Genomic DNA, 284,809 nt, shown 5'->3' on the forward strand with positions numbered 1-284,809 from the left:
TTATTACATTGTTTTTTAATAGAGTCATTTTTATTTTAATCCAAGTCCCTCTTCTTCAAAACCATGTCTTTTCATTCACGTTATGGGCCATTTTCTATGCCTTCATTACATGGTAAAGGTGGAGATTAACAGAAAGCATGGTAAAGAGCACAGGGGGAAGTGAAACAGAGTAAACGGCCCAGCTGACAAGGATTCAAACCAAGCTCTTGCTGCTCAGGGCCTTTACACCCATGTGGTATGCTCCCTAACCATTTCACTCTTGGGTTGCCTCAGGCCAAGTCTAATTCTAACCACTAGGGGGAAACATTCCCCCACTCTAAGAAATGAAAAGTGTTTCCTTCAATCAGCAACCCTGCAGTATAATATGCAAAGAGATATGATTTCTTTGTTAAAATTCAAGTGTTGGGTCAGGTCAAATTATTTTCTGTTCTTTACACACAGCAAAATGTTATATACAAATAAAACCCAACCTTCAGTTGACATGACAGCACCAAGCAGAGGACATACCATCAGCAGAATTAGCCCGGAGCTGGGCTCACTAAACCCACTGTTCAATCACGAGAAAGGAAAAGACACTAGCATCAGTAACAGAAAAAAGTGACACCTAGGTTATTATCTTAATGTGTTTTTACTGGAAAAGCAGCATTTTTTCCACCACTGGGAAACGGGTCATTGAGAGACAGAAATCAGTGACTGAGTTCATCAACAAAGTGATGACAATAATTACTCTCAGTCGGGTTTATTAAAGGCTTGTAATGATAAATAGGACCTGCAGTCAGGCTGCTCTCTGTACATCTCCACTCATCCAAAATGAAGATATATTCATCTTGCCCTGACCTGTCTGACAGCAAGACAACATGTGGTTGCTCCAGAATACAGTACATTACAACAACATGGGGAGAAACATGGAGCCTAAAGCAGGGTCACAGTGGTGAGGCAGCAGACATTCCTCTCATAACACAGGCAGGCTCCAATGCCCAAATCTTCTCCATGCTTTACTGAGATTGTCCTCCTGTCTGCATCCAAGGGGAGCTACTTAACCCCCCCTCCAAAACCCCATCTTCTAAAGGTGGATCTTTAAGACTTGTTACCATCAATCAGGCAGGCTAATAGATGGCTTCACAACACAAGTGTTATAGTTATCCTTAACTTAACACCATCTTTCAAATGTTTTATGGCTTTTTGCACTTCTTCTTCACAGAAAATGCATTTAAAAGCAATAAATACTCCAACTAAGTGGTACAATAGGTGTAATTTTATATAACTAATGGAGCAATTTTGTCTTAGAAAAGTTTCAGCTTGGAACAACCAAAAGGCATCTTCATAATTTACAGCTGCCAGAGGTCTGCGCACCAAGGTCACCATGTCCGTCACATCCTCGTGGGCCATCCTATGTGACCTTGGCTTTTTGAAAGAAAAAACACCCTATAAGTGCTTTGCTATCTTTGCAGTGAAAAAAACCCTTTCATTGGCATTCCTACATAATGAAGATCACAAACTCACATATCGATTACACGCTAACCTTGTGCCAACCACATCTTTATGTATTGTTTCCATACTCCAGGTCAATAATATGTTTAGACTGAGTAGAAATCTTTATAGTGTGATCTTTGGAAGTTAGTCAAATGAATTCACTGTACACCTTTTGTACTGACAGGAAACGATAGATGGTATGTGACAAATTATGTCAACTGATTTGTCAATTTCATATGTGAAAATACGACAAATAGCAAGTAAAAGTGTTTTTCCTCTACTGATTTATGTATTTCCATCACATTTTCAGGCTACGAGAAACATTTACACTTTACTGTTGATTGACTATGCTTATTGGTATTTTTGAGAAATACAGTACAATACAACTTTACAGACATAAACAATATAGGTTAAAACGCATGGCTGAACTGTTGAGGACATGGTTGAAAACTGTTATGGAACCGCTGTAAGCTCTTTTTAACTGTTAGCCTCTTGGCTACTGTCTATGCTCACATATATAGTATTTTAATACATATGAATTCCCAATGAAGCTGTTCTCATTTTATCACTGCGACACCTAACATCTAACATGACCAAACATGTAAATTATAGATGAAGACTGTGATGTGATTTTCATGTTTACTTGTGAAATAATTGATCAGAGAAAAAATGTGACAGAACATTTTTCGTATTTAGTCTCTCACATGGCCCACAGCCTCCGTCTCCAACATTACTGGTGACTCTTTAACGAAAAAGTCTCTAAATGGGGGTAACTAATTTGGCAACACTACAATCTGTAAACTCTAGTAGTAATTCATTTTGACAGACTAATGGCCAATGGGGAAACTCCGTCAGGTAGCATTCGGCTGACCAACGATGGAACAATGATCATTCAGCTCTGTCACTCAGTCACAGGCAGGGCTGGCTGCACTGTTGTGGTTCAGCCAAAAAATAAATAACAGTTTAAAGCCACAAAGAATTATTACTGATGTAAAACATGGGGGTGCTCTCCACTAATAGTTTGAGGGATGATATAAGTGATACCAAAACTACACTTTCATGTTTAGATTTCCAACTGCATCTGCAATCAAATATGAAACAAAGGGCATTGTTGTATTTAGTTATTGTATTTCCAGTGTAATTGTACCAGAGAAACCTTTAAATGTTCACCATTAGGATATAATATGCTACAGATCCCTTCCTTTATAACATCATGTGATCATGATCTGTTTTATCATCTGTTGTTTCCACCTGGTTGGCTACAGGATTGCTTTCTCAGCTATCACTTATCAGATACACAAAAGAAGAGCTCGCACCTGTGGTTTGTACAGTATTTAAAAGTGCCACTGTTTCCTCTCCCGCTGTTAATGATACTCTATGTTTTCTTTTGTGCTTTTATTTGTACCATGTGGTGGATGACATGACACGGCTGCACTTTAGCCATCTGTGGGCCTTCAGTTCTCCTCCCGTAACAACTAAAAACATAAAATAGGACACATCCGCCTGCCTGGCTTTCCTGACGATGAAACTCCCACAGTTCCCGAACGTTCAGCTAGAGTGTGTGTCCACTCTGGCTGTTAATTCAGGCTCGTGCTCAGTCATCTGTTGTGTCCTTCCTGGGCAGGGAGACAGGATGTCAAAAGGTGATGTAAAATATAGAATATAAACTTCCAGAGGCGGCTGGATGAGGAGGCTGCTGAGGGAAATGTGTGTATGGAGGAGGAGGCAAGGCATTTGCTGTGCTAATTAACGTCAAGAGTTCCACTGCTGTCTTTACATAAAATAAATAACTAATAGCCTGAATACCCAATGAGTTACATCATGGGAAGAGTTGCATTTTAGAACTAATATTTACATAACACAGACCCTGTTTCATTTTTTTTTGTCATTACAGATTAAACCATCTGATGAAATGTGGGTGAGGGCAATGTTATGGCTAGGAATAAGCAGACAGATAGCAGTGATAAACGTCATAAAAGTGGAGGCAGTGAAACCGGTGACAGAGGGTGTTTGGAACCTTCCTTATGTTTAATAGCCTAGCCCGCGGGCACCGCACCTAGCCTTCTTGCCTGGAGCATGTCTGGCTTTTTGTCTGGCTTTTACAGGAGAGTAGACAGATTACTTGCAAGGGTTGAGACGGTTCAGTGAGCTGAAGGTACTAGGTGACATGGCAGCATGGGGGGGGGGGGGGGGGAACCATATCCTTTTACAGTCTGGAAATAAAGCAGGCCAGAAGCAGTGGAACGGCCCTGAGTGTGTCATCTTATTGGGCCATTACATGACGAAGCCACAGCAGCCCCACTGGCTGTGGAGGTCCAGCACCAGCAAGAGATGGAGTATTTCATCCCAATATTTCATGTTATTGAACTAAACCCTCTGATTGTATTGTAATATCTGACCTTGTATTCAACATTGCATTTATCTGCACTATTCCCAGACACATGCATGAGTCTGTCGTATGCAGTTACAAGCTGCTCGTTCAATCCTTCAACATAACTGGAATAATTCCTGAGTATAGAGGTTTGAGCCGGCTTTTTAGTGGAACAGTGTTTTCTATTAAAGGAATAGTGGGGAATATGTTTATTTCCTTTCTTGCTGAGAGTTAGATGAGAAGATTGATACCACTCTCATGTCTGTATGGTAAAATATGAAGCTTCAGCCAGTGTATTCAAAAGTAACAAAATCTGCCAAGCAGCACCTCTTAAACTAATATTATATAGCCTGTTAGTTTAATCCATACATAAACCAATGAAGTGGCAAGTTGTGTTCTTACTGGGGGGTTATGTGCGGGGCTACTTCTTGGCTGGGTGCAGGGACCACCTGGAGTCTCTGCCATGAAATAGTTTTACAGGTAACCCCTCTAAAAGAGTTTATTGACAATATTTCCCTTTGCTTTTTATACAGGTTGAACAAACATTAATTTGTGAACTGTAGAGCTGCTGATGGACAGATCTGTTAGACATAGCCAGTTTCCCTCATTTCCATTTTTCATGCTAAGCTAAGCTAAGCTAAAAAAGAAAGTCCTGGCAGTAGCCACACATTTACCATACAGACATGAGAGTGGTATCAGTATTTTGATTGAACACTTGGCAAGAAAGCGCAAAAGTGTAATTCCCCAATTATCACATTATTCCTTTAATGATACACACCTCTAATTCTGCTGAGCCATAACAGAGAAAAACAACAAACAGCTTGAGTTAAAGAGAGTAGAGGAATTTGTTTGTGATGTGCCTTGCTTTCATCCTGTCAGGGGAATACACAACAGACTGGCCAAGATTAGACATCCTTCCTGCAGCATTTCTCATGGTGACTCCTGGGATTTTAGGATCGAAAAACAAGCAAGAGATGTACAAAGAGAACAGCTCGAGGTGCATCGCCCCTTGCCCCGGCGGATCATCTGGAGACAACCGAAATAACCCATGCAAATCTAAAAACACACAGACACGAACCCTGTCCCCTTTAAAGAGAAGAGGCCGACACTGTGACGAGAGTCACAGTATTCCAGGAATGTCCTGATCCGTCAGGGCCGGGATGCCTTAGTGAAGAGACTGAGAATGCTCATGACTCCCCTTCTTCTCCTTTAACATGCACAAATATGAGAGGATGATTCATGTGACAGGGCATGTTCACAGTGACAACAGATTACTCCTGACCTCATGTTTTCACAGGTATGATGTATACTCTCAGTGACACTGTTCCCTTTTCATCTTTACTCATCAGCCTGTCCTGCCTTTGGCTGTCTGCTCCATATTTTCTCAGACTGTCCACACTTTAAAGCTTTTACATGGTATCAAATGAGAATGGTAAATCTTTTTAGCCACAGGCAAAGCTGCATGTAGTATTACATACCATGTTTTTTTTCCTTGAAATGTCTCTTTTTACTCAAAGAGATGATGTCACTGTTAAAGTTTAAAAAAAGAGCATGCAACTGGATGATTATTGGGGTCAAGGGTTGTGCGACCCCTGAGGTCCTGGGCTGTTGTCTGTCTGGCGGCAGGCAGGCAGGTAAAGTGTGGTTAATGTGTGGCAGTTAGAAATAAGTGGTGATATGTGACAGGAATGCAACACAATGACACACTTGAGTGCTTGTGCGTGTGGTTTGTGGAGGCAATCTCAATGTCTCAGTTATTATTTTAAGATATAAACAGTTCTTTTCCACTGAAAATCTGATGGCGACTAATTTCTTCCATCACTGGTACTTCTTGGGGGAAATATGCATTTATTGGCATTTATTGCCCTATGTGAAAAATAATCCTTCTTATTATTTTAATCATCTTCTCTCATTACAAGATGATCAACATTTTCCAAAAACATTCCAGAAATTATTTTGACATCATTCCTCCTTAAAGTCTGACTTTAGGAATGAGAGGGAGGAGGGGTGTGGGAAACGACCAGACGAGGGCGGTGCTAACCTCCTCATATCCCCAAATGTCAATGAACTCTCCGAAGCAAATCTGAACCCTGAAGTGTGTGAGATGGAATAATGTGAGGATAATGACTGCAGAGCTGTTGGATAATACTGGTTTAGACTAACGAGTCATTTCTTCACCATGACAGATAGGATTAACTTTACGCTCCAGTCTGACGCGTTGACGCGCATTTCTGCGCTGTAACAGTTTGTTAGCAGTTTAGTTTCTGTCGTAAAGGGCTGTTAGATTATTAACAGGTGGATCTCCTTGGATTCCTGCTTTTGCCGATAAACACAACTCCTTCAGAATGAGACTGTGGACTTTACTTCTCATTCTCCCGGTGTGCGCATCCTCTCCTCTTTTAGCCGGTGAGTTTGAACTTGTGTGACTGACACCTTTACGCATGCACTTTATGAAGATTTCAATAAATAAAACAAGCAGTGGCCGCGCTTCTTGGGGAAACGCATGTATCCACAAGCCTCACAGCATCATGCGCGCATACATTTCAAGACAGGGAGTTGGGGATGCGGGAACCAATCTCGCAACCTTTGCAGTAGCCTAAAGGCACTGCCCTGCCCTCTGAGAAAAGAAATCGATTCACAGATGAAATTCTTCTGTCACCTTCACACAGATTGTACTAAAACAAACGTTTTTCTCACCAGGAACGTCTCAAGGCAGAGATCCGGCTGTGGAGAGCAGCTGCTCCGGCTCAGCCTGCAACCCTCGCATGGGCAACTTGGCCCAGGGCAGAGTGCTGAGCACCCAGTCGGTCTGCGGCTTCAACTTTTCGGAGCCTTACTGCTTCTACAAACAGGCAGCTGCCCCCCGCAGAAAGGAGTCCTGCTCGGCGGCAAAATGCAGCAAGTGCAACTCTGCCATCCCCAGCCAGGCGCACCCTCCCTCCGCCATGAGCGACTCCTCTTTCCGCGACCCCGACACCTGGTGGCAGTCTGCGCAGGGGGCGAAGGAGGAGACGCTCCAGTTGGACCTGGAGACTGAGTTCCTCTTCACCCATCTCATCCTGGTGTTCCGCTCCCCCCGCCCGGCTGCCATGACGCTGGAGCGCTCCCAGGATCATGGGCACACATGGAAGACCCTCAGATACTTTGCCAGGGACTGTGAGGAGGTGTTTGGCCTGGCAGAGGGGTCATCAGTCGGGGAGAATGGGGCGACATGCACCTCAAAGTATTCAGGAGCTTTTCCTTGTACCAGAGGAGAGGTCAGTACAGTGGCTGGTCTAGAAACATTTACCTGTGGTACATGAAGGGTGACAGTGGTTTTGACAGTGTGGCATGAGAGGGTTGAGCTGGGGCCCCAATAAAGATGTAAGATGCAGGGATCCTATGCAGGTAAATAACAACAGAAACAATGACTGAAGGTTATATGAGCTTCTTTACTGGAACTGACATGAAGAGGGAGCAAACATTGCATACCTTGAAGTGGTTGTTATCTCTGTGCACGTGGCAGCTCAGGGACATAGAGGTGCCTGAAAATTACATTGTTTTGCAATAACATCTTTGGTAGCAGGAGAACTAAGGTTGCAGGCCTCATTTTAAGGGTGGCAGCTGTCGACCCAACCCCCCCAACAATGTATAGGTGATCTTCAACTCAAAAAATCACGTCTCTTCTGAAACTTATCACCTTTTAAGATAAATATGACCCTTTATGAGCTCTGACCTGCGCTTAATGCAGTTATTAAACATCAAGGATTTTTCATGCTAATGTCACAAGCATTTATTCATTTATTTCTTGTGATCAGTTATATATTTTATAAATAAGGAGGTAACAACAAAATGAGATATAACCAGGGGCACAAAATGCAAAGGATGGTACATCAAATGTGCTAACATATCAGGAGCCCAACCAGCTTCATCCACAAGCAGACTGATATTAAATTACAGAACAAAAGGAAAGTTACTAAATAATGATAATAATAGGGAAAATAAGAACATCATGAAAAATTAAATACAAAACATAGGCAGACAAAAAAGAGAGAAAAATATCCCCATTATCACCATCTGCCACTAATTGATTAATTTGTTCGTTTGTTCACCTCATGTGAATCTCCTTAAGGGCTTGGTAATATGAGTGAAATTAATATTACTACTTATTTATTTGGAAAATGCGAGAAATATAATCTATAAAATGATCAACTCAATGTTCAGTGGAAGGTACTGTGTTCACTGAATTAAAACTTAGTTATAAACACAATTAGGTGTAGGAGTAGGGCCCATAATGAGTCATGTCTGATGAGTGAGCAGGAGGCTGGAGCTCAGACGAAGCTTTAAAAGACAAAAAGATGATTTCAATATTGGACTGTGATTTGTTTTCTGAGATCTGAGAGTGACCACATCAAAACATGCTGCCAGACACTCCCCCAGCACTTCACAGCAATAACACTCACCATCTGCTCCGCCCTTGTTGTCCATTTACTGGCACCGAGATGCTCCAGAAGATGATATCACACAAAACCGCCGAACAGTTGATTGAGCTTTGTAAACTGACCTCGTCTGATGGGCTGTGGGAGATGTTTTTTTGTTTGGCTGGGGCTTCTAAGCACCAAACTCCCTTGACATGCATGGGTAGAATATCAGTGCTGACCTGCTGTATCAGCTACAGCTAATTCATGAGCAGACACACTGACTCAAAGAGATGGCGTCAGATGGAGACTCTCACTGGCCAGTGAGGATTTGTTTTATTCCAAAGAGCCTCAGACCACATTGGGAGGTTCTGGTTGAATGTCTGGGTGAATATATGGTTTTGTCTGATCTCATAATTGCAGCATATTTGCAGCAAGTATGTGTCCCACTACAGTTTGTGAGCTCCCTCGTGTAAGCCCCTCACCCATTATAATTAGTGTCTCTGTTGCTCAAGTCTCAAAGACGTCCCCAAAATGTTATGTGAAAATGTAAACGGTTTCAGTAATAAAACAACACTACAGACATCAGACTCGGTTCAAACTCTCTGCCTGCAGTAATGAGCTGAAGTATACTCACAGTCACCATAAGTGACCTTTTCTTAATGCAAATGAGAATCACTGTCCTGCTCAAGTGCAATGATTTTACAGTAAATCCTCTTGTTGTTGACATATACTCACTAAACAAGTTATATTGCTGCTATATTACGAATTATGTTCATTATGATACAGCTTTAAGTCTCCCTTGTGTAGAGTGCGGATGGACGACGTGAGATGTAAGTGTTGATTGTAGACTAAAAAGTGAAAATGTTTTATTTCAGTTAAGATTATGTGTGGGCTCTACACTGTTAAATTCAATTTAATTCAATTCAGTAAAATAAAAGGTAAAAAAGTTGCTTGTAGTTTCTGGAAAAAAAAGGAAATTTTGGAGACACAAAATTTCTATAAAAACCCTAAAGCACTTACTTTGTGTCCGCCATTCAATTTGTGATGTTATAATTAGGGGTAATGACCATGTCAACATTTTTTAAGTTGCTGTACATTTTCATAGACAGACACAGAGGATGTATCTGAAAGATAAACATTTTTACTAAACTTAATGAGGGAGAACATTTGTCCAGCCATGGAAGCACTTGGGCTTACTTTTTTTTTCTTAGAATAGCAGCTGTTTGAAGAACATGAAAGGCAAACCAGACTGATGTCTGTTTTTTATCGGGCAGATCACAAAAAACGAGAAATATGTCTCTCAGTGTCTCTAATGTCAGTTTCTAACCGGTGAAACAACACAGGTTTTCGAGAGATTCTCATATGCTTCCAATCCTTCAATTTCCAGGTGATCTATCGAGCCTTGTCTCCCTGGCACTCAGTGGATCCCTATGGACCAGCCGCTCAAGACCAGCTCATGATCACCAACCTGAGAGTCCGTCTGCTGCAGCAGCAGCCATGTCCCTGCCAGGCCAAACATCCTGGTGCTGCTGCACTCCCCACAGACCATTACGCCATCTATGATTTTATTGTGAAAGGCAGCTGCCTTTGCAACGGACATGCTGACCACTGTACTCCAGCAAGGGGCTACCAGCCCAGCCAACAGAAGACCAGTAACACGGTGAGCACGGTCGCAGGTGCACCTACTCCACCAACAAAACGCTCTTGTACAGTTTGTTCTGTTGTGAAAACTTTCTCAGATGTTGTGTCTTGCTGAAGTCCACTGACGGTTTCTGTTAATCTCCATTTTTTTGTTGATGTGGTGACAATAGGAGGAGAGGGTTTGGGGTTTTGTTCCCACCACTCCCTTGTTACTCAGCTGTGCTCTGGTATGCGCTGCTGAAGCCGAGGGTTGCAGTGAAGACTGGATATTAGGCCATAGCTTTACCTACCATTACAGGGATTTAAGGATGTGGAAACCTTAATTATGGTATTCAGCCTAATGCTTTAACAGCCCATAGTCTCTGTCATGTTATTCTCTTTACTGTAAATGAAGCACCGAGGCACTAGTTTAATTCCAACATGGCCTGAGAGGGTGTAAACAAGTTACACAGGCAATAATAAGCTGCACAGCGTGTAAACACTGTGATTATGTATGTAGATGTTAGTATGTTGCAATACTTGAGCATCGTTCTACACGTGTTACATGGAGGTGCAAGGCTATTAGGAATCAGCACACACAGAGACGATTATACATAAAGCTGAGAGTACAGGACAATATAATACAATATATTCAGCTACACTAAAATGCACAAGTAACATTTTATTTTCTGTCTTTCGTGTTTGCTTGGCAGGTCCATGGCAAGTGTGTTTGCAGACACAACACAGCTGGTGACCACTGTGAGCGCTGTGCACCTCTCTACAATGACCAACCGTGGCAGGCTGCCAATGGCATCATAGGGACACCGCATAAGTGCCAGAGTGAGTGATGGGCCAAAAGAGTCAAATGCAGAGTAGGACACACAGCATGCAGACTTATCTCCACAATGAATTTAGTGTCATAAATGCCATGTGACCTTTTAGACACTGATGCTTGATGAATAATAGAGCAGTTCCTCTTTTAATGTCAGTGACTATAAGAGCTGTCACTGCTTTCACTAGGTTTTGCAAGATGAAAATATCTCATTCTTCCTTTCCTTGTATATGTTGCATCTAAACACAGAGTGCAAGTGTAACGGTCACGCCAAGAGCTGTCACTTCAGCCGTGGACCGTGGCTAGCAACAGGACGGCGGAGTGGTGGCGTGTGTGATGACTGCCGCCACAACACAGAGGGCCGTCACTGCCAGAACTGTAAGAATGGTTTCTTCAGAGACCCCAGTCGTCCACAAACGGCACCTGACTCCTGCAAACGTAAGGCCCTTTTTGAGGTGCTCTCTTTTTCCCCACAGTGTAGCTTCTCTATTCCTTAAAGCATAACTGTGTTTGGATAAACGCCAGCTGAAAATTCCAATTAAGAGGAGCAGCCTTTGATATATGGAGGGCAGTAAATGGAGATTTGATTTTTTTTTTTTTTTGATCCTCCAGATTAAAGCAGATTTATTTCTCTTTGATTAGGGTATTTTCCCTCGGCACCTTTCTAAGTACCTGTCTTGACTGTGATGTGATAGTAAGAAGACTCCACGGAGACGTTACTGTTTTGGAATGTGACTGTAATTGCAAACAATGGAGGAATTTCCCATGGTCCACGCAAGCACATTTTTCCCATTCTTGCCCTTTCCCCCCACCAGGCATGCTGCAGCATTTTTAAGAACAAACATGCCATTTTTGGAAACAGATGAAGCAAGTCTGTAACAAAAAACAATCTGTCATCACCAGGGACCATCCAGGCAGCGAGAGAGGGAGTGGCTTTATGTTTGTTTTTGCTGCAGCTGCTTAAAGCATGTTGAGTACATACGCTCATCTCGTCGCCTGTTACAAGAGAATGATAAAATACATTTAACTTTTATACTACCATGGGAGTTCACTGTGTAGACTCTAAATATATTTGTTTCTGTTTGTCCTTTGCATTAATGCATGTGCATCATGTATACTGCGTGCTTGCAGAAACGGAGGAACATCTTTTGACTGACTGACAAAGATGTTAACAAGCGCTCCTCTTGTTCTGTCACCTCCCTCATCTGCAGCCTGTTCCTGCCACCCGGTGGGCTCTGTCCTCTCAGGTGGTAGCCCCCTCTGCAACCCTAGCAGCGGGGAGTGCATTTGTAAACCTGGCGTCGGAGGCCCCCACTGTGACAGCTGCATGACGGGATACTGGGGGCTTCATGAATACGGCTGCCGTCCATGTGACTGCACAGGGGACTGTGACCCCTACACTGGTGACTGCATTCCTGGGTGAGAACCAAGACTTATTCATATGTATTAGCAAATATAAAAGTGGATAAAGTGATGTATGGTGTTGAGGTAGAGTGCATTCTGGGTTATTAACACTGAGTGGAGCCCTGGATCTGACTGGTTTTACCTCTGCACCGCAGCTCAGATGTGGAGGTCTTCTATACAGCTACTGGCCACATGGGACACAGCAGCAATAATAGTGAGACGGCACTCTTTAGGGTAGAGGAGCTTTTCTCTGCACTGCACCACTCTGGTGAGTCGTAGGTCATATCACACTTCGTACACTGCACACTCATCAACCAGCACAGATAAAAATGCAGTTCTTTTGATCTTGAAATCCACACATCATGATGAGATCATTTCCATGAATGATGAGATTAAGATACAGATTAAGATTAAGATTAAAAAAGGCTTTATTAGTCCCACAATGGGGAAATTTGAAGTATTACAGCAGCAGCAAAGTGGACAGTGCAAGAGAAAGAAATTGCAAATGTCAGTATCAAATACTTAAGAGAAAGATGAATAATAGAGAATAATATAATATGTATATGTATATATATATAATATAATATAACAACAATAGCAGCAGATAATGGATGTAGCAGTAATTGATATATTATGTTTCATTTTTCCAGAGAAATGTGAATGTGTAGAAGTGACCCTTGGCAGCCCTAAACTCTTCTGTGCTGCGGAGTATGACTACGGTAAGCCTGGTTTAACACAGTGAATTGATTCAGTGTTGTGTGAGCTAATCATGACAGTCATTGATTATATGACCATTCAACAACATAATGAAATCTGTGGCAGCTTAAAACCCACCAGATCTGTTTATAACAAAAGTATAACATGACCCCGGTTGTTTCACTTGATATCGGTGATTCCTTAACTTAAAGGGACCCATGGAGTTACATTCAGTGTTACTCATTAAACCACATCTTGTTTATCCTTGAGGTCTAACAAACACGTCCTCCCTCATACAATGTTTAAAAAGCATTGTTTATAGCCGTTGCTAGCATTCTTCTTCTTCCCAGGCTTTGTTGGCACATTGCTGTGTTGAAGAAATTACACTGTTTGGTAATGTGCCCAATGACCAGTAAAGCCATTTTGACTTGTAAAGTGGGTGGAGTTCCTCTTTAACCTCTTTAACTTTGTAAAGTTAGTAGCTGTTGTGATGTTCTTTCACAAAGCTTATTTGTTGAATTAATGATTGATTGATGTGCGTCCTCGGCAGTGCTTGTGGTGAAGGTGATGTCAGCTCATGACAAAGGCTCCCATGCAGAGGTGGAGGTCAAGGTCAAGAAGGTCTTGTACAAGAACCCTCAGATGACGATCCAGAGGGGAAGTGGCACCCTTTACCCAGAGTCCTGGACCATCCAAGGCTGTACCTGTCCCATCCTCAACCCAGGTCAGCTACAACCACTTCCGATGGGAAACTTTACCAGTCATGATGCAGAAGCTTATAATTAGCCGACTCTTGAGGAGACAATCTGCCAGCTTTGTGCTGAATAGAAGATCTTTGTCACTCATCATAGAGATTCTGAGTGGGTGCCAATGTCCTAGCATCACTCATTTAGATTAGACATTTACAGCTTAAAGATTAGAGCCACCTCTGTTGTAAGACTATTTCACATCTAACACTTCACAATAATCCTTTCTGGCAACACAGCAGCACAGTATTTAACTTGTTGATTATAGTTATATAATAATGTTCTCTCTCTTTACATTGAGTGCTTCCCACAGTGATCTTCCTCCTCTTCTGTGTATTTTAGTGGCATTCTCACTAGACTTAAAGTTCACCGATGCTCTGCTCTGTCTTCTCTCCAGGATCTGAGTATGTAGTGGCTGGTCATGAAGACTGGAAGACCGGCCGACTGATGGTCAACACCAAGAGCCTTGTTAAACCTTGGAAGTCAAGCCTGGGACGCAAAATCCTCCACATCCTCCGGAAAGACTGTGGCCGCTGGTAGGACACAGCTAAGAACTGCAGTGGATGGAGGGATGGAAAGGGGGAGGACACACAGATAATGTGTTGGGATCAGTGAAATAATGGGCAAGATAACCACAGGAAGTGTCTGAATTCGACACTGCTCGGACACTAAAGTGAAAGCAAAAAGAAAAGAAAAACCAATGCCCACTACAGGGATTTCACTGTTCATTTGTTTTCCCTAAAAGCAGAACACTACAATTCTGTGGTTGCTGTAAAACTGGTAGACACAAACACATGTTGTAAGCAGATACCTCGCCAGACTGCAGTCACTTAAGGATCAAAGAGAACAAAGCAAGCTATAAAGACCTTCATCCAGACAAAGCTGAGGTTAGAATCCCATTCTTGTGTTACGATACACCTCAGCACATCATTCTTTCCGGGTTATTTATAAAGCAATAAGAAGTGCATGTTAAATACTCAATTATACTTTATTTCCTGGCCGGAGTTGCTGTCAGAGTCGATGAGCCAAAACAGTCACGTCCTGCTGTATCTATTTCATTGAGAGCCGTTTACTCTGAAATCTTGCAAAGACCCTGATTGTATTATCCTTGTCGTCTCATACATATTGGCGATAAATCATGAATGAGTCAACATCAGAGTGTGCGAGAGCGTGGATGTGTGCATATGCTTGATGTCCTTGGCAGTGAGTCTGGGACGGTGCAGGTCCGAACAAGTAACTCCTGGATGAGGAGAGAGGATGAAAAAAAAAAAAAAAACATTAAAGGAATCAGAAGGCTTAATCTGAACAGCTCTGCTTTGCTCTGGCACACTTGCCCGCCTGCTGTCTGACAAGAGCAAAACACACTCTGCTCCACCCTCCCTGGGCTGCGGTACATGCAACCAGCTAAAGCACTTGGGATTGACTGTGCTCTTACAGCTGGTTCACTTACAAGAGTGGATTGTCAGGTTGCTTAAGTCAGACTCGATTCTGTGAGGATTTTCTGCTGTCCTCAAAAGACCCACTTCCATATGAGAAGGATTCACTTGAGAGGGCCCCTCTGAACCCGACCCTGTGGGAGCCAGCGTGTGAGTGTTTGTGAGAAAGAGAGCACACACACTCTCTTAACATATGTTTCTCTTTTTGGCCTGTGACTCCTGCTGCCCCAAAATAAATATTTATTAAAAGCCTGGGTACTCACTGACATCACAGTGTATCAGATCCAGAGTCCACAGGGCCATTTTTGAGCCAGGCCCAGTTAAGAATAGGCCTGGTCTGCTGTCTCCAAGGAGAAGGACAAACTGTGTGAGGAGACATGATGCATCCCTCAGTCATAACATCACCCATGTCCTTGTCACAAAGACTTTACCAAAATAAGAGAAGATGGGCAGGAAATTTTCTTGTAAAGGACAAAGTGGTCATTTAGGGTGCATGAATGTACTCTGTCATCATTGTGATATTTGTATTGCTATTTCTGTGTGTCCCATATGTTCCCTTTTTTTCATCTAAACTACATAAACTCCGTGTCAGTGTGCTCATTCCTAATGCTTCTGGGAAAAGTCTATTTCATTCCATGGTCACATTTTGTTAAAGCACGAGGCTATGAATAGCCTGATGTGACTTCTTGTAACATCTTTACTAGTGGAGGCGATGGACTGATGTTTGACCTGTGTTTTAGTGCCGCCCTCCTTTGGTTAAAGAAGAGAAATACACTTCTACATGGTTAAAACTTCGACCTCATCATACACGCTGAGTTGTCCCTTTATCAGGTAGACCCAGCTAATACTAATGCAGTCTAATACAGCCGTCCTACCCTCATTTAGGTTATGATGTTCAGTTTAAAGAGGTTGATTAAATTTTATATTTTTTGCAGGATGTAGTTTGTGGTGGACAAAATAAAAAACATCTCTCATTCCAGTAACAATACCAATACCAGTTCAATCAACCTCTCAAAAACAGTTTGAACCAAAAACTACTATTATTTGATTTATTGCATTAGATTGCATTAATTTTAGCCATCTGTTCTTATAAACTGGCAAATGCACATACATACACTGTTAATTTAAGTATACTAAGCTGTTAGAGCTTTATAAATATGGACACAGCATTCAGTGCAAGATTTATAACAATTTATTTCTTATAAAAACGGCCTCAAATTAAAAGAGAGCAAATAAATATAGAAATATACGGTAATTGTTTCTATAAATGAATGAAGCACAGCATTTTGGGTGTTTAAGTGTTCACCAAAACCTTTTTTGCATTATTCTCTTGCATATATATTTTTTTGCATATTTCCTAAAAGCAGCACATCAAAATACAACTAAAACGACAACACTATATTCTTAAAGATATGTCCTTTGTCTACTGGCTTAATCCTTTGAGGGGAAAAAAAGTAGTACTACTAAGCTACTGCCATGACACAAGTCTAACAATTAGCTAAAGGTACTCAAGCAGTGGAAATTTAGGTCAGAGAAATATTGCATAATTGCTATCAGTCTGAAGAGGTTTGTTGTCTCTGAGCTGTCATGCTCCTCCCGGTTCGCCTCGAGTTCTGGCGCATGCTTAGTAGTCATCTCCCCGGCTCACTACCTCCTTGCAGGTGGGCCTGAGTAGGATGGTGTGCTCGTACTGGGCGGTGTAGCTGCCCTTGATGTCGCAGAGAGGTGGGTACGGGTCTATGATGCCAAGGTCACACAGATTCTTCAACGCCATCAGGTACTTGCTCTCGCCCAGGCGGTCCAGCCAGCGGCGGCAGAACGCCAAGGTGCCAAAGTTCTCATTGATCACATTCAGCAGATGTTTAGCCCTCGGAAGTCTGCAGCACAGTAACAACATAAGAGTCAGAAGTGAGCGAAACATAACCATGCAAAGCGCAGATGCAACCTAAATAAGCGATCAACCTATAAATCATTTTCAGACTGAATATTTTGAATTTCAACACAGGGATGAGATGAAAACAGCGACCTTATTGGCACGTGTCCAACATTGAAGTTTTTCATGTAATGTGAGCACTCCATGTCATCGTGGACCGCACCTCTTCCCGTGCTGCCAAATGTCTCAATGGCATAAGCTTCACCTTCCTGCGAGGCAGCGAAAAAAAAGAGACGGGGACACTTTCACTTTGTTGCTGACATGAAATGTAGAAATTGTCTTATAAGTATTTTATAGTTTGTTAAAAGTCACCAGTCTCACTGTATTTACAGCAGCTACCCATTCATGCACCGCTGAATGGGTATGACATTAGTGAAAAGGACAAAAAGACTCCAGGGGGCACAGAGTGTAAATTTAACAAAAACCTCAAGTTGTCAATGGCTGACATTTTCATGTGTAGTCTATTAAGGACGGTAGCGTCCTTTCTGGAGCAGCGCCTCCTGTGAGTTGATTGGCTGGGTTTCATTGGCGTTTTGTGTCTCTATCAGCGTGTGGCTGTTGTTAGAGTCCCTGTGGTATTAGCTGATAAGACTGCGACACCCTCTCTCACTGCACCGATAATCAGTCAAAGTGCTAGCAGCCCCGTGGCACGCCCAGCTGCCACTCCAGTTGTGCTCTCTCTGATCACAAAAAGAAGGTAACGTCCCTGTTACACCAACACACTTCAGCTAAAGATACAATCCGCAAAGCTGCCACATCAGCACCCCCCCCCCCCACACACACACACACAATCACCCCACCCCCCTCTCCTGGAACCATCAGGTAAAAAGCTTGACGCAGCAACTTGCCAATTAAAATGCTCAGTTCTATCCAAATACAGTCATGTACTGCAGCTGTGTGGGTGTGCGCCAGGCATGGGTCTCAGTGTGGGCCAGGGAAATGTAAGATAGTGCAAAGCCATGTCTCTCCTTGGTGAGGCACGGGCCTGTTAATGAACTCTGGATGCCCACATTTCAGCGCTGTTGCAGCGAAATGAGGGGCTGGAGTTTTAACACGTGTTGCTACTCGATGCGGCTGGTAATTCCATTAAAGGTGTAATTAAAGTGCTGACGAGGGTGACTAAGAAGCTGTTAGAGCAGTGAATTGGAACATTTCTCCACACCCCATCGTAACCCTAACCAGCCGCATGTTCTTCCAATTACACTTAAGAATTAAAAAGGGTTTATTTATATGCAAGGTCAAGCAGCTAAGGAAGGTTTAATTTCAGACACTTCAGTAAAAAGGCTGCAGTCCTGCTTCGTGCTCCAGAATCTAGCCACTTCCACTTGTCTCAGATGAAATAACCATTTAAATTTGAATAAAGTAAAGTTGTGTTCATTGGTGGACAAACCTCCATCCTTGTGGCCTCTCCGCCTTTAACAATAGGGACTGTCTTCCCTGAGTGTATCCTGTACTGTCCAATAGAGTGGCCATTGAGATTCCTGATTGGCTTCACTGTAAAGAGAACACGCACACAGAGGTTTAACGAACAGGAAGCAGCACCGAACCAGTGCATGAAGAAAATGTGATAAATGGCCTCATTTTACCTTGATATGTTTTCCCATCTATCTCCACTTCATAAGACTCCATGACCTCCTGAATGGTCTCACCGACGTCGCAGAGGCGCACGTCGATTCCTGCAAACTGGGACGGAGAGGAGTTATACACACACATCAGTAAATAACACTACATTCCTCATGCACACAAAGTACATAGTAAGAAATATTTGTCTCCCCCTTTTGTGATGTGTCTCATTTAGAAGCACAGCTGAATATAGACACTCTTGAGTGAGCACCAAGGAACAAATCAGGAACTAACTGCTGATAAATCAATAGTAATTCCTGAATAACTCTAAAGTGAAGACCATATAATACATCATATGAGGTTACTTAGATACTGTGTTAATGAACTACTATATAATACTGAGAGCCCAGCTAAGTGTGAACTGACCGCTTTTATGAATGAAACCAGGTTATAAGTAGCACAAACCAATAACCAATCATGTCCTCTCTTTGTATATTGATATTTGTTGCAATGTGCTTAGCTCCTGATTATTTGAGTCACCATATATTTCTTCTACTTTACTATTTCTATATGTAGTGTATATTTAACCTGATACTTGTTTTTCATGCTCTGTATTGTAGATGCTCAAAATGTGTATAAATACCTTAGTTTTTGAAGTATTTTATCAAGAGCGTACAAGAGGATCCACTGAGATTTATAACACAAGTTCTCATTTCTCTGTACTTCATGCCATTGAATGGCTGTATTTGTGCACATATTGAGTACATCTGAGGTTATCTCTGCTGTATCTATTACTTATACTATGCATCTGTTCTTGCTGCTGTGACACCTCGATGTTCCTGGGTGGGAACACGTCACAGTCGATCTTATCAATAATTACTCCCTCATTCTGTACATATTCGTTACTAATTGCATGTCGCCTCATATAAAGTTGTACTTCATGCTAGTAGGACTCCACCCTCACCACACGATGACCCTACCATACCATTTTTGTGCTGCATTTTTGTTGGGAATCACCCATTAGAACCCGACAGAACTAAATTCTCAGAAATCATTTTAGCCATCATGTTAATTTATAGGTTCAATTATAATACATAGCAACCTGCATATGAATATTCACGTAAGTGTGCTCTGAGTACTTGTATAATGTTTCTCAAGATTCTCATTTCTTCAGGAGTTTGTGTTTCATAATGTCAAGTGTGACCAGCGGTGCAGAGAAGCATCATGCAAGAGAGACAGAGCCGCGTTACCCTGATGCCGGTGTTTGTTGCATCTCTCACAGCCTCCAGCAGCCCGTCATACTTCGGATTAAAAGTGACAGTGAAGGCACAGTCTATTATTCGACCTGAAAGACCAAACAGTTTGATTATTCATCACAGTTGTTATGAGGTGATCATTTTTGCAGAAATATTCAGCACATATTAATCAAGAAGAGGTGGAAGTTAATTAACTTATGAGAACAGTTTATTCCAGGCACTAAGAAATATAATTCAATCATTATTTTACCGTTTCGCAATAAATGCCAAGTGTGAAATGGCACAGCACAACTCCAAAAGCTCTTAAAAAAGTTATGTGAGCTCTCACCGTTGATGTGCGTTCCAAAGTCAATTTTGCAGACGTCGTCGTAGCGCAGCACGGTGGGGTCTCCTGCGTTGGGGGTGTAGTGGGCAGCACAGTGGTTGATGGAGCAGCCGGTGGGGAAGGCCAGGCCGGCCTTTAGCCCATCCTCTTTGATGAGCCTCCTGGAGCAGTCCTCTAGCTTCTCACTGCCAGAAACAGACAGCAACACAAAGGGACAGCGGATGACAGGAACAATGAGACTGTTGTCAGAACAGATAAAGCACCAAGAAGAGTTTGAACCCACACAGCAGCTCTCCTGCTTTCTGTGACCATTTTAAAATAGTTTCCTTCAGGATAGGACCTGAAATCATATCAATATCAGTCCAGAATCAGTATAAGGAGCCAAGATTAAAGCCATTAAAAAGGACCTCAAGGACAACATTTCAATGCATGTCTCACCAGATGTCAATCATGGCCATCCCTGGTTTGATCCAGCTCCTCACATAGGAGCGGACTTGTCGGTGTGCCTCGGCCGCCTGCCTGAAATCACTCCACATCTCCTCATTGGCCCTGTCCAGCGCCCGCTTCTCTTCGCTGGTGGTCCGCCACGCTGCAGTGCGCCTGGCGTGGGGTAGACAGACACACCACAGGGAGGACGCACTCATTATTATCTCATTATACAAATCTTTATAATGAGGATACGACACAGCCTTGTAGGAACTCTGCGCAGGTGAAAGTAGCGTTTTAACTCTAATTCAACCAAACTACTCCTGAACAGGAAATGAAACTACACACTAAATGTTGCACCTCATGATGGCGTCCGATATGAAATACAGAACGGAAGCAGAGAGAGCTAAATAAATGCAATGCATGTCACACAGTGGACGACGATGTAGAGGTCACACACCCGTCTTTTGATGGGGGATATTCACATTCCTCTCCCTTTGGAAAGTCTCCGTTGGGATACAGCTCACAAATAGGGACTGAGGGAGGGTCAGTCTGTCCCTTCACTGTGGCCCAGATAGAGAGAAGGAGAAGCAGAGGAGCAGCAGGAGAGAGGAAAGAAAACACGAGTTATCCTTCCTACGTTCATGACATCGATATTTTAACTCGGCTAAAGAAGAATTGTTCAGTTCCTGACTTACAGGTCTAATTGAGTGAGCTACCCAAGAGTAAAAGGAACCCATTGAACTGTATTACCAGAAAAATCTATGCCAGTATAAAGGCACTTGTATTATACAGCGGGACGTAATATATAATATATGTAGCACATTTTTTAGCATCACTTGCTCTCAGTTCCAACTGTAACAGTGGCTTTACTCAGCTTTCACTGCATTTGTGTGTTAATGTGGAATCTGTTGTTGCTAATTTTGTCCAACCTGCTCGTCGTGTAAGGTCCTGTAGCGGTTTGTCCTACAACTCCTGTGTCAGTGCTGCATCGTGCAACTCGCATGACACTAATTAACCAAGTCAAACTGCTTATGTGCACCTGTTGTATTCACCGAAGGATTTAATTCATTCTGATGCAGCGGATTCAGGACGTAGGGTGTACTTGTGCTGTAACAGGGTTCTCACAGAGCTATCTGATCAATTCAAGAAAACGTGACAATGAAAACTGTGATATGAACAGCAGTTTCTATTTGAGTCAGAAGAGCCAAAGAGTAATTTGCTGTAACCTGTAGAGATACAGTTTGCTGCGCTAAGGAAAAAATGGCTTACATCCTTTCTTCTTTTTCTTCTTCTTCTTCTTTTTTCCAGCTGAGTTCTCTCCCTCATCGCCATCTGTTGAAAGCATCATTAGTTTCAATACAGTCTGTAAAGTGAGAAATATTGACAGGGGCTTGGGCACGATTCCCAGTGTGCTACTGAAAATCAGATATCTCATTGCAGATATGACCAGCTGCATTTCACTGTGCACTTTCAGGGAGTTAAAGTTCAGCACAATCACCACTGCAGATGATGATGATGATGATGATGATGGTGGTGGTGGTGGTGCTGGTGGTGATGAGTTACCTTCTTCTCCATCCTCCTCCCTCTCTTTGTCCTCCAGTGTTTGCAGCTCCAACTGTTTTGTCACATCACCAACACCTCCAGCTTCTCCACCCCCATCAGCCTCATTTGTCCCTGCTGCAAAGTCACACACTGTTTGTGCATGCATGTGCAGGTGAACACGCACGTGTATACCAGTGGCGTGCATGCACATGCACGGCAAGCACGCACACACGCACACACACACACACACACACACGTGCACACACACGTGCACACACACGCACACACACACAGAGTGAGTAAATTATTTGTGGTTCAGAGTCATTTCAAGAAAGTGCATCCACTACGATCTCAACTTGGCAGGGTCTGTGCATAAATTCTTTCAATACCTTGGGAGTCAATATCCTCAAGGGCATATGTACCTTGCAGCATTATGACATTTAGCCCTTCAAACACAGTGCTGTGTGGACCACACTTGACTTAGGGCAGGTTCAACAACTCAGGCTTTTTGGGGATTTTATATTTCCCCTCTTTGAGGCAGTAAAGCTGCAATGATCATCATTGCTTTTTGCATAAGAGTGGCTGTCATCTTATTGCACTAAAACTGTGGATACTTCTATTACATAATTTCATGCAGCTTAGGGGGATTTATAGGATAGAACATATTTAATCTGGAGTAAAAAATGAAATGCTATTCCAGCCACATCGTCAAACGAATTCTTTCAATCTGTTTTGATGGTAAATTCCGTTTCTCAGAGATTGTCCCGTTTCCAGATGAGCGCCCTCAGCTCCAGGAGCAGTCTCTCAGAGTTGGGACAGCTGGACAGAAATACCATCTGACAGGTTGAAAAGTCTCCCGTCCCGCATATTTGAAGCTTTTGCTCAGTATCGAGTGGCACAGGAGGAGATCATTTTGCGCTATTTTCTCATCGATTCTCTCACCGCAAAGTGATGCCTCTTACCTGGTGCGGTGGTCTTGCTCCTCTTCTTCTTTCTTCTCCTTTTCTTTACTGATTCTGGCGCATCTGCTTCGTCTCTTTCCTCGGTCAAGTCGTCCCCATTGAGAAGTTGAGGCTCCACTTCGTGCTGTAGCTGTAGCTCCGCCATGATCAGCGACTGAGAGATGAAGTGACGCATAAGCTGCTGAGAGCCTCCAGTGGTCAAAGCAGAAAAGTGTGCTGGAGGCAGCTGAGCCAATAATGAGCCATTAGACTATCTCCGTGCAACAACTTGACCCGAATAGAGGGAAGACGATCCTCCTCTGTTCCCGAGGAGCTAAAAAACTTTCATTTATCATCAGATTTTTTTTTATTTTTTTTTTTTCTCGGTAGGGAAAATTACATTCAGGAACAAACGGTACTAGGAGGGCAACACAACCCCTGTGTATTCCGCAGAGGCCGAAATGCTTGCTTATGTGACCATCTCGTCCTGATGCATGACCCGTGTGGAGCTGCACCGCATGCACGCCGGAACCATCCTTTTCTCCGAGTTTCAGGTTACCTGGCTGTGCGCACCTGTGAATGCGGCTCCTCAGTGAGACTTGCGTGTCACTTCTCCTGAGGGTTCGCGATGCCGGGCGATCGACACCTTATCTGTGACTGTGAGCGCTGCTTTGTTTTGTCACAGATCGCAGCCTCGCCTGTCGGTGCGAAGCCCGGAATCGATCATCGATGGTGCGTAACGCCAGTGTTTGGAGACGGGCGTGGAAGTGTGTAACCAGGCAACAGGCCCGGCACACGGAGCGCACAAACAGGCGCATCCACACAAGTGAAAGGTGCATTTTTGAGGCACTTCACTGGTGTTTTGTTGGTGTTATTTTGTTGCGTAAGCGCGTATCCTGCGTTTTCCTGAGAAATAATGACTTCTTCTGGTCCGCTGGCAGAATACAGAACAGGGCCTTTGTATTTCTTTGACCAGGTGGGCTAATGATTCAATTTGCTGACTGTAGCTTAAACGAAGCTGCGAGGAAAATTAACTATTTAATTCACCTCTGTGCAGCCGACAAGACGAAACCGAGTTAAAGGGACACGAAGCAACATTTTGCATTTTAATGCGGCATGTGAAGGCGCGCAGCTGGAGGACACCATACAGAGGTCATTTGTATCTCGTTGCTAGATGTATTTACAGTTTGTCTCTGGTGCACGTCTCTAATAATTTCCCCCATTTTATGCAACAGTAGTCGGGAGAATGACAACAAAGCAAGCGACGAGCTCAGTGAGAGGCTGTCAGGTGAACCATGCGGGGCCGGTAAACCTGATACCTCATCTGCTGTCGCCGCCGCACTGATGGAGGACCACAGCCCGCTGGACGCGTACAGGAGGGCAGCCCCTCAGCTTCTGCACCAACTGGCCCGTCTTCTGTCACTACACAAGTGGACTGAGGCGGGCTGCATCCCTCACGGGGTTGTGAATCTCCTGAATTACTCCTGGCAGGATGTGACCGCAGGGGCGGTGCGCCCGAAAAGTCCGGAGCGCCCTCTCAAACGCCGGAGGTCCAAAGGTTCCTGGAAGTTGGGCGAAACTTCTCGCCAGGTGTCCGCCAATGGCGCAAGGGAGGCGGGAGAGAGAAGCCCGTGTGTTGGGAGAGGTCCAGGTGCCTCAGAGAGGAAGCCACAAGTTAGCTCAAACCCACGCGTGAAAAAGCGCAAACAAAACAACAGTGGAGGTAAATGAATCCCCAGGTCACATTTGTATGGAAGCCCACTAATGCCAGGAAAAAAAAATACTAGACCCAATGTTACCAGTAGATAATAGTATCTTTTTCCTTTAACTTTGAGTTAGCCTGCTGACTCAACATTTTTAGGTACTATCACATAGCTGTGGCCATCTCATAATTCTCAATTATCATGAGAAATTTTTACTATCATGCCTGCCTTTTCATTTCCCCCCATACTGATGGCAGTGGGCTTACTCACTTCTCAGACCACATGCTGTATAGTAGCCGAAGTAATGGTTTTATTTATAGTCAGTCTATAGACTGGAGAATAAGAAATCACTACTAACAGCAGCTGGACGGAAATCAATTTGTTAATAACTTATTAACAACTGCAGACTTCATAGGTTATAAGAAAATGACAAACTCTTTAATGATTTGCCTACACATATAAATTCAGATTTAATTGATTATAGTTTCTCACTTTATAAGTCAACAGTTCTACACATCGAAATGTTGGCATGTCTATAACGTACAGTTCTTCCACTGCAATATTTTAGAAAGTGAAAACATTTTTGTTTATTAAGTTATTTGACCAGAAAGAGCTAAAGACCAAGACAAAGCCAGTTTCGCTACAACAGAATAAACACCAGCCAAAGAGCTTTTCCACAACCTGGCAGCTCAAAAATTGATTTTAGACGAGCTTAATACCAGTCTATAAATGATGAATTAATGTTTTATTAACCACTAATTGAGCCCTTAGTTACAACACACACTCTCTATAAGGTATGCTTTAACAGGTATGCTTTAACATGGAAAACAAGCAATAAAGCGGGAAAGGCAGCACAGTCTGACCAATGCCACTGCACCATTCTCAAGTGAAAATGCTCCTCTATAAGTCAGAGTTAATGCAGGTAAGAGACAATAACAGTGAGAGTGACAGGAGTGAAAACCCGTTAAGTAATTTCTCATGACCTTCTAAGACTGAAGTCGAGGACATCTTTGGTTGCACGCCTGTGGAAGTGAGAGGATTTGTTTACCAGTTTGGACAAGGCAGCTGATGGCTGCGCACAGATGTACTGCTGTTTGTTAATCAGTTACAGGGCTATTGAGTTACATTATTAAAGCTTCCTGATGTCCCTGGTAGCAGCGTATACTGTATATGTCCAGAATTGTCCGTACAAATGTAATAAAATGGTGAATGTAAGATCTCAAGTTACATATTGATTAAGTTTCATATTCTCACTCCTCAACAGCTCGCAACTCCTCAACCGTCACTTTCTCCATCTCATCCAGCAGCTGTAAAGACCAAGGTATGACAGGGAGCTGCAGCGTTGTGTTGATGTTGGCTGATGTGACTCTGGTTGACTGTGTTACTGCTGTGCCTCTGCTGCCTCAGCTGGATGTGACTTGTGTCCAGGTTGGATCGTTCAGCCAAAGCAGCCCTCCTATGATGAGCCTCAGCGGATCAGTTTGTGTCAGTGGGTGGTGAAGCGACTACAGGCGGCAAGAACACATGAGTGCGTCGTTAACCTGCACAGCTGCATTTATAACATTTATAGCATTTATAATAGTGTGTTAATGTGGTGTTGCATTCCAAAATTGCATATTTGATAATCAGATTTTTCTAGTAAAGGCAGGGGTCAGTTTATTGATCCGTCCACTGCTTTGTTCCAGACAGAAATATCTCAACTACTACTGGATACACGCTTCCAGATTTCTTTTCCTGGACCAAGAATCCTACAGACTTTGATCATCCCCTGATAATTACTGTAGCACCACCATGAGGTTAACAATAGAGGATCTGATATGTCTCAACACACATTCATGTCCCCACTGTGTGTGAATTGTAATAATACATGTTGCACCCTCATACCTCATACCAAATACCTGCAAGACATCCCCACCAGTCTTAGCCGTACTCTGTGTTTAGGGCTAATTAGTAAATGTAATCATGCTAACATGGTACACTGAGTCGTATAAAGTATGATTTTAGCAAGCAGCGTGGACTCTTAGGGTTGTTTTCAGTTTAATGTCTCATTTAAGTTAATATCTCAGTTTTGTGTGGTGCTGTTTTTTATTTCGAACATGAGAACTAACAAATCCTTGCTGAATTTTACATTTGGTCTTTAGCTATGTAAAATCATGTTTACTTTTGCAGTGTAAGTCCACAAAAATGCTGAGTCTGATTCTGTAGCTTGAGAGATCAGTTTTTTTTAAGCATAAAAAATGACTTCATCTTCACATAGAAAACTGCAAACAGCTGGACAGAACCTGAACAAGCCACTCATGCTCCGTCACTACGGAGAAGCAAGGGCAAAGCTGAAGGACGGCAGAGCCAGGAGAAAGGCTCAGCCTGCCACTTTAGTTAACGGGATACCCCAGATACCAGAAGTGAAGCAGCGGGATCCAGCACGGCAGAAACTACACTACAGGATCAACGACGGCTCCTCATTCATATAGTATCCTTCTCTCACCATGTTTATTCATAACTATTTTGATTCTAGCAGTTGTCCAAGAAGCTAATGCAGTGTAGGGCATATGGCAAATGTGTCACTGCAGCTGACTTCTTGACCCTTGACCCTGCCCTCTCAGCTACCCGTCTGGTTGTATGGCAGTATGCCAGAGCCACTCAGGTCTGTCCTGTGGAGGCTTCTATACCAACGTGTTCAGTGACAGTGAGTGTCCCGTTATCCTGGCGACTATCACGGCGTTTGGCCACGGGGCTGTTACACACCCTCTCAGGTGAGTTCAATCCTAATATTTGAGAATGTCTGAATAAATTAAAGGTGCACTCTACTGATTTTACAGTTCACTAAGTTTACCATTTACCATAGTTTGAAAAAAAAAACAACCCTGATTTACCCATGATTGTTTGAACCTTAGGAGCCTGTTTTTTGGAGCTTGACCCATATTAGGGACAATAAATCATAATAATCTGCTTCTGCTGCTTTGACTTTTAAATTTAAAAAAAAATCTGTCTCTTGTGAGCCCTCAAACTAAATGGAAATACAATGAGATCCCTTGTGTCATAGAACTGATCTTAAAATCCAAATACTACTGTTGGCTTACAAAGCCCTGAATGATTTAGGACTAATCCACATTTCTAATCTGCTGCCCACCACGTATCTGGAACAAACTCCCAGAAAACTTTGGGTTTTTTCCTGTGTGTTCATGTCTTGCACTGTGTTGCATTGTGGTTACAAAATGCTGAATGCCTTGAAGCGGTCTCTCTCTGTAATCATTTATGTGTGATTGCTTGGATGATGTTTGAAATGTAGTTTGTTCTTATACGTTCCTCCAGCTCCTCTATTACAGCAGTGTGGGACCAGGATGGTGGATTCATAAGTGACCACTATGGGAACATAACGAAGGAGTGGAACTGGCAGACTGATCGTGCACTGAAGGAGAAGATTGTTATACAGGTGAACAGGCAGCCACAGAGCCAGGACAGAGAATACTACAACGTCTTCTACCTGTTATATTAAAAGTCTGCATTCACTTTCTTTGTGTTATAAACAAATGAGGCACATCAGCAACAGTCTCAGTATCAAAAAAGATGTGTCCAGACTAGAAAAGGTTAGTCAGAAGGGCTAAAGATCTGTTGTGAACTTGTCATGTGAATGTCACATTTAGGGGAATCATAGTAGAGGGTGTTGGGTGTGATGCACGACCTAATGATGAGCAAACACACAAACTGTGTCTGACAGGATCAAGAGATTCGCATTTCATCATGACTGCTGGGCTGGATTGTTTTAGAACAGGGGTATGCAGGGGGATTTCATTGTGTACATTTTAAAATAATCTGTAAATGTGTCTTTGTATCTCCTACAGTTATCAGATGTGATCTCTGTGATGCTGCTCAGCGGTACCTCTGCCACGCTCAGCTTCAGGTGCAACAACGAAAGTGTTCAACTGCCTCTTTCTGCCCTGTCTAACATTAACCAATCAAAGGAAACGGTGAGGTTATGGTTATTATTTAGTAGACAATAGATAGACAATAGATTTATGATTTAAAAAAAAAAAGCCTAATTGATAATATCTACTCTCCATTAACAGCTGTGTTTGCAGACTGATGTAAAGTTTACCTCTGATGCTGCTCAAGACCTGCTGGCGAGGAAGATTAAATCCCCCGCTGTGGTCCTGGAGAGCAAGAGGAAACTGACACTCACACCCGTAAAACACTTTTTATGATAGTATGATGTTTGAGCATCAATGCTGGCCTGATTTTGAAGTTAGTAATTTATACACAAAGACAAATCAATGGGGGAACAATGCAACACTTGTATAAGAGATTGTGATTGTAATGAGCCTTTACTGTATAGACCATAGAAATGTTTGGTTTTCTCTTATTGTTTGAGCACAGAAAATATTCTTTGCCACATGAATACCTTTGATTCCCTCCTGAGCCTCTACAGGTTCTGCAGATGTCTCCACTGAATCATTTTCTGTAGAACATCTTGCTAAATGGCTTGTGTTGTTCTATGTCATATATTCTACCATGCGAGTAATGATGTATGACGGGTGTCTGTGTGCTCCCGGGAGGTCTACCAGATGGTCAGAGAGACGGAGGGGCTGGAGGAGCCATCAGCACGGTGGAGAAGAGGAGGGTTCGCTGGCAGGGAGCTGAAAAAGCTTCAGCAGAGAGCACGAAACACCCTGGAGGACTGGCTGGATTATTATCGTGCAGTGACTGGTACCTACCAGCTCAGAGTTTGTCTTTCTAGCTTTTCTGAAATATTTAAGATGTGCTCACTCTCCCCAGCTGGGATGAAACTGCCACCAGTGAGTGATGAGTTATTAAAGTATGTAGTGCAAATAAAAGTAACAATGAGCTAATCCGACCTGGTAAGGTTGTTTAGGTAGTTCAGTGTAGCAAAAAGTTACAGTATCACCTCATCTTGCAAACTCGACATTATTGAATAGTTCCATCAGGATCCTGTTCACGGTCAGTCGTGTCACTCGGTGTCCGTGTGCATTTCTGACTGACCTCTTCCTCTCCTTCAGGTATCAAGTGTCCTGACACGGAGCGGATGCCAGCTGCCCCACTGAGGACCAGGCTGAGGAGAGAGGTACAGTCAGCTGCTCTGCCTTCTCTGAACCCACCTGAGTGGGCAGATGCAAAACCGGACCAGCCAGAGGAGTCCGGGAATGAGCTACAGGAGCTGCACAGACACCTGTCAGTGTCAGCAGAAAGACCTGCTGACTCTTCAGCCAGGCTGCCAAGGTGCACACTGCACACCAGTACACAGGACCGCTCCACTGATTTAACATGTCAACGAAGATTTAGTGATCGTGAGAAGAATCACAGAGCTTATGAAAACGTGTATAATGTCCTCGGGTGGAGCCCTGGCAAGTCTGAGAAAATGACCCACGTGATGTCATCAGGGTTATCTCAGTAAGGGCTTGAGGAAAAACATGCATAAGAGAAAAGCTGCCTCACAAACTAGAAGTGTGGAATTGAAAGACATGGGTGTAGTGCTTAACAATTAATTGTTTTCATACTGAAAGCGAGATTTGAAAATTTTGATTTTAATTATAACTTGCACAATTAACTGTGTCTTAACAAGCTGTAATGGGTGGAGGGTTTAGGTTTAGAACTGTTGTTGACAAATTTAATGTACTCAAATCCACTCACTGTGGTCGATTAATGTTGGAGGACCTCATTAACAAGCAATTACATTACATTAGCTTATTTATCCATGTAGAGTTAGTATAAATGTGTGGTTATGATGGGTGTCTGTCTATCATCTAATCTAGCCATTCATCCTCAGAGGTCAGTGATTGATTTTGTAATAATGACGGAGACCCACTGTTTATGGATCAGTTTCAAGTGCTTGAGCTCTGCTACACATTGAACGGATGTATGCTGCATGATGTAGGCTCTAATCGGGGGCCTTTCACTTTTTTAGCCCGATTGTTGTCAGGACACCTAAAAAGCGAGGAAAGGAGGAGCCCCATGTCACACAGATAGGACCTCTGCAAATTCACGGCAACATCAAACTGGAGTAAGAGCTATTTGTATCCTTGACAGGCGCCACAGTTGCAGCTCATTCAAATGTTACTGCAAAGAAAATGACATTTACTGCAGTTTTTAAGAGGCTTATTTATAATGACAACCTCCCTATCACCACTGCCAGGTCAGTGATTATTCCAAACAGACCAGAGTCGCAGCCTCCTGCTGTCAACCGCTGTCCAGCCCCGTCGTCATTCACCCCCTCCGTCCCCCTCACAGTGTGCCCTGTGCTGCTGCGAGCTGCCCTGCTGGGGGAGGGGAGGCGGAGGCGGTGCTGCTGCTGCAGTGTGACACTGATGCCAGTGGTGACGGACCTGGAGTACGATACCTTTGTGATGGGCCAGCCTCCGCACAGTCAACAGATCCTGGTGGTGTGTGTGACTCTGCCACGCCAGCCTGTCAGCAACACGCACGCAGTGCCCGACCAGGACGCGCTGGAGCAGCTTTACAGGAGGAGGAATAAGCACAGAACCATGCCATGTACTCAGGTGTGAATGCAAAAATACAAAATGACAAGAACACTTTGCAATGCAATAAGAAACACATTTTTCTTATTTTGTTCAGCTGTTATATGAGATATATTTACAGATTTATCCGGTCTTTGATAACACAGTGTGTGCATATCTTGTTTGTTGCATAACTGTAGTTAAAATAACATTCAGCTTATTCAGCAAGTGTGCAGATATTTCCTTGATACTGATGCACATTTTGCAAGGATAACACAGCATTGTATATGCTACAGAACAAATTGAAAAAAAAAGGATGACAGCAGGCTATTATACTGTATATTTCCTGAGACTCAGTAACAGTAACAGTTAGTTGTTTTTTTTTTTCTATCCAGTGCCAGATGGATTCATTTCGCCTGGTGAGGTATGAGATGTCAACAGAGAAGCCGAGCTGTGGATCTGAGAACATCCTGCTGCAGCACCGACACAACGCTGCTCCTGGGATGGTTCTGGTCAGTACACCCACTGCAGGCTTGGCCCGACCTGCAGGCTCTGCTCAGTACATGTTTTCACGGCTGCCACTGGGAGGCAGCAGCAGTGCTTGTCTGAAGCAGAGGAGGTGCTGGCAGTGGGGGGATGGGGTGAGGAGTAAGGTGCTGCCCTCTTCAAGAGACATTTATTATAGAAGAGCTGTGAGCTGACAGCAGTGAGGGATGACAGTTCTTAATTACAAAAGGGAGCTTTAATTTTTAGCCTAAAGTCATGACAGCTGCGCCAATGAATTTTGCTGTAAGATGAAAATTCCTCCTTGAGCCCATAAATCAAACAGAAATTTCAAGTATCAGGGACATGGAACAGAGGTTTTTACTCAGAGGCTCAAGGAAGAGCAGCCATTATGACTGACACATATGCACAGACACAGACACTGTAGGTTCCTCTGTTGTGAAATATGAAACTAAAAATACCCACATGACGAGTGAGACCTATGTTGTGAAAATATAAAATTAATGTGATGCAAACCACTTCTCTGTAATCAAAAGAAAAATACACTGACAAAGCCTTTTAAATACGACAGTAAAATTGTGTCATTGTGGTAAAAATAATTTCCTCCAGTTTCACACATGTGATCTGAAGTCTCCTTGTGAATGTGACAGATGTACATCAGGGGGAAGCTGCTGTTTGTGGGCTACATATTCAGTGGTCGCAGCTGCTCAGTCAGGGACCTTCAAAAGCAAATCTCCAGAACCAGGGGAGACTACAGATCAGGTCTGAGCCTCCCGCCAGACTACAAGTTCAGGTACTACTGCACCATCCCCTCTGTGACTCTGATCCACTGTAAGAAACGGGATCATTTCTGTAAGTCACTAATCAGTGATATAGTTAATGTAAAGGGTACAGACTTCAATAATCATCAGTGATATTAGAATTTGTAACCACGAATGAATGAAATAAAAATAATGATCATATAGCACAGGCTATGTGTTTTAATAAAATACAGATGACACGTACAGAAGTTGATTTCATTAAGCTTACTTATTTGACTCTCTCCTGTGCTTTATTTGCAGTGACACAGTGAAGGATCCTACAACCACAGATACAAACAACTCACAACATGCAACATTAAAAGGAGGAGGTGGTGCAACACTGCCTGCTTCAGTGGAAAAGGTCAATGAGAGGTTTGTGACTTAACAGCTGCTGTTTTACAATCCTTTCTAATTCATTGTTCTGGGTGAATAATGGAGCTGAACTGTACCCTGATGATTCAGATTTCTTTTTCCCTGTAATGTGTTTATGTTCTCATAAATCTTAACCTTTGATCTTCACCTTGGCTGTGTTGTTAATTAACACAGATTCTGAGATATCTGATTGAATTATATGGGTAATGTCTTCTCCCTGGACAGGAAAAACAGAGCGGCAGCACTTCACCGACAGAGAGGCTATGGTATCAAACCAAAGAAGGCTCCTGCTTTTCCTCGTGTTCCTGTGATTACACACTGAATGTTCTCCAGTGACAGGATTACCTCTGTATCAGCCTCCAAAGTTACCAGGGTGCACCAGCTGTCGGCTAACTTCAGGCTAATGTGCAGTCAAACTGCTTATGCGGGTGTGCAGCAGTCTGTAACTGCGGATACAATATCCCCTTCAACCTTTGACAGTGAGGAGCAAACTGGAAACACGTGCTGGCATCTGGGATGAGTGCAGGTGTGTCAGTGTTGTCTGAATAATGGGCTTTTCATCTTGTGTAAATACTCGTGGGGCATATGTGTTTTTATTGTGTTGTTTCAGTGAGGATGATTTAATATTTAATAAAAACACTAAAGTGTCCAACATTGTCTTTACATGCTGTCACAGCCTCGCCACTTGCTGCCATTCACCACCCTTGTTTCCTGCTATAGCCAGGGCTGTTTCCTGTAAGACCTGATGAAAAAGTTACAGCGTGACGAAAGCAGCTTTCTAGTTTTACTTCCCTACGCATGAATCAAAAAGGACTTACAAAATATCAGCTGGCTTACTCTGGTATTTCTGGTCTCTTAGTCATAGCAGCGGTGTTAATATAAATAATGATGATGTATGTGGAAAGATATGTGCCAACGCGTGTGTGGTATGTGGAAATTGTCTATGTAATGATGATAAGCAATTTATTAGTCTTAATGCAGTTGAGTGGAAATGTTGACCTGATGGGGAGCAGACTGCAGTTTACACAACAATAACTTAGAGTGAAAGCCTTTAGGATTTTTTTATTACACATGTGAAGCTTAATTAAGGTTACACTTCATTTTAACTTGAACGTATGAGTCTTTTTTTATTGGATCCGGCAGCCTGTGCCTCCTGAGGGCCTCTAGTGGACTGTTGATGAAAACAAAGAGGAAGCTCGCTTGTTCAAAGCGCAGGCAGACAGTGCGCCTTCAGGAGGATGAGGTGCCGGCCGCGGGGCCGCCAGAGCCGCTCGAACAAACGCGATGAACATGTCGACTCCTTCTTTCACGCATAACTTAGTTTGAGTGTTGCAAATGTATCCGGACGTGAAGGATGGTTTGTTTCCGCTGCACTGATTTGTAAGACGTGACAAAAACAGACGCGAAGCGAGGGACGCGATGATGAACTCAGGTAAGTGGCGATGCAACAGATGTGTTGTCTACAGAGGCTGAGGTTCTGGTTACAGGGTTTTAAAATGAGGTTAAAGCAGCTAAACGAACGCATGTAGCAACAGATTCAACATAAACGCAACAAAAAGGAGAAAATACTGTGCGTGTGTCTATGTGCGTGTGTGTTGTACAGGTAAGTGACTGTTTTATTGTGTGTGGGGGATTTTGCTTGTGTGTCACACATATAAACAGCATCTGACTCACTGATCTCCAAATTAAACTACATGACATCGTTTTTGCAGACTTGCAGATTTATTTAGTCAGTGTCAAACTGTGGCTTGCTAAGTAGAGAAATATGTGATTTGCTGAGGGGCAAAAAAAGACAACATCCCTGCAGGTCAGCATGTTACACTTCCACCTCACCCCAGAGGTTTTCAGGCCACTGGTTCAGGCAGATGCACAAGTTTGCGTGACTCTTTTCAATCCCGTCCCTGTGCCCCCTCCTCAGTTTCTCTCCCACTCTTCATCTCCCATCTGCTCCTCCTCCTCCCCTGCCTGTTGACATGGGCCATTAGCTGGATTACTGTGCTGCTGTGTCTGGGGGCAAACAAAAGCCATGTGATATTCGAGCCCCCCGCAGAGTTGGTTGAGTACTTTACAACAGTTTTACACTAAGCTGTCACTAGGTTAGGATCAATGCTACGGATTTAAAGAGTTAAAGAGTGAAACCCCATCAGAGCAGCATCTGTCAGACGACTGAAAATACAGCAGATGTGCCATCTGGATATTCACAACATGCTTTTTCCATTGTGTCAGATTAGAGCCATAATTGTTATACTATATTTTAGATTTAGCAGATATAGCAGATATAGCGTGATTGAGGCTCTACAATACTAAATCGCAAGTGTATATCTTTTGTTTTTCACTCCCCAGGCATGCACAAGCCTCCTCTGGCCCCTAAACCAAAGCTGACACCGCCCAAGAGGCCAGGGATGTCTCCCTCAACCCCCAGAAGAGACGGCCTCTCTATTGCATCTCCTGGCACGCCGAGAAGGGTTAAACCAGTACTGGCCCCCAAACCCTGCCTCTCCAAACTCACCACCACTGTGGAATCCAAACCTCTCGTTTCAAAGAGCCTGCACCAAACATCTGCGACAGGAAACCCTCGGACCGTCAGTCTACTGAACGGCCAAAATGGAATACAGCAAGAAAACAAAAAGCCAGATTGGGATTATATTATTCCTATTTGCTTGTGTAGCCAGGAAAACTGCCAATGCATCAGCAAGGCACCAACAAGCAGAGACAAAACGGAGAAAGACTTGAAAACCTTGCACAAAGGTAAAACTGAAGAAAACGGGAAGCTTCTCCCTCCATCTCAAGTTGATGTGGACAACAGGAACACTGCCAAGACCCAGGTGGTGAGCACTAACCCTGCACAAAATGTTTGTCTACAGCCTGCCTCCAACAATACCCACCTCACTAACCATAAACCTCTACAAGAGATGCTTACTTTGGACAAAAATCTCAACACAGACATCAGTACCTCCAGTCCTGTGGTGAAAGTTAAGCCGTCTCTTCCTCACAGAACATGGAGAGATGAGGCAAATGGTAACGTTACACCTCAGAGTGCACCTGGGCGAGGACCGGAGGAAGATGCTCTTGGCTCAGGGCAAACGTTTAGTGTGCCCCAATGCAAACCAGTCCCAGCGGCCCCTAGGAAACCCATCCCTGTACCACGGAAGCCCAAGACAGCTGTTCTGGTTCGTCAGGAAAAGGTGGAGGAGGACAGGGAAGCGATAATAAGCCAGGAAGGGAGGGAAATGAACGTCAGAGAGGTGAGGGTGTCATCAGAGGGGAAGGACAGCTCATCCCTATCTGTCATTGTACCTGTTAGTGAAAACAAGCCTCCAATTGTTCATTCTCAGAGAAAAGCCAGTGCTCCACCAGCCCCTCCACCCAAGAAAAAGCTGTTTCTGTCTGCACCTGAGAAAGTGCCAACCTCTGCTCCTGAAACGCTGCCAGAGGATGTGGAGGAGGAAGATCTGGGTTGGGACAACAGCATCGCTGAGATGGAGATATCAGTAGACAAGGAGGATGAAGAGGTGGAGAAGGAGATGGAAGGAAAGGAGGATCAGGGGGCAGCCCACAGCGACCTCACACATAGGGCTCCCTCCAGCAGTTTGTTCAATCGGCCGGAGCTCAGTCAGCCTCCTGCCATCACCGTGGCACCGCAGGATGGGCCCGTCAAGCTGCGTCCAAAGAAGCCCAAGAGACACAGCAGCTCGATGCCATGCACACAGAGACAGGAATCCTCTGAGGAGAGAGAAGAGGGCAAATTAGGAGATAATGACAAACGACAGGTTCATCCCGGGCAGGATAGTGTTTTGAAGGAGAGGGTGATGAGGGAGCTGCCTGTACCTCCAGGTGAGAAAACAAGCAGAAACCTCTTAACAGCTGGAAACAAGCCTTCACAGGGCAGCGTGGGCAAACAGAGAGCTAAGTCGTTCTCCGGTGCTGACCTCATTTGCTCTGAAGGACAGAGGAGAAACTCTTTCCGGAAACTGCTGGACTTGAAGCTCTCTGTGAAGATGCTGCCCAAGCTGATAGCAAGAGGAGGCCAGAGCCCAGACTGCACTGGGGATGATAATGAACAAAGTGTGGACAAGGACCAAGATTCATGTCAGACTTTCCCCGAGCATTTCAAGTGTGAACGTAAATTCTCCTGCCCTCTGATTGGAGTAGAGCAAAGCGTGGATGGAGATGATATTTTCCCTGGAATGGATGAAGCTGCTCACTATGAGAACATTCGTCACTACGAGGAGATACCAGACTACATGAACGTTCACGTGGGAACGGCAGGGTCATCTCCTCGGGCCTCCTTCTCTCAGCCTTCGGCGTGGGACAGTGAACTGTATAACGACGAGGGCATTTATGAGGAGCAGGAGCCATATATGTCCTTTGAGAGAAACACTGGACACCAACAGTGCCAGACACCAACAGACTATGAAAGGTAGATTATGGTGGCTTTTATCTCTGTCTCCATCACATCCCAAACTTAGCTATGGATTCATTGTACATCAGGTGATTGCATGGTTTTCATAAACGAGTACAGGAAACACCTGAGACTTTGTAAAACCAGTTATCTGTAAGTAATGACAGAGTGTGACTCTATATCATTTATAAAAGGAAGATCACTAAGACACGTGTCACATTGGCTTTTGTTGCAGATTCCTGTCTGGGGAGTGTGACAAGTAAGGGGCAAGCGTGTTTGCCACACCTTCCAGGTGTTGATTATGGGTTGACTTAAAAACATTTCTTAAATATGTAGATTATAGGGTACTTTACCCTATATGCTATAGGTTACTATCAGAGGCAACACCAGAGAAACTTTGGCCTAAAAGGCAACAGTGTTTGTCACCCATACATTGTAGCTCAGGATCTTTTTTTTAAATCTGAGGCTAAGAAGGCAGTTAAACGAGAAGTGTTTCAGTTTTTAAAGAGTCAGTTTATCCACCAGCACTCCAGGTTTTGAGATATCTGTCACTGAGATTTTGTTTACCTTTATTCGAACACAGGGGAGGTGATAGAAATCCATTTGTGCTGCTCAAAGCAATGAAAAATTATTCTTAAGAAGCATCTTTCCAGAAACCATCTTCCTGTTACTCTGCTCGTTTTTATCAAAGAAACAGTCTCTATAAAATCGGTAGGGAGATCTGTGAATTAAGGAGAGGAACATAGTTTCTGGAACAAGACACTGGTACTAAATTTTCCTTATGCAATGTTAAATGCTTAAATATACAAATGCACAATAGCTGTGGGGAAGGTGAGAAAATGTGATTTTGGGGGAACTAACCCTTAAAAAGCTTGGCTACTAGTTTGGTTTTTGATTAGCTCAGTTAAACTTTTAGTATGTTTAAACTCCTGGGAGTAATCTTTGTAATTGTCCTTTTATATAAAGAATGCATGTTGTATTATGAATGAGCAGAAGTCAGCTGGGAAAATAGGCTTACAGTTTGTGTAACTGTACACTGCCTCTTATGGCTTAGTGTGTTGCCCCTCTTAAGTTCAAACTGTGCAACGATCACATGTTGGAAACACGTTGAGCGGCTCACAAACAGAGGCCAGTCGCAGTCAAAGACAACAATTATTGTAAACGTGTCACAGTATGTAAAACCCACTGACTCCAGGCTTACTGGGTTTGCTGCTGAGCCTTGGTCTATTTCGTGTCTGCAGTTTTGTTCAGGGAGGTGCCGTCGTTTGACATGTAGTGCTCCCTCAGGGAATTGTGGTATTTTAGATTTGTAGTGGTGCAGTTTCCCTTTAAGTCTTCATATGTAGTCATTTTTTAGCTGCAAAGCTAAATTAAGAAAGTGTGCGATGATGGTGGCGAGTGGTTTGTGTTGGGTTTAGAGTTTCTTCTATTTGACTTGGCAGCATTTAGCCAAACTGCTGCTCTGTGACCCCGAGGCATGCAGCTGGACTGGGGCTAGTGTTGTGTGACAGTGCTGATGATTATCATTAAATGTTTATTCCGGCTGTGTCAAGTGCTCCCTTTCCTGTGTGTTCGTTTTCATGACTCCCATTTGATCAGAGGAGGAAATGTTTGAATACCGCTGGACTGACAGAGACACACTCCCATAGATGATATGCTGACATAGGTGTTTTTATTTCCGCCCCATCTCTTCTATAAATAACAAACACTTTTTTATAGGCTTTCAATCATTTGCCGTTTGAATGACTAAAGCTGTGTCATGTTGTCCTGCAGTCAGTGTTTTTAATAAATGCCTGCAGCTGCTTCTGTGTGTCCACAACACCTGCACCTGTTTGTTCATTCTCTGGCATCTGTCTCCGTTCTTCCCTGACCCTAACATCCTGCCCTTTCAACAGAAGCTCAGCCAATGAGGAAGGGGCCCCCCTGGGTGATGGCCCCTCAGATGATGACATTGTGGCCGACACCTTGTCCTCAGATGAGGAGGACGAGAACGATAGCAGCTCCATCTCAAGTAAAGGAGACCCTGAGCAGCCAGAGGAGAGTACGGTGAGGAGAGCAGACGCTGTTTATGATTTATGACTTTAGTCTCCTGTGCGCTCAGAAATATTTCCTGGAATCATCTCACTGGATTTGTTCTTTACAAGGTCTGAGAGATAAAGGTTTTGTCTTGGAACTGTGCGGAAAACTTTTCCTCCTTTTGACACTCGGTTCCCTCATTTTCACTGACTTCATGTATAAAAATTCCTCCTGATTATACTCTCAGTTGCTGATTTATTTGGTACACCTAGCTAACACAAATGCAGTCTAATACAACAGCAATAAATCCTACCTTTATGGAGGTTACAGTGTTCAATTTTTATTGAAAGTCTTTTGAGAGGTGTGTTTCAACTGTATGATCATTTTGTAGGCCGCATGTTGTGGTGCTGTTGAATTATATTATATTAATGAGGGAAGGCTGAACAACAAAAACACCCGTCTGTTTAATACAATCGGTTCAAAAGCACCACAAACCACATCCTCTACTTCCTACTACCTGATTAATTGGTGACCGAGTGTATCGTGAGGCATGTATCTGCTGTGAGTGGTTTTGTCATGAGCCTTGTTTTTTAGTGCATTGTAATCACCAGTCTGTCTTTTTGCACTTCTTGTTGTTGTTAGTCACAGAGTGGACAGAAGAAGAGCAAGATCCACCACATCGCTACAGAAATCATGACCTCTGAGAGTGTGTAAGAGTCCTCTTTTTTTTTTCTTAAAGCATAGGTTCACTCAAATTACAAAAAGAAAAAAAAAAAAGATTTTCTCACTTACTACTAGTGGTGTACAGCCTTACAGATAGTTTTGGTTTTATTTGCCCAGGTGGTGCAATATCTGTCTCTGAGGTTTGTGCCTTCACCCCAGTTTGCCTGAGGTGAAAGGAACATTTAACATTTAGGGAGATTTAAAAAATTCAACAGAAATATCTCAGTGGTGATGCCATTGCTCTGGATAATCCACAAATGGCACTATCATCGGCTTCATAGAGACTACTTCTTTTGTATAAAATGAAAACTCACTTCACGTTTGTATATTGGACATTACATGAATTTATTATTATTACTTGAATTGTTATATGATTTATATCATTTTTATGCTGTTAGCACCAAGGATAAAACCCTACTCAAGCACAGTGTATTGGGTGGAGACCGATATCTCAAAACTTTGGCAAATAAAACCAAAAAATGTCAGCATGGCTAGATAACAAGGTAAGTGAGAAAATATGTTTTTTATTGTACTTGGAGGGAACAACTCTTTACTTTGCTTTTCTCATTCATCATAATTTATTTAACTTTTTTCCATTGTTTGCTTTTCTAGGTTTGTTGATGTCCTGAAGCTGCTTCATGTTGTAAGAACCCCCACACATCACCCTTCAGTGTTATTTGCGTCACACAAAAACCGACCTCATGTTTGCTGTGATGAGAGCAGAAGCTGGTGTTGTTCTCTGTATGTTTTATCTAGTGCTAGTCTACTGTAAGAGCCCACATTCTCCATATGTGTTTGATTATGCTTACCACTGGGGCACACCCCGTGCAGGATAAGACTGTTTGCAGAGGCAGCTCCCCTCAGTCTTACCCTCATAGTTCACATTCCTTATGGTTTTCTCCTGAATTTCACTGGTAGCGCAGTTTAACCGAAACACTGCCCTTGTCTGGATGTAAATCCTTCAAGATGTTGACACATAACAAAACACAAGGTAGGGTAACACATACAACAACTAAGAACCATTACTCTCCTTTAATCTTACAATAGAACCAATGTTCTGCTTCTTCACAAACTTGCCTGCTCTTTCAGACAAAAACAAAACAAAAATAAAATATGATGAAATAAAAAACAAAAAAACAAAACAAAAAAAAAAAACAACAACAACTAACTACCTACCTACCAACACAGCCACAGTGGGGTCAAATCGGCACAAAGGACAATTAAAACCTGAATGAGACAGCCACAGCCAGTGGCTCTGTGAGGCTGTAGTGCTTTTAGCTAAATGCTAACATCACCATGCTAACATGCTCATAATGACAATGCTAACTTGGTGATGTTAGGCTGGTATAATGACCATTTTTAGTTTAGTGAGATAGCATGCTATAACCCTAAAGCTAAGGTCATTAGTTTTATAAATATCTGGTCAGAAACCAAAATTTATGGATAAATAGAATTTTGATGATGATGGCGCCAGATACTTAAGTTATTACAGTTCATCCTGTGGGGAATATGAATGTATGTACAAAAGTCAGGGGACCACCAATGTCAAAAGGATTCATCCTCTGGGAACCATAAAACGTTCATGTCAGTCCACCAGATAATTGTTGAAATAGTTCAGTCAGAGCAGCATTAACACACCAATAAAAACAAAGACAGTTCACAGAAAAAACGACTGTATCTCTTAAATAATTGAATCAGGGCTGCAAACACAGCTATAACGGTTGGTCGCTTTGGTATGATAGACATTTTAAACTTCTTTATGTCAACAAGATGAGTACACATTTGCAGATGTTTGGAGAGACAAAGATCATGAAGCAAGAACGTTGTAGGACTGAGTCACAAGCGATGGCTCCTCAGTGCAGAGCTTGGACAGGAAGTGCTTGGGTCTCTGTAGACTGTAGGGGAATGAAGTCCAGTAATGAGGAACAGTCACACCAAGAATGTGGAGGTGACTTAGTATGTGTTCATTCTCCATCTTTACCAGGAAGTCAGTCAGCTTGCCACAAATGGATGGATGACAGCATAACAATTGTTGTGTATTTTTATCAGTTATCAGTTGAACCATATTTTTAGCCATGCGAGTGCTATGCTCTTTGTACTTTTGCTGTCAAGGTAAAACCTATTGTCTCCAAAATGTTGACTCGCCAGCAACAGAGTTCAAAGAATATTCTCAATCCATCAAACAGTGTGTAAGCTTTAAGTGAAATCATGAAAATCACTGATGGACATTACCAACAAATATTCACTTATTATTTTCTTATCTTGTGAGGCTTTCATTTTTTTTTTTTGAAAGTCCACGTGACCCATCTCCATTTGTTAGCTGTTGTAGAAGGAAGAGATCACACATGTTAACCACAGAAGCACTCTACTGGGTGCCCAGTCATTAAGCAGTTTTATTTGCCATGTGATCACATAAACCACCAAAAGAAAAACTCCACATCATCAGAAAAAGAAGCAGAAATGGCGCCTTCAGGCTCCTCTGTGCTCGGTCTTTAGTCCTGACTCACTATATTCTGGAAATTTGAGGATGCTTAATGCGAGTCAGGTGTGTGTGTAAGTCATGGGTCAGCAGTATTCCTCTCTCTTTAACTTTTATACTTAAGGTTCCTGGAGCTAATCTAATTTATAGTCTTGTTTTTGAGACCATGTTACATAACTTGCAGAACAGACAGCTTTTATACTTGTAATTTCTTTTGTACATTTTTGGGATTTGGTTGAATGATCTCAGACTGAATTGCATCTTCAATAAAATCTAAAGGCAAATTTTACATACTCATTTTACATACTCTGGATTTTATTTGACCATCTGACTTTTTATTTGACTATCTGACCTGCAGGACTTTCGGGACGCAGTGTCTAAAGCTTCTCATCAGAATGGGAAGCCTGTGATTGAGGAGCGTCTTCTCAACCAGATCCTGTATTACCTCCCACAACTCTACGAACTCAACCAAGACCTGCTGAGGGAGCTGAAGCAGAGATTGGCCAAATGGTATGACAGGAACACAAAAAGTGTTTTTACATTTATGTTTATGGATCGCTGTTATTGACATGAAGAGCAATAGATACAGTTACACCGTATGGCCAAAGGTATGTGGACAGACATGTGGTCTGGAACTTTTTCTCAAGGTTTGTGCTCAGGCTTTTGTTCCAGTTGAGGGAGATCTTAAAACTAAAATCTAAATCATTCATTCAACTTCATAATATTAAATATTCATGATTTAAAAAAAAACAACATTTAAGATTAAAAAAACATCTTTATCATCAGTAAGAGTTTAACACCCAGAAACTAAGCTAATTGGCTTCATCAGGACTGTGTGTAGATGTGATTTAATTAGATTTGATTAACAGTGAACAAACAACATACCAACTGTCATCAGGTTCTCATTAAAATGTTGCCAGTGCTGCGCTCACGCCCACACATCAGTCAAAGGCCACTTCAAGTCGTTAGCAAAGGAATCTTTTCCATCTCTACCAGTAATCCCATAAGATGTAAACATGTACCAAATCCCAATTGGTACATGAAAGTACACGACATCATATTTTTCCAATAGAGCTTCAACCACATCAAACCAGTGAGAATAACAGTTATTATTATTATTATCATTATTATTATCACTATTAACTTTTGCAGGTAACTGTGTTCATTAAGGAGTCCATCACTCATAGGAAGAAGCTAATAGAGAAAATAAGTTTTCAAGGCTTTCAAATGCTGCAATTGGATAAAATTTCACGTTAGACAATGATGTGCTCTCACATTTATGGCAACAGTTTCAACATGACAATGCCCCAGTGCTCAAAGCAAGCTCTAAAAAAACCAAAAAAAACAGTTGTCCTAGTTTGGTGGGGAATAACTTGGCAGAGCCCTGACCTCAGCACCTGTGGGATGACGTAGACTAACAACTGCCAGGCCTTATCACTCGATATCAGTGCCTGACCTCACTAGGCACTCACTGAGCAGATCCCTGCAGCCAGGTTACAAAATCCTTCAGAGAAGGGTGGAGGCTGTTATTGTCCACGGTTTTGGATTGAAATGCTTAATGATTACATATTGGTGTAATGTTTGGGTGCCAGCATAGTTTGTTTTGGGATGTTGTATGCGCCTGATGAAAACCATATTCTTGAAATATTTGGTTTTCCAGAGGCATTGCATATGATGCATAATTAACCTAAATACTATGTACAGTGCATTTAGTTTTACTTTGATTTCTCAGTTTATCTCATTCATTTATGTTGTGTAACTAATCTGCACAGAACGCAATGATCAGAGTGTGATGTGAACCCAGTGAGAGACAGAAGTTGAGTGTGTTATTGTTTTGCTTTGTTGGTTTTGATTAAGGAAGCTTTATTCAGAGTGCAACTGTGACCTACTTATCACCCCGCAGTCCACAGTGACCGGAGAATACTACTCTGTCTCACTGCTGGTCACTGGCAGCAGTGAGATGCTGTACCTTGCTGTACCCTTATGTTATTCATGGGTAGCTTTCTCCAGTCATTCCCAAATCTGCACTTGTTACACCTATTACTATTACTACTGTCCCTGTAATACAATGACAAGTAGGTACTCCAGGACAAGGGGACATGAATAATCAACTTAAATGTTACACATAAATAATAACATTAGTTTATCTCACTCTGCTTCATTCTCTGTACAGGGATGAGAATGCCCAGTTAGCAGACATTTTCCTGAAGAAAGGGCCCTATCTGAAGATGTACTCCACTTACATCCGCGAGTATGACAAGAATGTGGCTCTGCTGGAAGAGCAGAGTAAGAGAAACCCAGCGTTCGGGGCTGTAGTACGGGAATTTGAGGTAAAGAGGCTTGCCCAACCTGTTTTTTCAGTCTGGGGGGGAGGGGCGTGTCTTTTGGGTCAATGAGGCTCCATTGTTTATACATGTGCAGAGGATGGTGTATTTGTGTTTGTTACTGAAAATGGTGATGTGAAGTGTATCATTCTTTGTCCCAGACCAGTCCACGTTGTGCCAACTTGGCTCTGAAGCATTACCTACTGAAGCCCGTTCAGAGGATTCCTCAGTATCAGCTGTTGTTCACAGGTACATCTGATCAAGTGACAATTACACAGCACTAAACTGATCCTTTTTCTTGCTTGACCTCTCATTCTTAAGACAAAGTCAAGCAATTTTTAAAAATCCCAAATCCCTTCATCTATGTAGTTATGAGCTTCTAAACATCGCCTGTTCGACCAGCCTGTGATGTCTCATTATAGGCATCATGCTGCCCCCTGGTGTACAGAGAAACAAAACTATACAATAATTCTGTCTTGCCTCTTCAATCCTCAGATAATAAGATTTTTGAAGTGCAGTCCAAATCAGATTTAGTGACATAACACAAGCTTTAACATGAGTGGGCTTAGGGTGTCATGAGTCTAATGCATCAGGGTCGATCGCTCCGTGCCAAAATGTGAAGAATGTTCCTCACGTCACTCTTGTATAATTGCGTTATGTAAGCACCTGCAAACCTTTTTATCCAGGATTTTAATTTCAGATTACATTCCAGGAATTTACTACACAACACTAAGCACTTGTGACCCAGTGTACAAAGTGCTTTTACTTGTTTGGTTGCACTGTTGAGCCTGAATTTGTAATGTTTGTAATTTTGTTTCAGACTATCTGAAAAACCTATCTGAGGACTCGGATGATTACAAAGATACACAAGGTAAACCAAGGACCTTTTACATCTGCATACTTTAACTCTACGTGATGGTGTCAGTTTAACTAAAACATTGTCTGTCATGTTTTTTTGTTGTTTTTTTCCACTCAGCTGCCCTTGCTCTGGTAAAAGAGGTGGCCAATCATGCCAACGACATCATGAAACAAGGGGTGAGAGCCAGTGAAAATTTGACGATCAACAAGTTCTCTAAACATGATAAAACGTCCACACAGGTTGCTGATCTCTTGTTTTTATAACCTTGATCTCAGGATAATTTCCAGAAGCTGATCCAGGTGCAGTGCAGTCTGAATGGCCACCATGAGATAGTCCAGCCTGGGCGGGTAAGACCTCGTAAATGTTGCTTAGAGTAGTGTTTTTTTTATTTATTGTGTGTTCATCTTTCGAATGTAAACCATAAGAAAATGTATCTAACTTAAATTATTTTAACGTCACTTCACTTCCATTATTCACCAAAGCCTTTTTCCATTAATACTAATGCATTTTTCAGTAATATGAACAGAGAGCTTTCAATCATATCATATAATCTTCTTCAACAAATGGAGTTTTTCCAGTTGTCATGGAACAGTAGATGTTTAAATTTCCTTCCTCCTTCTTGTCCATGTTGGCCCAATAGTTAAGTTTCAGAGTTCACTTTTGAACACCTTGAATAAGTCCTGCAGGTCCTTTTTCCATGGTCCAACATGAACTAGAAACTCAAAAAAATGAATAAATAAAATTCATGAATGAGTGACAGTTGATTCAGACTGCTGACTGATATTACGTCATCAGTTATTCAATTCTTTAAGCAGTAAAATTTAACTGTAAAGTTTTATCAACCAAACAGTATATTACCTTTAGGACTTAAAGTATAATACCATGCTTCACTTTAAGAATGTAAAGTATTGTAAAGTTCCTTACCATTCAGAAAATAACGACCTGTCTCACTGAACTAAGCATGTTAAACGACAAACATGACTTAATGTGTTCTTGTGATGTTTTTGTGCTCCAGATCTTCCTGAAAGAGGGTATCCTGATGAAGCTGGCCAGGAAGGTCATGCAGCCCCGAATGTTCTTCCTGGTATAGTGCACATTTGTCTCTTCCTTCTCTTACACATCCCCACCTTCACTTTGTCCCAAATGCTTCTGCAAAGGATCACAATGATCCTTTGCAGGGTTCAGTAGATGCTCAGTTTGGCTTCATTTTTATTTAAGGGTTTCTTTTCAAGGCATTCTATGGTCAATACATCCTTGTATATAGATCAGAGTCTATTGACCGTCCTGTGGTCAAGGCTCAAAGGTGATCAAGCCTTTGATTATACAGAGACTGCTACTCATGAGAAATATGTATCAACTCTTTTCATAATCTGAACTCCTCTGTAGTGTGTTAGAAAACACAGAGTGAAAATTATGTTTCTATGTCATTTCTCCTTTAGTTTAATGACACGTTGCTGTACACCACTCCTGTTCAGTCAGGCCAGTACAAGCTCAACAACATGCTCTGTCTGGCTGGGATGAAGGTGAGAACTTCTCTTCTCATTCGCTTGCACTTCTCATCCTTTTTCACATACACATAAGATAAGATATACACTGCCATCACTGCTCACAGTGAAAATAATTACAGGTTAGCAAACCAAGCCAAGAGGCCTATCAGAATGAGCTGAACATTGAGAGTGTGGAGCGCTCCTTCATTCTCTCTGCAAGGTAATGATCAGAAGAAATGATATCTCTTTCATAATTCATTACATAATAGTCACCCTGTGTTTCTCCTTGTAGTGCATAGGTCCACGAACGCTGTGGAGGTGTGTAGTTACTTTGTTTTCTCCTCCTGCAGTTCAGCCACAGAGCGAGATGAATGGCTGGAGGCCATTTCCACAGCGATCAGTGACTACACCAGGAGAAAGATCAGTTTTATATCTGGCAAACCTCCAGATGAGGTAAGACAAGTTCAACAATACACCTCATACATTCCCTGTTAGAAAAGTATAAGCCGATGTCTATTTTATGGTGCATGTGTGAGCAGTGAGTGATAACTATAACATAACTATAAAATAACTCCTGTGTTTTGTATTTATATTCAGGTGGAACTAATGGATGGTGGTGATGGGGCTCCTTTAGGATCCAAAGCCCCAATATGGATCCCTGACCCGAGGACCACCATGTGTATGATCTGCACCTGTGAGTTCTCCTTAACATGGAGGAGGCACCACTGCCGTGCATGTGGAAAGGTAAGGTGACAAAGAAGTGGGTTACCAGCACCTGTAACGCTCAATAATTAACACATGAACACATGTCTTGTTTGTTTCAGCCGTTAAAAAAACATTTTTCCTGGTTTTACTTTCCCTTGAATTGTTTTACTTTTTCTTATTAATACTCTGTATTGGTTTTTATACACCTGGGTGTTTTAATTTTGTATCTGTTTTTCTTCTTTTGAAAACTATTGATTTAATTGATTTTATTTTGTTGTCTATGTCAAGCACTTTGTAAGGCAGCTCTATACATAAAGATTATTATTATTATTATTATTATTATTATTATTATTAGTGTAGCATCCGCTGGCAGCACATAAGCCCTCATAAAAGGGCAAATTGTCATGTTTACACCAACCTGCTGCTGTTTCACATTTATCATCTTTTATCTATCTATCTTCTCATCCAACTCTCAGCAAGAAAGCAAATGAGCATATTTCTCAAAATGTCGAATGATTGCTTTAAAAACAGGAAAGCAGATCACATTGCCAAAGAGGAAAAGTTTGTATCTTGTGCTTTATCATCCCATCAGGTGGTGTGCCAGTCCTGTTCCTCCAACAAATACCGCCTTGAATACCTAAAGAACCAGTTAGCACGAGTGTGTGACCAGTGTTTTCATGTTCTGCATCAGCAGAAAAGTGAGAGTTGCTTCCTTCTAACATCCTTCCTCATATTTTTATGCTATCAAAGACTGAAACATCACATGTCACAAACATTGAACTAGACACCTAGGTATACCTTTTCTTCTCTGTATTTTCTGTGTAATAAACCACTGTCTGTTGCACATTTCTGTTCATCAGATGAAAGGTCATCAGCTGTATCCCCTGGAAGTAGAGCTACGTTTGCTTTCTCCCGGAAGCAGAAGAAGATACCTGCGGCGCTCAAAGAGGTGGCTGATGCTTTGTCCTAATCCGGGTGCATTATTGTTTATAATGACCAGAAAGCTCATCAGATGGCATTTACTTGTTTCAGGTGACAGCAAACACAGACAACTCATCAATGAGTGGGTATCTGCAGAGGTCCAAGGGCATTAAGAAGCAGGGAAAGAGGCTGTGGTTCGTCATCAAAGACAAAGTCTTGTACACATATGCTGCAAGTGAGGTAAGGTCTCCACTTGACTCAATGAAAGCCCATCGTCTTGTTACAAATGGACCAAGAGGCACTGATTTCATGTCCATCTAACAACTGTCCTTTATTGTGTCTTCATGCAGGATGTTGCAGCCTTAGAGAGTCAGCCCCTGTTAGGATTTATGTTGAAAGAAGATTCATCTGAGAAGTTACAGTTTAAGCTCTACCACAAAAACACACTTTACCACATTTTCAAAGCTGACGACGAACAAACAGCCCAGAGGTACAGTATAAAGAGGCATGCTACCCATTATTGTTTATGATAACAGAAATAATAATACTAATTGTCTTTTCTTTTTTTTTTTAATAAATATGTATATAGATGGATCAACTCATTCAAAGAAGCCACTGTGCTCTAACACCTTCAGACCACATGTGGAGTTATTCAACATACTTTCCAGCCCTTGCCTGAAAATGTTTTACCTCAGTGCTCTCTGAATTCTGCGAAAAGTATCTGGAGGCACCATATATAATGACATTCATCATGAATGAACATTCATTCATCAAGTATTTTATTGCTTTTATCAGATTTACCGCAGTTTACATTGTTCTTAGAGCACTCCTGTGAAGGTAGGAATTATCCATTTTCATTTTTGTATGTTAATGTGAATCTTTTCCAACAGGTTTTATGTAGTTTTGGCTACAGCTTAAGAATTATTCCACATCATCTGTAGCTATTTAAGGCGTTTAATCTTTGATTTTCTTGCAACATTTTAATTTATTTGTCTCGTAACCTGATTGGATCTCCATAGCACAGATTTGTCAATAAAACCTGTTATCAATAGATTTGTAATAAATACTGTCATTTCATTTTGATTCACATTAACCCAATGATAGTATCAACAAATCAAGTAGATGTTTTCTGTTTTAGAGAATAGTTACTTGGACACAGAACACACAATGTGCACTCTTCATGCTTGTATAAGACCTTCACCTTACATTATTAAGTCTTTCTGTAACTTTGAGTCTCACCTTAAGTCTAATGGTGTATCAGGGGGATATTCACTGTTTGGACATACAGTTACTGTACTTTGACATAATTGTACCATAATGTGTTTTGCACTTAAGTCACTCAAATGGCTGTACATAGATTACATCCCTACACACATGGATGATTGTAAATGAAATGTTATTAAATGTCCATGAATCTCATTTTTACTGCTTAAATTCTGTCACTGTAATAAATCTTTTGTTTTACTGTCCTTTGTTGTGGTCAGTTGTACAAAGGGCAACAAACAATTTGCCAGCACATTAAAATATTGGAGGAGCAGTGTGTCAGCAAAATGGGGGATAATAAATGAGTTGAATACTTGTGTTAGTGTAACTGAATAGCTTTTTGTGTAGATAATATTTTTACTTAATTATTTTTAAGTATTACTTAAATATTGTACTTTAAAATTGAATCTATTTCAGTTTAAAAACTTGGTTACTGTTGCAGAAAGACCAACAACTGTTGAACTGTTGAGCCTGTAAAAGCGCCAGAGGAGCAGGAGGTTTACTGGGCATTTAAAACAAATAATAACAATAGAGCCTGAACTCTTGTCATCTCAGTCATCTGAATTCATAATATTGATACCAGCTAATAAAAGCTAATATACCATTTACCAATTATTTACAGATCAGTTATAAGTAATCATTAAAAACAACTTCTGGGTCACAGATGATGGAAAATCCCCCTCTCAACACTTTGCTCATCTTTTCAGCTCTGTATGCATTAGGGAGACTCTTATATGGACTGTTTGAAAAACTTATGAAAAAGGGCTGGAGGATATCTGGACATAAATCCATTTACATTTACTTCTTGTTAACATTTACAGCTGCAGAAATCAAGAAACCTAAGATCCGTTAATAATGTCATTCTAATTTATATCTGCAAACCTGGTGACGTATAAAAAAGTGTGAAACCTGTTTATCAATACTTATAACTGCGTTTAGACTGAATAGAAACCCACAGATGTGTTATTACCAAAACATTCGATTTAAACAGGGCACTCTGATGCAACAGAATGAGAAGTTCTTAACTTCAAAATGTAATAAAAACAGCTCTTACTATCAACATTTCACATTGATGTTCTCTCATCATTTGTAGTAATTTTATACATATATCAACAGCTAGTCAAACTCTATGTATAAATAAAGAAATATACTTTGGTTCAGATGCTCTGCAGGGTCTCCTTTATGAACCCAGAAGATGTCAGGCTGTGTTGTAATAATGGCTTATAACTGACCTATAAGAAAAATAGTGATGAATTGTGAATAAAGCAATTCATAATAGTTCATAAACCCTTTGTAATTGGTACCTTATCATAAAGAGGTACCATAACATTACAACTATCCAATGGTGTTGGCTACTCCTAACTAAGATTAACTATTATCAAGTGAGTTTTAATGATCTCTCAATAAAAATACTGTGAAATCAATAATTATACATGAGCACATCACTGATGTTTTTGCTTTGACTTACTGCCTCTGTGGCAGCAAGTGGACTTCATGGGAACTCTTGAGGTTTTTGTTTCAGCATTAGTGGATAACTAACATTTCTCATTATATACTGCGTGATGTGCTTGTGGTTTCCACATATATGCCATTACTCCTGTAAAAACTGAAGCTACATAAGGAGATAACTTGCAGGTTTACACCATCATTAACCGGCACAAGCTGTAAACGGTGGCTACCTAAATGCGCATGCGCAACAGTCGTTTATTGATCAGAAAAGGTCACGAACTCTGACCCTCCCACTAACTGCAGCAAACCGTTAAAATATTAATTCATTTAAAGTAATACATTATCTGGCCCAACAGCTCCTCGACAGGTAAGAAATATTCACTAATGTGGACGCATGAGGGGTTCATCAAAGAGAGACGAGTGGCCGGTAACACGGGAAGGGAGGGAGTGTTCAGAACGTCTACAGCGGGGAAGCTGCCATTAGCTACAGGCTAACAGAAGCTAAACTAGCTCGGTAGTGTTGTCGTCCAAACTCCAGGGCATAAAAGTTACATTTGGCAAGTATGTGATAATGTTGGTATTTGGGTGCGACTATACAGCTGCCTCGCTTGTAAACGTTTGCGTGTAGCTGTTTGAGGCAATTCGGCAACAGGAACACTGTTAACGGACATGCTAGCAAGCCGACATGCTTAGCCGCGTCAGCTAACGGCGTTAATGCTAGCCGATGTTAGCTGTTGTGCTAACGTTGCTAACAAGTCTCCGCAAACGAAAGAACCACATCACTCATTTAAGTGTGAATGCGACAGCGGCGCATCGTAGTGTTGATAGAAAGCTGTTTTGCCAAATTGTCGAGGAAATGTGGAAATCCAGTGCAAGAAGTAATGCGTATTTTGCCGAGTTGTCAAAACCGAAGTTCCACCGTTGACTCTGCGATTCAGCGTCATGGGCCTTGAACCCTAGCATGCTTTAACCCTTCAATGTTGACCTTTCACCCACAGGAAAAGAAATACCTTTATCTTCCGTATCGATTTTAAATAGCTGACTGTCAAGAACTTGTTTATGTTACTGCTCCAGCGTTACCGCTCATTTGTAATCGCTTTACAGTGATATTATGGTGTATTTTAAAACAGGGCCACTAATAGTGCAGTTTCAGGCTAGCGCCGGCTAGATTGGCTAGCATAGGCCACAAACTAACATTAGTTAGATCCACACAATATAATTAATAATATAAATCAGGTGTTTATACTTTACCTGTTGGTTTATTACAGATAAATTATAGCTAATTGTAACATCGGTAGCTCTTAACATCGTTTAGAAATATCGACGTAAGTTTTGGCCAAAATATTGTTGAGGTAAAAGGAGAGGGAAACGAGGAAATACGAGGAATAACAATCAGCTGCAACGTTAGTTAAGTGTTTGTGAGACTTGCTCACTCTTAGTGGCAATTTTAATAACAGCTCTGAACTGTTACTCAGTGTGTCTACTTGGAAGTAGTCTGAGTCTGACCTCCGGCTGCCTCCACGCACATCACTACATAAAAATGCCTTGTACACTTGAGGTAAAAGTTTTCTGAAATGTTCTATGCGAATTTAATTCAACACGCAACTCAAGCATTGATTAAAAGATGAGTGAAACTCTGTATTGTTTTATTTTCAACAAATCCCTTTGAAGACTTTTGTTTTGCTAACTTGGGTGACATACATTACCTTGAGCACTGTTTATTGTGAGTCAATCCCACATTTGCCACCCGCCTCTGTAAATACTTGCAAGTCTTCCTAATCATTACAAATCTGATTTAAAAAAAAAAAAAAAAAAAAAAGCATTGCATTGTTGACAGTAAGAACATCTTCCATATCCTTGTAGGTATTCAATGTAAAACACATGCTCTCTCAATAGGTGTGCTTGCTTCATGGGGCACTGATGTAAAGAGCAGTGGAAGAGGGTGTGTGCAGTATCAGAATGGATGGACAGACTCAAAGGATTCAGCTCGTGTCAGCAGACAACAACATGGCTTTAGGACACAGAATCCAGGTGATATGACAGTCTGTGCACCACTCAAGACTGTTAATCTGTTTTAAATGTGTTTGAATGAATACTAATGCACAATGCGCACATAAAATAGCTTAGCCTCAGCCACTGTTTATGCATCTAAAGTTGTCACTCCCTCACGTTTTGATTTTTTAAAATTTGTAATAGATTGTAACAGATCAGCAGACTGGCCAGAAGATCCAGATTGTCACAGCGCTTGAGCCATCTTCCCCTGGAAAGCAGCAGTTTATTCTAGCAAATGCTGACTATTCCCCTGGTGGGAAGGTGATCCTGGCCAAGCAGGAGGGCTCACCCAACAAGGTCATCCTTGCTACGCCAGACGGTTCTGGAGTTAACCAGCTGTTGTTTGCCTCCCCTGAATTGGCTGGGCAGCAGATTCAGGTATTACCAGAGGATATTAGTGACTTCTTCTAGTCAGATTCGATAAACAAGTTACTGAAAGGTCTTATGACTGAAGCATCAATATGTTTAGTCAGTCTAAACTTAATCCCATGTTTGCTGTATTAAATTATTCCATTGTCTTGGGTTGTTTTTCAGTTTGTGACTGAAGGCTCAGACCAGTCTCTTGTGAAGCCAGTTGTGGAGTACTGCGTTGTCTGTGGGGATAAGGCCTCAGGTAGGAAAGTTTAATTTGCTTAAACATCATTGTTATTCAGTAACAAATGAGCAAGCGTTTACCAATGCCCCTGTTTTGTCTTTCCTCTCTCAGGGCGTCATTATGGAGCTGTCAGCTGTGAAGGCTGTAAGGGCTTCTTCAAACGCAGCATTAGGAAGAACCTGGTGTACACATGCAGGGGTTCTGGAGAGTGTGCCATCAACAAGCTTCACCGAAACCGATGCCAATACTGTCGACTGCAGCGCTGCATAGCTCTGGGCATGAAACAAGACTGTAAGAGTCTAATATTTAATATATACAGTTGTGGATATGTTATTTAGGACTCATGTAACGAAGATCTGATATCTTTGTGTTTAAGCTGTGCAGTGCGAGAGGAAGCCTGTGGAAGTGGCCACCAGAGAGAAATCTGTCAACTGTGCTGCCTCCACTGAGAAAATCTACATCCGCAAGAACCTGTGTAGCCCCCTGGCTGCCACACCAACTTTTGTATCTGACAAGGAAACTGCAAGGTATGGTGATGACCTCTGTTATGTATACACTGCCAGTCAAAATTTTTTAAAACACTTACAATCTACATAGTGTTTCGGTGTACTCTGAAGTGAAAGCATGGAACAAGTAAATGATAAAGACAAAGGAATCTTAAAGTATGAGATGTCGAATCTCTCACTGCAGGTCTACAAGTTTGCTTGAGTCAAGCATGTTGCTCAACATCCAACAACCCTTCTCCAAGCTGGAAAATACCATCTTGATCCCAGCATCCCCAGACAAGGTAACACTGATGCAATCAAATTATACTACATTTATCTGAAGTCTTGTATGTTATTTTGCCCTTAGATATGGAAGACGCAAAGAACCATGGAATTTTATGCATAATTGTGACCACTTAATTAATATACAATTCATTAACATAATAATTAATCATTCATTAACGAATAAAACAGTAATTGCTTCTGAATGTGTCTTCAGTCATCTTCAGTTGTGGACCATTTTTGCCCCTGTTGTTTCTGTAAGCAGGAAAAGTAATGAACACTGTTTTGCTAACGTGCAACAGAGGAGTGCAAACAAATACAAACATGGTATTTTTGATTGATTCTAATAATTACACTGCCCTCCTCGACAGGATGACCCATCTCAAGGGGACCTTGGTACACTGGCAAACGTAGTGACTTCCCTCGCCCACCTCAACAAGACCAGGGAGGCAAGTGACGGTGGCAATGATCTGATGGGAGTTGAAACGCTTAGCAATGGCGACAGCTCAATGACAGACATCCAAGGAGATGAACAAACTGCAAGTGATATCACACGGTGAGAGAGACGTCATAATGAATCAAGAGACTTTGATACTGACCAGTGGTTTCTGACTAAGTTGATACAGCTAGGTAGATCTAAAGGAGCACTCGAGTGAAACCCAGGGGCTGTTTGCTGTTCTTTCTGTTTGTCACAAAGCTTTAATTGAATTTCCTGTAGGGCCATGTGGTTTCTGACTCTGCTTTTAAGGACTTAATTAGATTGGTTTGTAGTCAATCAAAAATATCCCATCGTGGACTATGTCTGGGGTGCACTGCAGTGCTTTGAGTTGTATGCTATATTTCCCGTTCTTCTGTGAGTTACAATATATAAGATGTTTAAATTAAAAAAAAAAAAAAAAAAAAAGAATCTTTGAATTGTGAGCATTTTGTTTTCTGTTTCGTGTATTGTTAGAGCTTTTGACACCCTAGCCAAAGTCCTGCACCCTGGTGATGGCTCAGCAGCGGACTCCTTGGAGGCCACAATGCAGCTGATGTCAGGAGACCAGTCAGGTCCTGTGGTGGAGTTGGAGGGACCTCTACTCTCTGACGGTCATATCCCTTTCAAGGTGAAAGCACAGCTACTGACCTTGACCCTCAAGATGAAATCCAAATAAGACCTCAAAACGATGCAGATTTTTTTTTTTTTTTTTACTGGGTTACACAGTTTTCTGATTAACACTGAAGTCATGTATTTGCCCTCTGCTTTAAAATTTGTTCCTACAGCTTATGATGCCTTTGCCTGTGCCAGAGTACCTCAATGTCAACTACATCTGTGAGTCAGCTTCCCGCTTACTTTTTCTCTCTATGCACTGGGCACGCTCCATACCTGCCTTTCAAACCCTTGGGTAAGCCTTTGTCACAAGATGTTTCATAAATACACATTTTTAAATCATTGTCATTACATGTCAATTATAAAATGACAGTTTCAAATTAATCTTCTTTTATTTTGCAGTGGTCAAGACAATGACATTAACCTGATGAAAGCCTGCTGGAATGAACTGTTTGCCCTCGGTCTGGCACAGTGTTCCAATGTTATGAATGTTGGTACCATCTTAAGTGCTATTATCAACCATCTGCAGACCAGCTTACAGGAAGGTAGGAGGTCTTTGCTGTTGTCTGCCTGCAAGGTTCTTCGCGTGAATCCAATTTCAAAAGCACAGTGTTCAGTATGATGCTAAGGACAAAGCAACTAAGCAGACCAAATAATGAGATTTTAAATGTCCTTTTCAGTTTTTGTGGCACAGTTTGTGTTGAATTAGTTGCTAAAATGAAAAACTACATTGATGCTTGGCCCCTTACATCTCTGTCCCTTTTAAACTTATCTTTTAGTTTTTTGTTTATGTGTCCAACAGAGAAGCTGTCCCCAGAGCGAGTAAAACTAGTTATGGAGCACATCTGGAGGATGCAGGAGTTCTGTAACAGCATGTCCAAGCTGTCCCCAGACTCTTATGAATACGCCTACCTCAAAGCCATCGTTCTCTTCAGTCCTGGTGTGTACATAACTGGCCAGATTACAAAATGAAAATTGCATTTTCATATTCTTTTGTATTAGGGCAGAATCCTTTTGTCTCATGTCTGGCTGCGTGCATGTGTTGTTTCTGTACCAGATCACCCAGGCATAGATAACACCCCACAGATTGAGAGGTTCCAGGAGAAGGCTTACATGGAGCTGCAGGACTATGTAACCAGGACCTACCCAGAAGACTCCTATCGGTTAGTTGTGTTTACTTCTATGCTACCTAATGCCAGCTCACTACTGGAAAGGCAATGATGCACTAATACAGAATTACTCTACATTCAGCAGGAAAGATTTGGGATGATACCTTTGATGTACTTGCTACATATGTTTAAATTGTATCTCTCCTTTCCCCCTCATTACTCCCAGGTTATCCAAGCTGTTGCTGCGTCTCCCTGCCCTCAGGCTGATAAGTGCAGCTGTCACAGAGGAGCTGTTTTTCGCTGGGCTCATTGGCAACGTGCAGATTGACAGCATCATCCCATACATCCTCAAAATGGAGTCAACTGATTATAATAGCCAGGCGGTGTCTGGTGTCTGACACACTGTGCTACTCGTAAACAGCAACATTGGACTGTGAAAACTCAGCAGCCAACCAATCAGAGTGCTTTGCAGACTGGTCACTGAGTGGTCATAACATACTGTATTTATGACAGCATCCTGTATGAATCTTGTTTTCACTCTTACCTTGCTCCTACTTCTGACTCCTGAGTAACTAGTCAGTAGAGCAAAATTCACAAAGAGACAAATTAAATCAACTCCAGTGGCAGGCACGCCCTCCAGTAACTGCCCCTTGAGGAATGAACCCTTGAAACCTGCATAGTAGATTGTGCTTTTTATTGTACATAGTATTTTATGCTTCGTTGTCTCCAAGCCTTTCCTTTTCTGCAGATCTTGTTTGTACTTTGAAGGAATCTGGTTTGTTTTTCACTGCTTTCCTACATGGCCATGCTTTTTTATTTTCTAATAATTAAGAGGAAAAAACTTGTCATAATGTGAATTGATTTGTGAGATGTTGTTATTGCTGAAGGTTATAACCTTTATTTTTTATTTGTTTGCCAATCCAAAGGATAGGGCGGCATCACTTGTCAACTATTTTACATCTGAAGTCATTGTGTATATAGATTTGTATATAGAATGGACCAAGACTGGGCAGCACTTGGTAATTCATAGATTCAAGCTTTTGGACAAATTAATGTGGACAGAAAATGATTGTCAAGTCATTTGACAATAAAAACATCTTTCAGTCATGTGTTCCTGTTATTTACACAATTGAGCTTTCATTTTGATTGTATCGATATGATTAAATATTATGTATATGATTGACAGTACCAGTAAGAATTGGTGGAGCTGATTTCCTGTATTTATGATCTCAATGTAATTTTTATTTAGTGCTGATGAGACTCAGCTTAAGCTTTTCAGACTCTGAGTGCTGCAGTCTGTTTTTGTGTTAGGACTTTGTACAACAGCTGTGGGCTACAAAACAGGCAGCCTATAAAATTATGCGTTGGGCCCATGCTCAGTCATGTTAGGAAAAATTGGGAAGTCCCAGCTTTATAATAGGCTTTCTGTGTGGATGAAGATGGTGAGTATTATCTGTAGCTCTGCCCGTTTCTTTTTTTCGTGAATATGTTTAGCTGGAAGTTTTTTATTAAAAGGCACCAGGGAAGTGTGTCATTGCTGCAAAAAAACAAACAAAAACCTAAAAAACAATAACAGTCATGACAAAAGAAGATAATCTATATAAATTCTGAGCCACATAATCAGTCCAGACAGAGATAAGTAGAGCATTCATAGTAGTATTAGGGATAACCATTCTTAAAGTTTAAAAATGCACCAAATCAATCAATGTTTGACCTTAAGATCAGACCAGATCCTCTCAACAGTGAGTAGTGATTCTGTAGTGTTTGTTGACCAGGTTCAAGTAACCTGGTACCACTGAAACTGACCAAATGCAGGTTGGTTTGTTTTCTGGAGTGACTGCTGCAGTGTTGTGAATGTGTTGCCTTCCACCTCAATATTATTCCATATTGGAGCTCATCCAGGAATCATGTTGACTAAATTATCTAGAAAACTTTGCAGAGTAAAACCTGGAGCAGCTCTTGTACTTGTATCAGTCTATGTTACAGACTTAATGAGGCTCTAAGTTTTACTCAGTAAACTTACCAAGAAAACTCGGCAATCATGCTTCTCGGAATTTGCCCTTGTTTCCATAAACACAGCAGATTGTTTACATGTTCCCTTTGAATTAATAATGCAAAGTCTGCATCCTACCCCAGTGACTTATTGCTTTTTTTGTGTCAAGTGACGTGAAGGTGGGACTAGACTTTCAGTGGGTGTTATTAGCCGATCAATTTTTCATTAGGCCTCAGTAGATGTGGGTGAACAGAGGAGAGTTCCTGTGCAAGCTTTCTTTTGCTGTAGTTACCCAGTGAACGCGTCCAGCTAATTAAAGGCACTGATAGCAGCATTAAAACTTGATGACTACATGAATGATATTGTCTGCTGCTGTTTTTAGAAGTCCATTGTCACAGTCTTATCATGTCACTGCATCGTTTGATTCGACCCCTGTGAACCACAGAGGTCAATGCGTGTCAACGTATGGTGCGCTCACTGTATGTTCTGTGCCAACAAAAGAGGACGTGCTTGTCATCTCTTTACAAAACGTCCAAACGCTTCGCAATTACAAAAACAAACACTGATTGTCTGTGTCTGTAAAGGTTAAGGGATTTGTGATGCAACGTGGGCTTTTGTGTTCATGGCTAGGTGGATTAGCTCATTCCAAGCTGAATGAATGTGAGTGAAAGAGCCAGTTGGACTGTTCCCATGGCCTCTTGGGGGGTTTTGGGTTTGACTGTTTGAGGGGAATTGGTGTAGGTTTTACAAAACAAAGAGACAAAGTTTTATGAAAAATAGCAACGATCTTTTCCATGAACAACTTTTTTCAAAGACTGAGAAGAGACAGGCTGAAGATACAGTTTATCACACCTACCCTCTCCACAATAGATGACATGTTTGTCATGCAGGGTACCAGACTAAAATAAAAACAGTATCACCACTTCCTATTATACTGGTATGCTTGCTATTCTAGTTATCTGGTTAAACATTTCAACATTTATTCAGGTAATACCTTTTTATTTGCAGTGTGCCACATTTTTCCCCCCTTACTAATCTCAGTTGTTATGCATGTTCACCGCTTCAACTGGAATACAGTGATTTTAGTGGCACAATATCAGAAGCCTATAATTTACAATTTTTACAATTGTCTTTGAGTACCCTGCTTGTTCTTTAATTGGGTATTTCTCTTTTATGCCATTGAATATTTCTGCTCCCGACAGTTCAGGAGGAAATATTGCACTTCCACAGCTGAGTGTTAGTTACTAGATTTTAAATGCAGAGCAAATAACCAGCAGATTCGAGATTAAAGTACCTTGCAGTAGGCTTTATAACGCACTTGACTGGTTCCACAAATTCCACCAGCACATTAATGCATCAGTAATTAAAAGTACAATTTCTGATCATAAATATATGTATTTTCACTTGAATATTTTTAAGATTCATAACTTTAACCTGAGTTAATCTGAGTACTTCCTCCACCACTCATAATCAGGCCTGATCTTGCTACAGTGATACAGTGAATGACAACATTTTTATGTGGTTCCTGCAGCATGGCTGATCTAAAGAATGGGCTCCAGACACTTTTAATTTGATATCAACTAACACAAGACACTATAAACTAGAATCCCACCTTAAACCAGTGTGGGTGTATTAGTGGGAATATCATTATTGACGAAAAGGCTTTTGATCAGCTCAGAGACAAATGAGGAGACTGCTGTGTGTGTGTGTGTGTGTGTGTGTGTGTGTGTGACGTGTGTTGAAAGCGTTAACCCCTCCTCACTCAGTCTGCAGAGGCAAATAGGCGGAGTTTGGGTTCACACATAGTTTTTGTGTGTTGAAGAGGCCAGTCAGTGTGTTGCGTGCTTTTCGGGTGTGTGTTTGTGTGTGTGTGTGAAGAGAGAGAGAGAGAGATAAACATGGGTACGAGGTTAGGCGGTAGTTGCAAACTAGTGCTGGTTTTGAACTGAGGGGACTAGCGGCTTCTGGCTGACCATTAACCCGGGATTATTATGCCCAGCGCCAACGTGTCCGTGCGAAGTTTATCCGAAGTGGAGAAATACCTCAGCGGCCGGATGGTGAGTATCATGTGCGGTACTGAGCAGCGCTGCTGTGTCACAAGCGGCGGGTCCAGCGCAGCAGCGGCGGCGCACTGTCGTCTGCTCAGCTGCATGAGAAACCGGCAGCTGCGCCGGGCTGAAGCCGCATATTCCTCCCAACAAAGAGCTTCAGTGAACCGGTGAGACATCTGGGCAGAACATCGTCTGTTTGTGTGGAGCTGCTGTCTTCAAGTGTCTGTCACTGTGAAGTCTGAGCACAGTGTCACAGGCACAACCCGGGCCGGGACGTAAAGGGTTTGGCCACATATCGGATGAGATCCACATGGGACAATAAGATTTCTGTGCTGAGGTCTGAGCCTAGCCACTGTTTGCGTTATAGAGTAATCTGACGAGTATTTTATTCTCTAACCTTCTATAATGTGATCAAACATCACATTAAATAATGTCAGATGATGGTGAAAAGTTCTCAGAGCTATACATAATGTCGTAGATTTCCAGACAAACACTTGATAACCCCAAGATTTCCAGTTGACCATGACTGAAGACTAAGAAACCAGCACATGTTAAAAATCTAGGGAAATCTAATACTGGTCTAAAAAAAAATTGTAAAATGATTAAGAGATTGTCTGGATTGTTTACCAGCTAATTTTATATCAGGTGACTAATTGATTAAATCAACTAAATATTTAAACTCCACTTTACATTAGCAGGCGTTTCTCTGACCATTTTAACATACAAAGACCTAGACTGAGTGAGAAAGATAAATAAAAAATAAATCCACTTCATGTATAGGGGCCTTTTGGTGTTGATTCAACCATATGGTTTGTTGTGATGTTGGATTGGATTGCAAGTCTGTCCAATATTTGTCCACCTCCGACCAAATATGAAGTTAAAAGTATTTCATTTCCAGTATAATGCAGTCCAACACAACAGCAGCACAACAAACTATGGCCTCAAATAATACAGCGTTAGTACAGAAACAACCAGTAATGGTGTCCACAGAAACTAAAAGGCTTCAGTAATGCATTTTTGCCGAGCTACTGTATTGCATTCCATCTTGTGTTTTGGGGGTTGTGGTCACCCAACGACTCAATGTCTGACTAACTTTTTTAAAATAGTTTTTTTATCTTATTTTTTTAATAACCTTACTGTATCTGACACGTAGTGGTGGTAGCCCGGCTTTCGTTACACTGACATTTGTCTCTGAGATTAAACATAATTTAAGGCCCCTCTGATAATAAAATAGATTTTTCCTCTGTGGCCATTTATTGTATTGATCACATAATTTGTATTTACCACTGTACAGATTCTTAAAGGGCCATATACATAATAATAATAATAATAATAATTGTTTGGAAATGTGTTCTGAAGGAAGTGTAAAAACAATGCTAATGTTCTGTAAACATTAAGCCCGCAGTAAAGAGGTCGTCATAATCACATAGAGAAACCTCCTGATTACTGTCAGACTGTATCTCATTTTCCGTCCTCATTCAGAAACGTAGTTCTGACTCGGTCAAGTCAAATCCTTAGACACTTGATCAGGATAAGAAAAACCCCTCCCAAAACCCCTTTAACCCTTGTGTAATGGCTGTGACAGATAAACCTGAGTACGTGTTGGAAGCCAGGTGCTTTCAGTCACAGTGTCACTGAGGAGAGAAATACTCAGTCACGTGTGATTCCTGTGCAGCCAGAAAGTCAAGTATCGTGCAGCATGTCGATTGTCTTTCAAGTGTAAGTATGAGCCCTCGGGGCTGCCACTCCGTCACCTTCAGTCTTCACAGGTGGAGATGGTGTTTTGTTTTGTTCACCTGTCAATAGCATCATGCATTGCAAAAAAAAAGAAAAAGAAAAAATCAATAACTTTAAGAAGAGCTTAAAAGCATTGTACATGAACAATTTCTCATGTAAGCAATCAGACAGCTGTAGTATAGTGGCTTCAGAAAGTATTCAGAGCCCTTCAGTTTTGGCACATTTCATTGTGCTGAAGATTTCATTTTAAATTGATAAAATTGCAATTTTTGGAGATTAATCCACACTCAATAACCCATCATGACAAAGTCAAAGCATTTTTAGAAATGTTTAATTAAAGGCCTGGTTGATGGAGGACCCAGCAGGTTCTCTCATAGAGGGGTTAGAGGGGCTGCTGGGTTTTTGAGCACCTCCCTGACCAAGGCCCTTGGTTTGGATTGCCTGGTTACTCAGTTTTAGAAATGGTTTTATACTCTTTGCCCTGATTTATGCCTCACCACAGTCCTCTTGTGGAAGTCTACAGAGAGCTTCTTGGACTTCATTGGCTTGGTTTTTGTCCTGATGTGCACTGGGAAGTTTGGGACTTTGGTATATACAGGTTTGATGCCCCATCAGTTCAGTTTGCCACAGTTGGACTCCAGTCAAGCTCTCGTCACATCCCAAGGATCATTAAAGCAAACAGGCTGCTCACTACAGTTTGGAGTGTCACAGCAAAGGATCTGAATACTAGATTTCAGTTTTTCATTTTTAACAAATTTACAAAAATGTCTTAAAAATGAGACTTCAACATAATAAAATGGGCAAAAAGTGAGGGGGTCTGAATACTTCATGAAGCCACTGTCTAACCATCAGTGCAAATTATTGAAACAGTATATCTGACTCTTTGGCTGGTTTATTACTGCTAGACTGTGTAATTATCCTTTTCCTTCTTTTGTTGATCGCAAACGGCATTCCAGTTTTGTTTCTCAAAAAGCCATTGTGCAGAAGATATAGTGGGTTAGAGGCCAAGGATGACGCAACTATTCAGTTTGAGTGGCTCACTTCCAGAAAATGTCTTTAACCCTCACTGGACGGTGGCTGTGGAGAGATTTGCGTGCCTTTCCTCAGTGAAATGTCTGTGCTTAAGTGAACTGTGGGCTTTACCTGTAGGGGTTGTCACACATTCATGTCACCAGACAAATGCAAACACACAAGCCATCACGTCTGTAGAACTGGAAACCTCTTAATAATCTATATTCTGTATGTCGTGAATCATTGAATAAAAACTATCGTACCCTTTTTTATTCTCTTTTATTTAGGTCTAATTTGTTTTTCCTGGCTAACGAGCTGCTTAACTCTTCACCAACCCTGCTTCGTCACGGGCTCTATTCACCCTCTCACTTGGAATCAGTACATTGAATATAACTGCATATTTATCTCAATTGAATCCCGTTCAATACTCCCCCAGTCCATGGGGGCAAGGAGATGCTGGGAGTGTTAATGGGCTATTGATTTAGTCCTGGACCAGCTTGTCTATGAGATAATACCGAATACATCTTAAGCAATTCATTCCTCTGCCCTCCTGGGGATTAGTCATTCAGAAAACCTAAGACTTCAAACTCTGTTGCTAGTTTTTCTTCCTCTTTTATTCTGATGAGGCACACTGTTCTGCCTCCAAAGAAAGCAATCAAAGTGTGACCACATAGGCAGCTGTGGGATGCAGATGAAAGGAGGAGGAGGGGATGTTGGGTCAGCTCTCTGACTACAATCAAAGATGTGCTCCCTGTCGCTCTCACTCTCTCTGTCTCTGGTTGTCTTCCCGTGTCCCTGTGTGAGCCCTGAGTGGGAGAGCGTCTGTATCCATGAGGATCAGCTGGAGGGAATACCAATAAGCACTGCGGGATTCTTCCCCTCTGTGGTTCTGTTCTCTACTGAAGGGACGGTTTTGTTCCATCTAAATGAGTGTGCCAGCTCTATTGCCCTGTGTGTGTGTGTGTGTGTGTGTGTATTTATTTGGGGTGCACAGAGGCAAATACAGAGAAAACAATAAATACGTGCCAGCCTATGAACCACACAGCACAGCGTCCTCATTCTGTTCATTTTTTCCACGTGACTGTAAACAACTGTGCTTGTATCTAAGTATCTGTTCACCTGTATGACCTGACCTTACATCATGAACTGATGGTTTCACCAGATTACAGCTGGGAGTGCTTAAAAACATTACTTCCTCATAATGGGGACAGTGCCTTCCTGTTTGCATAAGATGCCTTGTCTGTGGTTGTAATGCCTCCTCCCCTAAACAGGGAGGGACAGCGAGTTTAACAGGCTCAGTTTCTGTATGCTCCTCTAATCTGAACCAATATTTATTACACTAATGCAGGTCAGTATTCAGTTTACGCCCAATGCGTACCCACCCAAATCTAAATAACTTGTGTGTTTTCGCCACACTCCAGTTCAGGACTTGCTTCTTGATTCTCGCTTCTCATCTCCTCCGGTGCTGCAGTAGGCAGATGAATGTAGAATCTCTTTTTTTTTTTTTTTTTGCATGAAAAATTGAGTCTAGATCATTGATCAGAGAGGGAGAGAGAGGGAGAGAGAGAGAGAACACTGCAGTGCAAGATAAGCAGCAACTGCAGTTTCTATCGACTCCCCCGACTTTGCACCCAAAAAGCCCAAAAAGATTTGGGGCGGATTTCTCAAGCAGAACAACACGGGGCTCTCGCTTGTTGGGTTAAGATTGAGGCTAATGCAGTTGGATCCTTATGTTATGCTGTCTAGCGGGGCCAGAGCATATTAAATGGGTCATGGTGTTGCACAGACGCTGTGTGCTATGTGGGGCAGCGTGGGGGGACAGGGGGCTCACCCAGGGCTGAGGTGTAAGGGAAGCACCCCGAGGCCACAGAGGACTCCTGTATGTCCAGTTGGTGGAGATGATGATGATGATGATGATGATTGGGGTGATGTGTGCTGCTGAGCTCTCTTTGTTCTATTCCCATCCCCTTTATCTCTGATCTGTTTCAGTTTCTGCAGCTCTCTCCCTCTCTTTCTCTGTTTTGTCTCCCACTGTCTGTCTGTCTCCTCTTCTGCTCCACTGACACACTAATATCACTGGGTGAGTCACACAGAAGTGGGCGTGTGCCTGGCATGTTAATTTCAAGACAACAGTCTGAGTAGTTTGTTGTGAGAAGACTAAAAACAAGGCCTTCTCACATTGACGGTGATAGATTTTGAAAGATAAAATGAGACAAATGGGTCACAGTTTTAACACTTGCAGCCACAGAGCGCATGTAGGAGCTCACTGTGTTGCTCAAGATCACCCAGACACATCACCTGGTGCTAGATGGTACCACTATCTCATCAAACTCTAAGCTGTTTTCAATTTGTGACCTTTCACTTTAGGACAGTCCAGCCAACTGTCAGCGGCCATCTGCTGTGTTGTAGCAGCCTTTCCCCTAGTTAGTGGGCTTTCACCCGCTCTGTCAACTCCAGCCGTCCCCAGAGACCTTCACTCTTTGCCCTGCTTCACCCTCCCACCTCAAAAACCCCTGGAGAACGCCTGCATAAGTGTTTGTGAGAAATGGAGTGAAAAGTAGGGCAGCTCCTCAGCAGATTTGGGAGGACATTTTCATCAGCATGAACCTAATTCATTTAGCAGACCCACTCATCCAGAGAGACCCTCAGATTGCTCCAGTAGTTAGTCAGCGTGGGTAGAAATCTTGAGCAGCAGCAGCAGTGGCGGTGTTGGAAAAAAAGGCTTATTAAACTGAAATGGTACGATTTTCGTAGAATCTCTTATCAGGAAACTTTCAGATGTCAAACCTGATTCTGGGCTCTAGTGTGTGTGAAACATCTGGGTTGTGTTATCCGCGTTATTTGAGCTGCTCTCACGGATCAGGCCTCATTCTGCCAAAAGCCCTCTTGTTTTTATAGCACAAAGCGTTCGCCTCTCATTCCAGCTGTGTAATACAATTTTGGCTTGACAGTCACTGCTCCAGGTGCATGAGTGTGAATATGGAGGATGTGTCGATACTCTTTCCAAACACCTCCCACCTCTGTCAAGCTCTGCTTTTGTTGCAGGCCTCAACAGTGATTCGTCAATAGCTGGCAGGTCACTGTTTAATCTATTTTACACTCTTCCTCCATCTGTGATATCACAGCACCTTGAAGCAATAAACTTAGACCCCTATTTGACCCTAATGCCACAGAGGAAAATATTAAACATTTCAAAGTAAAAGCTAGTGGTGGGAGATTGCCTGAGGAGCTAGCTTAGTTCCAGTACTGCAGAAATAGCATGCAGTCCAAGCTGTCTGGTCGAACAGGCAGTTCTTTGTGTTTCATGTTTGAAAACTAAAAAGAGGGTAATATGAGAAACCTATACACCAGCCTGCCATACACTTCCTCTACAAGGAGGAGGATATTAGGCTTAGGTTTCTATTGTATGAGAAAGAGGTTTGACAAAAGGGCAGCTTATGTATGAACATGATTGTTTTGACAAGTGATATTGCATGGTCTCTGCAAGCAGAGGGATTGCAATTGGGTGCAAGGCTCCTCAGGCTATAGGCTACGTCAGGCCAGCGAATCCATATGCAGTAGCTTGCTCATCAGAATCCTGGACAGAGCAGAGGTAGGATATGACAAAGTCTGCTTTTTTCTCTGCAGAGAAAGAGTCCTGTGTTCAAGAAGGACAGATGCCAGAGAGGGGGAGAGAAAGGGATGAGGACAGAGGCTCATGCATGCTTGTAGAGATCAGCGTGGCATTCTCTGGTCACACACTACACATAAATAAGTATATATTATGTATGTACAGTATAATTAAAGGCACATGGAGACACTACACATTTTATATAAATGCACAAAGACTGAACTAAATGCTAATGCTACCATAGCAACATGCTCACAATGACAATGCGAACATGCTTACGTTTAGCTGGCATGTTAACATTTGCTAATTAGCACAATTTATGACAAGTTCTGTAGGTATTTGGTCATGGACCTAATTGTAATTTTGACCTGATGATGGTGTTACAGGAAAAGTCACGGGGGTCAAAATTAGGATTTATTCTCTTGGCACTAGAAGGCCTCTGTACTAAATTTTGTCCTATTTGTCGAGACATCTCGCCAAAAAACAAACATGTAAATCTCATGGTGGCAATGAAGGAAAAGTCAGGGGATCACCAGAATCATCATCACCAGATTTATCGTCTGGAGAACATGAATGTCCGTTCAGAATTTCATGGCAATTCATCCAGTAGTTGTTGAGATATTTAGTTTGGACCATCGTGTGGGGCTGACTGATTCTTAGAGCCATGCTGCTAGCATGAAAACAAGTACAAAGCAGTTTTCTTGTTGCACATTATTGTGAAACCATGTGTAATAATATTCAGAGATGATTCACCAAATTCCTGCTGCTCACAGTATCGGCCTAACAAACAAGTCTGACTAGCTGAATGACTATGACGTCATAGTGCCAGCAGCAAGTCAGTGGGGAGGTACACATGTAAATTGGATAAGTTAAATCCAGCTGAATTAGGAGAGTCCTGCTGAATGTGTTTTTGTTTTAGTCAGAGTATCGGCTATATATTACTCAGTGTGTGCACCAGTGTATATCTTGCATACGTAATATCCCTATTAGTGGTAAACCCCCTGTTGAATTCCACTTGACAGTCATGTGTCGGGGAGCGTCAGAGTGTGGTGAACTTGATGCATTAGTCAATTGTACAGGCTTGCAATACTGAACTATTACGTAGCGATGTGGAAATGCTAAGCAGGATTGAGCCCTAAGTCTGCTTGAGTTAGCTGTGATCTGTTTGTTTGCTTGAAACTAGCAGTGTTACATTTGTAAGGGATTAGCTCAGCTTTGTACAGCCCATAGTGCTTGTTGTTCAGCACTTTGTATTAGGCATTATCAGCTTACATCTCCTATCATTACGCTGGTGTTGTACTGTGATCAACTTGCACGATTCAGAGGCTTCTCAGGCCACTGTAAAAATGCTGCTCGGAAACCAAATGAAATTCTTAATTCACTGCTTTCCCCAGTTTCCTCTTTGAGGGACGTCTCAAAGTTTCCTGCCATAGTTAAACTTGCTTAGTTGAGCCATATTTATTCTGTTTCACTTCCTCAAATCTAAAGCAGAAAACTCGTAGTTCTGTGCTCAGCAGGAACGATTAACACATCAAACTAAATTTCATGTTGAGCCTCTTTCAGGAAAATGGTAATTTACTGTAAAACTAGGGGACATTGTCTGGAAAAGGGATTTCCTGAGCCTCGTGGCCTTGTGGGACATTATCACTGACCTACATTGGATGTGCACGCTCCACTTCTTTTGTACACGTTAATAGCTGTTATCTGAAGTTTGTCATCTGTGTCATCTGTGGGCTATACTATAAACAGACAGGATTAAATTCTGGCTGCTAAAACGTAGCAGATGTGCCAAATAAGAGCATTACATACACACCCAGATGGTCTCACAGCGGCAGTATCAGTAGGAGAATAGTGCAGAAGCAACAACTACATGGAAATACTGTATATGCAGAAATTCAAACACAAGTGAAAGAGACCATTAAAGGAAAATGACATTGCTTTACAACCTTGGTCTTATGTTTCTTGTTTGGGCCATTATTCCTAACATTCCTCTCACCAGCTGCTCTGTAGAGACACGAGGGAGCAGCGACACCAGCATAGACACATGTGCGACTGAGTCTATGGGCCATAGCAACACACTCAATTCAACCAATCAACCTAATTATCCAAACTATTCATCTGAAATTGTCTGTTAAATTGTTTGTTGTAAACACCCATGGTATTACAGAGCTACTTATTAGTTCAACTTTGCCCAATGATGCACCGCCTGTGTAAAAACACTGCATCATAACCTGCCTGAGTCCTGAAAACTAGAAAATAAGGCCTGATTTGAAGAAATAATGACACTACCCTTTGGGCTCATTTACAATTACATTTCTAATGCATGGAATTGGACTTGTAGGTCCTATATTTACTTTCTTTGATGACCTTTTGCTGATTAGACAAATTTCTGTAGTTTCAATGCCTGAAAATGCTTAATTGTTGATATCTTTGTTTCTCCTCCCTGTAGGATCGGAGCACTGAGGGCAGTTTTCTGAGCATCGCTGGGTCAATGCGGCGGGGTTCTTCAGAGAACAATCTGGATCTTGACCTCACTGATGGAAGTCCTGGTCCTGCTCTTGGCTGTGAGGTCCAGCGTAGTCGCTCTTGCTTGGACAACCTCCAGCAGAAGATCCTGAAAGTCACAGAGCAGCTGAAGATTGAGCAAACGGCACGAGATGAGAATGTAGCTGAGTATCTGAAGCTGGTGAACAGTGCTGACAAGCAGCAAGTGGGCCGCATCAAACAGGTGTTTGAGAAGAAGAACCAGAAATCAGCTCAAAACATTGCTCAGATGCAAAAGAAGCTGGAGCAGTACCATCGAAAGATGAAGGATAGTGAAATCCATCACAGCCCATCCCCTCACCCGTCCACTGTCAAACACAGCACCATACCCAGGGAGTCACCCAGAGAGCTGCTGAGGGACATGACCGGCAGTGGCCGACACCCGACTATGGACAAGATCAAGACCATCGGACCAGGTGTTTCCCTCTCCCCTCCTTTCTTCTTCAGCAAGCCCAGAGAGTTTGCCAACCTCATCAGGAACAAGTTTGGCAGTGCTGACAACATCGCTCACCTCAAGACCACTCTGGACGCTTCCTCTCCGTTGCCCACCGACAGTGCAGGAAAGGGGCTGAGTAGCAGCACATCTATGGTGGGCAAGCCCAAGTATCCCAGTGATGATGAGTGCTCCTCAGGGAGTGCTTCCATTTCGGCAGACAGTAATGGGAACCCAGCAGTGGGAGGAGTGTCAGCGGGGCAGACACAGGGTCAGGGTCACAGCCAGGGGCAGCCAGCAGGGGGAGACAGCCAGAGCAGACTGGCCCTGAGCCTGGAGGAGGTGAGGGAGATCAAAGATGCCCAGAGCCAGTTGGAGGAGGATATGGAGGAGCTGAGAGCTCAGCTCAAGAGAGAATATGGCATCATCAGCCAAACACTGCAAGAAGAGAGATACAGGTCTGTTTATATTACTTAACATTTCATTGTCCTTACATAATACAGCACACATTATGTCTATTATCAGGTGGAGAATAGACAAAAATACAGTTTATGCAAGCATGTAAATATTACACATAAAAATCTGCCCATAAAAATGATCAGTTTTAGTTAATATTTCTGCATCTGTTGCTTTGATTGTTAGGTACGAGCGTTTGGAAGACCAGCTGAACGACCTGACGGAGCTTCATCAACATGAGATGGCTAATTTGAAGCAAGAGCTGGCCAGCATTGAGGAGAGGGTGGCCTACCAGGCACACGAAAGGGCCAGAGACATACAGGTAGATTATAATGAATCTATCCAGTCTGTATGTATACTACGGCCATTTAGGTTGGCTCATAAAAATATGACATGCTGGTGGATCAGTAGATCTCTGAGTAAAATCTCAATATGCTGGTGAAACTTGTCTGACATTTGTGCCGAATGTTGGACAATAGTCTAAGAAGTGATGAGGCCATTACCATAAAGGGGAATGTATCAGTTGCCTGTGTGTTATTGTTCCCTTCACTGGATAACACTCTACAAAACAAGTGTCTCTTTTGTCATTTGACATTTATGACCACAAATGTGTTTCCCTTTTCCTATGTCCATGTCTGATACATAAGTAATAATTAATTTTGGGGGGGAATTTGGTTAATTGAGTATTAAAAGGTCAGAAAAACACCCTTTAGTCACTTGGAAAACAGTCAGGCCCACCAAGTGTCTCTCTTGTGTTTTTCAGGAAGCCCTGGAGTCGTGTCAGACGCGTGTGTCCAAGCTGGAGCTCCAGCAGCAGCAACAGCAGCAGACGGTCCAGCTCGAGAGCCATGACGCCCGAGTCCTGCTGGGGAAGAGCATCAACATCATGCTGGCCATCTTCACCGTCATCCTGGTTTGTGTCTCCACTGCTGCCAAGTTTGCCGCTCCACTGATGAGGAGCCGTTACCATGTGGTAGCAACCTTCCTGGGGATTTGCTTTTTGACCATATTCTGGAAGAACTGGGACCGTTTACAGTATACTATAGACAGGTTGCTGGTGATTGCCTGACGATGAGAAGGACATACTGAAAACAACGATAACGTGGACGCTGTTAGTTGTCAGGATAGGACTGTCTTAGAGGATTGGTTGTACAATCGTCAGAAGACACGATCGCCACTGTTTTTTAAAAGTCAGACTGAAATGAAATTCTGGTCATTTTCTTGTCTAAAACTTGAATGTGTGTAACTATTAATTTCATTTAACCTTTAAAATAATATTTATATAACGGTAAATGTTGTTACTTCCCCAGTGATTGCTAAGAAATCATCACAAGACACAAAAGGTCCATTCAAGGAATAAGGAGGGTGAAGAGAAGTGCATTTTACAATGCAGCAACATGGGACTCAGTCTTTACCACTTTCCAGGGAGATAATCCATAGATGAGCTAAAATTGAGGGGAATGATTTTTCTTTCTCATTTTGCTTCAGCTGAACTCTAATATCTTTCAAACGATTGCAAGCATGCACATGAAGGCACAAAGAAAACCCTGAGCTTGGTATCTTGTTGGCCACAGCTATGAAATGCTAAGAAGGAATAGTCTGACGATTTCAGAAGGAGCCAGGCTAGCTGTTCCCTCCTGTTTCCAGTCTTTTTCGCTAAGCTCAGCTAACAGGCTTCTGGTGTTAGCTTCAATTTTACCATACAGACATGGATTTTCAAATCTTAACTTTTGGCAAAAAAAGAAAAAGCATATGTCTTCAAAATTTGAACTGTTGTTTTTAATGAGGAACCTACAGACTAAAGCACAGAAGAAATGAACGTCCAGTTTTCCTGATGTTTATTTTCTTCATCTCTTATTGCCTTGTCTGCCCTGTGCGGTCAGTCTCCTCTTAAAGTTGCTCTTTGTTCTGTGGTGCTGTTGATGTCTTAAGTGCAATATATTTGATTTTGAAGAAGACCGTTTTTAAAATGATACTTTTAGAAGTGAGCGTATGACGTCAATGTTTTTCAGTGACAGGGTGTTGGCGGTGGACGGAGGCGGAGGGGGTGAGGGAGTGTCATTAATGCTGGCATGAGAGATCTATAACCACTGAAGCCACTGCTGCGCTCTGATAAGACCAGCTGTCTCCTCTCTCAAGGGCCAAAAAATCAATCCAACTGCATTACTGTGCTGGTAGTCTGGTAACATCAACACATGCCAGCTCACCAGTGCAGCCACACATGCGCACACACCCAAATAACAGAAACAGAGTCAGACACTTGGCTCTCTGTATTTACATGTCTTATGGGTTTTTCCCAGTTTGATGTTTGTCCTTTACTAATAATGTGATTGAGAGGCGATGGGTTATACTGTGATACAAGGCCTTTTTTGAGGAAAAATGCAATTCCCTTTTTTTCTTTTTTCGTTTTTTCTTTTTAAAGAACCAACAGCCTTCAGTACTCCAATGACAGAGGAGCATATCACAGGCTCCAAGCAATGAACTATGAGCCTATTTTACGGACTGACTAATTTGTTATTTCATGTTTGTCTGACAAACATTGCCTGTGAGGTCTCACATGAGCTATGGACCACTTTTTAATGTTTGTCTGCCATTATAACATGTTTGTGTTGATGTTTGTTGTCGTCTCTGTCGTTCTACTGACTGTATCATATATAATTTTTTTTGTTCCTATTTTGACATATTTGAGGAAGGTTTACCTGCGGAACTACAGATCTGGTTTACATTCTCTTTTCATCTCCAGTGCTCTATGTGATCAATCAGTTGTATTTTCATGCATTATGTGCCTTTGTCTGACAATTTCTGTTAAATTAAACAAACCTTTTTAATCAAAGTGGGATTGATGTTTGGAATATGTGTCGAGTGTCTGGTTTTGGTTTTGTCACTGTATTTGTAATGTGATTGGATTTTTCTCATGTGTTCCAGTATTGAGAGGTCACAGTAGTGTGGGCAACTGTCATAAAATCATAAAATCAGAGATCACTTCATCATGTGCCACTGGTGCAAAAAAATAAAAAATAAAAAAAATAAGTTTGTTAACTCACTGAAACTTCCTGGAATCAACAGCACCAGAGAAAAAAACCCCTAGAAAAACTTGATTATCCAGTTTCAAGTCCTGCTGCAAAATCAATCACCTCAAAAAGCGTTCATTGTCCAGTGTTCATTGTTCATGTAGTTTGTTCATTACACACAATATAAAGAAATGAAAAACTGTTCAGAGTATGTAGCTCCAGAAATGTTTCTTTATAATAAAAGCATTTTATGATTTCCCAAAAAATATATAGAAACTCAGTAACAGTTACAGTACTGCATACTGAAAGTAAGGAAAAGGCAAAAAGGACAAAAACAAATGAAAGGCACATTACTCTGTAAATGAAACTGCAAAATCAAACTCAAGAAGTGAAGCCTAAGTTAAGCATCATAAATCAATTCAACCTTCATGCACCTTTAACTAGCTTATAATGGTTTCATCACAACTAAACTATGACACCTGTGCTCTACTTGTGTTTAACTTCTGCCATCTGTGGTTTCCAATATGCATCACAAGTGGCACCATGTGTTTAGTGAGTGACAATGTGTTTAGTGTTTTTCAAAAAGTATATAAGATATAAGCAACTTGTGTCTAAATTAGGTATAAATTGTTGATTGATTCAATAAATGGGTGCAAGCCACTGAGCATCTGGTACAGAGAATGGATACATTTTCAAGAAATTCAGAAAAACTAATATAAACACCACAAATATTTGCAGCTGTCACAACACTAGATTCCCTCTCTCCACCACCACTAGGGGGTGTAGGTGCTGCATTGTTGACATGACAGAGATTTAAATATGGAAGGCTGCATGATACAAACCAGATTTCATGCATGTTTTATTTGTAAAATATTCATTTCCATTCCGTCAAAAATTGATGCCACCACTTCACACAAACATTAAAACCAAAACATCACAGAAAACAGAGACAAGCCTGCCCTGTTTCTCTAACATCACAATGTGGAAGAGTGGCACCTTCTGCTGTTGTAACAAATGAACATTGAAACTACAGCTTTTCTTCTCATTTCTCGCATTTCTCAGGAGCATGGCTCCATTGCAGCATATATCTGTGTATTTCCTTAAATGTCAAATCTAGGTCACACTGTGGACAGATACAGTGACTAATATGGTTCCCAGGATGCTGGTGATCAGAGAGATGGATTCAATTTCCACTTTAATGAATTAGCACAGTTCCAACTATATCAAACAGCCACAATAATGAGTAATGACACACCATATATCTACAATACATGTAAAATATAAATTCCAACTAACATAATATATAACATATCATTAATATTCTACAATACAACAGCATCAGAATTATTGCCGCATATCACTGGCAGGGAGCAGTAGGTGCAGATGCTGGGATAAACATATACGCACAAAATCAAGCTCATGCATGGTTAAACTCAGCCGCACTGCAATATGGGTCACCTGGTGCTGTGATGTGCATGGTTTAGACTGTGCGACTAGTGCTCGCCTGCATGCCAAACAGAGGCACTGCCAGCACAGTGAGGTACGGGAGCAGGAATGGGGATGATAGGCAGATAGCTTAACGGGGGATTTCTGGCACTTACACAGTGTTCCCATATTTTGTGAGAGGTTAAGTTTAAGAGTGGAATCGTTGTGTGTGAGTTGTGAGTTGTGAGTTGCGCGCACATATGTCCATTTGTGCATGTGTGTAGGCGCACTGCCCGTGTTTCATGCATTTGTGGAACAACTGAGGCCTCTGGGGAGAAAAGAAAATACTCAGATTGGTGTGATGCAGAGATCCTGACTAACACACACGCACACATCCACATCCTCATCCACCCACACACACACACACACACACACACACACACACACACACACACACACACAGAGGCTTAAAAATGGGGATTATGAGCTATATTTGTAGGTGTGAATGGAGAGCAATATTTTTCTCTCTCCTCTGTATTATGTGATCTAAAAAGTGAGCGCCTTCCTTTGATGTCAGCTCCTATCCTGCGTGTTTTCCATTGCGCTCTCCTGTGCGGCTCCAGGAGCTCGTTGGCCTATTCACTGGGCTTCATAATGAGCTGCTAATTATCCCAGGACCTCATCAAGTCTCTTTGGGCTTGCAGCTAAACCTCCTCCTCACACAAGTTGGCATGGTGACCGTAGGGGATGGGACCTGCATGGAGGAGGCCACCAAAAGAACCGCCACAGCGTCTCTCCTGCTCTCCGCTACTGAGGGGGAGTGAGAGGGACACATTTTTTTTTTGCTCTCTGGAAGGAGAGAGTGGGAAGTGTGTAGATAGAATAAGCTTTGGGCATTGCTGGGTTTAATTTTGTTAATGCTAATTGTGTAAGTGTTTATGTATATGTGTGTGAGCGTGGTTTTGTGTGTGTCAGTCACTCTGAGTAAATGAACTCACATTATGGGAAAGTTCTGACCTCTGGCAACTTCCACACTGATTTAGACTCCTCTGGCAGCACTGGACCTTTCCCATTTCCTGTTTATGGTGTCATGGAAACAGACCATGTTCCCTTCCTCTGCTTTTGCACTATAACATAAAAATGTACCCAGCTTCTAGCAACGAGCCACAGTCTCATACTTCAGTAGGCGCAAGAGCTGCAGCTCTGTGACGCTGCAGTGTCTGGGACCAGAATTAGAACTTCCAGTGACGAAGAGGTAGAAATAGACGGTAGAAAATTTCAGATTTATGGAGACATTTATCATCAAGGCCTTCATATAAATCACTTCTTAAAATGCCCTAATTCAAAGGCACCTCCAGTTTCCTTGAGTTGCTAAGCAACCATGGAGCGCCACCGTGATGCTCAGAGTCAAAGGCTGGCAGCCCACTGGTGTAAAGTGGATTGTGGGGTGAATCATTGTCTTTTATAGCTCTGGGGTTCCATTACATGGCCAGCTGACAGTGACAATGATACACTGTCATTGGAGAGTAATTAAGGAGCCTGCCGATCCCTCTGGTGTGTCCACAGGAAAATGATGTCAGCTGAACAGTTGCTGTGGGGTTCGGGGTATTTGACCAGTGCCAATGGACAATCAGTTCACCATTAGAGCTGATTTCAAAGATGCATCAACCTACGGTGCTTTTGCTTGAATGTTGAATTTGGTTGTTCAAGAACCATCAGTACAAACATGGTATTTGATATTATTGTGTATTTAGAATCTGCATGGCACAGACTACCAGAGTTTTTGTGTAAATACCTTTTGTAGTCCTTTTGTTTTTAAGTTATGATTTTCATATGCACTTGTATGTGTCTGCTTTTAGAGATCTCTTCTGTTGTGGTGTACTTTGCTCAGGGCTGAATTAACCCACTACTGCGCATCGGGTACACCTGAAAAATCAATTTCTTAAAATGTAATTTTGACTCAGTGCCCCTGTACAAGGTGCTTCATGATGAGGTAATGTTTGTGGAGCATTTATTATTTGAGCTATTCCAGCCTGCAAATCTACTGTTTTGTCTCACTGCTCTCATTAACCTTGTTTCCAGCAGCAGCAGGCAGCTGTTTTCAGGAGGAAAGCTCTGATAAACCCACTGTGCGCTCTTTGCCCAGCACCAGTTGACAGACAGACATAATTAAGGACACAGCAGAGCATTTAGCTGCTAAAGAGACAGATATTTTATCTGCTAGTTGGTGGAGACCAAAACAAAACTAGGAGAGTGAATATTGGACTTGGATTTGCCAGGTAGACACAAACATGATAAACCAGATAAATGATAATGTTGCTCTGTATCATAGACTGAATACAGTAAATATGCTCTGTATCAGCTTGGTTTGTAAATAACAGTAAACCACTGTTTGCTAACATGCCCAGTGTGATGATATATTGTGTCTACAGCTTGTTTCCACTTCTCTCAAGTGGCCAAAAATCAGTTTTAGTTTAACATCAGTGTGATGCAAATTTGTTAGACATAGACAAAGGGCTATTTTTCATCTGTGCCATGTGAGTAAAATCAAAAAGATTTAGTATAAATCCATTCCACCAAAGATCACTGCAGACAGCTGTAATGTTGTAATGTAAAATCATAGATGCTCACTGCAAATACTCTAACAAACTGTTGGCCCTTTGTGTGTTTGTGTCTTGCTAATTGAAGGCTAACATTCCTGAGGTCTATATCGTAGCTGTGGGCGCCATGTGTATGACTTGTTGAATCTGGACAAAACAAAGAGCGCAGTATGAGGAGAGAGGAGAGATTCCCTTCATATGACCTCACACTCTGTGGGACTTCTCTCTGTTACAGAACAAACAGCTCATCTCTGACACACTCCTACTGCAGGGCGACCAGACCTTGGTCAAATGGCACTCGTATACACATTTGGTAGTTTGATTTATCTTTTTATTGTTTTTTTTTTGGTTGTTTTTTTTTTAGGATTAGCAATAGTATGGGCGAGGATTGTTGCAAAGAGATTTTAAATGTATCTTCCAGCAGCACAACATTTAACAATCAGCTTAGTGTATTTTGGCAAACAGCTTTGAGGCCGGGTCTGTGTGAGCTGTCCCGAGGCAGTTACATCCCACCCATCTGGTTCAGCAAGCAGTTTTAAACAAACACTTAGAATTATTTTAGCATTTGACCTGGCATTAGAGTGCATTCCTTCTGTGTCTGTTCTCTGCACCCAGGCTCCTGCCACACTAGATTGACAGGGGGTGGACTGAAGCCAGACATTGTCAGCTCATTATCAACACATTGTCAGCCAACTCTCTCCACAGCTCTCCCTTCCTGTGTGGGTTTGTGTATGTGTATGTGTCTGTGTGTGTTGGGGGGCGGGGGGGGGGCTGTTATTGTGTGTGGTGAGGAGACTGTGGGATGACTTCAAGTTGAAAGATGCCTCCACGCTCACTCTCCTTGTCTGGGGATTACAGCTGCCTGAGGAAAGCTGCACAGAGCCACATGGAAGTGTGGGAAGTGGTTATGTGCAGACATCAATCTTTTCAATCTTAAACCCTTTTATCCCTTGTTACTTATTGTCTGTCGCTGAGAAATCGCTCTCTGTTTATCACAGGTGCAGACAGGCACATGCTGAGCCTCAGACGCAGACTTTCTGCTTCGTTCTTTTTCCGTTACACAAACTTCTGCTTTTTTGTTGTTGTAACATTTCCTCTTTCAGATGCCGCCAGGTTCCATACGTGAACATGTTTGACTATATTGTGTGTGTGTGTGTGTGTGTGTCTGCAGAGCACTTCCTGCTCTCTGACAGTGCTGTGATAGGAATATCCTCCTACTGGGCCAGCGAACAGCTAAGCTTGGCCCTCCTTTCCTCTCTCTCTCTGTTTCTGACTGTTGACGGCACACCTCACATTTCTGGCTTCTGACGTACTGCACACAAGCTGCCAGATGTGATAGTGGCTGAAAGAGAGAGAGAGAGAAAGAGGTGAGATTCAGACAGAGAGAAAGAGATATGTGTGTGAAGTGTGAGGGATGGGGGGTGGGGGCTGTGTCAGATGGTCTACAGCATAAAAGCCACCGTTCAATAGCAGTAAACAGAGAGCGCAAGAGTCCGAAAGGGGAGGGGAGGAAATGAACAATGGAGGGGAAATGCTCAGTAATCTGCAGTTTGTGCTGTCAGGCTCAACTGCAACAACGTGTCTGGACCTCATTGTAGGTAAAATCATTGGGCACGAGTGTGTGTAGAGGTTTGTGTGTGTGTGTGTGTTCAGGAAAGACACAGATGAACAGTCAGCACTGCAAAACCGTAGTTTATTTGCATATGTTGCGGACCTGTGATCTTCTGAGCTCCTTTCGGAAACCACTTGTCATGTTTTATTTCTTTGCACTCATCATGACATATATTTACATCCTCCACTTTGTTTATCAGGAACTTGATGAGATGGTTGGAAGTCACATGACAAAACATATTTAGATTTAGCTCTCTTGGCAGCTAGATGCATTGAAATTCACTGGAGAGGAACTGTTTTGCCAACTCCTCCGTACTGGTGGATTGAGCTCTCAAATGAGGCTTTACAAGACTTGTAATGATATCAAACGGAACTCCATATGTTTTACAAAATTTTGTATTTCAATATAAATTTAGATTTAAAAAAAGAGGGGGAAAACTGGTATACAATGTGTAAACCAAGCAGGGAGCTAGAGTGTGTGTGTGTAAGAGAGAGAGAGAAAGAGAGAGAGAGGGAGGTTCATGCAGGGAAACTGAGCTCTCCGTCTGGAAAACAGCATCTTTCCCTCCACTCTGCTCCTCCCCTCTTCCCTCTCGGCATCTCTCCCACGCTCCAGAGCTCAGCCTTCAGCTCCCCGGACCCTCCCAAATTCTCCCGAGGTACAGCCTGTTTGTGAGTGTGTGAGTGTGTGTCTGTGTGTGTGTGTGTATGCACTGAAGCCTGCGTGTGTGTGGGTACTTGACGCTGTGCTCAGTACTTTCCGTGTTTGTCTCTCTCCCTCTCTCCCTGCAGCTGAAGTGGGCGTGTGGAGCCTCTGACCCTCTCTCGCCCACTCTCTTTCTCCGTCTCTCCCTCTTTGCTGCAGCTACAGGGGGCTATGGATGGACTGCGTTTACCTCCACTCATCGAGGAGGCTTTGGACTCTACAGGTCTGTGCAGCTGTTTTGTCAGTGTGTGTTTTTCTGCTATGCTGTGCAGTTGGATGACGTGTGGCTATTTTTAGCCCTGCACTACAAATCAGATATAATCAACCGGAAAGGTAGAGGGTCGATGTTTATCTCTGCTAAGGAAGAGTGTTTACTCTTAAAGTGAGGGATGGGGTGGTGAACTGAAGAGGTGGAGGAGCTGAGGAGAGGTGGTCAGGTGGTAGGAGGTGGGGAGATTATTGTGGAAGCCCGTCTTTATTAGGAGCTGTATTCAAGCTGCCAGTCTGACTGACGAGTGGGCATTACTGTCAGCTATGGCATCTGTGGACATTTGATGGAGGCTTCACGCTGCCAGGTAATGGATGGCTGGCAGCCAGAGGCAGGAAATAATGTAGTCATTAGTCAAGGCTGTGCTAGATGTGTTGCATATGTTATTCTGAGGCTGATTAGAGAATTGATGCAACGTGCAATTCTACAGTGTTGGATGTTATTTTAATTCAGCTTTGAGTCTTTTTATACTTTATGCTCAGATTATTTTAAGCTCACAAATGAATTCCTGTGGAAAGCTCCCTTTGCATGCAGTGCCTGTGTTGGATCGCTTGCGTGGTAACTTCATACCACTGGATGCTGGTGTGTGACATCTGCCACAATGCATCTTCATTTTTTGTGCCTCGTACAGAATCAGTACTGTGTAACTGTGAGTTCAGAGAGGAATGTGTGGAATGTTTTTTTGTGTCTGTGTCCCAACAAGGAAGAGTGTGTGTGTTTTTTGCATGTAGTGAATGGGTATGCAGACAGAGTAACTCAGTGTGGGACACTGCTGGGAGGATGTTTATTGGTGTGTAGGGGCTCAGAGAGAACCACAGGTCAACAGCCCTTTGACCAGCGGCCAGGTTGCCAGAATCTGGCTTCCCTTTCCTGTGTGGTGCTGTCCTAAAAGTGAACTTTCAATTATTGTGTTGGATTATTTCTTAAAGCCCCCTTGCTCTGTGAAGCGAGTTGTTCGGTGAGTCATTTCCTTTACAACATTTATTATGCTGAAGCCTGTGTATTGACCTTCATAACATGGATGCTGTCTCATGAGAAATTCTTCCACCCTAACAAGCTTGTTCCTGTTATCTTAACCCTGGGGACCTCTTTCCTCTCATTGCAGCCTGAGGCATGCTTTTAAAGCTGAAAATTCGGCGGCTAGCGATGGCAGGTGTCTGGCTTAATGTAGCATGAATCCTGACTGATTGACCGTAACAAAGATAGACATACAGCAAAGGAAAAGTTGATTGAGTCGCAGCCAGTATTAACTTGTATCTTTTTGAATTTCATACGCTCGGGGGCCAAAATGGATTAAAGTGCATTTATTCTGTCCTGGCTGGGGTCATTTTTAGCTACACATCAGTCTGGGTTCTCAGAAAAAAGTGACTTTATTCTGAACAGTAGTTATTTTCTAGGCTTTTAATCCCACTGCTGTTTCTGTCCTGCTGGAGATGAATTCCACACAGCTCTGGGAGAAATGGTTCTAAAATCACTTCTCACATCTGCCAACCAGGAATACAGATGCTCTCACGCTAACACATGCTCCCACTGATCAATACAACACCATCACTGGCTTATTTGCCATTTGCAAGCCGTCTGTGTATCTTACAACTCTCGGCCACCGTATTGTTCCTCCCACTGGCTCGAGTTGCCAACCATCTCTCTCCATCCTTCTCTCTGCTTTTCCACTCATTATCTCTTCCCCCTCTTTTAGTCACAATCCTCTGCTCTCTTCAGCGCCCACGCACCCTCCAACACACACACACGCACACACACATGCACGCGCACACATAGACACACAAACCTTTGCACCTGCCAGCACCTCAGCCCACACAGCATTTCTCTCCTGTCCTCTCCTTTCCTTCCACTCCTCTCCAGTGTTGTGCCCCTCACACTGTGAAATTCACATCAGCAGCGATACTCCCCAAGGGGGCACAAACAGGACTTCTCTCAACTCTGTGGAAATAATAAACAACAAAACTGCTGTCTTAGTCAAACTCTGTGGATGTGGGAGCTGCAGAGACCTCTGAGAAAAACAACAACGTGAGACTCTCACATCAGCGTTTACAGTAATATGATCAGTCATGGGGCGAATTGAGAACAAATCTTACATGTTTCTCCACCCTCAGGTGTCCCACTTCCCTCTCTCTCAGCCCCGAAGCCCCACAGTGTGACATGTTTCTCTACTCCACTCTATCCCCATTTTTACCTCAACAGACTTTAGTGCTTCATTTAAAAAAAAAAAAAAAAAAAAAAACGGCTTTCAAAGCTCTCTGCAGGTCCCTGGCAAAACTGAATGTTCTTTTATTCTCTCTTGGTTGCATAATGGAAAAAATTCTTAAAACTTTCAGGTGAATGGAGAAAGTTCATGAATTCATGCAGCTTCTTCCTGCAGCTCATTCTATGGATTTTTTTGTAACTTTTCTCCTCCCTTACAGAAATGCTCAGCATTGTCAACCCATAATTAGTGTGCCCTCTCTCTCCCTCTCTGGGTCTTGATCCTTTTTGGATTTGGCAGCTACATGGTGAGCTGTGGTATCCCCTCTTTCCTCTGTGATTTAAGTGATGTAAAACCTTCCAGGGAGATTGCTTTCAGGTGGGAGGCACTGATTTGTGATCAAATGGATTATTACCGCATCACTTGTTTTCATGCTTTGCTCTCCGTCGCTGTTCATTATCCCTTAACGGAGAAGCTAAACAACAAGCACATGCACACATGCACACCACACCACCACACACACATTCCTATTAAAAAAAAAGAAAGAAAAAGAATTCCCTGAATCAGTCACTGTAGTATGTACACACTGACACAGTTTTTGTGCATGCTCATCGATCTAATGAGGCCAAATTATTGCACATTCTGTGATGCTTTTCTACTCCGTTGACCCACTTTCTCTTATTTCTCTTTGAAAGTGCAAACATGGATTTTCCATTTAAATAACAGAGCAGCTCATTAAGTCAACCCAACTCTTGGGTGCTTGTGGTTCCTGTTTCTTTTCTTGTCCTCTCCTGCCGCTGTTGTTCCTCTCCTCCCTGGAGTTTTGGGGCTCAGAGTACAGAGAGAGAGAGAGAAAGAGATAAACTCACATTAACCTCATGAGGCCTTCACCCCTGCAGCTCGCTCCTCATCTCAAGCTGTTGAGTCTCACGCAGTTTGAAGTCAGCACATCTTACACTACGGTGACCTCACCATGTGGGCTTCATGAGGGGCAGAGATAAGATCACTTGGGCTTCTCTGTGGGGACAAGCAAATGGGAGACAGAGAGGTTTCTATGGTAAGCAGAACTTTGGACAAAAACACAGCTTTATCACCTGGGTTGTTGGTGTACAGAGGTCACCATGGAGATTAACTATATGTCCTCCTCTGAATCCTGCTAGTTACATAAGGAAGGAAGCAGCTCCAGTTCCCTCAGGCCATATCATAACTCCTTCTCCTCCCTTGCATCTCTGTTATTGTCTTACCTTCTTTTCCTTTTTTTGTGCTCACACAGTCTCTCCATTTTTTTTTTTTTTTTTTTTTTTACGACTCCCCCTCCCTGCTCCGTTCTGTGTGTTGCTGAGGAAGTGTGCCAGTGCAGGGGAAAAGCTATAACATCGGTGCTGGGGTGGCTTCAAAGCTGGGGTAGGAGGGGGCGGTGTGCATTATGCATGGCCTCCTACACAGCTGCAGCAGAGATCCATGGCATGCATGTACATACTGAACACATGCAGTTTAAACATGGCAGACCTGTGTGATCATATGTATTTGCATAGGCTAATCAGGTGTGGCACATAGGTACACACTGCACATGAGCATACAGCGGTGTTTACATACAGTTTATAGTTAAGCCACATTCATACACTCACACAAATACACACACAAAACACTAACACTTCTACACCAGTCTGCTCAATGCCATTGTTACGCTTGGTTCAGCACAGCAAACCTTTAGACAGCCTCCGGCTCCTGTTTCAGTGAGCCATTGTGTCTTTTCATAGCTGATTTTACTCCAGGTGTTTCTCTTGATACAGTATAATTAGATATTTAACTAGCAATCATATGGAGAGATTAGTAGAGACTCATTTGCTGCATAGAGAAGTTCTCTTAAAAAAATGCTTTGTACCTCATTTTGACTCATATTGCACCTTATTCCCTGAAGCAGTATGGGAACTGGAAAAAGGGAGTCAAGGTAAAATGAGAACTCCTTATGCAGAAATATCTTGCTGCATATCTAATAAACAAAACTCTTACTCCAAATGCTGAATCATACTGTTTTTTTTTTTTTTTGTTTTTATGGAAAAACAGGTTAAAGCAACTCCATCCCCCTCCCAGAATGCATCTGTTTGCTAGAATCCTCATTCTGCTCTTCAATTTTGCAAAGAGCAAATTTGATTACACTCCTCACTCCATCACTGAACACCAAATCGGAGGCAAAACAAAAGGGCTTGCGTTGTCACATTAATGTTTAAAATTTGATCTCACACAGCTACTCTGAGATGCTAACAAAGAACGCTCAGCCTGCTCCTTGTCTCTTTTTTCTGAAGAGGCACAATATTTGCACTGACATACTCAATGTGTTTCACTGCAATGTGATTATGAAGGAATGTGCTGTGGCTAGATAAAGCCATCCTCTCCCTGGAGCTGTAACACTGCTCCTCAGATGACTCTCCTGCCCGTCCCTGCTCTTGTATGCATGCAGCTTCCATGTCTAATGCAATCCCAGCGTGACTAAAGACCAGCACTGTGCCAAGTATGCAGCGAAGTGATCACAGGTGTCATGGCAGCCGATTCTTCTGCACGGTGTTTGACATTCACTCACAAGGTTAGGTGATAAAGCTTCTTTAAGGAGCGAAATGATTAACAAGGCTTGTGGGAACTCTGGGAAGATAGTGGATGAGGTTCTGTGAGGGGCTGAGTTGATTAGTGCACAATAATATGTTTAGAGGTACCATAATATGATAGTGACTTATTACTTTGTCAACATGCCATCAAAGGAAGCTGAAGGAAGTTAAGAAGGGTTTTCTTGCCAGCTACATCTGTCAAGTATTTCCCTTCTCAATGCCTGACAGCACAATACTCACTGTAAGAGTTTGTTCCTGATTAGCTGTAGTTTGTGTCCGCTGGAGGACCCTGTGATTACTGCATCTCCAAAACCAAAGCACAATTCACTCGAGCCAAAGCGTTCCGAGTTATTACATCCTGAGCTAAACATCCCCGCAGGATTTCGATGTGAGTGATATTCAGTGGGAAGTCTTTTGTCTCTGGATGGCCTTTGGCTGCCCGCGGCTGTACAAGCAGCTCCGGCTCTCTACCCTGCCACACAGCCGCAGCTCTCCTCTTTATGACTAACTCATTACAGCAGCATCAAAGTTTAATGACAAAATAGCCCAGTGCTCATGAAACCTCTCACACGCCTCTCAGGGGCTGCATTGTTTAAATTAATGTTATTATGAGAGAGGAGAAAATGAGGCTGTGGCTAATGTCATACAGATATGATGAAAATGTGCTCGGATGTGATGGAAATAGTCACATCTAGTGAGAGCAACAACAAGGCAGAGAAATAATTACCACAAGGAATGGAGGCATCCCCTGAGCCAAGATTACACCGGTGAGCATCACTCTTAATTAGGTAGATCTTTAGTTAATGTTTTATCCTGTCTCTGGCTACACCGCCCCCCTCTCTTATCACTGCCTTCTGAGTACAAGCGGCAATTCTGAGGCACCTGGAGACCACTTGAACATGAAAAGTGCAACGCTACATATCAATTTATGTTAAGGTTATTGAGAAATCTGAAAGAAATGACTGCAGCCCAGTGCGTGTGATGTAAGCGGAATTTAATCGGATGAGACTGAAAATGGGACAAAAGCGATGCTTTACCTTTAAAACTACTCCTGAGTACAAAACAACACTGTGAATATAATCTCCATTTAGCTCTGGCCTTTCGCAGCAAATCTCATCTGACTAATGGGAAAAGAATTCAAATGGGAATTTGCCGTCGCGTCGTTGTGCTGCAAATGATGCGTTTTCTGACCTGCTCTGCATTTGCCCTCGCAGCTCTACCAAGCGAGAGCTGCTGTAATGTCAAATCCCGTTTATGTGCATTGCCCTACACCATATACATTGTCCCATTAGGCTTTACAGGCCAACATTAACAACAGCTCCTCAGCCAGGCCAGGCTGCCTGCAAGGTCGAGGAAAACCAACACAAAAAAACAAACAAACAAACCAAAAAAAAACAACATGTGATGTGACACTGTAATATGAGAAAAAACGTCTGTTTGTCACATCTCTCTTACTATGAGTAGTAGCTTGTGTTATTATGGACTTTGAGGTGCATTGCTGGGTGGTGAGTCATAGTCATTGCTTCAGCATACCAGCCCCCCCCCCTTCTCTCTCCGCATTGTGTCAGCTAACTCACTCCACCTACTGGTTAAAACATTTAAATCCACGATGCAGATTGAAGAATATGAAAAAAAGTGATGCATGTGTATTAAAATTCTGAATCAGTCGCCATCACCATGTGTTACATATTAATCCTTTCACTTGACATCTAAATGGTATGTAACCTTTGACATGCTTCGACAGTTTTCAGCATATACTCTCATCTATGTTTCCCCAAGTGAATGATGTTCTTGTTTCCTGTGTATCAGAGTCCCAGCTCTAATCTCCTGAAGGGGTTGTCTGTTATGTTGTGGCGTGTTGAATTAGGGTGCATGAGTTGAATAGAGGCTGGTGTGCAATGGACGCAGTGCAAGTTTAATCACAAGATGGTGCTGTTGATTCAAAGGACAACACAATCTGTGCTGCGATTAAAGCATGACTGATGACAGAGGGGTTTGTCACCTGTAAATCTCCCTTTCTGTCTCCCTCTCTTTCCATATCAGGCATCCCTTTCTAATACATGCTGTCGTCTTTCCATTAGATGACCCGTGCGATCTGAAGGCAGAAAGCAGCCCCACTATGGACAACGAGATAACAGCCAAGGAGAGAGGCGTCCTGGAGGAGAACAACGAGAAGGAGGAGATGGACCAGGAGAGAGCTCAGGAGGAGGAGGGGGAAGAGAAGAAGCTGAAGGAGGAGGAAGGTGAAGGGGAAGAGAAGAGGAGGAAGGAGCAGGAGCCACTGACAGAGGAGCAGGAGCTGGAGGAGCTGAGGGCCCAGGTGTTGCAGCTGCTGCTGGAGCTAGAGGACGCCAGGCAGACCTCCAACAAACACCAGGAGAGCTTCCACGAGCTGCAAGGTGAGGCCACTGAGACTCTTATACTACTCATTCATTTTTTAATGCCATGAATCATTAATCTTCCTTTATACAAACAGCCATATGACCATAAATCAAGATCTAATCCTAACACACTCAATGCATCAATGCACCACGTACTCTGAATCGTGCCAACTTTGGCAAATCGAATGGAATTAAAAGCGTAATTTTCTTATTCTCATATTTTTGTTCATTGTGACCATTAGTCATGACAACATTTCATTCGCCACCTCTGCTATAGAGATTTGTGAAATGCTGATTTTGGCAGGAATAACAACAATCAGGGCAAGGAGCTGTAGCAGCTACAGATCTCTAAAAAAATTCAGTTCAACAGATACAATGTCAAATGTTATTTTTTACTCCAACTTTCAGCCAAATCCCTCTAGCTATTGTAGCAAACTGCACGACAGTGCAATCTGTGCATAGCTTGTCTTCTTACTTTTGCCATAAAGTGTGCAGACACTTTAACCATTAACTTGTACCTGCTGCAAAATCAATAGAAACCAGTGCGACTGCCAAGTTGACCAAGAAGTGAATACATTGCTATGCTGGGGCCCATTTCAGCAAATTAGCAACATGCAAGCTGAACTTTCCAAGAAGAGATCATTTCCTTTCATGGTATTTTTTGGCACAATTCCTCCCAGGCTTGGAAATGTATTTGTCATTTTCAGGTGACAATTGTTTGTGAAAGATGATGCTGCCACCATTTATGACCTTCAGTGCTCACAGTTTGCTTTCATGAAATGTGTTGTTTCCTTCAGCAGATCAATGTTGTTCTAGTGGCCATGTTTCTTAAGTTTCCCACATCGCAACAAGTCAGGTGGTAAGAAAAAATGTTGTCTAGACCATTCAACAAAGTTGACAAAAATATGAGAATCAGACCCAGATTGAGGGATAAAGGGATTCCCTTTAATACTCTTGTAAATTGTCAAAGTTATGGATTCCTGATCTCAACATCTAAGCCTTATGTATTATTACCCATGAAACATTTCCACTTTGTGTCTCGGTGATTGTTTACGTTTTCACACAATATACATATATACACAGTGACTGAAGAAAAGCTCTGTCCCTGTCCTGGAAAACTTAACTTTGCAGCCAAGACGCCTCCTCTTCATCACAATCTAGCTGCACATGAAGAAGCGTAAATGTTTATATGCGGTCCCTGACACAGCCAGCTCCTCATGGCTGCTAAATGGAGCATCACATCATATCTTAGAAATGATGAGCTTAATGTTCAGGGACACTAGCAGTGAGTAAGGCCTTAGGTATGGTGCTAAAGTGAGCTCAGTGTGTCTGTGTGTGTGTGTGAGTGAGTGTATATAACTGTGTGTCCTACTAAAAAACATGGCGCAGTGAGCTCAGTTGTTTGTCTGGCAGTGGTGGAGGCATTCCTCAGACAACTGCACGCATGCTGAGGGAAGCTTCCAGACCGGGTGTCCTAGACCACAACGAGAAATCACGATTGGTGGACTCCCACTGAGGATGGTCAGCTGTTCAGGGTGCTGGCAGCTGTTGGTTGGGTCCACAGTGTTCATGGTCAGAGGATGACATAAGTTGAGGTGTGGGTAAAGATCAAGGATAATTCTATGACTAAAGATGATTATTAACACAAGTTGCAAATTGCGGTACACTCACCATATACTGGCTGTAATACGATACGAACAGGAAAAGAGAAGGCAGGCCTGTGACCAGAAGGTCTGAACCAGCTGGACAAAATCTGGAAAAGACAAGAAATTAGAGGAATAAAAGATCAGCCAATCTGAAGCAGCGTGTTGCTGATAAAAAGGGCACATTACAACAAACTAATATTTAGCCATGTAGATATTCTAGTTTTGGTTTGAGATTTATGTTCCTAAACCAATATGATGTGGGTGAATTGAATTTTGTTTGTGCTCACAGTATTGAAAAAATATATTTAAAAGATTTAAAAGCAACATGACTTTCCAGAAGCAAAGTCTCCTCTGTCCTTGAAAATCGATGACAATGAGTTAAATGTTATTTAACATTTAAAACTAGAGACTATGCCAAGCTTGCAGCTCTGTGAGGTTGTACTTACGTACAGTAGCACTTAAATAAGGTAAATGCTAACATCACGCTAATGCTAAAATGCTGATGTTAAGCAAATTACAAAGTCATCATCTTACCTTAGTGTGTTAGCATGCTAATATTAATGCTAATTTGCAGTAAACTCAAAGTACAGCTGAGGTAGATGGGAATGTCAGTTGTGCAGGTATCTAGTCATGAAACAGAGCATTAGACTAATCAAAATTTTAAGGATGGTGGTTGAGGAAAAGTCAGGGATCACCAAAGTGAAGAAGTAGAGCTGCTCAGAGGAGGTATTATAACCTCTTGCCTTGTAAATACAGCGATGGCTGTAGCTCTCCACAGGACTCATAAGTAAACAGCTGTTAATACTTACACTGGCTATGTAGCAATAGCAAAACATGCAAGTAGCACCTTTAAGAATATGCAGCTCAACTGACCCTTCTTTGTTTTAAACCAGCTGCAGCTGTTGTTGTATTAAAATCACTCGTGCATCTGCCTGAAGAGTGCAGCAGAAGTTACTTGGCATGATGACGCACACAAAATGAAACCAAAAAGAAAGAGAAATGCAAAAATAGCTGCAAACCAAAAACTGTGAAAATAGTAGCTAAAACAATATTCTTTATTTTGTTGTGCTGTTCTTAAAGGTTATTAGATTCACTGTCCAATAAAACAGGTATTTATGAATGAATATACTAACAAATTGATCACATTGTGTTTAACACACAGACACACACACACAAATTCTGCTCGTGTCATTCAGTCATGCCTCAAGGTTGAACAGCTTATCAAGTTGTCATCTTTCTATCGGCCCGCTGAACTGACATTTTCCTCTTATCTCTCTACCCACTCTGCACTCCCCGTCTCTCCTCTCCTCTCCTCTCCTCTCACCAGGTCTGTTGGAGGATGAGCGTCTAGCCAGTGCTCATCAGGCTGAAGCTTTCACACGCCAGATCCAGAATCTACAAGGTGAAAAAATAATAAAACCCTCAGCAATGAGCCTCTGTTCTTTGATGAGCCCCAACACTTAATTGGATTCCTCAATCATGGAAACAGGAAGAATATTTAGAAATCTAAATTACATATTGCATATTACATTTCTTATGTCTGCCAATACGTTTGCTCTGTAAGCTGCCAATGAATAACAGTTTGTTAGCATTAATCAACAGGACTTCCATCTTCTATGGATTTCTCTACTGAACAGTCTCAGACAGAAAGAGCTATATTAAGTATATTGGGATGTAATTGACTAGAACATGTTAAATGCTGTAATCATTTGGCTAATTGATTTGGGGGCAATCACTTTTTACAACCATTTTTTTAGTAGATCACATAGATACATAATTATTCTTCAGAAATGCCTTAATGGCATATGTGCTCAATGATGAGGGGTGAATAAAAAACATGCCAGTCTTAATATAATTCCTCCAAAGAAACAAGGATAATGGCTCTGAATACAGGAATGAGAAAAATGAATAAAGAAGAAAACAAAAAAACACAACATAGAAATGAAGAAGACTAACTATACAGACTATATTGTGTATAATGTACTATATTACAGAAAAATGGTTGTAAAATGAGCGATTTGCTCTTATTATTGTTACTGTGAGAGGTAGAGCAGAATGTCCTTTCCTGAAGATACTAAACTAATAATCAGAATCTGACCCTGAAAAAACAAGTCTGTTACCATCAGTTACATCAGCACCTCTTTCAAACAGTACCCACACATACAGGATGCACACACACACACACACGCAGGATAACACACCACCCACACACAGAAACACATACAGGCCCACTGTTGCAAAACCTCAGGTGAGATCACACACACACACACACACACACACACACACACCTAATCTGATGCTGCATTCTCACCCACTCATTCCCCATGAAGGAAACCTAACCTTCTCCTCCTCCTCCTCTCCCCACAGCCCAGCTGCGCTCTGTGCAGGAGGAGATGGACAGTCTGGAGGAGGAGAAGGAGAGCGAGCTGGCTGAGGCCCAGGAGGAGCTGCGTGCGGCTCAGGAGGAAGTGCTCCTTCTCCAGCAGGCGGCGGAGGAGGCGGCGGCAGAGAGGGAGAACGACATCGCCTCCCTGCAGGAGGAGCTGTGCCGCCGGCGGGCCGAGCTGCAGCGCCTCAGCGAGGAGACCCAGGAGTACGAGCTGGAGATCACCACACTGAGGGCCGAGATCAGCATGAAGAGCCAGCGCAGGGAGGCCGAGAGGAGAGAGGGTGAGGGTTGAGGATGGAAGGAACAGATCAGTGCATTAATAAAAGAGAAAAAAACACCTAGAAAGATGTGAATAGATCGATGTAAAAGAAGAGAGATGAAAGACAGAAGGTGGAAGTGGCTTCAGTGGACTGCACCTCCCAGACAACCTTATTTTACTTACAGTACATCAAAGTTAAAATACAATAAGTCTTGGTTTTACACCTCATTCTTCACACCTTGTGTAAACAGCCATCAGTGAGAAGGGCACACTAAAAAACACAAACACCTACTGTCGCTGCTTGTGCCATGGAATATGTCCAGCTCGCTGTAAGCAGAAATAGCGCATGTTTCTGTTGCTGCTGCTGTGAAAGCAAAACATGATGTTGAGGAATGTTCTTGTGCCATGCTCACATCATGTCAGCACCCTGCTGCAAGGGGAATGGTGTGTGGATGTGCACCTACCCAACGGTGGACCTCCCAGCACGGTTACAGGTGGTGCAGAGACACAGTGCAGGATCACTTTCATACAGTCATACAGTGGAATTAGATGATGTGTGTGCATATAAACAAACTATTATCTCAAATCTCTCCTTCATATTGCAGCAAAAAGTTAGCCACTTGTGGTTTTCCAGAACATAACCCCCTGCCTCCGTCTCTGTGGATGTCAGGAGAGGCCGATGCCCTCTCCCTCACCTTCTGCAGGGTGATAGGTTGTGATGCTCCAGGTCCTGACAACAGGCACGATTCGAGCTAGACACTGCACCACTGGCACCTTAGGGACGAACAAACGCACCACGCCACCAAGTCCCCTTCACACTGAGAGCTTCTCCCTGAGCACATTTGTCACATCATGTGCTGGAAAATCAGCTGAGGTTTTAGTAAAATTTGAAGTTGTGACACAGTTTTTAAAAATGTTGATTGGAGATTTTTGTACCTACAATAACACACTAGCAGTAAAGTAGCCACTACTATGTTAGCCTGCTGCATGAATATCTGCTAATATACACTGTATACACTTCAAATATATTTTTCTAGATAGTTGTGCCTTGTGGTTACTCTAGAGCTAGTGGAGTGCAACAATACATGATTATTTTCAGATTATGATAAATATGTTGAATGATCTATTAAGGAGGAAACATTGTTATGTATTTTTATTTCTTTTTTATTTTTTTGAACTCATTTGATATAGTGGCCCACACTTGTTCAGCGCAGTCCCAAAGTCCACTGTTGGTAAGGTAGATGTGTGGATACATGTGTTTGTGTGTGTTTGTGCACTTAGGATACCGGGGACATGAAGTCATTAGGGGGTGGGACACACACTTCCAACACATGATGTCACCGTTGGGCTCCGCAGCTGAGCCTCTGGTGGGACTGAGGGAGGGGAAGATCTCATATTATGTAATTGTTGCGCTCTTTCCTGAACACATCACAGAAAAGTGTAATCTAAGTAACATTGGAGATCCATTTTAAAGGAATGGTTCAATGTTTTTGCGAGACACACTTCCTGGAGTGTCTGCTGGTTGCCTGCTAGCTGCTGCGAACTGACACCTTTGTATGGATGAAACAAGCAAGATATAACATTAAAAAGAGTGAGCTTTAGAGGTGAGTTTTGTTAGTGTTTGACAGAGCCAGGCTAGCTGTAGGTTCATAACAGACAGATATCAAGCTTCTCCTGTTGTTGAACTATTGCTTTAACATAGAGAGCTGGAACAGTGAGATCAAAGATGATCTCTACAGATCTGCATCCTCTTTAAATATCTTCATCTCTGACCTTCCTTGTTCCGTCAGGTGACGTGGACCTGCTGAAGGAGGAGTGCCGTATGCTGAGGGAGGACTGTGAGACCCTGAAGGAGGACAACAGACGTCTCTCAGAGAGGCTGCAGCTGCTGCAGAGACAGAGGACATGGTGAGAGGTCAATGGCTGCTCACTCATCAGCTGCGCTTACAGGATCAGTTGGAGGGGATACCCTCTGGAATACAACCGCAGAAATTTACATTACATCTCATTTAGAAAATACTGGCCACCTGTTTAATGATTGCAGTGAATTCGCAGCATCATACAAGGGACCACACTTAAGTGCTGAAACCATTAGTTGATTCATTGATTGGAACATTAACAGAAAATTAATCAGCAGCAATTTTGAGACTCAAAGTTCATTCTTGACCTTGAAAGCAGTTTCCGTGCAAGTTCTGTTTAGTAGCTGCTCTGGCGTTATTCGAACGCATCACATGATCTACCTCAGCAGATGGAGAACTGAGCAACTCCATCTGCTGAAGATCTTGTGACGCATCAAAAACTTTATTTATAGCATTTACAGACAGAAGAAAAGGGACAAGGGAGATAGAAGGGACGGAGAGGACAATCTATAAAACAGACAGTAAACCACAATATAACATGAAATGAAAAAAAAAAAGCCAAAGAAAACAGATGGGTTTACAGATGCTCCAGAGTTGAGACACAACAACAGCATAACTGTAAGTACCAGAGCAGCTATTAAGTGGAGTGCGGTGAGAATGTTGTGTCAATTTAATTAAAAAAATGAAATTTTGGTTTTGGACTGTTAGTCAGGCAAAACAAGTTGTAGATAAACTGAAATTCTGACATTTTAAAAGAAACTAAAAAAAATAATAACAATTTGAGTAATCAGAGATGACCGTCTTTCTTGCAGTCCTATTACAAGGTTGGCTAGATACAAACAAACTGTAGCAGAAATAATGTAATAATGATAAATTGAAAAAACTGTGTCTTCATTGGTTATCACATTGTGTGCATGTTGTGTTGACATCTCTGAAGACACAACACAGAGGTAAAAATGCTGACTAGCCCTCTGGTAATCACATAAAAATATCACAGCAAACATGTCTGGCCTTGGATCATGGAAACTATCAGCACATTTGGAGCCCATTTTTGAGTTGTCAGGTATTTCAGCTGAAACTGAAAGTATGTGGTAATGTTTATTCCCGCTCCTTTCGTCCACCTCACAGCTCCAGTGTCTATCTCTCACTGAAAGAGGAAGATGGAGGGGAGGGCACAGAGGGGAAGGAGACGGAAACTGGCTCAGACGAGGTCATGACAGAGAGCTACATGACCATGGCCCAGTCTGAGAACTGCCGCCTGGTGGACGCCTCCATCCAGAAGAATATTTCATTTGATGGGAAGCCCGTGACACCCACCGGCTGGAACGGAGGCGTTGGGGAGATCTTCTCCCTGAGGGACCAGCTGAAACAGGCTGAGGAGAAGGCCTCACAGGTTCAGAGAGAGGTATGATGGGAAATGACTGGAAATATCAAATTCATTTTGATTTTGGGTACAGTAAAGTCAAACAGATTCAAGACTGATTGTTTGACCTCTGTGTCCTCCAGTGTGACGGTCTGAAGATGGAGCTGCAGGAGCTGCAGGTACTGTATGACAGTAGTCAGAGGGAAAGAGCAGAGCTGGAGGAGGAGCTGCAGCGCTGCAAGGCAGAGCTGGAGAAGCTGTCAGGGGGGGCTCAGGTGAGGGGCAGACATGAATAACTTAATAGTAAACAGCTGGTATCAGAAGAAGGGAAACTGAGTGAAATGCTATATGATGCTTTGTGGGATTCATTCTCACGGTCTTTAGGAAACTTAAAAGAAAACTTACAAAGATGTGTCTTTGCACCCACACTGTCAACTAACACACCTCACATCACACCTGCTGTATCCCGTGTGTGTTGAGCCCACTTTTTATGTGTCTCATACTGTAGCAATATATGTTTTGATATGAACTGACTTGGCCTGTCAGTCCATATCAGTATTTACTGTGTGCCTCAGGCTGGGGAACTTTCCCCCCACTGTGTCTGTGTCCTAACCTCTCTGTGATGGCAATGCTTAAATACTGTTGTTGGACAAAAACACAAAATCTGCAAAAAGGCATCCAGGCATCAAGCAAGGAATGCCTGTTTCACTACTATGTGTGCTTCAGATGTTGTTCAGTAGAAAAAAGTAATTACAGGACCTTTTTATCTTTATCTTTTCAGTTTTAAATGCTTTTTCCAACTTTAAGACTGGTTTGTGCTCATTTTAATGAGGTGCTGCGTGAAGCATGCAGTGAAATGAAACTTGTCTGAAACAGATAATTAAAACAATTAACAGCATGGCCAGATTTCCTTTAGTCACAGTTACACTTATTGCATTTGTTTGAAAGCATCAATAATTTTGAAAGGATTTGTGTATTCAAGTGCTCATGGGAAAGATCTGAGCTGAACAATGCAATAAGCTACCAAATTCATTGTAATTTTTAGGATGTCTATATTTGCTCATTATTTGTCCTCTGGGTTTCACTTTATGAAGTGAATGCAGTGCAGTTGGGCACTTCAATGCACCAACCCCAAGACAATTTGTGGTTTCAGCTGCATTGGCTTGCAAAGAGACACAGAGCAGGAAGTATGCATTCAAAAACCTTAAAAAACTAAACAACCTAAAAAAACAACCAAAATCTATGCTGTCTTGGAGCAATGCAAAGTGGTGTATGTGCAAACATGAAAAAAGTAGTGTTTTGTCTACAACAGCCATGATGAGATGTCTCTGCATTGTGTCAAACTGTCTACCCGTGCCTGTCTCTGATGCTGTCCTTGTTCTCTGAATGTCCATGACCTCTCAGCCTGTTTAACAGCAAATTAAGCAAAACATAAAAACAAATGAACCATAAAATGAGGATAGAGAGACAAAAATGCCACCATACTGTATATGCTAGTCACAACATTCATGCTGTATGTCTTTCTTTTTTTGTCACCATAACATCACATGCAGCCAATAAATGTCACACGTCCTGTGCTCACACACACTCCCATTGAGTTGAGCGTATGTCACCATAAAGTTATGCACTGTTTGTTTAATAGGAAATGCACATCACTCCATCACACTCCCTCCCCTTTATCTCACAGCCATAGACCATGTCGCACCTTTACTTTAGTGATTTTTGTAGCGGTGGTCCCCTTGTGCTGTGGTCTCATTCTTTTTTTATCTGTATTTATTATTTTGCCTCTTCAGTCCATCTGTTCGTTCATTCCCTTCATCTCCATGGTCCTTGTGTTTGTTTTTATTCCCTCCTCAGAGATTCATCCATGCGTCTGAGCACCCTGTTCTCTCCATCCCCTTCATAGGAATGATTGTAATAGTAGCTGTGGTCTGGTGCTGGTTGTCGGAGCTGGCGTCCCAGAGAGCAAGGTATGGGAGGAGCTTATCTCTATTTGCTACGTATGGTTTTTACGCACATTCAAGGATCAGTTCATGCAAATTACGGGAAAAAAAAAAATCTCACAAGGTAAAAAACTAGATTTATTTAGCAATGCAAATACTGTAGTTTTAGTTTGATTTGGAGCTCAGGTTTTGAGATATCCACCTTTGAGAATTATGCCTGCGCCAGTGCAATGGAGGTGAGGTGAATTTGTTTCTGATTACGCTTGAAATTCCAGACTCTCTCAAAAAACTGTCTAAAGTTTCCATTCACACTTTATTTCGCAGAAAGTGGTTTTATTTGAGCCACTAAAGTGACAGTGCCAGTGGTTATATGGAATGAGTTGGCAAGAAAGGCCTTTCTTTTTGAAGCAGTTCTCAAAGAGAGCAGCAGTGGTTCTGCTGGGAGAAATAGCCCCCCTTGTAATCAAAATGAAAAGGTATTAATAGAGTAATCATGAGAAGTATCATGTTAGAATGGCTGCACTGTTCACCTGCAGGAACAGGACTGGGTGGTAGTTGTTAGCTGGTATCCAACCAGCTGATGAATGAACTGGAGCCGGTGAGGCATGAAATAAACAGCTGATCAGTCAATATAAGTATCTCTGCCTAATGTGACGCTATGATTCATCTCCAATAAAAATCATAAAGACTCAATTCTGTGGATTATCCACAGCAACCAGGACGAAGCTTTTGGAAAGATGTGCTGCTGTGAGAATCGCAAATTACAAATTCCTTTCACCTCCATTGTATTGTAGATGACTCTCCACATTGGAGGCAAATATGTGTATATGTTTAGAGGTAATTATGTTTTTTGTTATTTTGGTGAGCTGACCCTTTAATATAATTATTGAGAATCTTTGTAATTCGTTGGGTTGTTATGGGAGGGTCTAATCTGAAGAAATGCCACATACGGCTGGAAAAATCTCCAGTGAATTAAGATCCTTAAGGATAATGATGTTAAGTAGCTGGAGAGTGGACATGGGACGGGTGGGCAGTTTGTCAGATTAAAACTCAAAATTTCCTTGAATCACACTCGATTAAGTCATTTCTAGGAATAGTTCGACATGTTGGGAAATATGTTAATCTGTTTTCTTGCCAAAAGTTAAATGAGAAGATTGATAACCACACTTGAGACTGTGTGCTAAGTACAAAGCTACAGCCAGGAGATGGTTAGTTTAGCATAACGACTGGAAACAGGGGGAAACAGCTAGCTCAGGCCAGAACTCAGAAATATTCCTGCCAGCTTCTCTGAAACTCAGTAGTTCACACATTGTATCTTGTTTGTTTAATCTGTGCACCAACAGAAACGTAAAAACAATAACTTGTGGTCTTAGGGAGAGTTTTCAGCTGTAACTGGCTAATTGTTTGCCAAGAGTCGTAAGAGCAAAGTAACTCCCCATAAAACCACAAAATACTTTTGTTTTTGTGTGTGGATTAAACAAACACACAACCTGTTCATTGGTGAGTTTTATAGGTGCTGGACAGAGCTAGCCGAGCAGTTTTCCCCCTGTTTCATTTTTGATGCTAACGTAGGCTAATAGCGGCCTGGCTCCAGTTCCTTATTCAGCACACACACACATGGGCGTGGTAACAATCTTCTCATCTCGCTCTCTGTATGAGGCCTGTTGAACATTTCCTTTAAAAGCCCAGCCTGGTTTATTTGTGGCTGATGGATAGTCTCTAACACTCTCCTTTTCCTGTCTTCCCTCAGGGGAGTGAGGTAGGTTGGAACTCCATTTTGACTGTCACTGCAGCCACGGCAGTGCTGCTAATGATGACCAGCTTGTTGAGAGCTCTCGTCCGATTTTGACTGGATGGGCAACAACTGCACAGGGACAGACGTCTGCTTCAGACCAGCCCTCGTTCTCTCCTGCCATGTCTATAGACTGAACTGGAATTCTCTAAATGTGATAGAGCTGACAACTTAGCAGTAGAAAATGTACGGGAAATTTTATCTGTGATGAGAAGGTACTACATGCACACACAGACGGAGGGCGATGCTCTAAGTCTCATTTTGTTGGCGTTTGGTGAGAAGATTGCTATGACGATGACCTGCAGAGAGCCCACATGAGGAATGATCTCACTCCACTAAATGTATGCCAGTGCTGTCTTTTCTCCTCTGTGTCTGTGAATGTATTTTTTTTCTCTCCTTTAGCTAAACAATGTGATAAGATGAAGATTTTGATTCTTAATGTGCACCTAATGGTTTTCAATTTATTTAACTGTTATTTATTTATTTTGTTTGTTTAAATATTGTTCACGACTGTCTCTGATAATAACAGCAAACCAGGAGCCCGAACATTTAACGCACTGAAAACCCTCAAAAAGCAGAAAACAGTTTGCATTTTTGTTGGAGTTGTTTACTATGAGTTAGTTCCCCCAAAATACTAAATGCAATAAATGCACAATACTACAAAAGCGTATTAGAAATCAAAACATCTGTATGAATCAACATATCTACTGTCCTGCCACTGTTACTCTGACCTTCCCAACATTAGATGTCAATTATAACCATTTTAAACACAATCAATATGCGATTATAAGGAAAACAGGTATGATTAACTAAGCACCTGTCAATGTATAAAGCTCATGTTCAACCTGACATCACCCCTGGTGGGTGGAGATTGCACGTCTTCGCGTTGTCTTTCAGTTATGTGCTTTGCTCCAAGCTCTGTCTGTCTGCCTGCCCAAGCATTGTCTTGTGTCTGACTCTGAAATCAGACAACTCCCACGTCCCCCTTTAATTATCAGTTAACCAAGATGCCAGAAAGTCAGTGCAGTGTTTCTGATTCATCTTGCCTGCTCAGCGTTCACTCTGAAAATCTCAACACTTAACACCCACAGCTGCATTAATACACTTAAAACACGGTTTGCTGTAGTTTTGTTATGCGCTATATAAAAAGATATCTAAGCAACCGTGGGAACAAATTCTGGGATAATTGAGCTATATTATTATGTCTTCTTTCATTTCAACTCGATGTTGATTTAAATGAGGAGAAATAAACTTTTTTCTTTCTCTCTAGCACAATTTAAAAGATTTGGTTTTTCCAAGTTTGTAATTACTCAGATTTATGGTGATTGCAGTTTGTTAGAGGTACACAGTGTGATAATGTTGACTAGCAGCAATCCCTTGTTTACTGATGACACGAGACAAACTGCAGGTCTGATCAACACCGGTTGGCATCTGGCCACAACCCAGATTAAACCACTGATGCAGGTGAAGTGGGCGACCACGGTTGGTTGTTTGTGTGGGCATTTAGACATTGACATGGTTCCAAAAGATGTAGATAAGAAGGTGTCAGAAAATTTTAATTTGTCCAAGCATTAATAGCAAAATATATATGTATATGTGGAAGGACTCTGATTATTGTTTACATTTGTGAGACTTTTTTTGTGAAAATCTTTTAGGACAGAAAAAAGCATGCGACAAAACATCTAGAAGCACAATATATAATTTATGTTGGTTATGCTGATTATGTTACTTTGTATTTCATGTAAATAGATGTGACATATAGTACTATGGGAAAGATATTTCTTAAATCCATTTGTACTAGCTTTGTAGAAAGTTTATTCTATTTTGAAAGAGCATCGTATATTTGATAGCAAATTATATGCTATGTAAATGTTTATTTATGGTGATGTTATTCAGAAGCCCTACTAGCATTACTGATCATTTTCAGTACCTCTATGTTCAAAGGTGGTATAGCCATTGCATGCATTTAGATTACATTTGACCTTAGCTGCCAGACAGAGCAAATATGACTCCTGGTTTTTTCACTCCATTACATTTCAGAGATGTAGTGAAATGATTTCTGAAAGAGTTGTCATTAAACAGAACCTTGATAAGCAATGCCTGACCAATGATATCTCTGCATATGAACATACACTAAAGAAATAATGTGCCACTGGACTGCAAATATTGCCACTGTATTTAAAATGATCAATTTGCAATAGAAATTAAATTTCCATTGACTGCAATGGTACAAATGAAAGTTGTTGGATTCGGGACATTATTTATCATTATTTCATGACTATTAACCTTATCATAGTTTCATAAGCTTCTATATTGCACAGTGTTGCTCAGCTTGCTGCTTTACATATTGATAGCAGTGTTGTTTTCAATATAATTGTGGCTATTTTGTTACCTGGAGGTCTATTTTGTACTGTAAATGACTTGGAAAAAATAAATATACTCACCCCGCATGATGTCTGAGAGCTTTCTTTTCCTGGGAGGTGGCGTCACCGGCTATCACAGTCACGAGGTTTAAGGTGGCGTGGAATCCCATTCATGAAATCACCAGCAGTCAACCTGAGTGAGAACCATGTCTCTGCTGGCATCACGTTACACGGGTTGTGTGGATATTAATAGCCTTCACTCCAGAGACGTGACATAAGTTCACAGACCTGGATTTTTTACAGATGGCAGGAACTGGTGTGTCAATGTTACTGATGAGGCGTCTAAACTACGCTCATTACTCCACCGCCACGAGTTGTGTTTTACTATGTTAAAGTGCAGCTCATTATCTAAAAGCAGCCTGGATGTGCACCTTCATGAAGGACTAGTCATGGGGTACAGTTAGCATAATGCTTCACTGAACATCCTCCTGTCACTTGAGGTTTAAGTTAAATTAGTTTCCTGAGCCTGGAAATAATTCCCCGCTGATTCTGAATCAGGTTTCTGTCTCATTCAGTCTCAGAGTTATGGCTAAAGAAATGAAGTGTCTTAACGGTCAAAAAGTCAGATCCAGATCACTAGCGAAATCTAATCAACTGGCCTTTGGCTTCGGACCTATCTGTCCAACAAATTCACCCCAAATCCCTTCTTAAATATTTAATAGGCTATATTCAACTGACAGGCTAATAGGGAAAGAGCTAATTAAAAAAGAAAGCTGACTGTGAGAGCAGCTATGGGTATTCTCAGGGGATATAATAAACAGTGTCCAGGTCAACAGATGCAGTTCTGCTGGTCTTCACTTTATTAATTCACATATACTTTCTGCTATCAAAAGTGGGAGACACAGACAAAAATTTGATTTAATTTCCAAAATAAAATATACAGTGTGTTACCATGTAACTAACACAAATTGTGACAGATGTTGATGCCGTTCAACTTTTCTAATCACCTAGTTAGAGCAGTGGTTCTCAAACCTTTTCACATCAAGGACTCCTAAGCTTACACAAATTACACCACGGACCCCCAGATTTTTGCTTTAAGATGTTTTATTACAGAAAGTGTTTGAAACCCTTGATAAACATAATACATTCTGCATTTGTCGTACTTATGGATAGAATCACAGTGAAAATAAATGATTCCCCTTTTTGCTCAGTTGACCCAATTTTGAGAACCACTGAGTTAGAACATGAGAACTGTAGCCACGATATGTCAATGAGACACTTTTGTGACTTTATACTTAGTAAGAGACATCTTTTGCGTCCCGATCCAAACAAATCAGACTCACAGAGTCTGTGTGGCTCTGATGTGATACGTATATCAAGATTATTTAAATGTATAGCAATGACTCTACAGTGAATGTGATTCATAATGTGCATAGAGTGGAGGATCATATTACTTGGTAGGGGACCAACATGGGGACCCCTGACTGTGTCCAGACTGAGTATCCCAAGAATGCTTTCTGCATGTGTCACAGTTATTCTTACCTCGCACTACTTCACCGAGGCTGCTGGTGGCATCTGGTTGTCGCTGCCATGTCACTGTCTGCTGAGTCACAACACAGTGACAGTCCCAAAACCTGCAGCAGAAATAATATGAGTTGGTGCTGATTCATTTTAGAAAATGTTCCTAACTGACAGCTCACTTTCTATCCTTTCTGGTTTTGACAAAAATAATGAATGTGGCCTGAAGAAACTGTTTTAAAGGTGTAAATCGTGGTAGCTTAGACAATTTTGAACTTTGTGAGTTTAAAGTGAATGATTTTTGTTTCTTGCTGGTGACACAACCCGGCACATCTTCTAAAGTATATTTAAATACTGTTTTATTACTTGATGGTGCAGAAAATTGGTTTAGTTCCATATCAAAACCTAAATAATCTTTTTTTTTTTTTAATATCAAACATCCTCCTGTGATCCATCCTGAGCTTGTCTGACCTTTGCTTGTTCTCTCAGTGGTGGCAGATAGATGTGAAACACACGTAATGCAGTTGCTTCATCTTCACCAGTATGACCTCACCCTGTAAAATATGTCTCTGCGGCCGCAGTGAGAGAAGACGATGTGTAAAAAAAAAAAAAATGGCACTTTTGGATAATTATTCTCTGTAAACTGACGATTTATTGAGACAGGGACACTCACTACGCTTCTCACTTTCTTTTCTTAGCTCAATTGTTCAGCCTCTTGGACCCCGAGCATGACACACATCCACAACAATCGGTGAGCCCCTGCCCCCACGCACCCAAATAGGAGCGCCTAAAAATAAGGAGCAGGCAGCAACTGTTGCGCCGCCGGGAGCTGACCAATCCCTGCCCCATCCTCCCCGTAAACCGACCCCGACTCCCGTTATCCTTATGGATTAACAAATAGACTATGATCACAGAGGCTGAGTGACGTGGCCCGGGGTCCTTTATAAGCCCACGTCTCGGGTCCCTGAACAGTCAAGTTAAACACGCTCAGAGTCAACTCTCACAGTGCTGATCCAGCTCACCTGCCACCAAACTCCATTCTTCAAAAAGCGACATTCTTCTCGGGGCCATATTAGAAAGGACCGACTTGTCAAGAGGGTGCCAATTAAAAAAAAAAAAAAAAAAAAAAAGAAGAAGAAGAAGAAGCGACGACCAGCTGCCTTGCACGTTGTACATCGGATAATTTTAATCCATCACCGCCTTGACCTAAGTGCTTTCTTCGCAAGTACATCCGAAAAGTCTCTAGGCTGCTTTTTTAAACTCCTCCAAGTTTGAACTTTCCTCCGCTTGCCATCGACCCGCTAAAGTTTTCCGCGCCGCAGGACGCGCACAATTCAACACGTAAGTGTCACCGCGGTATAAAAGTGGACACGGAAAAAGCCATCATGATGAGCAATAACTACAGCGACGAGCAGCTGCCTCCACAGTACTACCAGGCCACTGACTTTGGGGAAGAGGAGGACGACGAGATGCCAGCCACGGAGAAGGACCTGGCTGAGGACGCGCCATGGAAGAAGATCCAGCAGAACACCTTCACCAGGTGGTGCAACGAGCACCTCAAGTGCGTCAACAAGACCGTCACCGACCTGCAGAAGGAGTTTAGTGATGGGCTGAAGCTCATTTCACTCCTGGAAGTTTTGAGCCAGAAGAAAATGTACAGAAAGTACCACACCAGACCCAACTTCCGCCAGATGAAGCTGGAAAATGTTTCAGTGGCACTGGAGTTCCTGGACAGAGAGCACATCAAACTGGTCTCCATAGGTAAGTTGGTCTTTAATGGATTTGTAAATGGTAACAATGTAGCTGCAAACATGGAAACTTACCTGGCTATTATTAGATAAGAACAAGTATTAAAGGGGAAGGATACTGAATATGTGCCCAGTTCCTAATAAGATGCAGTGCTTATTTAAAAGATGACAATATGTCATATCTTTTGATGTTTTTAAAGCTGTCATATCTTCACAAACACATACACATTCTGTAGCTGCTGTGCTGGTATGTTATCAGCCCAGGTGTCAGCCAGCAGTGAGACATGGCTTTCACAGGCCTCTGGAAAGCTGCACTGAGCAGAGGTCAACAGCTTATTGGAAAGTCACTGCAGAGGTGTCACTGAGGTCATCCACTTGTGTCAGGGCCAGTGGCCGAGTGGCTCCGGAGTGTGCTTTAGCTTCCTCCTGCTGCAACCACCTGGTCAGCTACAGGCTGGAAATTCACTAGGACTGTGCTAATGAGAATGAGACACAGTTTATACATGTGGACAGCAGTTACACGCATGCTTCAAAACACAAACACACACACACAGACAAACTGACAGGTCAGGGGTCAGACCGACTCAGGGGGGCTCTTAGCTGACAGCCAGTTCGTGGCCAGACCCATCAGCATCTTCAGTGAGGTGGGGGTTAACTCTGGTGGGGTTCGGGGATCTGACTGCAGTTGCAGATAGCTGAAGTTAGATGAAATTGTAGCGGATTTGTGGAATTTGTGTCACATCCACAGGGTCACTCGACAGGAAGACTTCACTCCACAAGAGTGAGCAGGATGCCACCTCTTTAAAACTATTTAATAACCCAGGGGAAAGTAGGAGGATGGTATGAAGAGCACAGATATTGTAATATGAAGAGTTATGGCTTAATTATACACCTGCAGACAGCCACACAATTCATACAGCAGAAAGGTTATTACATTTTTGACAGAGGGTTTTTCTGTTTTGGTGACGAATGACCCTGCCACACACTTGAATGAAATTCCCGGCATGGCTGAGGCTTTGGCCGGCGGACTGTGAAGGCCACAGTCTGTCCACCTGGACATGTGTTTGTTTGAATGTGTGTGTGAGTGAAATTCTCAATGGCAGTCTCGATCCTCTAGGGGTCTTGCTGATCACAGGAGGGCAAAGGTCACAATCACAGATGTTACCTCAAAGTCTGCAGAGTGTGTGTCCAGGATAATGTGTGCAGGAGTGAATATGTTAGTGAGTGTCTGGCACAATTGCCACAGCTGCACAGACACGCGCACTAGGTCAGACTGTTTTTGACAGAAACAGGGCATGATAATAGAAGTCCTGGCATTTTAGTTCCTGGCACCCTCTTCCTGCATGCAGGTCTCATGGGGCAATGCAGCCCTCTTAATACGATGTCTCAGTCTTATTACAGTGACCCACAGACACTAAAAAAATCAGCACAGGCTTAGTTGCACATGTGTCACAGTGTGTAACTGGATACCATTTGATGGATGTCTCTTTGACCACACAGTTGCCCTTAAATCCAGACATGGCGGGATCAAAACTACACTGTGCCACATCGTGCCACCTGCTGGTGCCAGTCAAACGGTGACACATCAGACATTACCCTCTGACAGAGTCCAGTGGTCTATGAAAAGATAAATAGCCGTAATAAAACAGTCCCATGATAAACAACTGGCATCAAAGTCCCTCCGTTATTAAAGTCTCGCTGCATTAACTGGAGTGTATCACACACGATCAGTTGATGTAACATTAAACTCAACCACTCCTCAGAGGTTATGCAGCTTAAGGGCTCTGAATCTAAATTAGAGTGGGTTTAAAACTGCTTATTTGACAAACTTTTCCTTGGACAACTTCAGGGACGGAGCTGTGTGCTCACTGTCAATGAATCTAATCTGTGTCTGTTTGATTTATCACACTCTAGCGCTATAAGTTTTGGAGGTAATTGAAATCCAAGTGGTATTTATGCTGAGAGGGGATCCACTTCCACATATCCTCAGCTGTCACTGTCTTCAGAGGACCATTGTGACTGGATGACAGATTGTCAGGGGTCCTCAGCCAGACAGCTGTCTAAGAGAAAGGGGCTTGGGGAAAGCAGCAAGGAGCATTAGATTCTTGTCTCCTCAGCAGTCAATCATCATTGTTTATATTTCTACTCAGAATAGCCTGGTCATCTCTGCAGAATAGCAAGGAAGGACTATTTTGTAATAATAAAGTTATGTGTGGGTCATAAGCCGTAATTTCTTTAGGGTGCAAAGGTCAGTGATACAACACAGGATTTAAACCAATTGCACAAATCTTCCTGGAAGGGTCCACAAAGAAGTGAGAATGAAAATACAGCAGGAAGTTGCAGTTAACTAGTGTATGACCCAGTACTGTACATGGTGCATTATAGAAACTTTTGGAAGTTATAAATCCTCATGAACACTGTTGTCTCTGCTGTCCAACTACAGATAGCAAAGCCATTGTGGATGGGAATCTAAAGCTGATCCTGGGTCTTATCTGGACTCTCATCCTCCACTACTCTATCTCCATGCCCATGTGGGACGATGAGGATGACGAGGAGACTAAGAAGCTGACCCCCAAACAGCGCTTGCTGGGCTGGATACAGAACAAAGTGCCCCAGCTGCCCATCACCAACTTCAACCGTGACTGGCGGGATGGCAAAGCCCTGGGAGCTCTGGTCGACAACTGTGCCCCCGGTAAGAAGCTTGTAGTGGCTTCAGCTGAGTCCACAGGCCTGGTGGGGGAAGTGCTGAGTCAGAGTGCGGGCAGTGCCTGTTGACAGGCTTGTTGTATATGGTGGTTTTGCTTTGGTTACTATGGAGGTCGGGGTCAGGCATGTGTCTGTCAGTGTATCTGAAACAGTATCACCTTCTCAAGAGAATCTGTCTCCTTTGCTCCTCATCTAGAAAGGAGGGCTGTATATCTCTTAACATTCTTGAGCACACACACGCACATACACACACACACACACACACACACACACACACACACACACACACACACACACACACACACACACACACACATCCAGATTCAGGTTCAAATGTCAGCCAGTGTAATCTGTCTCTGGAGAGGCAGGCAGTGTCAGTGGGTTGCAGAGGGGTTGCTGATGGCCGGAGGACGTCCCTGCCAGCTGTCCCACAATGACTGAAGCTTTCACTCTCACTGTTTCAAGCCCTGAGGCCCAAGCCTGGGTTTCGTGTTTATAGCCTTAGTGCTACACAACACCCCCAAATTTGGGCACCATTCCTCCTCTTCTGTCAAGGGGGATGCTTGGCTCTGCATCAAAATGCAGAGTGATCTGTCACAGGGAGGTGCCTAAGCCACACATCCAAAGACCACAAGTCCACAATTTGAGTTGCTGCCAATTTAGGCTTTTGCTTCCAACTCTGAACATTAGAGAGTCCACTCCTGACTTCACAGAATGAAAGGTGGAGGAGAAGCTGAAGTGTAGAGCACCATGTTTAAACTGTGTTTATAGGAGACATTGATCTGAGGAGACACATCTTTCAAACACTGTGCTGCAACACTGACCATACAAGGCTGTGTTGTTTCATCAGCTATCACCAAACAGCAGGGTTACTGATGAAACTAACTCAGCTCTGAAACACAGAAACACAGAGGCTCTGCTTTTAATTCAGACACAAATCTGCAAAACACGTTCATTGAGTGGCGAGACCACAAAGAAACCAACATTCTCATCAGGTAGAAAGCTACAATTGTATTGTATGTAAGTATATCCATCTTATTCTCGCACAGTTACAGCATATACCTGCTTCCCTTGATACCACAGTGATGTCACAGTATGAACTACATGGCTGTGGTTTTACTCCAGAGCTGACATCACTTAAGAGCAGTGATTTTTTTTCTGTACTGTCACTGCACACCCATTCCTCGCAGATGCATATATATACCTAACCCTGTTAATACTGTGGTCTATATAAATTGGATAATGATATTCTGTGGTGTGCATGTGTGGACCTGCCGAGTGAGTGGCCACTCCATCGCCAGCACTAATCCAATTTAGGCATTAGCAGCAGAGCGGAGGCTAGCGTCAGCCACAGTGAAAGTGCCAGAGCGTCTGTCGAGGTTATTTCTTTTGAACAGACACCTTCATTGTCACACATTCTTCTTATTCACAGGAGCACGGCAGTGCCGGTAAGGTTGTAGTTGGAGGCGTTGGAGAGATAGTAGTGACAGCCCAAGTGGCCTTATTATAGCAACCGCAGGGTGACGCCGTCTGAATTTGTCTGTGCAGAATTGTCTAATCTGCCTGTTTGCATTCCGTCAGGTTTGTGCCCTGATTGGGCGGAGTGGGACCCAAACCAGCCTGTGCAGAATGCCAGGGAAGCCATGCAACAGGCTGATGACTGGCTGGGTGTGCCTCAGGTAAGATGCAAGATAAACATCAGTTGTAGAGTTCTTTTTAATTTGCTTTAGCTCAGCTGGGTTGATCTCATAATACAATACCACAAGAAAAGCAAGTGTGCTTCCTCTGTTAAGCAACATAGTTCATAGGCAGCGGATAGACATTCAGTAAGCACCAATCATCTCCAAGCAGTTTAAAAAGCAAATACTGGGATATTTTGAAAATGCAAACATGCCTCATCACGTGTGCATACACCTGTGAGGCTGCACTCAACTTAAAAAAGGCAGCACTGTGTATGATATGGAGCCCAGTGTTTTTCCAGGGAGATCATGCTGGAGGGTATCATGAAATATTTATTACCCAGCTTGCTTCTAATATTTCCATTTACTTTATTGTAGCTCTCAGTGAGCGAGTGTGTAGGAGTTTTATTTGGTAGATTCGTGAAGTTGTGGAGGTGTGAGATTTCTTAACACCTTCCGAGCCAGCCGCAGAAACACAGGTGTAAATATGCCTGCGCTCATCAGAATAACAACGTTAACAGAGCAAGAGTGCAATATTTCCAGTCCCATTTGTAAGACTCTGAGTCTTCGTATTGTAATGTACACTATGCAGGTTGTTTACTTGTTTGTCTAAGACACAGAGATAGCTATTCTCCATGAGGCTTAGCATTGGTGAGATAGCTGGGGGCTGTATGTAATGGCTCTGCAGGCCCGGGGGCCGGATTCCAGTGTGGTGGTGTTAAGGAGATGTGGGAGAGGTCTGGCTCAGGATAAATCCCCCTGGCTGGCTTATTGAAGGCAACAATCCTTAACCCTGCTGTCCTGGGGTTAAATATAACTGGCATGGAGCATGGCTTTGTGCCACTGTGTGATAGACAGGGAAACAAGCACTGCAAGGGTGAGACTAGTCAGAGTTGGAGGGAATAAATACATTTAATCCTTGTTAAATCCAATTTCACTATGCAAAATAAGGAAAACTTCTATAAAGAGTCAACCATGGCCTTCTTACAAATGACAATACAATCTCATAAAACATAAACAGCCCATGGTGTTTTTTTTTGTTGTTGTTGCAGGAAGTTCCATAAACTTTACACTCATGATAGCTATATTTTTTAATTTCAACCCAACCAGGTATTCATTCAGCCATGTTGTGTGATTAACCCCAGTTGTCCTTCTGTCCTGTAGGTGATTGCACCTGAGGAGATTGTGGACCCAGATGTGGACGAGCACTCAGTGATGACCTACCTTTCTCAGTTCCCCAAGGCAAAACTGAAGCCTGGCGCTCCTCTCAAGCCCAAACAGCTTTTCCCAAACAAGGTTAAAGCCTATGGACCAGGTGGGTAGACCTGCACAGTTCGCAACAAATCATATGAACAGTATGAATGTTTAATGACTGTTGTTTCCCTTCTTAGTCCTGAATATAAAGCAGTGATGTTTGGCAGCAGTGCCATTAAGATACCTCAGCAAAACCACAGGCATCTTACTTTAAGGAAACTTTTTCATACTTTTGTTTTGGTTGTTGCCTGACGCTAATACTGCTGCATTGCATCAGTCTTTGCAGAGTATTTCACCACAGCCCATCACTATATTTACATTACAGGTATTGAGCCTCATGGCAACAAGGTGCTGCATCCAGCTGTGTTCACAGTGGAAACTCTGGAAGCTGGAAGTGGTGAGGTCCTGGTCTACGTGGAGGATCCTGAGGGACACAAAGAGGAGGCAAGTTATATCTGATACACAAGGAATATTAACATACAGCCTGCACACCTTCTCAGATAATCCTGGTTCTTTAAAAGTTTCAAAGTGTAGCATGTGATCTTTATCTAAAGCTCTCATGCTTTGTCTTCTTTTTCTCCAGGCTAAGGTTAAACCCAACAAAGACAAAAACAGAACCTACACTGTCACCTATGTTCCCAAAGTGGAGGGTGTCCACAAGGTGAGACCTAGCTGCAATTATTTGTTATGTACATTGAGTGCATAAATCACTCAGCACTAAAAAGGATAAAGCATTTCATCTCAAACCTTCTCAAATTTGTCTTGTTTCTTTATTCTTAGGTGAAAGTGCTGTTTGCTGGTCAGGACATCGACAAGAGCCCCTACACCGTGAATGTGGCGAAGGATATAGGTGACCCCAACAAAGTCCATGCAAGAGGACCGGGTCTGGAGCCTACAGGCAATGTGGCTAGCAAACCCACCTACTTTGACATCTACACAGCTGGTACGTATGGAAAATATAACCACTGTACATGCTGACATGCAGACATGCAAACAACAGGAAGTGTTTTAAAAACAAAGGAATCACTGGAGTTTTCTGAGAGAGCCTGAAGCTACACCATCAGATTTGTCCTTTGATAGTTGATTATTTCTCTGTCACGCTCAGGTGCTGGTAATGGCGATGTCAGCGTGGTCATCGTCGATCCTCAGGGCAAAAAGGACACGGTGGAGCTCATCCTGGAGAATAAGGGAGACAGTGTTTTCCGTTGCACCTATCGTCCCATGTTAGAGGGCCCTCACACCATCCACGTACTGTTTGCAGGCCAGGAGATCCCCAAGAGCCCCTTCACTGTCAACATCTCAGAGGGTGAGCCATCTGTCTGTGTTCGAAATTACTGTCAGACAAATCAGATTTCTTAGCGTGCTGTTAGTGCCAGGGTGATCTATCCATCACGATCTGCAGTCATTTTTACTCTCCCTGGGAACAACCACCCAGTAGAGATGATAACCCTTCCTATCTGTCATTTCTAGCTCTGCCCGTTGCTCCTCCCAAGGGAGCTCCCCTGCAGATAGTGCCTCAGTCAGTGCGCACCCCTCCTGGAGTGAAGGGTGGGAAGGGGGCTCCCCCTCCAAAACCTGGCCGCCCAAGTTAGTATGGTCTGCTGGGAAGGAGCCTGCGCCCATTGCTCAGCCAGACCCCCAGAACCTTTCCCTATGCCGCACACTGTTGATGCCACTCTGTGCTTCCTCTAAGACTCTGGTGCCGTGGCTCACTGCGGTGCTTTTTCTTGCGTCCTGCAGCTTGATTCAATTCAATTCAGAGCGATGAGATGCAGTGTTGTGCAAATAGTTTACAGTTCGTCCAAGTTCGCATTTCTGTCTACGTTGTTCTTCTCTGTGAAATATCTTTTTGCTTGTGCTGTTGACATGTATGTTTTTATTGCATATAAATTTGCATCATCCAGCCTTCAATATAAGCCTGCAGTCAACATTTCTGACTGACTGACTGAAATGTTGTCAGAAGCTCTCCTGATGCACTTCATTTGTGTCAATGTCCTATTCAGCATTCTGTACATGTGTTGTATGTGCTGCAAAAGGCATCGTTCTCATTTACAGGTTCTGTCAGTCAACCTTAAAGGATACCCATTTGAATTGGATATTTGAATGTCTTTGCCACTAACATCGCTGTCAGCTGCTGGCTACTCTCAGCTGCCTTTTGCTTTGCTAAATATTTCTTACTTTCACACTTGTTGTTATTCCTTTCAGCCATAAACCCGAACGCCTGCAGAGCTACAGGCAGAGGCCTTCAGCCTAAAGGCGTGAGAGTAAAGGAGGTTGCAGACTTCAAAGTTTTCACCAAGGGAGCTGGCAGTGGAGCGCTGAGCGTCTCAGTCAAAGGACCAAGTGAGTCAGACAGCTCTCTGCATCACTCTTCACTCCTCTTCGTACAGTTTTTGGAATTATTTTGTTTGTTTGGGTTCTTGTCTGCAGGGTTGCATTCACTCAGTTATAGGTTAGGTAGAACAAAATGAAATGTTTTTTTTTTTTTTTGGCTTGATAAGAATCCATATTAACTGCATTATTTATCCTCAGCTGGAGCAGAAGAAAAAGTGAAAGTGCGAGATGCAGGGAACGGTGTGTATGAATGTGAATATTACCCTCTTAAGCCTGGTAAATACACAGTCAGCATCACCTGGGGAGGCCAGCCGATTCCGCGCAGGTAGGGTCCTATTGATGCCTTCAGCCATTCATTAACCATGCACATTCACATTTACGCAAGGTAATATTGCGCATTCTTGTGTGCTGCAGCCCCTTCGAAGTGGAGGTGGGTGAGGAGGCAGGTTTTCAGAAGGTGAGGGCCTGGGGGCCTGGTCTGAAGACTGGCATGGTGGGGAAATCTGCTGACTTTGTGGTAGAGGCTATCGGCACTGAAGTTGGAACTCTGGGTGAGACATGCACAAGTGATGAGCAGAAAAGTGGTATTTTTTATTTTCAAATCTGTACTCAAAATATGGGAATGCTCTCTTCTTTTGCTCAGGCTTCTCCATTGAAGGCCCATCACAGGCTAAAATTGAGTGTGACGATAAGGGTGATGGCTCCTGTGATGTACGCTACTGGCCCACTGAGCCTGGTGACTATGCTGTCCATGTCATTTGTGACGATAAGGACATCAAGGACAGTCCCTTCATGGCTCACATCCTCCCTGCAGTCAATGACGTCTTCCCTGAGAAGGTAATTCCCTCTCACCGTGTTATAAACCACAAATGTAAGGATAAGCCAGGTTACCATGGTGATCTTTTTAGAGTATATTTTAAATTAAATACATTTAAAGAAAGAGTTCAAATGTCTTTTGTGGTTGCAGGTGAAAGCCTATGGACCAGGTCTGCAGGCGACTGGTGTCATTGTGAACAAACCAACTGAATTCACCATTGACGCTCGCATGGCTGGAAAGGGTGACCTCAAGATCTACGCCCAGGTATGGAGAGCAGCAGTTTGTGAAACCGACATTGGTTATTTATAGGAAAGCATCATTTATATGGCATGTGGTTGTACAGACCAGAGCTGACATGCTTTTGTATCCACTAAGGACGCTGAAGGCTGCACCATCAACATCAAGATCACTGACAGGGGAGACGGCACATATCTGTGTGTGTACACTCCTGTCAAGCCCATTAAACACACCATCATCATCAGCTGGGGGGAGGTCAATGTGCCCAACAGCCCCTTCAGGGTAAGATACATGAGCATGTACACGTACATACACACACACACACACACACACACACACACACACACACACTGAGCTATACTGCGTTTGAAATTCAGTCAATTTAATATAATGATACTCTACCAAATAAAGACAAAGTAAAAGGACTGCAGCAGTTCTACTTGAACCAAATGCCTCTAACTCAAGGACACTGTGAATTCATTAGGTGCTGGTTGGAGAGGGTTCTCATCCAGACAGAGTCAAAGTCTATGGGCCTGGAGTGGAGAAGACAGGGCTCAAGGCTAACGAGCCAACATACTTCACTGTGGACTGTGGTGAGGCTGGTCAAGGTGAGCATGTACAAGGAGATGATGTGGGTGGTTACAAAAACACTTGTGAGTTTAGCTGACTTTTAGGGACATAATTGCTGTGAATGTTGAAAAACACAAAGCCCAGAGTGAACAGAATAAGTAAATCTGTGCAGCTGAGCTGAGGAGGTGAGGTGAAGATAGTTGAAATGTATAAAAGAAAAGCTCTAGGCAGTGGATGGAGTTCTTGTATTTATTCAGGTGATCTACTTTTGAATGACCTTCATGAACTATGCTCATTGCTATGCACCGTTAGGGGACATCAGCATTGGAATCAAGTGTGCCCCAGGGGTGGTCGGCCCCGCCGAGGCAGACATTGACTTTGACATCATCAAGAATGACAATGACACCTTCACTGTCAAGTACACTCCCCCCGGTCCAGGCCGATATACCATCATGGTGCTGTTTGCTGACCAGGTAAGAAGACAGTTTCCGCTGGAAGAGGGACTGATGGTGTGTGTTACATTACTTGTGAAATGATGGATTTTTATTGTTTTGATTATCAGGAAATTCCCATCAGTCCATTCAAAGTCAAAGTGGATCCTTCCCATGATGCCGGCAAGGTGAGAGCAGAGGGTCCTGGACTCAACAAGACAGGTGAGATATATACCAAGTTATCAAGCACACTACATTTATCAGGGGTTTTCATTTGCAGCAAACACCCACTACTGTACTTTTATGTCATAGAAATCATGTGATTTCATCAGGACTGATAACACTGACAAAACACGTGTGTTTCAGGAGTGGAGGTGGGCACTCCAACCCACTTCACCATCTACACAAAGGGAGCTGGCAAGGCCAAGCCTGAGGTGCATTTTGCAGCATCAGGCCCAGGAGAGGCGGTTCGTGACTTTGAGATCATCGATAACCACGACTACTCCTACACTGTCAAGTACACAGCTCTTCAACAGGTACTGGAGGCCTCTGAATTGGAACAGGGTTATTCACAGTTATAATCCAAATCAATAAATATTCATTCTTCTTTTTTTGTTCAGGGTAACATGGCAATTTCAGTGACTCATGGAGGAGATCCCATTCCCAAGAGCCCTTTCAACATCACAGTTGCACCAGCTCTGGACATTGGAAAGGTGAAAGTGGAGGGATTAGACACCAGTAAGTTACAAACACTAATTTCTATTCTCTTCAGATACAATATAAAAATAGTTGATAGCACTGGTTAAGTGTTTCATGTTAATCTTTCTTGCAGAAGTGGAGGTCGGAAAGGACCAGGAGTTCTCTGTTAACACAAAGGGTGCTGGTGGGCAGGGCAATGTAGGTGTGAAGATGACCTCACCCTCTGGCCGACCAATCCCATGCAAGCTGGAATCCGACAAAGCCAAAGGCACTCACAGTGTGAAGTACATTCCCCCAGAGGAGGGGCAGTACAAGGTTGATGTCAGCTATGATGGCAACCCGGTGATGGGAAGCCCCTTTGGGGTGGAGGCAGTGATGCCTGCTGATCCCTCAAAGGTAAAAGTTTGCTGCATGTACTTTTTCACTCTGTTGAAACTTCTCAAATACAATTTGTAACAATGCATATTAAAAAACTGACCCAACTGTCGCATCACAGGTGCGAGCCTTTGGCCCAGGCCTGAAGGGAGGCATTGTGGGTAAGCCTGCTCCATTCACTATCGACACAAAGGGAGCTGGTGCAGGTGGCCTGGGCCTGACTGTGGAGGGTCCCTGTGAGGCTAAAATCGAGTGCCAGGACAACGGCGACGGCACATGCTCAGTGCACTACCTGCCCACCGAGCCTGGAGAGTATGCCATCAACATCCTGTTTGCAGAGAAGCACATCCCCGGCTCTCCCTTCAAGGCTGCAGTGCGCCCGGCCTTCGATCCCAGCAAGGCGACGGCCAGCGGTCCTGGTCTAGAGAGGGCCAAGGCAGGAGAACCAGCGACCTTCACTGTGGACTGCACCCGAGCAGGCGACGCCGAGCTCACCATCGAAATCGTGTCAGAGACCGGGGCTAAGGCCGAAGTACACATCCAGAAAACTGCAGAGGGGATCTTCTCTGTGACATACATACCACCTTTCCACGGCGCACACACCATCACGATCAAATATGGTGGCCATATGATTCCTCAGTTTCCCAAGGTCCTGCAGGTTGAGCCATCTGTGGACACCAGTGGGGTGCATGTCTACGGGCCGGGAGTGGAGCCCAGAGGTAACAAGACCAAGAATCAAAGTTCAAATAGAGTTAACTCTTCATATTAGATGTTTAATACACCACAACAGTGTGTACTAGTGCTGAAACGATTATTAAATGATTTGTTGTTCAACATAAGCAAAAATGGCAAAGATGACACTTTTCTCTGTGGCAACTCATAAATCATAAATTCAATAGTTTGGGGATTAAATAAGAAAAAAGAAACCTCTTGAAGACTAAATGATTACTTAATTAATTGCTAATGGAAATATTTAACTGGCAGTTGCAGCCCGAGTATCTTAGGGGTGAGGGAAATAGCATCTTTGATCTTTAACTAGTTCATAAACAGCTCATGAATCAGTTATAAAGATTTATAATGTGAAATGTTGGGACTGTGTTTGATGTTACTCTTTGGCAACAAGCCACATGGAAGGATTTTTTTCCGTTTCTAGGGGTCCTCAGAGAAGTCACCACCCACTTCATCGTTGATGCCCGCGCCCTCAACAAGGTTGGAGGAAATCATGTGAAGGTTCACATTATCAGCCCCTCTGGCACCAACACAGAAAGCTACATCACTGACAAGGGCGACGGCACCTACAGAGTGGAGTACACGGCATTCGAGGATGGTAAGAGAATTTACATTATGTCATTTAACGGTGCAATTAAAGGACAAGGAGGAGCGACACTGAACAACAATGATGGAACAAAGATCTCCATCACCGTTGTCGTGTAACAAACCTTTACAAACCTCTATTTACCTGCTGCAGATAAACAGAAGGTTTTACATAGACAGCCTGTCTGAAAGATAGCATATAGACAGACAGAGAAATCACTAACAGGTGCTCGTGTGGGGCGCCTTTTGGGAATAAAGCAGGAGAGTGGGAGAAGAAGGAGCGAGAGAGAGAGACAGGGGTATAAATACAGAATGATGCAGTGAAGCAAAGGTTTGAGGGGCAGAGAGCAGGGAGGCAGAGAGGCAGGCAGACAGGCTCTGTTTTATAAATAGTGTGCTCTGGAACAGAAGCTCTTAACCAGGCAGGTATGTGTGCTGAAGGCTGCCTGCACACAGCAATACAGCAGGGGAATGACAGGGGATATTAATAGAGACCTATAACACAAAGCAAAGAGATCACAGAGCACTTCTCCACCACCAGACATGCTCTGATATCATAGCAGTGTGGCTGGGAATCTGGCATATAGGTCTACTGAGAGGGCTCTGTCAGAAAAATGTTGTAACAGAATAATGAATAGGGAACAGATGTAATTCTTTGTACGTTCACCAGCGTGTCTGCACTCTAGATGGCATCTTTTATAAATAAACAGATGTTTATCTCCCTAAAAGGGAATTTGTCTGCCCCAAAATTAAAAGAAAGTAGCAATAACAGAAAATATTTGCTTGCTTTGAAAACACTCAGAGAGGAGCAGAGGTATGATATTACATATTGAACTGATGTACCTGTTTGTGTACAGGGATGCATCTGATTAAGGTGCTGTATGATGATGCGCCTGTGCCTAAGAGTCCCTTCAGAGTGTCTGTGGTGGAGGGATGTGATCCCACTCGGGTGCGTGCCTATGGACCAGGTCTGGAGGGAGGAATAACCAACAAGTCCAACTGCTTCACTGTGGAGACCAGGTACTGTCGGATCCCATTTAAAGGGGATGTTTGTGGGGGCTTAACTCAAGTATGTGCACTAAAATAAAAGTGTTGGCTTCCCTCTCAGGGGTGCCGGTACAGGAGGCCTGGGCCTGACCATCGAGGGAGCCTCGGAGGCAAAAATATCCTGCAAAGACAATAAAGATGGCAGCTGCAGCGTGGAGTATGTCCCCTTCACTCCCGGAGATTATGACGTCAACATTAACTACGGGGGTCACCCGATCCCCGGCAGTCCGTTCCGTGTGCCAGTCAAGGACCCTGTGGACCCCAGCAAAGTGAAATGCTCAGGTCCAGGTCTGGGCACCGGAGTGAGAGCCCACGTTCCTCAGACTTTCACAGTAGACTCTACCAAGGCTGGACAGGCCCCACTGGATGTCAAACTCTACGGCCCAACAGGTGAGGACATACTGGACAACAGTGAAAACCCACAAACATTGTTCACTGACTGATCAGTGAGTTTGTGATTATTTCCATAATGTCTCATTTCCAGGTACTGTGGAGCCAGTTGGTGTGAAGAACAACGGTGATGGCACCCACACAGTTCACTACACCCCAGCTCAGGATGGCCCTTACACTGTAGCTGTTAAATATGCAGATCAGGAAGTCCCACACAGGTACAGTATAAGTTTTAAGTAACCACTAAGCCAGGCAGTATGTGCAGATGCATCTTAATTAAAGCTGCTGCTCTCTGGCTGGATTTAAGAAAGAGAATAGCAGCTCAACAAATTTTCTGCTCCCATTTGTGTCTTTTGTAGGATTGAGTTTAGTAATAACACTTGATTCTCTGTCCTTCTTTCACAGTCCATTCAAGGTAATGTCTCAGCCTGGGCATGATGCCAGTAAGGTACGTGCCAGTGGCCCTGGTCTTGATACCAAAGGTGTGTCTGCAAGCCTGCCTGTGGAGTTCACCATTGATGCTCGTGATGCTGGGGAGGGACTGCTCACTGTGCAGATTCTGGTGGGTTCAGCTACATTCATTCAAAGATTTCTACCTTTTGAATCGTAAGTTGTTGCCTAAAATTACTCTGTATGCTCTTACTGACAGGACCCAGAGGGCAAGCCAAAGAATGCAACCATCCAGGACAATAGGGACGGCACCTACACTGTGTCATATGTGCCCGACTCCACGGGCCCCTACACTATCACCATTAAATACGGAGGCGATGAGATTCCTTACTCCCCATACCGCATCCAGTCCCTGCCCACAGGAGATGCCAGCAAATGTCTCCTCACTGGTAAGAAAACTACTGTGGATCCATAATAGTGCTAATAAATGAAAAATACTTGTATCTTTTCTGTATGTATATTCACTACTGTGCTCTTTTTCATTCCAGTGTCGATTGGAGGACATGGCGTGTGTGAGTAACCAAGGCTTTGTTTTTATTTCTGTGCTACCTTGCTAGAAAATCTTCCAGACATTTATGCAGCACTTTTTTCCCTCTTCCATCTCTGTCCTGAACAGCGAGTCTCCAGAAACTGCAGACCTCTGAGGATACAGTTATCACAGTGGATGCCAAGGCTGCTGGGAAAGGCAAGGTGACCTGTAAGGTGCTGACACCACAGGGGATGGAGCTGGACATGGACGTGGTGGAGAACCACGATGGGACCTTTGACATTTACTACACAGCCCCTGAACCTGGGAAGTACGTTATTACCATCCGCTTTGGGGGACAGAACATCCCTAAGAGCCCCTTCCATGTGGTGGTGAGTAAACGAGCTTTGAAAGGCTGCTACAGTTGTGTGCGCTGTGTTTTCATTTTCTGACATTTAGTCGTATGAAACCAACTATTTCTCTTCTCTCTGTATTGACAGGCCACAAATGAGCCAGTCGCTCCCCGCGATACAGTGGATCCTCTCTTCCGTCCTGTTAATTTCCTTGTCCCCTTCACGCCACAGCAAGGAGAAATCACAGGTGTGACAACAACCACAAATACAGAAACTACATCCTGCACACACACACACACACACACACACACACACACACAGACAGAAAACATTATTTTGAAGTTACTGACATTTAACCATGCCGCTGTCATTTCTAGGTGAGGTGCGGATGCCTTCAGGCAAGACGGGCCGCCCACATATCACTGACAATAAGGATGGCACCATCACAATCAAGTACCAGCCCACAGAGAGAGGCCTGCACGAGATGGACATCAAATATGAAGGCAACCACATTCCAGGTTAGAAACACACACCGCATTAGAGGGATAGGACTTGGCTGCCCTTGCTATCTAATCCCTGTAAGCAAAACACTATAGATGATACAGAGACTATACACAGTTCTGAGTCTAATTCCTGTTTGCCAATGATTATATTTTCTATAGGAAGCCCTCTGCAGTTCTACGTGGATGCTGTGAACAGTGGAGTGGTGACCGCTTACGGTCCAGGTCTGAGTTACGGCATGGTCAACAAGGCCGCCACTTTCACCGTGGTCACCAAGAATGCAGGGGAAGGTAAAATAGTTTTCTTTTCCACTGATATTTGCTACTTCACAGTGGATCTGTGGTCATACAGTTAACATTTTAGAAAACTGTTGGCAACAGCACACTGCAGATTAGGAAGAATCAGGACATATTTTCTCCCTCTCAGGTGGTCTGTCACTGGCGGTGGAGGGGCCCTCTAAGGCCGAGATCACCTGTAAGGACAACAAAGATGGTACCTGCACTGTGTCCTACCTGCCCACGGCTCCTGGAGACTACAACATCATTGTCAAGTTTGACAACAAGCACATTTCTGGCAGTCCCTTTACTGCTAAGATCACTGGTGAGGAGATAAATTATTTCTCCCATAGACTTTTTCCATATGTATGTATAGTGAATGTGTAGACTATAAATCAGGCTTGAAGAGTTGACAAGCATCTAAACCACCTTTTTTTTTTATGTCAAGGGGACGACTCCATAACCAGGACGTCCCAGCTGAATGTTGGCACAGCAGCTGACGTGTCCCTGAAGATCACAGAGACTGATCTGAGCTCTCTGACTGCCAGTATCAGAGCTCCATCAGGCAACGAGGAGCCCTGCCTGCTCAAGAGGCTGCCCAACAGACACCTCGGTGAGATATTCACTTGATAGAGACACAAAATAACAGGAAGAGCAGAACACAGATAAGACAATTCATTTTCTTGGTTCTTGATTTTTTTTGTCCTCCCTACCATTTTCATGTCCACAGGTATCTCCTTCACCCCTAAGGAGGTCGGGGAACATGAGGTGAGCGTGAGGAAGAGTGGCATGCACGTGGCCAACAGCCCTTTCAAGATCATGGTCGGCCAGTCAGAGATCGGTGAGGCCAGCAGAGTCAAGGCTTTCGGTAAAGGCCTGGTGGAGGCACACACTTTCGAAATGGCTGAATTCTTTGTGGATACAAGGAATGCAGGTAAGCATTAGAGACTGTTTGTTTCACCTTTATGGAAAACGCTGTTGGTAAAAAAATTGAGAAACAGAAAACCTTTTCCAACTTTTTTATGTTTCCCCCATCCATGTAGGTTATGGAGGTCTAGCATTGTCAGTTGAGGGTCCGAGCAAAGTTGATATCAATTGTGAAGATGTAGAGGATGGGACGTGCAGAGTGACCTACTGTCCAACAGAACCCGGAAGTTACACTGTTAACATCAAGTTTGCCGAGAAGCACATCCCAGGTTAGAATCTTTTACTTGAAAAATACAAGAAATGACACCTAAAAAAAGAAATTATAATTTTTTTATGTACTTTATATGTATTCTTCCCATGCAGGAAGTCCTTTCACAGTGAAGGTAACTGGAGAAGGAAGGATCAAAGAGAGTATTACTAGGAAGAGGCAGGCGTCCTCTATTGCCTCGGTGGGCAGCACATGCGGCCTAAACCTCAAGATCCCTGGTGAGTACAGAAGCCAGCCAGAAATGGATAGAGGGCAGCGCTCAACCACCTTAAAATAAATGTACCTGCTTCATCCTCACATTTGTATTCTCACTGCTTCCTCCTCGCTGTAGGAAACTGGTTCCAGATGGTTTCAGCTCAGGAGAGGCTGACCAGAACATTCACCCGCAGCAGCCACACTTACACCCGCACTGAGCGCACAGAGATCAGCAAAACCCGCGGTGGGGAGACCAAGAGGGAGGTACGAGTGGAGGAGAGCACCCAGGTGGGCGGAGGAGGAAGCCCATTCAGAGATGTTTTTGGAGACTTTCTGGGCAGAGAGAGCCTCAGCAGCTTCGCTGGCATCACTGCCAGACCTGAGGGTGAGAGTCCAAATTCCATCCCCCACCCCCTCTTTTGAAGCGTAAAAAACACTATGGCTTGAAGTGTCCATAAGGTTATACAGTGTTTTGTAATATTTTTTTGTCTGAACGAATATCCACATCTTTGTCTCCAACCTGCTGTGCTGCTCTGCCTCGCCAGTCGAGAGCGGTTCCCAGTCCATGACGGCTCAGGTGACCAGCCCCAGTGGGAAAACTGTGGATGCTGACATTGTGGATGGAGGGAGCAGCACCTACAGCGTTCGATTCATCCCACAGGAAATGGGACCCCACACGGTCAACGTGAAATACAGAGGACAGCACGTCCCCGGAAGCCCCTTCCAGTTTACTGTGGGGCCCATGGGGGAGGGAGGAGCGCACAAGGTCCGTGCAGGAGGACCTGGCCTGGAGAGGGGCGTGGCCGGAGCACCCAGTAAGTTCACTGAGGAAAAATCGAGTTTTCTACAAGTACTGTTTAAGAATTGTGTTTAATTGTTTCATGAAATGCCGACGCACAACTTTCATCTGATCCGGCTTTGTTTTGCCTTCGTTAGCTGAATTCAGTATCTGGACCAGAGAGGCAGGTGCTGGTGGCCTGTCCATTGCTGTAGAGGGCCCTAGCAAGGCTGAGATCTCCTTTGAGGACAGGAAGGATGGTTCTTGTGGAGTCTCCTACATAGTGAAAGAACCAGGTAGGCTAAACTGTAGAATTTTTCTCATTTGCATGTTTTATCTGTGTTGTTTGTCTCTGCGCCTTTAAACTTTTCAGTAATTCTTCACGTATTTCCTCCAGTTCATTTAATGGTGAAAGTAAACAACCTGTCTGCTTCCCCAGGTGACTACGAGGTGTCAATCAAGTTCAACAACGAGCACATCCCTGACAGCCCATTCATTGTCCCGATTGCTACACTGTCAGATGAGGCCCGCAGGCTCACTGTCACAAGCCTTCAGGTAAGATCTCACACACACACACACAGTAGACAAAACCCAGTTTAATGTGTTGCACAAAGTAAAAACAACTCATACACTCACAGAATGTGTGAATAACAGATTGCATTTAACATAATGTGTGAGAAGTTGTAGATATTTCTGAATAATAGCACTTTGCCCTTGAAGTGTACTCGAATGCCAGTGCTGGAGCAGTTTCCACGACTGTAATACTGTGATGCTGGCCAGTGATGAAGGGCTGGATTAACTGTCCCTTGCTCATGTGGGGCAACACAAGCTGTGCCATGTGTGGGCAGTCAGCTAGTCTGTGTGATTGTGTTTCTGTCTGAGAGACAGAAAGAGTGAGCGGGAGATAAAGATACCTGCGACAGCTCACATGGTCGGTTGTTTTATTTGCCTTCACAGTTTCCATTACAACTGCCAACAACGCTAAAAACATATATTTTTAGTTAACTAAAATGCCACTTCAGAGTGTTTTCTCTAGCACTAGAAACCAGGTGAAGTGCAATATCAGACCAACATTTCAAATGTCACGCTACCTCTCATATCTGCTAGGACTGCTCGTCCGCCTGTAGGGCAACAACACTAAACGCCTCGCTGTAAACTCTGACCTTTTCTGCCTCTCACACCCAACCGCTCGGTCTATTCTCGTTCAGGCATGATGAGTCACACGCTTTGTGTCCCTTGGGGCGCGGGAACACACACACACAGACACACACACAATTCACGTAGACAGATATTCTGATGATATTCTTCCCTGTCTCTTGCAGGACAAGGACTTGAAGGTAAACCAAGAAGCATCCTTCATGGTGCAGCGAAATGGGGCTCGAGGTGTGGTAGACGCCAAAGTCCACACCCCCTCCGGCTCTTCTGAGGAATGCTATGTCACCGAGCTTGACAGCGGTATGCACCAGCTGCACAATTCAAGAGTCGGAGAATTTATCTTTTTTATCGGAGAGAATCATGTTTGAGAGCGCAGGTTTGTGACATCTCCACCTCTCTTTTTTGTGCTTTCAGACAAGAATGCAATCCGCTTCATTCCACGAGAGAATGGAGTCCACTCCATAGATGTCAAGTTCAATGGATGCCACATTCCTGGAAGCCCCTTTAATGTGCGAGTGGGAGACCCAGGGCTGATTGGAGACCCAGGCATGGTGACTGCACATGGCCCTGGACTACAGGGAGGAACCACAGGTAGATATATATCACCACTAATAAAATGTGTACTGTATTTGCTGATGATTTTGCATGATATTACTATGTTTTCCCTTTTTTTTAATAGAATATAATGTGCAACAAATAAGCAGCTCTTTCACCATCTGTATCCTCTTCTGCATTGCCGTCTCTCTTCCAGGTGTAGCCTCAGAGTTTGTGGTCAACACCTGTAATGCAGGCTCAGGCACTCTGTCAGTCAACATCGACGGGCCATCCAAGGTTAAGATGGACTGTCGGGAGTGTCCTGAAGGATACAAGATCAACTACACTCCCATGGCACCTGGCAACTATCTCATCACCATCAAATACGGCGGGCCGCAGCACATAGTGGGCAGCCCTTTCAAAGCTAAAATCACAGGTCTGCTCCACAGTCATTCTCCCATCTGATCTGTGGATCTCAGATGACAAGTGTCTCGCTTATGAAACAAATGTTCCTCTGAAAAAAGTGTGGAAGTCAGGGAAATGTTATGTCATCTCCGTTTATACAGCTCAGTGTGCATCTTACATAAAAGCTGTCTTTTTCTGGCACTATAGCAATATATTCTTGTCACTACTCGGTGCATAGAAATCCTTTCTTTTTTTTTTTTATACTTTCAAGATTGTAAAGAATTCTCATGAGTCTTGGAAGTTCATACCACTTTCAAGTTATTTGAAAGTGGTATGAATTATTTTCATATTTGAGCTCAGGGCACTAGCCCACTTTCTTGCACTTTTCTGTGGAGGGAAACTCTGCCCATGAGCAGCAGCATCTTTGTTTCCCTCATATCCCCGTCGATGCTGAGTGTGTTATGTAATGTCTGGACTTAAGCTTGATGACATTAGATAACCCCTCTCTCTCTCTCTCTCTCTCTCTCTGTCTCTCTCGCTTTCTCTCGCTTCTCTCTCACCTCCAGGTGCCCGGCTGTCAGGGGGACACAGCCTCCATGAGACCTCCTCTGTCTTGGTTGAAACAGTTACCAAGACTTCCAAAGTGGGCGGCGCCTACAGCGCGTCTTCATCCACCACCTCAACCAAACTGACATCCGACGCCAGCAAGGTGGTCTGTCGTGGAACAGGGCTGTCCAAGGCTTTGGTGGGACAGAAAAACAACTTTACAGTTGACTGCAGCAAAGCAGGTGAGACGATCATGCACAGAAGACACAGACATGCTGTATTCTCACAGAGTAAAAGCATTCTACATACAGCAGACTAAAGCAATACTTATACTACTTTTTTTGGCCATATTATCATCTTATAAAGCTTATCCAGCAGACAGATCAAGATTGCATTCATTTTCTGGCAACCTAACCAATATAAGTCCAGTATTCACTCTCCAATTAGTTCTCTTTGGTCTGCACCAACTCCTGAGGGAAATATCTGGCTCTTCTGCAGCAAAATGCACCACTATGTTCACCAGCTAGTTGCTGGCTTTATCTGTCGATTGCTGCTGGGCAGATTGCAGTTTATCAGGCTTTTAGGCTTTTACTGAAAACACCTGCCTGATAATACTGGAAGCAAGTTAAGTAAGAGTAAAGAAAACATTAAAATTGTGGGCCGTAAAACCAAAACATAGAGCTGAAGACACTAAAATGCTGAGGTAGAGCCGAATCAGAATCACCTGATAACACACAAACACACACACACACCTGTGCAACGTTTGTGCGCCATGATCATTAAATCTGTTCCTGCTCTGTCCAGGTACCAACATGCTGATGGTGGGTGTGCATGGACCTCACACCCCCTGCGAGGAGGTGTATGTCAAGCACATGGGCAACAAGCTCTATAACGTCACCTACACTGTCAAGGACAAGGGCAGCTACACCGTCATTGTCAAATGGGGTGACGACAACGTCCCCGGGAGCCCCTACAAAGTGGTTGTTCCCTAAAATGAACTGCACCAATATTCCATCCCTCGTCCTGCGCTGACCCACCAGCCTGTCTTTGTCATGTGCATGCATCAGTCAAACGCCACAGACCTTCGCTCTTCAACGGATTGCAAAATACTCAACATACACTAAAACCTGCAGGAACATTCGCTTACAGTTTTAATGATGATAGAAAATCTATTGTGCCAAAGTTTTTTATCAACTCCAGAAATGACATTTACAAGTATGCATCCACATTCAGAGTGATGCAAAGGCAACAGTGTGGTTTACGATCCTTTGAGTGATGTTGGTTAAATGTTTTGCTCGGTCCATAAAATTTCTCCTTTTTCTTGTGTTGTAAACGAATGGCATAATATATAAATGTTAAGAAATGTTGGAATAAACCAGCAGTATTGAAGTGTGATGCGATATGGTTTTGTATGGTCTAAGAATGAGAAACTGACTTTTTTTGTTATATTAACCTATTTTTTGGTAAGTCTTTGCAGACCTAATAAAAATTTAATTGCTTACTTTCCATGTGGTTGGATTGAATTGATTTGATTCCTCACAGTGCTAGCAGACCCCTCGCTAGTTCAGCAAGAGGCATCTCTTATTTTCATAGTCTCACCGTGCAGCTATTTTCTGACCACTGCTGGCTCGCCCCTCTGAGCAGCTGTCAGCATATGTCCTCTTAATCACAGGCTCTCAGCCGAGCATCTGACCTGTATCTTGTCTCTACTGAATCTCCTGCAGCCCTCCATTTACCTTTAACACCAATTCCCTATTTTGCCACCGTTTAGTATTGCATCAATAAATTGTCCAGCATGTTCTCCCAGTCCACTCATTTACATCCTGTACTTGTCGAGATGCAATCACAAGATGGCAGCATAGTCAAGCTCTCCTCTAAACCTACCAGAACAAAATATCCATTGTTCCCAGCGAAGATTAACTACACCATCCTCAACACAAGGAAGCCTGTGGAGCATAGAAACTAGAGGCATCAGCTTCCATTGTGTGTGTAATTAATCCTGTTGGATCAGAGATGGAACACAAGTGGTTTCTGTTGTGGCATCCTCATGGGGGGGAGGCAGACCCTGCTGAGGCACAAATCAACCAGAAAGAAGGGAGGTTCAGACTTTTGCTTGTGTTCCCATGCATATGAGTGTGTAATCACTTGTGTGTCTTCCGTGGCCTGTTTATGTGTTGTGCATGTCCTCTGCGTGGTCTAAAGGCTTCGGTCCCTCAGTGAGTCAACCACCCAGCCTCCACACAGTGACACACACACACACACACACACACACACACACACTACTAGCACCAGCACCATTCTTCACAGAGAGGAGCCTATAATTAGGTGCTAATTTTCTCTGGTTCCACTGTGACATGATGCTAGGGGCCATGGTGAGGCAAGACAGAGCGAGCGGGTGCATTTGATGAACAGTGCAGAGAGCTCGACTCCGGACCATCTGGCCAAGTGGCTGGCGCTGCCCGGCCCGCTGCTGCCCGGTGCAGGGCCCACCCACGTCAGTCTGTCCTCCCCGTCCTGCTCCTCCGGACCGGGACCCAGGCGTCTGTCCACCACAACATGTTTATCTCGAGTGGCTGCCAAGTGATCACGTCTAAGATGCAGCTCCTCGCTATGTAGACAGCAGTGATGAAGCGAATGGAGAGAGAGAGAGAGAGAGAGAGAGAGAGAGAGAGGGATGCAGGATTGCGGGGTGGGGGGGGGGGGTGGGGGGGGGGGGGTGGATTACGGGAAGAGAATAGGATTAAAAGAATCCAGATGGAAGAAAGGAAGACAGACACGCACAAAAACAAAGAAACAGCAAAAACAAAGACATGCTAAAGTATTTGAGACAACCTAAACACACACACATACACACACACAAACACACACACATACACACACACACACACACACACACACACACACACACACACACACTGCATATGAATAAATCAATGCTTCAGATTCATAAGAACATGCTAATGCAGTGTATAGCTTAACCTTCAAAGCAATCATAAATGTTGGACTTAGTGAAATGGGTGATGAGTTATTAATTCTGCTCTAAAGGGGATCAATGAGGGGGTGTGGTTGCCAAGGAGATGCTTCACTCTTACATCTCTCTCATCCCTATCCTCATTCTCTCATGCACACACACACACACACACACACACACACACACACACACACACACACACACACACACTCCCTCTCAGAAATCTGGATTATGTTAAGAGTAAAATGTGTAAAGGCATGCCCCCAAAAGCTTTTGAAGCTGGTGCTCTCAGGGCAAAAATCTCATTCTCTGGTTTGCCCCTATCATGCTGACTCCTGCTCTCTTCTTTCTCTCTCACCATCTACTCTGATCCAGCACCCCCCCCCCCCACCCCCCCACCCCCACCCCCACCCAATTTAATTTTTCCTCCCTCTCTCTAAACTCCAATCAATCTAAGCCTCTGCAGATCCAGTGGTTTATTTCTCGTCTCACTTCTTCTGTCACCACAAGCCTTGTCCCCAGGCCTGCTTCTTCTACCTCTGACCTTTATTTATCAGTGCAGCCTGTCTCCTCAGCTCAGATAGAAATCCCTATAGATTGTGTCACAAGACACTGACGTCTCTTGAAGCAGATGAAAAAAACAAACAAACAAAAAAAAAAACTAGGAAACTTTCATGGCTGAGCGAACAGACAAACAAACAACTAAATGGATGTTTGCAAAAACAAATGGCCGCCCTGCTGGATTAATGAATGGACATGTATAGAGAGTGGAGGGCGGGATCGTTGTAGGAATTCATCCATTCGGCTTCCATCCGAGCCCCAAGGCCGTGGTATGTAATTGCTTCATGCATAGTTGATACACTGCATAATCAACCAAACCCACTAGATTTTCTCTGGACTGCACACATTTGCAGGCCATTGGTGAAGTTTAGATTCCATGGGAGGTGCCTTATAATGGAAAGCCTCATTCAAAACTCAGTGCTCATCTCTCTCTTTTAGAATGGACAGATACACACGGGAGTAGTGAAAGGTATGCTGTCCTCTGGTTGAATGGGGACAATGTGTTTTATTCATATAGAACAGAGATGAAATATTCATACTAGAGTGTTGTTGTTATGGTTTCCTCTGTCTCTTATCTCTCATGTACACAAATCCTGATTAAAAATCAGACGGACTATGGCCACAAATTGGTTCCCCTCACATGGGAGTGTAAATACAATGCAAATGGATGGAAGGAGTTCCCACGGGGCGTCAGCATATTGTGTTCATGCAGCATGTAAATGCATGAAGCATGAAGCTGGTCCAACCCACCCCAACCCCGTACAGGCAAGCAGAACATGTGGCATATATATAGAGGGATGAATTTCTTGCTGATGGAATCCTAAGACAAGAGATGCATGCCAAAGACCACCCCCCAAGATACAACAGCCACACAAGCACCAAAGAGCAAGCACACAAGATCAAATGCATTTTCTCCCATGGACATATACACAAACACAGGCTTGACCAGCCATTCATGCTTGCAGGCTCACACACCCAGGCTGCACCACACATAGGAAAAAACAGCATGATGCGAAATGGTTTGGCTTCATGAGGTGAATGAACAGCAACAGCCTGGGGCAAGAAAAATGACAGGAAGCAAAGCCTTCCTTTTGTATGAGAAAGGTGTGCTCACACTTTTGTAGAGCAGCGGGGACATGTCAGGGGCAAAGTCCCCATGTCTCCATCTCTAATTGGAGCGTATCTCTCTGCCCTGTCCCTATCACACTATGGTGGAGGCAGGATGCTGTGCTAATGGATAGCCCCCCTGCGGAGCGCTTGTCCTTGATGTGCTGGGTTGTCGGTGGCCCACGCTGAGGGTAGACTGCAGATTAGAGGCAAATCAGAAAATTTGTTTGTCCTCTCCAAGTGAGGCGGGACATTCAAGGAGAGAGACCAGCCATGGCTGTGATGGAGTGGGTTGGACCAGTGCGACAGATGTGTGTTAGTGTGACTGATGCGTTCTGGGTGAGCAGGTTGCGCTGTGTCACCAACACCTGGAGAATGAACAGAAGCCCGTCCAAGAAACGCCTGGGCATACTGATGCTGTGTTTGTTTCGATCAGTGTCCAAAAGGCAAACAGCTGAGTCAAAGGTAGATTTTTGTGATAACACCTTTGGTGAAGATTTAGGAGAGGATAACGATGTTGTAATTACCTGTGCTAAATTGGAACTGTGGATGCTCAATGAGCTATAAACAAGGTTACTCTGGTCCCCTTGGGGTAATTGTTTCAAAAGCCTGCAACAGTCTGGTCCAGTGATGGCGAAATTGGAAGGGGTGGTATCCTGTAATTTCTCAGACCACTGAAGCATGTCCTGTGTGTGGGCTGAAACTCAGCCTGATTTGAAATGGAAGCATAACTTCTTGTTCCCTCTTACTGTAAGATTCAAAGTCATTGGTCTCAATCAGCAGTTAACCTAGAGATGATAGGGGTCTGTGGGTCATTGGGCACCACCTGCACTGCTTTTTACATTTCACTGAGTATGCCAATTCCTATTACAGGAAATTTCCTCAGCCATGGCCGCAGTGCTTCCATGAAAATCATGTTGTATTAGAATATGTGCACAGGTGGTTAAATCTATGTTCCAACGGGCAGGAATGGCTGGATTGGACAGAAATACATCCTATCTGATGCTCCTTGCATATGGGCCGCCTGTTAATATTAGCATAATGAAATTCAGAGCACACCCACAGAATTTCACTAATTCATCACAGCATCAGGCTAAGCTAAATAATGCTGTGGCCCTTGAGCTTTGAAAGGGCGACGTGTTTCCAAATATTAGAGCAGATTGACTGTTTACAGCCTGACCAAGTGCTGGACTTAATTGTTGAATCTTAATAGCAGCAGGCCGGGCATTTCATGGTGAGATGTTGTGTCTGTCCTGCAGGCTTGCCCATAGGAGAGCTGCAAATGGACTTGTTATCCCTCTGATCTTGCTAGCTTACTCCTCAGCCCACATCACACAATGTAACTGAAATTCACAGCCACGGCCTCACTGCTGTGATCTGCCTCTGATTTCCAATCCTTCCCTGCATTTTGTCCTTTGTATCTGACCGACCAGCACGGCTCACTTTAATGTATGCATCTCGGGGAGAACTGCAACTACTTTTATCAAAGTTTGCTTATAACACAGTCAGCCCCTTATTGAATGTACCAACCAAACACTGGGCTGTCGGTAAGATTGAAAGATGAGAGGAATCACAATAAATGTGCCGCACCAAATTGATGCAGGGAATGTCATTTTTGACCATTGCATGAAAAAATGTAATGTAATGCATCATTGCCGTGTACATAGATTAAAACACCCCCACAGATGGACACACATACATACACACACACACACACACACACACACACACACACAAGTTGTTTCATCAGGACTGCTTCAAAGTGCATGCGTTGCAGGCACTCTGTCTTCCCGACGTGCTGCCAGCCACGATTAATAATGTGTTGCTTACATTATTTAGAATCTTTAAACTGGATGCCTCTTTATTAACATGCATTTTACATTATCATATAGGTTCAGATCACATTAGTGTCATGTAGGCCCATCACGGTTTCTGTGAATTTAATTAAGCACGTGTGTGTGTGTGTGGGTGTGCTGCAGGCTGCTCGTGACAACATCATGTCCAGGAATGTCATTAACATTTTACATACACATCACCATCAAATATGGTGGACTTGCCATTACTCAGGAGTGGAAGGAGAAGGATGGAAACTCACTAACTACAAAGACTGGAGGACAGATCTGGTGACAGAAATAATCATGACGTTGATTATCACAGGAAATCAACCTGTGATCATTTAATGAAACTAAGTTCCGCTGCATATCCAGGGTACTGTAGGTACTGCAGTCAGTATCACATATAGGCATTTACATAGAAGATATGAAATGATTATTTTTTAATCATATAATTCGCAGTTTCGCATAATTTGTTTGTTAGCTGAGCATGACTTAAATTAGTCCTGTTTTACTGCTGTGTTTACTGATGTAAACAACCACTCAAACCTGACCCTTACCCTAACGCTAAGACCTGACCTTAGCCCTTACTCATCAGTAAACAATGATTACATTGATTTAGCTGCTGTTTACAATCAGTGTGTGCATTAAAAGGTCTGTCAATCAAAGTGGAAGTCTTAGGAGGTTTCTTTTTAGTGTTTTCAATTTTGGTGATTGACTAACCCTCTTGATTTCATTTCTTATTTTGTTTTTATTTTTTTGATGTGATGGTTTGTGCCCTTAAACCTGCAATAATTAACAATGGGCCAGAAGACTACAGTGTAATGTGAAAGGCAGGAGACCACAGAGAATCCTCACCCAACTCTGCACTTCCCTGAAGTTATGTGGAGGATTTTAGTCTCTTTTTATGGCCCATAAATCTCCTACTACTATTAGCTACGTGCCCAGACCAACAAAACTGACAGCTAGCTGGTGAACACAGTGTAGCGTTTAGCAGCTATAAAGAGCCAGATATTTCCCTCAAGAATTGGGGGAGACCAAAACAGAGCTAAATAGCACGGGGCCACATGAGCATGACTTCAAATGAGTGCTACTGTTGCTCCAGGTCTGCTGGATGTGTAAGTAACTGTTTCCTAACATGTTCATATTAGTGTGTTAACAACTTGTTCAGCTGCCCCCAAGTGGACAGAAAAAGCAACCAACACTGCTCCAGGTACCAGTTTTAATACTGTGTCAGACTAGACAGATACTTTGCTTTGCCAGTACCTCCTGTTTATCCTTTCATGGAAGCCGATGTTATCAGAAATAATAACATGGATCAAGTCAGTAATGCGACGTGAATCGACCTTGAATTTCATTTATTGCATCTGAGGTCTCATCGTCATGTGATATATTGCTCCTCCTCCTGTAACCAACATTTAAAGGAGCATTTTTTTTTTTTTTACTTGACAGAGAAAAGGTTTGGGAGAGCTTACAATTATGCTATTATTCCCGGTGTGTCTTGTTAGGCTAAATACTTCCAGTATCCATAATCCAGTAGAAAGACACGAATTAATCTGGTTCATTTGAATGGGATAATAAACCCTGTGTAATAAGCATTATATGGAAGTGAGTGGCAGCTTGTCTCCTGGCCTCTAGGTGTGTGCTAGAGAGAGAAAGTAAGAGAGAGAGAGAGGGAACATATGTGCCGGTGTGTTGATGTGTATGCCCATGTGTGCTTGTGTTGCCTGCTTATGTGTTTATGGATTTGTCGCTCCGACGGGAGGGGAGAAAAAGGGATACAATTTTGTCTGTTGTGATCCAGTCCCAGCTGTGTCTCATTAACTGCTGTCATTTTAATCCTCTTAGTCAAATCCCATAATTTTGTCCATCAACAAAAACATAAGCAACAGGGCAATGATTAAGCTACCCAGTTTCAGCCATTCAAAATGGAGGAAGTCTAGATAGAGTCAGCACTAGTTCAGTCACATCCACCCTGGAGTTATGTAAAACAATTGGAGGCCCTTCCTGTAAATTTTCATCCACTAGTTTGTGCAAAGCTACTGTTAATCTGGTTTGGACTCTGCAGAATTCTGGGAGCTGAAAGGATTTGGTATTTGTAGCTTTACTGTGTTCATCTGCAGATTCTCTGGGGTGGATGAGCAGTTCAGTTACATTATATACCCCCCTGGATTCAAATTCCGGTTTACCCAAGTGAATTTATTTGAAAATGTATGACTGATTCAGTCTCTGCCTCCCCCTGGCCCGACAGTCCTCTCCCCTCCGTGATGAAAGCTATTTTCTTCTCTTTCCCCACACTGGCAGCTGGTGTGTGCTCTTCACCAGCAACACTTCAGCTCTAGACCAGCTCTATGTATAGATCTCTGTCATTGAAAAAGCCTATTTCAGTGGCTCTTGCTGCTATGAATATATGTGCAACATTCTGCAGCGCTTTATTTCCAGTGCAATTGCCTCTTTCTCTCCAAATGAGCCCAATAATGCTGCAATGCGCAAGCTCTTCAGGGTACATAAAATCCAACTTCTTTCGTGATGAGAAACTCGACATGATTGTCCAAATGTCAAGCTGTCCCCCGAGAGGAATTGTAATGTACACAGGGCTTGTGGTTGGTTTTAATTGTGACATTTATGAGATGTGGGAGAGCAACATTTGTGCTCCCTTTCCTCCAGTGCTAAAGCAACCCAGAGGATTCTTTTTTTCCGTGAGAGTGAATCGTCCATTAATTGTGGGTACAACTGGTGAATCGATCTGTCAGGTAGTATTTTCCTGAGCTGCAAATTAGTTTCCCTGGAAGCCGTAAGTGTAGCTATGAAAGGGTTGCAGCATGTTTGTGCCCAGTGTATGGTAATACTACACTGTATTGCCAGCGCTTCCCATGATGCCTATAAAGTTCAAATCAACACATTGCAATTACCATCTATTCCTCAGTGTACAGCTGCCTGTAGTGACTGCCTCCACCAGGAGAGTTAGGACAAGCTTCACTGCTTTATTCTCCCGTATGTCATCTTGGGCTGAAAAACAAGATTAAATTGGTTCTGCTCAACTATTTGCTGTCAGCTAAATGTAGATGGTTCAGCCTCAGAGAAAAAGGTATCCTGTGAATCTGTGACCAAACACTCAGTCAAACAGACAATAGACGCATGCAAGCACAGGCACAAGTGGATGCAGATGCACATGCACAACCTCACACTTCCACACAAATAAACAAAGATTCATGAATGCAAAAAAAAAAAAAAAAAGCATTAACTGAGACATGCTTCCACACACAAACATGAAAACACACACTCAGTAAAAACACACATGGTAAAACACACAGACCACACAGTCAAACATTAGTGGCGTGTCAGAAGTCTGTCATTTCTTGTTTGGAAGATGAAGGCGTAGGCCGGATTTGTGACCTTTGTTGTGACTGTGAAGCGCGTTTCTCCCTCTTTGCAGAAGATGATTAATTTCTGTTATTTACATTACTGCCCTGAAGGCTCCTCAATAGGCCTCACACATTTGTCATTTCCACTGCACTGTTTTTCAAATGGAAATGAAATAGAATGTACAGCCTCCTGGGTCTGCCGAGCTAGACTCTTTTAAGCAGAGGAAGCACAGGAAAAAACTGTATTTGCTCATAATAAAACAGCCATGTCAACATGGCACAGCAGCAGTCACACAGTGCAGAGTCTTTCGGCTCTAGTAAACAACAGAATCTTTAGGTGCTGTGAGGTGCTGTGCTCTTTCCATTCCCATACTGCTCTTGCTTAATTAGAGCTCTGATTGGATGGGCACAGTCCATAAAGCAGCTATAACACTGGTTCAGTCCAGCTGCAGATCTGCACTGCTTTTTTAACACTGGTTTATAGCCTGCAGGAACCATGACATCTCCAGATGTCTGTCTGTATTCCCACACACATGCAGCTAGCAAAAAAACACACACACACACACACACACACACACACACACACACACACACACACACACACTTCTTGGTGAAAAATCTCATGAATTTATGTTCACCCTGTTCTCACTTCCTCTTCCTCTCCTCCAACGGCTCAGGGCTTATTTCTTTCACCTCCTGGGAATGTGGCAATGGAGTAAAAGAAAAGTGAGAGGAAGAAAACAGGGAGTTAAAGGGAAAGTGAGAAAGACTTGAAGGTGTCCTGAGAGTGATTTTGCTTTATGGAAAACGCCGCGACTAATCCTCAGAGTGTCACCGTACTCTCTGCATCCTAAATAAGAACTTACTTTGTACTTCCCAAGATGTGACTTATCTCTGTCACCCGTCCCCCCGTCGCCCCCCCTCCCCTGCTCCCTTCCATTGTTCATGCAGCCTCAAGAAACAAGAAACACTAACAATCAACTGCGTGACTCTTTGCTTCATCATGACCATCATTAACTTCCACCAACACAATTAGACGTTTTATGCTGTTAGAAGAAAAACAGAAACACAAAGTCACTGTTTTCATCATTAGGGCCTGCTGGGTTTCACTGAAATTCTCTGATTGGAAAACAGCAGTCACTGATGAGCCATAAATGAGTTATGGTCATTTATGCTAATCGAAGCTAGACACAACACACACCTCGTTCTATGTTAAACAAACACTTTATTTTCCCAATGAGAAAGGCAGGCATTCGCTCCCTGGGGTTGTATTACTACAGCTGGCCTACAGCTATGATCATAACTTAACGTCTCTATAATGGGCTCAGCCCTCTAAGCAAGCTGACCTGTTAGGCCTGGGACTGCTTGGCGGCAGTAATTACACATGTGAGCCATTTAAATGAGCATGATTAGCCAGCAACAAGCTGAAAGAGTGAAAGGAGGTGATTAGACAACTGCATGCTGATTCATCCGTTGAGTAAAAAAAAAAACAAAAAAAACAAAAAACAAACCACTGCAGGTGAATATTTGAGTAGCTTGATGCAGTAATAGCTGCTCTAACAATGTTTATACTCGTGGTGGTGAGCCCAAACATTGCATTGTGATGAAATGTGGTTTTACTACTCCACTTTAGACAGAAGCTGCACCAAGGAAATGGAAGTGTTTTTATGTTGCTGTGTCTGATCAGGCCGATGTGAAGGTTGAATTCTATTTAATATCAGGATTTCCGTTTAGGTCACTCACCTTGTGTTTATTTCAGTATCTTGTTTAATTTAACCACACACTTGTGTTGTCAGCATAGACCAGCCGCAGCATTGCCCTCTGGCATTTTTTTCCCTTTGCAGATAAAGAAACCCGTGGCTTAGCATATCAGAATATTGCACTTTAATGTGGCAGGTTTATTTATAGAAGGAAGGATTTATAATTATTTTAGCACAACAAGACACGGTGGATAGAGTCATTCTAAAGCTTGTATGTGCTACTTGGCATTGTAATATCTGACAGGCAACTCCAGGCACTTCGCAGTGTTTTTGTGAGATTTCAACAATGCCCCCTGTCCACACTTTTTTCTCTTTCCATTTGGATATTCATGAGCATAAACACATACCGCTGCAATCACTTTTACAGGCACTGCAGTCACTCCCGCGGGTACACAAATCTTTAATTACCCATAAAACATATATTAAAATGTTTATGGATTAACTTTTAACAGCGTCCCTCTGATCATTTCAAAGGGACTTCTGCTGCATCACATGCAGCTGAACCAAAGAGAAAAAAAAGACAATGTGCACAACTGATGTGCACATGACATGGCGCGGACCACAGAGTTGGCCTGTTTATTTGCAGGCCACCGAATTCAATCAGATGTTGCATTAAGTGGAACATGGCATCAAATTAGACCCAGTGATTAGTGGCCGTAGTGCAGGTCACTAATAAAGAAAGATACATCTTCACCAAATGCTCACAAATGCACATACCCATGCCCAAACACTTGTTTCGTAATGATCCTTCACTCAACTTGAGAAACTTATACAGCAGCAGGCCAGTTCCAGCAGCCATTGCCATTAATAACATATTAACGATGTATGTCTGCTTTGAAATTCTAATATTTTTGCAGGGGCTCAATTTGAAATCCATCATGGGTGTGGGGGGCTCATTATTAGTATGTAGCTGAGGAATTATCGGAACAAGGCCCTTAGCTGCCTGTCTGTCATTACAACACTGTCAGATGTGCTTTGGCTACGGGGCCTGTTAAAGGGAGCACGGGGACTTATCTTCTCAGCTGTAAAATGATTTTCTGTCTCTCCGAGAGATACCAGGAGTGTGTGTGGGGGGGTATCAGTGATCTGAGAGTAATTAAGATATGGGCTCACATCACACAAGGGCTTTGCACGTGGGAGACAAGCAGATAAAATTGAACGTGAAATAGTTGAGTTTAAAGGGGGACTTTGATTAATTACAAAACTCTCAAAGGATGGTCCACCCCCTCTCAAATTGAACTGCCATCCAATCGCAGCTGCTCGGGTGCTGATGACCTCAACACCTCGCCTTTATCTTAAATAGGCAGGTTATCTCATTATTCATTGCAGCTCACCCATTCATTTGCTATATTGCTCTTTCCGCAAGACTGAAATACATCATTATCTTTGTATCAAGCTGTTCTGTGTAAAGATTTTCTTTAAAGGGTAAGGCAATCGTGTGCTCAATGGAACTTCAATTGAGTTTATGACACAAAGCCTATCAGCAGTGGTCTTTTCATTTTCAATGAGCGCTCTTATTGCTAAAGATGCTGCTTACAGTGTTTCCCCATTAATGTCTGACTCTGAAAATAGCTGCTGATGAAATTGTGATATTCTGATCCTGAGAATGTGATACCGCACTCCTATCTCTTCATTAAATACAAGCATCCAGCCAGCAGTGGTTAGCTCAGCTTCGCACAAAGACTGGAAACAGGAGCAAACAGCTAGCCTAGCTCCAACTGAAAGTAACAAAATCTGTCTACCAGCAGCTCTGCAAAAGCTAAATCATAAAAACAACAATTTCCGGTTTAATGGGTGGGGTTATGTGCCGGACTATTTCTGACTATTTCTGAGTAGTTGCCAGGCAACCAGCAGAGGCCCCATGAAGTTGCTGCTCCGCCTCCTGAAAACACCTTTGAGCTCCGGGGTGATTGTAAAAACATTAAATTGCCACTTTTATAATTTGGTTTTTGTACAGATTAAAGAAACGGACATGGAGTGTTGATTAGAGAGCTTTAGAGGTGCTGGTAGGTAGTATGTTACCTTTGGAGAAAGCCAGGCTAGCTGTGTCTTTCTGTTTGTATTCGTTACGCTAAACTAAACTAAGTGGCTGTAGCCTTGTATTAGATGGGCAGATATAATAGTGGTATTGATATCTAACGTGCTGCCAGAAAGCAAATATGCATATTTACCAAAATTTTGAGCTTTTCTTTTAATTGTCAGTGGTGGAAACATCAGCTGCCCCCCCTCCCCACATAATACCCTGTGCACATGCTTGGGCTCAGTTCCCATAGAAAATAATTGTTCATTTAAAATCTGGTGAGTTATGCAACAAAAACGGTGGGAAGTAAATTTGGAAATAATGAAATATGCTAAAAAAAGCAGCTCGCACTGGGCTTTCTTACGGATTGATCACCATGTGCATTCCCTGTCATCGCCTCTGTGTCCCTATAATTTCCTGTGACTGTGTGGTTTGTGTGCTGTTTTAGTAAAGCATAGATGATTTTACTAAAGCAGCTCAAAGGGGCTTTAGATTAAAGTGCTGATGCTTATCACAGTTTACTGATATGATGTATTTAGAGAAAGCCCTCCTTCATTTAGTCTTCCTCCAAGCTGTGATGCGTGCGATTGATAAAACTTTCAAAAGGAGCAAATTGATTTGCCTCCTCCTAGCAAGGTTAATAGGCCACACTTTTGTACACCCCACAAAGGGTTCAGTTTGTTTTTCTACCCATGTCTTCCTCAGTGTGTGGACTATATCACAAGATATGAGGTTCAATGACAAATCTCAGTCCACTGGCTGTTCCACTGAATACTATTTACAGATGACTGACGATTCTTTCATATGGGACTAAGGCATGGACACAAGGAAAAGAAAAGGAGGGGACACGAGACAGAGAGAAGAAGAGAAACAAATTTTGCAGCCCAGATAAAGGGGAGTGGAAGAGCTGTGTTCTGTGCCTTCATGATGATATTTCACCCTGAACAAACAAGCTGAGCCTCACAGAGAGAGGAAAGCATCGATCTACCCGACTCCAATCATAATACATCCACTTTTCCCCAAGTTTACTTTCTGGCATTCTATCAGGACTTTATAAATTATTTTGGGTGACAAATCGATCCGTTGCTTTGCTCCCCTCTCTCTGCTGAGTGAAGGGAAACTTGATTGTGAGCACTGTGAGTGTGTGTGTCTATGTAAATGTGTGTGTCTCTTTGTGTGTGTGTGTGTGTGTGTACGCTATATTTGTGTGTCATCTGCTTTGGAGGCATCATCTGCCATCTGGCCTCAAAGTACAGGGGCCACATGGTGGGAAAGCAAATGTCACTGGTCAGGCCAGCCAATGCCAAGTCCTGACAAATGACGTCAGGAGAAGCCCACACTGCCACCGCCCAAACAAACAACCCCGCCACCAAGTCCCATCCCCTCCTGACCCTTTGCCTCACTGTCGCTTGCTTGTAATGATGGTGATAGTCATCTAGGAATTAAAGCTTATCCTAGCGTGACACTCAGTGACAGTCCATGGGGACAAGAGTTGAATGCCTAAACTAAAGTCGAATATATCTTCAGGGATTAGGAAGAAGTTTAGGGAGTGCGGAAAAAAAACACTGATGGCCTGAACTTGTGGGTATTTATGGACTACCACTCCGTCAGATTATCTAAAAAGAAAACAGAAAAAAAAAATAAAATAGTGCTTAACATGATCCACCTCATATTTGTCAAGCAAATAAGATTTCAGTGCTGATATAGATTAGATCATATTTCATCTATCTTGGATGCAGTCCCATGTGCTACAACATACAAATATACGCCCACCGAGTGTGGTGGTTAATGCCTGTCTGAGCTGAACTCAACAGCTAATTTCTGCCTTTTCTCAGCCATTACTTCACTACAACGAAGCAGCTGCAACATAAAGGTTTCAACACTTGCCATGGTTGGAAAAAAACCCCAACAAAACGAAACAAAACAAAAAGCTCCATTTCGATTTGTTGCTGTGGCTGCACAGACAGTATGAACCTGTTAAAGAGCCTTGTGTTCAGATGTTCACATAGCATCTGCTCAACACCTCTGCAATGAGGATTGTGTTCAACAGATGAGCCGGGTAAACAGTGCAATGTCCTTGGAAAAGAATTACTGTTTCAGTGAGGGTTTGCCAGGCGGGCGTCATGCTGTCTTTGGTTTTTAATTACACACCCTGAGATAAACACACATCTGTATTTTTCTGCTACAAGGCCAAAATAAATACTACAAGGTTGAACTGACAGGACAAGATATAGGAAAGTATGCTTGAGTTTAGTTCCCTGGGTTTAGTACCCTTGCTTTACATTTTCCATCTGATGTGCCCTTGTGTGGTGCTAGTTAATGGTGCAGGGATGTACTGTACTCAAGGAGTTCTCAAAACCCCAGACACATGCTGCAGAGTATGTGCTTTAGCTATAGGCACAAGTACTCACAGTGACAGACACCTCCCTTTTTCTTCTAATCCCTTCTACACCTCTTCGCCAGATGACAAGAGCTACTTTCCCTATAGACACAGCGAGAAGGAGCTGGGTGAAAATTAAAAACGTGCTAGTGGGTGGAACACTTGTCCCCATCTCATTGTCTTCCATCCAGAATGTACTGTATACAAATACAAGAATTATTCAAGGAGTAAGATCATATTTAAACTACAAATTTGTTTGTTTACCGGCTGTAATGGCATTAGTCACATATGCGTTAGCATATTTGGTTGTCTCCAGTGGCAGCAGAGAGTGAGATTAAATTAATATACTTCAAGTACTAAAGAAATACAGGTAGCATTACATATGCTGTGAACCAGTCCTATTTGTGGATTTCTGACAACCAGAAGTTGTTAAATTACAGATTATCCCAGCAATCCTGACAGGGATAAAACTAGTCACACAGTCCTTGAGCACAAACATCAGCCTCCCACTCCTGGCAACTCCCTTCCCTACATAGCCCACACACACACACACACACACACACACACACACACATGAACAAATATAAATAGCTTTACACATGAGTGCATGCTTGTGTACACACACATGGACACAGAGACGCGGGCACAAACACACCAGCTGCCATATGCAATAAAGAACCAAGAAGACCTACTCTATTTTACACATCCACAGGGGGTCAATAACTCATTAGAGCTGAGGCAAGGCGGAGGCAGCTGAGGGAGATGACGTGGTGGGAGATGGGCTGTGTGTCTGTGGGGTGTTCACCTGAGGATATCAGCATGTCATTGTGCCCAGAGGTCATGAGGACGATTCATGACTTCATTAGCAGCATGTCATAAAACATGCCAGGGAGTTTCCAGGCTTGAAATAGGGTACTAGTGTGTAATTTGCCTGTTTTATTCGTCTCTAACCTTTTTCTCCCTTTCTGGGATTTTTACTGCTCATCCTATTGGCCTTTTATTTATTATCCTTTTATCGCTTGTCATGAACTTTGCATCTCGTTGAAATGCTCTATAAAAAGAAAGTTTATTATGAGGTTAAACTAGACCTCTGTCCCACTACTGCCCCAGTGCAGAGCACTGGTCTACATGATTGTCTTTAAAGGCATTGTACGCATTGAAGCAACTGTTTGTACAGCAGATGATTCATTCTGCTCACTTGTTATTTCTGGCTTAAACTCACAAAATCGCTTCAATTGTTTCAAATATTTTGAATTTCACTATCAATGACCTGTATTAAATGGCGGCTGCCCCTTCGCTTCTTCCTTAACAAGCCCTGGCATGTCTCCAGTGCAGGGGACTCATCTGTTTAATCATCTCAATCACTGAGCTCGACCTGACTAAATATAGAATGCAGAAAACAGGCTGCAGTGTGGGCTGCATCAGTGTACTACAGTGGACAGGCTGCTACTGTCAATGGATCAAATGAAAAAAGATGCTTTTATGTGTGTGAGCCTACACAAATGTCTAAAGGTTTATCAAAGTGTGTGTGTGTGTGTCTACGTGTGTGTCTGCATGTGTGTGTGTCAGTGTGTGTGTGTGTTTGTGTGTGTTGTTTTGGGGCTGTGCCTTTGCATTACAACACTGAGCACACTTAAGGACATGTTTACCAAATATATCCTGTTGCACAACCTAATCCCAGGGGCTTCAGCGTCATTTCAGTGGTACAAGTTCAAAATGTCAGCGAGCACTGTCTGGCTGGACGGGACTAGAGCCTGATTATGTATTATTATTACTGGAGGCCACTGAAAAACTGAGAGTCATGCATTTATTTTACATCCAAATCGTCTTTGAACTGACGTCTGGGCGAAACCAAGGATGAGCGGCTCAACCTTGTTAAGGACACGTGCTAATTACTTGATCCAAAGAGTAAATCCATAAACACAGAGACGACGTAATTAAATCATCTGCACAGCTCTGTGTCAACACCAGTCATCTGAAATGACCTTGGAGCTTGTTGAAATAGACCATGTCCATAAAAACATGCCAGCACCTGACACATACACACACCACAGACCAAACTGACCAGTTCATACCGGTCACACTCATTTTACCATGTTTTGTTAGAAATACCAGAAATTCTGAACATTTGACGAAATTGCTTTGCATTGGATACATTACAGGACATTTGGATGCTAAATAACCTCTTTCACTACCTTTTAAATTAAATCACTGTAGCTATCTGTGCTCTGACAAGCTTCTAGCTAGTCTGGCATCCAGCTCAGCTCAGATGCCTGTGTTTGGTGCCATTTGGCAACCGCTGGAATATTTAAATGCCCTGATGAATACATAGCCCCTGGGCCTGACTGCTCAGACTGAACACTGAGTGTGCTCTGACATGGTCAGCATACACTAATGGGACAGTCCTGTGCATTCATCCTACAAAAACCCGGCACTGTGCCAGAGGGGACCAGAGGCTGGGTGTGAATGTAGTGTGGCTAAAGATCTAGAAGGTAAAAGGCCAAATGTCTGACTGGTGCAAGATCTGATGTGTCCATCAGCAGCCACATATACTGTCAAACTGTCCTTGAGGAGGACACAGACCCCCCCCTCCTACTCACTTGTTGCAAATAGCAGCACTTTGGATAAGCCTAACAGGTGCAGTACATTTTCCAAGGAAAACGAGTCTACACCTCATCTCTGTTGAGGCTGGGTTTCTGGGTTAATGGTCAGAGGGACCGTCCATTTTCTAGAGGCTCAGCAGCTGTATGTACTTAGGCGTGACTCTGAACCCCCATGTGTGCTTAGCTGAAGCTGGAGAAGATCCACAGCTGTGTGACTGCGGTACAACATGCCAGGAAGAGGGACGTGAGACTGGCGTCTGCGGAGACGCTGAAAGCGCGGGTGCTGTCCATGGTGCTGAGAAACCAAAACGACCAGAAAACGCGATGGATCTGTTCAAGAGCCAGCGGGAACCTGCTCTTTGCGTCCTAATGCGTGGATCTGAAACCAAACATGGTCCACGCCGCAACACATGCTTCACCGTGGACACCGCTGTCTCCACTCCCATCGGAGATGCCAGTGTTGTGTTATGGAACACGAGAGACATTTCATTGATTATGGTTATTTTGGGAAAATGTCAGTAGAGCGGTGTAGCCCAATGATGTTGACCTTTTAAGCCGTGTAACTCCGTCCAACAGCATCACACACTGATGCAATTCAAAAAAACAATATCGATCACAATTTGTTGCAGATCTGAAATCCGTAGCGTGTATTTATTTCTCTGCAGGGGGGGAAAAAAAAAAAAATAGAGAAGCCTAAATATTACAGTCAATACATTTCTCCCAAGAAACCATGCGCAGGGTGTTCTGCAAGAGTTTTCACAAACAAAGACATGGCTCTTAACTCACCGGACTGAGGGGTATCCCACTTGTTAGACTACATTTATATTCTCTTCTTTAGAACAGCCTGCTATGGAGACTACAGGGTAACTTCAAAGGACTTCGTGCGTTAATGTAGCTTTAGAAAAAGCATAAACCCAGCACGACATCCACAGAGAAGAAGGCACTTTATTTATTATTCCATCATATTAACGACGATGTGTTTTCGCCGTAACACAGTTCGTGGAACCGGATGGTTCGTGTTGTGCACACACACACACACACACACACACACACACGCACACATAAGCGTTAACTTGAGGCTTTGGAGATGCCGCCTACTTAGACTGCCATTACGCATTGATTAGTTCCCCCCACAGCGAAGCAGCAGAGGAATTTCTGGGTGCAGATAGGACCACTCCTCTATCTCTCTCCCTCTCTCTGCATGTGATTTTCTCTCCTCTCTCCACAGTCGGGGCTTGGCGGTGAAAAGGAGGAGGGGGGAGGGAGGGTGGTCTTGCAGTCGACGAGAGGAACAGGAGTTTATTGAGGAGTAGCTGCAACGAGAAGGGGGGAAAACGCATGCAACTGAGCGCCGTTGCCTTGCGGACGGCGAGAAGAGACAAAACAAAAAAAAAATAAAAATAAAAAATAAAAAAAGGAAAGGTCGCCCTCGGACGGATGACCGCTCTCTGCTGAGAAACTGTGGCTTGAATTGTTTTAACTTGTTGATGCGACGTTATTGTGCCGTTTCCCCCTCTATCGTCTGGCTGCAGTGACAGATAGATGGGTGGCGGAATCGCAAGTGTTCTCTTCCGAGGATAGGTATTCTCTTCAACTCCCCGTGGATGCAGTTTAAAGAGCAGGCTTCCCTAAGGTGGGTGTTTCTTTTACTTAGATTTTCATTGAAAAAAAAAAAAAAAAAAAAGAAAAAACCCCAAACATTCCTGCTTATTGATGGGTGACGTTTTCGAAATCCTATTCATATTCTGCCGCAAAGTAGGCTTCCATAACTGAGCAGTTACACTGAGGATAAGGCTTGTGAGTGATACACACCAGCGCTATGCGCAGTATCAGTATAAGTAAATGGGTCTGTGTGTTTTCTTATCACATTCTGTTGAGCCTAGATGCTTCAGGAGCCTCACCATCAGTGTCTCTATCTGCTGTTCTTCCTGCAGATGCAATTCATCTCTGAGCCATAGCACTGTGATAACCGGAGCAGGGTCGTTTTAAACACTACAGGTCAGCATGGCAGCAGGTGTAGCGGCATGGCTCCCCTTCGCCCGAGCCGCGGCCATAGGATGGATGCCCGTGGCGAGCACCCCTATGCCCATCCCTCCCCAAGACAAGAGGAAAGCCCAGGACGGACTCATCGTCCTCAACGTGAGCGGGACCAAGTTTCAGACGTGGAGGAACACTTTGGAGAGGTACCCGGACACTTTGCTGGGGAGCACGGAGAGAGACTTCTTTTTCCACGAGGAGACAAACGAGTACTTTTTCGACCGCGACCCTGACATCTTCAGACATATACTCAATTTTTACCGCACAGGGAAACTACACTACCCGCGCCAAGAGTGCATATCCGCGTACGACGAGGAGCTCGCTTTCTTTGGTATAATCCCCGAGATCATCGGGGACTGCTGTTATGAGGAGTACAAAGACCGGAGGCGCGAAAATGCGGAGAGACTTCAAGACGACGAGGAGATGGACATGAACAATGACGTCACGCCGGTGAACCTGACCTTCCGGGAGTACCTGTGGCGGGCTTTTGAAAACCCTCACACCAGCACCTTAGCTCTGGTCTTCTACTACGTTACAGGCTTCTTCATTGCCATATCGGTGATGGCCAATGTGGTGGAGACGGTCCCGTGTGGCACCTTGCCCAACAGGTCAAAGGAGGTTTCCTGTGGAGACCGTTACGCGCTGGCCTTCTTTTGTTTAGACACTGCGTGCGTCATGATCTTCACCGTCGAGTATCTCCTCCGCTTGATCGCGGCTCCCAGCCGGTACAAGTTCATGAAGAGCGTGATGAGCGTCATCGACGTGGTCGCCATCATGCCTTACTACATCGGCCTGGTCATGACCGACAACGACCAGGTGAGCGGCGCTTTCGTCACGCTGCGAGTCTTCCGGGTCTTTCGGATTTTCAAGTTCTCCCGGCACTCGGCGGGGCTGCGCATCCTGGGCTACACCTTGAAGAGCTGCGCGTCCGAGCTCGGCTTCCTACTGTTCTCCCTCACCATGGCCATCATTATCTTTGCGACGGTCATGTTTTATGCAGAAAAGGGCTCCACAGCCAGCAAGTTCACCAGCATCCCCGCAGCCTTTTGGTACACCATTGTCACCATGACAACACTGGGGTAGGTGGCTGTAGTCCATAAGACCCTATATGCTGTTCACTACACCATAAATCTCTGCTGCCTTATTACCTCCACGAAACACTGCCATTTTTAGCATTAAAATAACAACGCGTATTAATGAACTATTTTTAATTTTTTACTAATTACTGAGGAGTAAAATTAGCCTGGTTATTGTTTGAAGTGATTGCGGAGCGGCCACAGGTGTGCATTTATTGGGCATATTAACTGCCTCAAGAGCTGCTTGGCCAATCAGAGGGCAGGGACGGTCTGCTTTATGGGGGCTTCTGTGCGCCATTCACTGCCTATCAATGAGCCTGCACTTCACAAACAGCCCTTATACGAAGGTTAGGCCTCGTCCCTGCCTGTGTCCACGGTTCTTTGTTGGATGAGCTCTGTTTTAAAGGTTAGCACAGTGAGCACACACATTCTGGCCAACCAAGAGGTCTTTTCTTTTTTTTTTTTGTTTTTTGTTTTTTTTTTTTTGTATTTTTTAATAAAAAAAAAACCTCTCAGGAGAGCCCTCATAGGACCAAAGAAAGAAAGGCTCATAACTGGCCAAGACCCTGCATAACACATTTGCAAGCCAAACTGAGGCACAAGTGCAGTGATTGAATTAAAGGCAAAGTACTTTACAAAATGTTAGGGCTACACACACACACACACACACACACACACACCATTCCTCTCCCTACACCGCCTCCTCTCTGTCTCTCATTCATTCTCTCTCAGCTCCTCTCTCTTGCTTTCAACGAGGTACAGTAAATATTTGAACGCTAATTTCATGCTTGTGAGCAACATCAGCTGTACTATGTGCTGATGTAGCATAAAATAATTAAACGCGCTTAAGACGATTACATCAAATTAATTTGTATTGATGAGCGCACTCAACCGCTCAGCTGCTGGGCGTGGGTTATTATTACTATTGTTATTATTGCCATTTGTCACTCCGGCTCAGCATTCTGGGGGTGCGCTTTCCAAGGTGCTGAAAAGTTGTGTGAATGAGCCGACAGTAGCTGCCATTTGGTCTTTATCAGCTCAAGTGAATAAAATGAATGCGGCGTTTGGCTGCCTGAAGCGGGATCACAAGATATACGGTGGAAAAATAATAATCAGATCGTTGCTAATTTGTGTGTAAAAATATCCTGGTTACTTCTTTACTCGCTGCTGCATGTGTGAGGCTGTGCACAGCCACTCAGCCAGTGTTAGCCCTCACACCCTCCTCTTCACCGATGACACAGAAATGAGGTCCTGTTGAAATAATGTTGTCTTTTAATTTCAAAGTCCTAACATCACAGATCAAACATTGCAAAACTAATTGCCCCTGGCTGTGTGTACTCTTGTGTGTTCCTACTTGCCTGCGTCTGTGGGTGTGTATGTGTGTGTGCATATGGCTATAAGTATATGCTTGAGATGTGTCAGGCAGATTTCTATGAATATAAAGTTTAAACGTGCACCTGTTTGTGTTATTTTTGGGTTAACTCCTACAGGAATGAGCACAATATATAACGTAAACAAGCTGAATTGTACGTTTGACTCTTTGATATCGATCCCCCTTGTTTTTGTCTGGCCTCATATCTGCATTGATGCAGCCACTCTGCACCTGTTTATGCTTCAGATCTGCAGGCAACATATGTTATTATTATTCTTGTTTATTATTTAAAATATCTGTCACTATGCCAGCCTCTCTCGATCTGCTCTCATGCCGTGGTGAGTAAGTGGATTTTCTGTCTTCTTAATGGCATACAAAGCTCCCCCCTGCACTCACTCAATACCAGTCAAACTACCACTCACCCTTGAAATGACCAATGAGAGCATAATTAGTGATATGCATGATCCGATGACTGAAGCTGCCACCTCAAATGTGATGCTGCATTGGCCATGCCATCAGATTCAAAGCACAGATGAACAATGAGTTGTGCAAGAGGGTGCATTATTTATCTTTTGGGAGCAACAAAGATGTTGCTGCATTCAGCTAGGAATCCCCTTTGTGTTGCTTAAGATGGATTTGAAAAAGATGTTCTGTCGTGCCAGGACAAAACTGAAATGTCCTTGGTAATGGGGACGTTTCTGTCACTCCATTGTGAACAATGACAGCCCAGCTGACAGATTTGCAACCTGAACTGAAGCCTTGCAGTGGTGCAGAATGCTGCATAGTGGACCACCGGTGGAGAGGCTGAATACCCATCACTGAAAGACAAAGTCGGCTCCTTCTCATGATTCATCATTGTCTGAAGGTGTGCTTTTAAAAAAAAACACATCCCATGCAACCTCTGTAGAATTGAATTAAATTGTGGATGTCATTGTCTACCGAATAGCTACACCGGAGTGAGGGAAATATCTGTTGTTGTACTCTCCTCCTGTAACCTTCAAATCCTTATCTGATCAGGGGAAATGAGGTATTCTGATGGTTTGTTTCAGCGCTCGGCATGCAGAAAAAAATTGATCGACGTCTAACAAACACTTATTTATATGAATTGGGTAGTCTTTTCATTTGATTGCAAATAAGCTCTTTAAAGAGTAGCGGTGGCGCTACTGGCTGGAACCTCCATTTGAAGTCTTTGAAAGCATGTGATTTCATTCTGATAGTCAATGATGCTTATGCCCGCATGGTATCATGATGCCTTTCCACTACATATATTTTCAATTTCCCTGACTCACACCCTGTGGAAGTAAAGACAGTGGCGTGCGTTCTCTCCCCTGCTGATGGCCCATTGATTGTGCTTAAGCAGACGTGCAGACATTGGGAGAGCAGGGGCTCCTGTTCAGAGGAACTTGGCAGGCAGCCTGAATGAAAGGGAAGGGTGCCTGGAGACCAGTGGAGAATCAATAGCACTGTGCAGCTGTGTGTCACGCCTCTGTGTGTCTACTGCTCTGTGGCACCAAACACAGGACAAGACCCACTTATCCCTTCTTATTTATTGAGCCTAATCTCTGTGGCTGCTTTCGGAAACCCTACAAAGTGGAATCTGCCTCTGTGAGAATGCTTCTGCCAAGATCTTCACGAACTGGGAGACTGGGTGATTTTCATCTGTGGTATTGTGTTTACCAATATCTTTGAAAACTGCACTAAGGTCTGAGAATATAATTTTGATGTAATGTCCATTTAAGGCAGCAATAGATTCCAATATAAAGATAGCACTGCACTTTATTAGACTGGAATCAGATGGTGCAGTGTTTGCTTGCTCTTATTTTCTCTAGATGATCCACACAGTCAGGGTGAATTAGCTGCAGAGGGAGTTTTTGGTGCTTCAGATCTTTTAAGTGATTTAAGGTGTAATGGAGTGCACTGCTGAGAGCAGCTGTGAAAACAGTGGAAGTCAAGCGCAACCCACAAGGGAAGAGGAGAGGGGAGGACAGGGTTTAGTCTGGCATAGAGGCACCCACGTTCCTCTGGACACAGACATTACCTTTGATAGACACAACAGGCCTTAGCTTCCGACACAAACATGTTCTTTTCAATCACACACTTAACTCCCGATCCTCATGTCAACATCCTTCTTTCAGCTGCTGCCTCTTGATAATGCTGAGAAGAATGATCATTCTAATTACTGATTTGTTGTGACATTTACTGTGTGGATTATCCTACAGTGCAACAAACATGGCTGCACACTGTAGTCACTCAACAGATGCAGAATTTATCACCATGTTGTTTGTCGCTGCTACAGCTCCACCCACCAAATACGACGGGTAAGGCTTGACAAGTGAGCCCTATAAACCTCTCAGGATAAGATTTATAAGACAGAGGAGGCAAGGTTAACAGACACCAGGGTCACCGTAGGGCCCATAAACCACCACAAGTATAACCATTATCATGCTTGCCAGTTTTGACACCTCGGCCTCATGGCAATCAAAGCCCACAATGCTAAGCATTAACTTCATGGTTCAATGTGGTGCAGAGCAAAGCTTTTTGAAGTCCAAACCCTTCACTGCATGTCAAACGTAATTGAAATGTACAGGAACAATCTGGAGGTCCCTTTACTGTATCTGTACCACGGAGATAACAAACACATTCTTAATGATATAACATTCATGTGGATGGATAAGTTACCATGCCGAGGATTTTCACTCTTCCTTCTTTCAATTGAGCACGACAGTCAGTGAGAACGCTTGGTGTGTTTGATTATGTATCGCATCGGGTGTAATTTTTATGTTCAGTAGAATACATTACACCACTTGGCATTGTGTATGTTATGCACATTATGAAAATCAGCAATCCATTATGAGCAATGTGATGTATTACTGTGTAAAGCAGAAGTGGCTGATGTGAGATGTGTAGGCTGCCCTTAGCCTGTAGGCTCGCAGAGCGCCTCCAGGTGCTTTATTGGGGAGGAGAGGCGATGCTAATATGAGGCTGGTATAATGGTCCTGAAGTGACAGGTGACTTAATGAGGGGAACCTGGCACTGAAATGTGTTCTGTGCAAGCTCCTTTCTGTCCATGCAAATGACTGCGAAATGGAGGCGTGAGAGTGAGGGGCGGGAACAGACAGCGCTTTTTCAGGGAAGATTAAGATCATTGTGAAAGACAGAATCTATGAAAAAACAAAAACAAAGATCCTCTTTTTTTCCTGCTGAATTGAAAATACGCAAGCCCCTACATTTTCTTTATTCTCTTTGTTTCTTCTTCACACTGCTTCTGCTTCTGCTTCACTGAAACAATTTACCACTGGCAGTTAGAGATTTAAAAGGGTGGAGGTGTGAGTCGAAGGATTGATCAACATTTTATAGGAATTCAAATTTCTAGATTTATTATGTACTTTATTATGAAGAACCTTCAAAGACTTTAATTATATATATATATATATATATATATATATATATATATACACTCTGGATTTACTTGACTAACGTTTTTTTTTATTATAGATTATGATTTATTGTGATTTATTATATTTATACGTATAATAAGCAATAATCTGTAATATATATATATATATATATATATATATATACACACACATTTATATCTGTGTATATATGTTTAGTGTATTAATCAATCAAAAAGAAAATGTCAGTCAAGTGTTTAGTCAACCTGAACTGACAACAGATTATGGCCAACAGATTATGACCAGCTGGTAGGTTGATGTGAGGATACTGTGAGTGTGAACTGACTCTAAAAGCAGGCATGCGTCACCACGGATGGTCAGATTGATAAATAATCTATACGACAAGGACAAAATGGCTGTCCTTCCATTTGATTCGATTTCTTTGACAACCTGTCTTCGAGGCAGCACCAATAACACTCATTCCACGTGGGGTGGTGGTGGTGGGGGGGTTTCATTAATTCACTTTGAATGTGCTGCATTAAACAGGGAAATAGACTAGCATGTTCTGCACTTGGGCCTGGGTAACGTAGTGTGAGCACATAAAATATGGCATTGGTGTTTTTTCCACTGCTCAGCATTTTCATCTTCTTCTTTGTATTGTGAGCAACATCAAAGATTAATGTAATTTTCCAGAACAAGATTAAAGTTACTCCGAATGAAAGCAGCATCACTGCATTAGGAAATAAGGAAATATGTGCGAAGACACATCACCTCGATTTCATTGTTGTTAGAAAGCATTTGCTCTACCTGGCTCCACTTCCATTCGATCTAACAGCCCAGAAACCCTGACCCAGCCTGAGAGAATGAATGAACTGAGAAAATTTTGCCTATTATGTGACTGTGTACTATCTTGAAAGGTGCTACAGTGGCAAGAAAAAGTATGTGAACCCTGTAGAATTTAATGGTTTTCTGCATTAATAAATATGATCTGATCGTCAAGTCACAAATATAGACAAACGCAATGTGCTTAAGCTAATAACACAAACAATTATAATACACACATACATGCAACGTTCACATTGCTGTTGGAAAAATAAGTGAAGCCTTGGATTTAATAACTGGTTGAATCTCTAACAATAACATGCAAGAGGAAGCTTGGACCATTCTTCCATATAGAAGTGCTTCAGTTCAGCCATATTCTGTTGTTAAGGACTCTCATCAGGTCATTCCACATCACTTCTATTGAATTAAGGTCTGGGGTCTGACTAAACCATTTACTTTGATGTTTACAGTCATTATTTTGCTGTATCACCCAACCTCTACTCAGCTTCAGCAGGTGGACAGTCACCCTGACATTATCCTGTAAAATCCCTCAATCTACTTGGGAATTCATTGTCCCCTCGATGATGGTGCGCTGTCCAGGCCCAGAGGCAGTAAAGCTCCAAATCATGATGCTCCCTCCACTGAGCTCCACCTTTGGGATGATGTTTTCATGTTGGTATGCAGTGCCCTTTTACACCATTCATAGTACTGCATGTTCTTCCCAAACAATTCAACTCGGTTTCATCAGTCCACAAAACTTTTTCCCAGTAGTGTTGCTCTTTGGCAAAAGCGACTTCTTCTGTGGTGTCATGGTAGCCTCATGAACGGAGATGTTCACCAGCTCCAATGATTCCTTTAAATCTTTCTTTTTTGATGTCACTCTGAAGTTCTACTGCTCATTCTGCATTGTGCTTTTGGAGTCATCTTAACCGGGTGCCCACTTCTATGGAGAGTAGGCACAAAACTAAACCATCTCCATTCATAGACAGGTTGTCTGCCTGGATTGATGAGTATCTAAAGTCTTTAAGATGACTCTGTAATCAACAATTTTTGATCGTAGGTCTTTTAAGATCCCTTTTTTGCGAGGCAGGGTTCACATCAGCAGCATGTTCCTTGTAAATAGCAAAACTCAACTCAATATGTTTAAGTGTTTTGTTTTCTACAAGTCAAAGTAACTCTAACCCACATCTACAATCTTGTTTCATTGATTGGACCTCAGGTTTGATAATTCCTGACACCGATTAGCTTTTGTTGATGCCATTAACTGAAGGGCTTGTATCCTCTTTCCAGCCTACACTGTGAATGCTTGAATGGTGTTTTCAATATGGATGAGAACAACACAATGGTTTGTGTATTATTACTTAAAAAAAGATTGTGTTTATATATAATTGTAACTTAGATTCAGATATGATCATATTTGAATTTAAATTTCTACATAGATTTAGATAAGTCCACAGGCTTCACATACTTGTCTTGCCACTGTATGCTGTAAAGATATTGGATGTAAAATGTATGTCATGGTGTCATGTCATCAGTGGATCAGATACTGTAGTGTGCAAATGATAAACCCAAGCCCAACAGCTATCTCCTCCTCTAGTGCTGCAGGGCTTATTTACATAGTCAGCATTAACATACAGATGAAAATGGCTCGTCTGGTCATGGACATTGGTATGCAGACACACATAATGCCTCCTCATCACTTTGCTGAAATGTACAACAGCATTCTAAGTGGATTCTCTTTAGTTTGCATTAAAATCATGCAATTATCATGCCTGGATCACAGCAAATGTATTCTATAAAAAATATACAAGATTTTAGGATTGTCAGCTTATAGAGCCTAATATGCTAAACACTGATACCTATTATTACTGGTGCTCTTATTACTATGCGTCTATTGATGCCACCACCATTTGACAAACACAACAAAAATGTTTGTACCAGGACCAGAATCACAATATAAGTCTAAGACCTTTTATTATTACAGCGTGTAATGTAATATCATGTAGGGGAGGACCATGTGTCATGATTTATGAGGTGAATATTTTCATCATTAACGGGCTGAATGTAATTATATCACCTCCAAACATTACTCATTTCTTTTTATTATTCTTATCACATGCAGTCTAACCATAGACTGTATATGAATGCAACACAGTTTTCAATGATAAATAACTGCATTGTGTAAATTCTATGAACTAAAAAAGTGATAACTATTTGTATGCACACAACAAGTATTGATACCCAAAGCAAGATTTAATGTCTGTAGTATCAGTCCTGTAGGTATCCAACCACCCACCTGCACAGCACAACACAGCTTACAATCAAATGAAGAAAATATCTTCACCACTTGGACAAAACATATGTGGCATATATAGATACACCAATACAAAAACACAACACAACAGATGTTTCTACAGTAGTGTTTAGTTTTTATTAATAACTGATTTGTTTATCAGGTTTGAGTGTCTCCTGGTATAATGTCTGTCGAGTTGCGTGTGATTTTCAACATTTCTTGCAGAAATTGCTTTTTCATTTTCTTTATGTCATTTGACTGACGTCAAATTGGTGAATATGGTTCCTCATTTCATTGTGTTCTATTTCTTTGTGGAACGTTTTTTTTTCTTAATGCCATCGATGTTGTCAAAATGATGAAAGTCTTTTCTTCATTTGCATCTGTTTTGCCTCCTGCAGTCCTTCTGTCACTGCGCTCGGCCAAGGAACCCTGTAAAACCACAGTGGGTGATTTTTACACTTCAGTTTTTGTTTGGATTAATAAACAAGAGCTATGGCGTTAATTAGTAAAAGGTGATAGTGGTGAGGTTTTGTTACCTTTGTATAGAGCTAGACTTGCTGTTTCCCCCAGTTTCCAGTCTTCATGCTAAGCTAAGCTAAGCAGTGGTATCAATCTTTTCATCTGACACTGTCATCCCCCGAAGAATGACACTACCAGTCTTTTTTGCCAGTCCCCCAAAAACAACACATGTTTATGTTCAGGTAGTAAAACCCTTTAATGATTCTGACAGGAGCAAAGGAGGACGTTAGGTGATTATTATAGAACAAAGTTCATGTAGGGGGGAGGTTTGGGTGGACAGATGAGTCAGCAAAACATTGGACTTAAACATGGGGGAATTGTTGCTCATTTCCTTTTTCAAACTTCATCATTATTATTGTTTTTTAAGCATGACCTTAAAATAATAATCCCTCTAATCCAAACGACAATGTTTTCCTAAACCTAACCAGTCATTTTTGTGCATAAACCTGACCAAACCTTAACCATAGTGTTGTCACATCATAAAAGTGACTCATTTTTCAACAGTGATTTGTAACAGCTCTCGAAGACACAGGCAAATTATGTTGTCCTGCTGATAGATCAAACTATGCCTCTATGTGTCGTTCTTGAGGCCATGGACATATGGTGTATTATGATTGAATTTGGAAAGGAAAGCAGGCATGTGTATTTCCTAAAATGTTAAGCTGTTCCTTTATGCTGAACTGCACTGAACTCTCACCACTGTAATACCCTCTTATTCTGAAAGGGTTTTAACAGCATTATGAAGGTTTTTCCTGTATTATTTATATCGATTTATGTTCTTTAGTTTTAGTCAGATGCACAAAAAAACCTAAGATTTTAGTCAGAGCTCACATTCAATACAACATTTTCACACGCTGCACAAACACAAGCACAAGAATTGGCCACTAAAATTGTCCTTGGAGATGAATTCTCAACTGTGTCATGGTCAGGGTTTCACTGTAAGGTCAGAAAACTAATTTTCAACTCAACATAGTGTTAAAACAACAGAGGAATGAACTGATATGAATAATTCCCACATGGCCACATTAGCATTATGAAAAAAGTCACTGTAATAGATTGTAGTGTTTAACATATGCAAGTCACTGGCCTTGCACTTGTTACTTTTGTGTAACTCTTGAACTAATCAGCATACAAAGAACAAACTGCAGTTTGTTTTAGCGGCAACACTTCTGATGTCCTCTGCCTGTCTGAACCATAGGTCTGAATGTTACACTACTCCTCGTGCTGGCATGTAATGAGTGCTCGTTTAGGGAGTAACAGTTGTTCTTTTATTTTTAGATGCCACTGTTGCTAAGGTAAACATCAGACTAGTATTCATTACACTCTCCTTTGTCCCTTCCTGGCCCGGAAATCCAACTTTGCAGCACAGATGAAGGAGCAAAACCTTGTGAGGAAGGTGATGATAGTCCCAACCATCATGCCGAAGAGTTAGGGAGGGGTCTATTGCTCTTTGCACCAATTATGTCTCTCAGGAGTACGGGACAGCATAGCAAACACAATATCTTGACACAGTGCCAGATTTTATAATGCCAGACTGAGAGAACCCCCCCCCCCCCCCCCCGACATTTGTCTCTTTATCAAAAACGCCCCTCAGCCAACAATCCAACATCTGTGATCAGCAGAGATTCAGAGATTATAGCTAACAGCAATCATCAGTCTGCTGTGAAAATGAAACAGAAAAGAACTGATGTAACTTCTGCCTCTCTGACACCTCATCTGAACAGTGATAGGATATCACCTTAGATAAGATTAGAAAAAAAAAAAAAAAGATGCTGTTTTTTAAGCCACTCAGCAAAACATTAACTGAGGGGGAATGAGAGAAATCCATTACCTTGACAGTTACCCTAGTTTTTTAAAGTACCTACACTTAAATGCTTTAGAGCCAACATTCATTTCACTGTAACAAACTTGTGTGTAATGTGAATGCCAGGTACTGTTTTGAATCCAGTGAGAGTGTTGAAATCATCATAGACTTTCGTGTACCAGAGACAAACAGAAGGCATTGCTTGTCATCAGTTTCAGAGGGAGCAGTAAAACTTTGATGCTAACACTTTAATTGAAATTTGGTTTACAGCCCATTCATAAAACACCTGAACATGAGCAGCTTCATGGCAAAGTCATGAATATTGATTCAGCCTGTTTGTCATCTTAAAACATTTCACTCTTCATAAACCATCTCATTTCTGTCAGAGCGGAGGAATCTTGTGCCAGTTTACAGGGCCAGGATACCACAGTAAAAGCTCCTCGTGATCAATACTGATCCCTCTTGAATGAAATGAGCAGTGTTCGCTGTAAAGGCAGAATACAGATCTCTGTAAAACACACAAGTGAGGGTTTGAATCGAGCTGCCCATACTAGCCACTGTTAACCCAGTTTCATTGTTGAGCCTTCGCCACAGGCTCCATAGATTATTAGTTTCTGTATGCAGCATGAATGATAAGAGGCTATGTCCCATTTCAGTTTAGGTATAAAGAGCTTCCTCCTGTCTGCCTGGCAGGGAGGTCCTGCTGAGATGAGGGATGTCAGCCTGTCACCCTGACGCATGGCAGCTGTTTCCTGCCTGCCCCAGCTTCTATAAATAGCCAAATATATCACCTAATGTAGGCCATTTGGTCAAACAGAAACTAAACAGGGCATGTGCTCTGGGGCTGTATTTTTCTCTTTCACCTCAAACTAATTTCTCATGTACAGGTGTATCAGTGTGTGTGCACCACAGTCGGAATATTTCTTTCTTCTTTAAGTGTCTCCACACGACCTCAGATGGATTGATGACATATTAAGTGGCGATCGTATAGTGCCATTATTTTATGTCACAGATCATTTCAGCTTATCTAATGCAAATGCAATAGATTTTTCAAGTTAAATATTATAAAAATAAATGTTATTATTGTGCTCTCTATCACTCCTGAGGAAAGATAACTGCCAGATGCTATTATTATAGTTACTGTTATGAGTCATATGGGACATTGTTGATGGACACAACCATTTTCAATACAATAGCCCTTCAGTAACCACCAGTTTGTGAAAAATTGTCTTTTTTCTAGTGTTTTTATGTGCATCAGAAAGTTATTCAAAGGGTGGTCAAAATTTCAATCACACTTATTGTGGCCCAAAAAATTACCACAGTGTTAAATCAACATTTCACTGGCACACTCTCGACAAGCATTGAGTGCTAAATCTTCACAAAGGGAATTGGTGATGATGCTTTTATTGTACCCACCCACTGTAAATTCAGAGGACTCACACGACAGGTGGAAGGCAGCACATCCCAGTCTGTCTGTCTGTTGTCTGTTTTTCAGAATAATTTATTATCCCACAGAGACAAACCATAGCATTTTTCCAGGTTTTTTAGCCACATCATTGGCATAGCTCTATGGATGGAAATGTCCACACTGAAATATCTCAACAACTGTCAGATAGATTTCTGACATTTTGTACCTCATCCAGCACCACCATGAGGTGCTGATATTTGTGTTTTAGTGAAATGTTTCTGCAACTATTGGATATATTTCCATGAACTTTGGATTCATTCCCATTTGGATGAACTGCAGTAACAGATGATTGATTTTTCATTGTGCACCATCATCAGTTCAAGAATCTTATTTGCCCAGTACTTGAGTGTAGTGTGAATAAGCAATTTTCAGCATGCTAATGTGCTACACTAAGACTTTGACCAAAGTAGACAAATACTGGCTAAACATCAGCATGTTAGCATTGCCATTTCAAGCACGTATGACGTGTTCGTGTGCACAGTCTCTTACAATAACTTTAAGCCTGTGAGGTTCGTCTCAAAATGGTAAAACCTGCACAGTCTTGTTCTAACATCACACTTCTGTTTTTACTTTTACACTAAATTTTTATGTTGCTGCTAATGGATATCTTGTTAGTGAAGCATGTTTCGCTGATTTGTAGTTATTTTTAGTCATCGTGCTGATCTTTATTCAGTCTACCCACACAGGATGCACATGTTCCCTTGCTAATGTGCCACCTGTGACACCATGTTGCTGCTGGAGGGTGGTGGCAGGTCAGGAGAGTTTGCTGTAACTGAGTTTACAGTATAGGCTGTGTCATCGAGCAGGATTTGTGATGGAAAGTAACTATGTACAGCTACTCAAAAACTGTAGCTACTGGAGTACAGTTTCAGGGTACTTGTACTTTACTTGAGTATTATACATATTGGCTGACAATATAAATCTCTGAAATCAGCCACTCAGTTATCAATTCCCTTACTTTGGATGCATCAGCGCATTTTGCTGATAATACTTGTGTGCCTTTATTTAAGTAAAATCTTTAGCCATAGTTGTAAAAACACTTTCTTCATATACCCAGTTTAGGTATTTTTGAAAGGCCACATGCAGGTAGTGAGGACACACTTAACGGGGTAAGTGAGGCTAACGATTAACAAGGTCACTCCAGGTAAGCATATTAAAGTTGACAGTCAAAAAACAAAATGACAAATCCTAATACCGTCCTGTCAATGCTTTCTGATACTTCACTGGTTGGATTTCATTGACTTAAAAACGGCAATAATTTGAAAGCTTTAGTGGAGTGGGATAGATGATAGCTACTGTAGATTGATATGTTTGTCTAGGCATTATTGAAGTGTGGGCTCAGCTTCCACCTAGGGGATTTCCTGCCTGTGTGTCTCTCTGCAGACATCCTACACAGGAGTATCTCGCCTGCTTAAGGATTGCATTTCCATGTGGGGATTTTCTTTTTTTTTTTTTTTTTTTTCAAGGTATTAAGGGAAAACCGTAAACAGTTGATTATTATTTGTATTTTTCCCCTTAGCCAATTGTCCGTAATCCCTGTGGAGGAGCTTAAGAGTTAGATTTCTGGCATCCATGCGCTCATCTTTACATAACGGCCACAGACAAATGGAGTGTGTGTCGTTTTGACTGAGCCACAAATTTAGGACAAGACAAGCCAGCGAGTTGAGCAGAGGAGAAAGCCACCCAGACAGCTAGCATTAATACAGCCAGACAATGCAATCAATTTCAGACGCAGCTTAGTCTCATTTACTTGCACATACAGTCTCACTCTCTCTCATGCAAGGAAACACACATGACACGCACACCATTTACATTCCTGATGTATCTGCTGGTCACAGATGTGGTGATGTTGGATGCTCTGGTCCTTGCTGTCCTCTGGATGTCACAAGGGGAATCATGCCTGACCATGACTCGGGGACAGATCCAGCCTCTCTAATGTGACATTCAATTACCTCCAGAGGTGAAGTGGTCTCATTCGGATCCAAAAATCAATTTTGCGTGGACTTCGCTACAGCGCTCTCCTGCGGGCTCTTCCCCACGATTTTGTGAACACATGTTGGTGACAGAAAACAAGACGCGCTGCCGTTGTTCCAACTCCCATCGTCTTTTTTCTATGAAATGGCATCCATCAAAGTTAATGGGCTGTAATCATCACCACAAATACACTGTCACATGTCCCATTGCTCGATCCTGAGTATTCAACTCCCAGTCAATGGGATGTAAAGAGCGACAAACATGAGGAACACAATTTCTCATATCATTAACAACTCCAAGTGAGAAATGGATGAAAAACCCAAAACTTTTTAAAATTTAAAAATCTCATCTGTGTCATCAGCATCTTTGGGGACTGCAGAGGAGAAACAGTTATTACATATATATGTGATATAGAGTCAATACTACTGACACTTTTTTTCAGGCACCCATCAACATTGTCAACTTGTATTAAAGCATTTCACCCGCCACCGACAGATCTGCTGTGTGGCAGATAGATTAATTTTCCAAGTAGCCAATCCTGCCAGCTTTATATCAGAGTTCAGCGTATAGCGTATATCTACTTATCTCCAGGCTGTATGCTGCTGGACTTCTGATTACACATCACACGGCCTCACACACACACACACACACACACAGATACACAGGTACACAGACTACTCTTTCAGTGCCTGGTATGGCAGTGCTCCAGGAAGGCTGTCCCTGATGTATTTGTGTGTCTGATAGGATGTTTTAGCCGCAGCATCCCCAGAAGACAATTTGTAGACCTCAACAGATGGAGAAGTCCAATTAGAAAGCGGGTGAATGAATTGGAGAAATGGGAGACAAACATTCCCACTCTTTCTCTCTCCCCCAGGGCAGACAGCTAATCCTAGAGCACAGGTACAAAATCAACATCACTTCTGTTTTGGAGTGGAAACATTAACACAAAAAAGAGAAATAAAAGCTGAAAAGCAAGCAGAAAAAAGGCCAAAGATTTGATTTCTTAACACTACACAATCAAAGAGGAAGGTGCTGAATTTGATACAGCTCGCTCTCATTCCACATCTACAGTATGTATAAATATCTCCTTCTGTTGTCTGATTCTTCAAGGGCAGACGTCCCACAAAGCAATTGCCTTGCCATCAGCCAAGACCAAAAAGAGAAGAAGAAATGAAAAAGTGCTTAAATATAGCAACCCCCTGGGATAGTGGGAGGGAGGGTGTGCTGTAGTGTGATTAAAATGAATAACCTTCATTCAGTCACGATTGTTAACGGTACATTCGAATGTGTCTGCGGTGGAGCCAAAGCTGTGCCTTTGCTCCGCCTGTCTTCCGAGTGTGAGCGTCATTATTCATCAGGAGGCCTCTCCTCTGCAGTGACAAAGATGCTGAAGTTATAAATAATGTGTCATTAAGTACAGATACTTTCTCCCACTGGCCCAGGGTCAGTTCAATTCATGCCTCAGCCACCCCTGCTGTGAAAGCAGATATAGCAATAAGCCAACTGATGACTGATAGATTGTGTGGATGCAAGACAAATTTTCATCATCAAACTGACCTTTTGGTTGTGTTGTTGTTGCTGTTGTTGTTCCACCCATGGCCCCGAGTTATTATTTTTCATGTCATTTTTTGATTTGACAGGAGAAGTCTCGTGGAGTGAAATGGAAAAAGTAATGATGTCCCCATGCGCATGAAGTAGCGTGGTGCAGGTGGGGAGATGGTGGTTATGGCTGCAGCTAGCAGCTCTGCTCTGCCCCAGGGGCCAGTCAGCAGCTGTTAGAAGAGATGCAGCTCTTCCCAATACTTCCCCACAGGTTCCCGCCGGTTCCTGGTACTCGCTGTTATCTGGGCTCACTGCTGTCACCAGCCTGGCTGTGGTCCACACTTTCTGAGGGAGCGCTCAGTACATTTTTACGCTTCACTACTCTTTCTGTCTCATCCCAACCTCGCTATTCCCCCCCAGTTTGACTGTGAGATTTTGAAGTGTTCCTTTGAACTTGCAGCCGTGTTTTTTTAAACGGCTGGAATTTGTACCTTGATGTTTGTTTCAAAGATGCTCTCTGAGGAATTTAAATGCTTCTCTCTGTGGTATGACAAACCATCTGAGACCGTTTCGGTATTGAGTTGTGTCTACTTACAGTATGCCATACTAGGCATTATCTGTCCTGGATGTGTATGTAGTTTTGTACGTACAGTAAGCAAATCTGAAAAGGAGGGGCTGCAGCTGTTTTATGTATTATCCTGGCCTTGTGGTATTGTGTTGTAACAGAGGCTGCAGGTTAAAGCCTCTACAATTAGTCAGATAATCATGAAAATGTGACTGAACAATCCCAATATAAGGTCCACTTACCGGCTGTTTTGGAGCCTCCATCCTATCGCACAGTCTTCGTCAGCAGATGGGGTTTGCTCAGTTGTCATGACGATGAATCTGTTGACATGGGAGCTCGGTAGTTTTGATGACAAAACATTTGCCAATTCCAGCTCCTCAAATGAAATAAAGTGCTGCTTTTATTTGTCTTTTATAATTAGACATTAAATAACCATTGGGTGTTGGTCAAGACATTACCTTACCTTCAGGTCTAGAGACGGTGATGACATTTTCAATTATTTTCTGACATTTACATTTAACAGTTTAAACAGTTTATCATTTAAAAGATAGGAGTTCCCCTTTAATCAAAAAAGCAATGAATGGATTAATCAATACTGAATATAATATGTAAAGATAGGCCTTAATGGCTAATGGATAAAAATGGCATATTCTAATTAAAAAGTTAATGTTATTTTATGGTGGATGCTATGTAACTGCCGAGGCCAAAATCTGGCGGCACAGTTCTCTGCCATTAAAAATCAGATTTTCAGATAGTGTAGCTCATGAGTGCACATGCTGCAAACTCAGAGTTAAGGGGCCATTTGGTGGAGGGAACTGATATCCAGCGGCTGCTCTGTGTGGAATCGCACATCAAAGTTAATCTTGCACCGTCTGCTCTGGCGCCGTGGAGCACTAATCTGCTGTCAGCGTGATGAGGCTGCTGGACCAGTTCCCCTTTCCAACACGGAGGCACTAATCTGAGAGGCCTTTCACGTTTGTGCTCTCCTCCATCACCTGACCGCACAACAAAGGTCACAGGGGTGACTTTTGAAATCTCATCTGGTCAATACCAGTTGACCATCAGGGTACAGTGTGTTTCATAAGCGGCCAGTTTGGTCTGTTTTGTATAATTCAGATTTTCATCATCACTTTTCCAAGTGCATTTTTTTTGTAATTCAGAGACTGGAATTTCACAATGTTTGAAAGTAATAAAAAAAGAAATAAAACTACTTCTATTAACATTGCTGTTACTAATGCTACAATGATACTCTCATTTCTCTCATCTAATTATTTGTAATTGTAATTGGTCATTGCTAAATTTCAGCGTTGTCACCTTTAACCCCTCCTCAGGTCTTCACATGCCAGCAGTGAGGTAACTCGCTGCCTGCTCGATCAAAGCTGTTGGTGTTCAAGAAAATGCCACCACTCTCTCCCCCGCATGCCGATTAACCTATGATGAATACGGAATGAGTTCATTAGCATAATCGCTTGAGTGTCTGATGATTTCATTTCATTATCACGTTCTCTCATAATCCATAGCTCTGGCGCCCCTTCGTGCTTCCTACCCCTCTTTCATGTTCCTTTGCCCTCCCCATTCAGCCACGAAGCAGTGTAATTGCATTATCAAAGTATTTCACTGACGTGTGGGAATATATTTTTAGCCCCTGGCTTTCTGAAGTAACCTACGAAGGATGGGCTATCTAAACATGGAATGACAAATTAGACTTTGAGTCAGTTTACACTGGTTTCATCATGTCCTGACTGATGGAAGACTTGCGTCACTCAGACCTCCCTCTGACACACACAAAGTATTTTTCTCACATATGCGTGTTTGCAGGATAACATGGGTCCATGCGGATACTTAACCCTCCTCAAAATTCAGTTAATACAGAACAGCCATTCATCGAGGAATTCAAAGAAATTGCCACAAGGAATTTGGTCATAATCATGACGGCGAGGAGCTGAAGTAGAGGTGACATGGCATATAATAGCAGTGAAATAGGAGTACTTTTTTTTGCATAGGACAGCAGTTGTTTCTCGAGTGTCAGCAGGTGTAGACTGAGCGACTGGAGAAGAGCAGAAGAAAAGAAAAATGTCAAGCAGGGCTGTGCTAACACTGCATGATAATAGAAAAGGAGGGGAAAGAGAAAGAGAATGAAGCGTTTCATCTCCAGCTCATAGTTAGAGGCAGCCAGGTCCAGGCAGAGGAAGGGTGAGTCAAAGTCAGGAATGGAAGAGCGGTAGAGAGGAAAGCTTTTTATCATCCCTGACTCTTAAGAAGATCTCCCAAATGAGAGAGGGCGTGCATGCTAATGTCAAAGCTGCGATGATAACTAGCCGCCTGGTTTCGCGGGGTGAGGGTTAAGCTGGGATTTGGAGGGCTGAGGGAATACATGTTTGATATGTGAGCGAGAGAGCGAGCTGAGGTGCCTTTGCCAGGGCTATACGTGGGGGATTATTCTATATAGTTTATCTGTGTCTGCATAGCTAAATGAGAGGAATTTCACTGGCCTTTATTGGCTGTGTGTAGCTCCTGAGATTCCTGGGTGAACGTTCAGATGGAAGATCAAAGCCACATTGACACTGCTGCACCACAAAGTCTTCATTTACAATGTGTTAACGCCTCCTGGCATGTAGTCGTGCACGCCACGGCTGTTTCCTTGAACTTCACACGTTAACCTTCCGCTCTATGTCTTTCACAATCCTGCAGAGACTGGATCGCAGTTGGGTTGTGAAGAGCGTAAAAAAAAAAAAAGATCTCACATCTCCTTCACACTACATTTTACTGCATTTCAACATTTAATCAGAACAATGTAGTCTGAGCATTTTTGCCCACAGAGTTGGTGATGTCTTTCACCTATCTCAAACTTGTCCTTCCCTGTAGCTATTGTTCGCAGTTACTCATACCCAAGCGCTCTGTTTTTCCTACCACACGCATTACACCAGGCAGCGCGGTCCGCTGGCTCCCTGCTATCTCTGCTTTCCCATCTCCCCATTATGTTGTGTAGTTCTGCCAGCCTCTCCCTCTCTCCCTTATCACCTGCAGTGGAAATCTAGTGGGCTAATCCCAGAGCCTGTGGGATTCCCCCCTCTATAATGATGTATATCTGAGGGATAGCATCAGAGCAGAGTCCTATCAGCCCACACACTCTTAATCCCATCAGTCTTTGGTGTCCAAACCCAAGAGAGGCAGCATTTTGGATGTTGTGCTCCCGGGCTGTAGCCAGAGATGCAGGGCAGAACATCAGGAATGATACTTGGCGTTTAGGGATCATGTTGGAGATCATGTTCACTTATTGTGCTTCTGATTCTGAAACCTTGTGGTATATCTCCCTGAGGATTGCATTGCAGGGGAACATACTGTAGCTTTGCCACTGAATGGAAAAATTCTCCTCTGCAGGGTGTTAGCCACCAGTCTCTCTGACATTACAAAAAAAAAAAAAAATGTATCTGCGTTGTTTCATGATGAAGATAAATAAATACAAAATGTTCTTAATATTCTAACATGTTGACCAAAACACAAAACAGATTTCCATTTGGTTCATCAATAATAAAAACATATGGCACACAAGCTATTCAGCTAGCATCACTTACCCCTGTTTATCTGTAAATGCACCAATCTCTGTTTGCTGCATTTCTCTTTTCATTCTCACTGCCCAGATTCATGATGCCTATTGGCACAGAAAAGAACGATCATACAGCCTTTCCTTTTCTTGTTTTTATGAACTAAATTTTTTATGAAGGCTCTTAATATGACATAACCACCCTCAAGACCTCTCCCACAGTACTCTATAAATCTCGTGGTCTTCACAAATACACCGCAGAAAATTTATATCATCTTGTCACTCATGTTAGTGTGCCTCCATGACACGCGGGCAGTGTAATCCATTTTCTCGAGATTCTAAATTCATAGTTGTACGAGCATGATGGAGTTCAGAAGGAAAATTACATTTTTGTGGTACATCTATTATTTAACTGTCAGCAAGGATGAATATTGTGTTCTTTCAGCCTTGTGGAGAAGGTACAGAGAACCATATTGTCGACGAGCATCGCCCCATTTGCTCCTTGTCATGGCTCGTAAAAATTGAGTCTTTCTCGGTTGGTCAGCGCAAGGCCTCATCGCTTCTCTGTCAAGTCCTCGATAAGATTTTAATGTTGCGTCCACTCTGACACCCTTTGATCATCTGCCGTAGCTGTACATTTCACATCACGCCCAACCCCGAAATGCCGCCACTTCTGAAGCAGCATCTCATACTTCTCGACCTTGCCACTGTTCTGGTGTCCCTGCACAGTTTTACTGCCTCTCTGCGTCGTTATCAGCTTTTGATTTGTACAGTCAGTGACAGCATCAGAGTTTCAATATAACTGACAGGTTTTGGTCTCGCAGGTTTGGAGAGCTTGCTGTAGAAGCCACTGATCTGTGACACTGAATGAGTGAATTACCTCAACACTCAGCACTGATAGTGAGCTTGGTGTGCGATGGGATGTTTGGTGAAGGTCAGAAAAAACAGAAAATCACGCATTCACAGAATTATCAAAGCCCTGCTGAGGATACTTGATGCAGAGAGCATGTTTGGAATTTACCAATCTCATCTTTTTGAAATGATTAAAAAAAAAAAATGCTAATGCTTTGTCAGACTAAAAATGGTTGACCTTGACATTTTCTCTCGATAAAGTGTTTCTTCAAATGAATGTCTTGTTTTAGCATCTCAAAGAGCAGCTCATAGTAAGTTCTCTGTGACTCAACGCACACAACAGATACCACTGAGCCCAATGGATATGTCCCAGGGCAATTTCCCCTGCTTGCAGATAAAAAGAGACAAATGGTGAGTGGGATGTAGAGTTAAACCAATCTCAGGGAAGAAGGTGAGATTGAAATTAATTTGAAATGCAGATTATCAGATTGCAGGCCGCTCAGTAATTATCGCCGTCAAACAACGTGAATAGATGGTGCATGAGATAGGACAGTGTGCTTAATACATCTTGAGTCTAATCAGCTGATGAGTCAAAATGCTTAATGTATTAATCAAATTAGTTTCATTCCATTGCTTCTCATTGAAATATCAAAGAAGAGTGCATCAAAGTGCAGTTTGATGAAATAGGGATTTAATGTCTTCACCGTGACGGATTTAATAGGATGGCACCTTGCAGCCTGGCAGCTTTGGTTTCTTCATCACAGGATTTTTCTGTATTTGAACACCTTGACCTTGATCACTCACATCAGTGGAATTGAATACTGCAACGCCATTTGAGCATCAGTCTTCCTGTTTTATTGATGCACTTTACTACAGTCACCTCTGCAGGAGGCGAGCTAGTTTCACAGTAGAACCCAGGAAGAGAAAGCTAGAAGTCCCATGACCGAGGTGCCAGTGGATGATAGGATTTTAACGCTGTTGACAAAGCCCTCTCAGCTGACAGATCTGCCACAATCCTTCTTGGATCCTAATTGTCAGCACTGCTAAGCTGTTGGTGATGCTCTCAACTGGCATGTGAGTTGGTGGGATAGCAGGACTTACTTTAGACCTCTATGATTACATCAGAAACTTGAGCCTGTGCTCTCTTAAGGGAGGTTTGTCCCCAAGTATTGCCTTCCTCCTGCCAGCCCGCACACACTTCAACAGGTTGGTTTATTTGTGCGCAGTAGAAGCAGCAGCTCAAATGACTAGAAAAGGTCAGATTTTTACAATTTGGGCTCATTTTACTAGAAAAGAGTTTCATTTCTTTTTGTTTGATTATAGAAAAAAAGACTTGCCCTCTCTCTGAGAAAAAACAAATGACGTGTTTGTAAAGTCATCTAGATATGTTTTTTTTTTTTTTCCCTCTCTCGCTTCCCACTAACCAGATGGCAGTCAGATTTCAGACACAGGGTTCTGGAAGACAATCAAGGAACAAGATTGTTTTTTTAGGAAGGGGGATAGGTTTAAGTAGATGTCAAATTAAAGGTCTTTACACATAAACGCGCGCACACACACACACACACACACACACACGGAAATGAGACTGTCAGTGAGTATGTGTGTGTGTGTGTGTGTGTGTGTGTGTTCCTGTGTGTCTCAGGTGTGTCCATGTTTCAGGGTGTCGGCGCTCGCTGTGAGGCGGTGAGGTCATGTATAGAAATCTGTCTCAGAGCACCCCCTGATGGAATACCGCACCGCTTTTAAGGTCATCCGCACAAACTCTGCCACACAGGTTGACACAGGGACTCATGAATGTTTGATTGGTCTATTATCCGAGCCGGGCGGGGACATTCATCCCCCGGTTCTGGAATTCAAATATTCCTTTTAGTCTGACATTTCTCCTACAACGTCTGAGGCGAACCCCCAGTTTCACTCTCTCTCACTGCGTTGGGCTTCATCTGCAATGCTGTCATCTCGCCGTAGGACAATTCTACAGGATGCGCTGTTTTTAAGAGCGGCGCGACTGCGAGCACAGTATGGTTTCAGGGGGGTGGAACCAGGGAATTGATACTCAGTCATTCCGACACCCCTTTTCCTCCTCTGCAGGGTGGATAAGGATCTGGCCATCCATCTTTGTGTTTCACCCATGTCAACTCGGGGTAGCAAACGTGGGCACCTGGTAGTCAGAGACAACAGGAACAAAGCAGGAACATTACTTTAATCTCTGGCTGCTGTTAATTCCTACCTCTGCCATCATCCAGGAGGCAGAGCTTTGTGTATCTCAGCTTCCCCCTTATGAACAATCCATCACTGTTAGTGTTTCTCTCCAGAGTGCGCTTGCTCCTTTCTTTTTTCACCTGCTCACCACTATGCTTTGCTTTCAAAAGATGAGGCTCGCTGAAGCAACTGCAATGCATTGTATTCCACAGTTGACTGTTCAGACTTATTTTCACATCCAGCAGCATCCTCCCATTGGAATAAAACACATGGGAGCAGTCGCATTTATGTGAGGCAATGCATTTTTATGCAGATCTCTTTATAGGCTTTCAACAGTATATCCAGAATCTATAACTGACACCTGCCATCAGGCTCCGTCAGTGATTACAAAGGAAAATGACTTGACCTGTAATGAACTGTAAAACTAACGACATCTGTGTGAGATTACTCAACTTGAAAGCAAACTGTTGTACATGAGGTCCCATCAAGCGTGATATTAAAATGTCCACTTTTACATCTTTCCGCCCAAGCTCTGTAAAAGCCCAGGCTGCTGGGCCCAACGTGATGGAAACCTGAGGCTAATGACTCAAGCAGACGGCCATGGGCATTAGACAACTTCATTTATGAAATAGTCAACCTCCCGTGTAGCGATACATTCACATTACCCTGCCTCACTTGAGAGACGCGCTGCTGTCACAGCCACTGAGCAATGCTGATGTCCTTTCCTACCTGCATTCATCTTACTCTCAGGAGGTAATGGTCTTCTCAGGTCATTTACGCATTAGGGTCTCGATCATTCATCTCACCCACCTGCAATCCAGTGGGTTGCTGGTCCTCTGCAGCACACGCAGGGATGTGTCGAAGACAAGGAAAACACACATGCTCTGAATCATTTATTTGCACTGCTTTTTAAACCCGAGAGCTGCCTGTGGCCTAACAAGCCGAGGGGTGTTCAGGAACACGCAGGTTCTGTTGAGATGATTTGTGTGTATAATTTGCAGGCTTGTTCCTATTAATTGCCTTGGAGAAATCGAGACTTGCTGCCTTATGTTTTGTTTAAATTATTTTTATGATTGAATGAAAATTACCTCTCTGCGTGGCAACAGAATGTCACTGTGTTTGTGGCTCAGTGTTTAGCTTGTTAGTTTTGGTTGTAAGGCCTGGTATGTGGCACTGGAGGTGTCTGCTAATGTAAAGAAAGTGAGATCATGAAGACAGTTTGATTTTAGCTTTACCTTGAGCACAGACAGGTCTGAGTGCCCGAGAGAAGACAGACACATTAATCTCGTTAATGGGGATGATTCAGTCCCATCTGACACATAAACAACCATTAATGTGTTCATGCTGAACGTAGCCTGTTCAACATTTGTATGACGTTGAAAAATGACTTGTGCTTGTGCTCTGCAACACCCTCCGATCAGTGTTGCGCACAATTTCCACAGAGCTGTTTTTCTCTTCTATCTTGGACATTAATTGTTTTAACGTGGCTTCACTGTGTATCTACATTCAATATTCACATGCCCACAGACTCCTGCGATCTCTCCAGGGTTTGGCATCATGTTGTTCCCTTCCCCTTTTGCTTTCGCTCGATGTGATACTACTCCCTGTATCTTTCACAAGCTGTTTGGCTAACAGAGGTCACAGGGGATGTGTAGCACGTTTGGTCACGATATGAAAGCAGTAGCCGTTGCCAGCAGGTGTGTAATTATATATGAAACAGGGTTTTAAAAGAGGAGCATCACAAAGTCATGTAGAAAGTAGGCCAGGAAGCAGAGACTTCAGAAAAGTCCTATTTATTCCTCACCCACTTGAAATGTGTGACTTTTTATTTGAAGTAGTGAAATAATCCAAGGTCACTGTAACTATTTCAGGACTATTAAAAATAGCATTAATAGACAACAACATGATAAAACAAGCTTCCAGGGCAGATTCTTCAAAAGGGATTTTTTTTTTGTTTTGTTTTGTTTTGTTTTTCTACCCAGTGTGCTCACTGTCGTCTGTTTTCTGTGTTTCAGGTATGGTGACATGGTGCCAAAAACAATCGTGGGGAAGGTGTTTGGGTCCATATGCTCTCTGAGTGGGGTGCTGGTCATCGCCTTGCCTGTCCCTGTCATAGTGTCAAACTTCAGCCGCATCTACCACCAGAGCCAGCGGGCGGAGAAACGACGAGCCCAGAGGGTACTGCCCCTCCCTCTGCCTCTCGCCTCCTTTTTCCTCTCTATCTCTCTTTATTCTGCTCCTATCTGCCTCTTTCCTCTGTCCCTGTCTTATCCACACAGAACAATGACAGGGCAAATGTTATCTTCCAGAATATTAATCTTGTATTGTGCTTCTGTGTACTGTATGTTTGTATTGGGTGGGCTAAACTTGCTTGAGTATATTTCAGTGGGAGAGAGAAATAAGAGAGGAAATGACAATGACTGAACAAATGATCTTCAGAGTTTTGTGTCAGCAGCTTTTCAATAGCAATATGTGCATTTCTTTCTGAAAGTGTTTGCTAAGGCAGAATTTCCTAATCGTAGATTTAAGCGTAGCCTCTCTCTACTAAATACTGTGGCTGCCAGAGGGAGACAGAGCCAATTAGTGTGACAGACAAAGCATCAGAGGCTAAAACAGAGGTCTGTTTGTTCAAACAGAAAACTCGACTTGCTAGAATCCGTGCTGCGAAGATTCGAGGCACTAATGCCTATATGCGCTACAAACAAAATGGGCTCCTGATCGACTCACTGGAGGAGGTAACGGGGCCAAGCAGCGGCTTGGGGGCTGACTGACCGGGGCCTCGCTGATGCTTGCATGCCGCTCTGCTCGGGGGGCCATGCCACCACACACAGGGGAGGGGGAGGGGGGAGGAGGGAGCTTCTCATGCTGTAACACAGGGGCTGCTGTCATTCCAGTGCTTCAGTGTGATCGTCCTCTCTCTTACATCGCACCTCTCAGCTGCAGCATTGACATGCTTCGTCGACACTCTCTCTCTCTCTCTCTCTCTCTCTCTCTCTCTCTCTCTCTCTCTGTCCATACAGCAGGAGGGCCAGGCAGGCACACTTGCCTTCTGGTGGAGCACGCAGCCATTACAGTCACACTGACACATGACCAAGTTCCGCATGTCTGTTTAACAGGGTTTGGAGGGGAAGGAGGGAACCAAAGGCTTCCTGGACAGTAGGTCGCCTATGGAGGCTGTCTGCTCGGCCTGCATCTCCTCTAAACTCTGTTTTTGATCTGCTGTGTGTTCTGTGTGTTATTTCTAGAGCATTCAGGTTGTAGTGCAGACTAACACAACATTACCTTCCATCCCAGAGCCGTGCAGAGCTTCATCAACGCCTGTAGTGTGGTTGTGGTCCAGAATCTGTGCCGTGTTTGGTGTCGACTGTTCGATCTGTGTCTAGGTGTGCCACTGCTGTTGCACTGAAATGAGTTGAGTTCTAATTTGACTTTTCTGGTCCTTCTCACCAAATCAGCGAAAGACTGGCAAAACCAAGTGTATCAGTGACACATGTTGTAATCAGCCACTGTCTCTATGCATCTCTAAAACATCCCCATCTGACTAGGTTCTCAGTAGATTGGCTGCCGTGCTACAGATCATCATTTCAACTCTCAGTGCTTTGCGTACTCTCCACTACATCACAGAGCTCCTAGCTGTTGCCTGAGACTCAGGGAGTCTGAGCTTGCTCATCTACACTGTTTTTTTTTTTTTTTTACTTTGTGTGTTCCAAGGCCTCCAAGGAGGCAGGACAGGCCCTGGTGGGGAAGGCCGCCAGCCCTCCTTTTGAGAGCCAGCATCATCACCTGCTGCACTGCCTGGAGAAAACCACGGTAAAATCCTTTTTTTTTTCTCAAACTGAAAAGCTGTGTCCACTGGAAAACACACAATCACTTTGGCATCTTTCATTTTTACTATCTTGGTAACAGACTTTACACCGTTTAAAATAGCTCACTGTAAAAAATAGATCCTTTTATGTAAAATTGCGTCACTCCTGCAGTCTGCGCTGTATCATCAGTAGTGCCTGCCTGTTCCAGTGTGTTGCAAATAGAAACAAACTAGGTTTTTCCATCCATGCACAAACTGTACAATCTATTTCATATGCAACATGGGTTAAAAATAGCAGTTAATGGGGCTGGGAAATGTTGAGTCCCCTCGCCAGCAACATGCTGAAGATAACATGACTCTGCCAGCCAGTAACATTATTCCTTCCATTCAAACCAGCCTGCTTCATTTTACACTATCTATAATTTAGAAATGTTGGAACCCTCTTTAATGCTTGGCGGTGACATGAGTTTTACACTTGCAGCTCTAAACCCTGTACAGAGACGTGGACAGGCAGTAAATCAGTGTTCCTCCTCACAGATGATCCTCCCCCTGGTAAAAGGCTTGCCTGTCGTCTGGGAAAATATCCATTAAGGCTTCACGCCATTCATGTGGCAGCGCACATGTGTACGTCAGGCCTCTCATGGTGTGCATTATAGATGGCAGAGAGTACAGCAGAAGTGACAGAGGGAAGGTATAAGGCATGATTCAGGGGGATGGCATCGGATCCTGCGTGGTGTCACTGCCACCTGCTGGCACGGTCTGAAAGACACTTGGAGCCTGACCTTCAAGTCATGCTAATTTGTCACAGGGATAACAGTTGTGAATGTTTTCACAGATGGCAGTTAATATGGACATCTGGGCCAATATATTTCTATTCCCTTGATGATTCATTTTCCAATTATTAAACAATTTTGCTGTGGATTCTGTTCAGTCTGTTTAGTCTTTACTGTGAAACATCTTTACTCATTATTTAGTGGAGCCAATCATTGATGTAATTGAGTGATTCATGAGCAGCAGCGAAGCCAAATTCCCACTGTCTTCCTCTGCAGAATCATGAGTTTGTGGACGAGCAGACGTTCCAGGCCAACTGCATGGAGATCTCTACAGTGAACAAGTCGGGCTCCCGTGCCTCCTCGCTGTCCTCGTCTCCGCACGGCCTTGGCTCGTGCTGCTCTCGACGCCACAGGAAGAAGAGCAGCTTCAGCCTGCCCAGCACAAACAACCAGGAGCTCAGCACCATACAGATAAGGGAGAGGCCGGTGGTCAACAGGTAGCCTGCCTGTTTTGCCCTTTTTTCTCTCTCTACATCTCTGTCTCTCTGAGCTCACACACACCACTCACACATAGGCATGCAAACTGTTGATCCTGTATTCAAAGATAAGCCATAACTTTAGTGATTCCATGCAAGAAAATTACATGTCTGACTTTGTGACTGTGTAGCATTTTTTTCAAATAACCCTTACCTCTTACTTGCCTCTGCACACATACCTGCTTCTGTATCTGCAGATGGTTTTGGTGTTATTTGACCTTGATAGTGAATTGAGTTTTATTGTTGGTGCTTAAAGTAAAAGTGGAAAAACAACAACACATGCTTCCACAATCAGAGTTTCCAGCACTCTGGACAATGCACAGAACTGTGATCAAAATTTTCAGTGAAACTACTTTCTATTGAAGAAATAGTCCCTAACTTCAATGAGAACCGTTGACAGCTTGCTCTGTGGATTATTCAGTGCAACAAGGACACTGTATCTGCAAAGAAGAGAGGTTGCTGTTGGAGGTAATTTTTCGATGTTGTCAGCAGCATAAATGAAATTCTATTCACCTCCTTTATGTTGGGGTGCAGCTGAATTCTCAGATCTGAATAATTCACAGTATAGGCAAGTAAAACCTGAACTATCCACATTTCTTCAGAGCACAAAGCACAGGTGAGAAAATGTTTTATTTCATAAACTGGGTGAACTGATACCCATTCATACATATATAGGTGAAAGGGCCCTTCATATGCACAGTCATCCTGTACAGTAATATTCTCCACAGACTGACAAAAGCTGCAGAAGTTCTCATTAAAACTAAAATATACCTTATATGAGCAACGTGAGCCAGTGTTCGTTTATATATTCCCTCTGGACAAAGAACGTGGATATTTCTTAGGAGTGGCTTTTATAAAGTATAAGGATGTATGAAAGGACCCTGTGTAATACAGGCTTTGTGTAATACTTTCACAAGGTCAGGGCTCTCACCCTCTTTCATCCTGTGTTTTCTTTTACAGCCGCTCTAGCCTGAATGCCAAACTCGATGTGACTGTGCCCTTGAAATGTGACGAACCTTACATCACTCCCTCCATGGTCAGCCTGTCTGCCCCGGTGGTGACCTCATCAGAAGGGGACGGCTCCACTACCACCACTGCATACTCTCAGAGCAACATTGTCCGAGTATCTGCCTTGTAGATGTCATGCCTATCTTATCAGCTAACTGGTCTCAAGAAGCACCAGATGCTGAGGAGAGGGACCACCGAGCATCAACCTGCCATAATCTAGAGGGATTATAAGATTAGCTGAGGTCGGGGTTTTTGAAGTAGTGATCTCATCTGATGTCAAACTCTGCATGGTATTAGAATGATGTGGACGGCTGCCTTGGAATAAAAGCAACCAGCAGATCTTGCTCCATTAAGCACAGCAGAGCAAGGAAGTGTTGGGATTGCGTGGTTATCATTGTTGCCTAAACATACTGAGAAAAAAAAACAAACTTTATTTTTGAATATGTAATGTAGGTGTATTTGTTGTCTTCAGATTCAAAGGAGGAAAGGCAGTTGTTTAAGGGTCATTTTTGATGGCCTTTGATGACAAAGCACACATTCATTACCTGAGGGCCATATTTGTGAATATTATATGTACACATTAGAAACATTCACTTCGATCGCTACCGAGTTAAATAGATTGTTTTAACTCCCCCCCCCCCATCCCCCTCAATTATCTGGTTTCTAATAGTCCCCCTCACTGTTGTAAATTCAGAAAACGTACATCCACAGGAATGAATAATTGTTGTGAATATTCATTAACTGACTCATTAACTGGTTGATGTCATCGCTTGATGAGCAAAATATATTACGCATCCTGACATGTTTGTGAAACGTGCAAGTGAAAGTCAAAATGACAAAATCTGTGTTAGCTTACATATTTGACATTCTGATATGGATCTATGTGAAAGCCACTGTCATCAATTAACAATTGATATTGAGAAATATACAGGGTACATATTAGTTAGGTCACAAGGTAGAAATATAAGAGAACGTTCTTTTGAACACTTAACTAATGCTAACCCTAATGTGGACACATAGTATTGACCTGGAAAACCATGTGAAAGAGTGTTGAGCATCAATTCCACTGAGATCCTTTAAATTCTAAGATTCAAAAGCGAGACTTGGTAGATTTCACTGTGTTAAAGGGCCATTTTGTACATTTTTCATATTGTAAATATCTCAGTTAGAACTTTATCAGCCGCATTTGAAGTTGGCTCCTCTTATTTCTAGATTTAGTTGACAGTTGTTGGCATACTATTTCTGTCTGTTAACTGGTTGAATTAAGGATTTGCATGCTGTCATTGCAGAATTCTGTTTTATTAAAGTATGTCTCTGCTTCTTGTTGGAGGTTTGTCAGTAAAAATGAGATTAATGGAAAGAAACACATTGAGGCTGATATGTTATGATGTAAATTCTGCAACACTTTGCTTTTAATGAAATACAAATCTTGTCATGGAGTACATATATAAAGGGTAAGGAAACGGGACAAATTATCACACATTGTGCATTTGGTGCAGTGGATAGAATAAATACTGTAGCTCTACTGAAACATCCATTAAATGACCCATGTCTTTTTTTTTTATTAAACTAAAACACAGTTAGGTGGATTTCATAATCCTCTCCCTGATTACTCAAAGAGCATCACTTATAAAAGGGATGGTATAATAATTAGGCGCTGCTCGAGGACATGTGAGGACCTGAACGGCCCAGTGGTGGGTCCTGGCTGCAGGGTCTCTGGAGACAGACAAGCAGGCCTCACTGATTGTTTGACACAAAACTCAGCATCTTCCCCCTGCTGAGTTGATTGCGTCGGTCCAGGCTGCTTCTCACAGCACGCAGCACCTCTCCTCTGCAGGGTTTACTAGCTGCTGAGAAGTCAGCCAGCATAAAATCTAAGATAACACAGCAGCATATAAAATAATAGGCCGTCTACACCCAAATAGAAAACGTACACTTTGGCGTCTGGGGGTTTAATTTAGTTAATATTTGAACAATGACTAGACAAATGTTAACCCTTTTAATATTCAGTTACATAGTGAATATTGAATAATGTCATTTGGTCTAGTGCCATTCAAAGGTAGACAGAAGTGGAAACATTATCATGTCTTACTGAATAGGGATTTGACCTTATTTTTTAGCCTGTAAAACTCTGTCCGAAACTGAGGGTTCACTGCAGCGTATATGATTGGGTCACTCAGTGAGGTGATGCAGGCAACAGACACTGACAGGATCTCCACATCCTGAATGATCTTTATCTGAAAAAAAAAAGAAGATAATAGAGAATTTAAGAGAGTTAGAGATCATTTGATAGACTAAGGCTGTAAGGCTATCCACCTATAGAACACAGGATTTCAACCCTAGATTCATAGGACATAGGACTTCATATATATATACCATATAGATTTAATTATATGAATTTACGTTTACATTAAATCAAACATATATTATTGTATAACCCATTTTGATCCTCCCATGCATAAGTCGAACTCAAATTTGCATCTTCACAATTTTATAATTACTAGTGTTTTTTAGGAACTTAAAGTGAGTTCACTTGTCAGACACAGTTGAGAAAACCTACTTTTGACTGTAAGAGCAAAGATATTCACCTACTACAAACAAAAACTTTCTCTTACACATTTTTACTCACAAAATGCCAGTGAAAGTTGTATGCATACTTTTACAAGAACTTACCCGAGTATTGTTGTTTTTGTGAACAACAAAATTCACCATGATAGTTGTGATCAATGGCAGCCAGAATAAGAGGAAGGTTACAATAATGTAACCAGCACGCTTTGCCATTTTACTTTCCTTCTTTTTGTTCACTCTATCTTTGTTTGCTCTTGAAGGCATCATGCAAACAGCCCCCTCTGCCTCTATATTTTGTTTCGGAGCTTCAGCTTCAGCAGCGCTGGCTGAGATGGGAGGTAGTGAAGACACTTGATCCACTGTAGTAACAGCCAGTGTGTCTCCTCCACTGCTGTCCTTAGCTTGTTTTTGTTCAGTCATTAAAACAGCAGTGGATTCAGGATTTTCTAGCTGTGCAGACGAGTTAACATGGGGGCTAGTTTCTTTCATTTCAGAGGGTGCTTTGTCAACTTTCTCCTTGGACTGGCTTTCTGTGTCGAAATTGCTTGACACCGTCTGTGGCTTTGTGTTTGAGCTTTTACCACTGCCAGCAGCACCTCCATTTGATGGTTTTGCTTCAGCACTTGTGAGACAGGGGTTAGACTGCTCTGTTTTAAAAGATTTCTCTTCGGTCTGCACTGCAACCTGCATTGCAGGGGGGCAAGGTTGTTCTGTTTCCAAGTCGGTTATCTCCACAGTATTTTTTAATTCTTTCTTATGCTCTGAACTGGAGGCACATTGTGCAGCTTTTGTCGAGGTCAGTGGAGAAGTTGAAGAATCTTTCTTTGATGAGTTTGGTTCAGCTTGTGTCACCAGCTCCACCTGAGCAACACTTTTATTCAGGGTCTGGTTTTGCTCAGAATTTCCATTTTCCACAACTCCATCTTTCTTCTGTGTATTTTCTGTTTTGTTTTTTTTAGAAAGCGTAAATGTACCTTTGTCAAATATTTTGCGATTGTGTGTCCTCACAAGGTGAAATATGCGACCATAGAATCCAATGATAACACTAAAGCATGCCGCCCACAGTGGGAACAGCATGTAAAGTCCAAAGGTGTCGTATGAGGACGATGTTTCTCTCTGTGATCCTTTGCATCTTATATGAACAGGTGAGTCCTTCACAAATATGAGACACAAAACAGCCACCAGAATAGCCAAGGTCCATGTGAGAGGAATCAGCACGGTAATCCGTTTTTTTCGTTGACTGGTTTTGAAGGGTTGTGCAATGGCCTGGTATCTCTCTGCGCTTATGCAGGCCAGTGTTAACAGCTGGATACAGCAGCTGAAAGAGAAAGAGGCCACTTGTGCATCACAGATCATCTCCCCCATATGTCCTTTCTGATGCACAGCCAGAACAATGGTCAAGAGGATAGGGCAGTCAATCACACAACGCAGAATGTCTATAATTGCAAGATTCACCACCAGTGCATTATTCGAAGTTTGCAGTGATTTCTGATGATAAACTGCCAGTATCACAAAAATATTTGCTGCAATTCCCACGACAGACGTTGTCAACAGAATCAAGCTGTTTGCTACTACAAAGACGATGTCGATGTATTCCTCCCAAATGGTGGTGTTCCCAGAGTCCCATGCAGGTGAAGGCTTGGCTCTCATCTCCAAGGTCAAAGAGTCAACATGTTTGGTTCTGTATCTTCATTTTTGATACGCTGCGGCAAGAGATTCTCCACTGAATGAACGATGTTAATGGGTGAACCTGCAGCTTGGACAAGTTACACCAAAAGTATCCGCCCTTTTCATTATCACTCCATGGCACCAGCAGGTCACCTGGGAGTCCTCACTCTTCACATTCATTAAAAAACTGTGCTGTGTATTCACAGCAGAGACAACCGGAAAAAAAAGAGGATGGCTGTTAATTGAAAAGCAGTTGCATCACTATTGTCTCAATCCTGATGTCCACCTTTCAAAAGCAGATCAAAGCTGATATGCAGTAATGATGATGGTGCGGCACTGTGGTGCATAGACTGTGCATTTGTGTGTTAATTAAAGAGCTATCCATTTCATTTAATACAGTAGCCCATCTCACAAAGGTTAGAAGCCGTGTATTAAGTGCGCCAGATGGATAATTTGGGAGTTCTTGAATAGGCTCAGGAAATAAGGGGAGCCATGCTGCTGGATTATAGCATGACATTGTGTAATCCTGTTTGGCGATAAAGTGTGAAATGCTCTTTGCTTCAGATGTGCAAGCTTATGGACTCTGCCAAATCTGGGATTAGATCAACACAATACATTTTCCTCCTGACCGTCCTACATATTAGATTGATCAAATGTCTCTCAAAATCATATTGATTAAAAAACTGGAAGTGCAACTCAACAAGTTAAACTTCTTGGTGCAAATAACTTATATATTGTAACTAATATATATATCTGTCCATGAACAGAGACAGCATGCTAAGCAGCTTGCTACAGTGATGAGGCAAAGCAGTTGTTGCAAACGAAAAACACTTTATTTATTTAGAATTAGATTCCTATTTGCAATATTTACAACAAACGTGTCGAACAAGAGAGAGGGAACAGGACAGAATGAGAAATTAAACAAAAATTCACCCTGACTTTTTTTTTTTTTTCTAAACCAACAAACCCAAACCAATCAAAACAAAAGCCGAACATATGTACAAAAGGACTATTCAAAAGATTGCAGTGTGGGTACCTTAGTGAGTAGCCTAGTGTATGAAACAGAAACAGAAATCCCTTATGTGTGCACAGTGCACAGTAGGCAGACCTATGTATGTCTTATACATACAGATTCAACCACATTGCTGTTCTACAGAGTACAGCAGTTAAACAAAGTCATGATGCCGACAGTCTTGTCCTTGTTTTGGGTGCTGATGCTGTGGATTGGACGACCAGGCAGGAAGGACCAGCAGATCATACCTGTTAGCGAACAAGTAAGCAAGAGAAAGAGAGGAAGAAAGACAAATGGAGCAAGATAAAATAAAAAAAGACTTGCAAGTGACTCAGTAATTTTTTGTCAGTTTTTGAAAAAAATTTAGTTTTTTGTTATTGTGAAAAGTTGAATCATGGTTTAATAAATGTAATACAATTTTCTAACCCAAAAAGAAAATATGAGCCAAATAAAAAGTAAATCAACAAATAATATATAATCAAAAAATCATAACTCTAGTTGCTAGCACTAACTCAGTGGTAAAATTTTTTCGCTTCATCTTTATTCACTGATGCATATTCATCTTCGTGCTGGTGACTCAGTGTGGGCTCAGGCGTGTGCCATGTGAGACATGATGTCCTTGGTTTGAATCAGGCCCAGAGACTATTTCATTATGTCATCTTTCTCTGAACTGTCTAATCCCCCTTTGAACTGTTTACAGGGTTAGATGAAGATTAAAAAAAAAAAAAGAAAAACTGCAAATAATACGTAAAACTGAATTGCCAGACCACAGAGCAGGCTAACCCAGAAAATTCAGGTCTTTTACTGCCTGACTGACTCACCATTGCTGAAACAGGTGTCGTTCAAGGTGAACAAGTGCAACCCAATGTTCCTATGTTTTTCCAAAGTGATTTTGCGGGAATTGCAAAAAATGATCATGTTGTTTCCCTTCAACTGAAAAATAATTGCACTGATTAAATCCTGTATTCACACAGGTGCTTATATTTGAAATTACGCCTATATAAACTGCAGCAATGTAACACTGTGTTTTGTGCAGCATTGGAAATTGTGGCATTTGTTGGCAAAAGGCAAAACATATTGCATAATCCACATTAAGTAAAATTATTTGGCCTAGCTGTCAGTGTTGACTGGATGATGGAGCTGGCTACTGTTGACTTTGATTCTGTGTATTTGCATAATAATGTTACATAGGAGGAGGTGTTGTGCAGTATATCTTACATAAAATCAGAGCACTGGTTCTCAGAAAAAGGCCTTGAGATATAAAAAGAGTTGCACAGTCTGCTGTATGTATGAATCAATATTTCATTATGCAACTCCTTGAAAATGTTAATCACCTGCATGACTTTCACAAAGTAGGAAGTGTCTTTTCAAACTACACAAAAACAGATCGAGTGCATTTTATTTAAGAACAAAAGGTCAGGGGTCAGAGGTTTGACAGTCTCTCTTTGCAGTCCGGCTGTATTTGACTCGCCCAGTAAAAATACAAATGAAATTGTTCTTTCAAGATCTCCTTTCTTTCTGGCTTGTTTCCCACATGCACTCGCCTGCAGACATCAATATGAAAAAAGTAATAGTAAATTGATCTAAGCAAATCACAGAAATTAAACCTACTACAGGAACACCCTGCAATTTAATGCTGTTCATTACAGTGCCAAAACAGAGTGGTCTCAAAAAGAGATTAAACAGAACAAAAGATGAACAAAATAAGCACTTCTTTCAGTGGCCTTGGACTGGATCGCATTACTGCATATACTGTTATTATTTTGTCCACCCTCTGAATATCAGCTGTAAGTCTCTGTGCTGATTCTGTTCTCATCTGGCTACAGTGAAGACCTCTGAAAGACACAAGCGTGTAGATGAGCAGGTCTGTGTCGGCGATGAGGCACCAGTAAACTGACAACCATGGCAGCTCCTTTGTTTTTGCTGGAGAAAAGTCACAGAGGCAGCACCTTGCTGTGCGTGTTGACACTCCTGCTAAAGGAAGTCAGCTGGCTCCTCCTGTTCAAGGTGCGCATGTTGATGCTGACACTGGTGGGCCCGTGGGGAATGTAGCGGCCGCAAGACAGCACCTCCAGAGTGGAATCGCGGAACTGTTGGACATAAAAACACGTAAACACCCCGTCAGGAAACAGGCGAGCCTTCATTTCTGTCATCAAGACATGCAACACTGTATATATCCTATACTTCCTATCTTTGCCCACACAACTCAATTCCACAGTGGATGCACACTTCAGCTGCTTACCTGTTTGTTGGCAAGGAAGTAGATGATCGGATTATAGACAGGGCTGGTCTTGGCAAAGTACATGGGCATGGTTGCAACCAGCGGAGGGATGTAGAGCTCTGGATCCACAACTACCACCACTGACAACGCCGTGTAGGGCAGCCAGCAAACAAAAAAAGCTACAATCATGGCCAGCACCATACTGATGGCGTGATCATTCTCCTTTTGGCTGGAACGCCCACCCTGGAGCTCCACACTCCTGTTCAGCTACGAGTGGAAAACAAACATGACCCCCATTAACAGCTAATAACCAGTTTTAGTCTGTAGGTGGTAGATTGCAAACAGATGAGGATGGAGGTGGGAGTTTTAAATCTTGTTTTAATGGTGCGAACATGTGATAAATATGCAGAAGCTCCACTAAACCCACCTTGTTCATAGATGAGAGCACTTTGGAGTAACAGTAGATAATGACTGCAACAGGGAAAATGAAGCAGAGGAGCGTGTAGAGGATGAGATAGCTGTAGTTGCTCCATGATCTCTCCTCCCAGGCCAGAGAGCAGGAGGTCTGGACTCCCTCGGGTCCATAGGAGCTCCAGCCGAATAAAGGAGTCACAGCCCAAAACAAGCAGAAGACCCAGACAAACAGAAGCCCGACGATGCTTCTCCGCATGCTCAACTTTAAGCCAGCTCTTGGCTTACACACCACGTTGTAGCGCTCGTAGGCAAGAAGGGTCAGAGTGCAGAGGGACACCAGGCCTGGGGAGGCAAAACAAATGAACCAAAAAAAAAAGAAATCTGAGCTCATGGTCGACTTACTGCCTCTCTCGGGTCATTTAACTGCATCTTTATATATAGTTGTGCAGTTACCATGCAGAAAATCCCCAACTGCCCAAAAACTTTTCACTGAGAAGACCATGAGATGTTGTTGAAAGCTTTGGAAAAAGCTACCAAGTATACTGTGTTTTTTTTTTTTTTTTCCAAAGTCAAGATTGAATTTTAGATCCAAATTATCAACTTTTAATAGTAACATCACATTTGAAAGATCTGATGTGAACAGAAAGAAGACTTCTTCAGAAATCCCCCCCCCCCCCCCCCCCCCCCCCACTGCCTTGAGCATGAATATTTCCTACAGCTAGAATGCCTTCAGTGATGAAATGAAGGAACAATAATGTGGCCTCTCATCCTTCAAAACATAATGTTTCACATGTGTTTGACGTTTGATGACAGACCTCCAGGCGAAGAGGGAGCCCACGTCGTCTCACGTCTCCACTTACCAAAATAATTGACAGCAAATCCTTGAAAGACGCACGCTGCGTGGCCAATAAAAAAGGAGCCCTGGTAGTTGGTGATGGTGACGACCAGCGAGCCGCACAGGCCGATCATCAGGTCGGACACGGCGAGGCTGAGGATGAAAACGTTCATAGGGTGGAGGAGAGACGGGTTCCTCAGCATCACGGTGATAACGAGCCCGTTGTTGAACACTGACAAGACTGTGTTGATGAACATGAGGAAGGAAAGTATACTGTAGCCCACCCGAGGGAAGATGGTGGGCGCCACAGCCCCCATCTCGGCGGGGAGGGATGGAGGGGGAGAGCCGGAGCTCCAGGGCGTCGTGCTGTTGCTGTCCATGGCGCCTAAACGGAGCTCAGGTGAGACAAGTGTGGGGCCAGACCCTGGAGCCACGGACACTGTGCTCAGCTCGATCTTATCATTTCTGATCCCCGGTGAACCTCTCGGCTTTTCTTCTTTTCAAGATCCCGGATTGGGCACCTGGCGTGATAGGGAAAGCCCCAGATGCAATATGGGAAATTGGCCCGTAACACGATTTGCAGGGATTAATCCCAACAAACCCGCCGCTATAACGCTAATTGGAGAGTTTGAAGCGTTATGGGCGAGGGGGCACTTATTCCTCGAAATTAATTTTCTAATCATGAAATAGTTCCTCCTGTTGTTGTGCACACGGCTCACACGCGCACACAAGTGGACTCAATAAATTCAATAAACACACACCTGCATATTACATCTAATCATGGGACAATTACACAGTCTGCTCCAGTCGCTTCACGTTAATGACATAAGCAGTGGGCTGGGATCATTGGGCCTTTTCCATTTTAATAAATAGTGAAGTAAAAATTACAGCCATCAAGACATCTTGAAAACTACAGGAACATAAGGAAAAGAAAACATGAGGTCTTGGTTGTGGCCACTGGTATTAAACAATTCCCTTTTTCCAAATTCATTAAAAACTCTTAAGATTCCAGCTTGTATACTAAATATGTGTCTCTCCAGCTTTGTTCCAGCATGTGAGAGGGCATTTCACCCATTTTCTGCAAAAAGTGACAAACCCACAAAACCCAATTGCTGCCTGCACAGATCAAACAGCAACACCCATGATGAATACATCGATAATCCTCTAGACCTTCCTGATAAGTGATACCATTTCTCATCTGCTACAGTGAGACATACAGGCTGTGTTTTGCAAAAATGATTAAAACAAAATATCTCTGAAAATCAATGTGCAAATGTGTATCACAATGTGGTGTTCAAAATAAAATGGACTACAATGCTTGCTGGCAAAATTTGAAAATCTTGATTACCATAAATAATATTAGGCTATTAAAATAGATATATTTACATAGCTGTAATGTCAACAAGAGATTAAGGCAACAGAGTTTGTAATGTAAATGTCACATATGAGTATTTCACCAGCAGTCTCTTACACTTTTACAGATGCAAAGGATAAAAAAGGCAAAGATAATCTTTAAAGGTGTACAATTCATACTAGAGAGATCCACCATGACAGGCTTGATGTGCGACAGCCCCCTATTGTCTAAACTGTGTAAATGCATCATTTTAGTGTAATCTCGCAGACAATCCTCTCTCTCTCTCTCTCATACGACACACACAAACGCACACATGCAAACCTAAAACAATCAGTGCCTTCAAGTTTACAAATTGCAAAAAGACAAAGCAGTTTAAAATTAAATTGTCAAACTGCTCATTCTGTCATGTGTCATTTGGCTTAAAAAGCACGAAATCCACTGAATTCTTTGACAGGATATACATAACTATAAGTTTAAAGCTTAATAAACGTCAGCAGATTACATGATTGTTACCAATTACACATAGCTTAAGGTATGCCATGCATCCTCTAAAATGCCATATCTCGAAACAAAGTAAAAGGAGTTAAGTTAACAATGGAGACAGTCAGTCCAAACAATGCCTTGCTCTCTGTCTAATCGGACTCTGCTTTGGTTTTGTGGAGCTGTGAGGAGACACTCAGGCCAGCAGAGCTGTGTTCAGGCCAGAAGGGGGACTCGTGCTGCAGGGGCGTACGGCGGGGGAAAAAGGTGTGCTGGAAGTCGTAGTTGAGAAGGCAGCTGATGGAGGCCATGTAGATGTCAGCAAAGCGTGACAGTCGGCGTGAGAAGTAAGTGGGGTTGTGGTATGTTCGGAAAAGACTCCCAAACTGAGCGTTGAAGATGTCCTTCGTCTGTGGCCTGCCATTAAAACACATTCATACCTTCAGCAGGTGGTCAGATCAGTTCTAAAAGAGCTCAGTGTGAGATCAAAATCAGGAATGCCAAAGTAATTAATTATCTCCATTACCTCATAGCTTCTCTTTCTCTGATCCACTCCTCAACGACAGCTTGAGATGCCGGGTCCCTGTGCACCTGTTTGGGAGCAGCGCACAGAAGTTCAGCACAAAGATTTGAGCTTAGAGGCTCAATAAGAAGAAAGAAGAAATATTACACGGAAGACCTGACAGAAAAAGTTTTTGTTTAGGTTCTTGACCTGCATCTGTTCAATAAGTCCAGTCAGCGCCTGTAGCCAGGTCATCATGTGCACATACTCCTCCGTGTTCATAATCTTGATCTCCTTCCTCAGCTCAGGGATGATGGCACCTGTTCTCCAGCCGTGTTTCAGCGTTAGATCCTGCAGAGCAAAGGACCAGCCTTGAGCACAAAACACTGCATACAACATGATTTGTTGATGATTTATAACATCACTTGTTTGGCTGGAGCTCTGAACCACGTGTCTACAAGAAATAATTAAGCAATAAAAAGACATAAGGGGTTTCTCTAAATCACACACTGGAGTTTCAGGCTTAAGATACACATACATACAGTTAAAGAACCGTTGTGTACTCAGATGCATTACACACCGCTCACAGCCCAACAGACAGTCACTGTAGTTGCACAGATGAGATAAAAGAAAGCAGACTTCAAGCCTTAATCTGTTAAGTGGCCGATGTAAACAGCACCAAGTAAAACTAAAGTGTATCTGTTCCATAAGACTCAGTAGAAAGGGATCAGAGTAATGAGGACATCCTTTTCTGTTCTGTGTATTTGATTCTTTCATTAAACTGTATAAAGAAAAAATGAAATATTGTTCCCTCCCTCCTTCCACTGCAACATCTTAATAACTCACAAATGCACCTCTCTGAATAAACAAGATGGAGATATAAGATATAAGAGGTGCACTATCACCAGTTACAGCTGATCAAACACACATTCAAATATCAAGCTTGTTATAATTGCTAATTAGTTTGTTTAGTGCAGATGAGGGGCAACTGTTGGCAAGTTGCTAGGTTACAGGTATAAAAAGGTAAACCAGGTGCAGTGACACACACTATTGTAGATGTGGTAGGTGTGCTATATCAGGAGACACTGACACTCATTAAAATGTCTGTCAGCCGGTGCACAGCAACAGTTGCTGTGGTTTAATTACATTCTCCACCCAGTTATTTTAGTATCATTACTCTATTTCCAGCATTCGCTTAGTCCCATCTCACTCTGTGCAACTTGTAACAAAAAGGTTAAGGTTTAGAGCGTTAAGATCAGCTCAGTCTTTAATGAGATCTTAAGTATCAATAAATTTAAGCTGGGCTCCCCTCTGTGCTCGTAATATCACCATCTTTCCCGCCACACTATTCTGTGTTGTTGTATTTAGCCCTTTGTTGTACACATGTCTGGATACTGCTTACTGCCAAGTCGCTGTAGATGTGATCACCAAAGTAGAGCACTTTGGATCCTCTCCAGCCAGTGAGTCTCAGGAACTCATAAAGGTTTCCCTACAGCCATCAAACAAACACACACACAAAAAATAAATAAACCATGTGCTTCATCAAGATCTGTGCTGGCGTAATTTGTCAGAAATATTTAACTGGCATGACATGGTAGCGTCCTGCCACCTCACCTGTTTGTAGATCTGCCCTTTTTCCAGCCTGTGAATCCTGTCCCACAGCAGCGCACCTTTGTCTGTCACTCGCCTGAAGGGTCTAGAAGAAAAAAATAAAAATACACGACCACTTATAATATCAAAAGCTCCAAATCACTATGCAGACTCTTTACAAATGGCGCACAAGGTCTGCTGGCGACTGCAGGCTGTGTGGTCCAGTGAGACCCCTAGTGGAATATAAGTGGCATAACACGGACATAGTATGAGCTGCGGACACGCCCACAACACAACACACTTACTTTCTCCTGTCATTGAAGAAACTAGGTTTGTCGGCCTGAACAATAACAACATCAAACAGGTCTCTCCAGTCCTTCCCTACGATGTAGCTCATTCCTCGGTCCCTGAGGAAGATAAAGATTCAGGCTGTTACTTTGTCAGCAACATCTCAAAGCTCATCGTGAGGGCACAATTACAAACACTTGAGCCGACGCCACAGAACAGATTGGCAGTGATGTAACCACCAGCAATAATACGTCCATCTTTGACTATGTCAGTGTGACATTAAACAAAACTCAGTGACACTGCCGTGCTACTTTACATCTGGATATGGCACGTTTTGTTGCTGTGATGACTTAATGTAACACAGTATTAAATCAAGGACTTGAGTTTTATGTCTTTGGCTACTGGGCAGCCTTTTAAAGTTGCGCAGACATAGCTGGTCATTTTGTGCAATCAACCCTGACTTCAAGAGAAAATCACAGTCAACTTACAATCAATTACAAATGTGTGCAAACAGAAAGCCTTTGATGTGTGTTTTCAAGCCCATCCATAGAAGATGGGGGCATTATGCAGTGGCACCAATTAAATATTTGTTCACCAGGACACAGCGTTTTTAATTAACCACACTGGCAACTGCTTGTGCTCCGTTTGCTTACACTTACACAAAGTCAAACGGGCTATTGGTAATGAGGAACATCTTTTTTCCATGCTCTGACAGCTTCTTCAGCACAGCGTGGCTTTGCTCACCATAGCAAATGTATTTCCCTTGGAAATGAGAGAACAGAGAGAGAGAGAGAGAAAAAGAGGAAGAGGCAGGGGGTGGGGTGGGATGGGTGGTATTGATATAATTTGTGCAAAACTCAGCTTTCTGTTTATACATCACAGCCTCATTATTTCCAAATCAATTTTTTATGTCTTGGCAACAACTCTGATGTGGCCATATCATTTCTTTTACATTAGTTCAAACAGAGTAATATAAATCAAAGAGCATTACCAATATCTGCCTCCACAGCTCGGTACATAATGCCCTTGACGTGAACATCTCTAATGGCTTCCTGTGAAGATGAAAAAGTAAACAGCCCTCAGTCAGGAAGTCTTGACTTCAGTGACACAATGTTAGCAGTCAGCTCTAGTAGCAACACTTTGTTCTGTATATCAATGGATGATTGGTAGCACAAAGAAAGTGTGTCTTTGAATACAAATTAAACATGAAGAAAGCAGACCCTGGAGTTTAGTTACTTTGGTGACAAAGACAAACTTTCCACCACTTTTTCAACAGTGTAGCTTGTGCTTGTGAATCAGTGATTGAGTGAACAGAGCTGGACATTTAAGGGCAAACTTAAAGGAAGTGTATCATACACAAAGACTGTTTGAGGTTCAAGGAAAATAAGTTTGAAAAAAAAAATACAGTAAAGAATAAAAGGGTTAAATACTGAATAATGAATCAGACTTGGCTAGAAAAAAAAGATTAAGGAGGGTGTCCTTGAAAAGATGTGAGAGGCACTCGTGGAACTGAGCGTGTGTGAGGGCTTTTAATGACAGCAATCTGTCAAAAACACTTCAGTGTCACACAGAATAGACAAGACCAGCATGACAGCTGCCCTCAAAGGGAGAACACAGCACTGATTTCTCGCCCCTCTCCCTCTGAAGTAGCTGAGCCACCAGAGAACAGACGCAGATGGCTGGAGGCGGGCTTGCTTGACTAAAATTAGACGCTGGTTTTCAGAGCTAAAATTAAGACCACATTGAATGGCTGGAGTGTCTAGGCACACTGCAAACATGTAAATACATTAATATTCATGTGCATGTGGCTGGATTTGATGTATTTACACACACTGGCCCCTGGGAGACTTAATCAGGGAAATGGAGAGTAATACTGAGTCAATTTATCACAAACACTGATGAGCGCAGGTAATATGATAAGAACAGAGTTCACCTTTACGTCTTTGTAGAGGTGGACTGGCTCGTAGTCGATATTGTGCCTCATGAAGAAGTCGTTGACACAGGACAGGAGGGTCATCTCAGGCAGGGAGAATATATCCATGAACTGTTTCATGGTGTGGCCATGTGAACTCTGCAGGACAGTGACAAGAATAATTATATTCTGTTGTTTAAACATCGGTGCACCTGTGTTAATACAGACAGGTGTTGAAGTGCTCATCACCTTGCCATAGAAGTCGCTCATGATCTCTAGAGGTACGTGACAACCTTCATACATGGCAATTACTTCTTCATCAGGAACTGGATGAAGACCCCTGAGGGAGAAACATGAAATATTAGACTTAGACCACATTTTTTTGTACTTTTTTTGTGGCATTTGCAACCTCCTAAAAGTGATGATAAACTACAAACTAGAATTACCGCCTCACGGTTGTATGCCTCCGCCACTCAGACTAGTTTCAGATTACATCCCTGTTTGGCCAGAGTCATAGAAAATATTAACAATTTGTGTGAAATTTTCTCATAATTGCTGTGTGAAGTCTTGAATAATGGCTGACAAGTGTTTTGTGAGGTCACACTGACATTGACTTTGACCGCCAAAATCTGATCAGTTTGTCCTCGAGTCCAAGTGAACGTTTCTGCCAAATCTGAAGGTATTCCGTTGAGAAGTTCTCGAAATTTTGTGTTCACAAGGCCAGAATCATGTCTTGTGAGTTCAACGTGACCTTGAGCTTTGATCTTTAGCCACCACAATCTTATTAGTACATGCCTGAGCCCAGGAGAATATTTTTAACAAATTTGAAGAAATTCCCTCCAGGCGTACATAGATATTTCATTCAAAAAGCCAAAACCATGTTTTGTCAGGTCACCATGACCTTGACCTTTGACCTTTGACCACCAAAATCTAATGAGATCCTCCTTATGTCTAAGTGAATGTTTGAAGTTCTGTTAAGGTGTTACTGAGATATCCTGTTCATGAAAATGGGATGGACGCACCTACATATGGATGGACAACACGAAAACAATACACCTCCACGCCAGCAACAGCAAGGGCCAGATCTCAAATGTTGAATAAACGCACTAACTAAATATTAAACATTTCTAACTGTCTACATCCATCGCCCGGTGTGAAAAACTGTGTTACACAGAGTAGTATAAACCCACTACCCTGGTGTAATACACTGCACAGATACCTGTATACAGTTCCCAACTGGATGTAGTGGAAAGCATCTATCTTCATCAGCAGCGCCTGTTGCAAATCAGAGAACTTTTTCACAAAAATGATCCTCACACTGAGCTTACAGTTGAACATGTGCAGAATATTTTTAAACCAAATGTGTCAGTGTTTTCTAATTAGATAGGAAAAGACCTTCTCACCTTTTGAACATCATAGTGAAGACCTCTTACAGCAAAATTTGGAATATACTCATACTTTCGCAGGCCCTCTGGATACTATTGATACAAAATAAGCAGAGGTTGACACGAGCTTTTCAGTGAAAACCCAACAGACGAGACAGACACATGGTTATTTATTGTCCTTCTGTGTGTGTCTGGAACAAAAAATGTGTCTGAAGCGACAGGTTTAATAGAGTCACACACCCTGTGTTGAGTGATGAGGATGTCCCGGGCTATGTTGAAGATGAGGGTGTGGAGGTGGCTGGAGTAAAACGCCAGGGTATAGTCATAGTCAAAGCCGTAGATCTCTGTGTCTCGCAGGCTCATCTCGTTGTTGGCAAAAATGGTGTCGGGGTTGACAGAGTTTGCTGATATGACTGAGATCAGATCTGAGAAGAGGTTAATGACACTGGAGGTTATCGTGCAGTTGTCTTCCCTTTGGGAATATTATATGTTGTGATGACAAGACAGTCATGTCTTAGGACCAAAGTACATGTCATAACCATATTTCTGTTCAACTACTACTGTTTCTTATTACCACCGGCCTGTTTACAAGAGGGGACAAAAATCTGGAGGTTACGTGGAGGTTATGTGAGATTCTCATTTCTAGATTAAATTTCTGCTGGCACTGCCAAAATCCTTTGTGCACAACAATCTGCACAGATCGAAGCAAATATTGGAGTTGCATTTTGTTGAATATGAATTATTATTAATACTAATTATTTCATTATTACTAATTGCTCATTTCTGCCATGAAATTCAAAGTTCTTGGGCCCCAAAATGTGCATATTATGTCGACTGCTGGTTTAAGCTACCCTTCTCTGACAAATACTGGACAGTACACGTCCCTAAGTTTTATTACATTATATTTTACAAGGTTGTTGTGTTCACCTTAAATGCAAAATATTGTTAATATTTGGGTAAAACCAAGTTCTTTTATGACAGTGGATATGGTTTTGAAACTGTGAAAATAATAGCAATGCCCTAACAGAAATACAACAACATCACAACCTGCAAAAATATCTATAAATCTGAATCAACTAAAAATCACATTTGCATGTTATACGCTTCACAAAGGCCTTAACTGCATGGCTGCTGCATTGGACTGCATTATATTATACATGTGTCGGTGTTGTTTTGGCCACCCCATTAATGTGTTAATAAAGTATTATGGTCCATAGCTACAGTGTGTTATTAAAGTGGGTGTATTCTGGAAACATTAGTCATAACCGGGTTATAAAGCAACGACAGTTTTGTATTTACCGCAGAGCTGTATCTCACTGAATGAAGTGTGTTGTTTTAACACAGTTCGTACCTTGCGTCTGCCGCTTGGTCTCATTGTAAACAGACCACAGCCTCTCTGTCATGTCCTGACCGTCTGAAGAGCTGCTACAAACAGATGCTGCGTAGTTTTTGACTCCGGGCTGCTGGGACAGTAGCTGACCGGCTCCGCGGTGTGCCGCGCCGAGATCCCGTTTCCATGAGCAGGACCTGAACGGCCGGTGGTGTAAACCCTGTAAGACATTACAGAAGACAGTCGCCTTCTGCAGACAGTCCTTGTGTTTCAGGAGAGACGACAGGGGCAATGACAGCGGCGCCATGGCTCTGTTCTTCGGGAGGCAGCCTGCGGAGCCCCGGACCAGCGCATGCGGCTGAGCGGCTGCTCTGTAAATACCGAAAGTGTCTCTGGATGGCTGCTCCGTACGTCACATCCGTGTTTGGCCAGCCAGCGAATCAGAGGCCGAGCACAGTCCCGTCGCTTCCTACTGTCCATTAAACACCTCAGACAGTTACCAGACACATGCATTAAATATACATCACCCAGAAAATGATCCATTATTACACAGACCTGCTGTCGTGTGCAGGCCAGCAGTTGAGCCACATTAACCTCTCTGTAATTATCAGTGTTATTATTTCCCCACATACCCAGAAACCCACCTGTTGGACTAGTCAATGGTTAGCTGATTAAGCAATGCGTAGAAAAAAGGCATCTATTCTTTAATTAATTGTTTCGGGGCATTTACAAACAAAAACAAACAAACAAACAAAAAACAGTGCTAATATTTGCCAGTGTGCCTTTTTTCTATGATAGTAATCTCAACATTTTGGAGTTTTGATAGTTGCATAGGGGAAAAAGCAATTTGAATTGCTTTTCAGGGAACATCGATGGGCTTTTATAACTATTTTCTGATATTTTAAACTGAACAATCAATTAATGAATCAATTATGACAGAAAAACTGTCTGATGTATGGATAATGAAAATAGTTGTTTGCAACCCTGCTGTTCTCCTACAATGGAATAACAATTTCTGTGTGTGAGTCACTTGATAAATGGAAGGAATTTGATAAAATACAACTTTACAGTAATTGAGCTTCACTTGAACTAAAACAGCGAAGGCCTTACCAAATGTTGACACAAGGCCCCTCTATATAGTCATAGTTGATATTGTACTTGACTGGTGCATCAAATTTGCAATTAATCAAATTATGTAGATCTAAATTAAATGAAGTGAACCATGGGGCTTTGGAGCCCTTGGGAATCTGAGGCCCGACAGTTCCCCCCCCCCTGTTCTTTGTTGGTCATCCAGCCTTGGCCAGAAGGGTTTTCTCTTTCAAGGTATTAAAAGATGAAAGTGAAAAATTTGATCAAAAATTAGGAATGACAAAAATAAAAAATAATCATGGCAAGTTAGGACGACTGAGTACAACATTACTCTGACTTAGTATCTCACTTTTGTTTTGGTAAGTCTAAATTTATCACACACACACACACACACACACACACACACACTCCACCCCTTCACACCCATAACTGTAACTATAACTGCAATTTGACACCTGTAGCCTGATTCCACACAGCCGGGTATATACCCTTCAGACAGGCTGAGCAAACAGCACAATAATGTGCACATTTGTATGATAATGTTACTATTTATCCATCCACTGGTTATTCCATTATGGCACAATCTCAGATGTGTGTTGGAGGTAAATATAACTGTTTGCAACAAGCATTTTCGTCTGACTAACTGAGCAGTGCCACCCTATCAAAAAAGATCAGAGATGTAGATGACATGTGCTCATTCATTGTGTACTTCCACAGTAGGGTTTATAGACTAAAGCGGATCTATACCTTTATAAGAAAGACACTGCAGATGCCCTAAATAGCCTTGTAGACAGACAGACCATAGACACGGACATAATACTACAGTTTGTGCAAATCAAAAATCGTGTCCACGTCAACTTTGTTGTCAAGCTTCAGCGTGTCATTGCATAAGAAAATCAAAGTTTAACTAACGTGTAGACAGACTTTTTTTTTTTTTTATTACTAGGGGTAAATTTTCGGAAGTGATGTGCTGATCATTCATTCTTGGCCAATGGTGTCCAGCCACGATTTTCGGGTATTGACTTATGTTGAAGAATCTGATTGGACGACATCTGCGGTGGGCTCGGCTGTGATTGGTCGACGGTTGTGCGTGGTGCGCAGCCATTGGCCGGTTGTCACGGGTTTAAGAGAGTGGGCTCTTTTGGTGGGAGAGGCAGGTTGTCAGTCTCTGTGGTAAAGGCAGAGCTGCGTGCGCTGGTCCCCGGCTTTTGTCTGAGCACCTGAAGAACCACATCGCCATTCATCTCAAAATGAAACGGGTTTGGTCGATAGGGCTTCTGTTCGCACTCTTAGCCTTTGGTGAGTAGCGGAAAGTTTCCCCACCTTTGTCTGACTTCTTTTTAAATTACCCAACATCGCAGCTAACAGTGTTAGCCGGTAAGCTAACGTTAACTTGCTTTTGTGCCTCCTTTCTGCTCATTCATGACCGCAGCCTTCATAGATTTGCAGTTTCCGAGTTTAATTTTGTCTGTTTGTGAATTATAGGCCGCATGGTTTGACTCCTACACATTTCTCAGAGCAACGCTAGTATCCGTTATTTCTTGTTGCCTTTCCAGAAGTTTCTAGTGCAAACACCATACATGTTCAAGCTTACTGACGCTGCTTAACATCCTTATGAAAAACCTGCTGTTGTATAGATGCAGGTCCCTGTACTAGCTCACAAAAGCCACCCCACTTAACGTTACACCTTACTTATTTCATGATTTTGATCATTTCTTTGCAGAGCGCCATTCACACTGAGATAATCTTAAATGCTGAACATTTCTCCAGGTATACCTGCAGCATATAGTGAGATTATATAAGTCTGACAATATTTCTCCCTTGGCAGCTGCTGTAAAGGCAGAAGATGAACTTGACGTCGACGGGACAGTAGAGGAGGACCTGGGTAAAAGCAGGGATGGCTCCAGAACAGATGATGAGGTGGTGCAAAGGTTGGTGTCACTTTCAACATATTTCCATGTTATACCTGTTGAGTGAACTATAAGTGTCTTTATCTCAGAGGGTCAACTAAACCTCATGTTAACAGCACAAGGTCAGTGCGACCAAGCTTGTGCACACAAACGCCCAGAGCAACCTTGGAATTGTTGGTGGCCAAGCTTTGCAGGATTTACTGCACGTCTCTCATTAAGACGAGGGAATCTGGTGCGCCTTGCCTTTAACTAGGATCCTGATCTCTAGAGGGGAGAACAGATTTGCATGTTTGTTGACGGCTGTGATTTCTTCTTGTGCACTGCTCCCGATCTCACCTGTGTATGTATCTGTCTGTCCTCAGAGAGGAGGAGGCTATTCAGTTGGATGGGTTGAATGCAGCTCAGATTAAGGAACTGAGAGAAAAGTCAGAAAAACATGCCTTTCAGGCTGAAGTCAACCGTATGATGAAGCTGATTATCAACTCCCTCTACAAGAACAAGGAGGTGAGCAGGAACAGTATTTTGATGTACAAACAGCAGTATTGCAAGATTTCTCTACTTGTATGGTATTGCTTGCAGACCTTATCCGGGAAGGCTAAACTAATGCTCAAATTATTTTTTATCTGTTACAGATCTTCCTCAGGGAGCTGATTTCTAATGCCTCAGATGCTCTGGATAAGATCCGCTTGTTGTCTCTAACTAATGAAGATGCATTGGCTGCCAATGAAGAGCTGACCATCAAAATAAAAGTATGCACAAGATATTGGGTGTTTACATTTACTGTATATTGCAGTTTATATTGGTAATGTTAATGGTTCTTGCTCTGTTGGTAACTGCACTGTATTGTTCCTATCCCCAGTCTGATAAGGAGAAGAACATGCTGCACGTCACTGACACTGGTATTGGAATGACCAAAGAAGACTTGGTGAAGAACTTGGGCACCATAGCCAAGTCCGGCACCAGCGAGTTCCTCAACAAGATGACAGAGATGCAGTCTGATGGACAGTCGACCTCAGAGCTGATTGGGCAGTTTGGTGTTGGTTTCTACTCTGCTTTCCTCGTTGCTGACAAAGTCATTGTGACGTCAAAGCACAACAATGGCACCCAGCACATCTGGGAGTCTGACTCTAATCAGTTCTCTGTCATTGAGGACCCCCGTGGGGACACACTGGGCAGAGGAACCACCATCACGTAGGTTCACATTTTGTTTTTCCATTGGTAAAAGTCACCTAGACCAGTTTTAGTTCTTTTTTTTTTCTTTTTTTTTTCTTTTCTGTCATGAACAGCTGCTGTTAGTCCTATAGCTATTTACAGACCCTTTTATGTTAAACTTGAATACTGTTCTCTTGTTACTACTCTAAGCTCAAATGTTAGAATAGTATTAACTTAGACATTAAATCCTCCCCATCTTTTTCCAACCTCAGACTGGTCCTCAAAGAGGAGGCCTCAGACTATCTGGAGCTGGAGACCATCAAGAACCTCGTAAAGAAATACTCTCAGTTCATCAATTTCCCCATCTACGTTTGGGCAAGCAAGGTGATTACTTAAGACACTTCCTCCACACTTTTGACTCAGACGTGATCTCAGTACAGTTCTGCTACGGAACTGGCAAATATGTAAATGAACAAATGGCAGTTACATAATTTCTTTCTCTCAACATACCAGACTGAGACAGTTGAGGAGCCCATTGACGAAGATGCTGAGGCAGCAGAGGAACCAGAGAAAGAGACTGCCGAAGATGAGGCTGAGGTAGAGGAGGAGGAGGAGGACAAAGACAAGCCAAAGACCAAGAAGGTAGGAAATTCATTTAGGGGCCGGAGATATGAAAAAAATATTGTGACGACTTTCAGGTTAACTTTATTAAAATATGCTGCGCTGTGTTTTTTGTTTAATATTGCGTGGTGTTTGTGTTGTAGGTGGAGAAGACTGTGTGGGACTGGGAGCTGATGAACGATATCAAGCCCATCTGGCAGAGACCAGCTAGGGAGGTTGAGGAGGATGAGTACAAGGCTTTTTACAAGACGTTCTCCAAGGTTGGTTCCTGAACAGTAACACTTTGTCAAATGTTAAGTGTAGATTGTGTGCGTTCTTCGTGGGCTCAGTTTTAGTAAATCAAACTATGTTATGTTTTCCAACAGGACAGTGACGACCCTCTGGCCCACATCCACTTCACAGCTGAGGGTGAGGTTACCTTCAAGTCCATCCTGTTTGTACCTAATTCAGCTCCCCGCGGCCTGTTTGATGAGTATGGCTCCAAGAAGAACGACTTCATCAAGGTATGTGGCGCTAACAATATTTAGTTTTCATTTTAAAGGATCATATGTGCTTATAGAAAGATAATCTGGAGTGTTCTCAGCTCAGTCTCTGAATAAAAGTCTTTCTGTTGCAGCTGTTTGTCAGGAGAGTTTTCATCACGGATGACTTCAATGACATGATGCCCAAGTACCTGAACTTCGTCAAGGGAGTGGTGAGTGATTTCTTACTGTAGATAAGAAAGAGCCAGGTGCTATTATTAACTTTTTAGCCTTTGCTTTAATGGCATCAGCACTGAGATTTCATGTAAATTTCTTTTGTTAGGTTGACTCTGATGACCTCCCCCTGAATGTGTCCAGAGAAACTCTGCAGCAGCACAAACTGCTCAAGGTGAGCTTCATATCACACATGAATAGATCATCTTAATACCAATTATTTTTCATTCCATTTGTAAATATCACTTCTAGTCTATAATAAATTAGGCCTTACCTGATCTGTGAGGCATTTTTAAATCTCTTTTTAACTAGATGCAAAAAGACTATCGATAAGCAAGCAAGAAAGAAACCTTGTTCATACAGCAAGAATAAAGGGGCAACAAAGTATAAGTTATGAAATCAAAAAAATGTTACCTATGAGGATGGTTAAACCTAATGTAAATGGAAAATGGCAAATAAATCATTGCTTATCTTGTACTGTACCTGTTCAGGTTATCCGTAAGAAGCTGGTGCGTAAGACTTTGGACATGATCAAGAAGATCGCAGAGGAACAGTACAACGATAAGTTCTGGAAGGAGTTTGGCACCAACATCAAGCTGGGTGTCATTGAGGATCACTCCAACAGGACCCGTCTGGCCAAGCTGCTGCGTTTCCAGACCTCCAACAGTGAAACCGTCCTGGCCAGCCTGGAGCAGTATGTGGAGCGCATGAAGGAGAAGCAGGACAAGATCTACTTTATGGCTGGTACCAGCAGGAAGGAGGTGAGTGGATGGCTGGAATGGGTGTGAGATTAATTTAAAACTAAACACTGTGTCATAGAATATGTGATCAAATGATCATCTGTTTGGCTTTATTGTGTGAATTTAAAGAAATCATAGCGCTGATCATTTGTTTTTGTTTTTTTTCCTCTGCAGGCCGAGTCTTCTCCCTTCGTTGAGAAGCTGCTGAAGAAGGGCTATGAGGTGATCTACCTGACAGAGCCTGTGGATGAGTACTGCATCCAGGCACTGCCTGAGTTTGATGGAAAACGTTTCCAGAACGTGGCAAAGGAGGGTGTCAAATTTGACGAGAGCGACAAGGCCAAAGAGAAGAGGGAGGCGCTGGAGAAAGAGTATGAACCTCTCACCACTTGGCTGAAGGACAAGGCCCTGAAGGACAAGGTGAAGAGCCAGTTATTTTGTAATACTCATGACACCAGAGTACCAGCCGCAGACGTGTTGAAGTTTGGCTGCAGCTGTTTGGTTATGTCTGTTCCATCAGCTCATGATTTCATATGACGCTGTCTTTCTCACAGATTGAGAAGGCTGTCCTCTCTCAGAGGCTAACCAACTCACCCTGCGCTCTGGTTGCCAGTCAGTATGGCTGGTCAGGAAACATGGAGAGGATCATGAAGGCACAGGCTTACCAGACGGGAAAAGACATTTCCACAAAGTGAGTAATGATCATCCTGTGCTTTTCAACAATGTTTATGCTCTTTGTCAGTTATAAAATGCAAATGAAGAGCATGTTGTTGCCTGCCTGAGTACCTGAGCTTATGACACCTCCTCCTCTCTCTCTTAGTTATTACGCCAGCCAGAAGAAAACACTAGAAATCAACCCTAAACATCCTCTCATCAAGCAGATCCTTAACAGAGTCAATGTAAGTGTGACCACTTCTCTATATTTGTGCTATGAGTGGTGCCATATTGTGTGATTTCTAAGTCAGTTCGTTGTTTTTAGAAAAAACGAGAAGCAAAAAATAATAGATGGTATGTCATTCACATCAACCAATATAGTTTTTTGACAACTTTAAAAAACACTGCACATCTAATATGACTGAACATAGGCACACTTATCATTTTTAATATGATGATCTAACCTTTTACTGTGCGTCATTTCGTTCCATTGCATTATTCTGTAACATAAAATATACCAATAAATGCAGAGAGCTGAACATTTAGTTTTCCTTGTGCCCTTCAGAATGATGCTGAGGACCAGACTGCGGCAGATCTGGCCGTGGTTCTGTTCGAGACGGCCACGCTGCGCTCAGGCTACCAGCTGGCTGACACAAAGGCTTATGGAGAAAGGATAGAGCGCATGCTCCGACTCAGTATGAATGTACCCCTGGATGAACAGGCAAGTCAAGGCCAGCTGCCACATACTGTATTACTGTGCATATGCATTTGCATAGCAAATGTTTCCAGTTTCAGTGTGCACGTGTCAAGTCATCATGTCTTTGACAGCCAGTGAACACATTCTTATCTCTAATATAACAACTTTCATTTTTCCCCTGGAAATAGTTTACTACTTTTTTGTGGTGTTTTCTGTCTTTGTAAACACTTACAGAATTCCTGCCTCCTTCATTTTGCCCAGTTTGGTAGTTTTGGCTTTGTCAGCTCAGTGATGGTTATGTTAAAGTATGTGACTGTTCTACAGATTGAAGAAGAACCAGAGGAGGAGCCAGAAGAACCAGCAGAGGACGACTCTGAAGATAAAGATGAAATTGTAGATGAGGAAGACGATGAAGAAACGGTGAGAGCACTTAACAAAGCTGTGGCATTTTAGAGATGTAAAGAATTCAGATGGAGTATTTGTTCCTGGCTGTTTTTAAAAAAATATATCTTTGATTTTGTTTCCCTGCAGACAAAATCGGACAAAGATGAACTGTGAAGCACTGAAGGGAAGAGCATGTAACAATACAGCTAGAAACAGGACTTGAGTCTTGTTTCAGCGCCACTGTGGTCAGTTATCCTGGGTGGCGTCCCTGGGTTGGGTTTTTTAAGGCGAGCGTTGTTTGTTTTTGTTTGGTTTTTTTTATTACATTCCTCATGACTGTAAATTTGTTAATATTTAACTGACTTGTTTATGGAAAGATGCGATCCTGTCTCTTGATCGAATAAATGTTTCCTGGAAAAAGGATGTACAGTGTTTGTTTTGGTTTTGTGAAACGCATTGAAAAATATACATGTAACTGAAAGATGGTTCACTTGGAGGTGTGGATGAAATGTTTTTGGAAGTAAAGGTGCAGGGAGCAACATTGTACAAAGAACCATGCATATCAGGACTTTAAGGTTCTAAAAGCAAAATATGGTAAGTAGAAATTTCTAGAGGCCAAATCACTGTTCAGATTGCAAAATTAATTAATATGCTAAGGATCAAAGCTATCAAAGCTTGAATAGGAAGGAAGTGGTTTGTGACTCTTTATGTGCTATTTTTTTTTTTTTTTTTTTCCTGCACATCTTAAATCTTCTTTTCAGATTTACCATCCAATATAAAAACCTTGAATTAACATACAACTGAAATTATTTTCAGAGTGTCATCCAAACATCTAAATCTTGGATATTTCAGTTGTCAAAATCATTACCACAAAGTCAGGATGGATATGTCTCCACCATTCAGTCTTCTACATCAGCAGTTCTCAAAGCGGGTCCCCCTGGGGGTCCTTGAGGGGGTTCCTGGGGGTCCTCAGCAAAAAGGGGAATCATTTATTTTCACTGTAATTCCACCCATAAGTAAAACAATGAAAAATGTGTGATTATTTTTCTCAGGTTTCAAATGTGTAATAGAACATCTTAAAGAAAAGTCTTAGCAGATGGGGGCCTGTGGTCATATTAGCGTCAGTTCAGGGGTCCTTGATGTGAAAAAGTTTGAGAACCACTGCTCTCCACCATGTACCTTGTATTACCCAGACAGAACACATTCAGCCTTGATGTTCATGTGGTTCAATGGTGCTACTACTACTACTACAGCTGTATGTGTGTCTGTGCCTGCTACTAACCTTGACAAGAGGAAAAAAGTGTAAGTCTTGTGTTTATAAACTTGTAAAAATGGGATTCGTGGCATTGGTCATTCCATTTTATTTTACTCTGAAATGATTTCACAGCTTTCCTGTTGCTCTTCTGTTTCACAGATTCAGGGAAGAATAAACCCTGTTGGATTGAGACTTTGAAAGCCCCACACTTGTAATCCACTGGCCAAGACTGAGTGCCTGTGTTTTCCAGAGAGAGAGCTCTAACTGGCGAGGCTTGATATAGGGGGTGTGTCATCTACATGTCTTCACTGACTGAGCATGTTGCAGTTACTGATGCATTTTCTTTCATTTAGAGGAAGTGAACAAAATCAATCCTGGGTTCAATGGAGAGGCAGTTTGTAAGAGTCAATCATAGAGAGAGTGTGTATGGATACAACACAGAGTCTGGAGCCAGGTTTTGGGTGCAGAACTGTTGTGATCTCAAGGAACACAAATAGCTCTCAGCAGTAGCTGGGCTCTAACCAGTGCCTTACTGGGAGCGCAGGCACTAATCGGGTGTGAGGGAGAGGTTGAGGCCTCAGATGATCCCGAAATCATCTTTTGTGGCAGCTCATTAATGTATTGATAGCTTTTGTGATGCATCAGCAGACAGAGATTGTATTTACTTGCTTATAATCTTCAATCAAAATGAGGCAAAAAATAAATAAATAAATCAATTGAAAAGGTGAGTTTCCAGGCGTCTTTGTTGTCATCAGGTAGTTGTCAGGAATGAAATGGAAACTGCACGGTTGACATTTTTTATCAGCAGCGTCTGTGTGTGGTTTGGTAACTGCTCAGGTAAACAGGTTTATCTCGTGTCTGCAGCACAGTAGGAGTTACTGTTGTGGAAACTTAAAAGACGTCCAAAGGTTTGGTTTACGAAGCCTAGAGAAACCTAGAGAAACAGAAATTACTTAGCGTTAGCCTACCTGTATTATTTTCCATATCTCTTACGTTCCTCTCAGCACACTGTGAATAGGTTGCAAGAAATGAATCAGGAAGATGTTTCAATTAATAATCATTCTGGCGTTGAGTCAGATCCTCCATTAGTCAGAGTGAATAATGAAAACACAAAATATAACAATGTATTACAATACCAGGTCATGTCCAGTAGGTGGCACAGTCACCCACATCTTAAAAATATGAATGGCACTGCAATGATGATAATGATAATGATAATTTAGTGACTCAGTTGTTCCTAAAAGACCAGATTTCTGACAGTTTTAGTTTTAATATTAGGTACAATACAACAATTTTGCAGCGTCTGATTGAATTGAATGTTTTCTGAGTAGTTGTCAGGAGTTATTCAGCCGTATGTCTTCATGTTGTCCCAAAACCTGCAACATTATCTCTGCACAAAGCGAGGAAAACAACTCTTTGTCTTCAGGAAGTATTGTAGAAAGAACTTATTCTTATCATTCAGTTAGCTCACATTTTTTGTCATATTATCTCAGTTTAAGTTCACTTTAGTGTCTTCAAGATCATATTGTTTTAGTGAGCAGATTTTACCACCAACTTATTGTTTGGGTGTAAAAATTGTGAATGACACTATTACCACTAGGAAAAACTGTGAGAGATAAGAATTAGCAGCTGCCTTCATAGCAGCTAAGAAAGTAAGGAAACACTCGGGATGATATGTTAGGTGTGTGGCTAAGCTCCCCAGCCAGCACATTCCCTTTGGACGTGAAAGATGTGGGTCAAGCTATGGCCCACATTTAGAGATGAATGAATTCCCACACCTGGTCTGAGTTTATATCCCCAAAGCTGAACAGCAGAAGTCGACCTTGTCGCTCAGCTACTAAAACTGGTTGCTCCTGTGATGCGTCCTGTTGTACTATGTAAATACTGAGCCTTTTTCCAAATGTGAACAAAGGATAGTGTTTGCTTGTACCCTTTGTACAATTGACCATAAATGTGAGTACTATTCAGAACTTCTTTGCATTTTGAAGTGTAATAATTCCGCAGCTGTGAGCTCCATTGGTCTGTTGAGAAGCATAAAGCAGAACGAATCTGTAGGATCTACGGTTCAGAGAGCAGGGCGGATGCAGTGTTTCTTCTCCACCAACAACTGTCTCTAATGTCTTCTAACTGTAGACACCAGTATGGGGTTGTACTGTACACGTCCAAATAAAATCCCTTTGCTGGACAGTTCACAGTGGAAACCTGCAGTTTTGAATGGTGAGTTTGAGAACTACTAGCTAAGCTGCAGCAGAGTCGCAGTTACAGGTCACTCCATGGTTGTGCCATATGTTCGCCTGAGTGAGAAAATGTTGTGCCTTCTTAATAAAGGGTGACAGATATGGGCCACAGCAGGGGGAGGGGTCTCACAGTGGAGCCACAGAGGACTGATAACCAGGGCAGATAATAGCCGTGCTCTTTGGTAGATTTTTCCTCCTCAAGTGATTCCCTGCTGTTAACCTGTAGAACTATTCCTTCATCTCTCTTTGCCTTCTGCTCGCCTCCATCAAAGTCCAATTGCCCATGGTAATCCCTACGACATGGCACACACAAAAGGGGGCTGTTGCACATTTGGCAGTCATTTGGCGGTTGCACATTTCATACAGCAGCAGTTGCACTGCCACGTGTCTGCCACAAGTCAAAAATACTAACTTCAGATCTTCTGCCCAAACGCTTGTCTGTCTTTAAGTCCAGGACTGTATGCTGTGGTGATGCAGCCTTTTTGCAAAACTGTGCATTTCTGGAATTCTTAACCTCCTGCCATATGGTCTCTTTTCACTTAAAAACACTTTTATTTGCAGGCTTTTAAATGTGGCCCACCTAACCTGCTCCATTTCTAATGTGTTTGTCTTCCCTGTGTTTTTTTCTCATGATTTCTATTTTATCTTTCCGCCTCCTCCTCCAGCTCCTTGAACTGTAAAGCACTTTGGACCCGCTGTTTTAAGTGCTATATGCTGACCTGAGAACTAAAAGTTAAAGTTGAGAGCACAGTTGGAGAGAGTTACCAGTTTTACAGTTTTAAGGGAGCATATAAATCCCAGAAATTAGATTTGCTGCTATTCAAAAAATCAGGAGGAAGGTTCAGATTCTAAGAAGTAACGTTTTATCCATTTTGGAAACATAACTCATATTCACTGATCAAGGTTTTTAAAACCCAAATGACCGCATTACTTGTCATTTTCAATGCAGTTGATTCACCATTAAAAGACTACGTAAGGTGTGTTGACTGTCATGTCTCAGTTTCAGTCCAAGAATATTTTTGTCCCAGTAGTTTCTTTCCAATACTGAATGGTTCACTCTGTAATGAAACTCAGTATCTGCCTGGGAGCCACAATGTTCTGAAAGGTCCCATGACACTAAAATATGCATCAGATTTACAATGTTTTTTTTTTCCTCTCTGTGGAATAACAAATGGGGTCCAAACTTCCAGTGCTATCAAAGGCATAGTCCCTCTATGATGAGCCTTTGCTTTAAGGCTATTAATTAGTTTATGAATTTAATAAATAACAGCTGGAGTTACAAGGCTGCGTTTCACTCTTCTTTCTGCACATTATACCTGTTTTCATTCTTAGCAGTTTGATCCCATTATAAATGAATCATATACGGTAGATGGCATGGTCATATAGATTATTTCCAAATTTTCTATTTATTAATAATGCAATAGCACATCTTTATCTTTACGTGATATATGCCTCTTTTGTATTGCTCTCTCTGTGTTGTGAGACATTTATTGTAGGCCTGTGCGAATAAACACGCTGGATTAAAAAACGAGCATGGGAACTCACTGCTGCACAGCAGACATGATGTGGACACCTCCTACCTCCTCTCATCTCTCTCAGTGACACCCGAGCTCTGACTGATCTTCCCGAGGGTTTCTCCTTCTCATCGTTTGTATTTTGCGACTGACTGCAGTTTCTGCTGCTGCTGCTGCTGCTGCTCATACGCAATCCCTGGATAGGTGGTTGCCATGGATTCCTGGGTCACATGCGTGGGTTTCCTGTAGCCAGAAGCAGCAGAAGATGCTTGGACCAGAAATCCAGAGCCATTTTCATTCAAGGAAAAGAGAGGATCTGCTGTGGATGGCTCGCTGACTGGGTGGACTGACTACACCCGTCTGCTAATTTAATTTTTTTTAATCCTACCCGTGTGCTTTTGATTGTTCCAAAATCGCAGCAAACCGGTTTAGTCCACATCCATAGACTGATAACAGGAATGAGTATAGAAATTCCTGAAGGACTGACGGAGCTGTTACAGAGCTTTACCGTGGAAGTTTTGAGGAATCAGCCCAGGGATTTGCTCGAGTTTGCATTACAGTACTTCACCCAGCTGAAGGACAGTGAGACCAAAGAGGCCTCCTTTGGCAATGACCAAAACTCGGCCCCAAGACCTGGAAAAGCGGTCAATTTCATTGACGAAGCCATGCAGATCGATTCGGAAAACGGAGAGGAGGACGACGACGATGACGAGGAATTCGTAGGTAGGCTCACAGATTTACAGTATGTCAGGAAGATGGCAAACGTGAGTATGGATGACTTTAATGTGATGTGAATGGCGAGCATCCGTCTCCTGCTCAGTAGGAGACGGTGAGAAACGCACTGAGCGCAGTGATGCTCCAGCGACCGCCACCTTGCATCCACCTCGGCTCTGTCATTGGCCATATATGGTCACGGAGGCTGAATGATGCTTCATGAACATGTCTTGCTCTTCATCTATTCAGACACGTTTTTCTTAAAATAACAGTCTTTAAACATCAGCTGCAGATTTATTTGTTTCTTTATTTTTTCCGGACAGACCCTGCACCTCTAGGTCGTCTGAATATTTTCTGTTTCATTCGCAGGCCTGGTGGGCCTACCCTGATCATGTACTATCAGAATATGACAAAGCAGATAAAGATTAAAAAAAAAACAAAACTGAAACTCTGCTGTGATAAAAGCAACAGAAAAGCTGACTGTGTCTGCCCAGGGTCAATTTGTGCTTCCTAAACTGTGGTCATATTTAACACAATGGCCAGTGCTGGATTGCCATCAGGTGCAGCAAGTAGCATAGCAACCCAGAGCTCTGACACAGCATCCCAATGAGTGGTGGGGTCTACAAGGCTGGATGCAACGGTTACATAAGGAGTCCATATTCAATCATTAAACCAACTACTGTAGGATTTTTGATGCATGATCGTGCACCTTCACACCTCTAGTGTCTTGTCTTAATGATAAGTCAATGAGCCTCCTCGGACGGCGCTGGCTGGCAGCCTATTAATGGGTGAGACCTCCTATCTAATGTATATTTCATACCAGGCTATTGTGTTGGAGCTTGGCAGTTTTTGCTGTGTTTTACATTTACATTTTTTTCTCATTTAAATTTGATTCAAAGAGGCGAAACGCACTTCAAAGCAGCTGTCCTTATTCAGGTTTTACCCAAATGAATATGGATCCTTAATGAGCACAGGGCTGGGTATACTCTGCCACACATGTGCCACCGCAGATGGAGAAAACTAGAGCATTAACTTTATCCTTTCCAGTAATAATTGAGTTACTGTAAGACAGATTTGCTTCAGGATGAACTCTAACATGTTAAGATATTCTTTATGCTTTTGCAGCCCCGGTAATAAACAGATTCATCAGAAGAGCATCAGGTGAGTTGTCATTTGCTGCCTGTTTAAGCTAGCTGTTAAAAGCCTGTTCTGTCAAGAGGAAAACTCTGGACAGTGTCAGTGCTGGAAATATATAAAACTTGTTTGACATGTGAGCACTGAGGCTACGTCAGATTTGCTCCAGTACAAGCAATATTGAAGTATTTTTCCATCTGTCTTTTCTCACTGTCTTTGGTTTATTGTAATAGTGCTGATTTATGAGAGTTTGCAAAGCCACTTTGTCCCAAGCCTGGTTTATAATGTTATTGAGTGACGTGGGTGGGGAGATCCAGACAATCACTACTACTACTAATAATCCCCTGCTCGATTTTAATAGTGAGGTCGTAGCTTCACAAAAATAATTTTGGGGAGTGATATTAGGACTGATGGTTGGATGTTCAAATAGAAAATACTTCAGGATGGGAAACATCTGAACATCACAACACAAGGACACAAAAATGGCTAACTCTTGAACTGAAAAAAAGTACAAGCTACCTGTATATAAAATAAAAATAGATTATAGATACTTGGGTACAGAAATTTTATCATGACAGTGTGAGGGGTTGTTTTCAAGTATCATGTTTTTTGTTTTTGCAGAATCAACATAAATGTTTTGTGATTTGAAACATGAAGCATAATTCAACTTAGCTAGATTCACTCAAATAAAATCGTTTGTGAATTGGTTAAAAATATCGTGCCATTAAAACACCACACTGGTGAAGAGAAAAGTTATGTTTATTGACGGATTTATTGCATGAAATAGCACAGAATCATCCCTGGGATTCAGCTTTTGGCATTAGACTCGGATGAAAGCTGCAATTTTGCCTTTATTTGATAGTGGTCATCAAGATACAGACAGGAAATGTGGGCGTGAGAGAGAGAGAGAAACAAGGGTCCCCTGACCATGAGTTGAACCGTGGATGTTACAGTTATACCTCGGGCTGTTGGGGTGTCCATGCACAGTGTCTTTTTTCCCAAGAGCATGAAGTTTATTATAAAAGCAAATACTTCATAGACTTTAAACAGGCATTAAACTGGCAATACGAACATGTTATACTTGAACAACAGGTTGCAACAGCCAATCGAACAGACCTAAAACAATTGCGCTGTCAATAACTGATAATATACTCCAAAAAAATGAGACAAGGAATGTGTTTAAAAGTTCATAGGATACAAGAAAGCCACGAGTAAAAACCATTCGACATGACAACACAAAATAAATATTTATCAACAGAGAAATTCAGTGTGGATGGGGGCCAGAAATTTGAAGTTTTTTTTTTTTTTTTAAATCTACTGTCTGGTAGTGACTGAACAGTTCATTCATTTGTTGAACTGTGTCATGCAGTGTGTGCTGAGGCATTCAATCCTGATGAAGATGAGGAGGATAAAGAGCCATGGGTAAGCTGTGTTCCACGCCACAGTCATCTAGTTTGTGTTTCCTGTTGAATGTGACTGTAGCTCTGAATGAGAATAAAATGCTCAACAATATGACCTATTCTGTGTAAAATGCTGTAGGGCCACATTACAGGTGTGTGTTTTACTTTGTAGGTCACCTACCCAAAAACCGATGAGCAGAGACAGAGACTACAGGAAGCATGTAGGGACATTCTTCTGTTCAAGAATCTGGACCCAGTGAGTGCATTGTTCCATAAGCCCTCTGTGCCCCTCTTGTTGTGCTCTGCCATTTCTTAAATTGCACCAGGGAGAACATGGCCTAAGGGCCAGCTGCTTTTTACCACAGCCCAGTGCACTATGCATGGTTTTTAAAAATAGTTACTTTTAAGCAGCTGAAACAGCAAACTGAGTTGATATGGAAAAACAAAAATAAGTTACTGTTTCTTTGTTAAACACTGTTATTCTACACCATACAGGAAGAGATGTCTCAGGTGCTGGATGCCATGTTTGAGAAGTTCTGCACAGAAGGGGAGCACATCATTGATCAAGATGATGATGGGGACAATTTTTATGTGATTGAAAGGTAAATTCTCACAATGACATTCTGAATCAAATCAGTGATTGTATTTTTGAAGATGAATATATATATATATATATATATATATATATATATATATATAAATGTAAATGTAAAATCAATGCTTCTTGCTGATTAAAGGTTTCAGGAGACACCAGTGTGGCTGCCATGTGTTTATATTTTCTCTGATTTGCAATTTTTCTTTTGTATTTTCATTCAGTGGGACGTTTAACATTTTCGTGAAGGTTGATGGCACAGAGAAGCTGGTAGGCTGCTATGACAACAGAGGCAGCTTTGGAGAACTGGCGTTGATGTACAACACCCCCAGAGCAGCCACAATAATCGCCATCTCGCCCGGAGCCCTTTGGTGCCTAGTGAGTACACAATCAAATCCCCATGCAAGAGCACAGTTGGCCCTGTGCTTAGGTTTTTGTAACACGCTGTGATGTCAGTTGTCAAGATTTAAACATCCAGGTTGTGTGTGGCAGTGTTGGTACCTGGTATCATGACTCAGATCGCATCGAATGACTAACGCACCATACTGAGTAAAACCCACTGAATCCAACTAAAAGTGAGAGAGCACGAATCGTGCCCCCTGGATATGATTTTACATCTTCATTAATTCATATATTAAAGAATATAATGAGTGTTCAAACTGAATATGAAAAAGTAATATTCATGAATGTTAATAGAGGCCTCTTAAAGAACTGTTTTGCGGCCCATTCAGACAGCTCCGCTATCAGATCAGCTCAGACAAACAAAGCTAAACTTGTCTGTTTTGGCAGGTATGCACCTCAGATGAACTCAGGCAGATGACTTAAGATGTTGTAAATGATCAAAATATGAAAAGTGGGGCTGCCAGCACCATCATGGAGCATGATTGTGATTTTTTGGGAGTTTCAAGTTAATGGTACTTTTCCCAAACAACATCCAGCTATTTCATGAATTGTGTCCATTGCAGCTGTCTTGAATATTCAGCTGCTACTTGATTTCTCTCTGTGAAGCAGCTTGTTTATTAATGCCTCAGTGAGGGTCGTGTCCTTAAACTGTGGGTAACAGCTTTGTTATGTCATCGCTGCGCAGACTGGGCAGGTTGCAGCTGTATCCCCTGTTGACCTGGGCACTTGTACTGTGTGTTTGAGTCTGTGAACAAGCAGCCAGCTCTGTTCAACTAACAATCCCCTTAGGTCGAGGAGGGATAGGGCTGCTGAGGGGCTTCTGTGCAAACAGTAGACTATTGTAGAAGCTGTAATTAGAGTTTATACCTGGGATTCAAGTGTACTGCAATTAAGTGGTAGCCCTGTACTGTATTAAAACTGCAGTCCTCTGAGTTCCAGGGCCAAGGACCGACTCCACTGGTCACTTTACCACAAGGCTTGTTTGTGTTGGAATTTTTTTTTGTTTTATCTGCTAGGGGGCGCCCTATGCAGTACAGTATGTAATCTTGTACTATGACTACATACTGGTCATTGTTTTTGTCTAAACTGCGTATAATCCATCTGAAATTATGTAAAACCTTGATATTTGTAAAGATTTATTACTGAAATAAGCAGGATGACACATGCTGGAAATAATCTGAGTGGAGTTATGGTTTGCAGGAAATGCACTGATTACTTAAAAATGTGGTTTATAGCGACCCCTACTGCAAAATGCTGTTTCATAACATTTATTGTTTGGTGAAAGGTTGCCAGAAGAGTCTGCAACTGTAGGGAAAATGTAAATGAGCTCCACTATCCACTCATCCTGAGTTCTAGAGAGTGCAGGGAAAACGAGGACAACATTAAACATTATTATAGTGCCAGACTTTTTGGGCATCCTGGTTTCTTTTGCCATGCATATCAATATTATCATTATTATTCTGTTATATATGGCCCTGAGCTCAAGATGAGTCATCAAAAATAGAGAGGGTGATTTATTTAAAAATGACTTTAAGAAGAAGAAGAAAAAGAGAAGAAGAATCATTTATTGTTTAGTATGTTTTACACACACAGGAAACTGCATTTAACCCATGTATTGAAAGCACTCTAGGAGCAGTGAGTACTGGGCAGCCATGCTGCAGTGCGTGGAGAGCAGTTGTTGGGGGGGGGGTTAGGTGTTTTGCTCAAGGGCATGTCAGCCATGGATGTTGAGGAAGGGGAAAGCACTGTTCATTCACTCCCGCCCATCTTTCTTCCTGCCAGTCCATGGATTCTGCAGGAAAGACAGATGGGTGGGGGGAGTGAATGATATATATATATATATATATATATTTATATAGTTACAAATAATTAATGCAAGAACACAGGATTACAACTTGTGCAAAATGTATTTTTCTTTTCACTGTACCTTCAAACACAAACCTGAATGTGTTCCCTTTCTTTAAATCTCTGTTTCAGGATCGTCTGACATTCAGGAGGATCATAGTGAAGAACAATGCCAAGAAGAGGAAGCTGTATGAGGCATTCATTGAAACGCTACCACTGCTTACGTCACTGGAGGTTTGGAGATTAGCTTTGTCCTCCTACATTAAGAAACTGCATTTTATAAAACCATTGTCAACCAAAATATCTTTTTGTCCACAGCTCTCAGAGAGAATGAAGGTTGTAGATGTGTTATCCACCAAGGTGTACAATGATTCACAGCAGATTATTGCTCAGGTAATGAGTCTCTTTGTATGGGCATTCGTGGATTTTGTCTTTTCACTTTCTGTTCCAACAGCGTTTATGAAAACAGGGTCACCTATTTTTTGGTGCTCATTTACTATTGCATTAATGCTTTGTGTTACAGGGTGATTTAGCAGATTGCTTCTACATTGTTGAGTCTGGCCAAGTTAGAATCACCATGAAAAGAAGCAGGGTATGTTTCATCGGTCTCCCTTTTAATTCCTAAGTGTAAAAAAACCTTCTGACTAAAAAATCTGTGGTGTCTTCTGGTATGTTATTGTGTGAATTTTTTCTTGCCAGACGAAAAAAGACCAGGAGGAAGAGGAGGTGGAAATCGCCACATGCTCTAGGGGCCAGTATTTTGGGGAGTTGGCGCTTGTCACAAACAAGCCCAGAGCTGCTTCAGCATACGCTGTGGGGAGTGTCAAATGCCTGGGTATACATTTTATGCAATTTTATAATCATTAATACAATGATCTCAACACGGAAATCTTCCAGTATACCACTTGTTATTTTACACTCTCTTTTTGTTCTTTTTGGTGTTGTTTTGTTTTTCAGTCATGGATGTTAAAGCCTTCGAGAGATTGCTGGGTCCGTGCATGGACATCATGAAGAGAAACATTGCGAACTATGAAGAGCAACTGGTCACCCTGTTTGGAAGTAGCCCTGAGATTGAGCAGCAAAGTGCATGAGACGGCTCCCATGGACCACAAATAGGTGGATGAAAAATAAAAGGCTTGTATGGATGTTTTCCCCCATAACCACTTAAACAGCTTTTCTTACAAGAAATGTGAATACCCACTACAATATTTGAGTATCAGATAAATAAAACAGACTACAGATTCCCATATGAAACAAAGTTCATTTCAGCAAAGTTTGCCACAGAGTGTTATGACTGAAGTAAGCCAAAGCAGAGTTGCTTAAAGCTTGGTTAAATTAGATTTATCACGACTCTCACCTTAAAAATGTAAGTGTGCATTTTACTTGCCAGTGTCAGATGCATTATTTGTCTGTATACTGAACACTTTCGTTAACTCTCACCTTATCTCCACAGTGTTATAGTTACACCTACAGTATAATATCGTTTGTAAATTTCTAAACATCGTTTGTTAAAACCAGATGCCAAAGCTAATTTCTAACTGGATAACTGTGAGCAGAAATCTCACATTCTCTTGTCATTTTTTGGCGAGAGCACTAACACTAACAACATGGGGTGCACTGGTACAAGAGCGCCCCGACATGAGAAAGGATAAACAAATTGTAAAGGAAGTTGATTTGATTCTGTGTTTGAATAACATCTTTCACATTTTGATCACAACAGAATGTAGACTTGGCAGTACTTTAACATTTTTACAAAATGCATTTTTGTTTATCATAAGAATTAATCCTTTGAATACGTGTTCATAAACTGTATATCATTGTTGGTAAGTGTTGTGGCTGTTAGCCTAATATTATGCTTTTGCAAAAAATAAAAATAAAAAAATAAAAATAGTTTTGTAAGAATATACAACACATACAACACATTGCTGTACAATTTGAAAATGAGTATTTACTGTTATTATATAGGCCCACCTTTAATTTAATAAGACGCCCCACTAGACTGTAGTCATTATAGGCAATGTCTTGACACAATTGATTTTCCTGTGTTTTAATGTCAAATTTAAGTCATACTGTTTGTGTCGGTGAAACATATATTATGATTATGACATCCATTATTGCTGTCTACCTCTGCCAACAACTTCAACTGTTTGGAAACACATATTCTGATGTTCCCTCTCAACAGGAATCTGAAGTGGGTCCTCTATCTCTCTCTTCTTCCTCTCTCTTTTTAAAATCGATAATTGAAGTCTTCTGTAGTTTGTCTGTGGTTTACTGCAGCTTAAACTGTTTAAAGCTGGTTTGAAATTTAAACAGTCTGAATTTACCCCCCCCCCCCCTTTGTGCCGGTAGTAGTGGTCATTTCTGAGGGCAAACCCATAATACTGGCTGAAAGTACTGTATGTTTCACTTTTCATGTCAATAAAGAACATTTTTTTTTCTAGTTTTGGTGTCACATAAATGTTTGTTACAATAAACGAATAGTACAACATCAAAGCTTTTCAATCACCATTCACAAATTCATCTTTCATTCATTCTATATCCATACAGTCATTCACTAGATCTTGTAGTAAAAAGTTAACGCAATTTAATTACAAGCGAATAAACAAAATCTAGAATGCAATGTGTGCAAGTACTTTTTGCTGTGGTTGCAACATTGCAGATAAAATATAACCATGTATTGTTCCTGTTATTGCCAATCAGCTGTTACTGGGTAGTAACAGGCATGCACTTTCATCCAATGATATGATGATCAACAAACTTTGCCCCGCCTTCTATATTTTTCTCAACAGTATGGACCAATAGTATGCCTAGATTCTTGTTATTGGCGTTCTCATTCACCAATAGGAGGCCTCCTCTGAAGCCATTCATTCCCACCCCTCGAGTGAATGCCAGAGAGTTTTTTGATGGCGACAGGTCTGGTAAGTGGGAAGTTGTCTACTTTTTTCGAAGAAATAAAAGGTTAGAAATAATTTTTAACTTGAGCGTTGTGTGATCCGTGTCTTCGCAATTCCAAAACGATGTTTTAGTGGGGCTGTCACACGCTAATTTGATGTCGAATCACAGGTTGTGCTCGACAATGTTTTTTTTTTTTCGCTGTGACGCTTGTTGTTTTGGTGATAACAAACCCATCCGACAACAGTTTTGTACACCAAAACAAGTCATTCAGTCGGTGAAATCTGCTCTGATTTGCGTGGAAATGTTATTAAAAGGCTTCGGAAAGGTTTCGTGCCATTCATTTTGAACGGGGCTCAGAGGTTGCGTCATGCCTCAACTTGTTGACATTCTTTTGTTTACAGTGTTAGACCCGACAGCCTCTGGATTTGAGCTGAGGACACTGCTGCTGCTTTTGAGGAGTGGGAAAACAGCATTCCTAGGTTTCAGACCGCCTTTTTGGACATGAAAATACTTAAGAAACGTTTTTATTAACGGCACGTCACAAGTATATCCGCGTTTACGAAGTCGAGGCGACGTTTTGTCCGACCGTGCAGCGACCGTTGATCGGTTGTCAGAACGCAAATGAACCGTTAGTTCTTCCTTTTAAACGGATGCATTTGATGTTTTACAGTTTGTTTTATATTTTCAAACGTTTTTTACTTTGCATGCCTTTAAACACCGAATATTTTTCAAAAAAGCATCAAATGTTTTCATCTGTCATTAATATTCTTTCACATTTTTTTTTAACTTTGTGTTTTCGAGGCTTTACACGCCACTTTCAAGGCGGATTTCTGATATTTATCACTTTTGCTACGCAGTTATGAATGAATGAGCTCTGGTACGCATGCGCCAAATCCTTTTAAGTTTATAAACAAGGCCTCCACGCAGCGGGTCACATGACCAGTTACAGAGGTTTACTGTGTCGATTCAGAGACAAAGGATTCCCTAAAGGCTGCCGACCTTTTCCATTATATTCATGCGATATATTATGTTTCTTGTAATGATTAGATGCAGTATGGAATATTATTGTATTTGCTGTTGTCAGAAATCTTTGACAGCTACTGTCTATTATGTTAATGTTTTTTAGTCCATGGTCCTTTCGTTATGCATAAATGAAACCATAAAATTACTATGAAAAATCCACATAAAACCATTCAGGCTTATGTATGCAATTACAAAGACTCCATTTTCATTAACTGTGGTTGAGTATTGTAAGAGTGTAATTGAAATGGTGTTGTGAAACTGTGCTGCAGTTTCACTTTGTTTAAAGCTCTAATTTTGTGTTTTGGTTTTGCCTAAAACCAGCTGACGTGGCAGAATATGATGGTGGAAGCTGAGTAAACTGACCTATAGCAGGTTTACAAAAAAAGAACAGACAAACGAAAAAGAGGAAACGGCAGAACATTGTGGTAATGGACGAGTCCTTTGATCCACTCAAGTGTAACGAAGACCTGCTTTCCTCACCTGGGTGCCACATGGATTATGGTAAAATGCTACACCTGCAAGAAGTCATATTTACATTTAAGCAGACTGAGCTTTTTCCTCATGTTTTTTATAAAAATTACCGTTGACCTCTCCTTAGATGACATGCCAGAGCTGCAGGAGGTGGAGGAGGACCAGAGGTCTCCAGGGTTATTTCAGGTTGGAGCAGGAGTGTCTCACCAGGAGCTCAGCTGCTCCCCCAGCACCAACTGGCTTGCTGAGCTGGCCAACATTGCCACCAGTCCTCAAAGCCCTTTGTTGAAGGACGCCCCACATAAGAGGTTTGTAAACATAGCAGGAAAATCAGCTAAATGTAATGATTGCATACATGTGACATAAACACGAATCGAAGTTGACAATGTACGTAATAATATAATTACACACTAGTATACTTGCATGGTATTCTACAAAGCAGGAATAGCCACATAACTTAGAAAGGTGTTATGAAACATACGCTGAAAATTTTGAATGGCTCATTATGTTTACATCATTATGACCAAGATGTCACAAAATACATTTTACAGTAATCCTGGCTAACTAAACTTTTTTACAGGATTATATTCATCTGGTAAAAAATATATATACAGAATCACCTATATGTTCATTTATAATCAAGTTCTTTGTTTGTCATGCAATGTAAGAAATTAAACTCATCTCTGTCAAATGTATCACAACTGCTACAGTATTTTCTTGGTGTCTTTTATGTCCATGTGGGATGGGCACTTTGACTTTCATTCATTCATGACTATCATTGTCATTTTTTTCAGATCATCTCCAGTCCACATCTTTGGCAACAGTAATAGTTTACATTCCTACGCCCGGCCCCCGTTAGCCAGTAGCGCACCCAACCCGTCCAGAGGCCACCTTAGGGAGCGCAGGCGTGTCAGGGTAACCTTTAACTTCCAGCATTTTAAAACCTAAGAATCATCCATTCCTGTAGAATCAGCGAAGTAAATCCTGTATGACATACACATTGATATTGTTTTTTTTTTTTTTTTTCACTGATGTCATTGTAAGATGTTTTTTATTATCTACAACAGGCCAGCAGTGAGTCGGAGTCTGGAGTTTTCTCAATGTCCTCATCCTTTTCTGATGATGAAGACATGGCCTGGTCTCACTCCTGGCCCTCTACAGCCTGGCATTGCTTCCTGAAAGGTACATGAATACGCACTCATGTGTGCATCATATACACCCACCAGAGCACATGCACGCATTTACCCCTCACCTTATTCACACACGTGGAAGTTGACTGTTAGCTATTCTGAGATTTTTTTTTTTTTGAGAGGAAAAAATCATCTTGACAAGTATGCCCTATAGCTTAAAGGCACAATCCACGGTCTAGTGTAAACATGTCCTCCCCATTAGACAACAGTAGTCATTCATGAATATTTTCAGAAATCTGTTAATGTTCGTCAGTACAGCAGTTTTTTCAGGTATGATCAGGAGAAAAACACAATTTAATTTTTATCTTCAGTAAGTCTTCAGTTCTGATTGCAAAAAAAAACTACTGGCTGGGATTTTAATGGTTCTGGCCTGAAACTCTGCTGAAGACTATCAGACGTGCATTTGAGACAGTTTTGGACAGGAGCTGTAGATGTGCAGACACTAATCTCTAGTGATGGCAAAATGAAACTTCATGAACCAGTGAAGCTTTCAACACAGTTGTATTGAAAAAAGGTTCATTACTTGAAGTTTTTCAAATCAGAGCTTGATGGGGACATCTGCTGGTCAAAGTTAGGAAAAGCGCTGTGGTGGAAAATGTTTTATAACCAACGACACATGAATGGTCGTGAAGCAAAAATGAATCAATTGATACATGAATACATGAATGAATTAATGAATAAATAAATAGATAAATTCATTATGTTCCATTGCAAACTCCATGTAACTGAAAAACAATAAAAATAACATTTTACATTGAGGATTTGGACATTCTCCTAAACAAGTAAAACTCATGTATAGAGGAAGTAAATAAATGTAGGTGCATGCATGCATTCACGCACAATTGCATTTGGTTATAGTATAATGATAAATGTAATAACTGTTCTGTATAATTTCTGGTGCTTGGGGAGAGTGTATGGTGCTTAATTCATCCACAATACATCTCAACAACCCATGAAGATGTGCCATGTTTTGTGCATTTTCTAAACCTTTGAATCAGATTTCGAAGCATCACACATCATTACATCATTACAAATTTCTTGTTTACACTTTTCTGAAAGGATCCTCCCTTCACAATTTTCTGAGCCCGGATGAGCAAGACTTACAAACATTTGTAAAGAAATCCTGACCTCTAGTGTCCAAACAGCAGCATTCAACCCATTTTCCAGCATTATTTTTCCAGCGTTAATGTACGTTCCATTTTTCACCATGTTACATTGATGTGTTGATATTCAGGAACTCGCCTGCGCTTCCATCGAGGTCCTAATGTAGAGTGGCAGGAAGCTGACGAACTCCGGGATTCAGATGATGACTCAGATGATGAAAGCATGATGCCATCCTCCTCCTCTCTTAAGGTTAGGCAATGAATAGTGACTTCAGTATGTCTTAAAATATTTAACAATGATTTGCTATACAGTTCCATCTATGTACGCCTTTTATTTTGTATTATTGTATAGCTGACTGTATGAGTGACAGGTTGCAGTAGTCTTTGGATGTCAGTGGCTTGGAATGGCCACAAGGTGGCAGACAGGGTAACAGTGAAAGTACAGTAAGTGGGTAAATGAGTGCATGAATGAGTCTTGAAACACCTTCTCGCTGATTTTTTTAGTGGTGATGTCATTTTTCATAATATGAACCTTTTGAACTTTTCAGGTAATAAGGCACCAAATTTTTGTGACTCCAACTTCAGTATTGGATTCAATTAGCTCGACTTGCAGCTGAGTAAAGATTTCTCGTGTTGGCCCTTTGCTTCATTTACAGAGATATGGTTCGGAGGGGCTGAAGTTGGTGAACCATGAAGAGACAGTATCTTTTGGCCAGGCAGTTCTTAAACTGACCTTTGACCCTGGCTCACCTGATGATGGTCTTTTAACAGCTGAATGCCGACTAGATCATCCATTTTTTGTCAAAAATAAAGGTAAATTAACAACTTTATTCCTTTAGAAACATACTGCTGATATACTGCAAATAGACAACGTTATGCTTTCTTGTATTCTGAAACTGAGCATAAGATAAATGCCAACAAGAGACAAAAGCACAATTATTTAGACAAGTATGTAAAATTAGTCTTTGTCAACAGAAGCCTTCACTGACCAAATAATCTTTGCCAAATGTAAACAAAAGTAGTTTTTAATGTACCGTCTGTCTTTTTCAGGGTGGTCTTCCTTTTATCCAAGCCTTACTGTGGTGCACCATGGGATCCCTTGCTATGAGATGCAGCTGGGTGACGTGTGCCTGCCACCAAACCACCCAGATGCTATTAACTGTGATGACTCGGTCGTCTTTGACACTTTCCGAAGGTACACGCTTCTAAATAATGTGTTCTTACTTTGTAAATAGGCTTGAGTATGAGTCATCATCAGAAGAGCAAAGAGAGCTTTGTATCTATCTGTTTGAAGATATGATTTTGATATGTACACACACACACACATACACACACACACACACCAACACCCACACCTCAAAGACGCAGTTCTGTAATTCACATCTTATCAGTTCTTAGCTTGCAGCTTGCTTATACACTTCACTAAAGGCGTCTAATCATCCTTCACATCAAAGTATAAAACCAGGTTGTAGAGACTTACATTTTCAATGTGACTCTTGGTTCGCAGAAAAAATACACTGCACAAGAAAAGTGAGGTCTTCCCTTTATATAACGTCAAAAATAAACAAAAAATAGGAAATAGAAATATGCATGTCAAAAACAAAGTAATTGGTTTATAAATATGCATTTATTCATTATATAGCATATCTACAATGGATTAGTAGTACAATAGTAGATTTGAGACTTTTTTTTACAGCAAATAAGCAAATGAAAACTAAAAAGTATATGTTTAACAATTTTAAAGGGGCAAGGTGACATATTTAGATACTTTTGCAGACTTAAAATGAGGCTGAGGTTGTACCATCCTGATCATGTGCACATCACGAGAAAAAAAACATGTCTCTCTTTTCTTTCTTTACTTCCTGCAGTTATGACTTCACCCCTCTAGATTCCTCAGCAGTGTATGTTCTCAGCAGCATGGCTCGTCAGCGCAGGACCTCCCTGTCCAGTGGGGGTGCTGTCAGTCCAGACTGTGATAAACTTGAGCGCTCCAGCTCCCCACAATCCTCAAGTAGCAAATCAAACAGGAGCCACACCTCAGGGACAGCCAGCGGTGCCACGCCTACAAAATGCAAGCGGCCAATGAATGCCTTCATGCTCTTTGCCAAGAAATACAGAGTGGAGTACACACAGATGTATCCTGGGAAGGACAACAGGTATGCAAACATTATTAGGATCCGGTGCACTCAAGTGCTTAACACTGTCATGTAAATGGTAGCCTTTTTTTGTAATTTTTCTATCACTGTGTCACATAGTAACATTGATCACTAACATTCAACGTCCATTAAATAAAACTGCCCCATACTCAAGGTATGAGTACATCACATTCCAGTATACTGATATTTCTTCATTCATCCACCTACCTCTATTCAAACCGGGATGGTGGATAAATTCAAGCATGCATTTTACTGCAATCTGCAGCCAGCTCCAGCAGATTCACGGGTCAGATTGCACCTTTGTTTAACTCTAGATGTTCTCAGTCGGCCAATAGAAACACTATTGCACAGTGTTTGCAGATAGAAAGTTATTATTCTATCTTGTTTCATCACCATTTTTAGTACACCATCACACTACTCGAATACAAACTGCAGGGTCACTCTCATACACGGTTGCTCTGATCCATATTTAATTACTACCAACCTCAGAAATGTCCTTCATTGGGGGAGAGTGCGGTGACATTTTGTTGAACAGAAAAATAATATGACCGTATTCATAGCCTGTACAGGATGTGATGTCATGGTTCCAGTGCAGCTAATAAACAAACATTGAACAGCGTGATCACAAACTGTAACCAGACAATGAGAGCGATGTTACAATTTGTAGTCAAGTTATGTAATGTAGTAAGTGCATGTTTCTTTCACCGAAGGGGACCTCTGAGCGTATTGGTTGGGAAGCGATTCTCTCAGCTGTGAACAAATGGTGGCTAAACTGAATGAGTAATGTTTTTGCTCCTTTACGGAGCACAATTAAAGAGTCCATGAGCAATTCCCCTATCTCCAAACCAGAGCTGGACTAATTCATTATGCCAATCATCTCCCAGCATGTGAGACAGAAGACCTGCCTCACTACATCCAGTGAGCAGGTTATTTCTGTAGTGTTATTTGTCTTTCATTTCACTGTAGGAGTGTCACCAGGCACCACAGTCTGTAAACCTTTAGTGCCTTTTCATTTTCACTTACCATTATATTCTATATGCTGTTTTTCTAAATTAATTCTTCCTTCAGCAACTGGGGCTTAAGATGTAATTACATATTTTCATTGTAAAGAACTTTAGATTCAGATCTGGTAAAATGTTTCTATGTATGCTTTATCCATATTCCATGGGCAAAAAAACGAAATAGGAAATGGTAGAGGAAAATAAAGTGGGACAGATTCTATTAAGACAAAAATCTGAAAGAGGTGAGTCCTTCATCTTCTGCCTCTAACCTTTCACTCCAGAGCCATTAGTGTCATCCTGGGTGATAAGTGGAAGAAGATGAAGAGTGAGGAGAGGAGGATGTACACCATGGAGGCCAAAGCTCTGGCTGAGGAGCAGAAAAGACTCAATCCAGACTGCTGGAAACGTAAAAGAACCAACTCAGTAAGGACCAAAGTCACAGAACTACAACATTCACATCTGACATTTCCTAAAAGCATGTTCAATTAGAAAGCACTCCATTTCTTCCTCCTGCTGATTACCTACCGTTCGTGTGGTCTTTCAACAGGGTTCCCAGCAGACCTAGATAATCCCCCAGAATCCCCAGCTTTTTGGTGTGGAGAGGTGCTGGGCAGAGTCTGATGGACCGCTTGATGCCTCTTTGCTCTCCTGTCTTCTTGAGCCTCAACTGTGATGCTGAATTCACTTCTTTTTTGTAACCATGAACCATTATAGAGACGAACCAGAATTATGAACTATAAACAAAACATGTAATCTAGTCACTAACAGTGCATATATTTTCTTATATCTTTAATGTCAAAGATGTCTAATTCCCCCGAAATAAGAATGAATCCTCTCATTTTTCAGGTCATTTCAAGGTTGAGAGAGATGAGAGCCTGTGGTGCTATGCTTCAGTGTACAAGGAGCAGTAAACAACAAGTGTCTATTTATAATTGTAAAAAGGGGAATTTTAGGCAACTTTTCACAACTGTTCATATTGATTATATTTGTAAAATCCAATATATTGCACAGATTGGTAACCCTTTCATACATTTTATAATACAGTATATATTCTGTAGCAGAACTATGGCCAACAGTGTGTGATACTGCCCTGCCAAGTCTTTAGGTTGTTTTTGCTCAACCACCTGGCCATATGATGAGAAGACTTTCAGCATGTGGTGGTTGGTTTACACTCAGTCACAAAGCACTTCAGGCCTTCACTGTAAGTGTTTATTTCTTCTGCACTTTATATAAATATGTAATCTAATCCTATACAGCCATTGTATACTGGTGGAAACCATTTGTATCTTGATAGTAAGCCGTTTGACACAATCATGGCTCAGTAGCCATGTTCTGCTTTCAGGTTGCTAATGAGTTTTAAGTGCTTTGTTCATAATGTACAGGTTTCACAGCCCCAACAACCTCTTGCACAAAATATTATTGTATCATATTATAAATAATTTTTTTTAAAACTTGCATTTTATGGAAGTGTTTGGCTCTTTTTCATAAACTGTAATCACAACCTGTGGGGATGCTTGGCCTTGTGTTTGAATACATGTTCATGTTTTTGCCTGTCCTTTGTTTTGAATGATTATCAGCTTCCTCCCATGAACAAGTGTGTGTCCTTAAGCCACACACTGAATTGGGCAAATTTTGTCTGAAGCTTTAAGAGCTCTCGATATCCATTGATCTAAACGTCCAACCAGTAAAGCTTGGTGTTTCCAGGTAACAACACAGCTAAAGTGTGTTTTATTCTTCCGTTTTTCTGCTGGTCTGCCACATCAAAACCATCACACATAGATGCTAAACAAAGCCTCCCTATTAGCAATTGTTGGGGATTAGTCACTGCTGGGCTAAAGGAGGACCACAGTAAAGGTTTTAATTCAACCTTATACTCACTGGAACTCTGGCCTTTTCCTCTGGTGCTGAAAAAGGATCTCAAAGAAAATGAAAATGAAGGAAGCTTTTAACTGAAGACTGTTCCTAAGGAACATTTGTTCTTGTATTTTCACAACATATCTGGTGATGCAGTTAGATGTGAAGCATTTGGTTAATTAGCCTGGCTGCCTGATGCTTGCACATTCATAAAGAAATAAGAAAAACAATTGGTAGTAATAAGCAATTATTACCGGACTGAAGACATCATCTGTAATGCTAAGAGCCAGAGGGCGCCATCCCTCCATTTTTCTTTGGTAGACTACATGCTGTTTCTTGATGATAAACATCTACCGTCTCAATGCTCTTTTCTGTAAAAGATAATGTGATTATAAGGTCAATATAAAGACAACTATAGATATATATTACATTAATACTGTATCTGCGGTTTAAGAAAGAAGAACATGCTGCAGTTGGCGGAAAAATTGCAAATGAGTTTCCTTTTAACCAGATGGTAAAAAAACAAGCTTGAAATAATTTATGGACATTGGGAAGTTAGCATTTTGATGTTTGTGAATATCTTGAGGGTGTTGCTTGTCTGCTAGTAGAAAATGGTTGAGATTCATTGCACTGCATGCCTCATGAAATAACAATGATCAACACCCTGCAAGCCTTTTAAGCACAGGAATCTAATTATAGCATATCTGTAACAGACCACTCCAAAATGAGCCCACTTGAATACTTTATAAAGTATTTGGGGAAATGGAAAGTTGTGTCTGATATGCTCCCGGCTCAGGACTATTGCAAGTTTGAATGGAGAATTGCAGAATACAGTGGCTATGTGATCAGAAATTAAAAGCATTTTTCAAGTCTTGTCACAATTTAGTAAATTAAAACCATGCGTCACTGTCATGAGGCAGATGACTTAATGTGAAGCAGAGTTGTCCAACGTTTCTGCGTGAAGCAACGTAGCATGCTCCTGTAAAAACACACACAGCATTTGTGCCCTCTCACATTTCATTTTATTTATTCATATTAGCTGCTCTACTGAGGTTAAATTACATTTAAAAATCTTACCAAGATGCTTCCACAGCCAACATCAATAGAGATCATACAAAGATATCTAAGAAGCAATGCTCAGTCAGAGCTGTGACAAGTTAGACTTCAAAAGTAAGTGAAGCTATTTTTGAAGAGCCATTTACTGAAGACTCAGCTAAAACAGTCATCTAATTCATTCAAGGTCACTGAGTTGCAAGTCATTCAGGAAACGGCTTATTTTTGCACAAATGTCTTGTACTTATGCAAAAGGTCCTGTGACAGGAACAATTAAAGAAGAAATGAATACTAAAATGAACAATTACAACAGAGAGAGAGAGAAAGAGAGAGTGAGACAGGGATCATCACTGCTGGCTTCCTCTTAAATCAGAAGCTGCACCTTAATCAAGGCTTCCTAATTAGGGGTAATTTGCTTTAGTAATTCACTGAGAGGTAGCAGACACTCTGTGTCTTTGTTAGAGCAAAGTGTGTGTGCCTGTGTCTGGCAGTCATCTCTAAATGCCACTTTGTTATAGACACGTCTGTCAGGTTTTTACACTGGTCACTATCAGTGTTACAGATTTGTAACAGAGTGACCTACTTGTCTTAGTTTTTATCTTCAGGGCTTCTGCAGGGTCCACACAGCACATTTTAAGACTTTAACACCATTTTAATACCATGTAAAGTGAAATTTCAGACATTTCATGATCATCCAGGCCAAAATATGAAAGTACAAGGACAAATAAATCATAATGATACGGCCTAAAATTAAATAATCCCATTTATTTTCTGTGCTCCCCAGCTGAATATAACAAGAATTGCCTCCTTGGTGGTTATGTTTTTAAACCCATGTCTGTTTGTTTGTTGGTTGGTTGGCTTGTTTATCAGTAGGATTATGTAAAAAGGTACTAAAGTGATTGCACCAAACTTGGTGCAGGGATGAGGACATGGAGGCACTTTTGGGCAGATCAGGATGGTTTACTATGATTTTGACTTTTTTTCTGAAGTCTGGTGGTTGGACTTTGACCTTGGTGGAGCTCTGCCCCTCTACTTCCTAATGATATAATGAATTAAATTAATTAATGCAACCTGGACTCAATTAAGAGGCAGAAAATGAATCGATAAATTAATCAATTAAAAATAATAAAATCTCTTCAGAGATGCATTGAGAGGATCCAGAGAAAATGAATTGTCGACTATTTTGATAATGGATTCATTGCTCGGTTATTTCTTGAGCAAAAAGGCCAAAAATCTTCTCAAATGTGAGGATTTGTTGCTTTTCTTTGTCATATATGATTTAAAAAAAATATCTATGTGACTTTTGGATCGATGGACGGACAAATTAAGCAATCTGAAGGCGATTTTCACTACATTGTGATATTTTGTCAGACTAAACAAATGATGGATGTATTGAGAAAAAAGGCTGATTAATTAAATATGGTAAAAATTATCTTTAGTTGCAGCCCTAATTCTTTTCAAATCACGTTAAGTTCTTGCTAAAACTGACACTTGCCCATTGTGAGGCGAGCTCGCGTAGCGGCAGTAGTGACAGTGTTTGCTGCAGGTCAGATGGTGCTTACTTAAACTCCACCAAAAAGGATTAAACAGCCTCCTGTGGCATCATCCACTGTCACAACAATCCCACCCTTAGTTTAGAGGTGTGTAACATCTCCTGACAGCCTGCAAACACATACAGAAACACCATCACTATGGCAGGCAACAGAAATTATTTAAGACTTTTGTAAAGATTTTTTAAAAGGCTTTTTTTTTGTTGATAAAATGTAATTAAATGTTTTTTAAAGACTTTTCAAAGACCTGCAGATACCCTATATATTAGTATATTATTAGTATATTATTGATCACTAGCAAAAAGATCCTTTTTGCATGTTGATGCTCATTTGTCACTTGCGTCAAACCAATGTGCAGGATACTCTCTGAATTTAGAAAAGGAACTGACATTAAGAAGAAGACTGGAGGTAAAAAAAGATAAGTGGATTTCTTTTCTCTCTTGCTCAGCCGTCACTGGCAGCTTATTGGTGCTGTGACATTTGCAGAGAGCAGAACATCTCTGTAGGTTCACTGGATTGCCAACAGTGACAGAGTGTGGCTAAAGAGTGAGCGACAAAAGGTTCTTTTTAGACGCTGCTTATGTCCTGATGGCCTTTAACAGCCTTCTGGAGATTATATTGTATGGTGGCTCTTGTTGCTTTGATCATACTGTTGTGTTTGCATCCTCAGTAATTTTGTTAGTGGGTTTAAAATGCAACACAAGTCCCTGTCAATGCTTTGTTCTTTTTTTTTTTTACTTTACCTAAAATACAGTCATAATCCTGCTGCTGAGCAGAATTATGATGGACAGCTCAGTGCTGAACCTAAAACACTTCTGTCAATGTTTCGCTTCTGTTAAGAGGCCAGCAAAGAAGAACAAATGTTATCCTGTCACTTTCCATTAGTCAAGTAGAAAATCTTAAAAAACAATTGAAACCTACTGAAAGAGTGTAAGGTGCAGTGGTCCTGCTCATCACTGCTGCATGAGGGCGACACTAAGCAATGACCAGAGAGAAATCTCTGCTCACTGAAGTTAACCTTCACTCAGGAGAGAGCTGTCGCCTCCTCAGTGGCAGGATGATGGTGAAAATCTGTCTGATGGTAAAGTTCAGGTCACACACAGGAAGCTTTATTTTCCCTGACTGGACTAAATCAGTGTTTTTACATTTTCAACCCCAGAAATAATCAGCTGTTTATAGTACCACTGAAATATCTCAGACACATTTGGTATATGCATTTCTACTCATGTCAGAGATTTGACAATTGAGCGTTAGGTAAATTTGTATGTTACAGTGCATACACAGTACATTAATACATACATTAAATGATGTAGTGGATGGACTGTTTCTATATAACCTCAAACGTGTCTTTAGCATCTTTAGAGTGTAATGTCTTGATGCTTATTGGACCACCTATACACAAATATCATATATCTGCAACAAGCTATTATTGGCTAATATATTGGTGTAGCTCTGGAGAGATATAATTTTGGATTATTTTATGAACAATATAAAAGCACTTATTTAACTAGAACCACCTTTAAATGCAATTGAGTAAAGCAGTGATGAAAAGCAATACATAAATTCACAATGCACACATTGTAAAGAAGAGAATATGATGGTTTTTATAGGCACTATATTCCTCTGCTCTTTTGTCTCCGTCCTTCTCCAACTAGATTCAATAACCTGCCACACTACTGTTCTTCTTTTGTCCTTTTATACTGCCCACATCTCTGTCTGCCTATTGCTCTCTCCCTTGTGTTTCCGAGCCCTAATTGGATGGTGTGTGAACACTGTGAAAGGGGGAAAATCATTCTGTTTTCTTGGTCCACAGGTTTCAGGCAACAGAGAACTGAATTGAATAAACCCCTGCTGATAGAATTTGCACTTTGGTCTGACAGCTGAACAACAGAACAGCGAAGAGGACAGAAATCACACAAGAGTCGAACAAAGCTCTGGAGAGGCAAGAGACGCAACCGCAGCAAGGCATACTAATCCACTCTAATGCTCATACTGTAGCTGCTCCCCTGGATTACAGAGTTGTTAATGTAGACATACAACAACCCCAGCTAAGTCTGGGCTGTGTCGCCTTCCAGGTGACTGATTTTGTAGTCCTAAAGAGAATGTTGTGTCACAACTGTGTGACATAACTTTTTAATACCATATTAAATAGTGCTGAAAGGATTAATCAATAAACATTTAACCAATCATTTGATCGGCAACAATTTTAGTTACGTATCAAGCAATGATGTGACAGTGCTAACATGCTGATGTTAGGCAGTTTTAATGTTTACCATGTTTACCGGCTTAGTTAAAAATTTGACCTGGTGCCAGATGAAAGGTCACGGGCTTAAAAAGATCACAATCCATCCTGAGGGGAACATGAATGTGATGACAATCCACCCAACAGCTGTTGGGACATTTTGTTCAAAACCACATACCAATCCCATGGGGGACCTAAAAGAAAAGTCAGGGGATGACCAAAGTCATGGAGATACAGCGTCTAGGAAGCATGAATGTGTGTCCAGTCCAACCAATAGCTGTCAAATAATTTCACTATTGGCAAAAAAATGTCAACCTGCTGGTGGTGCTAAAAGAAAAGTTGAAGGATCACCTAAGTCAATGGGCTTCATCCTCTGGAGACCATGAATGTCTGTACAAAATTTTTTGGAAATCCATCAAATAGTTGGATGGATTACTGCCCAAACGACCAACTGATATCCCTGGAGCCACACCACTGGCATGGCTAAAAAATGCCAAACATTTGCTGGTTCCAGCTTCTCAAATGTTTTTATCTGCTGCTTTCCACTGTCTTTGTAAACTGATATCTTTGGGTTTTGGACTGCTGGTCAGACATAAACTACTTGAGGACGCCACATTTGGCTGTGGGAAACTGCTAGTCATGTACTGACCCCATTAAGCAAATAAGATATCAGCCAGAAGTCAGTGATCCTGACTAAATATATAAATCTTATGACTATCAATGTAAATTCTCTCTTTTGGTAAAGCTGAACGAGATGTTTGCCCTCAGCTCAGGATATAGTCAAAAGTGGTGTAGTCAAAGGTTGGTGCATTGCAACAATGTAAAACCGTTACAATTAATTACAGTTTAATGTTACTGTATGTAGAAGTGATTTTTTGTGAGTTCCACAAAGTTTACAGTTTAATTTTAGGACTGGTATCAGAAATGAACCTGGTATCAGCAGATACCCAAAGTCTGGGTGCTGGGATGAGAAAAAGTTGGACATCTTTAGAAACTGTGATGGGCACAGACTGAATGATTAATGCAAGAGATAACCATCACATTAGTTAATTAAGAAGGTAAGTGTTTGTCACTACCCTAAAATAATGGAAATAAAAGTCAGGAAGTTAGAAAAGAAAATGGCCATAAAATGAGATGCAATGAGCTTTTATTACTGCTTGTACATTAATTGATTAATATTTTCCGAGAAATTATACTCAGGCTTCAGACTGCGACTCAACTGTCTGAAAACGGTACACATAATCAGCCTCGGATACTCATTTCCTCTGTTTACTATATCGAAAGATACAGCTCAAGCTTTGATAACGTAATTAACGTCTCCCAGAGATCAATAACCCTTGAGCGCATGGCTAATGAGACATCAAGACATGACAGAGAGAGCAAAAGAGAGACATACAGACACCAAACTCTGCTCACATCATGCCCCACTGATATACTCAGGGAATAGGAGCTTAATATTTTTTTCTACAGGGTGTCATAACATGCAGGAGGAAATTATTTATCAATTGTTGACACATCATAGGGTGAATTAAAAGATAATTAGATTGTTGTCATTAACTCACCATTACATGCTCATCTAATGTTATTGCCTTCTTATTTACTCAAAAGCCTTCCTGAGAAGTCTGGGTTTTTTGCCTGAAGTGAGCTGCAGTGGCATCAGGAGACCAATAAAGACGTTTGAAATCATGCAGCCGACTAATTCATCAAAACTGAGAAGCCAGCGGGTCTAACATGACATCCACTGCAGCATGACAGCTGTTGGGGGTATGACATGCTGTCATGATCATAACATGGTGTGGGCGTAGCTTTATTTGAGAGTTACATGGATGGTAATGGGTCATGGACTGGTTAACGAGCGACTGACTGACTGTACTGCAGACCTCTGCAGAGAAGCAGTGACACAGTTCGTAATGTGGCTGTGACTGTGCAGTGGGAAATTATTAGAGTCTCCAAAGAAGGGCTTATGTGTATAACAGTGTTAAATGACTACAACAAAAGACCAGGAAGGCTGAAGGGAGGTTAACAATGCAGGTTAACAATACTGTTGCTCTGACCCACCCAGACATTAACATTAACAAAATCCCTAGGGTGCCTTACACACTTCCCCAAAACCTATTACCATTTCTGAACATTGGCTATTTAATTTCATTATCTTAATCCTGACTTAATAGGCTTGAGCAATTTACATATGAATTGAAAACAGGTAAAGCATCATATTGATGCAGAAATCCTATAACAAGAAGATTGTGAAGCTGAACGTAGGCACAACAGTGCTTTGAGCTAAATGTGACCACCACAATGAAAATGCTAACACGCTAATGTTTAGCAGGTATAATGTTCACCGTGTTCTCCATCTTAGCTTAGCTTGTCCACACATTAACATCTGCTATCAAGCACTAAATACAAAGTACAGATGAAGATAATTTAATTTAATTTCAATTAGTTCAAATGTCATTCATTTTTTAGGTATTTGGTCATAAACTAAGAGAATGGATAAATTAAAGGTCCCATACTGGAGAAAGTGAGATTTCCATATCTTTGATTATAAAGCAGGTCAAGGTGATAAATAAACACTGAAAGTATCAAGTGCTCAATCCACAGAGAAATGCACACAGCCTGTATTCGGATACTGAGCCCTAAAACGAGCTGTAGGGACTTTCTTCATTTTGTGATGTCACAACTATACAGTGGCCAGCCTCAGCTATGCCCCCAGCATGGACCATCCCGACCCACCGTCCAACTGTTTGTTGATGTTGTTGTTGTTTTTTTTTAACTTGATCAACAAAACAAAATCATGCAGACATTCTGTGGCAGAGTTGGACAGAAAAATGTTGAGGAGATGCTCTACAGTTGTTGCATGTCAGGATACCATTATAAAATATGTATTGTATATATAATTATACATTCTACAGCCTATCCAGTGATAGTAATATTAGAGACCAGTTGCTGAAGTTTTTTTTTCTAAAATACCAGAGAATTTTAGTCTGAATTTCAGCACTAACTGACCACCACCAGCTGGATTTACCAGTGAGTTTTACCAAGCTACAGTAGTAGGCTCATGACTCGTCGTTGGCCTGGCTGTGTGTCACTCAGAAAACAGTCGGCCAATCAGAAGAGAGGCTCAGAGACCGACACAAAACGCCCCGTTTTTGCTAGAATCTCAGAGAAAAGCATGAGAGAGAGGAGATGTAAAACTATACTGAGATGGCTTTTGGTATTTAAAACCACAAATCTATCTTCTTATGGATATCAAAACTTCAAATAAAACACAACCAGAAAAAAAACAACATAAAACAGCACAAACGTGTAAAATATGGGACCTTTAAAATGGCAACCTTTTAAAAATCACCAAAGGCATTAGGATTCATCCTCTGGGGACCATGGATGTTTAAACAGAATGTTGCAGTAATCCATCCAGTAGTTGAGGCCAGTAGTTGTTAAGGCATTTTATTCTGGACCAAAGTGGTGGAATGACTGAAGCTACCAGCCATAGAGCTATAGCACCAGCAGGGCTCAAAATCTGATATCGACACAAAGGAATCTTGCTCATTGATTTGTAACATTGCCCACAATGACCTAATACACCCAAAGATAGCTACCAGAGTCTGAACATTAACGAAGTCTGTGACAGCTGAATATCCTGTCCTATCACCAAACCACAGAACATCGTGCTGGGTGAACTCTGTTTGCTTTGCATCAACTCCCCACACTCATAATGCCAAAGCCAAAGGTGAACACAGTAATCAACTTGTGCTTCACACTGTAAATATGCCACCATGACTGAGAATTATCCTGTGCCAAGGACAAAAGAAGGGAGGCAAGCACTGCTTTGGATGTGGGCGCCTTATCTTTTATTGAATTTATGGAGACATCAATGAAAAAGCTAATAGGCTGCAGCTCTAAGCCTGCGTGTGGTATTGGCAAATCCCTGATATCTGGTCTGCCCATCATGTGTGTACGTTGCATCCAAGATGGTTCCTCCAAAACACTAAGTACAGTCTGTTCTCAATCAAATGTTTTCTTCTTTTTTTAAGTTCCAATTTTACACTACAAAACATAAAAGGTACTAGTTTTACAGAAGAGGAGCTGTGATGCTGGGAACCAATTCTCAAGGATATTAAGAAGCAAAGCAGACACTTTCCTCAGTGTTTGCAAAGTTTAAATAACAGTATACATACATATTAGTGTACATACATATATAAAAGGAAAATAAATTGTGATATACAATATTTCTCACAGAACTTGGATGAACTTTTTGTTAATACAACACACTAGTGTTGACAAACCAAAGATGATGAATTTATAATCACACCAGACAAAGGAAAGCAGGACATTTTCACAACTGAGAAGATGGAGCTAGGGATTTTTTCTATTACCAAAGAAGATCATTTTTAGTCAATTAACTAATTGACTTAGTTCTACTGGAAGACAGACATGCCTTTTCGAGGTGTAATTTCTGTGAGATGTGAGGATAGGGGCCTAATCCAATAAAAAATCCATGAACCATGATGGCCACTTTGATCCCTCAGACACATTAATGCCCTCACACACACAACCTTGTAACACTGAGCATGTCTATAGTGCTATCTGCCTAATGGTTCTGGGGCAGAGTTCCTGTGCAGCCACTGTTTATACGCTGATATTATTCCTCTAACGTCTGATCTGGATTTGTATTTGATAACGTTGCATTTTAGCACAATCTGACTGAAACATCAAAATCTGCCCAAGCAACTACTTTAAGATGAAACATAGAAGATACAATCAGGTATTATAACGTGCAGAATTTTTTTTTATAGGTAAAAAGTGACTGAACCTTGCAGGCAATCATCAAAATGGGCCCCAAAAGAAGCAGAGGCGTGACTGATTTACAGCAGCACGTTACTGCTGGCATGCCTGGTCTTCCTCCCCTCTGTTCTCCATCTCCACTGTAAAAACAGACACGGAGAAGAGCTTTCGCAGACCTCAGATATCATCACTCAAACGTCATCTCCCTCTTAAACTAACGCTAACCTTTTGATGATATCGAGCTTCTACTGTCAAACATTAATATTTGCTCTCCTGGTTATTAAATATTTCACTATGAGCAGCCATTTCATTTTATTACTACATTTGTCAGGCAGTGGTGGCAGTGGTGTGGGGAGGGGACTCATCATTTTAATGTGACAAATTGCACTTGCTACACATGGTGGATGGACAGAAAGGCAGCACCTGTATAATGTGGTCCTCATCTAATATTATCGCAATGAATTTCCTACAGACTGTATCAGAGGGGAGCACTGCAGATTCATGTCTGCGGATGTGTTGGTGGTATGGTCGTGTATGATTGCATCTTGTTGTGATGTAGCTACAGGAGCTAATTATGTAATTACACTTTGCAATGCAATACAATAAAATCATAAACAATCGTCTCAAAAATGACCAAAACTGAATGTGAACTGCAGATGACTGAAGTGGACAGGACTTGTTACACTGACATCTTGTAGATGGATGACAGCTGTGACACTGTGCTGTAGCCGCTGCTACCTGCAGGCCACAGCACACTGGGCAGAGCCTACGACCTGATCTGACCATGATGGATGGCACCGACAGCCGGTCAGGACCACCCCAAACTCATGCACACAAACACACCCACCGGAAATGTGAGGTGAGAGGATTCTATGTCGACAGCATTCCTATGATATATTACGGAAACACTACACGCTAAATATAAAGACATCAGAATGAGAATAAAATGTAACAACGCGTAGCTCGAGGGACAAAGGAGCAGAAGGAGACACTGGAAGTAGGTGACAGTAATTGTGAAAATAAAGGTGAGAAAAAAGAGAGAGTGAGAAAGCTGTCATGGCAACGTTCTAAAAATGGCAAAGCAACAGTTAATTACCACCTCCACCCACAGGTATGATGCATACATAATAGGGAAGGTGACAGGACACCTGCTATAAAACCTCAGCTAGTTATCACCTGCAGGTATTTCTGGAGCACCGTGCACTGGGAGACTAGCCCAGTTTTTTTTTTTTTTTTGTTTTTTAACAGATTCAGTACATAAGGAAAATGTGAACGTGTGAAGGAAATACCAAGAGATCTGCTGCTCTAAGTGTCAAAGATACAGCTTGACATGTGGTCTCTGCAGGATTCTGCCGGAGACCATTTAGAGATGCTGGTTGTACTAGCATCACTTTCAGGGTGGTTACGTTCTGCATGCAAGACGTTTCAGTGCTCCCCAAAGACCTGCACAGCCTAATAAAGTGGTGAAGATGGCATCCCAGTTAATTCAATAACATCAGGGAATTATAGCACTATTTACCACTCCATGTACTGTATGTCATTATCACTCCGCTGCAGTGTTGTTACTATGTAATTACAAACCAGATGTACTGTGGTCCACTTACTGAGGCACTTGGCTGTGTAAATTAGCCTATATATCACTGTTACTTGTCAGCACCATGTCTTCAGACTCCAATCAGTCACTATTCAGACAAACTGCAAGTTCATCAAAGATGGTTGGTATCATTACAACCAGCAGGATAAAAGAGATATTGACCTGCCTCCTTGAAGTGACCTAAAGCTAGCAAAATGCAGACAAAGCAACTCCTGGCTGCATCAAGAAAAAACAAAACAGTACAGGATCAGGTTTTTACTCTGCTCAGTGAGCTGTAGGCTCAAAGGCGGTTTCCACACCTGATAAAAATCCCTGCTCAGATACTACACAAAGCAATCAGCCTGAATGGCCACAGAATTAAAGGTACAACTTCTTTATGCACCTTTTTTGTCTTCGGGTGGTAAAACTAAAGTACTGCCACCTGCTATCCATAAAATCATTACCACAGTCATTAACCTTTGCTGATGTTCGCAAGACTTCTCTGCACTGTTACGTGCTGACGCTGTGCGCTTCAAAATGTCCCAAGTATAACTGGAAAAAACTTAAATCAGGAATATACGCGACCATCAAGCTGTGACACGGCCTGAATGTGTTCTGGCAGCAGCCTTCATTGTTTTAGGAGGAGGAGCTGTTAAAGAGGGCAGGTCTCACACACTTGTCAAATTCATGCGAGTGGGCTCACTCGCTTCAAGTTCTCCGGTCAGACATGCAGCACAACGAACTGTGACACACACTTCTGAGCAAAATTAATTCTGGGATTTATATATTTATTTCACCTTCCAGGCACATTCAGTGCACAGCTGTGGAGCACACAGCTCTCCACTTACTGTACCAAGCCAGTGCCTGACAACTGTTACTATGAATTACTTTTCTGATGTAATGATTCTCTTAATAGGTAATGTCACAGTGCTACACATGAGAAAATTCACCCATTAGCGTTGAATTAAAACACCAACTTTATTCTCCACACAGGAGAAAGGGGAGGGATCTACTACAGGATGTTTTTGTTTATATTTTTGTTTATAACTTTGATGAAGAAATAAAAGTCTCAACATTTGCATCATTAAAAGTTGTAAATGAATCAATGTGCTCTAGTCCTTTGGTGCATTTCACAGATTATGTAAATAGGGGAGGGGTGTTATGCCAGGATCTGTTGGACTGGTCTGTCCTCCTTCAGCTACGGGCACAAGAAAATATCTAAAATATTTCCATGCAGAAAAGGAGACAGCAAAAATAAATACTGCTCAAAAACTGGACGACCTTTGCTTAATGGAAAGACCTCAAGGGGTGAGGCCAAACAGAACCAGCAGTATATGGAAGTATAATAGTAAACTAACGTCTCCTCTCACACTCATTTCTACTCACTAAGAATAAATGCAATGTTCCCATTTGATTTTCCAGGGAATGGAAAATAACAAAGAATATTGTACAAGGCCGCTATTACTCACGAATGTCCATTGAGAAAACCACACGATTGTTCCCGCTTACCATAGAGGCAGAGGTCAAGTCTAACTACCTCTTCTATTCCACTATTTCTCTTAAAGGTTGTCCAGTTCAGAGCTGTGCAGAAGGAGGATGAAAGATGAAACAACAGCAAAGCCTGCGCTTGGGGAAAGAAGATCTTCTAAGCTAAGAAAGTGAGCTCGGGCCACAGACGACAGTTATACTCTGGGGATGAGGAAGACGGGAAAAGTTAGAGGTAGACAGATGAGGAGACTGTATCGGCGCCCCTGCTTGTTATCTGATTCTTACCACTGCTATTATCACTATCAAACAAACGTGTTATTTGTGGAGCCACAGGTCTGTGATGCTTTTTTCGGCATGATGATATGACTGCTGAGTCCTCTGTCCTCTTCTCACCTCACACAGGCATATAAATCTCTCCAGCTTGTGGATTCATCTTTTCTCTTTTTGGCCAGCTTAAGCAGCACGGGCTAATAATCGCTGTTCCCTCCCGACAGATGGAGCGACATGTCTGGACTTTCACACTTACAAAAGGTGATGATCAGTATAATAAGTGGCACTTCAAAAACTCTCTAGTTTAAGACTGACAAGTGTTTGCAGTGTGTGGGCAGAATCAAAAGCAAACAGCTCTCATCAGAATTGCAGAGGAAGTCTCCCCAGATGTCTGTGCTTCAGAAGCTAATCCTCGGAGACAAGTGATGGAGTGTCCTCAGAGTTTAGGAGTTTAAAGCTAGGCGGTAAAGTAAGGGGGGGAGGGGGGCTATACATTCATCACAGAAAGTCCAAAATTGAAATCCACACTCTTTAAATCTCCAAGCTAAAACATGACTGTCACTCCCTGTTTTCAGAAGCTGTAACTGTACATTTTCTGCTGAGTATCACCATGATCAGAGGGAGAGAACGATATCTCTGCTTTTGTGTCTGTTAATGTTTCTCAGCACACAGCATGTAATCAACAGTTGTTATAAAAATGGTATTTTAATGTAAATGCTACTCAGCACACTTCAGCTATAGTAAAGGACATAGATTTGACAATTTGCAGCAGTTGTCTAATCATTGCTTGGCAACTGTAACTACACACAGCAGGCCTGTCAGGCTGTGGATTTCTCCACATGCTGACGTGGTGTGAATGGAGCTGTACAAAGTGAGAGCGATTTAAAGTGTGTGTTTTCAACCGTTAGCATGCCCAGCTAACTAGTTTACTACCTGCAGTACTAACCAAACATTATTTCCACAGCCAGACAGCACAGCATTTATTAGTTTGTGAGGTTAGGTTTAAAAAACACGAAAAGTAAAACTGAAACACACAGTTTGAAAATTTGAAAGCTAAGCAGCAAAACAGGGATACAGTTACATTTTCCTCATCATATGTATACTACCAGGACTACATAGCTCTGCATCGTCAACCGATGACACAGCTGACTTTTTGTCTGCAGCATGCAACTTTATCCTTGATCCTGCATCTCACTGTATTGTCATATATTTAGCCATCAAGTGCTTATTTAAGACCACTTTAAAAGGATTCTTGTTTCAAAATGAGTGAGGTGAAAACATGAAAAGTCACCTGGAAACAGATTTTCAACCAATTCATGTTAGCTAGCTAGAGCTAATAAAATCTATCAGCAGCAGTTGTTATTTCCACCATCAGCTAGAAACCCACCGTGTGAGAAATTAATAAGGTTGTGAGAATAGGTGATAATGAGTCTCAGTTCATATCTATATATATTGTTGGGAGTCTAATATCAAAATAAAGTGATATTGCTGGCCTTGTCAAGATAATCTAAATTAATGAGGAATCCTCTGTGTGTGATGAAGACACCAAGGACTCAACACACTATTAATTCAAGGAGCTGGGCTCCCAGTCACCTTGGAGTCAAGCGACACATGCTCTTGATTAGCACAAAGAAAACTTCAGTTAGAGTACCTGGCAGGACTGCATTTGAACAATAAGCTGAAACAGGAAGGCCTTCCCAAGTGATCCACGCACACATAAAGATAATGTGTAGACAGATACATTTTATGCACTAACTAGTTAACTTGTACCAATGTTTTGTGGTGAAAGTGGCTGAAATACAAACCTAACTTTTCATAGTTTATCTGAATGTGTGGAGAGCAACAATCATCAGTCAACCTTTGTGATGTCTGTGATCTTGATGGCTCCTTGTTCAGCTGCCAAAATATGATAGTCAATATTATTTCACTGCTCCTGAATTAAATTTTTTTTTTTTTTTTTTTTTTTTTAGAAATGTTACAACTTTTTTTGTTTTTCTCTGCATTTAGTTTTTGATATTTTTTTCTGTTCTTCAGCCTAAAATGTTAAAATATTACGATACTGTCATAGTGAGTGGGCTTTGAATAACACTGCAACATGCTCAACCAACCTTTGGTTTCTTCATCACACATACACGGGAGTGACATCTCCTCATTTCCTGAAAAACCCACAAAGAGTCGTGGACAAATAATCCTCCGGCCTCTTCTCACCTCACACAGGCACATAAATCCCTCCAGCTTGAGGATTCATCTTTGAACACATGGCTTTTTGGCCAGCTTAAGCAGCACAAGCTAATAATCGCTGTTCCCTCCCAACAGATGGAGCGACATGTCGGGACGTTCACACTTACACCTGCATTTTGACAGCTTGAGGACTTCAGGTGTCCTGCATGAAGCATCAGGTTCCATGTTGAAGCACTGCTATGTTAGATCTCTACTCACATAGTTTATGTTCCTAAAATGCAAACATTGTTAAACAATTAACTCAACACTATATTATTAGGAAAAAATCAGTCGCTGGTAGGATTTGCCTACATGCACCAAACATTTAGGTTTATCCCATTTACTTATTTTCAGTCTGTTGCTCCTCGTGTCCCTGCTCTGAAGTCTGTTAACGTTAGCTTACACACGCTAACTTCAGCTACAATAACATTATAAGGTTTCTCCACATATATGTGATGTTTGCTAAATGTTTACATGTATGCAATTAGCTGCTTATTTATCTTTAACAGTCAGCTGTAAGATTTACCTAAAATTATGGAAGCTAACTTTGTCAGCAGCGACTTGGCACAGCGCCGCCAGCTGTAGTCAGGTTGCCTGTGTAGGTGGGCGTGGTTAGTGTCCTCATATCTCCAAATATGGTTTCTTCTGGCGCCAAAAAAACCAAGATGATGATGGCCAGTATGCTAAACTCGAGGCTTCAAAACAGCAATCCACAAATCAATGGGAGACACGTAGCCTCCTGCTTCTTCTTTGAGCGTGGCCTAAAAAAAATAGAAATAAATTGAATAAATTAATAGACAAAACAGATCACGATTCTTATTTTTTTCTACAACAATTATTTCATGACTGACGTGTGAGTGTAATATGGCATGTTGACGGTGCAGCATTTATTCACTGTAAATTTAAACAAAATCAGTGCGAAAGGACGAAATCCATGATATGTGCTGAATATTTTGCAGCAGATAAGGTTTTTGAACTCCAGGACTTGATTTAGCCTTTTAGCTTGAACGGTAAATTACCTCAGAGACGACTTCTTATTCAGTTACTGCACCTCTACCTGTCAAAATGAATCCAATCATGAAATTATATGTTGGGTTTGTTATTATGAACCAAAAAAATGTCAAATTTAAATAACACTTTTTGTTTCTGCATTTAGAAAAAACAAAAAAAAAAAAACAAAGCAAAACATTCTTATCAGTCAGCAATGGTTCAGATGGATTTGCTATTTATTAGAGCCAAATTGTCAAATATAGAAAGGTTTTACATTATATCCAGCTGGAGAACAGCCAAATGGAAAACATATCAAGGTCCTAATACCCTCTGACTGCAGTGAGAGGAAGATGCACTGGATTAAATGTATTACAACACAGCAGAGTTTTGATATTTGGCGCCTCCACTCTGCATCTTGGCAATGGCCCACCTCAACTGTTTAGATCTAATTATGATATGAAGAATATCCTAATTATATCAACAGCATAAAGCAATGCAGTCTGTGTTCCAACAACAATCAAAGGAAAAATCAGCTCAGCCACTTCAGGAAATTAATCACAGTACAAATGCTAACTGCTGCACATATGTACATATTTGTAGATGTGGCAGCCTAACAATAGCAGAACTTCACAGGCAGACGCTATGACATGACCCATGATCAGGCCTGTGCTGCTAACAAACACTAGCAAAACTGAATTTTTGCTGGGAAAATAGTCAAGTAAATATTTTTCTTGAAGCTGACTCATGAGTACAGAGCAGACAAGAGAATAAGAGACAAGCTCATTTCAAGTTTGCATGTATTCTGGAGGCAGTAATCACAATATATAACATTTAATGAAGAACATACATTAAACATTAAACATTAAAAGAACATTAAAAATACATTACACAGTTGAGGATTTTATCCATTTAACTGTTTGAAGTGCACATAAGGATTTGTGTTGAAGGATTCAAGTATGTATAAAAACCGTTTTACACAAAATATACTCTAAAATGTCACATAAAATCACTGTAGTGACCCAGATATTGATTCATTATATTAAATTAGCTTGGCTGTATACTGTTTACCAGACAAAACATTTACCTTTAAAAAACAGTCAAACACAGTAAAAATGCTGCTCAGCATCTATCCACAGAGGGACTTTTTGGTGAAGTATTACACGGCCACCTGAAAAACACTTAACTGCTTGTTTAAAAAAATTCAAGTGACATGTTACAGAAACCTGTGATATTGAACTGGGATTTTTCAAAGCTCTGAGATCTGAGATCAGAATGAATGATTCATGGACACATCATTGTTCTCCCTTTTCCAACGCAGTGTAAATGTTAAGAGCAGAGATACTGTCGACTGTTGAGGCCGTAAAGAGCTGCTTGTGTGTGAGAGGCTGCATAAAAGGCCAGCCAGAGATTTTAAAGGGCAATGCAGCCAATATTAAGGCAGAAGTGTCTGTACTGAATGTGCAATTCCCTTAAGTTCAGAGCCTACTTTAAAACTATTGACTGTTAATATAGTATTGCTATAGTCTTGTAACAAGTATGGATTCATTCACTCCACCAAACACAAACCAAATGCATAAGAGCATTTCTAAGGATTTAACAAGGATCTGCACTAAACTAGAAATATGATACATTAGATATATGTTTTTGTAAATGTGAATGAACTCTTTTTTTTGAAACACTGAAAAACTCCCACACAAAAGCAACCTGGAGAAGAGCACTGGGTAGCCTCTGAGAAACAATGGGACCTGGATGTTGCTTTTATTTATACCACAGACTTTCAGCTTCTCTCTCACCGGTGTTGTCTCCTAAAAGTTTAATGTAAAACCATAACTCAGAACCTCTTGCAGTAGTTAAAAACAAGCAAACCACTTCCCAGCAGCATCAGTAGAAATAGCTACTGAGAGATGGATGTTGTTTAATCTCAACCATTGGATTATCAGTGATTACAGTGATTATCCTATGCAGGTGGTCTAATGCTCCCTCCAATGTTGTACCATCAATTGCCCCTGCATCCCTGTGCCTGTATGAACCAGCAACTGTAGGCTCCATCGTCTGCTGTGGCCCACTTTCCCCATCTTCTGCCCGACCAAGCTCACTGAGCTATATGCAGCAGGAGTTATTAATGAGAACTGTAGAGCAATACATCACCATAGAGCTAAGATGGAGGTGTAGGTTTGTAATGGGTCGTAGCAACACTACACTGAGCCTAGAATTAATGATGACAACAACCTCAAACCTGGGGCACGGCAGGGCGACTATAATACACTGTTTGCCCCATGAAAAATAAGGCATGGAGAAGCTGCCTCAGAGTAGATCTGGGTCCAACGGGACAAACACAGTGTGCATCCAGGAGAAATGAAATCTCATTGAGAAGACTGGGGACTGTAATGTATTTACATTACTATAGATGGCAGTTTTATAGCCCTGAGCCCTGAGAAATATAGATATCATTAAGTAACCCCATAGCCCTGATTAGGTGAACAGAGTTCAGACAGCGTTCACAAGGATGCAGAAATGGCTGGTGTTAATCAGATAACCAGGAAGTGCCGTGTCTCACCCTGAAGTGGGGATACTACTAATTGTCGACAGAAGACGAAGTACATTTTTGAGCTCTGCATAAACATCCCAGCAGAAAACCTAAACACAGCTTATAGACTATTTATATCTACAGTGTGCTTGCAGTTTAGCTCAGGATCTGCGCGCACATTCACACGTGATGGATGGAGCACTATCAACATCATTTTATGTGCTCTGTCCTTACCCACAGAGAAAATGAATTTTTTGCAACATACAATCATTTTACACTTTGACAGGAGAGAAAATCATTTAAGGCCCAAGACGCAGGAGCAAAGAATGAAAGAATAGTCCAAGCTTGGCTTTGGCTGTGGCCACCAACAACTGAACACGGTGCAATTTTCAAAATACATCCAGTCTGAGTACATCAGGTTTCTGAATTTTGACCTGATGAATCGTTATGTGAAAATCAGGTCTGAATAGGCATGAATGGAGGTCTACAGACTGCTTTGTATCTGCGGTAAAACCCTGTATGCATCTGTGTCTGAATGTGTGCATCATCATGTAGATCTTCAATCACTTTTGACTGAGGAAAGGTTTGGAACGACGCAGGTAGTAAAGAAAAGTCAGACCAAACTAGCACCTAAGCTGTAAGTATCTATCATGTCACTCCAGTGGTTAACATGGTAATGTACATTCAGCAGGAGAGATGACACTGAAGCAATTCACACTCACATCAAAAGCGGATGGACTTGCTGCTGGGCTTTAAGTGAGCTTTAAATATATCCAACAGGAATTTTGCAAAGTTTGAAACTGCACAGAATACCAGACCAGGAGATAACTGCTGCTTTTGGTTATATATCATTTTAAGCACAAAATGATCCATCAAACAACACCAACATGACATCACCAAACTATGTCTATGTTGGTGTTCTCCAGGTTAGCTTCACTTGTAGCTTTTTTTGGAGCTTGCAAAGCGGTACCTAACACTTATTGTAAGGAGGAAAGTGACTCCAGAGACTTATTAAATTGCATTTATTAAAAAAGAAAAATCAGCTGATTCCAGTACCCATCTGGATCTATTACTGAGCATGATGTTTTGGAGAGTCAGTGGGAATAAGATAATTACGCTTTTGATTAATGTATGTACCTTTTTAAGGATTAATCATCGTTATAGCTTTTACACAGGTTTAATTACGTCTAATTACAACAAATTCCAAATTCAGGCCACTGTAGAGAATTTCACATCTCAGTGCAGCAAAAGACAGGTGGGTAAATAAAAGAGCACAGGTGTGCAGAGAAAGCAACAGTCCTGTGTGTGAAGATGAAGGAAAGAAAGTCATTCAACAATCACTACAAGCCTGGTGGGGAGTGACTCAAATGGAAATGTTATATAAAGACAAAACAAGTGCAACATGTCGTGCACCAAAGGGGAATTGACGTCTACACCACAGGTAACATAATTAAAGCTGCATCAAACACAACAGCATCAAATTCCTGCACCAAACACAACCCCTACTTTGGAGTCCAGGTGCTGGAAAACGCTGGGAATCATGGGAAGGACCAACAACAGGTCAGGCTCCCAGAGAATCTCATTCACTAATGGCCGACCCCTGTGACTCAAAAACGTCCTTGTACACACTACCAACACAGACTTCATGCTACATATAAAAGGATGTCACCAATCCACACCTGCTTTTCCCCACAAATGTGATACATGAAACATTTGAGAGGTATTTTTATCTGACATCTCAAAATAAATGAAATCTTGCCTGTTTCACTTCTTCTACAAATGCAGACAATAAAGCAAAGGAAATGAACATTGCACTCAAAGAGCCTCAACACTGCAAAAAGAAATTTAGAGCACAAATCAAAGCGGAGCAAAAAAGAGAAGAAGGGAAGAATTTTTCTTGAGTCTGTGGTGCGTAACTCCACAGTGTTTATGTAGACGCTGTCATCCATTTCCACAGAGCAGTGAAGCAGAGGGCAACAGAAGATACTTGGTCTGTGTGCAAAATACAAAGCTCAGACAGGCAGTCTGACACATGCAGGAGCTGAGGGCTTTGCTTTTTCATGAAAAATAATACTTTTAAATACGTTTCTCACCATATACACCTTTTCCAAACTTTGTAAAACTTGCTCTGTAGTTACTCTAACTGCAGACAGAACAATGTGATGGTCAATTAAACACCTCTTTTTAATGAATGATCTTCAGGTTTGTTGAATGTGGCTGAGTAACAGCAAGTGATACGTCAATGTCTGAATGTTGCTATGAATGAATTCAAATGACTACGGTGCAGCAAGTCAGATAAAAATAACTTATGAAAATTACCTAGCTTAACATATGGTTATGTCTCAGGCAGGCTGACACACTGTTTTGACTAACAATGTTTATAAATCCCTCAATACAGACACACCCTCCGTGGTATTATGCAGATATAAAATATGCTAGATAAATATGGATGGCGGTATCAAAGATATGAGATGCAAACAGATGAATGTGGGTTGATGACCGACTGCAGAAACTGATTTACATGTCGCTGAACACAAGATTCCTGCATAATTAACAAACCATACTGAATCATTATACAAGGAATACATGATACTTGAGTTGAGTGGCAGGGTCGGCAAGCTGATCTTTGTCAGAGCTTTTAAATGATCATGAACTGTCATTGATATGGCTTATTTTTAACAGTTTTTACTTTTATTGATTTCACTGTATATTAAAAAAAAAATGACGGTGGCCCTGAGAGCTCAATGCACTGGAACATGATCAATGCACGTGCAAATAGACAAAGCACAAGCAAATTCAGAAAAAATCTTTATCAATTTGACATCACGTGCTGCAGATACAACACAAGCAAATACAGAAACGCGCTGCAAGTAGCACAGATGACAACAGAAGTGTTCACAGGGGACAAACAGTGAAAATGAAGAATCTGGCTGCAAAGCAATAGTTGTTTCCAAGCAACATAAAAAAGTGATGAGCCTGGCTGAGATGCACCTGTCATTCTTTTAACTTCTGCTTTTTAGTCACCAGCAGTTCCATTGTCATCTGTGCTACTTGTAGCACATTTCTGTATTTGGTTGTGTTGTATTTGCAGCACATGTTGTCAAATTGACGAAGACATTTTCTGAATTTGTTTGTGTCTTGTCTATTTGAATGTGTTTGTTGCAGTGTGTTGACCTCTCAGGGCCACTGTATAAAACTCTATAATGGAGACCTTGTAACTGATATGTGTAAGGTTAAGAAAATCTACAAGAAAGAATGAGGGAGGTTGTGGAAGAGTTTGTGAAAACCTGTTTGTTGTAATCAGCAGTTATTATTATTATCTATTATCTTTATCTATTATTATAAATCATAGATTAATTGGTTCATTAACTTATTGTTATTTAAGGCCTGAATACCTTTATAATTGTTTTACCATTTGATAAGAGAACCTGACTGATACTAGATTTTTGAGACTAACACCAATTTCAATATATTATTTGGAGAGTGAAAACTAATTTGATCATGACACATCAGCTCTTTTTTCTCACAAAAACCCATGACATGATAATTTTAGATAATGATCCTGTCATTTGGTAATTAAAGACCTGTGAACATTTTTCAGATGAAAAACAATCTTAGACAATTTGTTGACAATGTTAGAAACTGATCAGAGGTGATTAATTAATTCAAGCTATACAATAAGTACACATAAAATAACCATCTTATATTGAGTCATTATCATTTAAGAATGGCAGTTATTGTAAAGTGCAAAAAACACCTGGGAGCACAAAAAGTAAGCCAGAGACAATCAGCAGCACCTGTCTGAGGCACACCAGAGAAAGTTATTACTGCCCGGTTCAGCTCGATATGTGACCTGAGGCAGGTGAAGAAATAACTACCCAAACAAGCCGTGTGTGCAAACCTTTCCTCAGCCTAGTGGAGGAGGAACGGGAAGAAGACGACAAGCACCAGGGGACAAAACGCAGCAATGGATTGGTACAGTGGCAGCCGTGATCATCTCAGCACCATGGATCAAAAAGGGATGCTTAAACAGCTCTGCTGCTACGAGCACGCACGACGATCACTTCCTTTGACACAAATGTAACTTCTAGGAGATGCTCACACTCTGAGTAAGCACTGAGCCACTATATGACATATAATCCACTTTTAAACCCACGCTTCCTGTTAGCTTCTCATTAGAGGATGTCAATCAACCACAAGCTTAACTAAATTCTACAAAGACTCTCTAAGGGTATGAATTAGCTCCTGCTGTCATTAATTAAAAGTCTGATTCAGAGATACTGACTCAGTCCATATTGATTCAACACAGTTAGATTGTTTAGTCCAATCTGATGCAAGGAGCTGTCAAAGTCATAAAGTCCATTTCTGCTTCTTGTGTCTCTTGGGTTTGATTCTCAAACATCATAACTTGTGAATGTGATGCTAATCAGCAGCCAACTGTCTTTTCTGAGATCTGAGGTGCAGCCGCTCAACATGTATTTACCATAAGTCATGAACGGGCACTCACTGAGTTGGAAGGTGCATAACACTGCCAAACTAAATCAAGATTGAATGTGATCTGGCTCTTATACTTTTTTATTATATACTAGGTGTAAACACACTTTTCCTTGAGTGTAGGAAAACACACATCCAACATTATGCTATTATGTTAAAAATACACCGTTTAGAAACCCCAGTGTGGCAGTTTTTAGAAAAATTTAAAAAATAATTTCCTCCAAAGGCATCTCAGAAACCAATAATATTGTAAAAACACAGAAAGAGCAAATATTAGATTTAAATATTGTACAAGGTGACATTTGCTGAATAATGGTTTCAAATGCGGGTATAGCCTAAATTTAAGTAGTTGAAGTTGATGAATTACCTCTGTATCTGAGGTTATAACAAAACCTGCTCCAATTTCAACTCAAAAATGCTGCTCTCAGGTTTTTGCTGTTCACATTCAGATCTGTGTCACAAGTGAGGAGAAAATAATGTAAATTGGGACACTTTTACCTGAACATACAGCTGGTGCTGCTCAGAGGTGCAGAAAAGAACAAAAGTTAAATTTGTGATGGAGTTTGCTGTTAGGATAGCTGTGCTCATATTTTGAATTATAATGCAGCACAGTACCAGAAATGTCAAAAGTTGCATCGTCAGGCCAGAAGCTCTTCTATGTGCTGGAGTGCTCTGCATACCGGTAACCCTACAGTCCCTGCTGTCGCTACTCCAAATAACACCCCACAGAGTTTTTGGCAGCACAGCATAAAGGATTTAAATATGTGATGAGTTTTGAAGTCAGCCCAAAAATCAGGCCCTTGCAAAACACTATTGTCTATGAATTCACTGACAGCTTTAGAATGAGAGCTGAGAAGAGACGACACAGCTGAGACCAGATGAGCAGACACACCATAACAAACTATATTTACACACACAAGTGGATCCACAAGAACGTAGTGGACTTAAACCAGTTCTTGAAAACAGCTGGTTGGTGTGCATCCAGACCGAATTGTCTGTGAAGTGTCTATTCAGTAATCTGAAAGGCAGTGGAGCATCCGTACAGGGGCAAAGCAGACTGCTCCAGGAGCACAGCCTGAATGCTAATGCTGTGAGGCTCACCTCCGTCCTCTCTCCTCTCTGAAACATACAAGGGCAATGCTGCATTAATCATGGATTCACATCCCTCCACCTTCGCTCTCACCTCCCTCCAAACACACACACACACAGACACACACAGACACACACACACACACACACACAGCCACCTCTCTTCCTTCCTGTTCCCCACACTCACAAACACACACACACCCTCCCTTCCATCATGTGCAACATCATTAAAGAGACTTGTTTAACACCAACTGTAAAATTAAAAAGTCACTTAACTTGACAAGCACGAGATTCTCAAATCAATGTAATTAGATTGTATGTTACTAATAAACAAACTAGATTTCTCTGAACCACACCAGAAAATACTGCGTAATTCACATGCATGTAATCACATATATCTCTTACACACCCCCATTGAACATGCACGAGTACTTACGCCCACAAACACACGCACACACACAAACACACACACGCACACACACAAACACACACACATACACACACTCACACACACACACACACACACACACACACACACACACACACACTCACACACACTACAATGCAGTACACTCCCATTTTCTGCTCCACTGCTCTGAGCAAGATGAGTGGGAAAGAGACACAAAAGCACAGAGTTATATCGGTGAATTCCATTTCAAAAACCACTTCAAGAGAAACAAAACGCACGTAATGGTCAAAGACCTGTGCACAAAATGTTACGTGTATTTCAGATTTTCAAAGCCTTTTCCTCACAGAGAGGTGCAGGTTCATCTGTTTTATCCAATGCAACAAAAAAGGTGCCAGCAGCCCAAAGGACAGAAGGGTGTGAATAGGAGGCACAATATGAGCAACGACACTGTGAGATCTGATTTTATTCATAATTAATAGACGTTACAGAGAGAGACAAATAGCCCTGTGCCAGACAAGAGAGCGGCAGTTAGCCCTGTGTTAACACTGACGGGAAGTGACACCATGAGGACAATGTGTACAACACTTACACAAAAACTCAGGACAGGGACCTGAATAATACTATGCCCTGTCCCTAGAAATAGGTACAGAATCATTTCCAATAGTAGGCTATAAGGAGCAACACGAGGAGCAATTTGGGCCATTAATTATCAGAGCTGTTCCGAGGCAATCCTAAAGATCGGCATCAAGGCTGATCTAGACATATTTTAAAGGATCTGTATCAGCTCAAATAAAGACGATCACCGTCGTCTACTGTGCTTCATCCACCTCATCCCACAGCTCTCTGTACGGCAGCCTACAGCCATTTTACTACATGCTGCAAGCCCTTTTGCTATTTTTGTGTGTGAATATGAACAAAACTATTTGGGGACAGTGGTGTGAGTGACGCTGAATACTATAATTAAGCTCTGCCTTTCACTCTGTCTTTCAAATTTGCAAGGACGCAGCAGTGCACAAAACATTTAGGCAGCAGCTCGTGGCTTTTAGACGGTGCTGACTTTTGTTTTCTGCAGTTAAAAAGACAAATGTTGTGGGCAGCAGATCATATCAGCTGTCTCTAATTACAATTACTTCTGTGAGTAACTTGATACTAAAATTACACGTTGTTGTCAGGTTTGTGTGCGCTCTGCAAACTGGTGTCTGTCCAATGTACAACAATTAGACAGAGCTGTTCTGGGAACTCTATCGATCTCTTCCTCTGCTCAGGAAGGTCAAAGGTGAAGATCAGCTGCACAACAGGGACACTTCTATGAAAAACTATGCTTTTGTCACAAAGGCTTATAAAAAATAAAAAAATAAAAAATCTTGGTTGAACAAAGCAAAGCTACATCACCCGGCTACCCAATACAATTCCTTTGTAAAGAAAACATTTATTAATTCATGATCCAATTTGATCACAGTAAGCAATGTGGAGCACCTGCACTGGCTGTTCAAGGTATTACTGAAGCGACATGTCACCTAATACTTGTCAACAAGTTAAACATGCACATACAGAACGAGCAGCTGTCAGATGAGCAGCATGATCAATAGATCTTTATTGCTCTACCAGGCTGAGAGCAGGAGTCCATGTTTAGGCACTAATGCACTGCACACTCTGATCGATACAGAGAGCCGCTGATTTAGATGAAGACGAGAGAGAGGAGGCAAGAGGATGACACGGTAATTTTATTTTAGGCCTTTTGCGGCAATATAACTTCGCCTTCAGTGAGCACTGGTTATTTCCACACAAATACTTCAAACAACAAAAATGTAGGAATGTTTAAACAGGTGACATTAGTGGTGTTGCTGCTGTCCTTCAGCCTGGTCATAAAAAAGAGAGGCTTTTAAAAGAGCACATATAGATGGACTCCAAAAAAGAGAGTGCTGTGAGGGAATGATAATGGAAAGTGGAAAATGGACCTTAGAAGAGGGATAATGGAAAGAAGATTGAGGCTGGGTAAGAGGCTGGGCAAAACGCAGGGTGTAGAGAAATGTGTGGTGTGGAGGAATGAGAGGCTTTAAGAAAAATGAAAGAAGGATGTCTGGTGGTGCAACAGCAAAGGGAGTTTTGATGCACTGATGCAGTCCAGCAACATGAAATGTACCCAAACACCTCAGAAATACAACTGTCAATTAAATTTTCGTTTTTGCTCTGTCGAGCTGTTGAGAGTGTCGAAGTGTCGCATGTATATGAAGAGTCAAGGCTGCAGAGTTTCATGCATCATTTCTACAACATGTGCTATAAAAAAACCTGTGTATTGTTAGTGAAGAGGGTGTAGCATAAAACCTGGAGGCCAAACGCACAGTCCTAAATACTGGACGGTGCCACTCAATCAAAACATTGTACAAACCTAGGTGTACGTTTGGTGTGATGATGAATTTCTCAACTGGAGTCAGATCGATGTCAGAGCTGAACAGCATGATACAGCACCATGCTGGATGAGGAGTAGTGGGGTGAAAACCAGAGAGAGACAAAGGATGACACTTATAGACTGAGGACACTGCTTCCTGCTGCTCACTGTGAGATGAAAAAAAAAAAAAAAACAACAACAACTACAACAGCATGGTGGTGCATCTGTGTCCTGCCCACATCGTTTCCGCTTAACCTCCAGCAACAGGTACACTACCTGTGGAGACTCAATTAGAAAGCCATTAGCCACTGACAGACTGAGGGCTAATTGCTGCCTCGGGGGAATTCAGAAATGGGTGGATTCAGTGTACAAGGACAACAACACACCATGAAATCCTTCAAGGACAGTACGCTGTCTTATATTTCACTCACCATTACTGTAGCTGGTGGACAGAATAGCATGGAGGCAAACCAAGCAAATATCACCTGTACATTTATTGTGTTATTCACTGGTGATGGAAATCAACCAAATCATGGTCAAGAGGCTTTCATGTGACAAAGCAAAATTTTGGTTTTTATAAGCAGTGGAAAAGTGGAGTCAAAACAGTCACTGCAGCTTTGTACAGTGGTCAAGGTCAGACAACTGTGAAATCAAGAAGCATGAGAGCATTTAAAGACTTCTCCACTCACAGACTATGAAGAGTTGAAAAAAGGATCAAAATCAATACTGCAGAACCTGAGATCTTCAGAGATCATCTTTTTTTTTTTTTTTTTTTTTATTGCAAGCATTACATGCTGTGTCACAACACGATGCCGACATTACCCACAGTTTGGTTGGAGAGTTATGCTACAGAGGTCTGATAAGAGCACTTCTTTCTAACTTCACAGGCCCAGATTTTTTAAATGTTCAATCTCGTTGTCTTCATGATGCAGACTCCAGTGACATTACTCGAGGTGCAGTTGTCTCTGGACCCACAAACAGCTTTATGCAGCTATTTAGTTGTATTCCCCAACACCTGTAAACAGAGTTCGCCTCTCAGGACAACATTAAAGTGAAAGGGTTATTTGACATGGGGTTATGTGAGCTACTTACCCATCATCCACCTGCAGTAGATTCAGATCAGTGTGCTGACAGTTCAGAGAAGCAGCCAGGAGCACTGAGCACTGAGAGGCTGAGCGATGTGCTGCTGTGGATGGGGAGAGCAACAAATGTATTTTAGCCACTTAAAAACATGCCCACAGAAAAAAAAACTAATACCAGTTTAAATATGGAATGGAACTAAATTTTTTCACCCATTTAACTACTGTATTACTCGGCACAAGCGAAACTATGCTTAGCTCTGCCTGACTCAAACAGCTGATCTGTGGAGTAACACAGTGTGGAGTAATATGTTCAGTTTTTGCGAATGGCCCCGTCCACAGCAGGATATCACTCTGCTTCTGTGCTGGTGCTACTGGCTGCTTCATCGGCTGCTGATCCAAATCTACTGCAGGTAACACACTGACTATAGAACCTACCTCACACAATCCCTCGTCAAATAACCTGAACTATCACTTTAAGCACTTTATACAAAAAACAATCAGGGAAAAAGACACAAATACACAAATTCATTTTTTCTCTCTGGATACCAATTCTGGTTCCCTTAACTCTCAAGTTATCCGCTGAACCTAAGTACTCATTCTATGCTCTCTTTTTCCCCAAACTTAAAATCTGTGTTTTTCAGTGTATGGAACTCTCTGCAATGAGTTAATGTAATGTAACTTAAATGCAGAGATTGCTGTAGCACTAAAAACTGAGCTGACAGCCCGCCATGACTGAATAGATGGAACTGATTTTTATACTGGCCCATACCTGATTCACCATCATCAGGCCAGTATCTGCGTAGATGGTATAAGTGTGTGCGTCCCCTCAGAGAGAATACTTGCCAACTTTACCAGTCACAATATTCTGCAAGACAATTATTCCATCCACATTCAATTTGAAAAAACTGAAGTCAAATAAAACTCTAACCTCAACTTCAGGAGTCTGACTTCCTTCTTGTAGCTGCAGGTTGGAGGACCTGGTCATAAATCACACCAACAAGTTCTGTGGCTTGTTTTGGAAAGCCAGCTGCAAATTCAGCCATTGTGAGCCATGGTAATTACAACATAAATGTGAGATCCTAAAGACTGGTCTGTGTTCTTATTAAATAGTTTTAAATTAGGTGTGTAAACATAGGTTATCTCCACCATTGTAATAAAACAACAGCCTAGTTTTGTAACATTATAGAAGTTCAGAGTCCATTGAAATCAGTAACTTTAAGTTTAATATGCTGTTGAGGTCGAGGAGACCTTAGACTTCAAACAGCACCAGCCCTGCACTCTGCAGAGGGTTCCAAACATTTTAACAGACGTCTTCTCTTCATGCGGAAGTTGTCAGGCCTCCAGCGTTTTAGACAATGACGTCAGCAATACGCAAGTAATCTCCTAAAACTAGGTCATATTCAAATCTTTCTGTGCAATTGGCAACAACTGCTGGATTATAAGTACTTATTGTCTGAGCTTCTGAGTGGTCAATCTGTTTCTGTTAAATACTAGATTTATACACCATGTATCTTGGTGCTAGAAAAGATTTCTTCTCATGCTGGTAGTGTCTGGAGGAAAATACCCTCAGGATTATGAAACTCAGACTCTTCCTAAAAGTTTGTTACCGAGATAAATTCTTTAAAAACAAATGCAAATCAGCTCAGATCAAACAAGTTTCACCGTTTACCTCAAAACAGCAGAATCTGAAAATCCATAAAAGGACAGCAGCAATCATGATGATCATTTATTCATCATCTATCAGGGGGCGTTTACAGCCTGCAGTGTTGCCAACTTAGAGACTTTTTTCAAACAAGACTAAGAATAAACTTATGGCTGAACCCTGTATGGGGCTACACCTCTTGTTATGGGCAGTCTACGGAGCTGCTTTAGTTCCCTGGCTCCTTGGGACCTGCTGGGAAACAGAGGCGCTCTTCCAATACACTGAGTCTCTTCTCCATCAGAGCAAATAAACTATTTTCATTACATCTACCATTATTACTAAGGGGGGCAGAGAACTAACACAACATAAGACAAATGAAGCATGAGGGAGCAGGAGAATTGTAGGGAGAGAATCCATGGTAACAGCTCATCTGAGCAAACTTGCAGATCTGAATAGCATAAGCAAATAAAAACAACAGAAACACCAGCAACTGGAACTGAGACAATGCACTCACTGCAGCACAGCAACAAAAGTCCTGTTGAGAAATAAAGGGTTTCTGTTCACTGAAACCCTAAAGAGCTTTTAATTTGAAACAGTTACAGGAAGTGTTGAGCTCTGTTGCTTGCTTTGTAAATAAAGACCTATCTCTAATACAAATCTGTCACATTCTGGAAGTGAGGTAAATAATAAAAACTAAACTATTGTGGATCCCAAATGGAGGCAGCGAGCTGTGTATAGAGGCAAAATAAGAAAGGTAAACTATTTCTCTTAGCAATCGTTTTACAAGTAAATATAGCAATAAATCACACCACGGTCTTTAATTTAAGTGTTTGGTGATTTTGTCAAATGATGTCCACGGTTTTAAAATCAGGATTTGACCAAAGGCGGTCCAGCCATATACTAAGTTTTGACCTAGTCTTGTTGAAGGTATTCCTCATTTCACTTTATGCACCTAAAACATTATCACAGTGTATTTCATGTGGAAACGGAGAAAAAGAAGAGCAAAGAAACAGATACAAAACGAACAATTATAATAAAACAAATCTAATGATGAATTATCCCTCTCTGCTTTTGAGTATGGAAATACATTTTACTGTATCCAGAGCATGTCCAACGGTGTAAAGTAGTAAAAGCACACAGTAAATGGTGATAGCTTTAAGGGTTGATCATGCTTTTAATATTGTCTCCATCCCCCAGTGAACATGCTAATGTCTCTGTCTCTCTCTGACACTCGCACAGAAACACACTCCCTCTTTGACTGTGAGGAGCCTGACACAGAGTAGATCTCAAAACTAGATGGTTAATTTTTTATGCATTAAACCTCTCCTCACCCCCCCACCACCCCACCCCCACCCCCACCCCTCTTTCCTTCTTTCAGACAGGAATATATATGAGCAGAGACAGAGCCTGTAGATACAGATGAGGATGAAAGAAGCTTTTTGTATTGACGGTGCAGTCGTGGATCCATTAACATATCTGTGAAAAATCAATGTTTACTTACAGCAGTAAATGTTCATAAGATTATAAATACTGTTCATTGTTTCACCTTTACTGTTAATATCATTTTTACCCAACATATGTTGAAACCGCCATATTGTTAATCGCTATTCAGCTTGTGAATGAGCATACCTATTTTAGCATTCAGTTTATTGAGATTACTAGTCATGCATCTTAATTAGTCTTAGTTGCTAAGAACACTCACACAAGACGGATCAGACAGATTAAGTGTCAGTCCCCTCTCTCTTTATTTTTCTTCTTTTTTCCCTTTCATCCACTTCACAGGAAACCACCTTTGCATTTAGCATCAGAGAGAATCATTTTGACGGCACTGGAGAACAATGCCATGTTCAAAAATAACCATGTTGTCTAATGGTGTATAACAGAAGGAAGCAGGCTGATATATTCTTGTTTTTCTAGTCTCTATGAGGGTAACACAATTTTGCTACAGAGTGATTAAGCAGCTTCCAAAATAAGAGCCACTGAGTTACTGATACAAATTCAATACGTTAGCCTTAGACCCAAAGCCACAGATGTCTCCTTGCCAAGGTTAATGAATAACATATTTTTCTGCAGTACCCCCCCCCCCCCAGAGTATAACTCACTCTGAGGCAATATTAAGCTCTGGTCCAAGAATTACACCTCAGAGTAGTGAGTGCTGAGTGGTTCAGTTTCCTTTCTGGAAGAGCGAATGGCACGTAATGGCTTTGGCCTACAATTTGTAAATTCTGACAGCAGTAGGAAGACCCTCAAAGGATAAATGAGACCTATAATTAGATCAGCTAGCGAGGGGACTTCGCCCTCTGAAAGCTTTTTTTTTTTTAATTTCAAAGTCTCACTGTGAATTTTTCAAAAGAGCAGTCATTTCATATTAGTGCAGCTAACACAATGAAAGTCATCGGTTGTTATAATCTAATTGCACATGTTGTGTTGGACACTTTATATGAGATTGTGTCACCATGACTTCTAATTTCATGTTTAGCGGCCAGCTTGTTCAGTATGGAGTATCTCTCACTTTATCTATTCATCTTTTTCTCTCTTTGCATTGTGCTTGCAGGATGGGTTGATGCAGACATGCATTATTCATCTGTGTGTCCTCTCTGTCATTGCGGAGTCGAGCTCTGAGCAGAGGGGTGCAAAGGAGAACTACAATCAATCAGCCAGGGTCTGACACTCACCACAATGGGATATGCTGATTGGATATCACATGATATCCATGCAAATAGAGAAGTGTAGTGGGCCATTCTATACACACTGAGATTGTCTGGACCTTTTTCGCACCAGCAACAGTTGAAGTTCACTGGTTCACCTGTTGTAGAAAAGACCTCACTGCTCTCCGTGGTAGAACATAGGTTCTACTCGGGCAGCGCGCCCAGGCAGATTAAGACCTGCCCAGGTAAACTGAGGTAAATCTTACATTACAACACCTTATTTCGCTCTCTTTAAACCAACAAAATTTTTGCCCACACTGTCTGAGTTGCATGCGCTGCAGTAACTGAGTGGGCATTAGAGCTTCTCTGTGCACAGTGGACTAGGTAGCATCTGTGAGATGTTTAGGGAACATCGGTAAAGTGTGGCATCTACCAATAGTCTGCATGTAACGTGTTTCAAGGATGTCTGTAAATTGTGGCTACAAAAAACAACCTGTGCTACAATCCATGAGTCTGTGTGTGCACATTGGTCACACTACCAAGGAACAAGAGAATGACTTTAATGTGTCATTGTGAGAAATCAGCAGATGAGATTATAACAAATTTGTCAGTAGTTGAATTAGAGATCCCCAAACAATGAAAACAAAACATCTTGCTAAATGAATGCGATTCATAACTTTGATGGGAGGTGATCAAGAAGGTGTGCTGGTCACAGAGATGGATCAGAGAATATCGTACACCAAGTGAGGTTGCACTGTTGGGTGCAGCAGAGGATATTCTCTGGAGAAGGTCCTGCATAAAGACCTTGAGGTAGTAAAACACTGTTGAACTGACAGAATCCAGTAAGATCCCTTAAATCCTTTATATGTGGCACTTCACTACAAGTGGTTCTTGCATGGGACTCATTGTTACTACTTGTCTGACTTAAGTGTTCTCCATGAGTTAGTCATGTGCTAGAAGTATTACAGGAAGTCTATTGCAGAATACAGATCAGCAGAAGACAAATCATGTTCATTCCTAAGCAGAAATTAAAGGCAGAAATAAGGCATTTGCACTGTGAGGTCAGGTTTTCCTTAAAGTTTGCATTTGCCGACTGAGTTGTTTGCTGATAGATTGCTTTGAATACAAGATGCATTCCATTATTTACACAATTTGGACCCTTAACAGTGGCTATGGTGTGGGGTTAATGCTTTTACCCAGAAAACTGGTCCAATTAATATTCTGCAGCACACTTAATGGAAGAAGTTAAGTAGAAAATTGGAGTGCTCAGGTGCAAATCCAGTTGTTGAATAAGTGTTAATGCTGAAACGTAATTATGAATTTCAAACAAAAGAGTTGAAATACGGAATTGGTCCCCTAAACGCTCATCTGTTCCCCATTTATCAGAAAAGTCAATTTCATGGCTAATAGGTTCATTACTGAGGTCATGCTTGAAGGGCCGTCTCTGATAAAACTCACTGAGGAGTTGAAAGCTAAGCCACTGGAGCACAGGTCTTAATAAGGTTCTCTCTGTGTCCCTTTGCTCTTTTTTCTCATGGCCACATTACACTGAAGTTAAACTTTGACCCTATTCTTCATACAGCTCCGCTTTTTTTAGACTGTTGTGGCTGCTGTGTATGGGCCGGATCAAGTGACGCAGGAGAAATCTCCTTGTGTAGAAAGGGGCACAGATTTGCCTCAGCTGCTCTATTCACTACAGACAATTTATCCGCTGTTCTGGGGGGAGAGAGTTTCTGCAAAGGTCCAGCTAGACAAGCCGGGTCTGTGCTGCATACTAATGACAGCCGACTGTTTCTACCACACAGCCTCGTCATCCTGCATTCCAGCCATGTTCTCATGCTGTCACACTGCGGTGGAGACGGAGCGCTTTATGAGGCAATGCAGCGCCGTCTGCTTTGCTACGGCACATGCAGATCCCCGACTTGTGTTTGAAATGGAATTCTTTATTGTCATGTAGATTCAAACTGCGTTATACCGTTTTTTTTTTTCTCCAGCAAGTTCAACATACCACGTCCCAATATCCTGATTCAGCAGAAACGGTGACCTGACAGAGGCCGATGATTGTGAAAGCCTTCCGGCACTGCCTGCACTCCCACCTGTTTAATCCCACATGCATGTGCAGGGGGCATTAACGCCAGGTGCTTTTCCAAAAAATCTCATTTCACCTCCTGCTTCTCTCAAACTGCATATTCAAATTCAAACATCCTCAACACAAAGTGCAGTCAAATCTACAGTATGTTTATGCACATCTTGGCTGGGCTCGTGTTCTCCCTTTCATCTGTTCTAATCTAACTCTCCCCTGTAATATTCACCAGAAGGCTCTGGGCTTATCCTAATGAACCATGAAGGCTAAATAATCCACTCTTTTGTTCCCAATCTGATTACTTCCTCATTTTTTCCTCTCCGCTTACATTTCCTGCTCTCTCTCTTTGTCATTCACACTTTCAACCTTCCAAGGGCACCGTTCAAGATTTAACAGTGCATGCTAAGAACACACACACGCACATACACAGATATAACTAATGGAGCTTGTAATGTTGTGTTCAGGGTGAACAAATGAACAGCGGCTTGTGTGTTTGCACGCCATTTGTCTGAGCAGGATCAGTGCTCCTGTCTAATCTGGTACAACTTACCGGCCGCACCGGTCCGTATTGATTTTCAACTTAAGTGGAAGATAGATCCTCGGAAGAGAGATGGAGTTCATATCTCTACCTGCCAGCGAAAGAGAATTAAACATTTTTAAGCATTTGCTCTAAACTGTTTGAGAGACTTGAGCTGGAAGAGTGAGATGACAGAATATTGAACCAATACCTTACACATTTATTTCTGTTTACCACACAGGCACAGTGGTAGCATTGAGCCGGTGTTTTAGGGTGAACAAAATCAACCAGAGGTCAAGTGCTTTGTGAGGAGCTTCATGAAAACTAAACCTTCTGTTAGGTTTCCATTTGGGTGAACAAGAAAGGGGAAGAAATAAAGCTGTAAGAGTTTGTGCTCCTTGGCAAATCAGCAATCAGCTCTATAAATAGCTCCCACAGACGGTCCTGGCCAATTATTTATGAATAATAATGGAATGACTTGCATGGAGACATGTCACAGTTCAAAACAACATCATCCATCTCTCCTTCCATCTCAGCTCTCATTGCCCAAGGGGAGGTGGTGGGAGTGGGAGTGAAAGAGAAAAGGGGGGGTGTTAGAGGTAAAAAAAAAAAAAAAGAAGAAAAAGAAAAAAAGAAGAAAAAAAAGATGCAAAGCAGAAAAATCTGTCATTTTGAGCAATCTGTGAGGTGAACGTCTGCCTGGGCAAACAACACTGACACTTCACACATCAACATCAACAGGAAGGAGAGAGTCCAGAAATAGCAAGAAATCAAAACTCTTCATCAAACAGTGTTTCAGGGTCAAAAGAATTTCTGAGGTGAAATTATTTCTGGATCAAAGATGTAACTCTGTTTCCTGCTTCACACTGTAAAAACTCACTATCCAATAAAGAGCTTTCAGCTAACACTTTGCCCTCTTCATCCCTGAACAACTGTCACGCTAAAACACTGAGACAGTCGTACTTTCAAATGCAGATGTATTTAAATTATGTCCATGGCAGCATGAGCAGTATGCTGTTGGCTTAATTCAACAAAGCTACACAATGATGACACTAACAACTGAATAATATTTTCAGTAAGAAAAACAACTGGTGGGGACAAATCCACATGACCGTAATGCGACGTCTAGCGGTTGCGGTTTATTACAGAACTCTTATCATTAAAAGTGCTTTCTAAAGGATGCTGCCTCTGAGTATAATGACCTGAGCCACTGGAGCGTATCACATTTTGGGAATTGGACAAGCTTGGCCCATCATCAAACATTACTCAGCATCAGTGTTCAGTTTAGTGTAAATATCAACCGCGGGGGCACACAGAAAGGCCTGTGCCATCCCGCTGGTGCTGCCTCATTTGCATTTATACATTCTAACACTGAAATATTATTATGACAGTGGTGATGATGGTGAAGTTGATTGTAGACCAAGTTTCAAAGCATGTACAAAAAAGAAAAAACTGTGTTAAATCAAACTCTGACTCTGTCAACAGTGTAAGTATGTCAGCACACTGTGCACTCAGCACAGTATATGTATGAACACTGTGCTGTGTGCATGGTACAGCCTGTGTGATCAGTATTCAGAAAGCGTGCAGCTCATGCCACAGAACATATTGCATACCTCTGGCAGATTAGGTGTATTCCTGTATATGAGCTGCACACAGGGACTGAAGTTTTACAAATAGCACGTATTGACACAGACTCCATCTCTACTTTGTGAGGCTATACGGGGTTCTTCACATTCAGTGTGGCTCGGAGCATTCGTAATACCACTGAATAATGTCCAGCCCATGTTTTAAGTTATATTAGATACTTCTCTCAGCTGTTTAGCCAATCAGGGACTTGTGAGAGCAGAGCTCAGAGACTATGAATTGCTAGAATTCACACCTTTAATCCTAATTGCGAGAACCAATGGTTGTCTGAATAATCTCAATAATTTGCATAATATCTCCACTTCTGCAGTTGCTGGATGAATGCCTGAGGGATCATCTCCATGCATTTTTCTCTTCCTCATTTTTACTCTGCCTTCATCCTTCCATCAGTTCTACATGTGGAGTACACCTGAATCACAGCAATGCCCTCCTGAGTTCTCTTTGACTTTTCTGGGTCATGATGATAAGAGCCTACACTGAGCCTTTGTTTCTTATCTAGAGTTGAAAACGTCTTGCATGACATTTTGGCTTCCATTGACTGTCACTTGTATAAAAAAAAAGGTGAACATGTGCATGTATTAAAGGTCTCAGCTTGTTCCCTATCAAAAGAAATTATAATTTAAAAAGAACGACATCTTACACCGGCCCAAAAACATTCACATTTCACAATAATGCACATGACTCCAGCTGGAATACAGCTCTATAGGCAGGCACTACTAAACTGACTATTATCCTATGACAAGATCACGAACAAAAAAAGGTTTTCTGCTGACTAACAACGAAAGTAACTGGTTGAACACATGCTCAGACAATTAATTCTTGAGGAAAACTCTTCACAGGTATCTGGACACCAATGCGTTTTCTTGATTTTAGGGCTACAGAATCTCAGCTCATTCCTGATTAAAAAAAAAAACAAAAAACTGAAAAATTTTCAGGCTCTTACTCCAGTGGCTTCTGTGCCAATCCATTTGTGTTTTTAGTCCACTGAATTTCAATAGAAACTGTAGCTGGCAGTTTCGCTAACTGGTGAATGAAGGTCACTTTCTTACTAAAGAAAATAAAGCAGAGAAAAGCGGCTGGGACTTTCTTCTTTTCAATCATTTGGAAGCACATTGCAGTCTTCTGCCTGTATGACAATAATGAAATTAAAGTGGAATTTACTGACCATCACTGGCTACATGTCTTTTGTAAAACAGAAATTGGCCTCCGTGTCCTGGGGTCAAGGGGATAAAAAGCAAAGTGCTCCACTATGTTGTTACTGATGTTATGTCTCCAGCAGTGGAGAACAAACTGAAACAGATTGTAGACCAAATCAGTTCTCTGTGTGATTGGATGCCAGATCTGAAGTGTTGCAGTGTGTTTGCTGGTGCTGGAGTTAAACGCTCCAATTTGCTCCTGTTAGTCTCAGGGCTATGGCTGCTTAGCATTCACTATTACTGAGTTATCAAACTGAGTGAACAAAGAACAAAAATTGATTTTTGGAATTTGTGAATCAATCTTGGATGATATGAACTGTGATTCTGAATCAATTTGTTCCCCCAGCCCTATTTTATATTGTGTAGTTCTGGAAATATTACTGAGACCAAATACTGTGTCAGAATAAACTCCATCAATACAGCGTGACCATCCATGCTGCCACAAAATGCTTCAGATCGGCTGTGTTCAATACAGGAATAGATGACAGCACCTCCTCTTTGCTGCCTACACATAGTGTTTTCTTGTAAATGGAAAATGTGCACCACCTGCTACAGAAGAGCAAGCCAGCAGTCTCTAAGCCAGGCCCAGACACACATCTCCTGGTCTTCTGAGTGTGTAGGCGGACAAACTCCTTTCCACTTGGTAACAGCCGGAATGTCTCCCTACATGTGTGCGAACTTCAGCGCCTTCTCCTTCAGGCAGCTTCCTTCCAATGTACGTCTCAATCATGGTTTGACAGAGAGGGGGATATATCTCCAACACGTCTGGCCTCCCACCATGAACCACAATCCGACCCGATGCAATGCAAGATCACAGGGAGAGAGGGAGACAGACAGGGGGCGGAGGGGGTAAAGAAAAACAGAGACCCAAGGGAAGGGCAGCCAAAAGGTGCACCAAAGAGATTGTGAAGAGAACATCAGTGCCACTGCAGGATCCTTAAAAAATTGAGAAATGTTAAAACATCATTATGCAACTGCCATTGTGGGATTTGGTTGCATAAAAAGTCAAAGACAGAGGAGGAATAAAGCACAGTTGTTATGTGCTATAAGACCAGATCTGAGTTAAGAGTGGGAGCGAGTTTTCCACCCTCTTGAAAATGACACCGTGTTATAATGCAGACAGATGGCCTGATATCATCCATCCTGACCGCTTTTTTTCCACTTTTCTTCCAAATGCACAACCCTACACTGGACTGACAGGGCCCTGTTGTTTGCCATCTGCTTGCCATGTTTGGCACCAGAGCATGTATTTCCTGTTTGAGATCTCTCCTGTTGGGTGCACCATTGATTACTCACTCTGACACTGCTGTCAGACAGCTTATCACTCTATCACTCTAATCAGTTCAACATCCTATTCACATCTTTCCGTTATATATTCTTACCTCTATAGTAAATCAGTCTTGACATTTCAAATTGAAAAGATTGTTGCTCAATCGTTTCATTTGGAAGTTTCCCAAAAATTGTTTTATTTCACGCCGAAGTGACTCTCATTCTCTGTGTGATGCAAAAAAAATAAAAATAAATAAAAAAATAGTTTGAATCAAGACTGAGCAGTTGTTGGATGTTTGTTTTGCTAATGCTTCGCAGTGAATTTCTTACAGAGCGCAGCAGAAATCCAATCTCTACCGATCATCCAGCCAGCAAAAGAAATTACAGTCAATTTGTCAAGTGGAACCAAAATCTAATCTGTTTGTTTAATGATACGAGGCTCCTTTCTAGAGGCCCACTAAACAGCCTGTTTCTAAGTCCCTGTGCCTTCATGGCTTATCACATCCAGCATTTAAATAGCCCAGAGAACATATCTATCAGTTTCAGGGCTGTCATTAGTATGGTCTTAGTATATCAATTACAGCTTCAGGGTATATTAGTCATATTACAACCAGAAAAAGTACAGTTCATTTATTAAAGGTGTCCCGTGTGATTTCACATTAGGAAATCAAACATTGGGGACTTAACAACACACTGTGAGACGAGCTAAATTTGTCAGCCACCATTGATTTTTCCTATACTATTTATATACTGTGTTAATTATCCTTTAAATATTTCATGGTTGTATTTGGCCTTTGTGGGCAACACTGCAAATTAATCAGCAATATTGCTTTATGAAATATTGGATTTGCATTATTTTTTTGAGGACTTTTTTTGGATTAGCCAAAAAAATTACTATATCCTGATGTGCAGTAATAATAATAATAATAATAATAATAATAATAATAATAATAAAATGACACCGCAATAGAAGATTTTTCCATATCATCCATGGTTTTCAAAAACATCCAGCTTTAACTTATCAGAACTATCATGTAATTCGTTCCAATTAAATTGAACAAAACCCAGACATCCTGGTCCTGTGTGTAGAATTAACCTTGTCCCGTTTACAGTAGCTGTGCTGCTGTATTTGAGTGAATACCATGAGCCAGTTGAATTTTACAATGGAAGCCAACAGCCTTATCTTTATCCATGATTTTCCCATCTGTGGTGTCGAGTTGAAAATCTTCCACAAGTTACTTCTCAGACGTTTGGCGTCATGATTATCCAATCAGCCCAACCTGCTAATTTCCTACATTAAGCATTCACAAATAGAACAGCCTAGTTAGAGACAGAGCAACACATAATGCTGTAGATTAGAGTGACATGGCTAAGAGCAACAAAAACCCGTTGTGATTATTAATTGGAAATTATGAATTATGATTTAAGATTACATTTTTACATTTTTCCACGTTCGAACAGTGGCTTGAATTTGGAATAAAAAGAGACAGCAGTTTGACCCACCACGATTTTACATTGTCCCCCTCTGAATTCAATTTCACCCCGCCCGGATAAAGTACGATCAATTCACATTTGTCAGAGATGAGTAAGTGCCTGAGAGCATCAGCATTCTCCATGCTGATAGAGAGTAATTTACAGTGGAGGCAAACATCTCTTAATGGAAAATGATCACTTAATAACTAGACATCACAGCGCGATCTGAATATTATTCTTGGTTCTTCCTACTTTTAAATAGAACAAGTGCCTGATTGATTGTGACACCACCAGACTGAAGTGCTTAATCACAGGATACAGCTAAGCACACACCACAGGATGTACATGTTACACTGCAGTGTGTGAGTCAGCCACTATGTCCTCAGCAAGGATACACCGATTGTATAGAAATAGTTTGGCATGACTCATGGTGATATACAGAGAAGGACAAAGAAGATCATTAGTCTAATAGCATCTTCCATAAACGTGCATCGACACGCAAATACACACTGTCTCAGTCATGCAAATCCCAGCACGTGCCTTGACTGTGAAAAGTGCTGATGGCAGTGACCAGCCCTTGACCCTGTGCCAAACAATCAAGGGCAACAGCCTGGTACACCCACAGGCAGGGCCAACACCCTACTGCTACCACCCACACAGACTGTCACACTCCTGAGCAACAGTCATCCCACTGACGCACAGGCGACTGGACTAAAGTGCACCTGGTGTCAGTGATCTTCACTGCTTTAGGGAAGTTACACTAATTCTGAAAATGGTAACATCAGCTTTCACTCTCCATTTGTCAAAAGTTGAGTTATGTACAACTAAGTAACATTAAGAGTCACTGCTTCACATCCTCGCTACAGTATACACAACAAGAACTACTACTTTCTCCCATTCAAACAGTGAAGAAGAGACAGGAAAAGAATCAGCTTCAACATTTTGTAGCATCCAGCTCCCACCATCCTGCCATGTGCGCAAGTGTTGCGTGGATCGGGACACGGATATTGACCTGGGTGGGAGGAGGGGCTGAGGTGCAGAGGAGATCCCCAGCTGGTGTGACAGACACAGAGACAAAGGTGCTGAGCTTTGTGGCACAGTAGCTGGAGGCAGGCCTTAATGAAGAGGTAGCAGCTGAGGAAGATAGGCTCATCCTGGCTGTCAGAGCCAAGGCAGTGGCCCATTAGTGGTGGACCGCCAACAGGAGAGGCCTCGCTGACAAGGTGTGACTAGGGACAGGCACAAGATGACAGCTAGCACCGGCTAATTATCGTTAGGTGCTAGCAAGGAAAGGGAGAAGGCAGAGAACCAGGCAAAGGCACAAGAGAGGGGGTGGACAAAATGGGCAGTTTGAGGGAGGGAACAACAGCAAAAGGCTTGTATCATGCTGTCCATGTCTACAAGTTGCAATATTGGAACCGGTTTCCTGCAGGCATTACATTTCATTTAAAATAGGACAGTTGTCAAGAGCCAAATAAATCACTGTACAGGGAAGCTGCTCTCGAGTGAAAATTAGAGGGCAGGAATCCCCAAGTTGGCTTTTTTTCATTTTAGTGGAAGAGCTGAGCTTCCTTGAAATGTGTTATACAGGACAACATGTGACTATGTATTAATGCACGTTTACAATGTGCTCTCACTTCTGCATGCTTGTTTGTGTGTGGGCATGTGTGTGAATACATGCGTACGTGTATGAGGAAGAGTAACTGTGCTTATTGGTGGGCCTCCTGTTGGTGTTCACAGGCCCATCCATTTGAGGTTAATCCCTCCATCCCCCTAAAGACCACAACTCAAAGGACATACAAAAGAGAAAAAACAAGCATTGTTTGGCGCCTGCAACCACAGGGCCACAGTGTTCCAACCACAAAGTCTTCTTTACATGTGTGTGAGGACTGATCGGCACATGTACTGTATATCTAATGTACATGATGTAAGCATCTTTTTCCTGCACTGCAAACTACACACAAGCATCTAATGTAATCATTTTAAGTCACAGCTACATGGGAATTAGACAGAGCTATCTTCAAAGCGAGCTCTATTTGCACCTTTCTAATGGTGGAGTAAGTTAACGAGGGTAAATTACTTGAAAGAAATGCCCACTACAACTCTATAATGGCATACTACTCTGTGACAGTAGCATAGAACGAGAGCAAATGTCATTGTGCTCCATTAAGAAGTCCCTTGTCTGTGTTGCTGTGGCCTTCAGAGCATAATGGTCTTTGTAGTCTCTGGCAGGTCATTTCTTTCTAGATGGGAACTCCCTCTTTGCTGGGTCCCTATTGGGCTACTGTACACTGGGATAAGGCTTTGTATTAGTAGACAGTCAGAAAGCCATTGAGGCCGACGGGATTAGGCCACAGACGGCTTGACAGTCTCAGCTCTTAATAATACAAACGCACTAAGACCAACACAAACACACATGCACACATGCAGATATACAGCCTCGGGGATGGATGTGTCCTTTGCACAAAGCACGCATGAAAAATAATCAATTTTTCTTGATAAGCATTTAAGACATAGGCAATTCAAAATCCGCAGACCCAGTTATCCTGAAGTTAGTCACTGAAAACAAACTTGTTACTGAAGTCCTTTAACTAGTGGTGGAAGGACAGTGGCTGTTGAAGAAAACGGCACATTTCCAGTAACATCAACTCCCAGGGGTAGCAGCATGACCAGATGAAATGAGATGACAAAACACTGAGTGCTGTGATGGCTGAGTGCCTGTGGGGAGGAGCGTGTGCATCTGTGTGTTTATCTGCAGAGTGTGTGTGGTTGTCCTCTACGTGCTTCCCCCCCAAGATTTAGCCCTCCACTGCACTCACACCCCCCCTGTGGGTGAGTGTGGGGTCTCCCGTGCACTCGCTTGCGTTTCCCACGCCTTGGCCAACGCTCTTTGACATGGCTAACGTAAACAGATGTTGCACCGTGACAGGAAGTGGCCGACTTCTGAGGGGCTGATGGAAAAGAAGCTGTTCGTCTCCATGACAGAGGAACAGTGATGGGGTCACAGTACAGCAGGAAACAGCAAAGAATCTGTCCCTGCTGAGCATGTGTGTGGGGGGTGTTGGTCTGAAGAAACTGCATGGACAGTCTCTAACCCCTTGGTCAGGGTTAAACAGCTGGCTTCACCTAGTTTGGCTTTATGGCTCTAACCTTACTGACCTGCAATACCACTGAGGCTGTAAATCACTGGCAGAATATAGAGCTCATATCTAACAGAGGGACGAATGAATGAATGAGTATGAGGGTACTCACACGCATGGAGAGGATGGGAGCTCTCCATTCAGCACCACAACACAAGCCAAGTAAAAAACTGCAAATAAATTACAGTATTATTTTAAAAGACTAAGTTAACACTACATTTTGGCTGGAAGGAAAACACAGCTGCACTTGCGACTATGGGTTGAAAGGCATAAATCTGTTGCAGCTCCCAACAGCTCCCAACAGGAAACGACACATCTGACCACACCCAGCTGTGATGTAGCTTTGTAGTCCAGTGCCTTGCTACATCACTGCTGCCCATGGTGTGAAAAAAGCATGTTGTTACCATTAGCGGGCAGGGACAGATTATTAGACAAGGTGAACTTACTCTTTAAATAAAAGACACATTATTTTCAATTCAAATTCAATTAAAAAAATTAAAAAAATAAAGTCCTCAAAACAAACCAAAGGCAGATACATCAATCCGCTCTGAGCTTATGTGGCCTTTTATGGCTCAGCAGTGGTGACAGCCGTGGCCAGAGGGGTTACGTTTTTGGGTCATCTGTCTGTCTGTTCATCTGTCGCATTCTCAGGAATGCGATAACTGAGTAATGGCTTGAGGGGGTTTTCTTCAAATGTGGCACAAACATGAACTGATTAGAACTAGTTGGTCAGAGGTCACTGTTTTTTGCCATATGTCAATAATTAACACAATAATTAACTGGAACTGGATTAAATGACAGAGACTGCAAGGTGGTGATTCTAGTTTCAATTGTTCCATTTCTGGTTTTGTCCTCTTACTTCTTGTTGCTATTGCTGACAACGTGAAAACAGGTAAGAAAGTTTCGGCTCTTTGAGAAAAGAAGGGTTTTGGCCATGCTGTTCATTTGCTGCTGACTTCTAAAACTTTGTAATCGCACAGCTATTTCTCTGCAATTGGTGAAATGTTCTCAACTATCCACTAAATAAAGAATTACAAAAAAGCCCAGAAAGTTTCTAATTGGTTCACACAGCCTACAATACATTTCTCAAAGCTGGGAACACGCTTCCACATTGTTGAGGAGGTCATATGACCTGACATCATCACACATACCACAGATATCAGTTTTTTAAAAAAAGCCAATCTTTTGTGCAAAGTTACTTTTGCCATTAACTAACTTGCAGCTAGATCAACTAATTCACTGTGTGTTACAGCAGCTGTCTCTGCGGTCAAAACTTTCAAGAGCGCTGATGCTCAGATTCTGTGTCAAACTGTCTTCACAGTGACACGCAAGGAAATAAAACACGCAACAATCTTGTCTGATTTTTGGTCATAACACGCCATGTCCTTCCGGTCAGGGCATTATCAAGCTGATGGTGTGTAACCTAGGAACTGCATTAGAGTTGAACAGGTTGCAGCTGCATTAGGCAAATGTGAGCAGTGATTTTAAGAGAATAACTTACCTCTGCAAACTATAGATGATTAACATGTCAGAACTGAATGCTTTTTATCTGTTACAAATAAATCAACAATTCTGGATACGATGTGGATTGTTGAGATGGTGAAGCAGTTTTTTTTTCCAGGATCATAAAAAATAATAAATAAAAAATATTTATCATGTGATCAGAGAAAATCTAAATATCAAACTAATTTCATCTGTGCCCTCTCTAGTCATTTACTATGTAAATGATAACTAAGTAGATACTTGTTATCAATAAGTAAATAATCATATGATTTATTTTATATTTGCTTCTCATAGATCTTTATAACTTTGTTGTTATATTTTCCTGTTTTGTTTGTCTTTTTTAAATCACATTGTTCTTAATAATTATCTCACAAGTGTGCCATAATTAAAAGATAACTGAAAAATAACCACACAAAAATTTGAAGTGTAACCTAATTAACTTTGTGTTTTTTCCCCACAGTATTTTTTACCAAAGGTACCAAAAACCCTTCAGCACTAACAGACCTGTACGGGACTGGAAGAGGATACATTAACATTTCGTCTATGGCTGAGGCTGCATTTTATCTTCAACTGCTGCTCATCGATCTCAAGGAGTGTTTAATGTAGGAGGTGGTGAGCATTGGCTTCTTTTCCTCCCCTCTCTTTTCTTTTTTGATCGAGGCACTTTCATCTCTCACCAACTCAACATGAATCCAAAGGGACACTGGGACTGAGGCCAAAGAAGACTGCCTTGTGGTCAAACCACAGGCAAAACCAAGAGGACCTTGGAATGTGGTCCTCCCTTATCTCTCCTGTTTCTACTCAGTCTCCTTCTTGTCCAACATCTTTTATGTGCTGGATGAAATAGCTAAATATTGGAAGAAATAAACAAAAACAAACAAACAAACAAACTGGGGAGCAAAAACAGGAGCAGCTCAGTTAACATCACTTTCCTCCACTCCAGTATGGCTGCCCAGGTCTGTGTGAAGTTGGACCAAGAGTCCCACAGTTTGTGAAAAGGGCAATTTAAATAGATCAGAAAACAGCAGACCACTACAACATTTGAAACCAGCCACTCCACTAGCGCTGAGCCAACTCTGTTCTGGAGCAATCTGGAGCAAATCACAGTGGCACCAAATGCAAGTGTAGGATGCCTGCTGCAGAGAGGAGATAAAAGTCTGTGTGCTGGGTCTCTGGGTCTGCCCGCTTCCATCCCACTTGCATGATTGCCTACTGATGTATGACATGCAAAGCGTGGACTTGAAAGAAGACAGCCACTGACGGCACATCTGCATTTTCTTTATCTGATGAGTGCAAACCAGAGAGGGTCATCCTCACAGGCACGCCACGCACACACTGTGCTATGGAGGTTGTGCACAAGCAGTAACTGTGGAAGAGGCAAAGAAATGCACAAGCTCGAGTATCAACAGGCACATGCGTACAGCACATCCATGGACGTCCACAGGCACTGAAAAACTGTAGTGAATATCAGACAGAGTCTGAGGAAAGAGAGAAGAAGCTTTATGAAATATTAATGAGTATGAAATATTAACATCATTCTTCTATTGCCTCTGAAGTTTTGGGATTGCTGCGTTTTTGCAGCAGTATGTTTACTACTCCTTAAACTGGCAGGATTCCTGAAGAGTTGTGAGAAGGCTGTCAAATGAGTGGTCAAATCTTATATCATACACACATCCACTTTTCACTCTCCTTGGATCCTTCTGATGAAACATACAGTGTCTTGATTTGAAGGCGGAGAAGCAGTTTTGCGCTGATGTGCTGTGTAATTATAGTCTGAGAGCCAGAGGCTTACAGGTGGATCCCATGTAGGAAGCAGGTATTTGTGTGGTACATGCACGCAATTATTACAAACATGCAATCCTACATGTAATCCTAAAGGCGCACAGAAACTCAACCTTACTAACAAGTAGATACCACACCATGGATAGGGAAAATGCTTTCTTCTCCCCATCTGTCAAACCTCACATTTTTCCTCAACACACACACGCACAATTCCTTTCCACACACGTGCCGAGCTCCATATCATGCAATGTGAAGATCCAGTGGGACTTTGAGTTGATGACAGGCTTAAAAACGTGCAATTATTTGCTCTTCTTAATCCTCCAATAAGTAGTGATCTCAGAAAGCCAAGTGGAGGAGAAACACATATCTCAGTATGATCAGGGGTATCCAGTCCCTTTGATAATACTAGATTTTAACTTAGGTTTTTTCCCTTGACCTCAAATTTGTTTTATATTGGAGAGCTGCCACTGGTACAGTACTGGAGAGGAAACTCCATCCAGACGAGGGAAAGCTCATCATGCCTCTTCCAACATGTACAATCCAAAGGCAACATTATGCTGTATGTGAGCTGTGTATGTAAATGTTGTTGACAGTCAGTGACAGGAGCTGTGATGATTTTCGTTACCTGGTGATCCGTTGAATATTCTTTCAGATGATTCAACTGATTGTTTACCGAACAAAGTGTGTAAAAATCATAGCATCACAAATCCTCAGAGCCTAGAATGTCATAAAATAATCATAATCACAAAAGCCAAGGCTCTTCAATGTACAAATATATAAAATTAAAATTAAAAATTTATTTTAAAAATAAAAAGGCAGTAAATCCTCACATTAAAAAGGAAATAACTAGTTAAGGTTTTTAATCAGTTACATTGATTGACAGATTAATTGACAAATTGTTTCCTCACTACCAAAGTAACAGCTCTGACTCTCTTAAAGACCTTTGATCCCTGTTCCAAAGTGCAGCAAGTTACCTTTAAAATGCCTTGAAAACTAAGTGAAACATCTGCCCGGCAAAGTGCAATTATTCAACTGTCACCATCAGAATAACAACACCTGATGCATCTTCTGTGGACTTTAATCGTTAGATTATCAGGTAGCCATGACAGAGCGACAGATGCCCCCCCTCTTCTTTACTGGAGGCTGTCAGGTACCAGGATGCCCTGTGGCAATAATTGCATCTGACAAATGAGCCTTGACAAGGGAATGGAAGGTGTTCAACCTCTTACTGATCTGACAGAGCAACTTAATTGAAACTATCAATCAGAGCCACTATCCTCCATCTCTTCTTTTCTGACTTTCATTCCTTCCTGCATAATCCATTTCTCCTACTCACAGCTGCAAGAATTTATCTCCTCTCTGTCAGTCTCCCTGCCTCTCATGCTCACTTGCACACGCATAGCAAGACCTATGTATGTGCACAAAATCAATACAAAAAAATATTGCTTCTCTCTGCTGGCACTCCACCTTCATCATTCCCCCTTTGGCGCACAAACACATTCCTTGATCATTACATCGCGACAGAGCTAATTAATACATCATCCCAGCATTTTCGGCTGTGTTTCCTTCAACGGTCTACCCATCCAACTCTGCAGCAGGTTGTGTGTTCAGTGCAGTGGCATCTATGGTCCCTGTGCAAACGCGTAGTAGAGGCTTTTTTTCTAAATTACTACAGCCCTGCATGGGATATCACACTCACTGGCAGGGAAGGGAGGATAGAGTCAGAACAAAAGGAAATACCTCCCCTCTCTGGAGAGGAAAGGGTTAAGCCTATTACAGAAGACCAATCAGGACTGGGGGAGCACTGCAAACCTCCGCAGTAAGAGAGAGAGAGAGAGAGAGAGAGGGAACAAGGGAGTGAGAGAGAGAGAGAGGAGAGCAGAGCAGGAGATATAGAGATACCAGGAGTGTAATGGTTTGCACTCCTATTCAGACACTCAGGCAGGAAGAGAGCACAACAGAGAGTTGGTGAGATGAGGAGTATTCACACACCAGTCCACATGGATGGATGAAAGAAAAACAGGGACAAAGGGAGAAAAAAGAAGAATCCCACCAACATCCCTGTCAGGACTAATCTCTGTGGACTTGTTTTTCTCTGTCTGGGACTCAGGAAGGAAAGAACATCTGTCAGTAGTGTGACCCTTGCACGTTCATGAATATTCAATCCTAATTCTTGGATTACTGCTGAAGGGAGCAGAAGATAAACCAGCAATTTGTCTCTGTCGACCTAGATCGTTGCAGAGGTGGAAGGAGAGGGGACAGCGTGGTGAATGGACCAGCCAAGGAGCATCTGTGTTTACCCTGCATGGTGAGCTTTGCTGTGTTTTCATGGGGCACTCTACTTATTGGTTTGATTTACAGCACTCAGCTGAGTAGAGCGTATGTGACAGCAAAGAATACTCAATGCTAAACATTGCTGTCACAACAAAACAAATGCACATGATTTGAAACCAACAATGTAATTTCCTGAAAATCCTCAGCTGTTAAATATATTTGAAAGACTTTCATTTAGAGACACGACTCTGGTTAAAGTGAAACCTACTGGTTCGGTCTTAAACTTGTAATTCCAAGTAGCTGCTACTGTAAACATCACATTCTAAAAGGCTTTGCTAATTTGTTTATGCATGACGATGGCTGCTTATTCCCATACTGTGAACTCATCTGTTTGTGTTTTCCTGCTACACACACACACACACACACACACACACACATCCTATTCCAAAGTGTCAGGCTTTTATGACAGGAGAAACTTGATATGCAGTTGTGCACTTTCAAACTGTGCACCTTTACATGCACGGTCCTCTCTCTTGACTGGTGCCCCTTGCTCATTTCTGCTGACATTGTGGCATAGTAAAGTATTGCATCCATCACTGAGACAACCTTGAACAGCGACTGACATGTTCCTCTGAAGGGATTACATGGATCTCATACAGTGACATACAAGGAGGCATACATGCCTCTTTATGACAAGTTCCCCAAGGAATCACACTGCGCTAAAGCTCTGAGCAAGTCTGTCCGATCATGAAAACTGTGTGACTGTTTCAGCCCCACCGTAGCTGTACAAATGGCACACAATAATTTACACTAAGCATTTTCTTGCAGTAATTTGTTCTATAAACAACAAGAATAGCAAACCATGACTATAATTAATATTCCATCTGAAAATGGGAAGCTGTGATGTAAAATAACCAGTTGCTTCATCTACAAGCCCTGCATTAGTGCTACTGCTATGTTAATGCATTAGCAAAGATGTTACGTGCATCAGGCGATGCACAGGAACATGATAAGATATCAGAGGCTTGTTGCTATGCTAATATGAGTTTCCTTGTCACCTCTCTACTGAGGATATGTTTATTTTCGCTAACGCATCCCCCACACTTCCCTCTCTTACTCCTCCTACTCTTCCTCTCTCCTTATCGCTCTCTCTCCATCATCCATTACCCTATCCTCTCTTTCTCTCTCTCTCTTCAGGTCACTGTGAAAAAAGATGTGGGACTGAAGGACAGCGAGATGACGCTGTTTGCAGCTCCTACTTCCTAAAATCCAAGTATCGTCTGGGATCCTTTTGCAAACCTACAAGGCAGGCTCTCCATCTGATGAACTCACTTCCACTACCTCACCAGGATGACCTTCTCCTGAATTGCCGAATCAACCTCCCTCCTAAGCACACATAAATAAAGGTGATCACAAATGTCACAGTGATCACGCATGTCATGGTGATTGGACACATATGCACTCTAATAATCTGCTCCACTCACGCCATCTTCAATGATTCAGGGTTCAGTATGTCAAGGGGCAAACTGGAGATCTGTGCTCGATTTACAAGTCAATGGCGGCTGGAGCCAGGCGTACAGAGACTGATGAGAATGGCGGAGAGTGAAGGCCTGCTCCATTAGTGATCCCAGGGGAGACATGGGCCTGGACGCTGCCCGGACGCACTGACCTCTCCTGGACTGATTCTGGACATGACTATGCTGTACACTGGGAAATCTACGTGGCTGACTGACAAACTCTTGGAGTACGAGCAAATGGATATAACTATTTTTCTATATTTACAGATCTGACTACTACCTTCTCACTGAAGACAAAAAAGCAAAAAGCAAGGATTTGGATTGTACTATGAGCAGTACATTCCAGCCCTCTGCAGAGGAAAGTCTGTATTTCTTTGTGTTCTTGGTTGGCTGTGTTTCTCCTGCTTGGGAATATCATGAGATTATAAACAGGAGGTGGCTCCGACATCTCATCCCTGTTCCACTCATCCATCAGTGCTCCCACCACCACCAAAGCAAACGGACCAGAGATCTCAGAAAAAGCTCATAGAGGACATTAGCCCATATTCTACAACATCCACTGGGCGCAGGTGGCTGATTCCTTAGCCTTCTTCCCATTGAGGTCAGGAACAAAAAGCTGCCAGCCCGTGGACAGTCTGCGGTGAGACAGACAGGTGCTTTTCTGGCTGTCAGCCTCTCTGGGAGGGACAAGTAGTGATAGGAAAAGCCTCGCCGGGGGCTCTGCTGGAGCGGAAACACTTTTCCACCGGCTATGTTTGGATGTGATGCTTGTCTCTGTGGATCTAACATGGACTCTATGGCCTGATTACACAGCCCTGGTATTCAGATAGTGCTGGAGGGAAGGGTAAATATTGCAAAAAAACAATTTGTTTTTCTCCATCATCTATAATGCCATTAAGATTTGATTCATTTCTCTGGGGGGTGGGGTACAATGCATGTGTATTACATTTTTCTCCTACTAATCCAACATTAATTACAGTCCCAATTACCAACTGTTTATTTTTATTTATTTATTTATTTTTTGTCTGAACAGACATCCTGTATTTTAAAGTGCTTCTCTGCTTCTCTTAGAGTTGGAAGTCAGCTGATGATGAGATAAACATGATTTTCTGGCAGAATATTCTTGTCAGTCATGAACCACCTCCAGTTGTCCTCATTTGGCAATGCCAATGCTCAGAAAATATGGGTTCTGTCAGCTCCTTAGTTATCAAGTATTTCATTACCTACCTCCCCAGTGTAAATTTAATGCTGTTTGAACTGGGGTAAAATCTGCTTCCTTCATCATTGCCTTCCTCCTCCTCTTTTCATGGCCTCTAGTCCATATTCATTATGTACACTGTAAACGCTAATACATTAAAACTATGTCAGCTTAAATGTGTTGTTCAATAGAGGCTCAAAAGTACACTAAACCACAAGTAAGCCACAACAAAGCCAAAACATATCAAGCCATTAGGGCTATGTGGTTAAAGACTTTCATTTGGTCCAAAGTGTTTCTGTTAAGTATGATGTGACCCTGCTTTAGATGCATGGTGATAGGAAAAGTAGAAGCTGATTGAGGTGAGATAGTTACTAGTTAGTCATGCCAGGCGGCTGGTGAGACAATCTAATCTGCAGAGTATGGCAGAAAAAAAGTTCCAGCACCATTAAAGTTTCTGCTCTCAGCATTTCTCAATTTAACTCAAAAGGCTTCCTTATCGTTTGATAGCTGGCAGGATCGCATCTGACAAGATTTCTGAGATGTGTGTTAATTACAGCTTTCTAGAATTGCACGCATTCTTTTCATTTTCCTCTTCATAAATTCTCTTTCTCTCTTCTCCCTACGTGCAGGATAATGCATATCCTTCCCTACCTGGAACAAGAAGCCACCATGAGCAACGTCACAGTCACCGATAACACTGAACCTGTCAGCCGTACCATGAGTCCGGCAACCCCCAGCCCGTATCCCTATCCTGTTAGTTTTCAGGTCTCCCTGACTGGCTTCCTCATGCTGGAAATCCTCCTGGGCCTGAGCTCAAACCTCACTGTGCTTGCCCTCTACTGTATGAAGTCGAACCTCATTAGCTCTGTCAGTAACATAGTCACTATGAACCTCCATGTGTTGGATGTGCTGGTTTGTGTGTGCTGCATCCCACTCACCATTGTGGTGGTTCTGCTCTCCCTGGAGGGAGACACTGCCCTCGTCTGCTGCTTCCACGAAGCCTGCGTCTCCTTCGCTAGTGTTGCCACTGCTGCTAATGTGCTTGCCATCACCCTTGATCGCTACGATATCTCGGTCAAACCAGCCAACCGGGTGCTGACCATGGGCCGTGCCCTGGCCCTGCTGGCAGCCGTTTGGGTGCTATCCTTTGCTAGTTTCCTTGTACCATTTATTGAGGTGGGCTTCTTCGCCCAGGGCCACGCTGAGCTGAACCAGACATTGGTGGAGAATGTGGTTCACACTAACCAATACTACACAGAACTTGGGCTCTATTACCATCTGCTTGCTCAGATTCCTATTTTCTTCTTTACTGCCGTTGTTATGCTCATCACCTACTCAAAGATCCTGCAAGCACTCAATATTCGCATTGGCACACGTTTCCACGCTTCACAGAAGAAGAAGGCTCGCAGGAAAAAGCGTCCATCCATGACGGCCATGACAACGCAGCAAGAGGCAACGGATGGATCTCAGAGCAGTGGCAGCCGCAACCCCACACTGGGCATGCGCACCTCTGTCTCTGTAATCATTGCCTTGCGCAGGGCTGTTAAACGCCACAGGGAAAGGCGAGAGCGCCAAAAAAGAGTTTTCAGGATGTCCCTCCTGATTGTGTCTACCTTCCTTCTGTGCTGGACACCCATCACGGTACTCAACACAGTCATCCTGAGTGTGGGCCCCAGTGACCTCATGGTCAAGTTGAGACTGGGCTTCCTGGTCATGGCTTATGGGACCACTATCTTTCACCCTCTACTCTATGCCTTCACTAGGCAGAAGTTCCAGAAAGTATTGAAAAGCAAGATGAAGAAGAGGGTGGTGTCCATTATTGAGGCGGACCCCACACCTAATAACGCCATCATCCACAACTCCTGGATTGACCCGAAGAGGAACAAAAAGGTGACATTTGAGGACAAAGATACCCGACAGAAATGTCTGTCTTCTGAGGATGTGGAGTGAAGGAACTCATTATCTTTAGGGTATACAGTCAACAAAAGCAGCTAAAACTGACATCAGGTCATGATGAAAAAGGGAAAATATTAATCCAAAGCAGTTATGTAATTATTATGTGTAATAGAATGTACAAAAACAAGACGTGGATAATTTATTACTATTTATTGAGGATAAAAGTAGGTTTCATAGATATACCATATACTGTACTGCAGATATTGCATGGCTTTTTGTAACAGTAACAACATACAGTACATTGTGTACATACATAATACATGTACAGCATAGGGTAAAATAGAGAGAGAAGTAGAAATTGTTATGTATATGTATATTTATAATAAATTTCGTGTTCACTCACCTAACACAGCCAAAGCCTAGTCTCCCCCAGTAAAGTGTTTGTGATTCTGTAACAGCTGTGAGATTACTCCCATTCATCACCACCATGCCATTTGCTCCGACACCAGACCCTGCAGTCCTCAGTGACCACTGACCTTATTGCCTAGGAGCCCTTGGAGGCAAGGCCCTCAAGCTGAAATGAGACTGTAGGTATGGGGATGCAGTAAAGGCAGACAGGTCCAACATGGGGAGATAGGACTGGAAAGGAAGTAGTGAAGTAGTGTGTGTTATGTTCCTATAGCAGAAAAGCTATGGGGATACTGTTCAAAATCACTGCTTTTAGAGCTGAAGAAGAACACTTGCATTCCTGAAACACAACAGAACACCATGGTTCTCATCATCTCATTCGACATAAACCAGATGTAATCAAAACCTAGTCTGTTTCATAACAGCCACCTCTTAGAGCCAAATGGAAAATCTACAGTTGCCTTATTTTGGTATGATGAATTGAGCATGACTTTGGTGGGACAGGGTATGTGACAGGGAGAGCACATATTCAACATAATGAAAAAATAACAACAAATATTTTGTTTTAATTCTGAAAGAGAATAGAATACCCCATTAAGAAATTATTAAATCAAACTAAAGAAATATGTTGAAAATGGTTTTGCTGTCAAATTGTTTGCTTTTAATAACACCACCCTAACAACAATGCTCTCAAATAAGTAAATCCATAACTGCAATAACCGCCTACTGCGTAACTCTTAAAGCTTAATAAAAGAGTCTGTTCACAACACACAATAACAGATAATGAAGTTCCTCTTATCTGCCTGTGTATGTCTAGCAATAGAGCATGTCTTCTTTTGTTCGTCAAGGAATAAGACAGTGAAATTGTATTTCCCAAGTGGCTGCTGCTGGTAGATTATAATGCAGCCAACCTTTTATTTTTGGCTCAACTTGTCTCTGAGTTTGCCCTAAATAAGTAGGAATAATTTATTCATACAGCTGCAGAAGAATTTCAGTAGTAAGAGTCTACAAAAAAAAAACCCAAAAAACTGTCAGCTTATTACATTCAGTCTGCACTGAATCTAGATGCAGAGTTACATTATCTATTAGCATATAAAGCCATGCTCAGCTAGCCCGGTGGCTCACTTCATTACAATCCATAGGTCAAGGATAATATTCTGTCTAAGATGCGGATATGTGCAGTGTATTCACATGCCTGCATAAAGGCACACACACACACACACACACACACACACACATATGCGTACACACAACATACTCCACAGTATATCTCAGTGATGAGCTTATTACGCCTTTGCTGTCACAGGTACAGTAGAAAATTGAAGAGCCCTTTACATCCTGAGAGCACAGGGCTGTTGGCTACCAGAGCGATTACACAACCTCAATCGGATGCTTCTCTGGCTGACAGTGTGTGGTTTGTAGCACAACAGAGAGCGTTGATATGGGAATATTGATGCAGGCAAGGTTCTTTATGACCCTGCTGTAAACAGGCAGTGTGGATGTCACGGTGCCTTGAGGGCACGTCTGTGATTGAGAGTGGAGATGGGATCACAGCCAGCGACAGATTAGCCGACAGGGGAGGGAAAATGACCTATGAGCTGAAACACTGAGCCAAAGGATAAATGTCTAATGCATATGAGTCCAAATTTTAAAAGGCGAACTTCAAAGGTGGGGTAACAATATACAAATGTATAGATGTATTTCTGTTGCCACTATAACAATGGTACACAACTACCAGCTATGTTCCTTTCCTGGTGAATACATAAATTAGAGCACTGCTCAAATGTCAGGTACTATTCCAAACTTCATCAGCTTCAGCTACTGAAAAAAAATCATTTGTATTGATTACCTTCTAAAATTACCTCTCAAAGGCCAATACTATTTACACCAACTAGACTTTGAGGTCACAGTTTGCTTTCCATCCTTAGGTGCAGCCTCACTGAACAAGTCAAAAAGGCTTTTTTTGAGCACAAACAATAGCCTGGTGTTCTGACTGAGTTTCCACTTCGTTAACATCACATTATTCTGTCTGACATTTGGTTCTTATTAGTCATTTTATCTTTTTCGTGGGGGTATTTTGTTCTTACTAATCACTGAGACTGATCTGTGACACTGTGAGACTGTATCTGTTCCCTTGATGTCATTTTCAGTGTGAGTACTTTGAAGCAGTTAGCTTCAAGTATTGTAATTGATATAAATGTATCTATTTGTAACTTGTGGGGCAATGTTCATTTAACTACTTACTATTTTATTATTTTATTATTATTATCTTGTTTTATATATATAAAGCAATGCTGTCAAACTTAATTTCTTATAGAACATGGCAAAGTCTTCTAAAGAAATGTCTTCAATGCATAGTGTTGTCCTGACTTAACAGCTGTTTTTGGTCACTTTCATTTACAGCCTCGATAGCTCCATCATCGATGCTTGTTGCTATATTTGTTTGGATTCTGGCTCTGGAACAGTTACATCACATTCATAACCTTGGTCCCACCTATAAAAAGGTACCAACTGGCTCAGTTGTTTCTCCAACTGGGGGAAAAGCTATTCACAAGGGCAACAACAGAGCTTTGAAACTCTCAGAAAAAATGTTTAAATGTGAGCAGCAAGTCAGACGCCTGTAGCCAGGCAGCAACACTTGAACTAAAACATTATCCAGAGCTTTTAGGCATATTGTAAAATGGTAAAATGTTTTCGGTGGACATCAGAGAGCCATGACTCCAATTTTGGCTCAAGCCCATTATTGTGATGAAATATAGTTTAATTTTAAAGCTGCATTAAGCAATTTATAACCACCCAAGGAAAGGAAAAGGCAAGAGAGCGTAGACATACCCTTGCTTATCAAGTCTGTAACAGGAACTAAGTGATTATATGTTGTAAAATAAATATAAAAGATGAAGCTTAAAATCAATGTGACATACATAACATGCTCTGTCTAGCATGTGACTGGTAATTTACACAAAAGCCTTTACAATTGAAACGGTCTTGTTCTTCCTCTCTTTTTGTGCCTAAAAAAAAAAAAAAAAAAAAAAGCTGGTCAGCAAGGTCAAGGTCAGCATTGCCGATTAGCATATTGGATATATTAACAGGCTACAACTACACCTCTAACCTGAGGTGACCTGCAGAGAAGAAAAATTGGTCAATACTCCACCATGGTAAAACAGAGGTTCAGTGATGCTTCACCGCGAGCCTTATTAGAATCACTTGACCCTGGTGTGTCCTTTTCCTTCTTCCCCGTACACCACTTCAAGGCTGCTGTCCCTATCACATACATTATATCCTTCCCTCTCTCGCTCAGTGGCTGCCTCTCTTAGGCAGCCATCCCCAATTCAGATGCCATCTCTTCAGAGCCCCTCTCTATCCAGCCGCAGACACCGAATAAGAGCCTGGGAAATCACATTACTCTGTCCATATGGAGCCTCTATTGCATTAGGTCAGCGAACACTCAACTGTAATTCTGCTATCATAGAGAAGAAGAAAGTAAATTGAGCACACCAGCCAGCACTGCTTGACAAATTGTTGCTTGTGGTCATTTTCCAAATGTTACTCTCACCAAGCTACGTTTAGAGAGATGGAGGGACACTTTATAGAGCTAGAAGACATATGGCTCTGATATATAACCTATAATCTCCGTACAAGTAAATCTATGGCAGAGACAGGAACCAGGAATCAAAGGCAGACAGAAATAATGGAGCATGACCTCTACCTGCTATGACCTTAATGGCACCATTGTGTGGTATTGGAGAAAATAACAGAGCAGTGTGTCTTCAAATCAATTCTGTGTAGATTACTGTTCTCTGTCGTTATCAGCGGAGAGCAGACAGTTCATGACACATCAAGTGTCATCCATTATTATTCACTCTACATCAGAGAATAAATTATTCCTCGGGGGTAAACAGGGATAAGCAACTTTATATGCAAGCTATAGAAGACAATAGAGAATAATGTAGTATTATGGTTTAAAAAATAATAATTGTTTATTTTTTATGACGAGAAATTGGCCATAGCACAAGAAATTGTTGCGTCCATCATGCATTATATAGAGAGTTTAGTGTGTAAGAATTAAACATTTGATGTAAATCAAATCCCAAACATTAGAGAATTTAGCCAACTGTTATATTCTCATCATACTAAACCAAAAATGTGAAGGTCAAGAAGAAGTCAGAAGTTTTATACAGACATGGCTGCATGCACAGTCCCTTTGTGTGTGTGCACCAGTGTGTGATTGTATGTGTGTGTTTGTTTCTCCATCTATTGAGCACTGTGTGTCCTGTAGTGGTGTGTGTATACTCCAACATGTGCAGCTATGTCCATACAGTATGTGCACACAGCCATGTGTCAGTCCAATTGTTTTATCAGGCAGTGACAGAGTGTCAACCACTGTGTGTGAGAGGAGAGAGACAGCAGAGAGAAGATTGCTGCCCTCCAGCTCCCCTCACAGTGATGACTACTGTCTGGTGATTATACTGCCACTCTTCTCTCCACATGGAAAGATATGAATGGGACCACCGCAGCAGAGCTCACTAACAGCTTGGCAGCTTCAGTCTGAGACTACATGGTGAGCATTTGTATCCACTACAAACAAAAAAGACTCTTACACTTTAAGTAGAGCCCATTTTCCTTCAAGTGCCCTTGTGTCACATTAGAATTGCAGAGAGGCAGGAGTTATTAGGCTCCTGAAGCAAAGGTCCCATTCATTTTCTCCAGAGACAGGGCTTGGCTTGGAACTTCGTATATTCTGTTGTATGACCAACATCAAACTAAAACTAAAAATTACACTTGACAGAACCTTATAAAACATTCAGTGGTTTAAATCACTTCACCTTCAGTTTCTGGGTCAGTTTTGGAGAAAGGAAGTAACTACTGTTTGAGGCAGTGTTTTGTTCCCAAAAGCAGTGGGCCAGCTGCAGGCATTTTCAGTCTTAATAGCTCTGATTCAGACTTTTGACTGGCTTCTTCTTACAGCTCAGCAATTCATCGCAAAGTTATCAGAACTGACATTATGAGTCAGTTGTATAGTGGGGGGCCGCAGCCTCTTTGGGAGCGCTATGTGAGCAATTGACAGACAGCGTGGCTGCATCAAGTGAGGCAGATGTACTGGAAACAGAAGTGGAGTCAGATTAACCATGAATGTAACAATGAGTGTTGTTTGAGATAGAACAGGGCTGCAGCTAACTATTATTTTCATCATCGATTAATCTATCGACTTCTTGATTAATCGTTGTCAGAGAATTATCTTAAAAAATGCCCACAACAATCCCCCAAGGCCCAAGGTGATGTCCTCAAAAGTCTTGATTTGTATGACTCAACAGCTCAAATCCATATTCAGTTCACTAATCAAAAAACAGAGAAACTAGACAGAAAATATTAAGATTTCAGAAGCCAGAACCAGAGAATTTTGGCTATTGATCAATTGTCAAAACTGTTCCTGATTAATTTTCTGTTGCTCGACTAATCGATTAATCAACTAATATCTGCTGCTCTAACTTTTAACAGCTTGCAAAGAGCCAAGCAGAATTACGGACATTAGCTACAACTTAGCGCTGAGCCTGTAACGGAGTCTCTCCTTTGCTTCCAGACCAGTGTGTTGGGTGAAGCCAGTTGTTTCAAAAACAGTGTTAAAATAATTTCACTCAACATCCGAGAAGATTTCACTGATGGAATGAGACAACTGAAGCCAAAAAACTTTTCGTCAAATCTATTTAGAACTGCGATGATTTCAATAATCACAAGAGGTGTACAGCGGAGCCCAATTTACTTATATTTCCTGATTAGCAAAAACATGCCTTAAAAATTTTTAAAGTAGCTATTTGTATGTTTTGCTTTTGTTAACATAAGCGTTAAACATTGCAAGGTCAGCATCAAACTTTATCCCTTTACTCGCCAAGAGCTGTCTCTAACAGTGAAAAGTTCTTGTTTTGCTTAGCCCCCCACTTAGCCCCTGATACGTCAAGCTGTCTCATAACAACCAGTGACGATATTAAAATTATTTAATTAACAAGACTAGGTCAAAACCTCGTAGGCTATTTTGCTGGACTGCCTATGGTCAAATCCTGGTTTTATAACAGCGATGTCATCTGAAAACATCACCAAACACATGAAGACAAAGACTGTGCTGTGATTTCAGCCATATTTACTTATAAAATGATCACTGAGAGAGAAAGTTAGAAGCTACAGAATTTCTTTCTTGTTTTGTCTCTTACACAGCTCACAGCCTCTGTCTGGGATCCACAACTTTTAAGCCTTTATTTACCTCAACTCCAGAACGTGACAGACTTTTATTTGAGGCAAGTTTGTACCCTATTACAGGTAGGTCTTTATTTGTAGGCCTATAAATGTTCATAGTGATTTTAATTGCTTCCGTTTGCCTTGTTTTGTTTTGTTTTTTTGTTTGTTTGTTTATTAGGCATTTTGTGCCTTTATTTGACTGGATTGCCATGTTAACTCAACACTTCCAGTAATCCATTCAAATTTAAAGCCCTTTAGCGTTTCAGTGGACAGACACCCTTTATTTCTTAACACGGTTTTAATTGCTGTGCTGCAGTAAGCGTATTATCTCATTTTCAGTTGCTGGTTTCTTTAGCAGTTTGACTTCTCTCTCTCTCCTACTCTCCTGCTCTCTCTCTGCTCAGTGTGCCTTATGTTTAGTTATTCCTCTATCTCCTGTAGTTCTTCTGAATGATACATGTAGTGAAAGTAGTTTAT

General features: G+C 42.0%; 16 protein-coding genes and 1 long non-coding RNA gene across 35 annotated transcripts; 12 read left to right on the forward strand and 5 right to left on the reverse strand.

Annotated features, from left to right (window-relative positions):
• Window positions 1–5,881: 5,881 nt before the first annotated feature.
• Window positions 5,882–15,562, forward strand: LOC139631072 (netrin-4-like). The gene is made up of 10 exons (XM_071495034.1): window positions 5,882–6,250; window positions 6,545–7,101; window positions 9,632–9,904; window positions 10,578–10,704; window positions 10,946–11,134; window positions 11,908–12,115; window positions 12,256–12,368; window positions 12,751–12,819; window positions 13,347–13,520; window positions 13,940–15,562. Exons 1-10 carry the CDS (start codon window positions 6,190–6,192, stop codon window positions 14,080–14,082), a joined length of 1,914 nt encoding a protein of 637 aa, XP_071351135.1. The 5' UTR covers window positions 5,882–6,189; the 3' UTR covers window positions 14,083–15,562.
• Window positions 15,563–16,154: 592 nt separating this feature from the next.
• LOC139631094 (methionine aminopeptidase 2-like) lies at window positions 16,155–23,163 on the reverse strand. 2 transcript variants are annotated; one of them, XM_071495066.1, is made up of 11 exons: window positions 22,989–23,163; window positions 22,048–22,161; window positions 21,754–21,816; window positions 20,942–21,044; window positions 20,494–20,655; window positions 20,059–20,240; window positions 19,725–19,819; window positions 18,498–18,594; window positions 18,302–18,405; window positions 17,005–17,120; window positions 16,155–16,855 (listed from the first exon to the last, which is right to left on the reverse strand). In XM_071495066.1, exons 1-11 carry the CDS (start codon window positions 23,161–23,163, stop codon window positions 16,603–16,605), a joined length of 1,464 nt encoding a protein of 487 aa, XP_071351167.1. In that variant the 3' UTR covers window positions 16,155–16,602. The 2 variants fall into 2 exon arrangements, with proteins under 2 accessions (XP_071351167.1, XP_071351173.1); XM_071495072.1 differs by having other exon boundaries at window positions 22,048–22,176; window positions 22,989–23,133.
• A 522-nt stretch (window positions 23,164–23,685) lies between these two features.
• Window positions 23,686–33,181, forward strand: LOC139631043 (uncharacterized protein C3orf20-like). Of its 6 annotated transcripts, none has more exons than XM_071495004.1 (18): window positions 23,697–23,943; window positions 24,025–24,119; window positions 24,203–24,690; window positions 25,935–25,991; window positions 26,078–26,198; window positions 26,928–27,140; window positions 27,274–27,423; window positions 27,983–28,103; window positions 28,513–28,638; window positions 28,738–28,854; window positions 29,233–29,374; window positions 29,686–29,905; window positions 30,591–30,686; window positions 30,819–31,182; window positions 31,536–31,652; window positions 32,295–32,437; window positions 32,706–32,816; window positions 33,042–33,181. In XM_071495004.1, the coding sequence occupies exons 1-18, from the start codon at window positions 23,884–23,886 to the stop codon at window positions 33,136–33,138; spliced, it is 2,838 nt and encodes a 945-aa protein (XP_071351105.1). In that variant the 5' UTR covers window positions 23,697–23,883; the 3' UTR covers window positions 33,139–33,181. The 6 variants fall into 6 exon arrangements, 5 of the variants coding, with proteins under 5 accessions (XP_071351123.1, XP_071351105.1, XP_071351089.1 ...); XM_071494988.1 differs by having other exon boundaries at window positions 23,702–23,943; window positions 29,224–29,374; XM_071494996.1 differs by having other exon boundaries at window positions 23,702–23,943; window positions 24,206–24,690; window positions 29,224–29,374.
• Window positions 33,182–33,207: 26 nt separating this feature from the next.
• On the forward strand, window positions 33,208–50,201 carry LOC139631026 (FYVE, RhoGEF and PH domain-containing protein 6-like). 3 transcript variants are annotated; one of them, XM_071494960.1, is made up of 21 exons: window positions 33,208–33,342; window positions 35,160–37,236; window positions 39,114–39,264; window positions 39,877–39,944; window positions 40,570–40,600; window positions 42,795–42,946; window positions 44,610–44,766; window positions 44,922–45,009; window positions 45,581–45,631; window positions 45,737–45,795; window positions 45,895–45,966; window positions 46,635–46,703; window positions 47,059–47,142; window positions 47,247–47,326; window positions 47,457–47,559; window positions 47,704–47,850; window positions 48,404–48,509; window positions 48,672–48,760; window positions 48,844–48,972; window positions 49,083–49,222; window positions 49,322–50,201. In XM_071494960.1, the coding sequence occupies exons 1-21, from the start codon at window positions 33,333–33,335 to the stop codon at window positions 49,356–49,358; spliced, it is 3,900 nt and encodes a 1,299-aa protein (XP_071351061.1). In that variant the 5' UTR covers window positions 33,208–33,332; the 3' UTR covers window positions 49,359–50,201. The 3 variants fall into 3 exon arrangements, with proteins under 3 accessions (XP_071351061.1, XP_071351069.1, XP_071351078.1); XM_071494968.1 differs by lacking the exon at window positions 33,208–33,342 and adding an exon at window positions 33,688–34,248; XM_071494977.1 differs by lacking the exon at window positions 33,208–33,342 and adding an exon at window positions 33,689–34,248 and having other exon boundaries at window positions 39,883–39,944.
• Window positions 50,202–51,654: 1,453 nt separating this feature from the next.
• nr2c1 (nuclear receptor subfamily 2, group C, member 1) lies at window positions 51,655–58,164 on the forward strand. 2 transcript variants are annotated; one of them, XM_071495045.1, is made up of 14 exons: window positions 51,655–51,811; window positions 53,341–53,475; window positions 53,641–53,874; window positions 54,031–54,109; window positions 54,203–54,382; window positions 54,468–54,618; window positions 54,782–54,878; window positions 55,230–55,414; window positions 55,811–55,964; window positions 56,122–56,243; window positions 56,351–56,493; window positions 56,751–56,888; window positions 57,006–57,111; window positions 57,284–58,164. In XM_071495045.1, exons 2-14 carry the CDS (start codon window positions 53,404–53,406, stop codon window positions 57,453–57,455), a joined length of 1,833 nt encoding a protein of 610 aa, XP_071351146.1. In that variant the 5' UTR covers window positions 51,655–51,811; window positions 53,341–53,403; the 3' UTR covers window positions 57,456–58,164. The 2 variants fall into 2 exon arrangements, with proteins under 2 accessions (XP_071351146.1, XP_071351155.1); XM_071495054.1 differs by lacking the exon at window positions 51,655–51,811 and adding an exon at window positions 51,871–52,005.
• A 2,689-nt stretch (window positions 58,165–60,853) lies between these two features.
• On the forward strand, window positions 60,854–72,640 carry LOC139631123 (transmembrane and coiled-coil domain protein 3-like). Its single transcript, XM_071495099.1, has 4 exons — window positions 60,854–61,107; window positions 69,909–70,894; window positions 71,079–71,214; window positions 71,656–72,640. Exons 1-4 carry the CDS (start codon window positions 61,042–61,044, stop codon window positions 71,959–71,961), a joined length of 1,494 nt encoding a protein of 497 aa, XP_071351200.1. The 5' UTR covers window positions 60,854–61,041; the 3' UTR covers window positions 71,962–72,640.
• Window positions 72,641–79,216: 6,576 nt separating this feature from the next.
• On the forward strand, window positions 79,217–101,398 carry LOC139631131 (coiled-coil domain-containing protein 136-like). 4 transcript variants are annotated; one of them, XM_071495118.1, is made up of 10 exons: window positions 79,217–79,295; window positions 80,332–80,468; window positions 87,398–87,715; window positions 90,671–90,745; window positions 91,711–92,013; window positions 93,782–93,899; window positions 94,979–95,255; window positions 95,357–95,488; window positions 97,071–97,183; window positions 98,907–101,398. In XM_071495118.1, exons 2-10 carry the CDS (start codon window positions 80,417–80,419, stop codon window positions 98,917–98,919), a joined length of 1,401 nt encoding a protein of 466 aa, XP_071351219.1. In that variant the 5' UTR covers window positions 79,217–79,295; window positions 80,332–80,416; the 3' UTR covers window positions 98,920–101,398. The 4 variants fall into 4 exon arrangements, 3 of the variants coding, with proteins under 3 accessions (XP_071351219.1, XP_071351210.1, XP_071351226.1); XR_011693306.1 differs by lacking the exon at window positions 79,217–79,295 and adding an exon at window positions 80,072–80,198 and having other exon boundaries at window positions 97,120–97,183; XM_071495109.1 differs by lacking the exon at window positions 79,217–79,295 and adding an exon at window positions 80,072–80,198.
• A 1,359-nt stretch (window positions 101,399–102,757) lies between these two features.
• Window positions 102,758–103,932, reverse strand: LOC139631147 (uncharacterized). The gene is made up of 3 exons (XR_011693307.1): window positions 103,852–103,932; window positions 103,301–103,398; window positions 102,758–102,945 (listed from the first exon to the last, which is right to left on the reverse strand). It is a non-coding gene; the product is annotated as an uncharacterized lncRNA (long non-coding RNA).
• LOC139631111 (filamin-C-like) lies at window positions 103,734–126,789 on the forward strand. Of its 2 annotated transcripts, XM_071495079.1 has the most exons (47): window positions 103,734–104,590; window positions 107,021–107,269; window positions 108,865–108,962; window positions 110,127–110,277; window positions 110,542–110,660; window positions 110,800–110,877; window positions 110,997–111,159; window positions 111,322–111,522; window positions 111,687–111,803; window positions 112,422–112,559; window positions 112,749–112,875; window positions 112,965–113,101; window positions 113,194–113,387; window positions 113,518–113,631; window positions 113,743–113,886; window positions 114,089–114,212; window positions 114,487–114,647; window positions 114,737–114,827; window positions 114,972–115,141; window positions 115,226–115,343; window positions 115,438–115,700; window positions 115,801–116,398; window positions 116,833–117,006; window positions 117,851–118,013; window positions 118,102–118,430; window positions 118,525–118,648; window positions 118,836–118,992; window positions 119,080–119,269; window positions 119,369–119,392; window positions 119,497–119,738; window positions 119,847–119,946; window positions 120,077–120,217; window positions 120,362–120,490; window positions 120,627–120,800; window positions 120,924–121,088; window positions 121,206–121,409; window positions 121,519–121,671; window positions 121,766–121,888; window positions 122,002–122,250; window positions 122,411–122,680; window positions 122,802–122,939; window positions 123,083–123,198; window positions 123,966–124,098; window positions 124,213–124,389; window positions 124,550–124,768; window positions 125,304–125,525; window positions 126,088–126,789. In XM_071495079.1, the coding sequence occupies exons 1-47, from the start codon at window positions 104,215–104,217 to the stop codon at window positions 126,273–126,275; spliced, it is 8,235 nt and encodes a 2,744-aa protein (XP_071351180.1). In that variant the 5' UTR covers window positions 103,734–104,214; the 3' UTR covers window positions 126,276–126,789. The 2 variants fall into 2 exon arrangements, with proteins under 2 accessions (XP_071351180.1, XP_071351187.1); XM_071495086.1 differs by lacking the exon at window positions 111,687–111,803 and having other exon boundaries at window positions 103,735–104,590.
• Window positions 126,790–144,976: 18,187 nt separating this feature from the next.
• LOC139631152 (A-type voltage-gated potassium channel KCND2-like) lies at window positions 144,977–177,003 on the forward strand. 3 transcript variants are annotated; one of them, XM_071495148.1, is made up of 7 exons: window positions 144,977–145,515; window positions 145,817–146,998; window positions 171,360–171,522; window positions 171,981–172,079; window positions 173,056–173,154; window positions 174,199–174,419; window positions 175,419–177,003. In XM_071495148.1, the coding sequence occupies exons 2-7, from the start codon at window positions 145,887–145,889 to the stop codon at window positions 175,594–175,596; spliced, it is 1,872 nt and encodes a 623-aa protein (XP_071351249.1). In that variant the 5' UTR covers window positions 144,977–145,515; window positions 145,817–145,886; the 3' UTR covers window positions 175,597–177,003. The 3 variants fall into 3 exon arrangements, with proteins under 3 accessions (XP_071351249.1, XP_071351254.1, XP_071351261.1); XM_071495153.1 differs by having other exon boundaries at window positions 145,020–145,515; window positions 145,881–146,998; XM_071495160.1 differs by lacking the exon at window positions 171,981–172,079 and having other exon boundaries at window positions 145,023–145,515.
• A 541-nt stretch (window positions 177,004–177,544) lies between these two features.
• LOC139627450 (D(2)-like dopamine receptor) lies at window positions 177,545–179,748 on the reverse strand. The gene is made up of 2 exons (XM_071488218.1): window positions 178,140–179,748; window positions 177,545–177,703 (listed from the first exon to the last, which is right to left on the reverse strand). Exons 1-2 carry the CDS (start codon window positions 179,682–179,684, stop codon window positions 177,548–177,550), a joined length of 1,701 nt encoding a protein of 566 aa, XP_071344319.1. The 5' UTR covers window positions 179,685–179,748; the 3' UTR covers window positions 177,545–177,547.
• A 1,078-nt stretch (window positions 179,749–180,826) lies between these two features.
• Window positions 180,827–184,712, reverse strand: parietopsin. Of its 2 annotated transcripts, XM_071495194.1 has the most exons (5): window positions 184,210–184,712; window positions 183,363–183,691; window positions 182,957–183,202; window positions 182,664–182,804; window positions 180,827–180,962 (listed from the first exon to the last, which is right to left on the reverse strand). In XM_071495194.1, the coding sequence occupies exons 1-5, from the start codon at window positions 184,562–184,564 to the stop codon at window positions 180,957–180,959; spliced, it is 1,077 nt and encodes a 358-aa protein (XP_071351295.1). In that variant the 5' UTR covers window positions 184,565–184,712; the 3' UTR covers window positions 180,827–180,956. The 2 variants fall into 2 exon arrangements, with proteins under 2 accessions (XP_071351295.1, XP_071351287.1); XM_071495186.1 differs by lacking the exon at window positions 180,827–180,962 and having other exon boundaries at window positions 182,096–182,804.
• Window positions 184,713–185,027: 315 nt separating this feature from the next.
• nt5dc3 (5'-nucleotidase domain containing 3) lies at window positions 185,028–193,407 on the reverse strand. Its single transcript, XM_071495174.1, has 14 exons — window positions 193,047–193,407; window positions 191,936–192,120; window positions 191,714–191,788; window positions 191,530–191,585; window positions 190,560–190,650; window positions 190,332–190,469; window positions 189,390–189,450; window positions 189,058–189,160; window positions 188,416–188,517; window positions 188,135–188,216; window positions 187,923–188,009; window positions 186,731–186,871; window positions 186,545–186,609; window positions 185,028–186,435 (listed from the first exon to the last, which is right to left on the reverse strand). Exons 1-14 carry the CDS (start codon window positions 193,330–193,332, stop codon window positions 186,171–186,173), a joined length of 1,737 nt encoding a protein of 578 aa, XP_071351275.1. The 5' UTR covers window positions 193,333–193,407; the 3' UTR covers window positions 185,028–186,170.
• Window positions 193,408–195,253: 1,846 nt separating this feature from the next.
• Window positions 195,254–201,390, forward strand: hsp90b1 (heat shock protein 90, beta (grp94), member 1). The gene is made up of 18 exons (XM_071495206.1): window positions 195,254–195,413; window positions 195,943–196,045; window positions 196,387–196,528; window positions 196,657–196,773; window positions 196,884–197,215; window positions 197,449–197,560; window positions 197,690–197,818; window positions 197,941–198,057; window positions 198,163–198,300; window positions 198,414–198,491; window positions 198,602–198,667; window positions 198,984–199,253; window positions 199,407–199,652; window positions 199,787–199,923; window positions 200,053–200,131; window positions 200,452–200,607; window positions 200,908–201,003; window positions 201,115–201,390. Exons 1-18 carry the CDS (start codon window positions 195,365–195,367, stop codon window positions 201,139–201,141), a joined length of 2,394 nt encoding a protein of 797 aa, XP_071351307.1. The 5' UTR covers window positions 195,254–195,364; the 3' UTR covers window positions 201,142–201,390.
• A 4,657-nt stretch (window positions 201,391–206,047) lies between these two features.
• LOC139631215 (cAMP-dependent protein kinase type II-beta regulatory subunit) lies at window positions 206,048–214,500 on the forward strand. The gene is made up of 11 exons (XM_071495242.1): window positions 206,048–206,696; window positions 207,813–207,848; window positions 209,191–209,243; window positions 209,394–209,477; window positions 209,717–209,823; window positions 210,038–210,191; window positions 212,193–212,294; window positions 212,379–212,453; window positions 212,584–212,652; window positions 212,760–212,895; window positions 213,018–214,500. Exons 1-11 carry the CDS (start codon window positions 206,432–206,434, stop codon window positions 213,149–213,151), a joined length of 1,215 nt encoding a protein of 404 aa, XP_071351343.1. The 5' UTR covers window positions 206,048–206,431; the 3' UTR covers window positions 213,152–214,500.
• A 404-nt stretch (window positions 214,501–214,904) lies between these two features.
• Window positions 214,905–223,620, forward strand: hbp1 (HMG-box transcription factor 1). 3 transcript variants are annotated; one of them, XM_071495217.1, is made up of 11 exons: window positions 214,905–214,978; window positions 216,300–216,479; window positions 216,577–216,757; window positions 217,244–217,364; window positions 217,517–217,631; window positions 218,874–218,992; window positions 219,399–219,555; window positions 219,793–219,937; window positions 220,611–220,898; window positions 222,181–222,322; window positions 222,447–223,620. In XM_071495217.1, the coding sequence occupies exons 2-11, from the start codon at window positions 216,407–216,409 to the stop codon at window positions 222,462–222,464; spliced, it is 1,359 nt and encodes a 452-aa protein (XP_071351318.1). In that variant the 5' UTR covers window positions 214,905–214,978; window positions 216,300–216,406; the 3' UTR covers window positions 222,465–223,620. The 3 variants fall into 3 exon arrangements, with proteins under 3 accessions (XP_071351318.1, XP_071351330.1, XP_071351327.1); XM_071495229.1 differs by lacking the exon at window positions 214,905–214,978 and adding an exon at window positions 214,995–215,018; XM_071495226.1 differs by lacking the exon at window positions 214,905–214,978 and adding an exon at window positions 215,296–215,434.
• A 49,070-nt stretch (window positions 223,621–272,690) lies between these two features.
• Window positions 272,691–278,148, forward strand: LOC139631222 (G-protein coupled receptor 22-like). The gene is made up of 4 exons (XM_071495255.1): window positions 272,691–272,937; window positions 273,043–273,119; window positions 274,283–275,446; window positions 276,430–278,148. Exon 4 carries the CDS (start codon window positions 276,434–276,436, stop codon window positions 277,748–277,750), a length of 1,317 nt encoding a protein of 438 aa, XP_071351356.1. The 5' UTR covers window positions 272,691–272,937; window positions 273,043–273,119; window positions 274,283–275,446; window positions 276,430–276,433; the 3' UTR covers window positions 277,751–278,148.
• Window positions 278,149–284,809: the final 6,661 nt, after the last annotated feature.

Source organism: Trachinotus anak, unplaced genomic scaffold (assembly GCF_046630095.1).
Source record: "Trachinotus anak isolate AG129_WGS33_773 ecotype Australia unplaced genomic scaffold, CSIRO_AGI_Tana_v1 ptg000002l, whole genome shotgun sequence".
NCBI lineage: Eukaryota > Metazoa > Chordata > Actinopteri > Carangiformes > Carangidae > Trachinotus > Trachinotus anak.

Coding starts and splice junctions, on each gene's coding strand:
- LOC139631072 (XM_071495034.1), top strand. CDS start 6,190: ATGAGACTGTGGACTTTACTTCTCATTCTCCCGGTGTGCGCATCCTCT. Junction 9,905..10,577: donor AACAGAAGACCAGTAACACG/GTGAGCACGGTC, acceptor TTTGCTTGGCAG/GTCCATGGCAAGTGTGTTTG. Junction 12,820..13,346: donor TGCTGCGGAGTATGACTACG/GTAAGCCTGGTT, acceptor CGTCCTCGGCAG/TGCTTGTGGTGAAGGTGATG.
- LOC139631094 (XM_071495066.1), bottom strand. CDS start 23,163: ATGCGTCACTTCATCTCTCAGTCGCTGATCATGGCGGAGCTACAGCTA. Junction 18,406..18,497: donor AGATGGGAAAACATATCAAG/GTAAAATGAGGC, acceptor TTCTCTTTACAG/TGAAGCCAATCAGGAATCTC. Junction 17,121..18,301: donor GAGAGGCCACAAGGATGGAG/GTTTGTCCACCA, acceptor GCTGCCTCGCAG/GAAGGTGAAGCTTATGCCAT.
- LOC139631043 (XM_071494988.1), top strand. CDS start 23,884: ATGACTTCTTCTGGTCCGCTGGCAGAATACAGAACAGGGCCTTTGTAT. Junction 23,944..24,024: donor CTTTGTATTTCTTTGACCAG/GTGGGCTAATGA, acceptor ACCTCTGTGCAG/CCGACAAGACGAAACCGAGT. Junction 29,906..30,590: donor TCTTCAGCCAGGCTGCCAAG/GTGCACACTGCA, acceptor TCACTTTTTTAG/CCCGATTGTTGTCAGGACAC.
- LOC139631026 (XM_071494968.1), top strand. Junction 37,237..39,113: donor ACACCAACAGACTATGAAAG/GTAGATTATGGT, acceptor CCCTTTCAACAG/AAGCTCAGCCAATGAGGAAG. Junction 48,973..49,082: donor ACACATATGCTGCAAGTGAG/GTAAGGTCTCCA, acceptor GTCTTCATGCAG/GATGTTGCAGCCTTAGAGAG.
- nr2c1 (XM_071495045.1), top strand. CDS start 53,404: ATGGATGGACAGACTCAAAGGATTCAGCTCGTGTCAGCAGACAACAAC. Junction 54,110..54,202: donor CTGTGGGGATAAGGCCTCAG/GTAGGAAAGTTT, acceptor TTCCTCTCTCAG/GGCGTCATTATGGAGCTGTC. Junction 56,494..56,750: donor GCAGACCAGCTTACAGGAAG/GTAGGAGGTCTT, acceptor TGTGTCCAACAG/AGAAGCTGTCCCCAGAGCGA.
- LOC139631123 (XM_071495099.1), top strand. CDS start 61,042: ATGCCCAGCGCCAACGTGTCCGTGCGAAGTTTATCCGAAGTGGAGAAA. Junction 61,108..69,908: donor AATACCTCAGCGGCCGGATG/GTGAGTATCATG, acceptor TCCTCCCTGTAG/GATCGGAGCACTGAGGGCAG. Junction 71,215..71,655: donor AAAGGGCCAGAGACATACAG/GTAGATTATAAT, acceptor TGTGTTTTTCAG/GAAGCCCTGGAGTCGTGTCA.
- LOC139631131 (XM_071495118.1), top strand. CDS start 80,417: ATGGATGGACTGCGTTTACCTCCACTCATCGAGGAGGCTTTGGACTCT. Junction 80,469..87,397: donor GGAGGCTTTGGACTCTACAG/GTCTGTGCAGCT, acceptor TCTTTCCATTAG/ATGACCCGTGCGATCTGAAG. Junction 95,489..97,070: donor AGCTGTCAGGGGGGGCTCAG/GTGAGGGGCAGA, acceptor TTCCCTCCTCAG/AGATTCATCCATGCGTCTGA.
- LOC139631111 (XM_071495079.1), top strand. CDS start 104,215: ATGATGAGCAATAACTACAGCGACGAGCAGCTGCCTCCACAGTACTAC. Junction 113,388..113,517: donor ATGACGTCTTCCCTGAGAAG/GTAATTCCCTCT, acceptor TTGTGGTTGCAG/GTGAAAGCCTATGGACCAGG. Junction 124,099..124,212: donor TGTCACCGAGCTTGACAGCG/GTATGCACCAGC, acceptor TTGTGCTTTCAG/ACAAGAATGCAATCCGCTTC.
- LOC139631152 (XM_071495148.1), top strand. CDS start 145,887: ATGGCAGCAGGTGTAGCGGCATGGCTCCCCTTCGCCCGAGCCGCGGCC. Junction 172,080..173,055: donor TGATCGACTCACTGGAGGAG/GTAACGGGGCCA, acceptor GTGTGTTCCAAG/GCCTCCAAGGAGGCAGGACA. Junction 174,420..175,418: donor GAGAGGCCGGTGGTCAACAG/GTAGCCTGCCTG, acceptor TTTCTTTTACAG/CCGCTCTAGCCTGAATGCCA.
- LOC139627450 (XM_071488218.1), bottom strand. CDS start 179,684: ATGAGAGCCAAGCCTTCACCTGCATGGGACTCTGGGAACACCACCATT. Junction 177,704..178,139: donor ACAAAAACAACAATACTCGG/GTAAGTTCTTGT, acceptor TTTTTTTTTCAG/ATAAAGATCATTCAGGATGT.
- parietopsin (XM_071495186.1), bottom strand. CDS start 184,564: ATGGACAGCAACAGCACGACGCCCTGGAGCTCCGGCTCTCCCCCTCCA. Junction 183,692..184,209: donor ATTTGCTGTCAATTATTTTG/GTAAGTGGAGAC, acceptor TTGCCTCCCCAG/GCCTGGTGTCCCTCTGCACT. Junction 183,203..183,362: donor TGCTCTCATCTATGAACAAG/GTGGGTTTAGTG, acceptor TTCCACTCGTAG/CTGAACAGGAGTGTGGAGCT.
- nt5dc3 (XM_071495174.1), bottom strand. CDS start 193,332: ATGGCGCCGCTGTCATTGCCCCTGTCGTCTCTCCTGAAACACAAGGAC. Junction 191,586..191,713: donor TTCACTATGATGTTCAAAAG/GTGAGAAGGTCT, acceptor GATTTGCAACAG/GCGCTGCTGATGAAGATAGA. Junction 189,451..190,331: donor ACCTCTACAAAGACGTAAAG/GTGAACTCTGTT, acceptor TCATCTTCACAG/GAAGCCATTAGAGATGTTCA.
- hsp90b1 (XM_071495206.1), top strand. CDS start 195,365: ATGAAACGGGTTTGGTCGATAGGGCTTCTGTTCGCACTCTTAGCCTTT. Junction 195,414..195,942: donor GTTCGCACTCTTAGCCTTTG/GTGAGTAGCGGA, acceptor CTCCCTTGGCAG/CTGCTGTAAAGGCAGAAGAT. Junction 197,819..197,940: donor ACAAGCCAAAGACCAAGAAG/GTAGGAAATTCA, acceptor TTTGTGTTGTAG/GTGGAGAAGACTGTGTGGGA.
- LOC139631215 (XM_071495242.1), top strand. CDS start 206,432: ATGAGTATAGAAATTCCTGAAGGACTGACGGAGCTGTTACAGAGCTTT. Junction 206,697..207,812: donor CGATGACGAGGAATTCGTAG/GTAGGCTCACAG, acceptor ATGCTTTTGCAG/CCCCGGTAATAAACAGATTC. Junction 212,295..212,378: donor CACTGCTTACGTCACTGGAG/GTTTGGAGATTA, acceptor TTTTGTCCACAG/CTCTCAGAGAGAATGAAGGT.
- hbp1 (XM_071495217.1), top strand. CDS start 216,407: ATGGACGAGTCCTTTGATCCACTCAAGTGTAACGAAGACCTGCTTTCC. Junction 217,632..218,873: donor CTGGCATTGCTTCCTGAAAG/GTACATGAATAC, acceptor GTTGATATTCAG/GAACTCGCCTGCGCTTCCAT. Junction 219,938..220,610: donor GTCTTTGACACTTTCCGAAG/GTACACGCTTCT, acceptor TACTTCCTGCAG/TTATGACTTCACCCCTCTAG.
- LOC139631222 (XM_071495255.1), top strand. CDS start 276,434: ATGCATATCCTTCCCTACCTGGAACAAGAAGCCACCATGAGCAACGTC.